The sequence below is a fragment of the Heteronotia binoei genome, chromosome 12, assembly GCF_032191835.1.
Source record: "Heteronotia binoei isolate CCM8104 ecotype False Entrance Well chromosome 12, APGP_CSIRO_Hbin_v1, whole genome shotgun sequence".
NCBI lineage: Eukaryota > Metazoa > Chordata > Lepidosauria > Squamata > Gekkonidae > Heteronotia > Heteronotia binoei.
Window position 1 is genome coordinate 13380613 of NC_083234.1, and position 258273 is coordinate 13638885.

Sequence of the window (258273 nt, forward strand, 5' to 3'; positions counted from 1 at the left end):
TGAGCCTTCAGAGGAACTGGTTGGCCACTGTGTGAGACAGGATGATGGACTAGATGCATTTTCACTGGTCTGATCCAGCAGGACTCTTATGTTCTTGTGAAAATTTTGGCCTCTCAGTCCTGTTGTGAGCCTTCAGAGGAACTGGTTGGCCACTGTGTGAGACAGGATGATGGACTAGATGCATTTTCACTGGTCTGATCCAGCAGGACTCTTATGTTCTTGTGAAAATTTTGGCCTCTCAGTCCTGTTGTGAGCCTTCAGAGGAACTGGTTGGCCACTGTGTGAGACAGGATGATGGACTAGATGCATTTTCACTGGTCTGATCCAGCAGGACTCTTATGTTCTTGTGAAAATTTTGGCCTCTCAGTCCTGTTGTGAGCCTTCAGAGGAACCGGTTGGCCACTGCGTGAGCCAGGATGCTGGACCAGATGGACCTTCACTGGTCTGATCCAGCAGGACTCTTCTGATGCTCTTATATCATTTATGTGTAACAGTAATTGCGCTAAAAGGTCTCCCCATGTTTGGGCCTTCGCCTTCTTAAAGAAGGACGCCCGCCTTGGTTTACAGGCCTCTCTCCCTCCTCCCTGACGCGCCTCTCCGTCTCCCTCCAGCCGTCTCCCCGGCCTGAGGAGGCATCACAAAGCGCCGCCACCGCCTCATCGACCGTCCCTCAGAGCCGCAGGGCCGCGCGCGAGAGAGAGAGTCGAGAAGGCGGGAAAGAGACCGTCAGCCGCAAGGGCTGCCGGGAAAACAACACACGCCCAAAAGAAAAGCAGCGCCGAAAAGCCGCGCCGGGCCTCGCAGCGGCGGCTAAGCCTCCCCGGTCTCCATGGTAACCACGCGCCTCTTTCCCCCCCTCCCCGCCCCTCGTCTCCACGTGACCGGGCTTGCTGGGGAAGTCACGTGATGTTTGGCTTTTTCTCTCCCCCCCGCTTCCTTTCCTCGCTTCTTTTTTTCCCCCTCCTCCACCAACCTTCTTTACAGACTACTTCCGGGTCAGCGTAGGACGCGGCGGCCGGACGGGGAGCCCCAACGGAGGGTCCGGTGAGAAGTTCGGAGGGGCCGCGGGAGGCTGAGGCAGGAGGGCAGGCGCTGCCGGGGAGTGGAGGAGGAGGAGCTGGGGGGCTTTAGGCCCCAGGCAGAAGCGTCCAGGGGTGAGGCGGAGGATGCTCCACTCTTGTATACAAACACCAGGGCTTGAATGAAGGGAGTGCAGCGCCTGGTTTCTCCGTTTGTCTCATTCATTTGCAGCTTGGCTTTCTCCCTGATGGGGACCCAAGGCGGCGTAGGGATGCCAGCTTCCAGGTGGAACCTGGGGATCCCCTGGAATTGCAGCTCATCTCCAGGCTACAGAGATCAGTTTCCCTGGATGCTTTGGAAGAGTGGGCTTTCTGGCATTGTGCCCCACTGAGGTCCCTGTCTTCCCCTGGCTCTACCACCAAATTTCCAGGAGTTTCCTAATCTGGATCTGGCAACTCTAGGTGTAAAACGTGCTTCTCTCCTTCGTTTGAGCCTCACAACAACAGTCCTGTGAGGTAGGTTAGGCTGAGAGAGAGTGTCTGGCCCAAGATGGGCCTGCGAGCTTCCAAAAGCATCATAAGGATGCCAGCCTCCAGGTGGGACTTGGGAATCCCCCTGAATAGCAGCTCATCTCCTGGCTACAGAGATCATAAGAACATAAGAGAAGCCATGTTGGATCAGGCCAGTGGCCCATCCAGTCCAACACTCTGTGTCACACAGTGGCTAATATACACACACACACTGCGGCTAATAGCCACTGATGGACCTCTGCTTCATATTTATAAGAACATAAATTTGATAAGAACATAAATATTTATAAGAGCATAAATTTGAGCCTCACAATGACAACAGCCCTGTGAGGTAGGTTAGGCTGAGAGATTGTGGCTGGCCCAAGATGAGCTCGCGAGCTTCCATGGCACAAGTGGGGATTTTAACCTGGCTCTTCCGGGTACTAGTCTGACACTCTTGACCACTGCACTATACTAGTGATTTCCACAGAAGAAGAGGAGGAGAACAGGTTAGGCTGCTTCAGGTCCATACATTGGGGATGCTTAATGTGAAGAGGAAGGGAAAGAAGCCGTGAAGGGTCAAGCACAGGGAAGGCAGGGGAATGGAAGACCAGGCCCCCAGGAATCAGGCAGGGTCACGGGGGGGCCCTGGCAGGAAGTTGATGGTCCAGTATGGAGTGGCAGGGGTTAACTTGAAGAGGCATAGCAACGGAAGGGGGAGGGGTTTGTTTTGTCTACTTATTTATTGAGTTTATTTGTATCCTTCCTTTTGGGAACCCAGAGCAGCTTACATCATTCTTCTCTCCTCAAACTGGCGAGAGCCAGTTTAGTGTAGCGGTTAAGTGCGCGGACTTTTATCTGGGAGAACCGGGTTTGATTCCCCACTCCTCCACTTGCACCTGCTAGCATGGCCTTGGGTCAGCCATAGCTCTGGCAGAGGTTGTCCTTGAAAGGGCAGCTGCTGTGAGAGCCCTCTCAGCCCCACCTACCTCACAGGGTGTCTGTTGGGGAGGTAGATAAAGGAGATTGTGAGCCACTCTGAGATTTGTAGTGGAGGTCAGGGTATAAATCCAATATCATCATCATCTTCTTGTTGTTGTTTTATCCTCACAACAGGCCCTTGAAATAGGTTAGGCTGTGAGTGTATGACTGGCCCAAGGTCACCCTGCAGGCTTCCATGGCAACGCACAGGGATTTGAACCTGAGTCTCCCAGATCCTAGTCAAGCACTACGCCATGCTGGTTGAAAGGCGAGGGGCATTCTTTGAGACAGGACAGCTGCAGCCTACATCTTTAGAAGGATTGGTGACAGACTTTTAAGGAGCTAAGCTGTCTTCCAGCTAGGGATGCCAGCCTCCAGGTGGGACCTTACAATTACCCCTCATCTCCAGACTACAGAGATTGGTTCCTCTGAAGAAAATGGCTCCTTTGGAGGATGGACTCTATGATATTGTGCCCCCCTGAGCTTCTCCCTAGGCTCCATCCCGAAATCTCTAGGAGTTTCCCAGCCTGAATCTGGCAGCCCGACTTCCCCCATCGCCTGCCGGTGGCCAGAAGGGACTTGACAACTCTGCTTCCAGCCCAGTCCTGAGCAACTCTTACTCAGCAAGTCAGAATTCACTGGGACTCATTGCCTAGTATGCAGAGCACTGTGGCTCACTGGAAGAGCCTTTGAAGATCCCCAGCATCTCTAGAAAAGAACCAGGCAATAGATGCCACAGCATATTGTTGGAACTCTCTGTCTGGGGCAGTGATGCTCTGTATTCTTGGTGCTTGGAGGGGGGGCACAGTGGGAGGGCTTCTAGCCCCACTGGTGGACCTCCTGATGGCACTTGGTTTTTATGACTACTGTGTGACACAGTAGATGGACCATTGGCCTGATTCAGCATGGCTTCTCTTATGCTCTTATAGATGGAACACTCTGTCTGGGGCAGTGATGCTCTGTATTCTTGGTGCTTGGAGGGGGGCACAGTGGGAGGGCTTCTAGCCCCACTGGTGGACCTCCTGGTGGCACTTGGTTTTTATGGCTACTGTGTGACACAGTAGATGGACCATTGGCCTGATCCAACATGGCTTCTCTTACGTTCTTATGCTGTGGAAGGCATCTGCCTCAGATGCTGGAGAGCCATTGGCAGTCTGAGTAGATAAAGCTGACCTTGAAACACCAAAGGATTGATTCAGTACAAGGCAGGTTCATGTGTGTATTAAAGTGTGCTGCCTTAGCTACAGCCACCAAGTAGAGCCTCCCCATACAAAGGCAATTGACCTCTGGGTTCCAGATGCGGCAGACAAGCAGCAAAGGAAGTTTCTTTGCCTTCACGCTCCTACTTTGAGGGCTTTTCTGGAGGTATCTGGCTGGCTGCTCTTGGAAATGGGCTGATGAGCTGTCTGGAACTCAGAGGGCTGATGAGCTGTCTGGAACTTGGAGGTCATATCCAGTCTTGCAGTCCTTAGCATGAGGAGGTCACATCCAGTCTTGCAGTCCTTAGCATGAGGACAGCTCACTGGCATTCAGTGCTAGAGACCAAATGTCCCTGAGGACACAAGATGCGTACCATTCAGACAGTATTTGTTTAAATAACGTTTTTAAAGCAGTGCGGGTGGAAGCCAGTGTTCTGGCGCTTGCTAGAAATGCATGTTTTACACAAGTCTGTGTAGTCCAAGAATACATGAGTTGACTGTGTCATAGTTGCACCCCCCCCGTCAGCACCTTTCCCATAGTAGGTGGGTTTGACTAAAGAGGAAGAATTGAGCTCTTCTGAGTATTTCATTGGCACAAGCCACTGGACTCTCCTTCCTTGGAGGTTTTTCAGCAGAGGCTAAATGGCCATCTGACAGCAATGAGGATCCTGTGAATTTAGGGGGAGATAATTGTGAGTTTCCTGCATTGTGCAGGGGGTTGGACTGGATGTCCCTTCCAACTCTATGGTTCCTCTATAATTCTAACCAGGTTATTTTTAGGCCCAAGGCTTCTCAATTGACAGTTGCGCGTAGCACTTTTAACCTCCGTGCCTAGCAAAACATACCCATTATGCCTGTCCTTTGTTGCTTGCCTGTTAGTTCACAGTAGCCCTGCCAGGGTGGGCTCTAGTCCCCCTTTTAGCTAAGGGGGAACTGAGGCTGAAAGATCATGATTTGCCCAAGGCTGTATACTGTGTTTCTCTGGCTGAGCTGGACTTGCGTTTCCTAGGTGCAGTGTAACAACATTTCAGAAACAAGGCACTAGCTTTAAAACCATGGTGCATTACTGGCAAGATAAAAAGGCCACAAAGCCCCAGTCTGTAGGTATTGATCATCGCTTGTGTCTGTGTTCCTCTCCCCTTGGCTTTGGTAGCAATCAATTACACTGTTGTCGTTATGATTCCATCACAGAGTCAAGAAAGTATTGTTTGCTATAAGGGGCTTGTTTAGTCGAAACAAAGTCACTGGAAAATCATTCTGGGAAAAGTTGAAGGCAGCCGGAAAGAAGACAACCCGGCATGAAGGACCCAAGCAAGACTGTAGAGCGGGGGTGGCCAACCAGTAGCTCTCCTGATGCTTTTTGCCTACAACTCCCATCAGCCCCAGCCATTGGCCATGCTGCCTGGGGCTGATGGGAGTTGTAGGCAAAAAAAAAACACCTGGAGCGCTACCGTTGGCCACCCCTGCTGTAGAGGATAGGATGTTTTGAAGGTCATTAATTCACAGGATGTTTTGAAGGTCATTAATTCACAGTCAGAAGCGACTTGATGGTTCCTAACATACACAAATATGAAGCTGCCTGCTTTGAGCATAACTGTAGTTAATAGTACAGTGCTTAGATCAAGAGTCAGCGGCCCCGTGGCGCAGAGTGGTAAAGCTGCAGTATTGTGATCTGAACTCTCTGCTCACGACCTGAGTTCTATCCCAGCGAAAGCCCGAGGTTGACTCAGCCTTCCATCCTTCCGAGGTCAGTAAAATGAGTACCCAGCTTGCTGGGGGGGAAGTGTAAAAGACTGGGGAAGGCAATGGCAAACCACCCCATAAAAAGTCTACCGTGAAAACGTTGTGAAAGCAACGTCACCCCAGAGTCGGAAACGCCTGGTGCTTGCACAGGGGACCTTTCCTTTTTCCTAGATCAAGAGAATTTGAAAGCGGGAGTCTGGTGTTGTGGTTACAATGTTGGGCTAGGATCTGGAAGACTCAGATTCCAATTCCCACTCTTTTGTAAAACCCTTTGGGTGACCTTGGGCTGGTCTTTCTCTCTTTCCTCCCCCTCCTCCTATAATCACAACATTACCGTGGGGATGAAATATTGAGACATATATGCCTCCCTATGCCTTTTGGAAGAAGGGTAGGGTAGTTAGGGTTCTCAATCCCCAGGTGGGGGCAGGGGATCCCCCAGTTTGGAGGCCCTCCCCTCACTTCAGGGTTATTAGAAACGGGGAGGGAAATGTCCATTGTACCCCATGGAGACTGATTCCCAACAGGTATAATGGAGAATTGATCTGTGGGTATCTGGGGCTCTAGGGGGGGCTGTTTGTTGAGTTAGAGGCACCAAAATTTCAGCATAGCATACAATGCCTCTCCTCAATACACCCTCCAAGTTTTAAAAAGATTGGGCCAGAGGGTCCAGTGCTGTGAGCCCCAAAATAAGGTGCCCCCCCTATCCTTCATTATTTGCAAATAGAGCGAAGGCATTTAAAAGGTGTGCGGTCCCTTTAAATGCGATGGCCAGAACTCCGTTCAGGGTTCAGTTGTGCTTGTCACACCCTTGCTTCCGGCTCCACCCTCGAAGTCCCCAGATATTTCTTGAGTTAAACCTAGCAGAGATGTATAGTTGGGTCAGCAGTTCTTTCCGGTCACATTGGGAAGACTAGTCCTTTCTTCATAAGGAAAAGGCTGTGCAAGAATGGGCCTGCTGATTATTTCCCAAGATGACACAAGCCTATCTTTTTGTGGGCGAAGGAACCCTGGTTTAAAGCAAACTCTGGTCTCCAGTGATGTATGAACATAGATGCACACGGGCTAGCCGGAATGACTTCTCTCCTGCTTTCGCTTGAAATTGGCATTCTAAACCATGGTTTGACTCTGCTTAACCCACAAACCTGGTTAACTCCATGCCTGTATTCTTACATCACTGGAGTTTGTTTCTTCGTTTTGCACCGCACGAGAGTGAGCAAAGTTCTGGAATGTTGTCCAGCCACAGTTTGTGTGCATCCCAGTTTCACATGATGTCTGAAAGCAATCCTGTTTTCTTTCGGTCACTCAAGATGGACGCTTTGCCAAAAAATACTCCGTGAAGGCTGCTTGCTCTTTGAAGCAGCCGCTGGATAAAGAAATTGTGTTTTCCGTATGCTTCCATCATCCTTGTGCTGCCTTAGTTAATTGCGAAATTAAATGCTGCCTAATGTATTGTTTACCTGACGCTCAGGTGTTGTCACAAAATTAAGCGCTTAACGCAGAGCAGGATAAGTTGCTGAGGAAGGGAGCAATCAGTGAGCAATTGGTGTTGGACTCTGTCCTGAGTTTCAACTTCCTGTTGGGTGTTTCCAAACTGTATTGCTTCATCTCGTGGAATCTTGGAGCCTTCTGGATCTGTATTATGTATGGGTATCCTTGGCCAAACCTGTGACTTGCTGAGTTCGGGACAGGTGCCAAGTCTTTATCTCATTCATCCTCAAAAGTGCTGAAGTTAGCAGCAGCCGTTCCTGTAACTGGGGCTGTGTTTATTGGCTGGAATTTAAGAATCAGTTTCCTTGGTGCAAATTAGTCATTGCCCTTGAACCCATCATCCCTGGGGCCAAACATATGAACATATGAAGCTGCCTTATACTGAATCAGACCTTTGGTCCATCAAAGTCAGTATTGTCTTCTCAGACTGGCAGCGGCTCTCCAGGGTCTCAAGCTGAGGTTTTTCACACCTATTTGCCTGGACCCTTTTTTGGAGATGCCAGGGATTGAACCTGGGACCTTCTGCTTACCAAGCAGATGCTCTACCACTGAGCCACTGTCCCTCAGCGTCCTAGAAACAGTTTCTAGGACTCCGGAACACATGTGTAATAATTAAGTGTCACCAAATTGCAAGTAAGAGCACCCCCCCCCTTAGACTCCACCCCTCAAAAAAAAGTGGTAAAGCTGCAACACTGCAGTCTGAACTCTTTGCTCGAGACCTGAGTTTGATCCCAGCGGAAGCTGGGTTCAGGTAGCCAGCTCAAGGTTGACTCAGCCTTCCGAGGTCGGTAAAATGAGTACCCAGCTTGCTGGGGGGTGGAAAGTGTAGATGACTGGGGAAGGCAGTGGCAAACCACCCTGTAAAAAGTCTGCTGCGAAAACATTTGTTTGTTTGTTTATTCATTCATTGGATTTATATCCCACCAAAGCAGGCTCAGGGTGGCTCACAAGAGTCAAGACTAAAACAGTAAAACAATGACTAAACATTGGAGTTTTGACAATGGAGTTAATAATAACAATTAAATAGTTTAAAACAATTCAAAACCGTTTTGGTGCTAGTATTAATTTCAATATGTTCAGCGAGGTTGGGCGTCCTCTCTACTATCATGTGACGCGATGTCACCCCAGAGTCGGAAACGGCTGGTGTTTGCACAAGGGGGGGGGGGAGTTGCAAGTGACTCAACAGCAAGCCCACGTAGGGTTGCCGAGGCAAGAGACAAGCAGAGGTGATTTGCTGTTGCCTTCGTCTGCACAGCAACCTTGATGCTCCTTGGTTGTCTCCCGTCCAAGCGCTAACCGTGGCCAGCCCTGCTGAGCTTTCAAATTCTGATAAGCTCAGGGTTAGCTGGACTGTTCAAGCGGCTGGCATAACATATACACGCTCTGTTGTTAAAGTTACGAGTCCAGCAGCAGCTTTAAGGCTAACAAAGTTTAATTCAAGGGATCAGCTTTCATGTGCAAGCACGCTTCTAAATGAAATGGAAGAAAACGTTTCTTCCATTTAACTTTATCTGTAGAAGTGTGCTTGCGCATGAAAGTTCATACCTTGAATAAAACTTTGTTGGTCTTAAAGCTGTGACTGGACTCTGACTTTATTCTGTTGGTTCAGACCAACACAGCTACCCACCTGGAGCACTCTATTGTTCTCGTCAGTTTCCAATATCTAGGATTGTAGATGACCAGTTTGGTGTAGTGGTTAAGTGTGCGGACTCTTATCTGGGAGAACCGGGTTTGATTCCCCACTCCTCCACTTGCACCTGCTGGAATGGCCTTGGGTCAGCCATAGCTCTGGCAGAGGTTGTCCTTGAAAGGGCAGCTGCTCTGAGAGCTCTCTCAGCCCCACCCACCTCACAGGGTGTCTGTTGTAGGGGGAGACGATATGGGAGATTGTAAGCTGCTCTGAGTCTCTGATTCAGGGAGAAGAGTGGGGTATAAATCTGCAATTCCTCTTCTTCATCCATCTCCTGCCTTTCTCCGCCAGTGGGGCTAGGGTTGCTAACCTCCAGGTAGTCAGAGAAATCCAAAGCAAAAGGCTTTCCGCGAAAACCAGCCTCCGTACAACCCACAAACTCACCAAACAATTCAACAGATACAAAAGCATGTAGAAGAAGAAGAAGATGATGATGAAGAAGAAGAAGATATTGGATTTATATCCCGCCCTCCACTCCGAAGAGTCTCAGAGCGACTCACGATCTCCTTTACCTTCCTCCCCCACAACAGACACCCTGTGAGGTGGGTGGGGCTGGAGAGGGCTCTCACAGCAGCTGCCCTTTCAAGGACAACCTCTGCCAGAGCGATGGCTGACCCAAGGCCATGCTAGCAGGTGCAAGTGGAGGAGTGGGGAATCAAACCCGGTTCTCCCAGATAAGAGTCCGCACACTTAACCACTACACCAAATAGGGAACGTATTCACCAAGAATCAATCCAATTGAATCAATCCAATTGGATTGATTCTTGGTGAACACATTCCCTATTTTGCTAAGGACTAATTGTATGGTCTACCATCAACTATTACATGCTTTTGTATCTGTTGAATTGTTTGGTGAGTTTGTGGGTTGTGCGGAGGCTGGTTTTCGCGGAGAGCCTTGTGCTTCGGATTTCTCTGCCTTTAATTGGCGTGATTCTCTTTGCGGATTGCACAACCTCCAGGTAGTGGCTGGAGATCTCCCGCTATTACAACAGAGATCAGTTCACCTGGAGAAAATAGCCACTTTGGAAGGTAAATTCTATGGCATTGTACCACGCTGAAGTCCCTCCCTTTCCCATATCCCACCCCCCCTTAGGCTCCACCCCTCAAAATCTCCTGGTATTTCCCAACCCAGAGTGGACAACCCTAAGCAGGGCTCAAAGTGGCTCACATCATTCTCATAAGAACATAAGAGAAGCCATGTTGGATCAGGCCAACGGCCCATCCAGTCCAACACTCTGTGTCACACAGTGGCAAAAAATTTTATATACACACATACACTGTGGCTAATAGCCACTGATGGACCTGTGCTCCATATTTTTATCTAAACCCCTCTTGAAGGTGGCTATACTTGTGGCCCCCACCACCTCCTGTGGCAGTGAATTCCACATGTTAATCACCCTTTGGGTGAAGAAGGACTTCCTTTTATCCGTTTTAACCTGTCTGCTCAGCAATTTCATCGAATGCCCACAAGTTCTTGTATTGTGAGAAAGGGAGAAAAGTGCTTCTTTCTCTACTTTCTCCATCCCATGCATTATCTTGTAAACCTCTATCATGTCACCCCGCAGTCGACGTTTCTCCAAGCTAAAGAGTCCCAAGCGTTTCAACCTTTCTTCATAGGGAAAGTGTTCCAGCCCTTTAATCATTCTAGTTGCCCTTTTCTGGAATTTCTCCAATGCTATAATATCCTTTTTGAGGTGCGGCGACCAGAACTGCACACAGTACTCCAAATGAGACCGCACCATCGATTTATACAGGGGCATTATGATACTGGCTGATTTGTTTTCAATTCCCTTCCTAATAATTCCCAGCGTGGCGTTGGCCTTTTTTATTGCAAATGCACACTGTCTTGACATTTTCAGTGAGTTCTCCTTTCTTCCATTTCATCCTCACAACAACCCTGTGAAGTAGGTTAGGCTGAGAGCGTATGGCTGGTTCGAGGTCACCCAGCTGGCTTCCATGGCAAGAGTGGGGATTCGAACCTAGGTTTCCCAGCTCCGGGCCTGACGCTTTAACCGCTACATCATGCTGGCTTTCCAAAGTAAAATGTTTGTTGATTACAGTGATGTGGGTTTCTGGGAAAATACAAACCTTTCCGTTCCAATTTAAATAAACAATAGCACCCACACAAAAAAGGCAAATACACTGTATACCAGCCCCAGAGCATATGCTAGCCTTGGGGTTCATTAATGCTTCACATCTAGGGTCGTCGGTTTGTGTCGGAAAATACCTGGAGACTTTAGGGGTGGAGCTAGGAGAGGGTGGGGTTTGTGGAGGGGAGGGGCTTCAGCATGGTCCAATGCCATAGTCCACTCTTCAAAACAGCCGTTTTCTCTTTTTTGGTTAAAACAATTTATTAATAACATATGGTAACAGCATCTGTTTATATCATTACTATCTCTAACCCATATGATGTTTTCTAATCCCCCCTCCCAACGTTACTAGACTCCCGCCGAAGTTATATATTTAAATTCACTTATAAAGGTACTCTTAGTCAATCAAAGTTCAATTTCTCAAATTTTCTCTCCCCTTTTTCATACTCATTGTTAAAAAATTGCCCAATGTCTTTTTACATTCCACTCTTTCTCTATATATCCTCTAAATTTCTTCCACTCCTTTTTAAACACTTCCAAATCATAGTCTCTTAATGTTCTTGCTAGTTTGTGCATCTCACTCCACGATAAAACTTTCACAATCCAATCCCATTTCTCTGGTATTTTTTCTTGTTTCCACAACTGCGCATACAATGTCCTAGCAGCTGAGAGCAAGTACCAAATTAGAGTTCTATCTTCTTTTGGAAATTTTTCCATTTGTAATCCCAACAGAAAAGTCTCTGCAACTTTCTTAAAATCATATCCCAAAATTTTGGATATTTCTTGTTGTATCATCAGCCAAAACTTTTTCGCTTTTCCACAAGTCCACCACATATGATAAAAAGAACCTTCATGTTTCTTACATTTCCAACATCTATCCAATTCCGTTTGCTCACGTCTAATTCCAACAGATTTCTCCAGGGGCTGCAGTATACAGGCTTCGGGGTATATATCAGCGGTGGCCAATGGTAGCTCTCCAGATGTTTTTTTGCCCCATGGCTGATGGCTGGGGCTGATGGGAGTTGTAGGCAAAAAAAAAATCCGGAGAGCTACCGTTGGCCACCCCTGGTATATATGACTGAAGGAGCCAGCACCGAAGGAACAATGTTATACGCAATACCAAATTCATATTCTGAGTTTCCATATACGTATACAACCAGATAGACTCTTGCTGTTTATACATAGCAGCTCACATGGTGATTTAAAGAGACAGTATTTACTTTGGGATCCGGGCTTGTGGTGACTGTAAATTGTAACACTGGCTATTATATAGTTGTGTATGTATAAGCAGTAAGAGTATATTTGCTTGTATACGTGTATGGAAATTCAGAATATAAATTTGGTATAGTCAGTGTATAACATTGTTCTTTGGTGCTTGCTCCTTCCGTCATTTTCTCCAGGGGAGCTGATCTCTGCCAATTGGAGGTCAGTTGTAAAAGTGGGAGATCTCCAGGTCCCGCCTGGAGGCTGGCAGCCCTATATCCTACTTCTGTTCTGTCTAACACAATCGATTTGTCCTGTAAACTATATTTATGTAAGTAGGATGGAAAGTTTTCCATGGAAAAATATAGTACTAGCAAATTTTCCACCATGCCGAACACTCACATCGTTTCATCTTGCAGCATTACAGTTTGGTTATTTTTACTACACCCTTCTTCACTTCTACGATCTCCTCTTTTCCTTCTTTTTTTTTTCAACACCCCTGTGAGAGGTAGGTGAGAGACAGTGTCTGGGCCAAGGTCACGCAGTGAGCTACAAAGCACGTTTGGAAACCGACAGTGCAGTCAGTCCTCTGCAGAGTTACTCTCATGTAAACCCACTGGTTTCAGTGAGACCGGACCAGCTCTGCTTAGGCATACACTGTAATTGTCAGCGGTCCTAGTCCGGTACCCTAACCACGGTTCCAAGCAGCTTTTGACACATCAATATCAATACTCCCTCTGAACTGTGAAGTCTTGTGAGCAAACATTCTACTTTGTGAGCTACTGGCATTAAAGTTGTGAGCTGCTGCGTAAATCCGTTTGGTCTGGGGCCATTTTTCCTGAGCCAAGACAAAAAAGGTGTGAGCCAGAGGCTAAAGAAACTGTGAGCTAGCGCACACTGACTCAGCTTAGAGGGAACATTGATCAGCATCCCTGTTTATGCTGGAGTTGGAATTGCAGATCAGTCTGCATTAGGGTTGCACGTCTCCTCCTTGCTGCGGGTGGAGAATAGTGGGATGGGGTTGCCAACTGCAGGTCAGGAAACTCCTGGAGATTTGGGGCTGGAGCCTGGGGAAGACAGGGTCCTCAGTGTCCACCCTCTAAAATAGGGGTGTCAAGCTCATTTGTTATGAGGCCCAGATCTGACATAAATAAGACCTTGTTGGGCCGAGTCGTGTTGGGTTGGGCTGGGCCATGTGGGGCCAGGCCATGTGTGTACCTATTTAAGATTAAGTAGCAGAGATATAAACTTTATAAAGGACACAGACAAGCACAATTAAATGTTTTTTTAAAAAAAATAGCTTAAAACGTTAGCACTTGTTGGTTTTAAAGGTGCTCTCTTTGTATTTCTTCCATGGGATCCAGGGAACTGGGCAAAAGAGGCTCTGGCTCTTTCCTTCCTTCCTCAGGGGATTGATGGGGGAGGAGCCTCAGCCAATAGAAGGAAGAGAGGCTTGGCTCAGTAGCTCTGCTGTGTGATTGAGAGAGCCTGGAAAAACAAGCTCTGCCTCCCCCCACTTCCTCCCCAAGGGAGGAGCCTCAGCCAATGGAGAAAAGGGAGGTTTTGCTCTGTCGCTCCTGTGCAATTGAGCAAGCCTTGCAAAGCAAGCTGTTATGCAGAAGGAAGCAAGAGATAGGGAGAAGGAAGCAGATGACAGGCAGTTGCTCAGGGGCCTGATTTGACCTCTGGGCCGCATGTTTGACACTCCTGCTCTAAAACATCCCTTTTCTCCAAGGGAACGGATCTCTGTAACCTGGAGATGAACTGTAATTCCAAGAGTTCCCCAGCTCCCACCTGGATGCTGGCATCCCGAGCTGTGTCCAACTAGCTATTACCTGACTCTGTCTGGGGAGAGGTGCCCCAACAAGGTAGACATTAGAATTACAGAGTTGGAAGGGACCTCCAGGTTCATCTCATCTACCCCCTGCACAATGCAGGAAATTCACAACTACCTCCCCCCACCCCACACCCACTGACCCTTTCTCCACATCCAGAAGATGGCAGGGGAAGAAAGCCCTCCAGGATCCCTGGAAATCTGCCTAGAGAAAAATTGCTGCCTGAATCCAAAGTGGCAAACAGCATTTCCCTGAGCATATTCTTGTGTTATGAAGGGAGGAATCTGTGGTTCAGTGGTAGATCCTTTGCTTGGGATGCAGATGGTCCCAGGTTCAATCCCCACCATCTCCCATTATAGGATCACGTAGCAGGTGATGTGAAAGATCTCTACCTAACACCCATGAGAATGTAAGAAAAGCCTTGCTGGATCAGACCTGTGGTTCTTCTGGTCCAGCATCCTGTCTCAGAGTGGCCAACCACGTTCTCTGGATGGCCTACAACAGGGCATAGAGGCAGAGGCCTTCCCCATGATAAGAACATCAGCTTTTCTGGATCAGACCAGTGGTCCATCTTGTCCAACATCCTCTCTCACAGTGTGGCCAGCCAGTTCCTCTGGATGGCCAACAACAGGGCATAGAGACCAAGGCCTTCCCCTGAAAAGAACATAAGAAGAGCCCTGCTGCATCAGACCAATGAGGGTCCATCTGATCCAACATTCTGTCTCACAGAGTGACCAACCACATCTTCAGGATGGCCTGCAACAGGGCACAGAGGCAGAGACCTTCCCCTGATGTTATCTCCTGGCACTGGGATTCAGAAGTTGACTGCCTCTGGATGTGGAGATTCCCTTTAGTCATCACGGCTAGTAGCCACTGATAGACCTGTTCTCCAGGAAGTGATAGAAGAAGAAGATGATATTGGATTTATATCCTGCCCTCCACTCCGAAGAGTCTCAGAGCTGCTCACAATCTCCTTTCCCTTCCTCCCCCACAACAGACACCCTGTGAGGGAGATGAAGATATTGGGTTTATATCCCGCCCTCCACTCCGAAGAGTCTCAGAGCAGCTCACAATCTCCTTTATCTTCCACCCCCCCCCCATCCACAACAGACACCCTGTGAGGTAGATGAAGATATTGGATTTATATCCCGCCCTCCACTCCGAAGAGTCTCAGAGCGGCTCACAATCTCCTTTACCTTCCTCCCCCACAACAGACACCCTGTGAGGTGGGTGGGGCTGAGGGGGTCTCACAGCAGCTGCCCTTTCAAGGACAACCTCTGCCAGAGCTATGGCTGACCCAAGGCCATGCCAGCAGGTGCAAGTGGAAGAGTGGGGAATCAAACCCGGTTCTCCCAGATAAGAGACCGTGCACTTAACCACTACACCAAACTGGCATCTGCTTGGCATGCAGAAGTTCCCAGGTTCAACACCTGAATCAGATAGTAGGAAGTTATTAAAGTTGTCCGTGCCCAGAGAGTTGCTGCCTGTTTAAGTAGACCAAGTAGATAATACTGACTTTGATGGACCAAAGGTCTGTTTTGGTATAAGCGGGGGGGGGGGGGGTGGGTTTAAACAGGAACGCACAGGAACACAGTTCTGGCTGGCTTGGTGCCAGAGAGTGTGGCCTATTATGCAAATGAGTTCCGGTTGGGCTTTTTCTACACAAAAGTCCTGCGCAGAACAATGGTGATGTCAGTGGGTGTGGCCTATCATGCAAATGAGTTCCTGCTGGGCTCTCTCTATGTAAAAAGCCCTTGGTAAAAGGCAGCTTCACGCGTGTTCAAGTCTAAAGAATCCACTTTCTCAGTGTCCTACTGGTCAGCGTCCATTTGATTCAGCAAAAGGCACATGTCTGACCAGTAACTCGGGTTTCCATCTGCTTAAGAACATTCCGTTTCTCTTAGCTGAACCTTGACTTTTTTGGAGAAGGAACATGGATTTCAAATGCCGAGAAAATCTAGATAGCGTTAAGCTGCATATCGGAAAAACCAAACAATTCTTTGCTGCCGATTACCTGGGGCAGGGGCTTGTTTTTTCTCCTCGCTGAAGACGCGAACGGTCTATTTCGTGCATGTCGGAGCAGAGGTGGCTTTGAGTTGACTTTGCCTCTCAGCTGAGAGAAAATGACACTCAAAAAGGTTACCCGTCCCCAGCGTGTAGGCGTCTCATCTTCTGCGTATTTCAGATAAAATTGCTTCAGTAAGCCGGGTGATCAATACAGTGTGACTTTGTGAATCGCAGCAGCCGTGGTTGGTGTTTGACCTCGATAATCCTTTCATGTTTAATAACTCTTCCGCACAACTTTTTTTTTTTTCTTTCATTTTTACAGCACTACTTCTGCCTTGTTTGCGCAAACGTGCGCTGAAGTGAACTCGGCAGATTCAGGTGTAATGACCACCTTCGGTTTGTCGCAGTGTGGATGATCCCTGGGGGGATCCTGGGTCTAACGTGCTTCCTCTCCTCGTGTGTTGCAGTGGAATTAAAAGGCTTCCGTTTTCATGGATGGCCATAGCTTATTATCATCTAAACCACATCTCGTGCCTGCAAACCAGGATGAAAACAAGAATTTAGGCTGTAGGGAAGTGAGCAAAGCATCGTTAAAGCATAAAACTAGCCATGGCCTGCCATTAAAAGCGGGTTGAAGCAACCTAATTACGCACCAGACAGACTGTGGCATTATTTCCTGGACTTAGAAATCAGTTCCTTAGTAGGGCAAAGACTTGGCTGGCCAAGCAACAGATGCTGCGTGCCTCAGCGTCCGCCCCTCCTTGATTCCATGTAATTAGCAGTTGTGTATCACCACGTGTGGAATGTGGTTAATCTGCACCCAGCAGCCAAGGGAAAAGGTGTCCGATAGGTGTAGTGGCCCTTGATCTGCAGAACAGGAGGTCTTGAAGCTGGCAGTCTTGACTGGACAGAGGAGCAGCCGTTGTTGCCCGAAACAGGATTCTGGAGGTTTGGCAGTGGGCTCATGGGGTTTAAGTGGTGAGAAGTTGCAAGCTGTAGGTAGAGACTCAGGTGTTGCTAGTGAAAGGATGTGGAAAAGGTGGCACAGGGGGTGGGTTTGGATGTTAGGAAGAACTTCCTGACAGTTAGAGCGGTTCCCCAGTGGGACAGGCTTCCTCGGGAGGTGGCAGGCTCTCCTTGTGGAGGTTTTAAGCAGAGGCTAGATGGCTATGCGACAGCAATGCTGATTTTGAGAATTTAGGCAGATCGTGATGGGAGCAGGTAGTGATTAGCCAGTGCTTAGTTCTTGCGGCCCTTTCTTACACACCCTTTCTTACACACCGATCGCCACTCTGGAGTCAGGAAGGAATTTTCCTCTAGGCGAGATTGGCCCAGGGATCCTAAAGGGTTTTTTTTGGGGGGGGGGTGCCTTCCACTGGGCATACAGCAGGGTGACTGGAGGAGGGAGGGAAGGTAGCTCTGAATTTACTGCATTATTCAAGGGGATGGACTAGATGATCCTTGGGATACTTTCATCTCTGTCCCTATGGTAAGGGGTGCTAACAGAAACTCACCACCAGTTGCATTGTCTCTTTCCTCCTTACTCCCGTCAATGCTTGGGCAAGGTCTATATAGGGTATGAGTGGGCGGTAGATTGGAAAAAAGGAGTCGAAAAGGCCGAACATTCCATGGTATGGCCAGGGAGACTCCAGAGTAGCGACGTTATATGAATGTATGCCTTATACTGAGTCTCTGATTCAGAGAGAAAGGCGGGGTATAAATCTGCAGTCGTCTTCTTCTTCAAACTACTCATTTTGTCTTAAAGTACGATCTTCCTCCTGAAGTCATTCCCTCTCCTTCCTTTTGTAGCAAGTCACCCAGAAATAAGATGTTTCTCCTCTGAAATGATGGAAGAGCTGAGCTGATTCTCCGGAGATTCAAACCTGTTGACTTAGGAGGTGCTGATGCAGAGACCAGTAAGTGACATTTTCCAACTGGGATGCAGGAGGCAGCCTGCTATTGCTTGTTTGGGGATCACACAGATGTACACGGTACATCCTAGATTTGAGTCAGGGAGCCTAGAGATTAGCAAGGGTTTTTTGGGGGTATAAGCTTTCATGAGTCAAAGCTGCCTTTGTCAGAGAATGTCGAAATGACTGGATATTAGGTATCTTAAATGCTTATGTTTTATATTTACTTTGATGCTGTTTGTCCTTGTGATGAACAAAAAACTTGATAAATATGATAGTTAAAATCCCCCCTTTTTTCTTTTCTGTACCCCTATTTCAGTTTATACTAACGATAAAAAAAAAAATTATCGAAAAGAAAGCTTATACACCGAAAGTCACGTTGGTCTCTGTGGTGTTAACTGGTCTCGTCACTAGCTTTCCTACTGCATATCAACCCTCCTGGAACAATACATCCTGTTATTGAAAGGGGCACGCTGATTTTTGTGGATTTGTCTGCTTCATTTTTCAGAACACAAACACACAAAAACAACAACAATAATAATAATAATAATAATAATAAATTTTATTTGTATCCCGCCCTCCCCGCCAAGGCGGCTCAGGGCGGCTAACAACATCTATACATGTACAACAATAGGTAATAGATAAGACTTAGTTAACAGTAAAAACATCTAAACATTATAAAAACCCGTTAATAATTAAAAAAATTTAAAATTCACAGTTTGAGTTAAATTAATCTGGCAGCATAATAATATTCTGACGCTGGTGCCTGCCAGTTTAAGTATCTATACTGACGAGAATCTTGAGACACGGTTACTCTAGGTCCTAATTCAGCAGCCGGCATACGCTTGTTTAAAGAGGACCGTTTTGCAGGCCCTGCGGAATTGGTCGAGATTCCGCAGGGCCCGCACCTCCTCTGGGAGCTGATTCCATAGGACCGGGGCCGCAGCTGAAAAGGCCCGCACTCTGGTGTTTTGCAGCTTGACTTCTCTCGGTCCAGGGATAATCATTTTGTTTTTTCCAACTGATCTCAGTGCCCTCTGGGGTTCATATGGGGAGAGACGGTCCCTCAGGTAGGCTGGTCCTCGGCCATATAAGGCTTTAAAGGTAATAACCAACACTTTGTACTGGACTCGGTATACAATTGGTAACCAGTGCAGTTCGCGCAGCCCTGGCCGTATGTGCTCCCATTTTGGGAGCCCTAACAGTAGCCTGGCTGCCGCGTTCTGCACCAGCTGCAATTTCCGGGTCCGGCACAAAGGTAGCCCCAAGTAGAGGGCATTACAGTAGTCCAATCTTGAGGTGACCGTTTCGTGGATCACTGTTGCGAGGTCGCGACGCTCCAGGTAGGGGGCCAACTGCCTTGCCCGCCTCAGATGGAAGAAGGCTGACTTGCTCAAAAACAAGCTCAACGAAGTGGCATGGATGAGACACATAAAGTAAAAATCCGCTTCGTCCAGCTATTAAGACATGCACAAATCTCAGATATTCAGTGCTAAGGGGAAAAAAACTCATTTTTTTTAAGCTTTCAGGCCATTTAAAAAGTTGGACTCTCAATATTTGATATCTGGTTCCTTGTTTAATCTAAAACTTCACCCAAGAGTTAATCTAAGACTTGACCCAAGGGCTTCCAGTCTTGCCTCTTTATTTCCACGCAGCTGGTTTAATTCACAACTGTGGTCTCCTGTGATTTTGTTAGCTGCATTGTTTTCCCAGGTTTCTGATAAAATGAAACACTTCTTATCCCTTTTAGGATTAACGTTGGATCCGGACTTAACTCTTCCACTCCAGTTTGAGTGCATGAGAGAAAGGATTGTTGAGCATGCTAATTGTGTGTGTGTGTGTGTGTGTTGTTTTTGTTTGGTTTTACAATGTGATTTTATTTATGCTTTAATTTGGTGGCCCTTTTGAGGGCAGAAAGGCAGGATATAAATTATGTAAAAGAAAACGAACTCTGTCACTGTTCTTTGTGTGCCACTGTTAAGGGCAAGTCATTTTGTTGTGCCGTTGCGTGGAGTGAGCAAACTATCCAGTTTTGCGCCCTGCAAAAATGCAATCTTTCCCTAGGAGCGGCTAACTGGAAAGCAACAGGGCTTGAGCGGCAACGCCTGCAGAGACAGAACAGACACCCTCTTCTGAGGATTGTCACGCCAGCAGCCAGCAACAGGCTTCTGTTGAGCTTCATAGCCAAGTTTCCCAAGCAGTGCTTGTCCCTAACGGAGAAGAACAGGGTTTTGTGTCTTAAAATCACAGTGAATTTGGAAGTGCTTTGAGAACCAGCATTGGGTGAGGGGCAATTCCCCATCTGTTCAATGCAGGATCGTCCTCAAGAACACCCTAATAAGTGTTCATCCAGCTGCTGCTTAAAGATGGCTAGGAAAGGGGAGCTCACCACCCCCCAAGCAGCCAATTCCACTGCTCAGCTACTCTTGACTGTAAAAAAAATTATTTTCCTAATAGCCGACTGGTACCTTTCCGCTTGTAGTTTAAACCCATTATTGCAGGTCCTCTGCTGCCCTCCAGAAGGACATGGTTTTGCACTGGTGGAGGCTCTCTGTGTTCAGCATGGTGTAGTTTGGAGCCAGTTTGGTGGAGTGGTTAAGTGTGCGGACTCTTATCTGGGAGAACCAGGTTTGATTCTCCCACTCCTCCACTCGCAGCTGCTGGAATGGCCTTGGGTCAGCCATCGCTCTTGTAGGAGTTGTCCTTGAAAGGTGTCTGTTGTGGGGGGAGAAGATATAGGAGATTGTAAGCCACTCTGAGTCTCTGATTCAGAGAGAAGGGCGGGGTATACATCTGCAGTCGTCTTCTTCTTAAAAACATAAGAGAAGCCATGTTGGATCAGGCCAATGGCCCATCCAGTCCAACACTCTTATGTCACACAGTGGCCAAGAACCCAAGTGCCATCAGGAGGTCCACCAGTATGGCCAGGACACTCAAAGTCCTTTAATTTCCCCTCCCAAGCACCAAGAATACAGAGCATCACTGCCCCAGACAGAGAGTTCTTCAGGACCTCTTGAAGCTTGCTAGAGATGCGGGGACATTTGCTTTGAGGAAGCATTAGCAGTACATTCGTGAGCCATTGCATCCAAGAGCCGGAAAGCCTGGGAAAGAAGAAGAAGATATTGGATTTATATCCCACCCTCCACTCCGAAGAGTCTCAGAGTGGCTCACAATCTCCTTTACCTTCCTCCCCCACAACAGACATCCTGTAAGGTAGGTGGGGCTGAGAGGGCTCTCACAGCAGCTGTCCTTGCAAGAACAATCTCTGCCAGAGCTATGGCTGACCCAAGGCCATGCCAGCGGGTGCAAGTGGAGGAGTGGGGAATCGAACCCGGTTCTCCCAGATAAGAGTCCGCACACTTAACCACGACACCAAACTGGCTCTCCAAGACTGACAGCAGAACTTTAATTGTGGGTTGGGCACCTATTCATGTTTCCTAGTGTGGATGTCAGGCGCGAGCTTCTTTGTTGTTGTTTTGTTTCTGCAACTGTAGAATTCCAGGAAGGGACCATGGATCAGCCCAGCGGGAGGAGTTTCATGCAAGTTCTCTGTGAGAAATACAGCCCTGAAAACTTCCCGTATCGCCGAGGTCCCGGGATGGGAGTGCACGTCCCAGCTACGCCTCAGGGTTCACCTATGAAAGGTATCATTGAACTTTTAGAAGTTTGACTGTGTCTTCTATCGTTCTGAGGCATTCTGCTGGAAAAAAAAACCCCTGTTTACCCAGTTGCGGGAAAGCTAGATGTGAAAGACTCTTCTCCGCGCCCTTCCCCTCCGCCCTGCACTCACATATACTGTCATTTTAAATTCTTGTCAGGTTGATTTGTATCACAACCTTCCCCAAAGGGGGAAAACAAGAAAGTTATTTGGGTGGAAATGACAATAACAGAGTTTGGCAGAAAGGTGCAGAAGTAAGTTGAGTGAGTCAAGGACAAAAAGCACCATATGTCACTCAAAATTATCCACAACAGAGTCACCTTAACAAAAAAACTTCCAGGCTACTTTCTCACATCTTCATTTGCGCAACTAGAATCAGTTGTAAAAAGGATGTTCCACCGTCTACCTGGCTGCATCTTTAGAAATGCTATATCTGAAATAACCTGATGTGTGCAGCGGTAGAGGGCCTGCTCCTCTTTAAAGCCCTTTCTACAGTTCCCCGGAACACAGAATCGAATTTAACGGTTGCCCTTTTTGCACTCAGTATTCCTGTTGCTGTGCATGTCAACGTGCCTAACAGAAGAAGATAAGTGTTTACTACAGGGGTGGCCAAACTTGCTTAATGTAAGAGCCACATAAAATAAACATCAGAAGTTTGAGAGCCGTAAGACATAAATGTCAGACGTTTGAGGGCAGGCAGGCAAATATATGAACATACGAAGCTGCCTTCTACTGAATCAGACCCTCGGTCCATCAAAGTCAATATTGTCTATTCAGACTGGCAACGGCTCTCCAGGGTCTCAAGCTGAGGTTTTTCATGCCCACTTGCCTGGATCCTTTTTAGTTGGAGATGCCAGGGATTGAACCTGGGACCTTCTGCTTACTAAGCAGATGCTCTACCACTGAGCCACTGTCCCTCCCTTAATATGAACATATGAAGCTGCCTTCTACTGAATCAGACCCTGGGTCCATCAAAGTCAGTATTGTCTACTCAGAATGGCAGCGGCTCTCCAGGATCTCAAACTGAGGTTTTTCATGCCTAATTGCCTGGACCCTTGTTAGTTGGAGATGCTGGGGATTGAACCTGGGACCTTCTGCTTACCGAGCAGATGCTCTACCACTGAGCCACAGCCCCACTTCATGGCTCTCCAGGGTCTCAGGCTGAGGTTTTTCACGCCTATTTGCCTGGACCCTTTTTAGTTGGAGATGCCGGGGATTGAACCTGGGACCTTCTGCTTAGCAAGCAGATGCTCTACCACTGAGCCGCCATCCCTCCCTAAAGTGAGAATTGTCTACTCAGACTGGCAGCGGCTCTCCAGGGTCTCAAGCTGAGGTTTTTCATGCCTACTTGCCTGGACTCCTTTTAGTTGGAGATGCCAGGGATTGAACCTGGGATCTTCTGCTTAGCAAGTACAGATGCTCTACCACTGAGCCACCATCCCTCCCTAAAGTGAGAATTGTCTACTCAGACTGGCAGCGGCTCTCCAGAGTCTCAAGCTGAGGTTTTTCATGCCTACTTGCCTGGACCCTTTTTAGTTGGAGATGCCGGGGATTGAACCTGGGACCTTTCGCTTACCAAGCAGACGCTCTACCACTGAGCCACCGTCCCTCCCCAAATAGAGGGTAAGGGAGGGAGAGGTGGAAAAAAAAGCAACTTTAACTTTAAATGCATCCTCCAAGTCACCAGCTGGCTTCACTTCAAGAAGTGATTTAAAGAGAGAAATGCCTTCTCCAAACCAGCAGGCAGGGTGGTGGGGGCTTTGAGAGCCACACAATGTGTGTGAAAGAGCCACAGTTTGGCCACCCCTGGTATCATAGGCATTATCTTCATGGTGCGATAACTTTCTTGATCATTCTCTGTGAAATAGTCATGATCACAGGTCGTGGTGGCATCTTAAAGGGAGTTGGAAACCAGTTTGAGTGGCCTCCGTGGTGCATGCAGACAAAAGTGGTCCATGAACGCTGCATCACCATCCACCGGCGGGCTCCCATCGTATGCCAGAAACTGAACCCTGAATGCGGAAACAGGCGTTTCTGATTAGCTTGTCTCAGTTTGAGGCCGTCTTGCACAGATTTCTGAAAACACTTCTTCCTTCCTGTTCCTCTCCCCAGTTCACGCACTTGACAATCCCATCAAATAAGTTCTTGGGAACTTCACAGGTTCTGGGGGAACTGGATTGAGGTTACAATTGCTGAGTGAATCTAGCTGAACTTGACGCTGACTGTGAAATGGGGCCTGGGTTTACACACAGTATGCGAGCAAAGGGAAAAGCCTTAAGTATTTTCATATCTGGGCTGTGGTCCTGCCAGTTTGGAGTTACGTAGGATCAGCTTAATGTTTCTACTGGATATTTCCGCCAACTTTCTCCTTCTGTTTCTTTGTACTGTTCCTTTCCCCCCTGTTCTCATTCTCTTGCCATCATTTAAGAAGAAAAATAATGCTATCACGTGAGCTATGCATTGAGTACCAGCTGACTTTGGGAGGGTTCTTTTGATTCCCCACCAATGTTCCCTCTAAGCTGTGGAGGCTTGTGAGCAAAAATTCTACTTTGTGAGCAACTGGCATGAAAGTGGTGAGCTACTGCAGAAATTGGGTTGCTCTGGGGGCATTTTTACCGAGTTAAGGCAGAAATGTGCGAGCCAAAGGCTAAAAAACTGTGAGCTAGCTCGTGCTGACTCAGCTCGGAGGAAACACTGTTCCCCCACCCCCGACACACACACGCTTTAAAACATGTGCAATGAGAAAATGTCCAAAGGCACACACATCAATATAGAAGAAGATGAAGATGATATTGGATTTATATCCCACCCTATACTCTCAATCTCAGAGTGGTTACAGTCTCCTTTGCCTCTCCCCCCCACAACAGACACCCTGTGAAGTAGGTAGGGCTGAGAGGGCTCTCACAGCAGCTGCCCTTTCAAGGACAACTACGAAAGCTGTGGCTGACCCAAGGCCATTCCAGCAGCTGCAAGTGGAGGAGTGGGGAATCAAACCCGGTTCTCCCAGATAAGAGTCCACGCACTTAACCCCTACACCAAACTGGCTCTCAGTTTGAGGCTCTCAGTTTGAGGCGGAGTGGCCCCTTAGAGACCAGCAAGAGTTTCGGGGTGTAAGCTTTCGAGAGTCGAAGTTCCCTTCGTCTGATACTAGTTGGATTGGAGATCTGTGAGTCCTTATATCCCAGAGGTGCTGCAGAGAAGGCAATCAGGATGCAGATTCACATTGTAATCAGCTAGATTAGGGCAGAGGAAAGCTGCTTGTGTGTGTGAAGTGGCTTCCAGTCACAGGCACTTATGGTGACCCCAGCAAAGGGCTTTCAAGGCCAGGGAGAGGCAGAGGTGGTTTGCCATTGCCTTCCTGCAGAGCCTTCCTTGGTGGTCTCCCAAGTACCCACCCTGCTTAGCTTGCATCTTATGGTGACCCCAGCAAGGGGCTTTCAAGGCCAGGGAGAAGCAGAGGTGGTCTGCCATTGCCTTCCTGCAGAGCCTTCCTTGGTGGTCTCCCAAGTACCCACCCTGCTTAGCTTCCATCTTATGGTGACCCCAGCAAGGGGCTTTCAAGGCCAGGGAGAAGCAGAGGTGGTTTGCCATTGCCTTCCTGCAGAGCCTTCCTTGGTGGTCTCCCAAGTACCCACCCTGCTTAGCTTGCATCTTATGGTGACCCCAGCAAGGGGCTTTCAAGGCCAGGGAGAAGCAGAGGTGGTCTGCCATTGCCTTCCTGCAGAGCCTTCCTTGGTGGTCTCCCAAGTACCCACCCTGCTTAGCTTGCATCTTATGGTGACCCCAGCAAGGGGCTTTCAAGGCCAGGGAGAAGCAGAGGTGGTCTGCCATTGCCTTCCTGCAGAGCCTTCCTTGGTGGTCTCCCAAGTACCCACCCTGCTTAGCTTCCAGCTTATGGTGACCCCAGCAAGGGGCTTTCAAGGCCAGGGAGAAGCAGAGGTGGTCTGCCATTGCCTTCCTGCAGAGCCTTCCTTGGTGGTCTCCCAAGTACCCACCCTGCTTAGCTTCCATCTTATGGTGACCCCAGCAAGGGGCTTTCAAGGCCAGGGAGAAGCAGAGGTGGTCTGCCATTGCCTTCCTGCAGAGCCTTCCTTGGTGGTCTCCCAAGTACCCACCCTGCTTAGCTTCCATCTTATGGTGACCCCAGCAAGGGGCTTTCAAGGCCAGGGAGAAGCAGAGGTGGTTTGCCATTGCCTTCCTGCAGAGCCTTCCTTGGTGGTCTCCCAAGTACCCACCCTGCTTAGCTTCCAGCTTATGCTGACCCCAGCAAGGGGCTTTCAAGGCCAGGGAGAAGCAGAGGTGGTTTGCCATTGCCTTCCTGCAGAGCCTTCCTTGGTGGTCTCCCAAGTACCCACCCTGCTTAGCTTCCAGCTTATGGTGACCCCAGCAAGGGGCTTTCAAGGCCAGGGAGAAGCAGAGGTGGTCTGCCATTGCCTTCCTGCAGAGCCTTCCTTGGTGGTCTCCCAAGTACCCACCCTGCTTAGCTTCCAGCTTATGGTGACCCCAGCAAGGGGCTTTCAAGGCCAGGGAGAAGCAGAGGTGGTCTGCCATTGCCTTCCTGCAGAGCCTTCCTTGGTGGTCTCCCAAGTACCCACCCTGCTTAGCTTCCAGCTTATGGTGACCCCAGCAAGGGGCTTTCAAGGCCAGGGAGAAGCAGAGGTGGTCTGCCATTGCCTTCCTCCAAAGAGCCTTCCTTGGCGGTCCTTCCAAGTTCTGACCCTGTTTTAGAGTCTGAGATCTGACAAGATCAGGCTATGCCATGCTACCTTCCCTCCACGGAGAAATGCTTAGGAACAGAAAATTAGCATCTTTTGTGAGATAAAAATCCTATGCCCCTCTTCAGCCCTGGAGGGGTTCCATTGTTCTGAATGAGTGAATAAACCCAAATTCAGTAATAGACAGATGTTCGGCACTACAGATGCTAATTTTCTGCACTTAAGTATTTCTACTCTAACCTAGTTTAATACAATGCATATTGTATCTCTGCATCCTGAATTCCTTCTTTGCAACACACCTCCTACCTGAAGATCGAGATACATGGACTCAGATCGCCGTTTGAACTCATACCTGTTGACAGGTGCTTTGACTCTCAAAAGCTTATACCCCCCAAAAAAATCTTGTTGGTCTCTAAGGTGCTACAAGATTTGACTCTAGCTGTTCTACTGCAGATCAACGTGGCTACTCTCTGAAACTGTCAGTTAGTATTGTTATCATATGGCTGTGTGTATGATTGCCAGGAGATCCTAAGATTGTCCGGCAGCCAGAAGCTCTAGCATGATGCACCACTAGGTGGTGAGCTAGAGACATTTTTAAGGCAAGAGGCATTTCAGAGGTGTCGGCATGAGGTGTGGATCGACTGTGAATCAGCAGTCTGGTGAGGTAGAGCGGCTCAGGAATACATGACATTGCTTGTCCCTTGATTGAATCTATCTCTGTCCTGGTTTTTGCCTGGTCCAGCTTCCTCTTTTGCTGGCATAAGGAGGGTGACATTTGTGCCCACCTCAATGCGGTCAGCCTGCAGATAACGCGGCGGCATTTCTGCTTTCCAGATCGTCTCAACCTCCCAAGTGTGCTGGTGTTGAACAGCTGTGGAATTACCTGCGCTGGGGACGAGAATGAGATCGCTGCCTTCTGCGCTCACGTCTCTGAACTGGATCTCTCTGACAATAAACTGGAAGACTGGCACGAGGTAAAAGGGAACCGTGCACCCATTGCCATGGACGGCAGCAAGAACAGCTGCCTTTTGTTGTAGGTAGCGTCAGTGGAGAGAGGGACCGCGGAGGCAAAGGGAACTGTGAAAGAACAAAGCTCACACTCCGCATAGAAAAATGTTCAATATTATCCACAATTTGTTTCTTCCAAAAATTCTCAACCGTGTTACAGACAAAAAACCATCTATTGCAGGGGTGGCCAACGCTAGCTCTCCAGATGTTTTTTTTTGCCTTCAACTCCCATCAGCCCCTGCCAGCATGGCCAGTGGCTGGGGCTTATGGGAGTTGTAGGCAAAAATCATCTGGAGAGCTACCGTTGGCCACCCCTGATCTATTGCACAGCACGCCTACTGTCCCGAAAAATCATATATTATTAAAGTCCAATGAATCATTAAAGAACCGGTCCAATTTTGTTTCAGGAAGACCCTTCTTCAGGGGACCGACTTTTATGGGTTCAGTGGTGTAGATGTGCCATTTTTCATATCTCGGCTTTCCAAATAATAATCTCATCTAAAGCCTCTTGTTGGAACGCCACTGCCAATCCTTATCCTGCAGCATTTGGTAGCGTATCGTTTGGAAAGCCGAGATGAAAAATGGCACATCAACACCCCGGAACCCATAAAAGGCAAAGACGGCCCCCTCAAGAAGGGTCTTCCCGAGATCCTGGACTCCAGGATATGCGCAGATGTGGAAGCAGGATAAAATACCAGGAAAGTGGGACTGGACTTTGAAAGTTATGCATTGGAGTGAATTGGACAAGCTTACAAGAATCTTAAAAGAAAATGATTTAGAGAAGTTTAAAAATGAATGGGGAAAATTTCAAATATATGTTGAAAAACAATGGAAAGTCAAAGGATACGGTGATTTTTGACAAGAGTTGAACTTTGGAAGAAGTGTATATGGACTGTAGTCAAAAGTGGGAATATACTTTCTTTTTAATTTTCTTTTGATAAGGACTAAAGAATTATAATGAAGATGAATTATAATTATTATATATGGTTTTTTCTTTTTTATCTTCTTGTTGTAAGTTTTTTTTTATGAAGATGCTTTATTTGAAAGAATTACCTTTTAGTAAATTTACTTAAATACACCGTTGGAGATCATGAAAAGGGGGGGGGGGGGAGGAGAAAAATGTAATGTTTTTGTATGAATTTTTAATAATGGATGATGAGTATATTGCAAAATATTACAGGATAATAAAATTGTTATAAACACAAGAAGGGTCTTCCCGAAACTAAATTGGACCGGTTCTTTTATGATTCGTTGGACTTCAATAATATATGATTTTTCTGGACAGTAGCCGTATTGTGCAATAGATGGTTTTTTGTCTGTAACACTGGTGAGAATTTTTGGAACATTTTTGTTGTAGGTAGATCTGTTCCAAGTGGATTATAGTGCCAGAGCAGGTCAAATTTAGGGTGATGTTTCCAGGCACATGCTGTTTATTCCTTAAGGAGTTCTTGGGTTTCTCCCAACTTCCCCAGAGCTCCAGCTTCTCCCATCATCCCTTTGGATGAGTCACTTCCCTTCCCTTCGTCTTTCGACACACAACTCCCTCCCGGAGACTCCTGCAACAGGCTGCTGCCTTCAGCTGTTCTAAATGGGTAACAAACAAAGTGGCAACACAGTATATTACTGACCAAAATCAACACCACTGTGTATATAAACAATAAAGAATTTATAAACCTGAAGAGCCTTTTCTTATTTTCCGAAAGATACCTTATACACAGTACAGAAAATTTTTCCAAAGACGGTGGATTCCGCAGCACAAATTTCTAACCAGTTTTATCAGCACTTCTCCATACAATTTTTATAGAAAAGTTCCTTGTTGAAACTTTCTTTTGGAACATAAGTTCATAGTTCTTATTGTTGAAGCAAATCCAAGTCCCCTAGAATAATGACTCCAAAGGCTCCAGTCTTCTCCTCAGGACTTTGGAGCCATTAGAAATTGGCTTTGGAGCCCTTAGAAATTGGCTTTGGAGCCATTAGAAATTTGTGTTGTGAAATCCACCCCCTTTGGAAAACTTTTCTGTACTGTGTATAAGGTATCTTTGGAAAATAAGAAAAGGCTCTTCAGGTTTATAAATTTTTTATTGTTTATATACACAGTGGTGTTGATTTTGGCCTTCAGCTGTTCTAGCAATGCTTCCATATTTTCTGTGCTGAAGAGAGATGAGAGCAGCTTTCTAAGTTTCTGGCCCTGCGTATGGTTGGTGGGCTACAGCCTGCCCATGTCTGACTTGGAAAGTTGGTACTGATTGCCAAGAGGCTACCAAGCCACCTAAAACCCAGCCACCCCCCTGCGCACACCCTTCTTTTCTGATTGGGTGTGCAGATTTTTCCAAACATTGCTTGGGCCACAGCTGCCCCTGCAGCGTGAGGATCTTCACTGTGTGACTGAAGGTAAGTTGCGGCAGCCATTTTGTTGTTGGCTTTGCCTCCCGCAACTGGCTGCCATACAGTTGCACATTCCCTCCATGCTACACATGCTGTGTGACCAGCCATATGGATGAGAGGAGTAGAAGCTGAGATCTCTATACTTTAGTGTCCCAGTCAGGACAAGGGATCATCATCTCTTCCTCCTGCTGGTTCTCAAGAAGTTCAGTTAATACTTGCAGGGCTTTTTTTGTAGCAAGAACTCATTTGCACATTAGGCCCCACACCCCTGATGTAGCCAATCCTCTAAGAGCCAGTGTAGTGGTTTGGTGTAGTGGTTAAGTGTGTGGACTCTTATCTGGGAGAACAGGGTTTGATTCCCCACTCCTCCACTTGCACCTGCTAGCATGGCCTTGGGTCAGCCATAGCTCTGGCAGAGGTTGTCCTTGAAAGGGCAGCTGCTGTGAGTGCCCTCTCCAGCCCTACCCACCTCACAGGGTGTCTGTTGTGGGGGAGGAAAGTAAAGGAGATTGTGAGCCGCTCTGAGACTCTTCGGAGTGGAGGGCAGGATATAAATCCAATATCTTCTTCTTCTTCTTACAGGGCTCTTCTTATAGGACCTATTGTAAACTCTTGGAGGATTAGCTACATCAAGGGTGTGTGGCCTAACATGCAAAGGAGTTCCTGCTGCAAAAAAACCCCAAATACTTGCATGCCAGCCTTGAACCTGATAGCTTCCAGTTCCATATATACCCTCTGTTAGTCTGTGGTAGCAAAATACCACCAAGAGTCCCATGGCATTTATTTGTGGCTGAAGCTTCATTCAATGCATGAAGTGATCGTGTGTGTGTGTGTACACACATACACCTACTTCGTGTATAAAAAGAGGAGATGGAAAATGGTTTTTGCATTTTCGGTTTTGTTATTGTGATTTTTGTGGTTTGTTTGCTTTGTTTGTTTTTACAAAGTTAAGCCAAAAGGTCAAGGGATGTATCTCCGTAGCACAGGTGAGGTTCTGTTGTTGCCCATACACAATCCAGCGAGAAAGGTGAATTTCATAAATAACATAAAAGAAATGGTGTGCTAGGTAGTGCTAAGTCTCTGCTACACCATATCTTCCTCCCCTCTGGAAATAAAACATGGCTTCTTCATGCCTGTTGTAAAACCGTATTTGATAGAATGTCGGGAGTGATTGATGGTATCGCTTTACTCTGCTCTGGTAAGACCTCACCTGGAGTATTGTGTTCAATTCTGGGCACGACATTTTTCGAAGGATATAGACAAGCTGGAACGGGTTCAGAGGAGGGCAACGAAGATGGTGCCGGGTCTGGAGACCAAGTCCTATGAGGAAAGGTTGAAGGAGCTGGGGATGTTTAGCCTGGAGAGGAGGTGGCTGAGAGGTGATAGGATCACCATCTTCAAGTACTAGAAGGGCTGTCATATAGAGGATGGTGTGGAATTGTTTTCTGTGACCCCAGAAGGTAGGGCCAGAACCATCGAGTTGAAATTAAATCAGAAGAGTTTCCAGCTCAACATTAGGAAGAACTTCCTGACAGTTAGAGGGGTTCCTCAGTGGAACAGGCTTCCTCGGGAGGTGGTGGGTTCTCCTTCCTTGGAGGTTTTTAAACAGAGGTTAAATGGCCATCTGACAGCAATGAAGATCCTGTGAATTTAGGGGGAGGTGTTTGTGAGTTCCCTGCGTTGTGCAGGGGGTTGGACTAGATGACCCTAGATGGCGGTCCCATCTGACTCTATGATTCTATGAGTGCCTCTGCAGCTAGGACATTTGGTTCATTTGTGCTGACCACCCACAGTCCGTCAGATGCTTGATTAAGAACGATTGGTATAAATTATTTAACAGGTACCTAAAATAAGCTAGACGGCATTTGAGAGGGAAAAGTCAACGCCTGCCAGTGGTTTTACAGTCTGATTACAGTCAGCATAGGGAGGCAGATGATAAACGGAGGGGGGAAAGGGTTGACAAACACACGAAGGATTGGCCCCGTCAGTCGTGAAGGCTACATGAAACCACCACGTTCAGAGGGAGGCTGTTACTGAGGGCAAACAGGGAAATGTTAGTATTGTCGTGCCCTGATGGTAAACTTCCCCAGAAGCTGCCCCTGCTGGAGATGGAATACTGATAGACCTTTTTCTTTTTTTAAAAAAAGAGCTATTTTAAAAGCTGTAGATGTTTTTGTTGTTCTGCCTCTTCATGCATTTCCTTTGATGTAACTTACAAAATCTATATAAACAGTACAACGTTAGCAGTACAAAAATAAATAAAATCAGTAAGTATCTACTGCAGGGTTCCTCATGTGTTCCACGGCATATGCAATATCTTTCTTTGTGGCTTCCAGGTGTTTTTAGGAAGTATTTGGGATCACATGGGGGGGTTTGCCCAGCATGGCTTCTGATTAGCTATTGGAAATTTGATTGGCTGTGCGGGACTGTCTCCTTCCATATTTGGGCAGGACCGGGTGGGGCTGTCAGCCTGTGAAGCTTCTGATTGGCCATTGGAAATTTGATTGGCTGTGCAGATTTGGCTGTGCGGGACTGTCTGCTTCCATAAGTGGGCAGGACCGGGTGGGGCTATCAGCCTGTGAGGCTTCTGATTGGCCATTGGAAATTTGATTGGCTGTGCAGATTTGGCTGTGCGGGGCTGTCTCCTTCCATATTTGATTGGCTATGCAGATTTAAAAAAAAACATTTGCTTGGGCCCCAGCTGCCACCTCAGCATAAGGATCTTCACTGTGTGACTGAAGGTAAAGTGCGCCACCAGCCATTTTGCGGCTTGCTCCGCCTCCTGCAGCAGCCATTTTGTGGCTCCACCCACCATGGTGTGTCAGAATTCCAAACGTACTGCAGGCTTGAAAAGATTAGGGACCTGTGATCTACTGTACTTGATTTACCCTGAAGAGATGATCCCAGAGAGACATCACCCTTTTGTATCACCTCTTTGGGTGGGCAGGCCGTGCTTACAGGATCCGTGAATTGACCATTGCTCAGAAGTAGATATTGTCAGTTTCTGTGGAGGGAGTGGAGATGCTTCTGTCCGATGCTTCTGACATCTCTGGAACATCCAGCTGCCCTTGACTGAGAGCAGCATCCACCAGTCAGTTATTTTTTTTTACAGTAAGAGTTGTTCAACAGTTGAATCAGCTACTGAGACAAGTACTGAGCTCTCCCACACTGGCAATCTTTAAGCAGCAGCTGGATGAACTCTTGTCAGGGATGCTTGAAACCAGGCCTTTTTTTTTTGGTAGCTGGAACTCCTTTGCATATTAGGCCACACACCCCTGATGTAGGCAGTCCTCCTGGCGTTTACGGTAGGCCCTGCGCTAAGAGCCCTGCAAGCTCTTAGGGGATTGGCTACATCAGGGGCATGTGGCCTAATATGCGAAGGAGTTCTTGCTACACAAAATAGCCCTGCTTGAAACTGAAACTTGAGCAGTGGGGTTGGTAGCTGGATTGCTGTACGCTGTCAGGGCTACAGCTGGCGGAAATCTCAGGGCCAGGGGGCTTTTCTCAGGATGTGAGTTTGGAGGCTCCCCCCCCCCCCAAGCCAGCATTCCTCATAGAACACGTGAAGCTGACTTACCTTGAATCAGACCATCTGTCCCTCATGGTCAATATCATCTATTCAGACTAGCAGTAGCTGTCCAGGGTCCTTCTCATCACCTGCTCCCAGATCCTCCAAGTGGAGATGCTGTAGTCTGAACCTGGGACATTTCGCATGCCAAGCTGATGCTCTGTCACCGAGCCCACTGTCCCTCCTCCCAGCTTTCTCAGCTTTTCATACCCTAACTATATATGACCACACTCTGTTGTAACAGGGGTTCTTACAAATCTGAGGTGTGAATCCAGCGGCGCTTTTAAGACCAACGTTTCACGCGTGCGCACAAAAGCTTGTGCCCAGAATTAAAGTTTGTTGGTCGTAGACAAGGGTGTCAAACTCATTTGTTACGAGGGCCAGATCTGATATAAATAATATCCTTGTCAGGCCGGACGATGCGTGTCATAAAATGTAATGCCAGGTAGCAGAGAGATAAAAGTCATAAAGGACACAGACAAACACAATTAAATATTTTTTTTAAAAAAGCTGAAAATGCAACATGCTTAAAACATTAGCACTCATTGGTCTTAAAGCAGCTTTGTATCACTCCCATGGCATCAAAGGAACTGAGTAAAGGAAGCTCCGGCTCTTTCCTTCCTTCCCCAGGGGACCAGGAGGAAGAGGAACTTCAGCCAATAGAAGGAAGAGAGGCTTGGCTCAGTAGCACTGCTGCATGATTGAGTGAGCCTGGCAAAGCAAACTATCCCTCCTTCCTCCCCTCAGCCAATGGAGAAAATAGAGACTTTGCTCTGGAGCTCCTGTGTGATTGAGTAAACTTGGCAAAGCAAGCTGTGATGGTGAAGGAAGCAAGCGAGAGAGAGAAGGAAGCAGATGACAGGCAGTGGCTCAGGGGCCTGATAGGAGCCCTCCGGGGGCCTGATTCGGCCCCTGGCATATTTGACACCCCTGGTCTTAAAGGTGCCTCTGGACTCAAACTTTGTTCTGTTGCTTCAGACCAACACAGCTGCCAAGCTAAATTTGAGGTGGTTTGGGTATTGAAGTGGTTGGGGTAGTAATTAGATTATCTCCGTTAAACGTTCCCTGTTCCCAGATATGCCAGCAGTGCCATCCTAAGCTGAGTTACCCCCTTCTATGCCCGCTGTCCTCAATAAATTTAGGAGGATCTAGCTCTGTTTAGGATTTGCGGTGTCGTTAAACTTGCCGCGTTGCCCGATTGGTGAAGTCACGATACGAGTGGGTTTGCCGATCCGTTATTGGTAACAGATCGCGCTTTTAGCTCTTCGTTTATTCCGAGAAGTTGAGTTTCAGTTGTGTCGTTCTCTGGACCTGCATGTTTTTCAAACTAAGACTCTACGGTGGCTTAGGAGCTTGTTTTCAATATGCGTAAATCAAACCGGGAAAAAAAATCCATACAAAGAATGCCAGAAGTCAAAACTCTCTGCTAGCCACGGGGCTTGACACTTTCAAAATCACAGGAAGATTAATCACCTGGAGTCAAGGCAGCCCTTTTTTAAATGTTGGCTTCCGATACGGGTTTTTTTCCCCCTTAAGCCGCCGTTCAGGGGGGTCCGGTGAAGGCTGCCAACAAATCAGCATTTTTCCTTATCAAGCCTTCCCCCCCCCCCTCCTCTTGTAATTAAATGAAGCATTGAGGTGAACAAGCAATTAGCCAATCAATCTAGATCGGCAAATAGCTGCGGTATGAATTACAGATAGCTATCTTGAATGCTGTTAGAATCCATATCGTTCTTCGACTCAATGAGCCGTGCTGGAAACCCTGGCTGCGTTTGGGGTGGTTGGGGGGGGGGGGGGTGGGTAGGGGTTTTTTTTTCCAAGATGACGGAATATTACTTGAGATCTGATTGCCGCCTGATCATGCTTTTCTTTCTTATCTTCTTCTTCCTTTTCCCTCCCAGGTCAGTAGAATTGTGTCAAATGTTCCCCACCTGGAATTTCTAAACCTCAGTTCCAACCCTCTGAATTTGTCGGTTTTAGAAAGGACGTGTGCTGGGTCTTTCGCCGGGGTTCGCAAACTCGTGCTCAACAACAGCAAAGCCTCGTGGGAAACAGTGCACACAATACTGCAAGAATTACCAGAGTAAGCTCGGAGGGGTGGGGTGTGTGTGTGTGCAGGTGCCTGTTGCATCCCGATTACGTCAGGGGTTCCCCAGTGTGGGGCCTGTGGACACCATGGTTCCCCCCGACAGCTTTTCCGGCACCCACAAAGTGTTTTGAGAAAGTGGGCAGGACCGGGTGGGGCTATCAGCCTGTGAGGCTTCTGATTGGTCATTGGAAATTTAATTGGCTGTGCGGGACCGTCTCCTTCCATATATGCCCAGGAGGTCATTACGTTCGGCCTCCCAACATCCCCAAGAGACGCCCGCCTCGCCTCAACTAGGGGCAGGGCTTTTTCAGTCCTGGCCCCGACCTGGTGGAATCAGCTCCCTACAGAGATCTTGGCCCTACCTGGCTTATTAGCCTTCCGTGGGGCCTGTAAAACGGAGCAGTTCCGCCAGGCTTTTAGCTGAGGCTGCGGGCATCTATTCTTGATCTGGTTGGCCTCCCCTGTCGGCACTGTCACTTGTGCTATAAAATGGATTCTCATTTGCCATCTCTATGAGATATCATGATGTGAGACAGCCGGGCTGGGCAATATGTGATGATACAGTAAACTTCTCTGAATGCTGCTGAGTTGTCTGTTTTTAACATGTTTTAATTGTATTTTACTGTTTTATCATATGTTGTAGTCCACCCTGAGACCTACGGGGAATGGGCGGAATAGAAATATACTAAAATAAAATAAAATAAATATATATATTGTTTGGGCAGCAACTGCCCGCACGGCCCTTATGTGGGGTATGAATGAGAGAGTTGCTCTTGAGAGAGATGTTGGCTTGTCTAAAGCAACCCGGTGAGTTTCTGGCCGTGCTGGGATTTGAACTGTGGACTCCCTTACTTGTAATTCATTCTTTTAGCCACCGATGACCTCGTATCCCCTGCATTTGCCTTAGTTTGAAGTAAGAGGATTCAGGCTACCTCCGGGCAACGCTATTTCCGAATTTGCGATAACACCGAACCGATCGGGGCGCTTGTGCAGAGCTCCCATATATGCAATCTTCTACATTTACACGAGTTTGTCAGGTTGACAGATGACGACGATAGCACAGTATCGGTGTCGGGGCCGTCTTCTGGGGCCGGTCTCGGCTATCGATGTGAAACGCTCCGCTAATGGAGATGTTGGCTTTTGAACGAGACTAAAGCGGGAGGAGGGCTGCGGGAGGGCTTGGCCGCCCACCGCCAGCGAAAGGTTTCCTTGCATTTTTATAAGATATTGGCCGTAAAGTTTCTGGACGGGCTCCAACTTGGCACCGGCTTCCTGCCTCCTTTCAGCGCTCCCTGACATTTTTCTGCATGCATTGAGTTGCAGTGGGGGAGACCTGCTATGGGGCAGCGTTCCAATAGGTAATCCTCTACCCGGAGGAAGAAAACCCTTACTTATAACATGATGAGAAGAGGACTTGGCTGAACCCTTAGAAGTGTTTCCATAGAAGTGTTTTCTTGGTGAGCATTCACGCGTGCATTTTAACAGCCTGCCTGTGCAATGAAGTCCCATCTATCAGCTTTCTTAGCTCTGTACTGTCCACTGCAGGACTTCTCATTGGCACCTTTCCTGGCACCAACCAAGCGTTTTCAGAAAGTGGGTGGGGTCAGGTGAGGCTTTTGCCCAGCAAGGCTTCTGATTGGTCGTTGTGGCTTTGGATTGGCTGTCCAGATTTATTTTATTTTTTTTATGGAGTGCGCATGTGCACCTGGAAGTCACGGCAACTTCTGGTGACTGACTCCAAGATGATGATATTGGATTTGTATCCCGCCCTCCACTCCAAATCTCAGAGCAGCTCACAATCTCCTTTACCTTCCTCCCCCACAACAGACACCCTGTGAGGTGGGTGGGGCTGGAGAGGGCTTTCACAGCAGCTGCCCTTTCAAGGACAGAGTCTCAGAGCGGCTCACAATCTCCTTCACCTTCCTCCCCCACAACAGACACCCTGTGAGGTAGATGAAAATATTGGATTTATATCCCGCCCTCCACTCCGAAGAGTCTCAGAGCGGCTCACAATCTCCCTTCCCTTCCTCCCCCACAACAGACACCCTGTGAGGTAGATGAAGATATTGGATTTATATCCCTCCCTCCACCCCCAAGAGTCTCAGAGCGGCTCACAATCTCCTTTACCTTCCTCCCCCACAACAGACACCCTGTGAGGTAGATGAAGATATTGGATTTATATCCCGCCCTCCACCCCCAAGAGTCTCAGAGCGGCTCACAATCTCCTTTACCTTCCTCCTCCACAACAGACACCCTGTTAGGTGGGTGGAGCTGAGAGACCTCTCACAGCAGCTGCCCATTCAAGGACAACCTCTGCCAGAGCTATGGCTGACCCAGGGCCATTCCAGCAGGTGCAAATGGAGGAGTGGGGAATCGAACCCGGTTCTCCCAATTAAGGGTCTGCATGCTTAACCACTAGACCAAACTGGCTCTGGCCTACTGGAGGATGTTCAGAGAGGTGGCTGAATAAAGCCTGCTCCTGCCTCCTGACTGCTGGTATTCCAAGGAGGTCTCCTATCCAAGTACTTGCCAGAGTCTGCCCTAGTTAGCTTCCGAGATTGGGCTTTCCTGGGCTATCCAGGTCATGGCAGCCATGCAGATTTTTTAAAAACGTTGCTTTGGCAGCATCCGGCCCCCCACAGCACAGGGATCTTCACTGTGTGACCGAAGGTTAGCTGCGGCGGCCATATTCTGGTGGTTGTTTTGTGGCTGTGCCCACCCATGCTGTGTCAGAATTCCAAAGGTGCCCACAGGCTAAATAAAGTCGAGGACCCCTAGTCTACTGAGAGCAGTAGTAGTTCTTCAGGGTTTCAAGCAGGAAAAGGGCTTTTCTGTCACCTGCAGTCTGAGGTCCTTTATCTGTAGCTACCAGAGCTCTCTCTCTCGGCTTGGCTTCGCGAACGAAGATTTAAGAAGGGTGCAATAGTCCACGTCTGCTGCAGGCTCGCTGGTGGCTGACAAGACCAATGCGGGACAGGCAGGTCCGGCCACAGTGGCTGCAGGGAAAAGTCTGATTTAGGGTTGGTCCTGTAGCAGTGCGATTCTTCCTCAATCTCCTTTTGTCCTCAAGACCAGCTATGCGTGTGTTCTCAAAGGAAGAGACAGCCTGGTGGATGGTGTGCCTCCATGCTTTGCGATCTGAGGCTAGGTCAGACCACTGGTGATGGTTGATGTGACAGGTGCTAAGGGATTTCTTCAAGGAGTCCTTGTACCTCTTCTTTGGTGCCCCTCTATTTCGATGGCCGGTGGAGAGTTCGCCATACAGGGCAATCTTGGGAAGGCGGTGGTTTTCCATCCTAGAAATATGCCCTGCCCAGCGCAGCTGCGTCTTCAACAGCAGTGCCTCGATGCTGGTAACCTCTGCCCGCTTGAGGACTTCAGTGTTGGTCACAAAGTCACTCCAGTGGATGTTGAGGATGGTGCGAAGGCAGCGCTGATGAAAGCGCTCAAGGAGTCGCAGGTGATGACGGTATAAAACCCACGATTCGGAGCCATAGATGAGGGTTGTCATCACAACTGCTTTGTAAACATTGATCTTTGTGCCTTTTTTCAGATGCTTGTTGCTCCACACTCTTTTGTGCAGTCGGCCAAATGCACGGTTTGCCTTTGCCAGCCTGTTGTCAATCTCCTTGTCGATCTTGGCATCTGAGGAGATGATGCACCCCAGGTAGCTGAACTGCTGGACTGTCTTCAGAACTGATTCACCCACAGTGATGCAGGGAGGGTGATAATCTTCCTGGGGTGCAGGCTGGTGGAGAACTTCTGTCTTCTTCAGACTAACTTCTAGGCCGAATAGCTTGGCAGCCTCTGCAAAGCAGGACGTCATATGCTGCAGAGCTGATACCGAGTGGGAGACGAGTGCAGCATCATCAGCAAACAGTAGCTCTCGGATGAGTTTTTCCATTGTCTTGGAGTGTGCCTTTAGTCGCCTCAGGTTGAACAGGCTGCCATCGGTGCGATAGCGGATGTAGACACCATCGCCTCATCTAGATCTACTGCGGCTCTTTGAAGCATCATGCTAAAGAAGATCGTAAAGAGAGTTGGCGCGAGAACGCAGCCTTGCTTTACACCTGTGCCTATTGGGAAGGGCTCCGAGAGGTCGTTGCAGTGTCTGACTTGGCCTCGCTGGTCTTCGTGTAGCTGGATGATCATGCTGAGGAACCTTGGGGGACATCCTAAACGTTCCAAGATTTGCCACAGGCCTTTCCTGCTAACGGTATCGAAAGCTTTGGTAAGGTCGACAAAAGTCACATACAGACCCTTGTTCTGTTCCCTGCATTTCTCTTGGAGCTGCCTGAGAACAAATACCATGTCGGTGGTGCTCCTGTTAGCTCTGAAGCCACACTGGCTCTCTGGGAGGAGTTCTTCTGCAATGGTGGGCACCAGTCTGTTCAGGAGTATTCTGGCAAGGATTTTGCCTGCGATGGAGAGCAGGGTTATCCCCCGGTAGTTGGAGCAGTCTGACTTTTCCCCTTTGTTCTTGTATAGGGTGATGATGATTGCATCGCGAAAGTCCTGTGGTAATTTGCCTTGTTCCCAGCAGGTGACAAGTACTTTGTGAAGTGAGCTATGTAGCACTGTGCCCCCATGCTTCCAGATCTCTGGTGGAATTCCATCAACTCCTGCTGCCTTGCCACTTTTCAGTTGCTTGATGGCTTTAACAGTCTCTTCTAGGGTGGGGATCTCATCCAGCTCTGTTTTCACCGGTTGAAGTGGGGTGAGGTGGATTGCTGAATCTTGAACTACGCGGTTGGCACTGAAGAGAACCTGAAAATACTCCGACCACCGGTTCAGTATGGATGCCTTGTCTGTGAGGAGCACTTGGCCGTCTGCACTATGCAAGGGACTCTGAGCCTGATATGATGGACCATATACTGCCTTCAGGGCTTCGTAGAACCCTCTTAAATCACCAATGTCTGCACACAGCTGGGTTCTCTCTGCAAGCTTGGTCCACCACTCGTTCTGAATGTCTCGAAGCTTGCGCTGGAGGTTGCTACATGCAGCGCGAAAGGTTGCTTTTTTCCCAGGACAGGAGGGCTGAGCAAGATGTGCTTGGTAGGCAGATCTCTTTTTTGCCAGTAATTCTTGGATCTCTTGATTGTTCTCATCAAACCAGTCCTTGTTCTTCCTTGTGGAGAACCCGAGGACTTCTTCAGAGATCTGCAGGACGGTAGTTTTTAGGTGTTCCCAGAGTGCTTCTGGAGAAGGGTCTGTGGGACAACTGAGGTCCTCAATTCTTGACTGGAGTTTTGCCTGGAAGGCAACTTTAACTTGGGGGTGGTGGGGGGTGGGCTCCCTCTGGGAATCCTACCCCCCCAGGGAAAGTGCATGCGCAATACATAGCCTCTCCTCTCCCGGTGTAGTGAACGCCGCGTGGTCACTGTCTGGCTATGCCTGGCAGATGGTCACTGCAATGGCCTCTCCTGCATTACTGCATCCGTAGCAACACCTTCTCGCTGGTCCCCCCCGTTTTCACAGAGTTTGCTACGTCATGGTGCGACCGAATTGTCCGGCGGTATAACCGGATGGGCAGGCTGGGCCCACCAACTTCGTCAGCCTAAGAGAAGGAAAACTCTAACATCAAACCCGGGCAGATAGAGCTCGTTAATGTAACACCTACCACCTGGAGGACTCACTGCCGGCGTCCCGGCTTACTGGGCCATGGCAGATGACCCCCAGGTGAAAGGGTGGAGCCAGTACCGTGCACACTGCGCTTCACCTAAAAAATTCCTCTGCGCAGGCCTGAAGGGCATATCCACACACACAACCCACAACGCATCAAGTCCTGCAGCGATAGGCAAGGGGCGAAACGGCAGGTGGAAGGTGCCACTGGAAGCCGCAGTCCCGATCCTGCATGTAGGCGGTTCAGGATATTGGTCGCCTGATGCTAACCCGGAGACGAAAGCATCTTTCGGCAGCACCCTGAACGACCAAGCAGCCTTATCTAGGGACAGCACTGCTTGCTCCACACGGAGAGGGGCCTAGAAAAGGTGGCCTAAACAAAGCTCGTCTCCCCCACCCCAGTTGGCTAGCCGCGGTCAACGGGCATCCTTACTTGCGGTCGAAAAATAACAACAAAGAAAAGGCATGCACCTGCCTCACAAAGTGTGCAAAGACTAAAGCTTGCGTGTTGGAACATCAGAACCATGCTTGACACAGTAGGCAGTGGTCGCCCTGAACGACGCTCTGCTCTAGTTGCCCACGAACTTCTCAGGTTGAATATCGACATAGCAGGTCTCAGTGAGGTCCGTTTCCCTGAGGAAGGTAGTCTTCAAGAACACGGTGCTGGCTATACCCTCTACTGGTCGGGTAAGTCAAAGGCTGAGAGCCGCCTTTCTGGCGTTGGCTTCATGGTCAGGAACTCCATTGCCTCCAAACTCGAAAACCTTCCAACAGGTCACTCAGATCGCATCATGTCCATGCGCCTCCCACTTCAAAACAAGCAGCATGCAACACTCTTCAGTGTGTATGCCCCAACCCTTCAAGCAGATCCTGCAGAAAAGAACAAGTTCTATGCTGATCTACGCAACCTCGTACGGAAGACCCCTACAGAGGACAAGGTGATCATCCTTGGCGACTTCAATGCCAGAGTAGGTAAAGACTCGGAAGCCTGGAAAGGAGTACTTGGCAAACACGGCATTGGCAACTGCAATGACAATGGGCGCCTCCTGCTAGAATTCTGCATGGAGCACCAGCTCACCATCACCAACACTATCTTCCAGCAGAAGAACAGTCTGAAGACAACCTGGATGCACCCACGGTCCAAGCATTGGCACCTTATCGACTACATTCTGGTGCGCCAGAGAGACCTTCGAGATGTCTTACACACCCGAGTAATGCCCAGCGCAGAATGTCATACGGATCATCGTCTTGTACGCTGCAATCTCCGTCTTCACTTTAAACCCACACCCAGGAGAGGAGGTATCCCTCGGAGGAAGTTTCAGGTTGGCAGCCTCCAGTCAGCCGAAGTTAAAGCTGCTACCAGAGCTAAATCTGAGATAATTCTACACGCAAAGCTGGTGTTCTACCCTGAGCAGCAGTGGCCCATCTTTTAACTCCCCAGACTTCACCCCTGTTAGTTAAAGGGGTACAGTCTGAAAGTGGGAGTCCCTACTTACCTGACAGATGAGTATCTGAAGGACTCCCTTTTCCCATACGTTGCTGCCCGGGGATTAAGGTCACAGAGAGAGGCCTTCTTGACTGTACACAGCATCTCCTGATCATCCCTGGCCCGAAGGATGTCCCATCCTGCCTCAACCAGGGGCAGGGCTTTTTCGGCCTTGGCCCCTGCCTGGTGGAATCGGCTCCCTATGAAGATCCGGGCCCTACCTGAGCTACTGCCATTTCATAGGGTCCTGTAAGACGGAGCTGTTCCGCCAGGCTTTTGGTTGAGGCAGCGGGTGTCCTATTCCACCACCTATTCCATCAGTCGGCCTCCCTTGTTGTGGCATCAGGCTTTACAGCCTCGTTGTGGTGCTGAATCTGATCATTAGCACCATCACTTTCCTTGGGCCAAAAACCTGTTGTATTTTGTGGAATGTGCCCTTTCTGCCGGTGATGCACTTTGTTTCGTTTTATTGTTCTACTGTTTGGTTTTATTATATTGTTTTAAATTTGAATGGGTTTTTTTATTGTTCAGTTTTATGTTGCGATCCGCCCTGAGCCCATTATGGGAAAGGGCAGAATATAAGCCCACTAAATAAATGAATAAAAATAAATCAAAGACGCTCATTTGGAGGATATATGAGAGAGGGCCTTTTCGGTGGCAGCCCCACCGTTACGGAAAGATCTCCCTGGGTACGTGCACCTCACTTTTGACCTTTAGGAGGCAGTTGAAGACAGTTTTATTTAGTTTTATCAGCTGTTTGATTAAGGTTACTACAGTTTTATTTCGTTTTATCAACTGTTTGGTTAAGGTTACTGGCAGTCCTGAGTTATGATTTTGATTTTAATTTTGTTTTATGTGTTTTATCTACGTTGTAAACTGCCCGTAACTCCATAAAGGAGGCAGCTCCTGGATGTTTTAAATAAGTATATACTTGCCCATGTAAAACAGCTCCTTTCATCCTGAAAATCTAGATATATAAGAGGCTTTTAAACCATTTTCTCCCTGCAGCTTGGAGGAACTCTTTCTGTGCCTTAACGACTACAAAACAGTGTCTTGTTCTCCGGTGTGTTGTCACTCACTCAAGTTGCTCCACATAACTGACAATGATCTCAAAGACTGGCCTGAGATTAGGAAACTGGGGGTCATGTTTCCATCGCTGGACACGCTTGTCTTGGCCAACAACTACCTGACGACCATCGAGGACTCAGAAGATTCGCTCAGTCTCCTGTTCCCAAACCTGCGGTCCATCAGCCTGCACAAGTCAGGTGAGGTACCATGGAATGGAGCACGTTTCGGAACCTAACAAAGGATGGGGATTGCAGGTCTGTTCTGGTAATGGGGGAGTTTTTCTCCACCAGAAGAGAGCCAGGTTGGTGTAGTGGCTGAGTGTGCAGACTCTTATCGGGGACAACCGGGTTTGATTCCCCCACTCCTCCACTTGCAGCTGCTGGAATGGCCTTGGTCAGCCATAGCTTTCATAGGAGTTACCCTTGAAAGGGCAACTTCTGGGAGAGCCCTCTCAGCCCCACCTGCCTCAAAGGGTGTCTGTTGTGGGGGAAGAAAATAAAGGAGATGGTAAGCTGCTCTGAGTCTCTGATTCAGAGAGAAGGGCTGGGTATAAATCTGCAGTTCTCTCCTCCTCCTCCTTCTCCCTGATGCAAAGGGAAGGCAGCTCCCACCACAGGAAAGCCTTCTGCTGTCGGAACAAATCCATGGGAACTTCCCCATGACATCAAAGTTGGATACTGTCTTTACACCATAATGGAGGCCGTGCCTCTCTTTTAAACTTAGGTTTTATTGCTTCCTCCTCAAACCAAACCTCACCCTTATATTGCTTCGCAGGCCGGTGTTTTTCTTCTGGGTCTGCCATTAGCCTTTCCTAAGAATGAAGTTAACTGATTTGTTGAAAGATCCAGGTGGGCGGCCGTGTTGGTGTGAAGCAGTAGAACAAACTGGGAGTCAAGGAGCACCTTTAAGAAGAAGATATTGGATTTATATCCCACCCTCCACTCTGAATCTCAGAGTGGCTCATAATCTCCTTTATCTTCTTCCCCCACAACAGACACCCTGTGAGGTGGGTGGCACTAATGGCCTCCAGAACTTCCTGTCCTTAACAGCCTCGCCCTGTGAGGTGGGTGGGGCTGAGAGGGCTCTCACAGCAGCTGCCCTTTCAAGGACAACCTCTGCCAGAGCTATGGCTGACCCAAGGCCATGCTAGCAGGTGCAAGTGAAGGAGTGGGGAATGGTGGTGACCCTATGCACTAATGGCCTCCAGAACTTCCTGTCCTTAACAGCCTCGCCCTGTGAGGTGGGTGGGGCTGAGAGGGCTCTCACAGCAGCTGCCCTTTCAAGGACAACCTCTGCCAGAGCTATGGCTGACCCAAGGCCATGCTAGCAGGTGCAAGTGAAGGAGTGGGGAATGGTGGTGACCCTATGCACTAATGGCCTCCAGAACTTCCTGTCCTTAACAGCCTCGCCCTGTGAGGTGGGTGGGGCTGAGAGGGCTCTCACAGCAGCTGCCCTTTCAAGGACAACCTCTGCCAGAGCTATGGCTGACCCAAGGCCATGCTAGCAGGTGCAAGTGAAGGAGTGGGGAATGAAATCCGGTTCTCCCAGATAAGAGTCTGCGCACTTAACCACTGCACCAAACTGGCTCCAACAAAGTTTTATTCAGAATGTAAGCTTTCGCATGCATGCATACTTCTTCAGACGAGGGGATGGGGTACATTCCCTCGTCCGAAGAAGTACGCATGCATACAAAAGCTTACATTCTGAATAAAACTATGTTGGTCTTAAAGGTGCTCCTTGGCTCCTGGTTTGTGGAAGGTAATTCCATTTTGCATTGGTGTAATAGGCCTGTCATCGTGGTTCACAATTGTTTTTGGCTGGGTGAGATCAGAGGGGGGAATGGAAAGTTTGTTACCTTTTGGAGAGGAGGGAGAGGACTGTATAATTAGAACCTGGGATTCTAGTCTTTCTGTTGTTCAGAAACCCAGCAGCAGAAGAAAGTTTTGAGTCCATTGGCACCTTCATGACCAACAAGGTTTTATTCAAGGTATAAGCGTTCGTGTGCACGCACAGCTCTTCAGATACAGACTGAAGACCCAGTAGGCCCCAGAGAAAAAACAACATTGCCTTTGAACGTAATTCGTTTCCCCTGGTGTGTGTGCGAAGGGCCCTCAAGCTGCTTCTGACCTGTGGTGACCCTATGCACTAATGGCCTCCAGAACTTCCTGTCCTTAACAGCCTCGCTCAGGTCTTGCAAAGGGAGGACCCTCGTGGAGTCTGTCCAGCTCATGCTGGGTCTTGTGAGCTGTGTTTGGTGCAGTGGCTAATTATGCACGGACTCTTATCTGGGAGAACTGGGTTTGATTCTCCACTCCTCCACATGCAGCTGCTGGAGTGACCTTGAGTCAGCCATAACTCTGAAGAAGACTGAAGATTGCAGATTTATACCCCACCCCTTCTCTCTGAATCAGAGACTCAAGAGTGGCTTACAATCTGTATCTTCTCCCCCCACAACAGACACCCTGTGAGGTGGGTAGAGCTGGAGAGGGCTCTCACAGCAGCTGCCCTTTCAAGGACAACTCCTGCAAGTGCTATGGCTGACCCAAGGCCAACCCGGTTCTCCCAGATAAGAGGCTGCCCACTTCACCGCTACACCAAACTGGCTCTCAGAAGCTGTTCCTCTCAAGAGCAGTTTCTGTCAGAGCTCTCTCAGCCCCACCTACCTCCCAGGATGTCTGTTGTGAGGAGGGGAAGGGAAAGGAGATCGTAAGCTGCTCTGAGACTTCTTCGGGTAGTGAAGAGCGGGGTATAAATCCAGTCTCCTCCTCCTCTTCCGCCTTCAACTTCCCCTAGCATTATTGTCTTTTTCCCGTGACTGTCTTCTCATGATACGATCAAAGTATGATAGCCCCAATTGAGTCATTTTAGCTTCTGGAGAGTGTTCAGGCTTCAGTTTAATATTTTCTATTTGAAATTTTCAAGTATATACTTTTAAAAAAAACATGAAAAATTGAGAAAAAATTATAAAAAGAAGAAAAACAAAAATAGAAGAAAAAAAGAAAGAGAGGCCAATGCAGCGGAGAAACGTATCTTTGCAGTTTAACCGAATCCAAGAAATATCTTGGCAGCAAACCAAAATACAGTCACTTATTACCAAGGAGAGTTCAGGCTTGACTTGATCTAGATCCCGTTTCCTTGTCTCTTTGGTGGTCGACGGTATCTGTAAAACTCGCCTCCAGCACTGAGGTTCAAGTGAATGGGCTTTCTTCAGTGGCCAACTTTCACACTCATACATAGTAAGGAGGAATACTGCGGCATGAACTTTCTTGATCTTGGTTGCCAGTGATACATCCTTACACTCTAGCTCCTTCATGGCTGCCCAGCCCAGTCTCAGTCTCTTTCTGATTTCTTGGTTGAGGTCTTCCTTTTGGTTGACGACGGAGCCAAGGAATAGATTATTCCTACTGTTAAGTAGAGTGAACTGCCTTAAAGCATGTAAACGCAGGAAGCTGCCCTATATCGATACAGACCATTGGTCTGCCATCTTCCGTTAATGGAGATAAAATGGAATTAATTTATATAAAATCTAGCTCAGTTTGGTGTGCTTGGCATCGACTCTCCAAGAATTGTTTTTTTTCTAACAAATGCCGCTTGAGATCCTTCTAACTGGGAATGTCAGGAATCAAACCAACTGAACCTGCGGACTTCTTCACGCAAAGGCAGGTGCTTTCTTACTGAGCCACAGATCATCCTCCTCTTGAAGCCACCTTTTTTAGACCCTAAGAGGGGCCGGGCTCCGTGGAAGAGCATTTGCTTTGGCATGCAGAAGGTCCCAGGTTCAATCCGACATATCCCATTTAAAAAAAAAAAAATTAGATCTCTGCTTGAGATCCTGGAGAGCCACTGTCGGTCTGAGTAGCCAATCTTGATCTAAGTGCACCAAGTATAAGAACATAAGAGGGGCCATGTTGGATCAGGCCAGTGGCCCATCCAATCCAACACTCTGTGTCACACAGTGGCCAAAAACCCGGGTGCCATCAGGAGGTCCATCAGTGGGGCCAGGACGCTAGAAGCCCTCCCACTGTGGCCCCCTCAAGCACCAAGAAGACAGAGCATCACTTGCCCCAGACAGAGAGTTTCAACAATACACTGTGGCTAATAGCCACAGATGGACCTCTGCTCTGAATAAGGCAGTTTCATGTGTTCATATGCGTGGTCTTCATCTGGTGGTGACTTTTCAAGGTTTTCTCAACATCTGCAATCTGAGCTCCTTTTTTTTTTGATCACACGCAAGAGAGATCTGACCTGGAGCCGTCTGCATGCAAAGTATATACCACAGAGCTGTGACTCCCCCCTAGTAAAGAATCGAATCCAAGCCTCAGCAGCAAAAGTAATGATAACTGACCGTGACATTGACAGGCACAAGAGAAGCCTTGTGGAAGGGATTGAGCTGGGCCTGACACAAACCTGAGGCCTTCTAATCCAAACGCACATGCAGCATCTTTTGCAGCCTCTGGCCAGCATAGGCAGACAGTTTGGAAGAGAAGATACAGGGAGGAGTCAACTATCAGACTGGCGGTTTTACTGCCCTGCGGGGTGCTGTTTTGGATTTCTCTCCTCCGTCACCCAGGTATATCAGTCACCAAGAGTTCTTTATAGCCTCTGCGTGTGTGTGCTGGGGTTGGGTACATTCTCATCTCCACTTTCCACTTTCCACTGGGTTTGATAGGAATAATAAACCGTTGATTTCCCCTGTGCCATACAGCCCTGTGACTTGTTTGGGTTTTTTTTTTCTCCTAGCGTGTGCTTGATTCCCGCCGCTTCCAGTTCATGCAAGCCCACTGCATTGAGAGCCAGTTTGGTGTAGTGGTTAAGTGTGCGGACTCTTATCTGGGAGAACCGGGTTTGATTCCACACTCCTCCACTGTTAGCTGCTGGAACGGCCTTGGGTCAGCCATAGCTCTTGCAAGAGTTGTCCTTGAAAGGGCAGCTTCTGTGAAAGCTCTCTCAGCCCCACCCGCCTCAGAGGGTGTCTGTTGTGGGGGGAGAAGATAAAGGAGATTGTAAGCCGCTCTGAGTCTCTGATTCAGAGAGAAGGGCGGGGTATAAATCTGCAATTCTTCTTCTTCAAGTGGCAGCTGACTCAGGGCAGCCCTCGGACCGTGGGGTTTTCAAGGCAAAAGAGGAGCGGAGGTGATTTGCCATTGCCTGCCTCCACATAGCAACCCCAGTCTTCCTTGGTGGTTTCCTGTCCAAGTGCTATAATTGACCTTGCTCAGCTCCCAAACTCCCCTCGTCTGAAGAAGTATGCATACGAAAGCTTACATTCTGAATAAAACTTTGTTGGAGCCCGTTTGGTGTAGTGGTTAAGTGCGCAGACTTTTATCTGGAAGAAACAGGTTTGATTCCCCACTCCTCCACTTGCAGCTGCTGGCATGGCCTTGGGTCAGCCGTAGCTCTGGCAGAGGTTGTCCTTGAAAGGGCAGCTGCTGTGAGAGCCCTCTCGGCTCCACCCATGTCACAGAGCCAGTTTGGTGTAGTGGTTAAGTGTGCGGACTCTTATCTGGGAGAATCGGGTTTGATTCCCCACTCCTCCACCTGCAGCTGCTGGAATGGCCTTGGGTCAGCCATAGCTCTTGCAGGAGTTGTCCTTGAAAGAGCAGCTGCTATCCGAGCCCTCTCCAGCCCCACCCACCTCACAGGGTGTCTGTTATGGGGGAGGAAGGTAAAGGAGATTGTGAGCCGCTCTGAGACTCTTCGGAGTGGAGGACGGGATATAAATCCAATATCTTTTTCTTCTTTCTTTCTTTAAAGCAGGTCTGCAAAGCTGGGAGGACATTGACAAACTCAATTCTTTCCCCAAGCTTGAAGAAGTGCGATTGTTGGGTATCCCTCTCCTCCAGCCATACACCAACGAGGAGCGCCGGAAGCTCGTCATAGCCAGGTCTGCAGATGTCTCTCTGTTGCTTCGTGGGTGGGGGGCGAGGGGCAAGGAGCCCTTAAATTGAAGACGCTCAATTTGGGTGATGTGGGGAAGTCTGTATCCTGAAGACACTTCTACAGGGCAGGCTCCATGTTGTGGGAGGGTCTTTAAAATTTATTTTATTGATTTATTCTCTTTTTAGCCCGCCCTTCCCATAGGAAATCATAAAAACAATGGGTTACATCATAAAAACAACCAACAGTAAAAGACCGGTTTAATACATAACATCTAAAACTACGGAATGACAATAAGACTAAAATGGCAGGTGCTGCCTCACAGACATGGCCTATTGTCCAGGTTCAGTAGATCTTATAGCCCTGGGATGGAATGAGACCGGTAACAAGCGACGGCCACTGCCTGAGCTGAGAGCCTGGCAAAAGAGCTGTGTTTTACAGGCCCTGCGGAACTGGAGCAGATCCCGCAGGGCCCGGATCTCCAGGGGGAGCTCGTTCCACCAGACGGGGGCCAGGGCTGAAAAGGCCCTGGCTCTCGTCGAGGTTAGATGGACGTCTCTGGGGCTGGGTACTACCAAAAGCTGTTGGGTCGTTGATCGTAAAGACCTCTGGGGCTCACATAGGGAGAGGTAAGAAAGGTGAAGGTAGTCCCCTGTGCAAGCAGCGGTTGTTTCCGACTCTGGGGTGACGTTGCTTTCACGTTTTCACGGCGGACTTTTTACAGGGTGGTTTGCCATTGCCTTCCCCAGTCTTTTACACTTTCCCTCCAGCAAGCTGGGTACTCATTTTACCGACCTCGGAAGGCTGGAAGGCTGAGTCAACCTCGAGCCAGCTACCTGACCCCAGCTTCCGCCGGGATCGAACTCAGGTCGAGAGCAGTGCTTAGGACTCCAGGACTGCGGCTTACCATTCAGCGCCACGGGGCTTGGGGAGGGTCTTTAGCGGGGCTTTTTTTTTGTAGAAAAAGTACAGCAGGAGCTTCCCTGCGCCTCCCCCAGCACGCCCGCCACAGCAGGCACAGTGGGAAAGACTGAAGCCATCGAGATGGCATTTAAAGATGCCTCCCTGCACTTTCCCCAACATGTCAGCCGAAGCACTGGCCAACCCAGGTGGAGCTCTGCTCCTGTGCGCTCCTGCCCAAAGCAGGGGTGGCCAAACTGTGGCTTTGGAGCCACATGTGGCTCTTTCATACATGTTGCGTGGCTTTTGAAGCCCCCACCACTTAAAGTTGCTTTCTTTCCATCTCTACTTCTCCCTCCCTCCTTCTTCCCCCATCTTCCTTCCTTCCTGCCTTGCAGCTCTTAAACGTCTGAAATTTATTCTGTATGGCTCTTACATTAAGCAAGTTTGGCCACCCCTGATCTGTAGCTTGGAAAATGCTCAATAAGGTGGTCCTTTCTGGCTTCCCTCCTCCTTTTTTGGCCCTCACTATAGTGGGCTTGCACACACCATTTGCCAGCCTGCACAAGGGGATTCTCAGGCGCCACATCCCCCTTTCCCTCCAGTCCAAACTCTACACTCAGAGTTCCTTATTCAAATTGGGTGGCCTCGTTTGAATTTGTCTATATGCCTGGTTTGTATTGCAAGGTTTGAAGGGTGAGGATTGGAAAATTCAGAGGGATAGGGGGTAGCTGTTAAATATGGCAATAGTTGGAGAGCAAAGTCTGTTGAGTAGTTCGATACATGACAGCTTTTAATGGGTCTACTACGATGGTGCATGAATATGCAAGCATTTGATTAATGCTGGGTGGTTTGGTGGGGTTAAAGGAGAGCTGGTTTATTTTCAGGTACGTAGGGAAAACCGGGTTGCTCCAACTTCAGTCGCTCTGCTCAGATGGTGGTCTAATTGCATAACTTAAATCATGCGTGATCCGTTGGCCGTTTGGGAATCTGACTGTCATAATGACTCAAATCCAAGAGTATCTATTAAAAACGAGACTTTTAAAAAATTGCAGCCCAGATATAATTATGTTGTAAAGAGGCGCAATTAAGTTAATAAATTACAGCATTAAAATGCGCTTATGCGATGCAGCGTCTACTTGGTGTCTTTATGAAATCGTCAGTAACAGGAACACACTCTCAGAAGAACCCACAAAGCCATTTGAAATTGCATGTGGACAGATTCTGTAAGCGTTGCCATTTTGGCACCTTTCCAGATCTCACCCATCCATTTTTGAAAGATGGACATTATTGCTGCTTGCTCGGCTGGCCGATATTTTCCCAATATTGTAGATTCCAGGGCGAGTCATTTACCCATAGCTAACCTGCTTAGTTGACTAAGTGATGGTATTAACAGGACTTGGAGGAATATTATACGTTTTTCTATATGCAATGAGCCAGGGGCTTTTTTATTTTTGTAGCAGGAACTCCTTTGCATATTAGACCACACACCCCTGATGTAGCCAGTCCTCCTGGAGCTTATAGTAAACCCTGTTCTAAGAGCCCTATAAGCTCTTGGAGGATTGGCTACGTCAGGAGGGTGTGGCCTAATATGCAAAGCAGTCCCTGCTACAAAAAAAGCCTTGCAATGAGCCTTAGGACTTAAGTTAATTGTATTAATATAATATGTAAAACTAGCCTTCAGTGGGATTGCAGGCGAACGCTAGCGGTTTAAATGATTGCCAGGCCAGTCTGATGCCGAGGAGCAGTTGTTGTGTAGTGGTTAGAATTTAGAATGATCCAGGTTCAGAACTCCACTCAGCCGTGAAGCTAGCTATTGCTAGTCAACAAGTCTAAGCCAGGGTGTCCCAATATGACTATGGACGCCATAGCAGTTGCCAACACCTTTCATGGCTCCTGCCAAGTGTTTTTAGAATCTGTGGGGAGCCAGCTGGGGCTCTCGCCCAGCAAGGCTTCTGGTTGGCCACTGGAGAATTGATTGGCTACACCCACATTTTTAAAAAAATCACTTCAGTGACAGCTGCCACCGCAGCACCAGGATCTTAACCGTATGGGCCCAAATGTCAGTTGTGACCGCCAGTTCGTAGCTAGCCTCACCTCTTGCAGCTGCTGGGTTTTCTTTTTTGGCAGCCATTTTGTGGCTGCGCCTAGTGCTCCGTGCCGGAATCCCAAAGGTCTTTGCGGACTCAAAAAGGTCGGAGACCCCAGCCTAAGCCTTACAAGGTGGTTGTTGAGGATACAGTAGAGCAGAGGTGGCCAGTCTTGCTGTAGGTAAGAGCCACACGTAATAAACATCTGATGTTTTCAGAGATGCAAGACAGGAAGGAAGGAAGGAAAATAGATGGGGGAGGGAGGAGAGACAGAGGTGGGACAAAAAGCAGCTTTAACTTTAAATGCATTCGCCAAACCACCAGCTGGCTTGGCTTGGAGAAGTAATTTAAAGAGAGAAATGCCGTCTCCAAGCCAGCCAATGGGGCGGTGGGAGCTTCAAGAGCCTCACAATATGTGTGAAGGAGCCAGTTTGGCCACCTCTGTAATAGAGGAAGAGAAAGCCATGAACATTGCCCTGAGCTTCTTTGGACGGAGGGCAGAATATAAGTGGGATAAGTTAGTGTTCTGCAGCTTCTTCTGCAGAAGTCTTAATGCATTCAGCTGCCATCCAGAGTGATTTAAATATTGGCCCTTGCCAACAGTCTTTCTCTGGCTGGTGAAGGCTCGCAGCTCTGCGTGTTCCCAGAAGGGACGGGCCACATGGCAGCACGTAGCGCTTGCGGGATTTCAAGTCGCACTCATCCAGAGCTCTCCCTTAACACAGCAATATTTATGAAGCTCTGCCAAAAGCCAATGAAACGAGAGGTGTTTAAAGAACCGAGAGAGGTATTTATATTCAAATCGCCACGCGTGGTTTTTAATCAAATTCCCTCTACAAGGAAGCGGTATGAAATTTGCTTTCCTCTCCGAGAGCTACGATTTTGGGTTATCTGATCCCGCGGGAGCGTCTCACGGGAATAAAATTCTCATCGTTTTTGCCAATTGCTGTTAAGTTTGGGGGGGGGGGGGACTTCTAAAAAGCCTTATTAGATGTTACAGTTCTTCCCCCCCCCCCCCCCCCATTTCTCGCTCCTCTGCATATGCGCAGATTACCATCGATCACGAAACTGAACGGGAGCGTCATCACAGAAGGAGAACGGGAGGATTCGGAGAGGTTTTTCATTCGTTACTACGTGGACTTTCCAAAGGAGGAGGTCCCTTTCAGGTAAGATCCCCTGACCCGGAAATCCAAAAATGGGGGACTTTTGTTTTGACAGGTGAGGCACACTGATCCCGGACCAGACCATAATAACTCAGTATGCCTGATGTCAGTTGGGTCAAGGGTGTCTGACCCAACTATCAGCCACGCAAGCAAACAGGGTCTAAACTTTCAAAACCTCTCGGTCACTCTGAGCATCGCCAACCGTTGCAAGATGGAAGAGGGGTTTCAGGCTTCTCTCCCATGCTGTTTTTGCCAGAGGAGATAGCAGGGGGTGGGTTTGTCGCGGCTCCCCTCTTAATGTATGTGATGCTAACCCCCCAGGAATCTAATTCCAGACGCTTTATTGAACGTTCCCCACTGAATTGTGCCCCAACTGGAAGGCTGCTTCATTGAAATATGTGACCCTGAGGATAGGGCTCTTATATTTTAAAATCCTAGGACTCCAGGTGAATATAAAACAAAATAAATACAACTTTATTTGTACGATGAACGTACTGGATTCAGATCTTCAGTGAATAGTAATACCTTCTGGCAGAGGTGTCACTTTTTCACTTTGAAGAAGAAGAAGAAGATATTGGATTTATATCCCGCCCTCCACTCCGAAGAGTCTCAGAGCGGCTCACAATCTCCTTTCCCTTCCTCCCCCACAACAGACACCCTGTGAGGTGGGTGGGGCTGGAGAGGGCTCTCACAGCAGCTGCCCTTTCAAGGACAACCTCTGCCAGAGCTATGGCTGACCCAAGGCCATTCCAGCAGGTGCAAGTGGAGGAGTGGGGAATCAAACCCGGTTCTCCCAGATAAGAGTCCGCACACTTAACCACTATACCAAACTGGCTCTTTGCACACTCCTCACTTTCAAATCCACTTTTCTCTTCCTAACGCGACTTTCTGACAGCTTCTGTGTCTCCCACTCCTATAGTACTCTTGACAATATTAGGTTTTGGCTCTCTGTCTAGCCCGTAGTATGTCCTCTAAAATTTTCTACTTTTTTCTACTTTTCTTCCCTAGAATCTTAATGTCCTTCATAGCACTATATAGCAGGGGTGGCAACGGTAGCTTTCCAGATTTTTTTTTGCCTACAACTCCCATCAGCCCCAGCCATTGGCAATGCTGGCTGGGGCTGATGGGAGTTGTAGGTAACAAAAAACATCTGGAGAGCTACCGTTGGCCACCCCTGCTATATAGGATTCTAATTAGAAGACTTAGAATTAGAGGATTCTAATTAGAAGACTGCTTCTCAGACCCTGCAGACTGCTGCCAGGACTGAGAGTTCACTGCTGACCTCTCTGCTTCTCTGTCTCCCTCCCCCACACATACTTCGTAGTTCTGCCCAAACGCTCTGTCTCCTATCAATCCTCTCTTTCACACGCCCCCTTCTCTAGTGCTATTTTCTTTGGAGCCTCAGGTCCTGATTCCCCCCCTCTCCCCGCCCCAGAGTTTTGTCCAGATACCTGACTGCCAGTGATGTGATGATGTTACTTCTGGTGAGAATATAATAACATAAGAGAAGTCATGTTGGATCAGGCCAGTGGCCCATCAAGTCCAACACTCTGTGTCACATAAGAATATAAGAGAAGCCATGTTGGATCAGGCCAATGGTCCATCCAGTCCAACACCCTGTGTCACATAAGAGAAGTCATGTTGGATCAGGCCAGTGGCCCATCCAGTCCAACACTCTGTGTCACATAAGAACATAAAAGAAGCCATCTTGGATCAGGCCAATGGCCCATCCAGTCCAACACTGTGTGTCACATAAGAACATAAGAGAAGCCATGTTGGATCAGGCCAGTGGCCCATCCAGTCCAACACTCTGCATCACATAAGAACATAAGAGAAGTCATGTTGGATCAGGCCAATGGCTCATCCAGTCCAACACTCTGCATCACATAAGAACATAAGAGAAGTCATGTTGGATCAGGCCAGTGGCCCATCCAGTCCAACACTCTGTGTCACATAAGAGAAGCCATGTTGGATCAGGCCAATGGCCCATCCAGTCCAACACTCTGCGTCACATAAGAACATAAGAGAAGTCATGTTGGATCAGGCCAATGGTCCATCCAGTCCAACACTCTGCGTCACATAAGAACATAAGAAAAGCCATGTTGGATCAGGCCAATGGCCCATCCAGTCCAACACTCTGTGTCACATAAGAGAAGCCATGTTGGATCAGGCCAGTGGCCCATCCAGTCCAACACTCTGTGTCGCATAAGAGAAGCCATGTTGGATCAGGCAATGGCCCATCCAGTCCAACACTCTGCGTCACATAAGAACATAAGAGAAGTCATGTTGGATCAGGCCAGTGGCCCATCCAGTCCAACACTCTGTGTCACATAAGAACATAAGAGAAGCCATGTTGGATCAGGCCAATGGTCCATCCAGTCCAACACTCTGTGTCACATAATAACATAAGAAAAGCCATGTTGGATCAGGCCAATGGCCCATCCAGTCCAACACTCTGTGTCACATAAGAACATAAGAGAAGCCATGTTGGATCAGGCCAGTGGCCCCTCCAGTCCAACACTCTGCGTCACATAAAAACATAAGAGAAGCCATGTTTGATCAGGCCAATGGTCCATCCAGTCCAACACTCTGCGTCACATAAAAACATAAGAGAAGCCATGTTGGATCAGGCCAGCGGCCCCTCCAGTCCAACACTCTATGTCACATAAGAACATAAGAGAAGCCTTGTTGGAACAGGCCAGTGGCCCATCCAGTCCAACACTCTGTGTCACATAGTGGTCAAAATAACCCAGGTGCCATCAGGAGGTAAGTGGGGCTAGGACACTAGAAGCCCTCCCACTGTTGCCTCTCCCAAGCACCAAGAATACAGAGCATCACTTGCCCCAGACAGAGGGTTCCATCTATATGAGCATAAGAGAAACCATGTTGGATCAGGCCAATGGCCCATCCAGTCCAACACTCTGTGTCACACCGTGGTCAAACCCAGGTGCCATCAGGAGGTCCATCTGTAGGGCCAGGATGCTGGAAGCCCTTCCACTGTTGCCTCTCCCAAGCACCCAAGAATACAGAGCATCACTTGCCCCAGACAGAGAGTTTTAACAATACGCTGTGGCTAATAGCCATATAAGGCAGCTTCATGTGTTCATATGCGTGGTCTTCATCTGGTGGTGACTTTTCAGGGTCTTCTCGACATCTGCAATCTGAGCTCTTTTTTTTTGGATCACACACAAGAGAGATCTGACCTGGAGCCGTCTGCGTGCAAAGTATATACCACAGAGCTGTGACTCAGTGGGGCCAGGACGCTAGAACCCTGTTGCCTCCCGCCCCCAAGCACCAAGAATACGGAGCATCACTGCCTTAGACAGGGAGTTCCAACGATAAGTTGTGGCTAATAGCCACGGATGGACCTCTGCTCCATACGTTTATCCAGTCCCCTCTTGAAGCTGCCTATGCTTGTAGCTAGATGCAGCACCACTGTATTGCTGCTGATACCAACCTCGGTCTCCCTTTGCTGCCGTTAAGTCCTCCCGCCAGCCAGCTGATTGGTGGTGGAGGAGAAGAAGCCTCGCGTGTGAGGGGGTATTCCCTCACACCCAGTAGGAGCCTGGCAACCTTGGCCACAGCCCCTCCCCTGCATGGAATGTTCGAAGGAACCAATGGGCAAGCACTGGGATTTTTAAAAAAAGAAGTAATATCTTCCGGATGCTGTCGTTTCCTCTGTCCTTTTCCTGCAAGTTAGCCTCCTGATAACTTTGTGAATTGCCACCTGGCACCTAACCCCCTCCCAACTTTGATCACCTCCACCCCCCACAAAGTTTGGACAAGTTGAACTACAGACCTGTTCACTCAAAGTTCAGTAATACACCACCTAAGAAACCAGTTGCATACAAGCCTGTAGCCGCATGGGGGGAGGGGCCTGTGGGGGCACTGCCCCCTGACATCCACGCAGGAGCCCCTGACTTCCAGGGGGCCTCTGGCACACAGTCCGCTTTTTAAATTTTCTTTTTGCCACGGCTGAGCCGGCAAAGCGTCATCAGTGGCAGCCAGAGCCAGGAGAGCGGAGCAGGACACAGTGCAGTGTGGCAGGAAAAGCAAGAGGTGGAGAGGAGGGAGTCAGAGGAAGCCTCGTAGAGAGGGCTGAGGAGAGGGGGGGACAGATGGAGCTGCTAGCTGCAAAGTGCCAGGGTGGGAGAGAGGAGCTGAAAGGACCCCCCCCCCCCGCTAGCACACAAGGTGCACCCCTTCTTCACTCCAAAGTTTTAGGATAGGCCACCTCGATTTGGCCACATTCAGAGCCTCCAGCTTTTTCCCCCCTACTCCAGAAAGCTTCTGAGAAGCGGCAAGCCCCGCAGTGGATGGGAAAGGGTGCCCCCTGGCTTTTTAAAAAGCCCCCCAACTTGTCAAAACCTGGCCACGGCCCTGGTTGCATATATACAGGAGGGAAGTCTCGGGTTCGGGAGGAGGGGAAGGGCGCTCCTTTCAAACATGACAAGAAACCCCGGTTTGCCCAAATCCCAATTAACTGGAACAGCTAAATGCAGTCAGTCCCAACAACCCAGGATTTGTTCATCTGTGCCAAGCCCAGATTTCAAGCTAGGACTTGTCACGGGTCCATTTGTACTAACTGTGTTGGCTTCTGTCCTAAGCTTGTACGTTATTTACGTCTGGCAGACTAACTTGACCTCGGAGCACAAGCCGTGGCTTAAGCAACCGTGGTTTAGCGTGCTGCCGCAATGCAGCCAAAGGCTTTGCTCGGGAACTCTCGGCTGCCGGCGAGTTCTTTGGGGGCCGCCGGGTGCTTCCGGATTCAGCTCTGAGGATTAGGTGGGATGCATGAGAGCGGCTGAAAATCCGGGACCCTGAAATGTTCCCACGACTGAGCTTGCAGATGTAATGAACCGATCAGCCGTTGTGTATCGGGAGAGAGAGGTGAGAATCACACTGGTGCTTACGTCTGGTCCTGTATGCAGACAGTTGCCTTTCCCACTTCAGCATTGGGGGTGGCGTGCTAGCAAAGGAGTCTGCATCCTTCAGCAACAGGTGTGAATCTTTTGCTTTGGCACCCATGCTAAGTGGCTCATCCTTTTGCCATCTGCTGCTAGATAGAGATAAAAGCTTCCCCCATCTCTTTTTTGTCTGTGTGAAACCTCAAGTTGCAAGGATTTGCGGGCCAAAACCCAGCAGTCTTCAGCTGTCATTGCCTGTGATCTGTTTTCTCATCCACAGTGAAGTTTTTTGGGGGTTTTTTTTAAAAAAAGATCAGTCGGGTTGCAAGCCAGTGGTTAGAATCTATAGCTGGTTGCACTCCCTATCCCCCCACACCCTTCCTTTTGCTTGGAGATGCCAGGGATTGAATTCAGGACTTCATTTTGCCAAGCAGAGGCTCTAGTACTGTGCTGTGGCCCCTCCCCAGGTCAAAGGCAAGAGTGGTTTCCTAAGAGGATGCCTTCAGTCACCTTTCTGAATAGCCAGCTAAGGGAGCGCTGCTCTGTATTCTTGGTGCTTGGGGAGCAATAGTGGGGGGCTTCTGGAGCTCTGGCTCCACTGGTGGCCCCCAATGACACCTCGGTTTTGACCACAGTGTGACACAGAGTGTTGGACTGGAGGGGCCATTGGCTTGATCCAACATGTCTTCTTTTAGGTTCTTACGTCTGGGGCAGTACTGCTCTGTATTCTTGGTGCTTGAGGGGCAACAGTAGGAGGGCTTCTGGAGTTCTGGCCCTGCTGGTGGACCTCCTGATGGCACCTGGGTTTCGGCCACTGTATAACATAGAGTGTTGGGCTGGATGGGCCATTGGCTTGTTCCAACAATGTCTTCTTTTAGGTTCGTATGTTTGGGGCAGTACTGCTCTGCATTCTTGGTGCTTGAGTTCTGGCCCTGCTGGTGGACCTCCTGATGGCACCTAGGTTTCAGCCAGTGTATGACACAGAGTGTTGGGCTGGAGGGGCCATTGGCTTGATCCAACATGTCTTCTTTTAGGTTCTTATGTCTGGGGCAGTACTGCTCTGTATTCTTGGTGCTTGAGGGGCAACAGTAGGAGGGCTTCTGGAGTTCTGGCCCTGCTGGTGGACCTCCTGATGGCACCTGGGTTTCGGCCACTGTATAACATAGAGTGTTGGGCTGGATGGGCCATTGGCTTGTTCCAACAATGTCTTCTTTTAGGTTCTTATGTTTGGGGCAGTACTGCTCTGCATTCTTGGTGCTTGAGTTCTGGCCCTGCTGGTGGACCTCCTGATGGCACCTAGGTTTCAGCCAGTGTATGACACAGAGTGTTGGGCTGGATGGGCCATTGGCTTGATCCAACATGTCTTCTTTTAGGTTCTTATGTCTGGGGCAGTACTGCTCTGTATTCTTGGTGCTTGAGGGGCAACAGTAGGAGGGCTTCTGGAGTTCTGGCCCTGCTGGTGGACCTCCTGATGGCACCTGGGTTTCGGCCACTGTATAACATAGAGTGTTGGGCTGGATGGGCCATTGGCTTGTTCCAACAATGTCTTCTTTTAGGTTCTTATGTTTGGGGCAGTACTGCTCTGTATTCTTGGTGCTTGAGTTCTGGCCCTGCTAGTGGACCTCCTGATGGCACCTAGGTTTCAGCCAGTGTATGACACAGAGTGTTGGGCTGGATGGGCCATTGGCTTGATCCAACATGGCTTCTTTTAGGTTCTTATGTAAGAAGAGCCTTTCCAAAGAGGCAGAGATTAACCTGAAATCAGGAGGCAAAGATGGGGTTCAAGGAGAGTGTTGAACAGGAGGCCGCCTTGGCAGCCATTTTCTCCAATGCTGCCTGAACGACCTACAGAGGTCAACAAAGAGCGGGATGTGAGGCGAGCAATCTTGTGCTGAGAATGGCATTGATAGATCAGCCTACCCTGCAAAAGAGGAAGCTCAAGTTTTTGCGAGGTGCGCAAAGAGGACTTTGTTGCGGCAGGGCCTGGTTCACAGCTCCTGCCGCTGAGAAGAATCCCTGCTGACCCGTGACAAAGACCCCACGTGTTCTGCAGCCTGTTTGGGGGAAAGGTCTCACGAGTTGACAAGGGGCCCTGTGTGTCCTGCAAGCCCTGTTGAGGGGAAAGGTCGTACGAGCTGACAGCCATCGGTTGGTTTTGTAGGATTTTTGCACACGATTTGTATCGGGAACATAATACTTTCCATTAACCTCAGTGCACGCACTGCATACGTATATTGCCTTTGTGTGTGTGTGTGTGTGTGTATGCAATACCTGACACGAGGAGGGGGCACGATATTAGAAACCAGAGCGGGTATCGTGGCAGATTCCCTGTTGCCATAGCGACAGCGCATGTGCCAGTCTGAAATGTTAATATCGAATCTTTGCAACTCTCCTTGCAACCCCCCCCCCCCCCCGAAAAAAAACCCCAGTCTTGTTTACTTTCTTGCAAGTTGTTTCCTGCCCCTTCCGCTCTGGTGGTGTTTAGAAGGGGGGAGGGGCGCTTGTGTCTGGCCTCGCTCTAGGTCACAGCCTTCAAAGAGAGCCGCCTCTCCCTCCTGCCCTTCGCTTCTCAATAGGCTCTTTGTCCAAACGCCCTCATCTGTACGGGGTCTCTCGGAAACTCGCGCAGCCATTGGAGGCTGCTTTTCCACTCCACAGAGCCCGTGTGTCGTCGGACCGTATAGCGGAGGGCTGGGTGATACATCCCGAATGGCCGAGTTCGGGTTGCATGTCCCGGACTCTTCGTTTGCGTTTGGCATTGGATCTGCAAAGCGTTTCCCCCCTCCCCCTCTACCCGCTTTTTTATCCTGAATTTCTCTCCGCGGCCCGCATTGCAAGCAGAAGCATCTCTCTAATCTTGATTCAACAGACCCATGTCAGTCCCCCCCCAATCCTCCCTCCCTGTTAAAATTCCCATCCAGCTTAAAGCCTATATTATTTTGCTGCTCTGAGAGTTTCCCAGAACGGTCTTGGCAAGAATTACTGTGGCGAGAGGGGAGCACGCGATGCGCCGGATTCTTCTGTCTGACCAGTGGGGAACCAAACTACCTTTGAGGATAGATCAAGACGGGTAGCCGTGTTAGTCTGTCTGGGGCTATAGAAAAGAGTCGAGTAGCACATTCGCAACTAACAAAATTTGCCCTGACCTGGATAGCCCAGGCAAGCCCAATCTCGTCAGATCTTGGAAGCTAAGCAGGGCTGACTCTGGCAAGTACTTGGATGGGAGACCTCCTTGTAGTACCAGCAGTTGGGAGACAGAGGCAGGCTTGGTGTAGTGGTTAAGTGTGTGGACTCTTATCTGGGAGAACCAGGTTTGATTCTCCCACTCCTCCAATTGCACCTGCTGGAATGGCCTTGGGTCAGCCATCGCTCTGGCAGAGGTTGTCCTTGACAGGGCAGCTGCTGTGAGAGCTCTCTTAGCCCCACCCACCTCACAGGGTGTCTGTTGTGGGGGAGGAAGGGAAAGGAGATTGTGAGCCGCTCTGAGACTCTTCGGAGTGGAGGGCGGGATATAAATCCAATATCTTCATCTACCTCACAGGGTGTCTGTTGTGGGGGAGGACGGGAAAGGAGATTGTGAGCTGCTCTGAGACGCTTAGGAGTGGAGGGCGGGATATAAATCCAATATCTTCTTCTTCTTCATTCAGCCACTTCCCCCAATGTCCTCCAGGCCCCCTGTAGGGATCAGTCACCAGAGGTTGCCATGACTTCCAGGTTCTCACACATACCCCTTCCAGGTTCTCACACATGTTATGGCCCCTACATGGTGGAATCAGCTACCGGAAGAGGTGAGGGCCCTGCGGGACCTTGTTCAGTTCCGCAGGGCCTGTAAAACAACCCTCTTCCGGTTAGCCTACACCTAGCTTGAGAATTTTAGTGCAACCTGCCAGATCTCTGTATATATTGGAATATTTATTAATTTTTATGGTTTTATCTGTTTTATCTGTTTTAAAGTTATTCCCTTACATGTTTAAATATTGTTTAATTTATGTTGGATCTAATGCTGGAAGCCACCCTGAGCCACTTGTGGGAAGGGCGGGATATAAATTCTAAATAAATAAATAAAATAAAAATAAATACATGTGAATGCACACATGCACGTACGATTGTAAAAATAAGACAAACAGAATCTGCCGCAGGGTATGAGCTTTTGTGAGTGAGCAGTGACTCACGAAAGCTCATACCCTGCAACAAATTTCGTTAGTCTTTGAGGGTAGTTTGAGTGGTACTGCAGTCCTAAGCTCCGCTCACGACCAGAGTTCGATCCGTGGCAGAAGCTGGGTTTTCAGATAGCCGACTCGAGGTTGACTCAGCCTGCCATCCTTCGGAGGTCGGTAAAATGAGTCCCCAGCTTGCTGTGGGGGGGAAGTGTAAAAGACTGGGGAAGGCAATGGCAAACCACCGCGTAAAAAGTCTGCCATGAAAACATGAAAGCAAGGTCACCCCAGAGTCGGAAACGACTGGTGCTTGCACAGGGGGACCTTTCCTTTCCATTTTTTCCCTGAGAGGTCTGCAGTAGCGCAGATGGATTCAAATCCGGTAGTGTCTTCGAGACCCAGAAGAATTTTGGGGTTATAAACTTTTGAGAGTCAAAGCCCCTTTTGTCAGATCTGACAAGGGGAGCATTGATTCACTCGAAAACTGATACCCCGAAATTCTTCTTGATCTCTTAAGGTGCTACTGGATTCATATCTGCACCCTCTTTGGTTTCAAAGTAGATGGTTATTTACAACATTATTTTTCCTGAAAAGAGGAGTGGGGCTGAGGCTGTTGGAAATGCAACTGGTACAGGCCTGAATTCAAAAGGAAAGAATTCTAGGTCAAAGGGTGGCTAAACTGTGGTTCGGGAGCCACATGTGGCTCTTTCACATATATTGTGTGGCTCTCGAAGCCCCCACCGTCCCATTGGCCGGCTTAACGATTTCTCCAAGCTAAGCCGGCTGGCGGCTTTGGAAATGCATTTAAAATTAAAGTTGCTTTCTTTCCAGCTCTCCTCATCTGTTTGCCTGTCTGCCTGCAGCTCTCAAACTTCTGACGTTTATTCTGCGTGGCTCTTACATTAAGCAAGTTCAGCCACCCCCACCCTAGGTTCTCCATAAATAGCTGTCTGTCTCGTTTTGGAAGTCTCAGAAGAAAAAAATTCTCTTCCAGTGGCTTGGACGGAATCCTTCGGCTCGCTTGAGCTCAGTTCTTTACATTTTGCACTGCTTCCTCCTTAGTTTGGCCTGTTTACCCCCCATTTCTCCCGTGCACAAGTATTGGGGGTTGGGAGGGTCAGGCGCATGTAGAGCTAGAACTATGTCCTGCTTCTTACGAGGATGGGCTGCTGTCTCTGTCCAGAGATCTTTTACCCCCCTAGCGTCTCCACCATACCAGGATTTGCAGCAACAGCTGAGAAGAAATTAAAGACTTTTAGAGACGCGTGGCATCACTCATGGATGCTGCTATGAAGCGTGTGATGCCAGCAGAGGTGCTGAAATGCACCCTGGGAAAATCCGTGCTTGTTCCACCACCTGCCACCCGTTGAACCACCATTGACAGTCGCGGCATTTTGGAAAATTATGTCGCCGTCTCCTCGAGTCGGAGTCCCCCCCCCCCAAACCAGCCGATCGTATCTCAGTGTTAATTGTGGGAGCAGGGCCGGGCCGCCTGGGCTTCGGCCCGGATGAAGGCCGGTTTTGTCCGCGCGGCCGGGGAAATCGCAGTGCGCTGCATCAGTTACCTCATGCTCCGGGCAGACAGAGGCTTCGCTGTTGAAGGAACATTCCTACATTTAACATGAGTCCCCGGGAGGGGGAGGCTCCCTCCCCAGTTGCCAGACTCCATCATCCTCTGACAGGGGCAGTGACACAGCAGTGATCACGTTTAAGCCCCCGAGTCGGATGGCAAACAAAAGGAGCTTTCAGCCCCGGGCAGCGCCGAGAGACTCTGAAATGTTACCTTCTCTCTGCCGCTCTCCGTCTTTGTCATTTCAATTACCTTGTACTTTGCGTTGACTTTTTGCCACTTTCCCAGCCCAGCAGAAGAGATGCTGTCTTCTCGTTCCGAATGGGAGAGATACCTGGAGGAAAGGGAAGGAAGCAGCGGGTTGCGGGTGGAGAAAAGGCATCGATAGCTGCCCTGCGGCACTGTGAAAAGGAGCGTTTGCAGAAGGGTGGAGGGACATGTTCGGTGCATCCGTGATCATGCGTTTGTTTGTTGCTCTGAGTTTTCTGTTGGCAAAGACCGCCCCGAACCCGGGGTCCACATTGAAAGGGCTTTTGCGGTCCTGCGCTGCATAGATGAGAAGTGGACGAAAGGCCTGTATGGTGTTGACTTAAAAGTTGTGTTCTCAAGTCTGGTTTAGTCAGCCATGTTCTCAGGGTGCTAGAAGAGTGGCAGCAGATGATCACTCTTCCCCCTAGGGGCTTAGTAAGGGCAGAATGCCAGGCGGAGGGGGCATTGTAGCAGGTTCACATTGGCACTGCCTGCTGCCTGGCACAGCGCAGCAGTTTCAGGATCTCGGAAACCCCAAGTTCAAATCCCTACTCATGCCATGGAAGCTTTCTGGATGACCTTGAGCCAGTCACACACTCCCAGCCTCTAACCTTCTTCACAAGGTGTTTGTGAGTACAAAATGGAGGAGAGGAGATCGATGTAAGCCGCTTTGGGTTTCCCACTGGGGAGAAAAGTGGGATATAGGTAAATTGAATAAAAATTCAATCACTGAATTCCATCAGCAGAGATGAGAAGACCAGGAGATGATGTAGAAGTTGGATTTATACTCCACCCTCCACTAGGCGTCTCAGAGCAGCTTACAGTCTCCTTTCTCTTCTCTTCTCTTCTCCTCTCTTCTCCTCTCTTCTCCTCTCTTCTCCTCTCTTCTCCTCTCCTCTCCTCTCCTCTCTTCTCCTCTCTTCTCCTCTCTTCTCCTCTCTTCTCCTCTCTTCTCTTCTCTTCTCTTCTCTTCTCTTCTCTTCTCTTCTCTCCTCTTCTCTCCTCTCCTCTCCTCTCCTCTCCTCTCCTCTCCTCTCCTCTCCTCTCCTCTCCTCTCCTCTCCTCTCCTCTCCTCTCCTCTCCTCTCCTCTCCTCTCCTCTCCTCTCCTCTCCTCTCCCCTCCTCTCCCCTCCTCTCCTCTCCCCTCCTCTCCCCTCCTCTCCCCTCCTCTCCCCTCCCCTCCCCTCCCCTCCCCTCCCCTCCCCTCCCCTCCCCTCCCCCTCCCCTCCCCCCTCTCCCCTCTCCCCTCTCCCCTCTCCCCTCTCCCCTCTCCCCTCTCCCCTCTCTCCTCCCCACAACACATACTGTGTGAGGTAGGTGGGGCTGAGAGAGCTCTGACAGAAACTGCTCTCGAGAGGAACAGCTTTGTGAGAACCTGTGACTGACTCCAGGTCACTTCAGCAGGTGCATGTGGTAGAGCAAGGAATCAAACCCGGTTCTCCCACATAAGAGTCCACGCACTTAACCACTACACTAAACTGCATGTGGCTGCAGCAGGTGGCTGCTGGTTGTACAGTAGTAACCAGGGTTTTTTTTTTTTACATGACAGCTTTTTTGAGCAACAGTCGCAGCCTCTCTGAACCGTGAAAACATGGGGCTTCAATGGCACAGTAGTCTTGCGATGATACATCAAGATGGGTAGCTGCGTTAGTTTGCCTGTAGCAGTAGAAAAGAGGATTGGTTTTCACAAGTCTCTGCTCACTTCTTCAGATACTTCAGAAAATTCGTCCCCTGCCACGAATTTTGTTATGTCTTTAAAGCGCTGCTGGACTCTTGCTCTTTTCTAATGCTTCTGATGAGACATAAGCCTTGAATCTGTCCCCGGAAGATTTTTATATATACTCTCCCCAAATAATTTTTAATTCTTTCAAGTTTATGTAACAAACGTAACAGGTTTCAAAGATTTCAGGTTTTCACGCTGTAACATCTTAGGGTCTGTAGAATCTTTCGGGCTCAAGTGCCGTGTTCTACTGGAGAAAGTTTTCCTTCCAGACGTTTCGTTCTCAGCTGCGGAGAACATCCTCAGTGGCGTTGCAGCCGGAGCAGGCGCTCAGACCTTCTTGGCTGCTGTGCACAGATTCTACAAACCCTAAAGTAACAGGTCTTGGCGGGGGGCGGGGGGGAGATGTAGGGTCAAGGGCCTTCCCTAAATTCTTGCAACCCAAATCCCTGTTTCAGGTTCCTTTGTTTCCCCCTTTCTTTCTCACGTTTCCTAGGTATCATGAGCTAGTCACAAAATACGGGAAGCTGGAGAAACTGGCGGTAGTGGACCTCCGGCCTCAGAGCAGTGCCAAGGTGGAAGTCCATTTCAAGGACCAGGTGGAGGAGATGACGGTTCGTCTGGATCAGACGGTAGCAGAACTCAAGAAACAGTTGAAAACGCTAGTCCAGCTACCGACCAGCAGCATGCTCGTTACCCACTGTGACCACGAGGCCCCATTCGGGCCCGAAGAGATGAAGTATAACTCACGGGCGCTGCATTCGTACGGCATTCGGGATGGAGACATCATTTACGTGGACTCCAAAACCAAATAACCTCTGCTCTCACGTTCGGGGGGGGGGGGGGGGGGAGGAGGGGGGGCGTGCATGACCACGTTTACCGAGCCTCCCTCACGCATCAAGGACTTCCGCGGGGGGGGGGGGGGAGTTTAATTTTGGCTTGTCTCAGTAGAGGTTTGGTTTGATCTTCTCTAAGTACCAGGTAACTCCTTGAACCCCCCCGGAAGCAAGTCCGGATCTATGAGACGCACACCGGGATCCGGTGCAGATGGCAATGATTTTAAGAGGAGGTAACTGACTTCTAGTGTGTGTGCGTGCAAATTTTATTTCCCCCACCCCACCCCACCCCCTTGGTTTCACCGGTACCTTGACATTTCTCTTTGTCTTGTCCGGCATGCTTGTGAATCGAGCATGAAAGGCCTTCAAAGCCAAGGAGGTTATGAACAGTCGCTCATTCAGGGAGCTCGAATCCATACATGGAGTACGTGTTAAAAAGATCCTGTGTGGCTCTCGTTCGCTTGGCTGTCGGACTCCTATTTCAAACGGCCTCGTTGCCGGTCCTTTACCTGGGTGGCCCGTCGTGTCTTTGTTCTCTGAGGTTACGGTTGGGGGGGAGCACTGTTCCACCAAACAGAGGTCTGCAGGCTATCCTGTACCCTTCTGCATTTCAGCGAGGGATAGGAGATCAAACACCTGACATGGAATCTCACACAACTGCAGCTTCCAAAGCACAGGGACCAGTGCACTCTAGTCCAGCTTTGATATAACCTTTTCAGCTTAAGAGCTTTCTAGTTTTCCGAGGCCAGGCTTAACACGGAAAACTCTTAGGGTAGTTTGGGTAAGATGTTCGTGCCCTGGGCTGGTTCGTATTGGCAGCTGAGTAGCATATCCCGTAGTCCACTGAAGAGGGTCTGCCCTAGTTTTGATAGCTGAAAAGCAATGTTTTAAGGGAGGTCCTGTTAAAACACCACCCCAGCTATTTGTAGGAACACTGTGCTGCCCATGTCGCCTAGTCGTCTCACACTGGAAGTCAAAACCCTTCCAGTCGTTTGCTTGTACCTTGCACTAGCCAGAAATCGAAGGGGCGGGACTCCCTAACCTAATTTGGTGTCGTGGTTAAGTGTGTGGACTCTTATCTGGGAGGACCGGGTTTGATTCCCCGCTCCTCCACTTGCACCTGCTGGAATGGCCTTGGGTCAGCCATAGCTCTGGCAGAGCTGTCCTTGTGAGAGCCAGTTTGGTGTAGTGGTTAAGTGTGTGGACTCTTATCCGGGAGAACCGGGTTTGATTCCCCACTCCTCCACTTGCACCTGCTGGAATGGCCTTGGGTCAGCCATAGCTCTGGCAGAGGTTGTCCTTGAAAGGGCAGCTGCTGGGAGAGCCCACCCACCTCACAGGGTGTCTGTTGTGGGGGAGGGAGATAAAGGAGATTGTGAGCTGCTCTGAGACTCTGGGATTCAGAGTGGAGGGCGGGATGTGAATCCAGTATCATCATCATCTAATAAAATTAGGTAGGTTCAGGTCGGTAGTTGTGCTGGTCTGAAGCAGCAGAACAAACCTTGAGTCCAGTGGCATTTAAAGACCCACAAAGTTTGATTCAGTAAAGGTCTTAAAGGTTTCGCTAGACTCAAACGTTGTTCTAATAGAATGAGGACATCCAGGGAGCAGCTTCTCTGGAAAACAGCCGCACGATGAAGCTCCTACCATTCCAGGAACGTATCACTGGTGTTGCAAGAAATTAAAAGGTTTCCCCATTGCTGTCTCTAGCGCGATTGGAACACTGAGTCACTCCCCGTGCAAAGACAAAAAGAGGATTCCGTTGAACCTGTGGAAAGCATTGCACTGGAAACGGGTGGGCTTCTTTAAAAATATACCTTTTGGGGGGCTCAAGAGCAGCATATCCTTTGATTGCTAATCCAGGAGGTGTGAAATGCCTGTGGTTTTGGCAGACCCCCCCCTTCCCCTCCCCCTCCCATTATGTAGCTGAATCGCTTTTTTAATGGCTTTTCTGTGAAGTCCAGTTGGAAGAAATTGTTTTATGTCTGCTTTGTAAGTCTGGTCAGGATTTTCCTCCCCATTGCCTAGCCTCGCTTCATCCCGTCAGATCGACATGTTGAAAATGGGAGAATTACTCAGTTTTTTACACCCTTGCATTTACAAAAACAGAGAGAAAGACAGAGCACAAATGTTTTCCAAACCGGGCTCCTGTTACCTACGAACTTCTGACCTTGGTAATATCCCCTCCCCCTCCCCATGATGCTTCTGTTTGCTCTGGGGCTCCCCTTTTTTGTACCTCCAAGAGTTTGTGTCCCCCCCCCCCCTCCTCCTCAAGGTCTGCAGCGTGGAAAACCAAAACAGTAACCTTGTGCTCTCCTCTTTTTGACGCTACCAGAGTTCTGCTGGGAATTGTCCCACCACTTATATGCTAAAAGTAGAGATAGCGCAGTTGAAGGTCAGATAAAGTTATGAATCCCTTAGCGTGGAGCTTATTCTCTTCCTACCCCCTCCCCTTCTTTTTTCGGTCTTTAAAAAAAAAAAAAATTAAAATGAGCAATATAGAGCAGATGGAAGCTTGCATGTGAAACACAATCACCCATTTTTAAAAAAAAAAAGTCCACTGGCTCCAAGTAAGAATTGCTTATATATGTATGTGCGGAGTCATTCCAGGCTGTGTGCGGAGATGACTCCGGGTTCTATAAGCTGTAGCGTAGCCGAGGCTCTTTTGGGTTCCCGCCCAGCGGGGAAGTAAAGCGCTTCTTTAATTATCTTGCGGCGGAGCTCCGGAACCAATGCTTTATGTACGATGTGTGTGTATATGTATATTTACACAAAAAAAAAATAATAATGGGGGAAATGGTCGTGTTAATAAGATATTTTATTACAAAGCAAAGATTTATTGAAGAGAAGGCTGTGTAGTAATATAAGAGGAGTTATTAATCTGTCGATGCACTTGCTGTATAAATGACACTGGTGCCCTGCAGCTGTACGGCTGCCGGGGGCCAGAGGATCGAAGCGAGCGAAAAGGAACAGCCGACTGAGTTGTACGCAACAGTATTTCTTCCCTCCTCCCTCTGCCCCTTCCCCGGATATTTATGCAGTGGTGACAGGCATTAATTAATGAAATATTGCAATTGCTGTGGCTGGCTGCAGCCCGATCGCAGGTGTCGGATTCATCGAAGGAACCACGCCACGTATTAAAAGTCTGTGAAGGATTCCTGGGAGATCTGTGTACGCGTTTCTCCATCTTATAAGAGGATGCCGTGTTGTCGTCTCAGCATCCCTGCGGGTCTGGGCATCCTCCGCACCCTGGAATTGGAATTCTGCAAACTGTGTGACTTCTGCATAGTTTATTTTGCCGTACACGTGTATGGCGCTCAGTGTTCCCTCTAAGCTGAGTTAGTGTGAGCCAGCTCACAGTCTTTGAGCCTCCAAGTGCGCACGTTTTTGTCTTAGCTGGGGAAGGATGGCCCCAGAGCAAACTTAATTTATCCAGTAGCCCAATTGCTCACCACTTTAATGCCAGTAGCTCACAAAGCGGAATTTTTGCTCGCAAGACTCCACAGCTTAGAGGGAGTACCGGCGGTCAAATCTTGCTAACCACTGGAAAGTTTGCCACCTCTCTAGTGCGGGTGGAGAGCGCCATAAAGTTACAGTTGACTTAGGGTGACTCTGAAGGGTTTTCAAGGCACCAGATGAATTGGAAGTGATTTGCCGCTGCTGTCCTTTGCATACCAACCCTTGTCTGTCTTTGCGGCCTCCTATCTGAGTCTTAACCAGGGACTGACCTTGCTTAGTTTCCTAGAGTTTATGATATCGGGCTAACCTTGGCCATCTAGGTCAGGGTTGTCACCCCTCTGGCTCTTGACAATTTTCCTGGTACGGCCCACCTGTTCTAAGCCATAAATTTGTGGTGCAGAGGTTAAGCAAACACTGAAATGTTTAGGAAGCCCGTAGGAGAGCATTCTGCCAGTTTTCTGTACTTGAGCAGAGCTCCAGATATCCCGGACAAACTTTTCAGGGATGAAGAGAGGCTTTCTTGTGTAAATCTGGCTGGCGCATAAACATCTGCCAGAGGTTTATAATTTCTTGGCCAACAGTTTCGTCTCGGAGGCGCTGGGACCCTTCCTAGCGTGCGCAGACAGCAAGGTTTGCAAGGAAGTCTCACAGCCGGCATTCTGTCACAATGCACATGTATTTTGTTTTTAATCTTGTACCCCAAGAAACAGATATTTGTATTTCCTCAATATGTTCCCCTTGTAAGTGTTTGTGAAGCGGCACAAAAACGTTTGCAGCGGTCGCAAAGGGTGTTGGGATCGTTTTCCAGGCTGGGCGCTTCCTACATGAAACCTGGTCTTGGCGTTGGGGTTCTGTTGAAGCCTGTATGTCTGGTGTTTGTATTTGGCCATTTTTCTGACCTCTCAGTCGGCGAAGCTGCCATCCCTGAGAGCCATAGCAGGTGGTGGTTGCCGCTTATCGCATCAGACGGTCGCCGAACCATGGAAACCAAACCAGGAAACGATCCGCATATCCTGAGTTGGCCGTCACTTGAATCAAACTCGGGAATATGTCCTAACGTCAAACTGGGTTTTTTTTTGGGGGGGGGGGGGAATTCAGTTTATTTATTTATTTAAAACGTTTATTTGCCGCCCTTCTCCCTTGCGGAACTCAAGGAAGCTTATAATTTGATGAAACGTTATAAAAACACAATAAAAACAAGTTATAAAACCCGTAACAGTCGCTTTTTTGAAGTTGCAGCACAAATGTACATGATTCTTGCTGGACAGCTGTACTTAATTCTTATTGATCCATTGGTCGTCGGGGTGGTGTAAATGGTTAGACTATTGGACTAGGACGGGGTGGCCAAACCGTGGCTCTTTCACACATATTGTATGGCTCTTGAAGCCCCCACTGTCCCATCTGCCAGCTTGGAGAAGGCATTGGTCTCTTCAAATCACTTCTCCAAGCCAGCCAGCAGCATGGAAAATGCATTTAAAGTTAAAGTTGCTTTCATTCCACCTATCCCTCCCCCCATCCTCCCATCTATTTGCCTCCCTCCCGCCCTTCCGGCTCTCAAAATGCCTGATGTTCATGTAGCACAGCTCTCAAACATCTGTGGTTTATCCTGTGTGGCGCTTACGTTAAACGAGTTTGACCAACCCTGTGCTAAGAGATGGTTCCCAACATGGGTGCCACGGTGCCCCCCAACACTGATCCTGCTACCAGCTGAATGGTTTTAGATGGGGCTTTTGCTCACCTAGCATGTTCGTTGCCTGCAAAGCCAAGACAGATGCTGGCCAGATGAAGGTTTCTTACCTGGCTCGGTATCTACATATTTTTTGTGCATGCAAGAATTTTTTTTTTTACAAGATGTGCATTTTAAAAGGAACCCTGTTAAACAGAATTTCTGCTCAAACTGCCCGAACCCTGACTATCAGGGTTCTGCACCAGCTGAGTCGATGACATTTTGGGGTTGCGCTCTTCACCCTTGTGTCAGAACTCCCAAGAGTGCCAGGAAGCTCCAGAACTGTGGGGATCCCAGGATTAGGATCTGAACAATCCAGGTTTGAATCTTGATATTCACTGGGCAACTCTCCCTCTCTCTTTTTCTGTGCCGAACCCACCTCACTGGGTCGTTGAGAGGATAAAATGGGGCAAAGGAGAGACATGCACGCTGCCATAAGCTTGTTTGAAGAAGGATAGGATAAAAATGTATTCGAGAGAAATGTTCATTACATATAACAGGAATATTGACTAATGCTTTAGTTGTGCCCTTGATTGTAATACCTAGCTTTGAATGTAGTTGGTAGTACATTCATCATCAATGCACTCAAATTCTGGTCACCAGGGGTGTACATACATGCCCCCTCCCGCATGACATAAGTGGGGTTCTAGGGAGAGACAGCTTGGTGTAGTGGTTAAGTGTGCAGACTCTTATCTGGGAGAACCTGGTTTGATTCCCCACTCCTCCACTTGCAGCTGCCGGAATGGCCTTGGGTCAGCCATAGCTCTGGCAGAGGTTATCCTTGAAAGATCAGCTTCTTGGAGAGCTCTCTCAGCCCCACCCACCTCACAGGGTGTCTGTTGTGGGGGAGGAAGATAAAGGAGATTGTGAGCTGCTCTGAGACTCCGAAATTCGGAGTGGGGGGCGGGATATAAATCCAATATCTTATCTTATTTTCTCACACTTCCCTTTTTCTTCCTCCACGAATCCTCAGCACTTCATGCTTGCTCTAATGTTGCAAAATTTCCAATGACAACAGAATTCCTGCCTTAGCTTATGAGGCATTCTCTGGACAGAATGTTAAAACTGTGTTTCCGCAGTCCTTTGTCAATCCGCACATTTTGATTACTTTGGATAAGGGTGTATTTATTTATTTGCAAAATTCATACTCCCAACTTTCTGCCTTTAAAAGGTGGCTAATGATTTAAAGCATACGTTATATAGTTACTTTACAAAAGCGTTAAAATTAATCCCCTTTCAAATAGACACCGGTATAACAATTCTCAATAGTTAAAAAAGAGTTATAACTACAAAACAGTTAAAATACATGCGAAACATAAAGACAGCATTGGCTAGAAAGGAGGAGAATGCCTTAAAAAAAAATAAAGGTAGTCCCCTGTGCAAACACCAAGTCATTACCGACCCATGGGATGATGTCACATCATGACGTATTCTTGGCAGACTTTTTACGGGGTCATTGCCTTCCCCAGTCTTCTCCACTTCCCCTCCAGCAAGCTGGGTACTCATTTGACCGACCTCGAAAGGATGGAAGGCTGAGTCAACCTTGAGCCAGCTACCTGAACCCAGCTTCCGCTGGGATCGAACTCGGGTCGTGAGCAGAGCTTGGACTGCCGTACTGCAGCTTACCGCTCTGCACATACTGGAACACAAAAGTCTTCACCCACTGGTGGAAGTCAGCAATGGAAAGGGAAAGACAAATCTTCCTAGGGGGAGAGTTCTATAACTTCGGTGCCATAAGCAAGAAGTCCATCTCCCAGGTTGCCACCCACCTAATCTCAGAAGGCAGGGGCACCCAAAACAGGGCCTCTGACAATGATTGTAATGGTTGGGCAGGTTCATAAAGGATTGGGTGCTTTATAGATATGTTGGTGCCCCCAACCATATTAGGCTTTGAAGATCAAGATCAGCACCTTGAATTGTGCCCGGAAACAAACTGGAAGCCAGTGTAGATGGGTCAAGGCTAGTGATATGGTCCCTGGGACTTACTCCAGTCAACATCTTGGCTGTAGGATTTTCACTTAACAGGTTCTCACAAGTAAAAAGATCTATATTGCAATGAGAAGAAGAAATTGGATTTATATCCCGTCCTATACTCTGAATCTCAGAGTCTCAGAGAGGTCACAATCTCCTCCCCCCACCACAACAGAAACCCTGTGAGGTAGGTAGGGCTGAGAGAGCTATTACAGCAGCTGCCCTTTCAAGGACAACTATGAAACCTATGGCTGACCCAAGGCCATTCCAGTAGGTGCAAGTGGAGGAGGGGGGAATCAAACCCAGTTCTCCAGTCCGTGCACTTAACCACTACATCAAACTGGCTCTCAGGGGCCATGGCTCAGTGGAAGAATCTCTGCTTGCATGCAAAAGGTCTCAGGTTCAATCCCAGGTAACTCCAGCTAAACCTGGTAGTAGCTGATATGAAAGACCGATGCCTGAAATCCTGGACAGCAACTGCCAGTCCGAGTAGACAATGCTGACCTTAATAATAATATATTTTATTCATATCCCGCCCTCCCCACTGAAGCAGGCTCAGGGTGGCTCACAATGTATGTAAAATTACAATTTACAATATAAAAACATCAATACAATACAATACACAATTCACTAAATGAAACCATCATAATTAAAACCATCAATTTACAATTAAAACTAACATTTGCGGTGCTACATTCTAGATATTCTCCTCAGCGATTTTTGGTGGCCGGATATAGTAGATTAAGTCTACATTAAGTCCACATTAGGTGAAGGCCATTTGAAAAAGAGTAGTCTTGCAGGCCCTACGGAATTGATCAAGACTCCGCAGGGCCACACTTCATCCGGTAGTTGGTTCCACCAGTGTGCAGCTATGATCGAAAAGGACGTATCATGTGTGCTCTTCAGTTTGGCCTCCTTCGGCTCAGGGATTGTCAACCAATTCTTTCACCTGGGGTTTAGCACAAGGGCAGCCCCATGTAGATGGCATTACAGTAATCCAATCTCGAGGTGACCGTTGCATGGATCACCCTTGCCAAGTCGTGACGCTCCAGGAAGGGGGCCAACTGCCTTGCCCGTCTAAGATGGAAAAAAGCAGATTTGGCAGTGGCCGCTATCTGGACCTCCATTGACAAGGAGGCTCCAGTAGAATCCCCAAGCTTTTGACCCTGTGCGCCGTTTTCAGTGATGCACCATCCAAAACTGGAAGGGGGATTTCCCCTCCTAGACTGCCACAACCCAGGCAAAGGACCTCTGTCTTTGTTGGATTCAGCTTCAACCTACTCAGCCTGAGCCAACCTGCCACGGCTTGCAATGCTAGGTCCAGATTTTTTGGGATGCAGGCAGGCTGACTGTCCATTAGTAGATAGAGCTGGGTGTCATCCGCATATTGATGACATCCAAGCCCATAACTCCGGGCAATCTGGGCAAGGGGGCGCACGTAGATGTTAAATAACATCAGAGAGAGCACTGCCCCTTGCAGCACCCCACAATCTAGTGACTGCCTCTGGGACAACTCTCCCCCAATTGCCACCCTTTGTCCCCATCCATCAAGGAAGGAGGAAAGCCATTGTAAGGCCAGCCCCTGAATCCCTGCATCAGTGGGTCAGTAACTGATGGTTGACCGTATCGAACGCAGCCAGTAGGTCTAACAACATCAGCACCACCACGCCACCTCAATCCAGATGCCTCTAGAGATCATCCACCAAGGCGACCAGCACTGTCTCCGTCCATGACCTGGACGGAAGCCGGACTGGTGAGGATCTAAGACTGCTGGTCTCATTCAGTATAAGGCAGCATCTTAGGTGTACCTCTTCTCCACAGCTGCCTGTGATACGTATAGTGTGTGCTGGTCTGAAGTTGTTCACTGCTGGGGGGATACCAAATTCTTCTCCTGCTAGACTTCAGCCTCCAGAATAAATTATGCAAACAGCATCGCCTACATATTGTTTATTTAAACTATTTACACCGCATCATTCTTGCATTTTGCGGCAGCTAACAAAGATTAATAAATACAAAATCCCATTAGACGACAATGTACCTACAGCGATCATTCAAAATTCAAATGGCAATTTAAAAACAGCCTGATCCAAATGTCTTAATCGGATCTTCCCAATAGCCTGTTATTACAAAAAAAAATCCATCACCTGGATGATTATATTAAAAGCTAATTTGAAAGTGGAAGCTCTGTGAAAACTCAGCGTGGACTTTGTTTTTCTATTGTCGGAGAAGTGATTTCATGGGGGGCGGGGGGAACCTTTAATGGCATAAAAGAATGAAACAAAAGCATAGGATTCAAAATGGGTGAAACCGAGTAAAAATTAAACAGGCCAGAAAGGCAATCAAGAGAGCACCACAGAAAAACTGACATCCCACGAAACACAGGGCAACAGAGCGAAATATGAGCAACTGAATCAGGCTCTGACAAGCAACACCCACATAGTCTGTTTGGTGCCAGTTTTGCGTAGTGGTTAAGTGTGCGGACTCTTATCTGGGAGAACCAGGTTTGATCCTCCACTTCTCCACTTGCAGCTGCTGGAATGGCCTTGGGTCAGCCATAGCTTTCACAGGAGTTGTCCTTGAAAGGGCAGCTTCTGGGAGAGCTCTCTCATCCCCACCTACCTCACAGGGTGTCTGTTGTGGGGGGGAGAAGATATAGAAGATCGTAAGCCGCTCTGATTCAGGGAGAAGTCGTCTTCTTTTCTCTAAAGGAAAAATATTTAGTCCAGCAAGCAACTCCTTGCCAAACATTTCATGAAGCAGACACAGTCTCTGTGAAAGCACTATTCTTTGCCCTCCATTGCCCTCAGTTGCTAGAGAGAGGACACTGATGGCAGTTCTCTCTTGACTCCATCTCTGTTGAAGTTCGGATTCACTGGGAGAGAAGGAGCTCTTCAGGCTGGTGTGCCCTGGGCCCTGAAGGGCTATAAAGGCCGACACTTTGAATTCTGCTTTTGTGACTCATTTGGACAAGGGGGATAGAATTAATTTTCATGGAAGAGTGTTGTGCCAACAGAGAATAGGGGGAGGGAGGGGAAATGTGTGGGGATTAGAGGTCCACTAGCGGTGGCGGAGAGGGCAGAACGAAAGGAACGTAATGATGAAAAGAGAAGAAAGACGTTTTCTCGCTTGTTGATTTTGGCCTTAATGTGCATAACCATGCACTCTTAAATTCCATTGGTTTCAATGGGAATTGAGTGAGTCTTAACTTTCTTTTAAGTTGTGCCATAAATTTACAAGGTCAAAAGTATTTTTTTTTTAAAAAAAATCTATAGTCACAGTAGCTTGAAAATTGTTTCTTAAAGTTGGAGTCCCCAAAATACTTTAGTCTACGGCTCGTGCCGTAGGAGCGTGCACAGACTTTGCCAATGGACCACAAAATAGCCATGTGTTTCTTGCGATGCCCAGATACCTGTGGAATTCTGAAGAGATGAAGAAAGGTACTGTGGCTCTGTGATGGAACATCTGTTTGGCATGCAGAAGCTCCCAGGTCCAGTCCTCGGAATCCTCAGTTAAAAGGACCGGGCAGCAGGTGACATGAAAGACCATCTGCCTGAGACCCTGGAGTGCCGCTACCAGTCTGAGTAGACGATACTTTGATGGCCAAGGGTCTGACTCGGCATAAGACAGCTTCATGTATTCCCATGAAGAAGACTTCAGATATGTGGGATGGGTCCTTCCAGTTGAAGAGGGAGGAGAAATCTTGCTTGAGTCTTTTCCTTTCTACAACCAGTTCAAGGTGTTGGTACTTACCTTCAAAGGCCTAAATGGCCAGGGGCCAGCATGCTTTCGGGACCACCTCTCCCTGTATGAGCCCTGTAGGTCTTTACAATCAGCGACCCAACAACTTTTGGTAATAACTGGCCCTAAAGCGACATCTCACCCAGAGTCGAAAACGACTGGTGCTTGTACAGGGGACTACCTTTACCTTTTAGAGATGTCTCTCTGACCTCGAGGAGTGGAGGTGAAATGAGCTCTCCCTGAAAATCCAGGCCCTGCGGGATCTCCTCCAATTCCGCAGGGCCTGTAAAACAGAGCTCTTTCACCAGGCTTTCAGCTGAGGCAATGGACGTCACTTGTTACTGGCCTCCCCCCTTCATTCCATCCCACTTCTGGACCCGGACAACAGGCCATGTCTGTGAGGCAGAACCGCCATTTTAGTCTCTACTGTCACTTCGTCGTTTTAGATTTCATATATTTTAAATTGGTCTTTTATTGTTTTTATTGTTGATTGTTTTTATGATGTAACCCGCCCGGAGCATGTCCCCTACAGGAAGGGCGGGCAAAAAATAGAATCAATAAATAAACCCTACCCTCAGGGCTTTTTTTGTAGCAGGGACTCCTTTGCATATTAGGCCGCAACCCCCTGATGTAGCCAATCCTCCAAGAGCTTACAGTAGGCCCTGTACGAAGAACCCTATAAGCTCTTGGAGGATTGGCTACATCAGGGGTGTGTGGCCTAATATGCAAAGGAGTCCCTGCTACAAAAAAAGCCCAACCTACCCTAATGTCCCATGATTCCCAGCAAGGCCTTTGGGGGCTCCTCTTCCATCCGTGGAAAGCTGAGAGGATCCAGCCTTGTACTTTGTGTTAAAAAAAACAACCCTAAATCTTTTGGATTTTGGAAAAGATGGCACTTCAGCACCTGCTGGCCCATCTGGCCGTGTATTAATTTTACCTGCAATTGTTTGCTAATGATGCCCCATATGTCTGCCGTAGATACTTAATGGAGCCGTTCAAGCTGCTGGGGTTGTGCAGAAAGAGACGGGGACCGAACCAAAGCATTGCATTAAAGGCAGAAACGATGCCAACGCGGTATGCCTTGCGTTGAACGAGTCCTCCACCTGACCCTGAGGGGCTGCAACGAGGTAACCGGAAAGCCCCACGTGATGAGCATGTGAAGAGTTGTCATAAAAGCTAAAAGTCCTTCCATCACAACTATATTGATCTCCCTCAGAACAATCGTATCGCTTCGTGCGTGTGGTGCTGTCGGAAGAATTGAGGCAACGGCAGTTAAGCTGGTGTGGTGTCGGCTTCCTGTTTGGAATGCAGAGATTTCAAATTCCCAGGGCTTTTTTGTAGCAGGAACTCCTTTGTACAGGGCTAGATTAACTATTCGGCAAAGTGGGCCTATGGGCCCCCACTAGGGTGGCCAGACCGTCCCGGTCTCCCGGGACTTTCCCGGTTCTGGCCACCAATTCCCGCCTCCTGGGCTGCCTATACCGGGACCATTAAAGGTCCCGGTTTAGCCAGCCCCGGAGGCGGTGGGCTGCGGGCGCCGGCGGGGAAGGCGGCGAGTGAGGGAGGGCGGCGAGTGTCGGTCACTTCTGGGTTCCTGTCCTGCATCTCGACCTGTGTTATTAGTGACAGGCTGCTTCGGCGTGCCGCTGCGCCGCCCCCCTGGGTCCCACAACGATGGGACTGATGCCACAGGGACGGGCTCGAAACACCCTATAACCCCTCAAAAGAACAGCAATCTAGCTCGCTTCCCCCGAGCCCTGCCGCCATAAGCCTCAAGGGGGCTCATTTTGCGGCATCTCCCGGCGGGAGGGTGGCACCCACACGGGACACATATCAAATGAAAGAGGGGGCGCAGGGCTATCAGAAATAGCCGGCGGAGGGAGTCGGGAGACCACCCCACTGGGGGATCCACACCCCGAAAGTGATGAAGGTGGCGCAGATAGAGCCAACAGAGCAAACAGGACAAAATAAATAGGCTGCATTATGCAGCACAGTTGAGAAAGTGCCTTATCCCATATACTGATGAAGTATATACAGGATTTGAGAACAAAATTGTTTCCGGCGGTGATATTTGGGGGATTTTTGGGGACGTCACAGGAAGTGCTGTGAAGTCACTTCCTGTTTCCGGCAGTGGCATTTGGGGGAAATGATGTCATTTGGGGGAAGTGATGTCACTTCCCATTTTCCGGCAGGTGATGTGGGGGAAATGATGTCACAGGAAGTGGCGTCACTTCCTGTTTCCGGCGGTGGCATGACATCACCGGGAGTGACGTCACCGGAAGTGACGTCACTTCCTGTTTCCGGCGGCGTGCACGATTTGCGCACGCGCACCCCTACCTTCCCCCCCCCAAGGTGTCCCTGGCTGGCCTTCAGACATTATGGTCACCCTAGCCCCCACACCTTTAGGGGCTCCGGGCCGGCTTTCCTCCCATTGCCCCCCTGCTTGTAGACTTTCCAGCTTGCACTTACAGCCGGCAACTGAGCCGCTCTTTGCCCGACTTGCCTGCTGTGGCTGCTGGAGTCGTCTCCAAGTTCGTCTCTCTCTACTTCTCCCCTACAGCTTTGTTAAAGGGGCTTTTGAGAAGGCGCCTGCAGGGGGCGGTGGGGCGGGTGCTCCAACTCTGAGATAACTTGAGAGGGGACCCCCAAGATTTTGACTGCCTCGGGGCCTGCACAGGGTTTAATCCGGCACTGCCTTTGTAAATTAGGCCACTACCCCCAGATGTAGCCAATCCTTTAAGAGCTTACAGGGCTCTTCTTACAGGTCCTACTGTAAGCTCTTGGAGGATTGGCTACATCGGGGAATGTAGCCTATTATGCAAATGAGTTCCTGCTACAAAACACGCCCTGCAAATTCCTATATTTAAAAGAGCTGACTCAAAGACTCCGGAACCCATTAGCACAGCTGTCCTTGGTGCTGTTTGCTAGTCGGGTTCTGGACTGGTTTTGATGGTGAAAAGTTCTGTTAAGTTGAAGGACGTTCAGAGGTAGTTTGCCATTGCCTGCCTCTGCATAGCAACCCTGGACTTCCATGGTGGTCTCCCATCCAAGTGCTAACCTGGACTAATGCTGCTCACTTCCAAGGTCTGATAAGATCAGGCTAGCTTGGTCCACCCAGGTCAAGGCAACAGCTGAGCAGAGGTGGTGTGCCATTTCCTGTTTCAAGTGCAATCATGTTGTGGCGACCCATAGGCCACTATCTGCTTTGCCTAATTGTTAATCTGGCCCTGAATGACGGTCCCACATCAAGGTGGCTTCCTGGCCAAAGATTTGCCAGTGATGTGAACCATCTCCCGCTATTTCCTGATCCTATCCAGGGCTTTTTTTTGTAGCAGGAGCTCCTTTGCATATTAGGCCACACACCCCTGATGTAGCCAGTCCTCCTGGAGCTTAGAGTAGGCCCTTTACGAAGAGCCCTGTCAGCTCTTGGAGGATTGGCTACATCAGGGGGCTTGTGGCCAAAAATGCAAAGGCGTTCCTGCTACAAAAAAAAGCCCTGATCCTAAGTTGAAAGAAGGGCAACTTTTGGTGCAGCATCACAAACTGTTTCCGGATCCCACATTAACACTGATGTTCGTTTCATCCTTTGACAAACCCCAAGCCACTATTTGCATTTCTTTTTACCTGAAAAAAGGGCCCTTTATCCTTTGGCAGATTTGGGTTTCTGCCAGAACAAGAAGCAGACTTAGATTTAAGCAGATTAGGCCACCGTTTTAATGATTCAACTGAGCTCATTACGGCAAAACTTGAGAACTCAGAATATTTGGCAAGTGGTCTCGTTCCAGCCAATCAGCTTGATTTAACTTCAGCCGTATCCTAGAGAATTCAGAGGGGCATCCGTTCCTGACCTTTCTGCAACTAGGGGGAAAAAACACAATTTTCCTGCTTTAATACATGAACACACACGAAGCTGCCTCATACTGATCAGACCACTGGTCTGCGATACTCAGTACTGTCTACTCAGACTGGCAACAGCTCTCTGGGGTCTTTCACATCACCTGATCCTTTTAACTGGAGATGCTGGGGATTGAACCTGGGATTTCTGCCTGCCAGGCAGCTGTTCTGCCATCGAGCCACAGCCCCTTCCCATATCATTGAAACATCATTTAGACATGGAGGTCTTTACACTCTTGCTTTAACACACGCCCCCCTCCCCCCGTATATATATGTATGTTGCAAATCTGCAACAGTTGTGTTTGATTCCGGCGGAAGCTGGGTTCAGGTAGCTGGCTCAAGGTTGACTCAGCCTTCAAGGTCAGTAAAATGAGTACCCAGCTTGCCGGGGGTCAAGTGTAGATGACTGGGGAAGGCAATGGCAATCCCGGTGGAAGCTGGGTTCAGGTAGCTGGCTCCAGGTTGACTCAGCCTTCCATCCTTCCGAGGTCAGTCAAATGAGTATCCAGCTTGCCGGGGGTCAAGTGTAGATGACTGGGGAAGGCAATGGCAAACCAACCTGTAAAAAGTCTGCCAAGAAAATGTCGTGATGTAGCATCACCCCATGGGTCGATAACAACCCAGTGCTTGCACAGGGGACTACCTTTACCTTTTATCAAGGAGGTCTATGAGGAACACTATTTGCATCTTGGAGTCCAGTAGTACCTTTAAGACCAACAAAGTTTTATTTATTTATTATTAAAGGTGCTACTGGATTCCAACTTTGTTCCAATGCTTCAGGCCAATACGGTTGCCCACCTGGAACTATTTGCACGTATCACAGCATTCTAGAATGTGCTTTCATGCCCAGCCAAGCCCAATCTCATCGGATCTCAGAAGCAAAGCAGGGCAAGTACTTTGACAGGGGAGGCCTTCAAGGAATACCGGAGCTGGGACACAGAGGCAGGCGATGGAGCCACCTCTCTGAATGTCCAAACCTCTTTAGGGGTCGCCAGAAGTCAACCATGACTTCCAGGCACATACGCATACATACATACAAATCACAAAAATAATAAGGAATAACAATGGACAAACTTTCATTAGCCAATCCAATAAACTTGGAATTTTGTACAGACATAAATTTGTAGAGACGTCTTGTTTAGATGCTTGTTTCCTTTGTTTTCCACCCCGCCAGCGAAGGTGGGAACAGATCCAAGCAGACCATAGCCAGCTGCCTCTCCTCAACCACCATCCTCTTTGACCTCAATCATGTCGCTGAAATCGAGCTGTTCAGTCGACCCAGGGCTTGTCCTTGACCCCAGCTACTTCTAAGTCGGTTAAGAGGCTTCGTCTTTGAAACCTAGGACATAATTCGCCAAGGAGAAGGTTCAAGTAAGAACATAAGAGAAGCTACGTTGGATCAAGCCAATGGCCCATCCAGTCCAACACTCTGTGTCACACAGTGGTCAAAAAAGAAAAAAACCAAACAAACCCAAGTGACATCAGGAGGTTCACAATTGGGGCTAAAAGCCCTTCTAGTTTGCTCCCCCCCTCAAAGCACCAAGAATACAGAGCATCACTGCCCCAGACAGTTCCAACAATACGCTGTGGCTAATAGCCACTGATGGACCTCTGCTCCATATTTTAATCCAATCCCCTCTTGAAGCTGGCTATGCTTGTAGCCGCCACCACCTCCTGTGGCAGTGAATTCCACATGTTAATCACCCTTTGGATGAAGAAGTATTTCCTTTTATCCGTTCTAACCCGACTGCTCAGCAGTTTCATCGAATGCCCGCGAGTTCTTGTATTGTGAGAAAGGGAGAAAAGTCCTGCTTTCTCTACTTTCTCCATCCCATGCATAATCTTGTAAAAGAGCATGGAAATAGAGAACGTCTCTCTGCATCCCCATTTAATATAATGTCAGAACATGATTAGAATGCGCTAAGGGCGAAAGTAATTTAGATTGGCGGTTCCAGGCAGAAGGTGGAAGAGAGGACCCTTTTCTTGCTGCTGCTATATGGTCACATTAGAAGACGAGACTCGCTGGAAAAGACCAAAATGCTAGGAAAAGTTGAAGGCAGCAAGAAGAGAGGAAGGACCACCATGGGGTGGATGGACTCGATCGATGGCAGCCTTGATGGCCCTCAGTTTGCGAGACCTGAGCAAGACGTCGACGACGGGACGTTTTGGAGGTCATCTCATTGTCTGATGAAGTGTGCATGCGCTCGAAAGCTTACATCCTGCTTTAAAACAAAGCAGTAGACAAGTTTGCGCCTTTAAGACCAACTCAGTTTTATTCAGAATGTAAGCTTCTGCATGCTCTAAGCAAACTTCATCAGACAAAACTGGAATGGAAAGCAGCAGTTCTTAATATAAGCGGGCAGTGAGTTGGTATGTAGAATCATGGGAATGTTTTTAGCGGATTAAAAGAATCACAAATTGGGGTCTGTGTTTGTTCGTTAACGTTGTTAACTGGGCTGAAAAAAACATCGGCGGGTGATAAAAAGCAGATTGACGTCGTGGGTGTGAAGTGCCATAAATCTGGGTAACATTCTGAGTAACTGTGCCCTCTATTGAAACCCAAAACTAACAAAGCCAGAATGTATATGCTCTCCTCAGCCACCATTCAAATTTGCATCAGTGGCTTTCTTCATCTTTACTTGGCTACTGTAACTGTATCAATTAAGAGCTTCTCGGTGCCAGGAAATGCTTCACTTGTTGATTTTCCTACTGATGACACTAAGCAGAAACACCATTAAAAAAAAAAAAAGACTTCTCTGCACAATGAGTGGGATTCTGGATGGTGTTGTCTTTGCATGAACAAGGTCCTAGGTTGGATGCATAGGATTGCTAAATTCTGGTCAGTACATAGAGATTTCAGTGAGCCTAGATGCTAATCCATGGGACCGGGGCCTTTCTATAGCGGGCAAATTCCTGCAAGAGGATATAATTCATTGTACTAGACCAGGGGTCCTCAACCTACGGCCCGCGGGCCAGATGCGGCCCGCTGAGGACGTATATGCGTCCCGCCGGGTTATGGCAAAATCAGACCGGAAGTGACGTTCGACCTAAACTCGCGTTAGCAATGCACACTTCCGGCACTGGGCTGAGGCGGCGGAGACAGAGTGTGAGGTGATACCGAGGTGAGGTGAGTTCCCAGGCCGGGGTGTGTGGTGTGGGGAAGGGAGAGAGATGCAGAAGACGGAGAACTGACGGCCCGCGGCCTTGTACAGTAACGGCAGTCCGGCCCTCCAACAGTCTGAGGGACAGTGAACTGGCCCCCTATTTAAAAAGGTTGAGGACCCCTGTACTAGACCATCGCCTTGAAATCTTAGCTGGAAATGATCTGAGTGAAGAGTTCCTTGCTCCCTCCCACGGTGAATGGTCAAACTTTTATGGGAAGTCTGACTCGTAGTATCTTCCCAGGGGCCAAACCTTAGGAAGAAAAGTTCAAAGAAGAGGTTGCCAACTTCTTAGTGGTTGACTACAGCCCTGCCTTGAACAACCACTTTTTGTACAAATGTTTGCCGGTGATTGCGTTTTATTTCTCGTGCTGTGAAAAGCTTCCCCGGTTGATGTGTATATGGCAAGCTGCTGTTTAAACGCACAAGGTCATGCCAGAATCAACTGAGACCTCCGAAGTGAAGCAGAGACTGGAGGTCTCTGCTGCTCCTCGCAATAAGCTTTGCTGGTCCAAAAGGTATAACTTTGATCAATAAAAATGCAAATTTGCACCCATTTCTTGACATCTGTCCGAATGCAAAAACAGCAGAGGGAAGATAGCTCAACTGAGCTGCCGAAAGGGCCACTGCTTTGTACTGTGTGTGTGTCTGGGTTTTTTCCCCCCCCTCTCTCTTTAATTCTTATGCTGTTTAATGCTAATTCTGTAACCTTATCTAGACCCTCCCTCACTAACACAAAGGAGGAAGGGGGTGCCTTCTCTTTTGTAGGGTTCCCCCCCCCCCACAGTGTAAAGTGATTCTGATCAAAACAGCCACATACCTGGTTCCTGATATCCTTTCCATTTCCCTCCCGAATCTCCTGGAAGGTCTAACTTTTCAGAAAAAGAGAGAGAGTGAGAGAAACTGCTCCCGGTTCACGGTCTACATTCTGATGTGCACTTTTTGATTAACCGACTTTGCCATTAATCAATAGGAGGACGAAGACGGATTTTGTTCCTAATTGAAAACTTGACGCTGCTCCAGAAGGAGAAACTCTTTTTATTTATTTTTTTTCACTTGAAAGACCAAAGAGGAGACGTCGGCTGTCATCGAGAATTGGCAAAAGGATCTTGACATGTGTCCTTGGTTGACATAATTCTCCCCAGGTTTATTGAAGTTCGGGTGTTAAATTTCAGATTTCGCGTTCTCCGTGTTGCCACAAACCAGGTTGGTAATTTTTTTTAAAAAAAAATCCATAATCATAAATATTTCATGTGTGTGTTTTCCTTCCTCTCGTTTAAAAACTATAAACCTCTTCCTTTGACATGCAATGGTTCACTTTGGCAAGCGCATTTCCGTGTTGTATAGCAGGCAGCTAGGGGAAGCAAACTTTTAAGTTCTTTGTCTTAATGGTTAGGAAGCTAGGGGGGAAAGTTGGAGAGGAATTTACCCCTGCAACATAGCAGTGTTAAGTGGAAGCCATGGGGAGGAGGGAGACAAGTGTCTGTCTTATGGGGAAAGATCTATTGCTTTGAGAATTAAATGGCATTTGCCCTATAAGCGTCAAATCCTGGTTTCATCTATAGAAAGAAACGTGCATTTGTATATAATTAGATCTCTCTCTCGGTTTCATAAAAGGAAAATGGATATGTCTGTCAAAACGGCGTTGCTGATAACAGAGTTGAAAAGAACATTAGAGGGCGATCAATTTTTAAGTACCTTCCATTATAGAGGGAGATTTTAGGAAATATGATTGACGGGCCAGGCTGGCAGGAGGAAGTCGCGGAAGCTGTATTTCAATCCCGTTATTTCCATATGGCACAAATCAACTGTTTGTGCCCCAAGGTTCAATTAGGGATTTCAGCTGATGGCTAATTATACACAACACTTAATAAGCACACCTGCATTTTCAAGATGCAAAACAATATAGATCTCTGCATAGAAAACTGAGCATGGTCCAAAAGAAGCTGTCTATAGCAAAGACTCGGGTAGCAGTCTGATCCTGCACATGCTTACCCATGAGTAAAAACCCACTGTACTCGGGTGGGCTTCGTAGAGCATGATCTTACGGTGACAGCCTCAACCAGCTACTAAGTATTCCTAGATTTTGCCCAAGAGAGATTCTCTTCTTTGCCCATATCTTCTTGCATAGCGCTGCTATCCTCAAACCACTTGTGCCAATGGCTTTGTGATGATGTCCTTTTAATTCTCCATTGCAAATACTGCGGAAAAGGCCGCATTATGGCCCAGGGTTCCATCCTGTCCCCCTCCTCCACCCTGAAAATCCTTTGAAGGCAATGGGCCAACAGTGCAGCCCTGAGCTTCCCACCATTGAAGTGAATGGGAAAGACTTCATTGGCACATGATCTTGGGTATCAATCTATGCCGCCATTCCCTGCAACAGACTATTAGAATCAGAGATTTAAATAAGTAAAAATTATCCAAGTTGAATAAAAATAAGAAGGCAAGGAATTCCAGGGCTGCTATGCAGATGAAGGTAATGGCGACCCACCTCTGTTAGTCTCTTGCCTTGCAACCCTGTCGGGTTGCCATAGGTTGGCTTCAGTTTGGTGTAGTGGTTTAGTCCTGTGCAAGCACCAGTCATTTCCGACTCTGGGGTGACGTTGCTTTCACAACATTTTCATGGCAAACTTTTTACAGGTTGGTTTGCCATTGCCTTCCCCAGTCTTTTACACTTTCCCCCCAGCAAGCTGGGTACTCATTTTACCGATCTCAGAAGGATGGAAGGCTGAGTCAACCTTGGGCTGGCTACCTGAATCCAGCTTCCTCTGGAATCGAACTCAGGTCGTGAGCAGAGAGTTCAGACCACAGTACTCCTCTTTACCACTCTGTACCACAGGGCCTCTTATCTGGGAGAACCAGGTTTGATTCCCCACTCCTCCACTTGCACCTGCTGGAGTGGCCTTGGGTCAGCCATAACTCTCGCAGGAGTTGTCCTTGAAAGGGCAGCTGCTGTGAGAGCTCGCTCAGCCCCACCTACCTCACAGGGTGTCTGTTGTGGGCGGGGGGAAGGTAAAGAAGATTGTAAGCCACTTTGAGAATCTGAGATTCAGCATATAGGGCGGGGTATAAATCCAATATCATCATCATCTTCTTTACTTAACACAGAGCCACAATGACATGGGGAAGGCTTAACTTTAGAACTGTTTCATACTGTTTTGATAATGTAGATAAAATTACACTGGGCATGAAAGAGATTCAAAGGCCTTGCTAGGATTTCTCAGTCCTTTGCTTCATCTTTCTCTCCCCCTCCTGCTCCTGCCAAACTCTCTCTTATCAAATTGATATCTATCTACTTGCAAAAGATGGGCGACTGTGTCAATATTTATACTTCCCCTCCCCCCTCATTCTCTCGCCAGCTGGTACCCTGGGGGGAAAAAAATTCTTTTAAGGATTAGTTAAAGCAACATTGAAAGCCTTCCAAAGATGAGAGCTCTCACAGTTGATAATTGGCTCTCGGTTTCGCCTTACAATGAAAAGCCGCGTTTGGCGTTATGCTTTGTAGCGTGGAGATCATCAAGGAATTGTTTGGGGTGATTAGGGGATTGAATGTTTCCTGTGATCTGTTTTCCTATATACAATTCTATTAAGAGCAAAGTTGGGAAGCATTTTCTATTCTCCCACCCCCAAGACTGAGCCCGAAAACATCAGCTTAGCAATTCACTTCTTTATAACAAGAGCGTGCCATTAGCTGATTCCTAATTAAGAGATTTCATGTTTGTGTACACAGACAATGAACTTAATTCCCCACATTTCAGACGGTCCCTACTAATCAAACAATTCCCAGGCAATCTAACCTTTTTAATGTGGAATTTACATATTTGATCTTGTGCCGCAAGGATAGCTGTTTGTTACTCTTCTTTTTTTTCTTTTCCCCCTGTAGAATGAATTATCCATCGTTCGTTCGAACTTGGGTGTCTTTTATTGTCATGATTCTACAGCAGCAAGGTTAGTTTATCAGCATCGATACTCAGCACATAACACAGGAATCCCATTCCCTTGAGTAAATGGCTATATAAGAATACGGTGTCTATAAATAATAGCTTTTCCATCTGGGACTGTAACCCTGTGTGCATTTACCTGACAGTGAGTCCTCTGGATTAAAGCAGGGCTTACGTCTAAGTAAACATGAGCAGGGCCGCACTGATCAAGTCCCTTTTCTTGAGAGTTAAGTTAAATCTTGGAAGCTAAAGTAGGGCTGGCCCTGGTTTGTGTTTGGATGGGAGACCACCAAGGAAGTCCTCTCTCCCTTTCTCACAATAGGAGAACTTGTGGACACTCAATGAAATTGCTGAGCAGTCGGATTAGAACTGATAAAAGGAAGTCCTTCTTCACCCAAAGGGTGATTAACACATGGGATTCACTGCCACAGGAGGTGGCGGCGGCTACAAGCATAGACAGCTTCAAGAGGGAATTGGATAAGCATATGGAGCAGAGGTCCATCAGTGGCTATTAGCCACAGTGTATTGTTGGAACTCTCTGTCTGGGGCAGTGATGCTCTGTATTCTTGGTACTTGGGGCGGGGCACAGTGGGAGGGCTTCTAGCCCCACTGGTGGACCTCCCAATGGCACTTGGGTTTTTTTGGCCACTGTGTGACACAGAGTGTTGGACTGGATGGGCTATTGGCGTGATCCAACATGGCTTCTCTTATGTTCTTATGTGACACAGAGTGTTGGACTGGATGGGCCATTGGCGTGATCCAACATGGCTTCTCTTAAGTTCCTATGTGACAGAGAGTGTTGGACTGGATGGGCCATTGGCCTGATCCAACGGGGCTTCTTTGATGTTCTTATGTGACACAGAGTGTTGGACTGGAGGGGCAATTGGCCTGATCCAACATGGCTTCTCTTATGTTCTTATGTGACACAGAGTGTTGGACTGGATGGGCCATTGGCCTGATCCATCATGGCTTCTCTTATGTTCTTATGTGACACAGAGTGTTGGACTGGATGGGCCATTGGCGTGATCCAGCATGGCTTCTCTTCTGTGACACAGAGTATTGGTCTGGATGGGCCACTGGCCTGATCCAACATGACTTCTCTTATGTTCTTATGTGACACAGAGTATTGGACTGGATGGGCCACTGGCCTGATCCAAGATGGCTTCTCTCATGTTCTTATGTGACACAGAGTGTTGGACTGGATGGGCCATTGACCTGATCCAACATGGCTTCTCTTATGTTCTTATGTGACACAGAGTGTTGGACTGGATGGGCCACTGGCCTGATCCAACATGACTTCTCTTATGTTCTTATGTGACACAGAGTGTTGGACTGGATGGCCCATTGGCCTGATCCAACATGGCTTCTCTTATGTGACACAGAGTGTTGGACTGGATGGGCCATTGGCGTGATCCAACATGGCTTCTCTTATGTTCTTATGTTCTAAGTCCAGGGTAGCTATGCAGTGGCAGGCAATGTCAAACCACCTCTGAAGGTCTCTTGCCTTGAAAACCCTAGGAGGGCACTATAAGTTGGCTGCAACTTAACAGTACTTTCCATCACCACCAAGTTCACCCCACTGGCTGCAGTCATAATTGTTTTCACAGGAGGAGGTTCTGCCTGCTGACCCCCATAACCTGGTAGCCAAAATGACTCAGGTTCATATGTACCTGAGGCAGCATGAGAACTGTTTTGCTGGGAACTGGTCTCTAGTGAGTATTAATGGCACCACAATTCAACAGATTCCCCCCACCCCTGCTTTCTGATAACCCTGAAGTGGGGGGAGGATCTCCAAACAAGGAGATACCCTGCCCCCAGCTGGGAGTTGGCAACCCTACTTCTGATCATGGGATAAGCTTACGTGATTTATCAGCCACCTCAGTTTCTTTGGATTTTCAAGCAGATTTGTGGGGGGGTGAGATGGGAGACCATCTTCAAGTACTTGAAGGGCTGTCATATAGAGAATGGTGTGGAATTGTTTTCTGTGGCCCCAGATGGTAGGACCAGAACCAATGGGTTGAAATTAAATCAAAAGAGTTTCCGGCTCAACATTAGGAAGAGCTTCCTGACCGTTAGAGCGGTTCCTCAGTGGGACAGGCTTCCTCGGGAAGTGATGGGCTCTCCTTCCTTGGAGGTTTTTAAACAGAGACTAGATGGCCATCTGACAGCAATGAAGATCCTGTGAATTTAGGGTGCGTTGTTTGTGAGTTTCTTGCATTGTGCAGGGGGTTGGATAGATGACCCTAGAGGTCCCTTCCTATTCTATGATTCTAATACCAAATGTGTTGTCTGAGTAGGGTGACAGTTTCTCCCCTTGGCTACTGTTTCTGGTGGAAGCGTTCACGTACTTACCATGTGACATACACCTCTTCATGGGTTCCCACTCTAAGAAGCCTGGTATAATGATATCCCAATTGGCAGAAAGATGACTATAATATCTTGCCCCCTAAGAAGATATAAACTTCATAGGCAATCTTTTGGGAAGATTCAGAGGTCATATCTGCAACAATATAGATGGTTGCAAGCTCTTAAAACATACAGTTGAAAAAAGTCAGATGGAATTTGGGGTGGGGGGAAGACAAAAAAACCCACGTCTCACAAGCTTACATTTCATAGTGATGTCCTGTGCAGTCACCGTTCAGCTATTACATAACAGCTGGGAAATCAGCACCTTCCGTATCTGGAAAGATTGCTTTTCCATAGCCATTAAATGTCTCCACATCCATATGCAAAAGGTATTTTGTTTTACGACTGCCATGTGCCACGTTCTCCGTTGCACAGTGCGCAGAAAGCTTTATGTATATGCATATAGAATGCAGCTTTTTAAAAAATCAAAATTGCATTCTCAGGTTGTTTGCCCTTATAATAAGATACTTCATTTTGGATATATCCTTTTAGTGTTTCTGCGAAAGAAAACAGAGGCAATCATTTTGCATTAATTGGAAGACGATAAAGCCGCAGCAGTGGGTAGGAGGGAAAAGGGGAAAGGTGCAAGGTAGAGAGTTTTATTAAATTTTATATATTTTATCTTATTTATATATATATTACATATTTATTAGATCATATAGAGTATATATATATAATAAAACTCCCAACTTTGCACCCTGCTTTAAGTGAGCACCTAAGAGCCCCGTGGCACAGAGTGATAAAGCTGCAGTACTGCAGTTGGAGCCCTCTGCTCAAGACCTGATCGATCCCAGCGGAAGCTGGGTTCTGGTAGCCAGCTCCAGGTTGACTCAGCCTTCCGAGGTTGGTAAAATGAGTACCAGGCTTGCTGGGGGAAAGTGTAGATGACTGGGGAAGGCAATACAAGAACTCGTGGGCATTCGATGAAATTGCTGAGCAGCCAGGTTAAAATGGATAAAAGGAAGTACTTCTTCACCCAAAGGGTGATTAACATGTGGAATTCACTGCCACAGGAGGTGGTGGCGGCCACAAGCATAGCCACCTTCAAGAGGGGTTTAGATAAAAATATGGAGCAGAGGTCCATCAGTGGCTATTAGCCACAGTGTGTGTGGATGTATAATTTTTTTTTTTGCCACTGTGTGACACAGAGTGTTGGACTGGATGGGCCATTGGCCTGATCCAACATGGCTTCTCTTATGTTCTTAATGGCAAACCACCCCGTAAAAAGTCTGCTGTGAAAACGTTGTGAAAGCAACATCACCCCAGAGTCAAAAACAACTGGTGCTTGCAAGGGGGACTACCTTTGCCTTTTTTTAATTGAGCAAGGACTGTGCGTGATGCTAGCACAGAACGACACAGCAGTGAGCAAGGGAGTGAATGAGTGAGGATGGTGTGGAATTGTTTTCTGTGGCCCCAGAAGGTAGAACCAGAACCAATGGGTTGAAATTAAATCAAATTTCCCCCCCCAGCAAGCCAGGTACTCATTCGGATATGAGGAGGCAAAAGTCTCAGGAGGTGGATTTTGGTAGCCCTGAATGCTGGAATGAAAAAAAAGGACGTCACTCATTGTAGGATTGCCAGCCTCCAGGTGGGTCCTGGAGCTTTCCCCAGAATTACAATTGCTCTCCAGACTATGGAGATCAGCTCTCCTGCAGGAAATGGCCGCTTCAGAGGCATTATGCCCTGCTGAAATCCCTCCCCTCCCCAAATCCTGCCATCTCCAAGGTTCATTCCCAAAACTCCAGGAATTTCACAAGCCAGAGTTGGCAACCCTACCCTCACTTCATCCTGAAAATCTGTGCCGTTCCCCTGTTATGTGTCTACAGAAGACCTATGGGTGGTGTGAAGGGCAGAAGAATGGGGGATCCAACCCACTGGCAATGCTGCCTGCCGGGAGGCTTTTCTGGATCTATTAGACTCATTTGCATATTAGGCCGCACCCCCTGATGTAGCCAATCCTCCAAGAGCTTCAGTAGGCTCTGTCCGAAGAGCCCTGTAAGCTCTTGGAGGATTGGCTACATGAGGGGTGTGGCTTAATATGCAAAGGAGTTCCTGCCACAAAAAAGGGCCTGTATTAGACTATTCCTATTCAGTCCTCCGCTCACCTCCAGATAAGCACGAAAGGCCAAATAATCCCACTGTGGGCCCAGAACAGCTTATATCATTCTCCCCCTTCCTTTTTGCCCTTACAACAATCCAGTAAGGTAGGGTTGTCAGATCTGTGTAAGAAAATACCTGGAGATTTTAGGAGTGGGTCTGGGAGAGGGTGGGGTTTGGGGAAGGGCGGGGCCTCAGCATGGCACAGTGCCACAGAGTCCACCCTTCAAAGCAGCCGTCTTCTCCAGGGGAGCTGAACTCTGTCAGCTGGAGATCAGTGGTAAAACCGGGAGATCTCCAGGTCCCATCTGGAGTCTGGCAACCCTACTAGGCTCTGAAAGACTGCCTAGGCCGAGGTCCCTAAGTAAGCTTCCACAGCAGGGGCTGGTGGGCTGCACCGCAGACGGAAGGGTGAGGGAAGATACCCATTTGCAGATTTTCTCGGTCTCCTCCCAGACTGATGTCAGAGAAGGAGGGTGGAAAGTTTCCCTTTTCTTTGTTATCACTGCATGCCTGACTGGAAGGAAAGGTTCTTATTAGCGTATGAAGAGACTACCGTTCTCACAGGGCTGCTTAACGCCTAGGGAGGCTGGAGTTGAGTGAGGAGTGGAAACTCAAGGGGCATCTAATGTCACTCCAGGGCTTCCTTTGCTCCTAGACACTCTGGTATTCAGTGGCTATTAGCCACAGTATATTATTGGAACTATCTGGGGCAGTGATGCTCTGTATTCTTGGTGCTTGGGCGGGGGGGGGGGGCAAAGTGGAAGGGCTTCTAGACCCACTTGTGAACCTTCTGATGGCACCTGGGTTTTTTTGGCCACTGTGTGACACAGAATGTTGGACTGGATGGGCCATTGGCCTGATCCAACATGGCTTCTTTTATGTTCTTATGGCTCTGCTGATGGACCTCCTGAGGGCACCTGGTTTTTTTGGCCACTGTGTGACACAGAGTGTTGGACTGGATGGGCCATTGGCTTGATCCAACATGGCTTCTCTTATGTTCTTATTCGGGGGTGAAATTCTAGCAGAGCTCATTTGCATATGAGGCCACACCCCCTAATGTAGCCAATCCTCTTAGAGCTTACAAGGCTCTTTTCTGTAAGTTCTTGGAGGATTGGCTACATCAGGGGTGTGTGGCCTAATATGCAAAGGAGCTCCTGCTGGAATTCCACCCCTGATGGCATTACCGTAGAGTGTCCCCTCCAAGGCTGCCATTTCCTCTGGGAGAACTGGTATCTGTCACCTGGTGATGAAATTCTGGGAGATCTCCAGCCAACACCTGAAGGTTGGCATGCCTAATAGGATGCCGTTTCCTCCAGGAGAATTGATCTCTGTTTTCTGGAGATCAGTTGTAATTCTGGGAGAGAGTTAAAAACCATGAAGGGCCACCAGACGTCCACAAGAAAAGGGTGTGTGTGTAAATGAGAGCCAGTTGGGTGTAGTGGTTAAGTGCGCAGACTCTTATCTGGGAGAACCGGGTTTGATTCTCCACTCCTCCACTTGCACCTGCTGGAACGGCCTTGGGTCAGCCATAGCTATTGCAGGAGTTGTCGTTGGAAGGGCAGCTTCTGGGAGAGCTCTCTCAGCCCCACCTACCTCACAGGGTGTCTGTTGTGGGGGAGGAAGGTAAAGGAGATTGTGACGGCTCTGAGATTCAGAGTATATGGCAGGGTATAAATCCAGTACCTTCCACTATCTTAACGTGGAGCATTACAACTGGTAGTGTTGTTAAAGTAAAACATTGTGTGTTCCAATTGAGGAGGCAGAGTTGCCCATCTTCAGGAGGGGGCAGGGGATTCCCCAGTTTGGAAGCCCTCCCACGGCTTCAGGATTATCAGAAAGCAGGGGAGGGGGAGGGAAATGTCTGGTATAATGGAGAATTGATCCACGGTATATTGTTGGAACTCTCTGTCTGGGGCAAGTGATGCTCTGTATTCTTGTTGCTTGAGGAGGGGAACAGTGGGAGGGCTTCTAGTGTCCTGGCCACACTGATGGACCTCCTGATGGCACCTGGTTTTTGTTGTTTTTTGGCCACTGTGTGATACAGAGTGTTGGACTGGATGGGCCATTGGCCTAATCCAACATGGCTTCTCTTCGGTTCTTATGTGTGACACAGAGTGTTGGACTGGATGGGCCACTGGCCTGATCGAATATGACTTCTCTTATGTTCTTAGGTATCTGGGGCTGGGTGGGGTTGTTTTTTGGGGTAGAAGCACCAAATTTTCAGCATTGCATTCAGTGCCTCTCCTCAAGACACTCCCCAAGATCGAAAAAGATTGGACCAGGGGTCCAATTCCATGAGCCCCAAAAGAAGGCGCCCCGATCACTCATTATTTCCAAAGGAAGGAAGGCATTTAAAAGGAATGTGATGGGCAGAACTCCCTTCAGAGTTCGATTGTGCTTGTCACAACCTTGCTCCTGACTCCACCCCCAAAGTCCCCAGATATGCCTTGAATTGGACCTGGCAATCCTGTGAGGAGGGGTACATTTCACTTGATAGTATCTCCCTTTTATTAACCCCTTGGTCCTTTTGGCTCAATGAATGAGTAAGCGGGTTTCCTTTTCAAGGGGCGGAAGGTTAAAAAATCAGAAGCTAACCAAGTGGCGACTTGAGACTCCAGGTTAGTGCTTTTTAACTTGGAAGCCGACGGCAGCTGCTCATTTGGCGACTGTTCTGGGGGGGCAGATTTTGCTCCAGAGATGAAGCCGCTACAACTGGAGATCCTTCCCAACCTAATTTGATTTCCCAAGTTCCCCTCTTTGTTGTATTGGAGCTGGGAGAGGAGTGACCGAGGGCAGGAGGGGTGGGGAGAGATCCTTTGCCTTTCTCAGATCCAGGAAGAGCTGGGGGAGAAGTTGCAGGCCGAAAGCTTGAAAATAAGCTCCTTGGGGCCCTGAAAGCAGCAAACAGAGGAAGGATTGTTTTGCCAGCGGTTGCTCAGGTCAGCATTCATTGAATATAATGAGGACAGTGAATTTATTTTCTTCCTGAGACGGCCGGTTCCCTCAAGTAAAAATTCAACATGTGGGAAGGTAACCAGGCTGCCCTGGATATACGGAATTTATATTACAGCAAAGGTTAGTTTTCATAAAGATGTGAGGCATTTAAGTGTAAAGGTATTATCGTGGTCCCACTGATGGACCTAAGAGCCCCGTGGTGCAGAGTGGTAAAGCTGCAGTACTGCAGTCGGAGCCCTCTGCTCACGACCTGAGTTCGATCCCAGCGGAAGCTGGTTCTGGTAGACAGCTCCAGGTTGACTCAGCCTTCCATCCTTCCGAGGTTGGTCAAATGAGTACCCAGCTTGCTTGGGGGGAAAGTGTAGATGACTGGGGAAGGCAATGGCAAACTGTGAAAGTCTGCTGTGAAAACGTTGTGAAAGCAACGTCACCCCAGAGTCGAAAACGTCTGGTGTATGCACAGGGGACTACCTTTACCCTTTTTTTACTGATGGACTTCTTGATGGCACCTGGCTTTTTGGCCACTGTGTGACACAGAGTGTTGGTCTGGATGGGCCATTGGCCTGATCCAACATGGCTTCTCTTATGTTCTTATGTGACACAGAGTGTTGGACTGGATGGGCCACTGGCCTGATCCAACATGGCTTCTCTTATGTTCTTATGTGACACAGAGTGTTGGACTGGAGGGGCCACTGGCCTGATCCAACATGGCTTCTCTTATGTTCTTATGTGACACAGAGTGTTGGTCTGGATGGGCCACTGGCCTGATCCAACATGGCTTCTCTTATGTTCTTAAGTGACACAGAGTGTTAGACTGGATGGGCCACTGGCCTGATCCAACATGGCTTCTCTTATGTTCTTATGTGACACAGAGTGTTGGTCTGGATGGGCCACTGGCCTGATCCAACGTGGCTTCTCTTATGTTCTTATGTGACACAGAGTGTTGGTCTGGATGGGCCACTGGCCTGATCCAACATGGCTTCTCTTATGTGACACAGAGTGTTGGTCTGGATGGGCCACTAGCCTGATCCAACATGGCTTCTCTTATGTTCTTATGTGACACAGAGTGTTGGTTTGGATGGGCCATTGGCCTGATCCAACATGGCTTCTCTTATGTTCTTATTTCCACCCACTCTTGGGAGGGAGCAGAAGAACCCGTGTTCCTGGAATCTCCAGTTCAAGGCTGCTTTGGAAGGTAGACTCTATGGCATTGAGTCCCTTCCCTCCCCAAACTCCACCCTCCCTAGACTGCATCCCCTAACCTCCAGGAATTTTCCAATCTAGAAATGGTAACCACAAGCTTAGCAGGGATGTGATGCCATGGAGTCCACCCTCCTAAGCTGCGGTTTCCTTAGGTTGGTAACCTCCAGGTGGCACCGAGAGAACTCCAGGAATTATAATCAGGGCCTTTTTTTGTAGCAGGAACTCCTTTGCATAGTAGGCCACACACTCCTGATGTAGACAATCCTCCTGGAGCTTACAGTAGTCCCTATAAGAAGAGCCCTGTCAGCTCTTGGAGGATTGGCTACATCAAGGGTGTGTGGCCTAATATGCAAAGAAGTTCCTGTTACAGAAAAAGCCCTGATTACAATTGATCTCGAGATGACAGAGATCAGTTTTGGGTTGCCAGGTCTGACTCAGGAAATATCTGGAGACTTTGTGGGTGGAGCCAGGGGACTCTGGAACCAGAAGCAACGTTTTGCCACCAGGACTGAACTCCAAAGGGAGTTCTGGCAATCACGTTAAAGGGACCGTGCTCCTTTTCAATGCCTTCCCTTCATTGGAAATAATGGAGGAGCAGCACCTTCTTTGGGGGCTCATAGAATTGGAACCCCTGGTCCAATCTTATTGAAACTTGGAGGGGGGGTGGGGTTGAGAAGAGGCACCAGATGCTATGCTGAAAATGTGGTGCCTCTGCCTCAAAAAACAGCTCCCCAGAGCCCTAAATACCCACAGAGTGTGAGTTTCCTGCATTGTGCAGGTCCCTTCCAACTCTATGATTCTGTGATTCTATGAGATCAATTATCCACCGTACTTTATGGAAACCAGTCTCCATAGGGTATAATGAAGTGCCTGGGGGGGCAGGGCATCTCCTGGTTTAAAGGCCCTCCCCCCGCTTCAGGGTCATCAGAAAGCAGGGGGAGGGGAATGTCTGCTAGGCACTCCATTATACCTTAAGGAGACCAATTCCTATGGGGTATAATGGAGAGTTGATCCACGGATATCTGGAGCTCTGTTTTTTGAGGTCAAGGCACCAAATTTTCAGCACACACCCAGTGCCTCATGCTTGTCATACCCTTGCTCCTTGCTCCACCCCCATATAGGGCTGCCAATTTCCCACCAGGGGTGGAGGATCCCCTGCTTTGGTGAGCCCCAACCTGCTGGCAGGTTGGAGGCCACTGGGGGGAATCTTGTCACCCTGTGGTGTGTGCGGCACCCATAAGTGACATATTGCTCCGGAAACGTTGCACGGCGACCCTCTAGGAATTTTCAGGAAACTCTATGGTTTCGTGTAGGGATGCTCTAGCAATTGGGGGGGACTCTATGGTACCATAAAGTTTCCCCCCAAAATTGCTAGAGCATCCCCACATGAAATCATAGAGTTTCCTGCAAATTCCTAGAGGGTCCCCGCACAATGTGTCCAGAGCAATATGTCACTTCTGGGTGCTGCACACACCACAGTGTGACAGGATTCCTCCCAGTGGCCTCCAACCTGCCAGCAAGTTGGGGCCCACCAAAGCAGGGTATTCTCCACCCCACATGACGTGCCCAGCGTAATACGTCACTTCTGGCTGATGTCATCACACTGTTTGCGGTCCCCTGCCAGCAGCCGCAGCGGACTTGGCAACCCTACCCCCAAAGTCCCCAGATATTTCTTGAGTCAGACCTGGCAACCCTAATTCAACTTCCTCTGGCTTCCACCACTAGCACAGAAATCATAGTTATATGCATGAAGAGGGCGGGAGGACAAAAAGACTGAGGCAAAAGGGAGCCTGGAAGAGACACTCAAACAGGGCCTTGGGACAAGAGAGGTGGTTCGCTGTTGGCAAAAGGCTGGGTGAGGGAAGCAGGCCAGAAGTACTGTGGAGGCAGAGAGGGTGGAAGTTGGCAAAGTGAAGGGGCTGTGGGGGTGCCCATGAGAGCGCACAGTTGCCATGAAACAGAACTGTGAGGAACAATGGAGGGGGAGGAAGCTGGAAAGAGAGATGAGGGTTTAGAAAAAGGGTAGAAGATGAGGGAGAAACAAGAGGCTGGTGAAAACTATCTCAAAGGTCTTGTGGTGGTGGAAGTGGTGGGAAGGATCAGCAGTGAAACTTAATGGTTGAAGGTCTGTTCGCCCAGAATATCAGCAACAGAGATCAGTTTCCTTGTAGGAAATGGCTGCTTCACGGGGGTGAAATCTATGGCATCATACCCCACCGGGGTCCCTTCCCAAATCTCCCCTTCCCCAGATTCCATCCACCCCTCATCTCCAGGGCTTTTCTAATCAAAAATTGGCAACCCTACAAAAAGTTGAATAAGAGATGTTAATTTGTTAAAGCCTGAGCATCTAGATTCTAGCTGCCAACCATTACTTTGCTTCTGGATGATAGCCCTGGGTGCATCTCTTGCCTTTTATGTAGTTACAGATGATTAGCTACACCTACTCAAGAAGTAACTGAACCTAGATAGCCCAGGCCACCCTGATCTTGTGAGATCTTGGAAACTAAGCAGGGTCGGCCTGGTTAGTACTTGGATGGGAGACCATTGAGGAAGTCCAGGGTTGCTATGCAGAGGCAGGCAATGGCAAACCACCTCTGAACATCTCTTGCCTTGACTTGGATGGCCCAGGCCGTTAGATCTTGGAAACTAAGCATAAGAGAACATAAGAACATAAGAGAAACCATGTTGGATCTGGCCAATGGCCCATCCAGTCCAACATTCTGTGTCACACAGTGGCCAAAAAAACCCAGATACCATCAGTGGGGCCAAGACACTAGAAGCCCTCCCACTGTGCCCTCCCCAAGCACCAAGAATACAGAGCATCACTGCCCCAAACATAAGAACATAAGAGAAGCCATGTTGGATTAGGCCAATGGCCCATCCAGTCCAACACTCTGTGTCACACAGTGGCCAAAGAAACCAGGTGCCATCAGGAGGTCCATCAGTGGGGCCACGACACTAGAAGCCCTCCCATTGTGCCCCCTCCAAACACCAGGAATACAGAGCATCACTGCCCCAGACAGAGAGGTCCAATGATAAGCTGTGGCTAATAGCCACTGATGGACCTCTGCTCCATATGCTTATCCAGTCCTTTCTTGAAGCTGTCATCATGGGGCAACTGCATCCTTTGTGGGATGTTTATTGGTTTCTCAAAAGTATCTGGTTTCGCACTATGGAAAACGGAATGCTGGAATAGATGGGTGCCAAGGTCATAGATCAATGCCAATGCCAAAAATGCATAAGGACATAAGAGAAGCCATGTTGGATCAGGCCAGGAAGGGTTGGCCCTAGTTAGTACTTAAGAAAATAAGAACATAAGAGAAGCCATGTTGGATCAGGCCAATGGCCCATCCAGTCCAACACTCTGTGTCACATAAGAACATTAGAGAAGCCATGTTGGATCAGGCCAATGGCCCATCCAGTCCAACACTCTGTGTCACATAAGAACATTAGAGAAGCCATGTTGGATCAGGCCAATGGCCCATCCAGACCAACACTCTGTGTCACAGAAGAACATAAGAGAAGCCATGTTGGATCAGGCCAATGGCCCATCCAGTCCAACACTCTGTGTCACATAAGAACATTAGAGAAGCCATGTTGGATCAGGCCAATGGCCCATCCAGACCAACACTCTGTGTCACAGAAGAACATTAGAGAAGCCATGTTGGATCAGGCCAATGGCCCATCCAGTCCAACACTCTGTGTCACATAAGAACATTAGAGAAGCCATGTTGGATCAGGCCAGTGGGCCATCCAGTCCAACACTCTGTGTCACACAGTGGCCAATATATATATGTGTGTGTGTATATACATACATACAAACACACACACACACATATATATAGTGGCTAATAGCCACTGATGGACCTCTGCTCCATATTTTTATCTAACCCCCTCTTGAAGCTGGCTATGCTTGTAGCCGCCACCACCTCCTGTGGCAGTGAATTCCACATGTTAATCACCCTTTGGGTGAAGAAGGACTTCCTTTTATCCGTTTTAACCTGACTGCTCAGCAATTTCATCGAATGCCCACAAGTTCTTGTATTGTGAGAAAGGGAGAAAAGGACTTGGGTGGGAGACCCCCGCCCAAGGAAGTCCAAAGTTGCTACGCAGAGGAAGGCAACGGTAAGCCACTTCTGAACATCTTTGGCCTATGGGGTTGCCATATGTTGGTTCTGACTTAATGGTGCTTCCCTCCACCACCTCCCAAGAAGCAGACACATTTTAGGGGCGAGGATTTCCCCGAGATACGTTATCTACCTGATTCTGTGGCAGCGAGTGCACCCTTTAGGGCACCTTGTTAATACATTTTGTCCCCATTACAGCTCACGCCAGGGCCATTTTGTATCCCTACTGGCAGAACGACACCAAAACCCCCAAAGTGGACGACGGAAGTTCCCCAGAGATCAAACTCTCATTTCCCATCATCTTCTTTGGCCTCACCTATAGAACCGTGTTTGTAAGTATTGGATCCCACCGATCTGTTTCGCTAACGCAGGCGTCTTTTTCCGGAGCAAGAAGAAAACGCTGGCTAGCAGGATGGATCTTCAGGATTGGAGCCCCAAGTCTCCGTCCGCCGCTGGGTCGTATTATTCATTTCCCCACCATTAGCAGCTGCATTTTAAACACAGCTCTCCTCCGGCGCGTTCGGAAGATTTATCGGATCCTCGCTGACAAGTTCTTAGATTTCATGAACTGATAGGTTTCATGATTAAGAAAGTCAAAAGGTATATTTAATGGGCTAATGTTCATAGGGCTGGAATATAAAAGGCAATAAATTGCTTTTTTTGCAGGTGATTAAACACCGAAGCAACACTTGGGCCTTGACTGGCTGAACATTATTCCTGTTGCATGTCAGGAAACAAGAATAGGTAGGGAGCTGCAGGGAAATAAAGGATTACTTTGTTCCTACTTCAAGGGGTTTTTGGAGGGTAAAGATGCTGTCTGTTTTCTTGATCTTCTTCTGTTGAAACTTAAAAGGGAAGGATGACTCTCTTTCCAAGACTGGGTCAAGAGGACGCCAAGTACCTGGACAGAATACAGCCTGGCTGTTTAAAAGCTGCAGGCTTCAAAGTTGCACAGGTATCTTCCTTAGGCCAAAATGTAGTATGGGACCGATTTCCCCACTAGGCTTGTTCCAGCATCAGTGCTCTTTTCTACCTGATGCTTCCGTCCGATATCACACAAGCCACCGCGGAGCTGCAACTCACCCTGCCTCTTTCCTGCGGCAAGCAGAATCCAGCTTTCAGAGGATCTTGCTTGCCGCAGGAAACAGGCAGGGCAAGACACAGCCCCGCGGCAGCTTGGGCAAAATCAGACTGAAGCGTCGGGGCTCCACAGGAATGACAGCTCATTTCCAGCAGTGGTCATTTAATAAAAAAAGAAGTTCCGGAGCTCATTAGCACAACTCATTGGCATCACTCATTTGCATATGCCACATACCCCTGACATCACCGGAAGACATACTAAATTATATCAGCTCATCATCCACCTTAAAATGCTTCTTGGATTATAATTGTCATCGTAAAACCTGACTCCCATCATACCTTTAAAATTACTTTCTCTTATGCGGCCACAGTGGCCTGAGGAAGGTTTCCATCTGTCTGGTTTATATGATTTAGTTATTTTCCCATTTCCGCTCCTGTGACCTCCTGCCCAGAATGAAACCTGATCTCAAGACTGTGATTCCAGACGGATTGCCTGGGATTACAACTGATCTCCAGGTGACAGAGCTCAGTTTCCCTGGAGAACATGGACGCTTCGGAGGGTGGATGGGACGGCATTGTCCTCCACCGGAGTCCCTCTCCTCCCCGGGCTCCATCTCCAAATCTTCAGGAGTTTCCCAGCCTGGGACTGGCAATCCTAATGAATCAGACCCTTGATCCATCAAGATCATTATATGTCTACTCTGATGGGCAGCGGCTCTCTAGGATTTCAGGCAGAGGTCTTTCCCATCACCTAGTATCTGGTCATGCCTGACCCTGGATAGCCCAGGCAAGCCTGATTTTGTCAGATCTCAGAAACTAAGCAGGGTCAGCCCTAGTCAGGATTTGGATGCAAGACAACCAAAGTATACGAGGGTCATTACAAAGAGGCAAGCAGTGCCAAACCACCTCTGAGCATCTCTTGCCTTGAAAACTTCCAGGGTCACCATAAGTCAGCTGTGACTTGACAGCAAAAAAAAAAAAGTACCTCAGGGATGTCAAGCGTGCGGCCCAAGGGCTGGATCAGGCCCCCAGAGGGCTCCTATCAGGCCCGCAAGCAACGCAATGTAATCTGCTTCCATTTCTCTCTTCCGTCCTTCTGCATCACCGCTTGCTTTGTCAGGCTTGCTCAATCGCACAGGAGCTACAGAACAAGGCCTCTTTTTTCTCCCTTGGCTGACCAGCACATGAAGCAACTTATGTACAAAAGCTCGCAACGCCCAGCCGTTTCACGTTTTTCCCGGGTCTTAGGCTGAAAGCATAGATCATGAGATTTCTGTAATGAATGTCAATAAATCAAAAGTAGGTTTGGAACTTACACACACACACAAACAACATCATACTCAAGATTGCTACAGCACAGACATCATCTCGAGGTTTTGATGCAATAATTCAAAGAGGTGTGAGTTATCAGAAAGTGTTAAATAAACAAAATATTGTAAGAGCGCTGATCTTTTAAGCATGTTTTAAGTTTTAAAAATCTTTAATTGTGTTTGTCTGTGTCCTTTATAAAATTTATCTCTCTGCTACCTGGCATTACATGTTATGACACACACGGCCCAGCCCAACAAGGTCTCATTTATGTCAGATCCAGCCCTCATAACAACCCTACCTGGTCCTGTTAACTGGAGATGCCAGGGAATGAACATGGGATCGTCTCCATATCCAGCCAATGTTCTGCCACTGAGCCACAGCTCCTGCTAGTTCAATTAATTGATTAACATTGTTTTTTCCTCTATGGCTTATGGGTCATGCTCAAGACCGACTGACTAGTTACATGAGGAAGAAAGAAATTGCGCAGAATCTCTTGCGCATGACTCAGCGCTCGTGCGGAGTTTTCTTCCAGTCATTTCCACTTCTGATTGCATTAGCCTGCATGACCCAGAAGGATGTTTTACCATAGGAATGCAGTGGCTTGTAATTTTCAGGGGTTTAGGCCTCTGGGTTTCATTCCGTGGTGTTTTGAATCTTAATTCCATCCCAGCTGCAGGGTGAGACGAGGGGCACAGAGAAGCCTAGATATATAGACCTATTTACAACCCATAATTGCATAGCCTGGCTTCTCTCTCTGACTGCTCCAGCACAAGTATAATTTCAAGCTGACGTTTCCCCCCTTCTTTCTGCCAAAGATTCCGTTCACTTAAATCAAGCCTTTCTCTTCTCCTTTGTAGGTCAACAACAATGGAGTCATTTCCTTTAACGCACTGGTCAGCCAGTTCACGCCGGAGTCCTTTCCCCTGAACGACGGGCGGGCCTTCATTGCCCCCTTTTGGGCGGACATCCACAACGGGATCCGAGGGGAAGTCTACTACCGAGAGAGCTCAGATCCGGCTCTCCTCAAGAAAGTCTCCCGAGATGTCCGCAAGTATTTCAAGAACCTGGCGTCCTTCACAGCTGTGTCAGTTTTCATGGCCACGTGGGAAGAAGTCACCTTCTATGGAGGCAGCAGCACGACCCCGGTAAGAACAGATCGTGGTACCACCGTGGGGTACAAACACTACTGTTAGGGTTCCCAACTCTGGGGTTGGGAAATTCCTGGAGATTTGGGGGTGATGCTGGGAGAGGGGAGAGGAAGAAGCTAAGTAGGGTGTAATGCCCAGGGCTCTTTTTGTAACAGGAACTCCTTTGCATATTAGGCCACACACCCCTGATGTAGCCAATCCTCCAAGAGTTTACAGGGCTCTCAGTACAGGGCCTACTGTAAGCTCCAGGAGGATTGGCTACATCAGGGGTGTGTGGCCTAATATGCAACAGAGTTCCTGCTAAAAAAAAAAAAGAGAGAAGAAGACTGCGGATTTATACCCCGCCCTTCTCTCTGAATCAGATTCAGAGCGGCTTACAATCTCCTATATCTTCTCCCCCCACAATAGACATCCTGTGAGGTGGTTGGAGCTGAGAGGGCTCTCACAACAACTGCCCTTTCAAGGACAACTCCTGCAAGAGCTATGGATAACCCAAGGCCATTCCAGCAGGTGCAAGTGGAGGAGTGGGGAATCAAACCCGGTTCTCCCAGATAAGAGTCCACACACTTAACCACTGCACCAAACTGGCCTATCAAAAAGCCCTGATACTGCCTTAGAGTCCACGGGACATCGATCCCTCGTCCTTAGCCCCAATCCCTCATCTTGAAGAAACCAAGAGGTGAACATAGCCAGAAAATGCCTTCCCCAGTGAGGCTCTAGGAATTTCCTTCATGTCGTTATAGGGTAGCCACGTCTCCCCTGAGGTCCCCAGCAGGGGATTGGAGGTGGGTGGAGAATTGTCAGATCCAGGCTGAGAAACTCCTGGAGATTTGGGACAGAGCCCGAAGAGAGCAGGGGCCTCAGTGTGGTACAAGGCCATAGAACCCACCCTCCAAAGCATCTGTTTCCTCCAGGGGAACTGATCTCTGTAGTCTGGAGATGAGCTGGAATTCCTGGAGATCCCCAGGTCTCACCTGGAGGCTGGCATCCTTAGTAGGGGAAACTCCTAGAGTGTCACCCCATTCTCCCAAAACTCCACCCTCCCCGTGCACCTTCCTCAGAATGTCCTGCCATTTGTCAGGGCACTGCTGGCAATCCTATATGGGAATGGCAAGGTTTGTTCCTATTCCTATTCAATAGGAAGCCCGAAGTGACTGCTCCCTTTCAGCACGTTCGAAAACCTGTGTCTGGAGGCCTCAGATCTACACACTGGTCTCATGCTGATGACGTCATAATGTTGAGCAGCATGGGGTAGGGAGGTAGCAAGGAGGAACACTTGTGAGATAAATGGGTCAGCAGAGACCCAGGGATCTGAAGACCACCTGCCATGAGTGACATCATCACTGTGTGCCCAGTTCTGGTGGTCTCCAAGGGCTTGGTCCAGATAGGTTTCCTGAAGTAGTCTGGATCTGGAGTAGGCCGTGGTGTTTTCTCTCGAAATCTGAACGAAACCTCAACATTTTCCAGCAACTCCACCAATAATCTACCCTGTTTGATTTATTTTCTTCATTTATACCCCCTCTTCCCCCCCCCTCCATGGGATCCAAAGAGGCTCATCTCTTTCTCCTCTCCTGTATTTTATCTTCACAACAACTCTGTCAAATAGATTAGAGTGAGAATATGTTAATGGTCTGTAGCAGGGGTGGCCAAACTGTGGCTCGGGAGCCACATGTGGCTGTTTCATACGTATTGTGTGGTTCTCGGAGCCCCCACCACCTCGTTTGCTGGCTTGGAAAAAGCATTTCTCTCTTGAAATCACTTGTCCAAGTCAAGCCAGCCAGCAGCTTGGAGAATGCATTTAAAGTTGCTTTCTTTCAACCTCTCCCTCCCCCATCTATTTTCCTCCCTCCCTGTCTTGTGGCTCTCAAACATCTGGCATTTATTTTATGTGGCGCTTACATTAAGGAAGTTTGGCCACCCCTGATCTGTAGCGATGCTTCCTCTAAGCTGTCAAGTCTTGTGAGCAAAAATTCTGTCTTGTGTGCTACTGGCATTAAAGTTGCGAGCACGCCTTGAATTGAGCAGGAGCTCACAGGAGCACAGCTCCTAAACCTTTCTGAGGGTTCCCCCTTCTTCCTCCCCACCTACCTACCTTGTCCATTGAATAGTCGGTGCAGCTGCATAGCAATCCGTGGATGAGCTCCACCGCCTATTTTTCTACAAAATGACCCCTGGCTGTGAGCAAGTGATTTGGCTACTGCATAAATCAGTTTGTTCTGGGGTCATCCTTCCTGAGCTGAGACAAAAATGTGTGAGCCAGCGGCTAAAAAAACCGTGAGCTAGCTCACACTAACTCAGCTTACAGGGAACACTGGTCTGTAATCACTCAGCAAGTTTACATGGCAGAGAAGAGATTTGAACCTGGGTCTTCTAGATCCTAGGGTGATCGTCTAACCTAGGGGTGGCCAAACTGTGGCTCGGGAGCCATATGTGGCTCTTTCATACATATTGTGTGGCTCTTGAAGCCCTCACCGCCCCGTTGGCTGGTGGCTTGAAGAATGTGTTTAAAGTTAAAGTTGCTTTCTTTCCACTTCTCCCTCCCCCATCTTCCTTCCTTCCTTCCTTCCTTCCTTCCTTCCTTCCTTCCTTCCTTCCTTCCTTCCTTCCTTCCTTCCTTCCTTCCTTCCTTCCTTCCTTCCTTCCTTCCTTCCTTCCTTCCTTGCAGCTCTCAAACATCTAATGTTTATTCTATGTGGTTCTTACGTTAAGCAAGTTTAGCCACCCCTGGTCTAACCGCTATGCCACTGTGACTATCTAGCTGACTAGATGTACCTCACTATCTAGATGTTGCCATCTTTGCATCCATCTGTACCTCTTGGGGTTTGTCTGAGATCATCAAACTGAGTATAATATTCAGGTTTGCACTTCAGGTGAATCTATGACACTTACAGACCAATTGGTCTGCATTGGCTGCTCTGATTGGCAATGGCTTTCCAGCATTCTAGGCAGAAAAAGTCTTTCCCAAGGGTTGCAATCTGAGATTCTTCTACTGGAGATGCCAGGGATTGAACCTGAGACCTTCGGCATGCAAAGCAAAGGCTTTACCACCAAGCTGTGGACCCTCCACCCCCTCAACCCTGTGCCTTAAGGAAGCTTGAAATGCTGCTTTCTGTGCTCTCAAAGATCACCACCCTCCACGATGCTTCTAGAGTTCTGTTCTGCCCTATCAGATGCCTTGTGTGAACAAGGTCACTTATGCCTTGCTTCTCTGCTCCACGACTTATTTGCCACGGGCTTTTCCTTTCCTGCCGGCGGTCTTCAAACGCTTTCGCTTTCTCCTTTGCTGTATGTAAATTAGTACCGAGGCCTGGGAAACCAGATTCCTTTAGCTTGCCTCCATCTCATTTGCATTTTCGCTATTCACACCTCTGTTCTTAATAGCCGGAGAGGACGGGTCTTCTATTGAAGAGAGGTGTCATAAGAAGTGCATGCTTTATATGCGCTTTAAAAGGTGGGAGAGGAGATGTTATTGAGGGGGGGGGGAGTTACTGTATGAGATGTTATTTGACCCAGTAAGAAAATTCAGCCACTCAATTCCCCAAGTGATCCCTGGTGCATATTAAATGATGCCGAGAGAGATCTTCCCGATACCGTCTATAAATGAAGTCCCGCCCCCCCCTGAAAAAAAACATTCAGTGCCCCCTCTGCCACAATAAATTAATCTTTGGCCGTGGTCCATTCCTCCTCAAAAAACCTGCCTTGTAGGATGAGAAAAGAGAGGGGCCTGTTTTTGTTTTTTTTTGTTTTAAATTTGGCCCTAGTGGCTGATCTAATTTCCATTACTTTTTTTGGCTCTTAATTAGTAGCACAGATGGAGTTACTCCAGTGTGATGTTAATCAGAGTGGGCACAGAAGGTGGGCCGTTTCAGAAACGGGGAAGGGGGGAGGGGAGGTCAGACGGGTGCTTTCCAAAAATATGCATATCCCAACAGAATTCATAGAAGCATAGAAGGGAGGGGGGGAATCAAAGAGATCGCTTGCAGTGTTATCGCAGTGCCGATCGAGCACCAGTCAAAGAGGGGATTGATCAGAATTGGCCTTAAGGCTGACCTGTGTCAGAGGTGGCCAGTTTTCCGTATCACGAAGGGCCACTCTGTTCCACAGATGCTGGTCCAGGGACCGCAGCTATTTGACCCCCTCCTCTGAGATCAGATATTTGGCTCATTATAAAATTGGCATCTCAGACAGCAGCAAGCGCTATGCCGTCTGAGCGGGGCCAAGCCTTTTTCGCTGCCCTCCTCTGAATGAAAGGTTGCTTTCTCTTTTCCTCGCTTCAACTTGTGTCTTAGGAGCAACGGAGATCAGGGCCTAGTTAGTAGGGTTGACAATCCCCAGGTGGAATCTCCCAGTTTGGAGGCCCTCCCCCTGCTTCAGGTTCATCAGAAAGCAGGGGGAGGGGAGGGAAAGGTCTGCTGGGAACTCCATTTGCCCTATGGAGACCAATTCCCATAGGGTATAATGGAGAATTGATCCATAGGTATTTGGGGCTTGGAGGGTTGCCTTTTGAGATAGAGGCATCAAATTTGCAATATAGCATCCAGTGCCTCTCCTGAAAACATCTTCCAAGTTTTAAAAAGATTGGACCTGGAGGTCCAATTCTATGAGCCTCAAAAGAAGGTGCCCCTATCCTTCATTATTTCCAATGGAGGGAAGGCCTTTAAACGTGTGCAGCCCCTTTAAATGTGATGGCCAGAACTCCCTTTGGAGTTCAATTATGCTTGTCACAACCTTGCTCCTGGCTCCAAAATCCCCTTATATTTTTTGAATTGGTCCTGGCAACCCCAAACTCCAGGCCTGTAGATCTCCCAGAATTTCAAATGATGTCCAGGTTACAGAGATCAGTTCCCCTGGAGAAAACAGCTGCTTTGAAGGGTAGAGAAGGAAGCAGATGACAGAGAGTTGCTCAGGGGCCTGATAGGCACCCGTGTTTTAGAGCCTGGGAAGGGTGGGGTTTGGGGGAGGAAGAACTTCAGTGGGGTATAATGCCATAGAGGCCACCCTCCAAAGCAGCCATTTTCTCCTGTGGAACCGACCTCTGTCGTCTGAGGATCAATTTTAATAGTGGGCGGTCAGCCCCCCAAAAGGTTGGGGACCCCTGCACTGTGGCATCACATTAGAGTTGCCAAGTCCAATTAAAGAAATATCTGGGGACTTTGGGGGTGGAGCCAGGAGACTTTGGGGGTGGAGCCAGGAGCAAGGGTGCCACAAGCACAACTGAACTCCAAAGGGACTTCTGGCCATCCCATTTCAAGGGACCAGACACCTTTTCAATGCCTTCCCTCCATTGGAAATAGCTCACAAACACCTCCCCCTAAATTCACAGGATCTTCATTGCTGTCAGATGGCCATCTAACCTCTGTTTAAAAACCTCCAAGAAAGGAGAGCCCACCAACTCCCGAGGAAGCCTGTTCCATTGAGGAATCGCTCTAACGGTCAGGAAGTTCTTCCTAATGTTGAGCCGGAAACTCTTTTGATTTAATTTCAACCCATTGGTTCTGGTCCTACCTTCCGGGGCCACAGAAAACAATTCCACTCCATCCTCTATATGACAGCCCTTCAAGTACTTGAAGATGGTGATCCTATCCCCAGCTCCTTCAACCTATCCTCATAGGACTTGGTCTCCAGACCCCTCACCATCTTCGTCGCCCTCCTCTGGGCCCGTTCCAGCTTGTCTATATCATTTTTAAAATGTGGTGCCCAAAACTGAACACAATACTCCAGGTGAGGTCTTACCAGAGCAGACATGGGGGACTGAATATTCGTTCACACACACTTGAAATGGAGCCAACAGCTTTTACTAAATCGTCTGTGCTGTGACCCTACTCCCACTCCTTACCATCAACTCCCTCCTGTGTCTTCCAGTGCAATCCTTAAAAAAGTTTCCTCCAAACTGTAACTCTGTTTCGGACTGCATGGTCTTTAGAGATGTAAGACCATTTCCCCAATCTCATTGGCAGTCAATTTGAGATGTCTGGAGGAAGGAGACCAGGGCGCTGAAGAGCCATGGATCGCTTTGGGGGGGAAATTGCTTTTTAAGCAGAATGTCATTTGTTTTTGGCTGGCCATATCCTTCATGCAAAACAGCAAAGAGCACTGGAGATTTCCTTGCAGAACTGAAGGGCAGCTGGAGAAGGGACTTGGAGAAGGAAATCACCGGCTATCGCACGGAACTTGGAGCACTGCTGTTTCCTTTCGATAGAACTTGGGTTCCAATTCAGAACCAACGGGTTGAAATTAAATTAAAAGAGTTTCTGGCTCAACATTAGGAAGAACTTCCTGACAGTTAGAGCGATTCCTCAGTGGAACAGGCTTCCTCAGGAGGTGGTGGGCTCTCCTTCCTCAGAGGTTTTTAAACAGAGGCTAGATGGCCATCTGACAGCAATGAAGATCCTGTGAATTTAGGGGGAGGTGTTTGTGAGTTTCCTGCATTGTGCAGGGGGCTGGACTAGATGACCCCAGTGGTCCCTTTCAACTCTATGATTCTTGCCAATTCGGGTCAGGTGGGTAAGAATTTCAGGCAAGGCCCTTTGGAAGCAAATGGGGACAAAAAGCCCTGAGGCAGAAGAAAAGCAAATTATCCCAAGTTCTCAGCAGGAGTTTTCTAAGACCGTGATTCTTCAAACTGTGTGTCAGAAGCACCCAACGGAGGGTTGCATCTCTCTTGTAGTTGGGTACGGGGCAGCATGAGCTGTGGAAGGAGGCTGGGCGAGGATCTGGTGCTGATTTTGGGGATGGGCAAAAGTCTTGACCTTGTTAATCCAAGCAGACCTAATCTCATTAGATTTCGGAAGCTAAACAGGGTCAATCCTGGTCAGTATTTAATAGAATCATAGAGTTGGAAGGGACCCCTAGGGTCATCTAGTCCAACCCCTGCACAGTGCAGGAAATTCACCAACACCTTCCCCTAAGTTCACGGGACCAGAATTTCTGTCAGATGGCCATCTAGCCTCTGTTTAAAAACCTCCAAGGAAGAAGAGCCCACCACCTCCCGAGAAAGCCTGTTCCACTGAAGAACTGCTCTGTCAGGAAGTTCTTCCTAATGTTGAACCGGAAATGCTTCTGATTTAATTTCAACCCGTTAGTTCTGGTCCTACCTTCTGGGGCCACAGAAAACAATTCCACACCATCCTCTAGATGACAGCCCTTCAAGTACTTGAAGATGGTGACCATATCACCTCTCAGCCGCCTCCTCTCCAGGCTAAACACGCCCAGCTCCTTCAACCTTTCCTCAGAGGACTTGGTCTCCAGGTCCTCACCATCTTCATCACCCTCTTCTGGATCTGTTCCAGCTTGTCTATAGCCTTCTTAAAATGTGGTGCCCAAAACGGAACACAATACTCCAGGGGAGGTCTTACCAGAACAGAGTAAAGCAATACCATCCCTTCACATGATCTGTACTTCTGTTGATACAGCCCAAAATTGCATTTGCCTTTTTAGCCACCGCATCACACTGCTGACTCATGTTCAGCGTATGGTCTACTAAGACCCCTAGTTACGTATTTTATATTATTATCTGCTTCCTATATGTAACTCTGCCACACAATAAATAAATAGTATTTGAATGAGAGTCCACCAAGGAAATCCAGGGTTGCTTTGCAGAGGCAGGCAATGAGAGTCCACCTCTGTTCATTTCTGCCTTGACCTAGGTGGCCCAGGCTGGCCTGATCAGGTCAGATATCAGAAGCTAAGCAGGGTCAGCCCTGGGAGACCACCAAGGAAGAGTGGCTATGCCGGGACAAACACTGGCAGATCACCTATTAACATCTTAACATTGAGAGCCAGTTTGGTGTAGTGGCTAAGTGTGCAGACTCTTATCTGGGAGAACCGGGTTTGATTCCCCACTTCTCCACTTGCACCTGCTGGAATGGCCTTGGGTTAGCCATAGCTCTGGCAGAGGTTGTCCTTGAAAGGGCAGCTGCTGGGAGAGCCCTCTCCAGCCCCACCCACCCCCTCACCAGCCCCACCCACCTCACAGGGTGTCTGTTGTGGGGGAGGAAAGGAAAGGAGATTGTGAGCCGCTCTGAGACTCTACGAAGTGGAGGGCGGGATATAAATCCAATATCTTCATCTACCTCACAGGGTGTCTGTTGTGGGGGAGGAAGGGAAAGGAGATTGTAGGCTGCTCTGAGACTCTTTGGAGTGGAGGGCGGGATATAAATCCAATATCTTCATCTACCTCACAGGGTGTCTGTTGTGGGGGAGGAAGGTAAAGGAGATTGTCAGCCGCTCTAAGACTCTTCGGAGTGGAGGGCGGGATATAAATCCAATATCTTCATCTACCTCACAGGGTGTCTGTTGTGGGGGAGGAAGGGAAAGGAGATTGTGAGCCGCTCTGAGACTCTTCAGAGTGGAGGGCGGGATATAAATTCAATATCTTCTTCTTCATCATCATCTCCGTGTTGCATTAAGTCAGCTGTGACGCGATGCCATAAAGAAAGAAAGAAGGTGCAAAAGCCATGAAATACAGCCCACTGCTCAATAATACATTATAGTTATAAACACTGGACTTGAAAAGTGAAATATAAACCTGCTCAGTGTTAACTGAGATTTGAGATTCCCGTATTTTATGTTGGTGGGGGAGCAGAAGAAGAAGAGAGAGGAGAGCAGAGATTGGACTGACACCCTGCCCTTCACTCAGAGTCTCAGAGTGGTTTACAATCTCCTTTCTTTCCCCACAAAAGACAACTTGTGAGGTAGGTGGGGTTGAGAGAGCTCTGAGAGAACAGCGCTTGAGAGAACAGCTCTGAGAGAACAGGGACTGGCCTAAGCTCACCCAGCAGCTGCATGTGGAAACATGGGGAATCAAACTCAGTTCTCCCAGATTAGAGTCCTCCAAGAGAGTGCACCCTCAACTACACCAAACTGATGCAGTTACTTTGCAAGTGGATCCCAACCAGTTGGGTAACGTTGTGGGCAGGGTTGCCAACTCCAGGTGAGGAGATTCCTGGACATTTGGGGGTGGAGCCTGCGGTAGGTGGGGTTTGGGGAGGGGAGGGACCTCAGCAGGGTACGACTTCCATTTTCTTTAATTATATCTTGCTTTTCTCCCCAGTTGGGATTGAAAGCGGTTTAGAATGTTGTTCTCCCCTCCACTATTTTCCTACAATGATAACCTTGTGAGGTAGGCCAGGCTGAAAGTTTGCGGGGCAGGGACTGGGGGGGCAGGTCTGCCAGATCCAAGTTGGGAAACTTCTGGAGATTTAGAGATGGAGCCTGGGGAGGACAGGACCTCAGTGGGGTACAATGTCATAGAGCCCACTCTCCAGAGCATCCGTTTTCTCCAGGGGAACTGACCTTGGAAGTCTATAGATGAACTGTAATTCTGGGGATTCTCTAGATCCCACCTGGAGGCTGGCATCCCTTCTGCGACAGGCCCAAGGTCACTCAGCGAGCTTCTGCAGTAGAAGGATCATTCCATAGAGCCCACCCTCCAAATCAGCCCTTTTCCTCCAAAGCAACAGACCTCTGTAGTCTGAAGAACAGCGGGCAACTCTGTTTGTAAGCTGTACGGCACTCAGTAGCTGGTGAGAACCGTGGTGATGGATGTGCACTAGAAGCAGGTTGACTGACCCCATCTGAGCTCGGGTTGCCAGGTCCAACACGAGAAATATCTAGGAACTTTGGGGGTGGAGCCAGGAGACATTGGGGGTGGAGCCAGACGCAAGGTTGTGACCGGTGTTCCCTCTAAGCTGCAGAGTCTTGTGAGCAAAAATTCTACTTTGTGAGCTGCTGGCATTGAAGCTGTGAGCTGCTGCGTCAATTAGTGTGCTCCGGGGTCATCCTTCCTGAGCCAAGCCAAAAATGTGTGAGCTGGAGATTAAAAATCTGTGAGCTAGCTCATGCTAACTCAGCTTAGAGCAAACACTGGTTGTGACAAGCATAACTGAACTCCAACGGGAGTCCTGCCCATCACATTTAAAGGGACTGCAAGCCTTTTAAATGCCTTCCCTCCATTGGGAATAATGAAGAATAGGGGCACCTTCTTTTGGGCTCATAGAATTGGGCCCCTTGGTCTAATCATTTTGAAACTTGGAGGGTGTTTTGAGGGGAGGCACTGAATCCTGTGCTGAAAATTTGGTGCATTTACCTCAAAAAACAGTCCCCCCCCCCGCGCCCCAGATACCTGCAGATCAATACTCCATTATACCCTATAGAAATGGGTCTCCATAGGAAATAATGGAGCACCCAGCAAACCTTTCCCTCCTCTAAACCCTATCCCCAACTGGGGATTGGCAACCCTAGTTTGGGCCACACAGGCTGGTGGTGTTTATGTCTGCGTGTTGGGTTGCCAACCTCCAGATGGTAGCTGAAGATCTCCCACCATTACAACCAAACTCCAGGTGGCAGAGATCACTTCACTTAGAGAAAATGGCTCTTTTGGAAGTTGAACTCCGTGACATTATGCCCCAAACCCCACCCTCCTCATGCTACACCCCCAAAATCTCTAGGCATTTCCCAATCGGGAGATGGCAGCCCTCGTTTCACTGCCTTCTGAGAGCCAGTTTGGTGTAGTGGTTAAGTGCGTGGACTCTTTATCTGGGAGAACCAGGTTTGATTCCCCACTCCTCCACTTGCACCTGCTGGAATGGCCTTGGGTCAGCCATAGCTCTGGCAGAGGTTGTCCTTGAAAGGGCAGCTGCTGGGAGAGCCCTCTCCAGCCCCACCCACCTCACAGGGTGTCTGTTGTGGGGGAGGAAGGTAAAGGAGATTGTGAGCCTCTCTGAGACTCTTCGGAGTGGAGGGCGGGATATGAATCCAGCATCTTCATCTACCTCACAGGGTGTCTGTTGTGGGGGAGGAAGGTAAAGGAGATTGTAAGCCACTCTGATTCAGAGAGAAGGGCGGGGTATAAATTTGCAGTCTTCTTCTTTTCATTGCATTCACCTTGTTGAAAATTGGATGGGGAAGCCGTATTGACTGGCTTGGAAATAAGAGGCTAATCAAGAGCTGTAAAAACTAGTCCCCTAATTCTCTCTTCCCCCAGCAGTATGAACTAGCTTTAAAATGGCCTCATGAGTTAGGTCTTCCTGGTGTTCCTTTCAGATTTATTGGGCCAAATTGAACCTTGGTTGAATCATTCCATTAAAGTCAGGGGAATTGAAGAAGCCGGCCGGTGGGAAGGGAGGGAAGGAGCTGGTTTCTTGGACCTATTTTTACGGTGGTTGAAATAGTGGGTTCCATAAAACACATGCCATGGGGAGGCCGTAAAAAGAAAGTTAACGTGCCACCAAAATTGCTTTGAAATTGGGCCTTTTCCAGACAGTGGGCAGTATCCTGACCCCTGATGCAAATTGGAATCTCTCCACATTTTGTTCTCTGGAGCCGAGCTGTTTTAACGCTGCCGGAGCATGCCGGTGTGAGCAGCTGCCTTTTGATCTATCCTCCGCTAGACTATTTTAATATTTGGTGATTCATATTTTGAACTTCCCAGTTTCATGAGAAGACTGTAAAACTGCTTTAACGGGCATTGATTGGTTTGCCGGGCTGGGCCGGGCCGGTTGCATCCCAATAGGCTATTGCAAGTCCCCCGGGGGGGGGGGGGAGAAGAAATCTAGATGAATATGCTTGAAGTGGCCACATTTTAACCTTGCCGATTATGGATAGTCCAATCTTTTAGTCTATGATGGGGATAAATCAAATAGATTGTCAGAGAGCTCATTGGAACCACATTCCACCCATGAATATTAAACCACATTTGTTCAATATAATTGTGTTATTTAGCTGCAGTCAGTTAGCTTCCTTTAAAGGCGATGAATGGCAAATGGGCCCATGGGGATGCCGGTCTAGGTGCTTTGTGCTGGTTCCAGATAATGTCACTTTAACTCTCCCCCCCCCCGCATACCATTGATGCTTAGATTTTTTTTGTGTGGAGGGAAGTTTCAGCATCTTGGAGAAACGTTGACTGAGGGGTGACATGATAGAGGTTGACAAGATTATGCATGGGGTAGAGAAAGAGGTCCTTTTCTCCCTTTCTCACAATACGAGAACTCGTGGACACTCCATGAAATTGCTGGGCAGTTGAGTTAGAAGTACTTCTATAATAATATAATAATAATACTTTTTATTTGTATCCCGCCCTCCCCGCAAAGCAGGCTCAGGGCGGCTCACAACACGTAAATACAATGTACAATAAAACCTTATACAATAATTACAATTACAATTTATAAAATCATCCTTAAAATCATTAAAAATTACATTAAGATTAACATTATGGTGCTATAGTTAAGATCGTCCATAAAATCCAGCGACTAAAACATAAAACATATCCAGCAGGACTTTCTTGGCTCGGTATTAAGTGAAGGCTATTTTAAAGAGGTGGGTCTTGCAGGCCCTGCGGAACTGGTCTAAACATCGCAGGGCCCGTACCTCCTCCGGGAGTTGGTTCCACAGTAGGGGAGCCGCTATGGAGAAGGCCCGATCCCGGGTGGTCTTCAATCTGGCCTCCCTTGGCCCAGGGATATTCAGCTGGTTCTTTCCACCCAAAGGGTGATTAACACATGGAATTCACTGCCACAGGAGGTGGCGGCAGCTGCAAGCATAGCCAGCTTCAAGAGGGGATTGGATCAACATATGGAGCAGAGGTCCATCAGTGGCTCTTAGCCACAGCGTATTGTTGGAACTCTCTGTCTGGGGCAGTGATGCTCTGTATTCTTGGTGCTTGGGAGAGGCAACAGGGGAGGGCTTCTAGTGTCCTGGCCCCACTGATGGACCTCCTGATGGCACCTGTGTGACACAGCGTGTTGGACTGGATGGGCCATTGGCCTGATCCAACATGACTTCTCTTATGTTCTTATGTTCTCTTATCTAGTATCAATGCTGAAAGGGCATTAAGTGATTACAACTCAGGGTTGCCAAATGCAGCCTGGGAAATTCCTGGAGATTTGAGGGGGGAGTTTGGGAAGGGATTTCACCTAAACTCTATGGTATACCATAGAATCTGCCCTCCAAAGCAAGCCATTTTCTCCAGAACTGGTCTCTGTAGTCTGGAGACTAGCTGAAATACTAGGACTCCAGTCCCCACTTGGAGGTTGGCAACCCTGTGCTATATCAATAAAAGTCACATGCATTAAATGGGTCTACCAAAACAGCAAATCAGTTCATCATTTTTTAAAAACTTCCTCTCTATTTGGGACTTACTTTCTTATGGGAATTATTTGACCGTTTCAAAACATAAGGACCTGGACACATTTTGACACTGTGGATTGTACTTCCAAAGCAAATATTTCTCTCCCTCCCTTTTTATGTATCTTGTTTAATTTTCAAATAACATTTATATTTTAAAAAAATATAACAAGGATCAGAGGCATCACTAGGGTGGGTTGCACCCTGGGGTGTAACTGATTCAAGTCACCCCCCCCCCATTGGGCATCACCCCTTTTGGAGGGCTGCGTCACCCCCTCCGCACACAACCCCGCCCACTTCACATGGCCCCTCCCTCATCCACCCTCTGGTCACATGACCAGGCCCCGTAATCCAAGATACCAGTTTCCCCCACTCACCCACACGCTTTTAGCTGAGCCGGCGGCAGCGCGGCCCCGGTTTCAGAATCCCGGCCAGCCCACACACAGCAGCAGCGTTCTAGTCCCAGGGCCAGCCCCTTCCTGTTGGGGGGGGGGTCATGGGTCAGTGCCTGGGGCCAATGAGAATGCTCTGGGGGAGGGCCGATGGCCCCGCCCTAGTGACGCCGCTGACAAGGATTAGCTCCTGTTCCTCTTGCCACAGAGAAGCTCTCGATGAGGGCTGATTCATACAACCCTGAAAGTGCACTGAAATGTGGGTTCGTGGCACGTGGGCTATGTGGGTACCAGATGGAGAAGCAAGTATACCATTTTGTTTCCACCAGTAAATTTTGTTCTTTTAATAGATAAGCATATGGAGCAGAGGTCCATCAGTGGCTATTAGCCACAGTGTATTTTTGGAGCACTCTATCTGGGGCAGTGATGCTCTGTATTCTTGGTGTGGGGGGGGGGCGGTCAACAATGGGAGGGCTTCTGGTGTCCTGGCCCCACTGGTGGACCTCCTGATGGCACCTGGGGTTTTTTTGGCCACTGGGTGACACAAAGTGTTGGACTGGATGGGCCATTGGCCTGATCCAACATGGCTTCTCTTATGTTCTTCAAAAAGAAACACCTAGTTGTATTCACAGGAAGTTTCTTTTGATCATAGAATCATAGAGCTGGAAGGGACCTCCAGGGTCATTGAGTCCAACCCCCCCTCCTCCCCCCTTCCCTGTACAATGCAGGAAATTCACAAATACTTCCCCACACACACACCAGTGATACCTGCTCCATGCTCAGAAGGTGCATGGAGCATTCTATGGTATCTCTATCTTGATGGTTGCCTCATCAAATAATTTCTTGCTTGTGGGAATGAATGTCAGCTGAGTTCTGCTGCTGGGACTTTCTTATCACTTAAAGCCAACTTGTACAAAAAAAACCTTTTAGGTAATACCTTGTTTTTACTGCATTTCCCCCCCCCCCTTTTGTAATCCAGTTCTTGTATTGCTATATGATGCAGATTTTATTACCTCTGATACAGATTTTGTTACATTAAAATTTTGCAATCCATCTTCAGTCATATTAAGAAAGGTAGCTTACAAATCCACCCACCCACCCACCCACCCACCCATCCATCCATCCATCCATCCATCCATCCACCCACCCACCCATCCATCCATCCATCCATCCATCCATCCATCCATCCATCCATCCATCCATCCATCCATCCATCCATCCATCCATCCATCCATCCATCAATGAGTGTGACATCATGCATGTGCAAAATCAGTCCTTTTGTTCCACTGGTTGGCACAGAACTAGATTTCTCATCTTCAGTGAAACAGGCAGAACCTGTTCTGTCTGGCTTGGTGTCAGGGGGTGTACCCTAATATGCAAATAAGTTCCTGCAGGGCTTTTGCGACAAAAAGTCCTTCATGAAACAATGGTGACATCAGGGGTGTAGCCTAATATGCAAATGAGTTCCTGCTAGGCCTTTACTACAAAAAAAAATCCCTGGCAACAGGAATATTCATACTAGATCAGCAGCTTCCTACTTGGACTCAGCTGTTGTAAGGTGATCAGGCAGATTTATGGAGGACAGGTTGATCAGTGGCTACTAGCCATGGTGGCTGAGGGGAAGCCCCATGCTCAGAGGCAGTCAGCCCTCTGTGCCCCAAAGCCAGAAGACAACATCAGAGGAAGGCCTCAGTCTCTGTGCCCTGTTGTTGGCTGTCCAGAGGAAGTGGTTGGCCATTGTGTGGGACAGGAGGGTGGACCCGATGGGCACTGGTCTGATCCAGCAGGGCTCTCCTTGTTTTCTTGTTATGTTCTTATGAATGTATGGACATTTTTTCTCTCCAAAAACTGACTCAAGGAGTGGAATTTTCACAAGACGTGATATTGTACACAAGCCATCACTTACAGGAACATGCCAGTTCGGTGTAGTGGTTAAGTGCGCGGACTCTTATCTGGGAGAACCGGGTTTGATTCCCACTCCTCCACTTGCAGCTGCTGGAATGGCCTTGGGTCAGCCATAGCTCTCTTATCTGGGAGAACCAGGTTTGATTCCCCCTCTTCCACTTGCACCTTCTGGAATGGCCTTGGGTCAGCCATAGCTCTCTTATCTGGGAGAACCAGGTTTGATTCCCCCTCTTCCACTTGCACCTTCTGGAATGGCCTTGGGTCAGCCATAGCTCTCTTATCTGGGAGAACCGGGTTTGATTCCCCACTCCTCCACTTGCAGCTGCTGGAATGGCCTTGGGTCAGCCATAGCTCTCTTATCTGGGAGAACAGGGTTTGATTCCCACTCCTCCACTTGCACCTGCTGGGATGGCCTTGGGTCAGCCATGGCTCTCTTATCTGGGAGAACCAGGTTTGATTCCCCACCCCTCCACTTGCAGCTGCTGGAATGGCCTTGGGTCAGCCATAGCTCTCTTATCTGGGAGAACCGGGTTTGATTCCCCACCCCTCCACTTGCAGCTGCTGGAATGGCCTTGGGTCAGCCATGGCTCTCTTATCTGGGAGAACCGGGTTTGATCCCCACTCCTCCACTTGCACCTGCTGGAATGGCCTTGGGTCAGCCATGGCTCTCTTATCTGGGAAAACCAGGTTTGATTCCCCCCTCCTCCACTTGCACCTGCTGGCATGGCCTTCGGTCAGCCATAGCTCTCTTATCTGGGAGAACCAGGTTTGATTCCCGCCTCTTCCACTTGCACCTGCTGGGATGGCCTTGGGGCAGCCATAGCTCTCTTATCTGGGAGAACCGGGTTTGATTCCCCACCCCTCCACTTGCAGCTGCTGGAATGGCCTTGGGTCAGCCATAGCTCTCTTATCTGGGAGAACCGGGTTTGATTCCCCATTCCTCCACTTGCAGCTGCTGGAATGGCCTTGAGTCAGCCATAGCTCTCTTATCTGGGAGAACCGGGTTTGATTCCCCCCTCCTCCACTTGCAGCTGCTGGAATGGCCTTGGGTCAGCCATAGCTCTCTTATCTGGGAGAACCAGGTTTGATTCCCGCCTCTTCCACTTGCACCTGCTGGGATGGCCTTGGGGCAGCCATAGCTCTCTTATCTGGGAGAACCGGGTTTGATTCCCCACCCCTCCACTTGCAGCTGCTGGAATGGCCTTGGGTCAGCCATAGCTCTCTTATCTGGGAGAACCGGGTTTGATTCCCCATTCCTCCACTTGCAGCTGCTGGAATGGCCTTGAGTCAGCCATAGCTCTCTTATCTGGGAGAACCGGGTTTGATTCCCCCTCCTCCACTTGCAGCTGCTGGAATGGCCTTGGGTCAGCCATAGCTCTCTTATCTGGGAGAACCGGGCTTGATTCCCCCCTCCTCCACTTGCAGCTGCTGGAATGGCCTTGGGTCAGCCATAGATCTCTTAACTGGGAGAACCGGGTTTGATTCCTCACTCCTCCACTTGCAGCTGCTGGAATGGCCTTGGGTCAGCCATAGATCTCTTATCTGGGAGAACCGGGTTTGATTCCCCACTCCTCCACTTGCAGCTGCTGGAATGGCCTTGGGTCAGCCATAACTCTCTTATCTGGGAGAACCGGGTTTGATTCCCAACTCCTCCACTTGCAGCTGCTGGGATGGCCTTGGGTCAGCCATAGCTCTCTTATCTGGGAGAACCGGGTTTGATTCCCAACTCCTCCACTTGCAGCTGCTGGGATGGCCTTGGGTCAGCCATAGCTCTCTTATCTGGGAGAACCGGGTTTGATTCCCGACTCCTCCACTTGCAGCTGCTGGAATGGCCTTAGGTCAGCCATAGCTCTCTTATCTGGGAGAACCGGGTTTGATTCCCCACTTCTCCACTTGCAGCTGCTGGAATGGCCTTGGGTCAGCCATAGCTCTGGCAGAGGTGTCCTTGAACGGGCAGCTTCTGTCAGAGCTCTCTCAGCCCCACCCACCTCACAGGGTGTCTGTTGTGGGGGAGGAAGATAAAGGATAAATTAAAACGGATAAAAGGAAGTACTTCTTCACCCAAAGGGTGATTAACGTGTGAAATTCACTTCCACAGGAGGTGGTGGCGGTTACAAGCATAGCCAGCTTCAAGAGGGGATTGGATAAAAATATGGAGCAGAGGTCCATCAGTGGCTATTAGCAACAGTATATATATATGTGTGCGTATACACACACAGACATATATTGGCCACTGTGTGACACAGAGTGTTGGACTGGATGGGCCATTGGCCTGATCCAACATGACTTCTCTTATGTTCTTATGAGATTGTGAGCCACTCTGAGATTTTGAGTGGATGGTGGGATGTAAATCTAATATCATAATCATTTGAACCAGGAAGGTGACCCAATAAGATAACATGGGAATGGATAACGATGCAGTAGTAGGGGAAAGGATGAAAGCGGGTATCTTGTGGATTTTCCATGCTTATTCAAGCACTGCCATCTATAGGAGATGGGAGGCATAAAAGCACAGATGAGATACCTGCATGGGAACGCGTAGCTATTGGCGTGTGGATGGATTCTCCAGCACGTAGTTTTGTGAAAATTCAGGAACAAACAGGAAATGGGAAGTTGACTGGGCATAATTGTAGTGGGGAGTGTCCTTACAACGGGATAGGAGAGAAAGGAAGGCTAATAAAACTGTAACTTTATGATGAGCGTTTTTGGAACTGTAGGAACACTTCACTCCATCTTACTTCCAACCGTTTACACGTCCGTTGGACTCTTGGGTTGCTGTTTTTAACCTTACCAGTAAAGGTGATGTTGGATTAATTAAAAATCCAAAACCTGCCATGGAATCTGATGAATCTGTATTGAATCAGCATTGCCTTGACATTCATAAATTACTCAGGTTTCTTTGCTAGGAGCAGCCTGAATTCTGTGATCAGTACTGGTTAGTTTTCTTAAGGTCTGAAAGGGTTGGGGAACCCCTAGCCTGGAACACGCTTCTTTGCTTTGCTTCCTTTGCCTTGCCTTTCACTCTCCCTTCCTGAGTTCCAGCCTGCATCTTCACCTGCCTTCTGCTTGTGTTGCCCTTGGCTTTCTTGGTCCAGCCACAAACTTGTCTGTTGGATGCTGCTATGCCACCATCTTGTCCTTTGGATGGCCGCGAGAAATGCTTATCGCTAACCAAGCCAGCCTTTCTCTTTTTGACAGGTGAACACCTTTCAGGCTGTCCTGACCACTGATGGGACCTCCTCCTTTGCCATGTTTAACTATGAGGAAATCCACTGGACCACAGGGACTGCGAGTGGAGGAGACCCTCTGACTGGTCTCGGTGGAGTGATGGCGCAGGTAAGATCTTAAACTCATCCCCTTGGCCCACCTCCTCACAGGACCATGTCAGTGTCTGGTGGCCACAGCAAAATCATTGCCTGGCCTGTCTCCCATCCGTGTTGTTCCTTAGTGGGGGTGGCCAAACTGATGCTCAGGAGCCACGTGTGTCTCTTTCACACCTATTGTATGGCTCTCAAAGCCCTCACAGCCACAATGGCTGGCTTGGAGAAGGCATTTGTTTCTTTAAATCACTTCTCCAAGCCCAGCCAATCACTTCTCTAAGGCAGCTTGGTGAGTGCATTTAAAGTTGCTTTCTTTCTACCTCTCCCTCCCCATCTTTGTTTTCCTTCCTTCCTTCCTTCCTTCCTTCCTTCCTTCCTTCCTTCCTTCCTTCCTTCCTTCCTTCCTTCCTTCCTTCCTTCCTTCCTTCCTCCCTCCCTCCCTCCCTCCCTCCCTCTCTTCCTTCTTTCCTTCCTTGTGTCTCTCAGACATCAGACATTCATGTCTTGCAGCTCTCAAACATCTGACATTTATTCTGTGTGGCTCTTATTTAAGCAACTTTGGCCACCCCTGGTCCATAGCGAGGTGGTCACACTGCCTTATACTGAGTCAGACCATTGGTCCATCAAGGTCAGTATTGCCTACCCTGATTGGCAGTGGTTTTCCAGTGTCCATTCACTGAGCATCGAGCCTGAGACCTTCTGCATACCAAGCAGATGCTCTGCCTTGACCCCTCCGCTGTGGTCACGCATGCATCCACCGGTAAGCACCGGGCTTGGCTTTTGGAACAATCCGGGGAGGGGGGGAAATATTCAAGAGGAAGCCCTAGGGGAAATGAAGCTAGCTTCATGTTGATGGGGGAAGGATTTCTGACCTTCCCCCTTCCACTCAAACAGACCATACTTGAGAGGAGGAGACATTGCTTCTTGTCCTCCATTCCTATACCAAACGCAGCTGTTGGATTGAAGAAAAAGGAAATGTAGACCAGTTCCCCCTAGGCTTGTTCCGGTGTTGGAGCCCTTTCCCCCCCCAGCGATTCCATCCCATTTCACACAAGCTGCTGCAGGGCTACATGTTGCTTGGCCTCTTTCCTGCGGCAAGCAGAAACTAGTTTTCAGAGGATCTTGCTTGTGCGGAAGCACTGGGGGGGGAGGGGGGAAGAGCTCCAGCATTAGAACAAGCCTCGTGGGGAAATCAGTCATAATGTACCTTCCCTTCTTCTCTGGACATGGAACTTGTGTTAAGTTGGGCACATGAGGCAGTACAAGGTTTTGCAAAGAAATCATGCTCCACTTTCAGCAGAGACTTGCGTGATGAATGGAGAAGCAGCAAGTTAGGAAGAAATAGGGGACTGGACATGTGGAAAGGAATTAAACTGTTTCTCCTTCCACTGCGCAACGAAGGGCTTTTAGTTAGGAATAAAAGAGAAACTGAAAGAGCGTCTACCATAATTCAGTGTTTTTGCTCCAACGCGGAGGACCGTTGCTGCATCTTCGGAGCCATTTGTGCCATTTCTGTCTTCTAGGCAGGCTTCAACGGTGGGAACAACACCAACTATTTTAGCATTCCTGGTTCCAGAACCACAGAAATCGTCAACATTGAAGAAACGACCAACGTCAACTTGCCCGGCCGTTGGGTCTTCCGAATTGATGGCAGAGAAATTGACCCAGCGAATGGATGCAGCGCCCGGGGTAAGCCACGCACAGTGTAGCTTCTCCTTTACCGCCTAGAATAGATCGATACATGCGGTACATGTGTCAAATTAACCCAGTTTTTAAACCTGTTTAACTAGTCGCCACTGAACATTCTGTAAACTGGAATGTAGAAGTTCCTACTCAGACGAAGCATCCTTAGAATTTCAAAGGTGCTTTCACACATGTTGAATAAGGCACTCACCATCCACTTTTGATGCTCTTTGCAACTGGATTTTACTGCGTGAAACAGCAAAATCTGCTTGCAAAAAATTGCTAAAGTGCATTGAAAGTAGGTAAGAGATAAGACAGGGTAAGGGACGATACACTTTTCTCTTTCTGATTTCATTTACATATGCAAGTATTTTTTTTGTATCATTGTGATTCTTTCATACCAACTTGCATATCGAGCAGGGGGTGGGATTGGACTAGATGGCCTGTATGCCCCCTTCCAACTCTGTGGTTCTGTGATTCATGTCAAGAATAGTTAGACTGATGTTAAATAAAAATTAGTGACCTTTGCTGGGATATGAGATTTCCCTTTGCCGCTTGGAATAAATACACTTCTCTTCAGTCAGAGGACTGTTAACCCTCTATTAACTGTTAGCCTAGAATTTATTTATTTATTTCGTACGTTTATAGCCCACCCTTTCCCGTGAAGGGCTCAGGGCAGATTCCAACAAGCTAAAACGTTAAAACCAACAATAAAACATCAAAATAGTTCAAACAATTAAACCAATACATTAAGTCAATCATTTAAGACAGCATGGATGCTATAAGCCAGGGGTGGCCAACGGTAGCTCTCCAGATGTTTTTTCCTTACAACTCCCATCAGCCCCAGCCATTGGCCATGCTGACTGGGGCTGATGGGAGTTGTAGGCAAAAAAAATCTGGAGAGCTACCGTTGGCCACCCCTGTTATAAGCACTTGGGGCGTAATTATCGTGGGCAGCCTAAGTTGCCCTAAGATGTCGACAGTATTGGCCCTAAACGAAGTGTCAGTCATTGCTGGGAGGCCCATTGGATGGTGTAGTAGAGTGAGGACGTCCGCTTGCCTCAACCATAGACCTGGCAGAACAGCTTCATTTTACAGGCCCTTTGGAATGGTAACAAATCCAGAAGGGCCCAAATCTCAGTAGGGATCTGATTCCACCAGGTTGGGGCCAGGGCCGAAAAGGCCCTGCTCCTGGTCGAGGCAAGCTGGATGTCCTTTGGGCCAAGGATGGTCAAAAGACGTCAGCTGGCCGATCGTAATGGCCTTCGGGGCTCATATAGGGAGAGACGGCCCTACAGATATGCATTTCTCTTTTAGAACAATGTATCAGAATATTGGGGGGGGGGGTGTTGTATTGACATACTCGAGTGGTCCCTTTTTGAGCCGGGTGGATTGTCCTTCAGGACGGGGTAAGTGTGGGGCAGGGGCGGGCGGCAGATGTTGCAGTCTGGCTGGTTTATTTGGGTCGACTTCAGAGGCGTCTGTGAGTCGGCCCAAAGTGCCCATCTGTAATCAGCCGTAGAGTCACAAGAGTTGGTTTCTATGATTCTAGTGTAGAATGTCAGTTTGGGGACAGAATTAAACTAGGATTAAAGGTCTAGTGCGAAACTGGTCATACAGTAATAGCTTGCCATCGCCTGCCTCTACATAGTTACTCTGGGCTTCCTTGGAAGTCCCACATCCAAGAACTAACCAGGGGTGGTCTTGCTTCGCTTCCAAGCTCTGACGAGATTGGTCTAGCCTGGACCATCCAGGTCAGGGTGACAACAACATACACAGGGCTTTTTTTGTAGCAGGAACTCCTTTGTATATTAGGCCACACACCCCTGAGGTACAGGGCTCTTAGTACAGGGTCTACTGTAAGCTCCAGGAGGATTGGCTGCATCAGGGGTGTGTGGCCTAATATGCAAAGGAGGTCCTGCTAGAATTCCTTACAGGGCTCTTCATACAGGGCCTACTGTAAGCTCCAGGAAGATTGGCTGCATCAGGGGTGTGTGGCCTAATATGCAAAGGAGTTCCTGCTACAAAAGAAGTCCTGAATGTACAAAACCGGAAAGAACTGGAAAAGGGTATATCCGTACACCCCTCCTTGGTGTCTTTCCGGGCTGGCTTTCTTGAGTGAATTCTGGGAACTGGATTCAAGAGAGGATTCTGGAAGCTGGAGGTGTAAGCCACAACAGTTTGTGGCTTCTCATCAACACTCATTAATGTTGTTTTGTTGTTGTTGTTAGCAATATTAATTAGCACAAAGTGCTTCGCAGCCATTAACACACAAAATAGTGCAGGGCAAAAGACACCTAAGAGCTTTTCCGCATTAAAAATCAATCACATTTAATATCTGTAATCTGCCTTCTCCTGTCACTTCTGTTCTTATCTCTGGGAGAAACAATTAACAAATTGCAGGGAGGCTGCTGGGCCAGGAAACAAAGAACCTTGCGCTAGTTCAAGGCAAACAAATAAACTGTGGCATCTTTTGTGAGCCAGATTTTTGTGATCTGTAAAAGGGTTTTCTTAGCGGGCAGGTACTTACATGCACAAGCCATAGAGGGGAAAGTGCAGTTCACACATTGGAGACAGAAGGCCCAGAAAACAGAACCGATGGCAGTAGGGTGGACACAGGTCTATGGGGAGCACAGAACCGGTCTGAGAGCAGAGAACTTGCTCTCAGATAGAGATAACATGAGCCATTAAACTAACAAGAAAGACCATGTTAACTTTCATGGGGCACTTCTATTCTGTAGTGAGAAAGCCATGCCCAGTTGCATGGGGTGCAGAAAGTGCGTAGTGGTGACAAACGAGACAAACAGGAGGGGTTTTACCATTGTCTGCCTCTTTGTAGCAACCCTGGACTTCCTTGGTGGACTACCAGTTTTCTTGGTAGAGAGCCAGTTTGGTGTAGTGGTTAAGTGCGCAGACTCTTATCTGGGAGAACTGGGTTTGATTCCCCACTGCTCCACTTGCAGCTGCTGGAATGGCCTTGGGTCAGCCATAGTTCTCACAGAGCTGCCCTTGAAAGGGAAGCTTCTGGGAAAGCTCTCTCAGCCCCACCTACCTCACAGGGTGTCTGGTGCGGGGGAGGAAGTTAAAGGAGATTGTGAGCCACTCAGATGCCGAGATTCAGAGTGAAAGGCAGGGTCTAAAGCCAATATCATCATCATCTTCTTCTTTAGGGGGAGGTGTTTGTGAGTTTCCTGCATTGTGCAGGGGGTTGGACTAGATGACCCTAGAGGTCCCTTCCAACTCTATGATTCTATCCTTCTTCTCCTTCTTCTTCCATCCAACTATTAACCAAGGTCGACCCTGCTTAGCTTCTGAGATCTGACAAGATCAAGCTATCCTGTGCCATCTAAACCAGGGCCAGAGAAGGTGGATCCAGCAAACTTTTCCTCCCTGTCCCATAATGCTAGAACTTTGGAGAACCAATGAGGTTGACGAGCGAAAGTTTCAGGACAGACCAAAGGAAGTACTTCTTCACTCAATGAGTCATTCAGTTAAGGAGTTCATTGCCAGCGAAGGTAGGGATAGCCACAACAGGCAAATACATGACTTTAACAGGGGATTATTCAAGGAGGAGAGGTGCATCAACATCTATGAGCCATGGTGAGTAGAGGGAAGCTCTCCATTCACAGGGAGTAAACCTTTGAAAAGTGGTGCCTTGGCCTGTGTGCCTTATTTGTTGGCCATCCAGCATAACTGGTTGTCCTCTATTGGTCCATGTGGACCACTGGTCCTATCCACCAGAGGTCTTCTGATGTCCTTATTTTCCTGTTGAGTTTTAGTCTGGCAGTTTGCTAATTCATTCAATTGGAGAAATGTCAACTGCGGGGTGACAGGATAGAGGTTTACACGATTATGCATGGGATGGAGAAAATAGAGAAAGAAGTACTTTCCTCCCTTTCTCACAATACAAGAACTCGTGGGCATTCAATGAAATTGCTGAGCAGTAAGGTTAGAATGGATAAAAGGAAGTACTTCTTCACCCAAAGGGTAATTAACATGTGGAATTCACTGCCACAGGAGGTGGCGGCGGCTACAAGCATAGCCAGCTTTAAGAGGAGATTGGATAAAAATATGGAGCAGAGGTCCATCAATGGCTATTATATATATATATCTCACAGCCACTGTGTGACACACAGTGTTGGACTGGATGGGCCATTGGCCTGATCCAACATGGCTTCTCTTATGTGACACAGAGTGTTGGACTGGATGGACTATTGGCCTGATCCAACATGGCTTCTCTTATGTTCTTATGTGACACAGAGTGTTGAACTGGAGGGGCCATTGGCCTGATCCAACACGGCTTCTCTTTTGTTCTTATGTGACACAGAGTGTTGAACTGGAGGGGCCATTGGCCTGATCCAACACGGCTTCTCTTATGTTCTTATGTGACACAGAGTGTTGAACTGGAGGGGGCCATTGCCCTGATCCAACACGGCTTCTCTTATGTTCTTATGTGACACAGAGTGTTGAAATGGAGGGGCCTTTGGCCTGATCCAACACGGCTTCTCTTATGTTCTTATGTGACACAGAGTGTTGGACTGGATGGGCCATTGGCCTGATCCAACACGCCTTCTCTTATGTTCTTATGTGACACAGAGTGTTGGACTGGATGGGCCATTGGCCTGATCCAACACGGCTTCTCTTATGTTCTTATGTGACACAGAGTGTTGGACTAGAGGGGCCATTGGCCTGATCCAACATGCCTTCTCTTATGTTCTTATGTGACACAGAGTGTTGGACTGGAGGGGCCATTGGCCTGATCCAACACGCCTTCTTTTATGTTCTTATGTGACACAGAGTGTTGGACTAGAGGGGCCATTGGCCTGATCCAACATGCCTTCTCTTATGTTCTTATGTGACACAGAGTGTTGGACTGGAGGGGCCACTGGCCTGATCCAACAGGGCTTCTCTTATGTTCTTATGTGACACAGAGTGTTGGACTGGATGGGCCACTGGCCTGATCCAACATGACTTCTCTTATGTTCTTATGTGACACAGAGTGTTGGACTGGAGGGGCCATTGGCCTGATCCAACAGGGCTTCTCTTATGTTCTTATGTGACACAGAGTGTTGGACTGGAGGGGCCACTGGCCTGATCCAACAGGGCTTCTCTTATGTTCTTATGTGACACAGAGTGTTGGACTGGAGGGGCCATTGGCCTGATCCAACATGGCTTCTCTTATGTTCTTATGTGACACAGAGTGTTGGACTGGATGGGCCATTGGCCTGATCCAACATGGCTTCTCTTATGTTCTTATGTGACACAGAGTGTTGGACTGGATGGGCCACTGGCCTGATCCAACAGGGCTTCTCTTATGTTCTTATGTGACACAGAGTGTTGGACTAGAGGGGCCATTGGCCTGATCCAACATGCCTTCTCTTATGTTCTTATGTGACACAGAGTGTTGGACTGGAGGGGCCACTGGCCTGATCCAACAGGGCTTCTCTTATGTTCTTATGTGACACAGAGTGTTGGACTGGATGGGCCACTGGCCTGATCCAACATGACTTCTCTTATGTTCTTATGTGACACAGAGTGTTGGACTGGAGGGGCCATTGGCCTGATCCAACAGGGCTTCTCTTATGTTCTTATGTGACACAGAGTGTTGGACTGGAGGGGCCACTGGCCTGATCCAACAGGGCTTCTCTTCTGTTCTTATGTGACACAGAGTGTTGGACTGGAGGGGCCACTGGCCTGATCCAACATGGCTTCTCTTCTGTTCTTATGTGACACAGAGTGTTGGACTGGAGGGGCCATTGGCCTGATCCAACATGGCTTCTCTTATGTTCTTATGTGACACAGAGTGTTGGACTGGATGGGCCATTGGCCTGATCCAACATGGCTTCTCTTCTGTTCTTATGTGACACAGAGTGTTGGACTGGATGGGCCATTGGCCTGACCCAGCACGGCTTCTCTTATGTTCTTATATGTTCTTATTCCAATCCAGTTGTTTCATTGAAATATAGTTGGGCGTTAATGAATGAACACCACCCCCCTTTCCCCCCCCAAAAAAGGAGCAGCATGTGTCATGTTCAGGGAGAGAATAAGGCAGTGAGCCAGTGAGGAGGGATCTGAGGTCTTTTTGACATCTGTAGTGTTCCTTAGAAACAGCCAGCAGGGCAACCATAAAGGAGCCGGGAAAGATTCTTAAGTGTAAAGCTGTTGCTGACAACCAAGATAGAGAGGTACGAAACAATGGTGATGTCCCGCCCAGCCCGGGCGGGGACTCCGCGGAGGAGACCCCCCGGCGCCTGCCAGCCGTTCCAAGCCCTCGTCGTCGCCCCAAGAGCCTTCCCCACCTCTCCAAGCCCCCGTGGCGGCCCTCACCTCGACTGACGGGGCGCCAGCAGCCACCCGAGCGGCGCCTCCCAGACGACGAGCCCGACTCCGAGTCCTCGAAGTCTGGCCAGGGCAAGACGCCGGGGAGCAAGAGGGAGAAGCTGAGCCCAGCACCGGGCCAGGAGGAGGAGAGCCGTTCGTCTCGTCGCAGCGCGAGACGCCCCATTGCAGCACGCAGCCGAGGGCTAGGACGCCCGAGGCACGCCCAGTCAGCCCAGCCCTGGCTCGCCTCTCCCGGGCGTCTGGGGCTTTGAAGGGGGGAGGAGCCAGAGAGGGGCAGGACCCGGGAAGGGGGAAGGTTGGGTCGGGAAGCATAAAAGGAGGGAGGGAGGAGGTCGCTGAGGAAGCTGGCTGATGCTCAAAGAGGCTGCCTCGCGAGAGAGAGGGACAGGAGCCGCAGCCCAGCCAGGAGGGGAACGGGGGCCTGAGGTGAAGTAACCCAGCGCCCACCCCCCTGTTTCTGAGACCTCCGGGGAACGCCCCAGAGTGCCCGGGAGGGGCAACGGCGACACCGGGAGACCGGGAGGGGTACCGAAGACCCGACAGGTGATGTCAGGGGTGTGTGGCCTAATATGCAAATGAGTTCCTGCTGGGCTTTTCTACAAAAAAAAGCCCTGGATAATTCATACTATAGTGTTCCCCTTTACCATGTATAGATGTGAAAGTTGGACAGTGAAGAAAGCCGACAGGAAGAAAGCAGATTCATTTGAAATGTGGTGCTGGAAGAGAGTTTTATGGATACCATGGAGCACCAAAAAGACAAATAAGTGGGGTTCTAGATCTAACCAAGCCTGAACTCTCCCTAGAAGCTAAAAATACTTAACTATTGCATTTTGGTCGCATTTTGAGAAGACAAGAGACCCAGGAAAGGAGAAGCACGCTAGGGAAAGTTGAAGGCGGCAGGAGAAGAGGAGGACCCCACGAGATGGATTAGACTTGCTCAAGGAAACCACGACCCTCAGTTTGCAAGACCTGAGCAAAGCTCTTAATGATCAGATGTTTTGGAAGTAATTAATTCATGGGTCACCGTAAGTCAGAAGCAACTTAATGGAACTTCGCAGAGAGAGAGAGAGAGAGCGCAGCCACAGGGTGGGAAAGAACTGGGGTGGGGTAGGGTGCAGAGCTAATGACAGGTGTGCTGACCTCCATTTTAGACATGAATCCTCCCTGCTTTATAACATTTGGTTTTTAGGGGGTTGCCAAACACCTCCCTATGTCTACATTGCAAGTGGACATTTCCATTGTCTAGATAATTTTCTCCCGTGGGCCTGAAATTTGGGAAGGAGGAGGGCTTTTGTGAGCAGGAACACAGTTCTGGCTGGCTTGGCATCAGGGGGTGTGGCCTAATATGCCAATGAGTTCCTGCTGGCTTTTCCTATAAAAAAGCCCTGTGTGAAACAATGGCGATGTGAGGGGATGCAGCCCAAAGCTTTTTTTGAGCAGGAACACGCAGGAACGCAGTTCTGGCTGGCATGGTGTCAGGGGGTGTGGCTTGATATGCAAATGAGGTCCTTCCGGGCTTTCTCTACCAAAAGCCCTGCGCTAACCAATGGTGATGTCAGGGGGTGTGGTCTAAAATGCAAATGAGTTCCTGCTGGGCTTTGTCCACACACTCAAAAAGCCGTGGGAAAGGAGGATCCCGTGAGAGGCACGATCCCTGCAGATTCACTCCCAGTGGGTCCTGGAGCAGGAAGCTGTAGTGAGAATTATGTGTTTCCTACTGAAACCATTGGAAACAAATCCCTGAAAAACCGTAGAGTAGTACCACAGAGTCCGCTTGCGGAGTGGGCGGCATATCTAAAGTAATAAATAAATAATAATAAATAATAAATAGAGTAGTACAGAGAAAAAGAATAAATGTGTTAAAAGACCCAAATGAAAGGAAACCACCATTTTCTGTGCTCATCTCTATAGTTTCGTGCTGGGTCGTCCCTTTTGAAAGCTTTTCCGTCACAGACTTTTGAAGGTCTGTAGCAGAATGCCCCGAGAGATCAAATTATGCCCATTATTTGCATTTAGCTGAGCAAACGTATGGGCGACGAGCTTGTAATCTGCAATTAACAGAGCCATGGAAAGAGAGCCTTTGTTCTCTTCGGGGCCACCCCTCTTCTGATTTAAAGAACCTCTCCTATTAAGTTTCAAAAATTCCGGTCCTGATATGGGATTCTATTAACCTTCTGCTTAACGAACGAAACACTCCGCTGATAACAAGCCAGAAGTCTTGCCGGTTTATTCTGGCAGAAATGCCATCTGAGTCAAAAGACACTTCAGCTGGATCTCAATTTTTTCGACTTGCGAATTATGGAGCAGAGATGTCTCCAGGCACATACACACACACACCAGTGCCAGTTCCAGTGTGACATTTGTATGAGCATCAATGAAACCATGACACTGTCTGGGGCAGTGATGCTGTGTATTCTTGTTCCTTGGGGGGGCACAGTGGGAGGGCTTCTAGTGTCCTGGCCCCACTGATGGACCTCCTGCTGGCCCCTGTTTTCTTTGCCCACTGTGTGACACAGAGTGTTGGACTGGATGGGCCATGGGCCTGATCCAACATGGCATCTCTTATGTTCTTATAGATGGAACACTCTGTCTGGGGCAGTGATGCTCTGTATTCTTGGTGCTTGGGGGGGGCACAGTGGGAGGGCTTCTAGTGTTCTGGCCCCACTGGTGGACCTCCTGATGGCACCTGGGGGTTTTTTGGCCACTGTGTGACACAGAGTGTTGGACTGGATGGGCCATTAGCCTGATCAAAGATGGCTTCTCTTATGTTCTTATGCATGGGATAGAGAAAGAAATCCTTTTCTCTCTTTCTCACAACACAAGAACTCCTGGGCAACAGGCCCATAGCCACAGGGTGGGGGGGGACACGGCCCCTCTATTAAAAACCCCTCCCCCCTGTATGGCCCCTCTGTTGGGCCTCCAGGTCTGCTGCCGATCAGCAAGGATGACATTTGCACTGAGGGCTCCTCACGAGCAGCCCTCAGTGCAAATGGGGCCATCTGGCCCCGCAGGCCCCCAACCAAATTTCTAACCTTGGGGGCCCCTCCACCCAGAATTTTCTGGCTACGGGCCCGGTGGGCACTCAATGAAATTGCTGAGCAGTCAGGTTGGAAGGGATAAAAGGAAGTCCTTCTTCGCCCAAAGGGTGATTAAAACACAGAATTCACTGCCACAGGAGGTGGTGGAGGCTGCCAGCATAGACAGCTTCAAGAGGGGATTGGATGAACATATGGAGCAGAGGTCCATCAGTGGCTATTAGCTACAGCTTATTGTTGGAACTCTGTCTGGGGCAAGTGATGCTCTGTATTCTTGGTACTTGGGTGGGGGGCAGCAGTGGGAGGACTTCTAGTGTCCTGGCCTCACTGGTGGACCTCCTGATGGCACCTGGTTATTTTTGGCCACTGTGTGACACAGAGTGTTGGACTGGATGGGCCATTGGCCTGATCCAACATGGCTTCTCTTATGTTCTTATGTGGCACAGAGTGTTGGACTGGATGGGCCATTGGCCTGATCCAAGATGGCTTCTCTTATGTTCTTATGTGACACAGAGTGTTGGACTGGATGGGCCATTGGCCTGATCCAACATGGCTTCTCTTATGTTCTTATGTGGCACAGAGTGTTGGACTGGATGGGCCATTGGCCTGATCCAAGATGGCTTCTCTTATGTTCTTATGTGACACAGAGTGTTGGACTGGATGGGCCATTGGCCTGATCCAACAGGGCTTCTCTTATGTTCTTATGTGACACAGAGTGTTGGACTGGATGGGCCACTGGCCTGATCCAGCATGGCTTCTCTTATGTTCTTATGTGACACAGAGTGTTGGACTGGATGGGCCATTGGCCTGATCCAACAGGGCTTCTCTTATGTTCTTATGTGATACAGAGTGTTGGACTGGATGGGCCACTGGCCTGATCCAGCATGGCTTCACTTATGTTCTTATGTGACACAGAGTGTTGGACTGGATGGGCCATTGGCCTGATCCAAGATGGCTTCTCTTATGTTCACAGCCATCTTTGTGATCCCCAGGGACTTGGCTCCCTAGAGATTATAGCATTAACAGTTTACATAAGGAAAGAAGTCCATGTCGACTTCCTTTAATTTTGGAGACCTTTTTCACGTCAGGAGGGAGTATTCAGGTCTCTGTCAGATGCCTGAAAACCTCAGGAACTGAAACGTATGTTAGGGCTGGTCAGTGCTGGACCATAAGCAATGGAGAGTTTAGGAAGACCTGAGAGTGGGTCAGGACAGGTGTTACGAGAAGCCTGCCCAAAGGGGAGAAGGGACCAGGATACAGGTAAGCAAGCAGATGAGAGATGCTGGCAGTTTGGGCAGAGAGCCCCCAGGCCAGGAGGGGAATAAACATGAATGCTGTCAGCTTTGAGGAAAGCTTTTGGCGACAGCCAAACAAGGTCAAAACTCGGCCTTTGCCCTGATAAAAAGTCTCCTCCTTGGAAGTGTTTATGGCCTAAGCTAGTAGAATCAACAGGGAGCTACAGTCTAGGGTGCAAGCGAAGAGGGAGTGGGGCTGTGGTTCAGTAGCAGAGCATCTGTTTGGCATGCAGAAGGTCCCCAGATAAGATGCCAAAGCCTTTTCCCTCCTGGGAGTCTGAACAGTCAGGGAAGTCAAATCCAGTGCCAAGCACGTGTCTGCTATTTCCCTTTAAGCAGTGCTAGCACAAAGTTGGAAGGAAAAAAACTGTGCCTATGGTTCGAAGTTGGTTTAATAAGGTATGGGATTTGTGAATATCTGATAAATTGGCAGCACAGTTATTGATAGCCGACAATCCTTTATATAGAGCAGATTTTGAGGAGAAATGGTCCTTTTAATTACGTTGCTTCTCAGAATACTATGGACTGCAGATTGCCGAAGAAATATGTAGATTTCATCTTTTATTGATTTGCTGTGTCTGTACTGCTTATATTTGACTATAATGTTTGAGGAAAGGTTGAAGGAGCTGGGGAAGTTTAGCCTGAAGAGGAGGCGGCTGAGAGGTGATACGATCGCCATCTTCGAGTACTTGAAGGGCTGTCATCTAGAGGATGGTGTGGAATTGTTTTCTGTGACTCCGGAAGGTAGGACCAGAACCCTTGGGTTGAAATTAAATCAAAAGAGTTTCCAGCTCAACATTAGGAAGACCGTTAGAACGATTCCTCAGTGGAACAGGCTTCCTCGGGAGGTGGTGGGCTCTCCTTCCTTGGAGGTTTTTAAACAGAGGGTAGATGGCCATCTGACAGCAATGCGGATCCTGTGAATTTAGGGGGAAGTGTTTGTGAGTTTCCTGCATTGTGCAGGAGGTTGGACTAGATGACCCTAGAGATCCCTTCCAACTCTATGATTCTATGTCTATGTCAGTTCTGTATGTATTTATTGATGTTTCTTTCTTTGTTTTATTTGGCTTGTTCTTATTATTTTATTATTTTATTATTTAATTTATTTACCTTTAATGTATTGCTTTGCAATTTTAAAATAAAAAATTGAGATTAAAAAAAGAAATGTCAGGAAGCTCCACCCCCAGATCTCCTGGTATCATATCCTGTTCAGCTCTCAGTTTCTTAAAGATCCATTCCACAGCCCCCCTTCCCCCCAAGATAGGGTTGTCAGCCTCCAGATGGGGCCTGGAGATCTCCCGCTTTTACAACTGATCTCCAGCTGGCAGAAATCAGCTCCCCTGGAGAACATGGCTGCTTTGATGGGTGGACTCTATGGTCTTGGACCATGCCGAGGCCCCTCCCTTCACTAAACCTTACCCTCTCCTGCCTCCACCCCCAAAGTCTCCAGATATTTTCCAACACAGATCTGGCAACCCTACCCCACCACCAGTGTTCCCGCTAAGCTGAGTTAGTGTGAGTTAGCTCACAGATTTTTAGCCTCCAGCTCACACATTTTTGCCTTTGCTCGGGAAGGATGATCCCAGAGCACAATAATTTATGCAGCGGCTCACAACTCTAATACCAGCAACTCACAGACCGATTTCCCACTAGCCTAATGCCACTCTCACGCTCCTCTTCTCCGCGGGGCTTCCATCGGATTTCACACTGTCTGCCCTGAGGCTGCAACTAGCTTCTCCTTTTTTGCGCGGCAAACAGAAACTGTGTCACGGCTGGGGCCGGGTCAGGCAAAGTCCAGAGGCAGTCCGAGGTCTGTAGCCAGCAAGCAGGAGTGTCCAAGGTGCCAGATCCAAATCGCTGTGCAAGTATCGCAGGTCCAAGGTCCAGAAGCCGAGGTCAGGGAGTCCAGAAGTCAAAAGCCAAAGTCAGGGAGTCAGGAACCAAAGTCAAGCCGGAGTGGATGCTAGCACGTCAGGGAGATGACTAGTTGCTTCCACAAAGCCTCCTCCCAAAGCCAACAGCTATGTAGCCCTCTGCTGGCTGTTGCCCGTTTGGGCTAATTGCTGGCTCTGGGAGGCAGCCAGGATCCTGTTACAACTCAAGCATCCTTGCTCTTAGGAAGGCCAGAATCCTCTCAAAACTCAGGACTCAGGGAGCGTCTTGCTTGTGAGCGTGCCGCCCTCCTCCGATCCCTGAGGTCCTGACGGAGGCGGTCACGCACACGCGCCACCCGAGAGGGCGAGGCAGGGGGGCTGGGATCTTCTTCAGCAGGAGGCAGGGGTACTGGTGCAGGTGGCAGGGGTACAGTTTCCTCGGCAGAGTCGTCTTCCTCTGCAGGGTCCCCAGCACCCATGACAAACTGGGTTTTAGAGGATCTTGTTTGCTGTGCAAAAGAGGCAGAGCGAGCTGCAGCCCCCGGGGCAGGTGGCGTGAAATCCCACGGAAGCCCCGCCAAAAAGAGGAGAGAGCAGCATAAAGTGGGTCCTGAAGTAGAATTTTTGCTCACAAGACTCTGCAGCTTAGAGGGAACATTGCTCGCCATCATGTTCTGGCCCAATCTGCTCTTCTTGTTTCTGGGTTTCCTTCTAAGTGCCCAGTCCAAATCTTCTCTCTCTTTGGCAGATCCTATAATCGGTTCGAAGGATCATCCTGTACTCTGGAGCCTTGCTTTTGAACGCCGCCAGTTGGGCAGCGGTGCTCGGATGGCGACAACAGACGGCCGCCAAACATTCTAAACACATCCTCGTGGCTGCTCGTATTTATAAAGCAAATGACGTTCCCCCGCTGAATATCAATGTCTAGCTTCACGGCTTCTTGCCTTCCTTCCCCACACTCTGCAGCTGTCCTCCTCTCACCTTCTTTAAGGAAAGAAACCCCCAACGTCTCACTGCAGGGAGCGATCCGGTTGCTCTCGTGAGCAAAAAGGATCTTTGCAGGGAGAAGTGGGGGAGAAGGCAGGATTACTTCAGAGCACTTCACGGCAAGACAGGGTCTCTCACACCCGCCTGTTTTAGTCGCATCCTTTACATTTAAGTTCCCACCACACTTGCCTCCATTATTTGTTGACTTACTTTATAGATAGGGTTGCTGCCAGCTCCGGGTTATGAGCTGAAAAGGGAAGGTTGAGGGGGGACATGATTCCTCTCTTTTTAAAAGTCTTTGAAGGGCTGTCCCTTAGAGGAGGAGGGCAGGGAGGTGATCCTGTTGGCAGCAGAGGAGAGGACTCTCGATAATGGGTTTAAATCAGGGATGGCCAAACTGTGGCTCGGGGGCCACATGTGGCTCTTTCACACACATGGCTCTCAAAGCACCCCACCCCACCGGCCAGATTAGAGAAGGCACTTGTTTCTTTAAATCACTTCTCCAAGCCAGACAACAGCTCAGGGAATGCATTTATAGTTAAAGTTGCTTTCTTTCCACCTCTCTCTTCCTCTCCCATCTATTTTCCTTCCTTCCTTCCTTCCTTCCTTCCTTCCTTCCTTCCTTCCTTCCTTCCTTCCTTCCTTCCTTCCTTCCTTCCTTCCTTCCTTCCTTCCTTCCTTCCTCCCTCCCTCCCTCCCTCCCTCCCTCCCTCCCTCCCTCCCTCCCTTCCTTCCTCCCTCCCTCCCTCCCTCCCTCCCTCCCTCCCTCCCTTCCTTCCTTCCTTCCTTCCTTCCTTCCTTCCTTCCTTCCTTCCTTCCTTCCCTCCTTCCTTCTTTCCTTCCTTCCTTCCTTCCTTCCTTCCCTCCTTCCTTCCTTCTTTCCTTCCTTCCTTCCTTCCTTCCTTCCTTCCTTCCTTCCTTCCTTCCTTCCTTCCTTCCTTCCTTCCTTCCTTCCTTCCTTCCTTCCTTCCTTCCTTCCTTCCTTCCTTCCTCATGGCTCTCAAACATCTGACGTTTATTCTTTGTGGCTCTTACATTAAGCAAGTTTGGCCATCCCTGCTTTAAATGAAGGGTGGCAAGGTAGTGGCTGGATATTAGGAAAAACTTTTTTGCAGTAAGGTTGTTCAACGGTGGAATCAGCTACTTAGGGAAATCGTGGTGAGCTCCCCCTCACTGGCAGTCTTTAAACAGAGGCTGGAAAACACTCGTCAGGGATGCTCTAGGTTGATCCTGTATCGATCAAGGGGTTGGACTAGATGGCCTGTATGGCCGCCTCCCACTCTGTGATTCCAGAATTCCATAGCTGGAGGTTTTGGGGGTGAAGCTTGAGAAGGGCAGGGTTTGTGGAAGGCCTTCAGTAGGGTAAAATGCCATAGAGTCCCCCATCCAAAGCAGCCATTTTCTCCAGGTGAACTGATCTCTGATACCTAGAGATCAGATATAATCTCAGGAAATCTCCAGATACCACCTGGAGGCTGGTAATCCTATAAGCCCTCCTTTCTCACTGGGACTGGAGGCAGATGACATGGTGTAAAACAATGCAGTCCGATAGCACGAGATGTTTAGTAGCAGTCTGATAGAGACTGCTGACATGATAGAGGTTTACAAGATTATGCCTGGGATAGAGAAGGCAGAGAAAGAAGGACTTTTCTCCTTCTTCACAATACAAGAACGCGTGGGCACTCAATGAATTTGCTGAGCGGTCAGGTTAGAATGGATAAAAGCAAGTGATTAACGCGTGGAATTCACTGCCACAGGAGGTGGTGGCAGCTACAAGCATAGCCAGCTTCAAGAGGGGATTGGATCAACATATGGAGCAGAGGTCCATCAGCGGTTATTAGCCACAGCGTATTGTTGGAACTCTCTGGGGCAAGTGATGCTCTGTATTCTTGGTGCTTGCGGGGGGGCACAGTGGGAGGGCTTCCAGTGTCCTGGCCCCGCTGATGGACCTCCTGATGGCACCTGGGTTTTTTAGCCGCTGTGTGACATGGAGTGTTGGGCTGGATGGGCCATTGGCCTGATCCAACATGGCTTCTCTTATGTTCATCTGAAAACAATGCCGTCTAACAGCACGGAGACCTAGAGCGTTTTCGCACTGACCTTACTCGGGAGCGACGTCCCTCTTCACCGCGCAGCGTCTGCGCGGATTTCGCACTAATTGCTCCGCAGAACCCGGAAGAGCCTCAAAGTCCCGCGGCTTTTGCGTCGCAAATGTAAACTGGTTTTTGGCCAGTTTACATTTGCGACGCAAAAGCCGCGGGACTTTGCGGCTCTTCCGGGTTCTGCGGAGCAATTAGTGCGAAATCCGTGCAGACGCTGCGCGGTGAAGAGGGATGTCGCTCCCGAGTAAGGTCAGTGCGAAAACGCCCCTAGTAAGCAACTCAATAGGACTAAGGTTATAGATTAGAAACAGTGCAAAAAAAACCCCAACCAGATCTGAGATGTGAAACAATGCAGAGAATGGGAATGAAAGTAGAAAGCAGTGTTATCAGAGAAGGATCACACGTGCCTTAAACAGTGGCATGGTCTACAATCCTGTTCCCTTTATAAAAGCGCACTCCTGAACCATTCTGTTATACTATAGCCGGGTTGCTTCCTTTAAAAATAGTCTCCTGCCTAATTCTGTTTTGCTCATTTTGGAGGCCTCCTCCAACAGGCCATTCCATGAAGTGGGAGCCACAACAGAAAGACTGCACACGTAGGGGCCGCTGTCACTCATTTGTGGCACGGCATTTTCAGAGGGCCTTGCTCAGATGAGTGAAGCTGTCCTGGTGGAGCAGAACAAAAGGGGTGATCCTGCAGAACCAAGGATCTCAGGCTGTGAAGGCGTGTGAAAACCGGTTCCTTTAATCGAAGCAGGTGACAGATGGGCAGCCAAAGGAGCGACTGCAGAATTTACATGGTCTACCTAAAAAGGTAAAGGCGGTCCCCTGTGCAAGCACCAGTCGTTTCCGACTCTGGGGTGACGTTGCTTTCACAACGTTTTCACCGCAATGGTTTGCCATTGCCTTCCCCAGTCATCTACGCTTTACCTCCAGCAAGCTGGGGACTCATTTGACTGACCTCGGAAGGATGGAAGGCTGAGTCAACCTCGAGCCGGCTACCAGAACCCAGCTTCCGCCGGGATCGAACTCAGGTCGTGAGCAGAGCTTAGGACTGCAGTACTGGAGCTTTACCACTCTGCGCCACGGGGCTCTTACGGTCTACCTGGCTCCTGATAATAACCAAACTGTGGCATTCTGTGCCAACTGGCGTCTCCAAGTTGACTTTGAGGGTAGCCCCATGTAGAGCGCATTGGCTCGGCCAAGTCAAGTCAATTTGACTTCTTTACTAAATGACCTCGGAAGTGTGGGGTTTTTTGCAGCTGCATTAACTTGCTTCTCCGAGCAGTAACGCTGGGGCCAGTGGAAGCTCTAGGCTCTCTGCCTAGTTGGGATTACATTTCAATTTGTCAATTGCCACAATTATGGAGAAGAACAAGCGTGGCTGGTTATGTAATTCGGGCACGCGTCTTTGTTGGATGCGATTGGCTCATTTGTTTGCGGCAAGGGCAAAGGTCCAGCGGAATGATGAGGGACATCCGGATCTGCCTCTTTTATGTCTTCTCGTTTTGCCCGCTGTCGTTACTGGTGCCCCTCATTCATCTCTTCCTTTTGGGCCAGGGCCAGAACAGGGGCAGCTCTTGGCTTGGGGTAGGGTTGCCAGCCTCCTGGTGGGGCCTGCAGATCCTGTGGAATTACAGCTCCTCTCCAGCCTGCAGAGATCGGACCAGTTTGGTGTAGCGGTTAAGAACAGTGGACTCTTATCAGGAGAAGTGCATTTGATTCCCTACTCTTCCACAGGCAGCTGCTGGACGATCTTGGGCCAGCCCCAGTTCTCTCAGAGCTGTTCTCTCAAGAGCAGTTCTGGAAAGAGCTGTCTCGGCCCCACCAGCCTCACAGGGTATCTGTTGCAGGGAGAGGAAGGGACGAAGTTTGTAAGCCGCTCTGCGACTCTGAGTGAAGGGCGGGGTATAAATCCAGTCTCCTCCTCCTCTGGAGAACATGGTTGCTGAGGAGAAGGAGGAGAAGACAAAGAACATATATGAACATATGAAGCTGCCTTATACTGAATCAGACCCTTGGTCCGTCAAAGTCAGTATTGTCTTCTCAGACTGGCAGCGGCTCTCCAGGGTCTCAAGCTGAGGTTTTTCACACCTATTTGCCTGGACCCTTTTTTGGAGATGCCGGGGATTGAACCTGGGACCTTCTGCTTCCCAAGCAGATGCTCTACCACAGACGAAGAAGAAGCAGATGCTCTACCACAGAAGAAGAAGACCACAGATTTATACCCTGCCCTTCTCTCTGAATCAGAGTCTCATAGCGGCTCACAGTCTTCCTTACCTTCCTCCCCCACAACAGACACCCTGTGAGGTGGGTGGGGCTGAGAGAGCTCTGACAGAAGCTGCCCTTTCAAGGACAACCTCAGCCAGAGCTATGGCTGACCCAAGGCCATTCCAGCAGGTGCAAGTGGAGGAGTGGGGAATCAAGCCCGGTTCTCCCAGGGAAGAGTCCATGCACTTAACCACTACACCAAACTGGAGGGTGGACTCTGTGCCAGTGTGCTCCACTGAAATCCCTGGCCCTCTCCAGGCTCCATCCCCAAATCTCCGGCAGTTGCCCAACCATTTCCTATTGGTGGTCTATAGGGGAGACCTGGCAACCCTAAGAAAATAAGACATGAAAGAAGCCGATCCACACATCCCTCATCAATCTGCTGTAATATCTGCAGTCAAAACAATGGACTGCAGTGTGGAGAATCCAAATTAAAAAATGCACTGCTTTCAGGCACAGCAACACAATAATAAGAGTAATTTAGTGATAGCCAGCCATACACGACAAAACACTACTTTCTAATATGTTCAGTTGCACAGTCGAGTCCGACTCTTTGTGACCCCATGGACCAAGTCAGGCCAGGCCCTCCTGTCTTCCACCATCTTCTGAAGTCTGCTGAAATTCATGTTAGTTACATCAGTAACACTGTCCAGCCATCTCCTCCTTCGCTGTCCCCTTCTTCTTTTGCCTTCTGTCTTTCCCAGCATCAGGGTCTTCTCCAGGGAGGGCTCCCTTCTCATTTGGTGGCCAAAGTATCTGAGCTTCAGCTTCAGCATCTGACCTTCCAGGGAACAGTCAGGGTTGGTTTCCCTTAGGACTGACCGATTGGATCTTCTTGCAGTCCAAGGGACTCTCAAGATTCTTCTCTAGCACCACAGCTCAAAAGCATCTGTTCTTCTGCGCTCGGCCTTCCTTATGGTCCAACTCTCACAGCCATACATTACTACTGGGAATAACATCACTTTGACTATACAGACTTTAATTCCAAATACACATTCCCAACATATGGATATAGAAATTCCAGAAATGATTTCTCAATATATTGACACGCATGTGGACAACGGTGGACTTCGGCTACGTGTGAATGTTTGTGGTGATTCCCATACAAACACAAGTTCTTGTTTATAAGATTACAAGCTCTTTGGAGCCTGCTTTGGCCCCACTCCAAAAGTGATAACTGTCAGGAGCCCTGACGAGGGGGAGCTGGAAGGGTTAACAGACCTGGAAGAGCTGCCTACCAGCTCCTCAGCCGAACAACCAGCAACTGGTTGCTCTCACAGCAGCTGCCCTTTCAAGGACAACCTCTGCCAGAGCTATGGCTGACCCAAGGCCATTCCAGCAGCTCCCAGATAAGAGTCCACACACTTAACCACTACACCAAACTGGTATAGGGGCTATTGTAAGCTCCAGGAGGATTGGCTACATTGGAGGGGTGAGGCCTAATATGCAAAGGAGTTCCTGCTTCAAAAGAAGCCCTGGAAAGCGCCATTGGCTGGGTACAGACAGGCAGCTTGGGGCAGCAGCCTCCTGGCTCAGAAAAAAAAAGCACAGTCTGAGGCACCCTGGGGTGGTCAGACAGCATATTTCCCGCTGCCAGAAAAGGGATAGGCTGTACACAATCCAGAGGAGTGGTCAGACGGCTTAAGTACATGGCCTGGAAAGGCGACAGGGAAGCACTTGGGAGATTTTTATGGCAGCAGAGAGGTGCCGGAGGACGACATAAGGGCGGGAGCAAGGCAGGACCCAGATGTGTGAGTTTGAACACGCAAGTTAAATCCATCTGTGGGGAATTCCTGTGTTGGCCCAAATATTCGGCCGTTGATTTACTCACTCTTCACGGGGCTTAAACGGGAGTATGCCCAGAAGAACAATTCACACAGAGGCACAACGTCAGCCTTCTTCCAACTCTAGATAGATCCAAGTGGGCAGCTGTTTTGGTCTGAAGTAGCAGAACAAAGTAGGAATCAAGCAGCACCTTTAAGACCAAGGAAGTTTTATTCAGAATAAACACTAGGGGATACATATCCTTTTGTTTTACCTAGACTTGCAACGACAGCAATTAACAGGCAATGTTTATTACCTTTTATTGCTATCCAGACCAAATGGATTTATGACGCTATTTCGCCATTTGATCCTAACTTGGTATCAGTTTACACTCTTGACCCACCAACGACATGTATTTCAACCCACTGTACCGCTCCTCTGAAGAAGTAGGCATGCATACGAAAGCTGACATTCTGACCAACTTTGTTGGTCTTAAAGGTGCAATTTGACTGCTAGACCGATTCCCCACTAGCAGCTCTCACGCTCCTCTTCTCCGCAGGGCTTCCGCCGGATTTCACACTATCTGCCCTGGGGCTGCAACTCGCTTTGCCTTTTTCACGCAGCAAACAGAAACTGATTTTTAGAGGATCTTGTTTGCCGCACGAAAGAGGCGGAGCGAGTTGCAGCCCCGGGGCAGATAGTGTGAAATCCGATGGAAGCCCCGCGAAGAAGAGGAGAGTGAGAGCGGCTTAAGGCTAGTGGGAAATCGGTCCCATTTCATTCTTCCGTGAACTTTTTGCGTAGGATTTTTGCATTATTTGTTTGTTTGTTTTTTGCCATCAAGGCTGGGAATCCTGGTGTAAAACACTTTTTATTTTAGCAACATATGATGTTCAGTTTCAATAAAACATTAATAAACTCATTAGCTATCTCATACATTGCTATTTCCCCCCCTTCCTTCCCCCCTGTATCTTGACTCCCGCCGGTGTCATTTGATTAAAATACTTATAAAAAGAAGGTAACCTTAGCTCCTAAGAATCTTATAACATAAAAATCGAAAAGAAAAATATAAAATTGTTATACTTCAAGAAAATACATATTTCTAATAATACTAATACATAACCCTAACTTCATTGTTATAGTACACCTTCGTTCTTCATTTTAATATTTTTAACACTTAATTGTTAAATTTGATAAAATTGCCCAATGTCATAAGAACATAAGAACATAAGAGAAGCCATGTTAGATCAGGCCAATGGCCCATCCAGTCCAACATTCTGTGTCACACAGCGGCCAAAAATTTTATATACACACACTGTGGCTAATAGCCACTGATGGACCTCTGCTCCATATTTTTATCTAACCCCTTCTTGAAGGTGGCTATGCTTGTGGACGCCACCACCTCCTGTGGCAGTGAATTCCACATGTTAATCACCCTTTGGGTGAAGAAGTACTTCCTTTTATCCGTTTTAACCTGTCTGCTCAGCAATTTCATCGAATGCCCACGAGTTCTTGTATTGTGAGAAAGGGAGAAAAGTACTTCTTTCTCTACTTTCTCCATCCCATGCATTATCTTGTAAACTTCTATCATGTCACCCCTCAGTCGACGTTTCTCCAAGCTAAAGAGCCCTAAGCTCTTTAGCTTGGAGAAACGTCGACTGTCCTTTTATTTTCCATTCTTTTTCTATATATCTTCTGTATTTTCCCCAGTCCATTTTAAATCCATCCAACTCATAGGGCGATTTCCCACACAGCTTACGAGGAGCGAAGTCCCTCCTCACTGCGCAGCGTCTGCTCGGATTTCCCACCAACTGCTCCGCGGATTCAGGAAGTGCCGGACCTTTTGCATCTCAAATGGAAATCGCTAAAACCCTAGTTTACGTTAGCAATGCAAAAGGTCTGGCACTTCCTGAATCTGCGGAGCAGTTGGTGGGAAATCCGAGCAGACGCTGCGCGGTGAGGAGGGACTTCGCTTCTCGGTAAGCTGTGTGGGAAATCGCCCATTGTCTTTTAAGATTTTTGTGAGTCTATCCATTTCACTGCATGACATAACTTTTACAACCCAGTCCCATTTTTCTGGTATTTTATCTTGCTTCCACAACTGCAAGGATTTTTGCATTATTTGTTGAATTATTTCTCTTGGCACGCAGGCGGGGACCGACTGCTCTGTGCTTTCCCTTGGGTAGGAATTTCAGAGGCCTTTTCCTTAACCCATCCAATTTCTACAGGCTGATATTTTATTCAGAAGCAAACAAGCGCATACGTGACATTCGGCCGCCTGCGAGTGTAATAAAGCACTGTTGCTCAGATTGTGCTACTTGATGTCTAATTACCGCTAATTCATATTGCGGGAAAACGAGCCATACTAAGCAATTGCAAATTAATGCCCCTTGAGTTGCACACATAACTCATCCATTGTTATTAGGATTCGGTTACGGCGGTGTTGCCGTAGTTGAGATGTAATTCACGCTGCACGGATGTAGTAATTTGCAGGTACCACAAACCTTCACTGCAGCTTAATTGTGGGCAATGCGCAGTGATTTGGAATGGGTTTGCTCTCACCCCCCGCCCCCCACTCACACGTGCACGCACTCCAGAATTGGTGAATGCAGATGTGACTCAAAAAATAAATTCCAGGAGCTTAATCACTTGCCTGCAATTCAGTTATTTGGGGAGAATGAATTAGAATTCTTGAGCCACCGTTCTGAAAGGAGGAAGGTACGTATGTACAAAGAAGAAAACACGAAGATTAGGACTGGGCTGAAGAGGGGTGGGGTGTGAACAGAAATGAAACAAAAGACAGACAGCAAGCAAACAGAAGTGGCTTCATTCTGATGCTAAAACTGTATGTGATGAATACCAGGTGATCCCATCCGATTCTTGAAACTAGCTTTTAATGTAGACGTGCCCTAGCTGAAAGAATTGTGACATCATCTACCTATGTTGCAGTTGTGTGTATATAAATACTGCACTTTTGCAATGTTTAATCAATGCATACATTAGTAACATGAGGAAAGGGAAGATGCATATGAGTTGAAGGAATTGAAAGGTGCTGTACTGATTGCAGAGCCAGTTTGGTGTAGTGGTGAAGTGCACACGGACTCTTATCTGGGAGAGCACCGTTTGATTCCCCACTCTTCCACTTGCATCTGTCAGAATGGCCTTGGGTCAGCCATAGCTCTCACAGAGCTGTCCTTGAAAGGACGGCTTCTGCGAAAGCTCTCTCAGCCCCACCTACCTCACAGGGTGTCTGTTGTAGGGGAGGACAGTAGAGGAGATCGTAAGCCACTCTGAGATTCAGAGTGAAGGGCCGGGTATAAATCCAATATCTTTTTCTTCTTCTTGTTCCTCCTCTTGAATGATCTTCAGAAATTCTCCTAGCCGAAGGAGAATTAAGGAAGAATGAAACAGAGAGTACATTGAACTTGCGGCTGGGCAACAATTACTAATACTATATAGCAATACAATAATGTGATAATGGAGAGAATACGCAAATACATAGAGACATACACAAAACTCTCAAAGAGTGCCTTCATGGAAGAGAGTAGAGCACCAAAGCGCAGGGAGTCAACTTGCAGCTTCAGCTTCGACAAATCTTCAAGCAATGGAAAGCTCTACTCCCATTTCTCTTCAAATCAAATAATCCACGAACCACAATTCACAAAGCTTCACCAGTAATCAGTATCAACAGCCTCTTCCTCATAACACTAAAGTAATCTCACAGTGTTTCACCCAAGGACGTGTTGTCTCAAACAACTTCAAACCGGCACCAGCTCAGAAATGGCTCAAGGCACAGAAGCCCCCACAAGGCATACTTCTTAAAGGGAGAGGTTGTTGATACTGATTAACGGTGAAGCTGTACGAATTGTGGTTCCTATATAGCAGGGGCGGCCAACGGTCGCTCTCCAGATGTTTTTTTTGCCTACAACTCCCATCAGCCCCAGCCATTGGCCATGCTGGCGGGGCTGATGGGAGTTGTAGGAAAAAAAACCATCTGGAGAGCGACCGTTGGCCGCCCCTGCTATATAGTCTTAGAAATTTTTGGTCACTATAACCATTTGTGGTTGTGTGTGTGTATTCATTTACCAGGGACCTCTCTCTGTTGTAAATAACAACCTGGTGGGGCCTGGAGATCTCCCAGAATTACAACTGGTATTGTGACTACAGCGATCAGTAGCCTTGGGGAAAATGGCTACTTTGCAGGGTGGATCCTCTGGCCTCAGGTCCCCCCCTGAATTCCACCCTCCCTGGACTCCGCCCTCCAAATCTTCAGGAGTTTCCCAATCCAGAGTTAGCAAGCTTAGGACTGCTAAAGCAACACAGCGAGGAAATCCACTCGTTCCTAAACAGGTTTCAGCATTTACCCAGACCTCCCTAAGAAGCTGCAGTAAACTCAGTAATAATCAGGGCTGCCAATCCCCAGGTGGGGGCAGGGGATCCCCCGGTTTAGAAACCCACCCTTGCTTCAGGGTCATCAGAAAGCGGGGGGGAGGGGAAGGAAATGTCTGCTGGGAACTCTGTTATTCCCTGTGGAGACTTATTCCCACAGGAAATCATGGAGAATTGATCCGCAGGTATCTGGGGCTCTGGGGGGAGGTCTGTTTTTTTGAGGTAGAGGCACCGTATTTTTCATACAGCATCCAGTGTCTCTCTCCAAAATACCCCCCAAGTTTCAAAAAGACTGGACCAGTGAGCCCCAAAAGAAGGTGCCCCTATCCTTCATTATTTCCTATGGAAGGAAGGCATTTAAAAGGTGTGCCGTCCCTTTAAATGTGATGGCCAGAACTCCCTTTGGCGTTCAATGCTTGTCACACCGTTAGGGTTGCCAAGTCCAATTCAAGAAATATCTGGGGACTTTGGGGAGGAGCCAGGAGACTTTGGGGGTGGAGCCAGGAGACATTGGGGCGGAGCAAGAACAAGGGTGTGACAAGCATAATTGAACTCCAAGAGAGTTCTGGCCATCACATTTAAAGGGACAGCACACTTTTTAAAATGTCTTCCTTCTATAGGAAATAACAAAGAATAGGGGCACCTTCTTTTGGGGCTCATAGAATTGGACCCCCTGGTCCAATCGTTTTGAAACTTGGAGGGTACTTTGGGGAGAGGCACTAGATACTATATTGAAAATTTGGTGCCTCTACCTCAAAAAACAGCTCCCCCAGAGCCCCCAAAACCTCCAGATTAATTCCCCATTATACCCTATGAGAATTGATCTCCACATAGGGAATAATGAAGACGTTTCCCTCTCCTCCTCCCTCCCCCCCCCCCCTTTCTGGCAACTGAAGCGAGGGACTGGCCTTTCTACTCACGAGTTGCTGCCAGCTTCTTTACAGCAGCAGTCACACCATCCCAAAGTGGAGCCTTGCAATCAAGCCTCCGGAGGTGCAAAGGCACATGGTCCTTTGCAGGCGGGGCTTCTCTCCTCCCCCCCCCCCCCCAGCCAGCTGACTGGGCGCGGGAAGCAGCTTGCGAAAAGGAAGAACGGCTGCTGCAACGGGGCTGGGTGGGAAGGGAAGGGAGGAGGAGAAGCATCGGGCATTGGAGTCCGTCAAGACCCGCCTGCGTTCGGCAGCCACCTCCACCCGCTCGCTGGCGAGCCAGCCTCCCCTTCTCAAGATTTCCCTTGCCAGGCTCAGCACCTCCTCCCCGGACGACGCAAATGCTCCTTGGCGCCATTCCCCCTCCTCCCCCCGCTTCCAGAGTTATGGAAAGCGGGAAAAGAGGCTGAAAATCCAGTATTCTCCCGCCAGGACGGGAGGCTTGGGAAGGCTACACACCGTTGCTACTGGCTCCACCCCCCAAAGTCTCCTGGCTCCACCCCCAAAGTCCCCAGATATTTCTTGAACCTGGCAACCCTAGTAATGAATAAATTGATAATGCCATCTTCCCCATTACGTTTTAGTCACTGGATCTTATGGAAGATCTTAACTATAGCACCATAATGTTAATCTTAATGCAAGTTTTAATGATTTTAAGGATGATTTTATAATTGAAATTGTAATTATTGTATATGGTTTTACTGCACATTGTATTTACGTGTTGTGAGCCGCCCTGAGCCTGCTTTGCGGGGAGGGCGGGATATAAATAAAAAGTATTATTATTATTATTAAAAGCCTGTTGGAATGAAAAGTTCTGACGTAGTCTCCTGAAGGGTTAACAAGAACAGACATAGCAAGTTTCCATTGGGATGGTATTATTGTTGTTGCTGTTGTAGAAAGAATTCTGACTGCTGGCTACATTCACAGGGGTGGGGGGGAAGAGGGCAAGAAAGGTGGAAATAATAAAGAAGGATGCCAAGAAGATGGAGACTGTCGCAAGCTCTTGCATGCTGACTGAGCATGTGGAAGAGGAACCAGTTTGGTGTGGTGGTTAAGTGTGTGGTCTTTTATCTGGCAGAACCGGGTTTGATTCCCCACTCCTCCACTTGCAGCTGCTGGAACGGCCTTGAGTTATCCGTAGCTTTCATAGGAATTGTCCTTCAAAGGGCAGCTGCTGTAAGAGCTCTCTCAGCCCCACCTACCTCACAGGGTTTCTGTTGTTTGAGGGGGGGGAGTTAAAGGAGATTGTGACCACTCTGAGATTCAGAGTATAGGGCAAGATATAAATCCAATATCATCATCTTCTTCTTATCCAGGAGATGCATGGGGTGGCCAGCTGTGGATCGGGAAATGCCTACGGATTTTGTAGGCGGAGCCTGAAGAGGGCAGAGTTTGGAGAGGGGAGGGACTGCAATGGGGTGTAATGCCACAAACGCTACCTTCCCAAGCAGCCATTTTCTCCAGGCGTGCTGATGACTGTCGTCTGGAAACCAGTTGTAGTTCCAGGGGATCCGCAGGCCCCACCCTAGAAAACATTTCCGAAGGAGACGACATCGGTGAGATGCTTTGGAGGTCTGAAAACTGCAACGCGAATGTTGGCGGTTGTGTTGCTCTCGTCTTTCCCCCGGACCCAAATGAATTTTCCAGGCTAAGAACAAACCGTGACTAGGGGCTGTGCGTTCTGATTTGTGCGCAGAGTTCTGAGCTTTGGAGGGAAAAAAAATTAACACCATGTGGCTCTTTCCCCCCCCCCTCCTTTCTTTTTTAGGCCAGTTTCTCCGTCAAGGGGAGATATTTTGGGAAAACACCAACTGCTCCACCAAATGCCGTTGCCTGGATTTCAACAACGAGCTCTTCTGCCAGGAGATGCCTTGCGGGCCGTATGAGCTCTGTGAGATGAAGGACAAATTCCACCAGTGCGTGCCGGTGGAGAGCAGCACGTGCGTGGTCTTCGGAGACCCCCACTACCATACGTTCGACGGGTTCCTCTTCCATTTCCAGGGCTCTTGCTCCTACCTTCTTGCCAGGCAGTGCTGGCCAGGATCCAACCTGCCCTTCTTTAGCGTGGAAGCCAAGAATGAGAATCGAGGCCGCTCAGCCGTCTCGTGGCTGAAGGACGTGGCTGTGGAAGTTTATTCGCACAAGATCATCATCCCCAAAGGCAGCTTTGGGAAAATAATGGTGAGATTCAATGACTTCCTTATGGGGAGAAACCTGAATTATTTTGTTGGCTTAGAGCTGGGCTTCCCCGCCCTTTTTCTGAACCTTTTTTGAACCTTTGACGATAGGGTGGCAGGCACAACCACAAAATGGCTGCCTCAAGAGGTGGAGCTGGCCACGAAATATTAGGAAGCGAGGTCATGTGTAACTCTAATAAGGGCTTTTTTTGCAGCAGCGGGAACTCCTTATTTTACAGCAGGAGAGCCAGTTTAGTGTAGTGGCTAAGTGTGCGGACTCTTATCTGGGAGAACCGGGTTTGATTCCCCACCCCTCCACTTGCACCTGCTGGAATGGCCTTGGGTCAGCCATAGCTCTTGCAGAGCTGTCCTTGTGAGAGCCAGTTTGGTGTAGTGGTTAAGTGCGCAGACTCTTATCTGGGAGAACTGGGTTTGATTCCCCACTCTTCCATTTGCAGCTGCTGGAGTGGCCTTGGGTCAGCCGTAGCTCTTGCAGAGCTGTCCTTGTGAGTGCCAGTTTGGTGTAGTAGTTAAGTGCGCAGACTCTTATCTGGGAGAACCGGGTTTGATTCCCCACCCCTCCACTTGCACCTGCTGGAATGGCCTTGGGTCAGCCATAGCTCTTGCAGAGCTGTCCTTGTGAGAGCAAGTTTGCTGTAGTGGTTAAGTGCGCGGACTCTTATCTGGGAGAAGCGGGTTTGATTCCCCACTCCTCCACTTGCAGCTGCTGGAATGGCCTTGGGTCAGCCATAGCTCTCACAGAGATGTCCTTGAAAGGGCAGCTGCTGTGAGAGTCCTCTCAGCCCCACCCACCTCACAGGGTGTCTGTTGTGGGGGAGGAAGGTAAAGGAGATTGTGAGCCGCTCTGAGACTCTTCGGAGTGGAGGGCGGGATATAAATCCAATATCTTCTTCTTCTTCCTTTGCATATTAGGCCACACACCCCTGATGTAGCCAATCCTCCAAGAGCTTACAGGGCTATATGTTGTTGAAGGCTTTCATGGCTAGAGTCCATTGGTTGCTGTAGATTTTCTGGGCGGTGTGGCTGTGGTCTTGGCAGGTCTTTCCATTTATATATTTTATTGAATTTTGAAAATATACAAGTCAATATCAATAGTAATACTCATATACAATTAATTAATCTTATGGAATCAGGTTATAAACAAGCAATAAATACTTACATACATACAATAAAATACCTAGTAAGAATTTTAAGTTATATAGATGTGTCAAGATATGTAGACCGCTTTCTATCCAAGGAGAAAGATCAAGATGCAAACAAGATTAAAGTTCAGGCAATAATTCCTGCATCAAAATACAATCAGTCTAATTGAACCCATATTATCATTAAACTATTAGGTAAGCATCGCTAAGAATTCTTAACTGCCTAAATAATTTTTATGCAAACTATTCCGGATTATTCCAAAAATTTACTATCGAGTAATTACTATTAGGTGTGATCCACGACTAACGCGGTAAAAGAAAAGGAAGGTAGGAAAAGAGAGAAATTTAAAAAGTACTAGTAAAAGGAAACAAAAAAAACAAAACTGAAGAAAAATATTAAAAGTAGAGAAGATCAAGATATTCTGGTTTGTGTGGTTGAATATCATTTGCTGTAATGAACTCAATAAAAGGAAACCATTTCCCTGTGAATTTCGAGATATAAGAACATAAGAGAAGCCATGTTGGATCAGGCCAACGGCCCATCCAGTCCAACACTCTGTGTCACACAGTGGCAAAAATTTTTATATATACACTCACACTGTGGCTAATAGCCACTGATGGACCTGTGCTCCATATTTTTATCTAAACCCCTCTTGAAGGTGGCTATGCTTGTGGCCGCCACCACCTCCTGTGGCAGTGAATTCCACATGTTAATCACCCTTTGAGTGAAGAAGTACTTCCTTTTATCCGTTTTAACCTGTCTGCTCAGCAATTTCATCGAATGCCCACGAGATATCATTGGCTGAGTTTGAATGTTGGATATGATCTCACGATGCCAAGAGCATGGCCACGCAGCCTGGAAAACCTACAACAACCGAAGCTTACAGGGCTCTTCGTACATGGCCTACTGTAAGCTCCAGGAGGATTGGCTGCATCAGGGGTGTGTGGCCTCATATGCAAAGGAGTTCCTGCCAGGAAAAAAAAAAGTCCTGACTCTAATGTCTGGCAGAAGTTGTTTAACGGGATGTCTTGTAAAATGAACATATTATTTTTAAAATTTTTCTGGTATACACGGAGCTTACCTTCAGCCATGCAATGAAGGGCAGGGGCTGTGGTTCAACAGTAAAGTATCTGCTCGGCATGCAGAAGGTCCCAGGTTCAATCCCTGGCATCTCCAGCTAAAGAGATCTAGTAATAGATGATATGAAAGACCGTCTGCCTGAGACCCTTCGAGAGCCACTGCCAGTCCGAGTAGACTGTGTGGACCTTGGACCGATGGTACCACGACACCATTCAGTCACTCAGATGTAACTGTGGGTGTTTTTACATTCAGTTTGATCCAGAGTTTTAGAGTCTTCAAATCACCTGCCACTGTTCCGCAGTAATTATTTTCCTTTTACATTCAAGCGTTTCAATTTTTTTTGGGGGGGGGGGGGTGTCTCTGATCAGAGGGCAGCCGGAATACCAGTGCTTAGTTCAATGTATACGATGGCTTGGAAATCATGTCAGCACTGCAAAAACAATACAAATTAAATCACCAGATGAGGCAAGCAATGATATGTAAAAATTTCAAATGCTGTCAGTTCTCATGCAAATGACTGCACCTTGCGGTGGCTTTTGGAGGAGTCTTTTTAATGCAGGAAAACTTTCACAATACAAGTTTGCAATGCCCGTAGAGAAAAGGCCAGACCAAAACTAGTCTTGAGAAAAACGCTTTTGTGGCGTTGTCGAAACCCATCTCACTGAAACAAATGTAAATGCCTCGGGAAGCAATGATGCGAAACAGTTATGGGAACGTTATGTAATGTAAAAGGTGAGTTTACAATGTGGAGATAGAGAGTCACAAACTGCCAGTGTAAAAACACCCTATGTCAGGGGTGGCCAACAGTAGATCTCCAGATGTTTTTTGCCTACAACTCCCATCAGCCCCCAGCCAGCATGGCCAATGGCTGGGACTGATGGGAGTTGTGGGCAAAAAACATCTGGAGAGCTACCATTGGCCACCCCTGCCCTATGTGACTGAGAGACCATGAGGCTGGCCAGGAACCATTCCTGATGGGTCTACATTTGCTACTGGGGTGGCCAAACTGTGGCGCAGGAGCCACATGTAGCTCTTTCCCACATTGTGTGGCTCTTGAAGCCCCCTTTGCCCTGTCAGCCAGCTTGGAGAAGGCATTTCTCTCTTTAGATTGCTTCTCCAGGTCAAGCCGGCCACAGCTTGGTGAATGAATTTAAATTTGCTTTCTTTCCACCTCTCCCTCCCTCCTCACCTTCCTTCCTTCCTCTCAAACATATGACATTCACGTCTTGTGGCTCTTAAACATCTGGCATTTATTGTATGTGGCTCTTACATTAAGCAAATTTGGCCACCCCGATCTAAAGAGACAAATGCCTTCTCCAAGCCAGCCGACGGGGCAGTGGGAGCTTTGAGAGCCACACAATATGTGTGAAAGAGCCTAACGTGGCTCTCAAGCCACAATTTGGCAACCCCGGTAGCAAATGTAGACCCGTCAGGAATGCTTCCTGACCAGCTTCGTGGTCTCTCAGTCACGTAGTTACATCTGAGTGACTGAATGGTGTCGTGGTACCGTCTTATTTACAACATGGTCCTTGATTGGCTGGGATCATACCGGAGGGGGAGGAGGAAGAAACGTAAAGCTTTTAAAACTGCAGAAGCAGCTGCTGTTTAGGGAAAACCGTGTCAGTGAATAGCCTTGGAAAAACGGAAAATGTTCTCATAATTAAGCCCCTTAATATTGAGCCCTGCCAAAAAGCTTCTGTTTGGGGCCTGAAAATAGAAACAGGGAAACATTTAGCCAAGTGTTATTGAAGACTTCAGACCTTGAAAAGCAAAGCTCTAATCTGATGTCGCATTTCTAACACAACAAAAGCTGTTGCTTCCCCCCCCCCCCCCGTTTAAAATACAGTAAAATACATACAATGTTATTATTAATGATTAATTAATAATATCAATATTATAGTTCTTAATTAAAATACAGAAAGTTGGGAAATGTGTCATTGGGCTCTGCCGACAATTCTTCTGAGGCTTCTCTCAATAACCCTGGTGATATCCTGGCTAGCTTATTATTTGATATTAAAATATCCATCCGCATAATCTTCACGCTGCCAGAGAGCCGGAGCTAAAGCCTCTCTAATCAGAACAGGTACAGAGCTGCCGCTTCACTGTGCCCTTCAGAAAATGTCTGGCTAGTGCATCTCCATTCCAGATTCACATTTCCCGGATCCTAATAGGCATACCCCAAAAATGTGTTCAAGCTGGAGGACACACTTCAGTGTTGTGTCTCCATGGGGGTCTGCATGCCATATGTAAATGTGTATACATTTGCATGTTGTGTGTGTGTTGCTATCATCTAACTAGAGTGCTTCATGATGAGGCTGTATTTACTATCCGAAGCATGCTGGCTCCATCCCACCCCAGCTACAAAAATGACTATCTCTTGCTTCAAATGTTGAGATTCAGCTGAAGCTTTTCAAGAAGATATTTATATCCTGCCCTCCACTCCGAAGAGTCTCAGAGCCGCTCACAATCTCCTTTCCCTTCCTCCCCCACAACAGACACCCTGTGAGGTAGATGAAGATATTGGATTTATATCCCACCCTCCACTCCGAAGAGTCTCAGAGCGGCTCACAATCTCCTTTCCCTTCCTCCCCCACAACAGACACCCTGTGAGGTAGATGAAGATATTGTTTTTATATCCCGCCCTCCACTCCGAAGAGTCTCAGAGCGGCTCACAATCTCCTTTCCCTTCCTCCCCCACAACAGACACCCTGTGAGGTAGATTAAGATATTGGATTTATATCCCGCCCTCCACTCCGAAGAGTCTCAGAGCGGCTCACAATCTCCTTTACCTTCCTCCCCCACAACAGATACCCTGTGAGGTGGGTGGGGCTGGAGAGGGCTCTCACAGCAGCTGCCCTTTCAAGGACAACCTCTGCCAGAGCTACGGCTGACCCAAGGCCATGCTAGCAGCTGCGAGTGGAGGAGCGGGGAATCAAACCCGGTTCTCCCAGATAAGAGTCCGCACACTTAACCACTACACCAAACTGGCTCTCCAGTCTCTCTTTTCAGTCATATTTCAGATCGTTAGAGGATTATATCCAGGGCTTTTTTTGTAGAAAAAGCCTAGCTGGAACTCATTTGCACACACCCTGATGCCAAGCCAGTCGGAACTGCGTTCCTGCTAAAAAACAGAAGAAGAAGCCCTGATTACAACCATAGTTGCTCATCTCCTAGTTTGCATACAAGCCAAGGCAGCGGAAGGTTTTGTTGCCCTGAGTTCAAATCTTCAGTCTCCTCTGCAGCTCACTGGGTGACCTTGGGCCAGTCCCTGTCTAACATCCATCCCCTAAACAGGGATGTTGTGTGGGGGACACTCTGGTTTTGGGGCAAACGCTATGGTTTAAGCCCAATTGAACCATCAAGTTTACTCCAAAGTGAGAGCATCACCCACATGACATCCCCAATGTGATGATGCCACTTTGGAGAGCCAGTTTGGTGTGGAGAGCCAGTTTGGTGTAGTGGTTAAGTGTGTGGACTCTTATCTGGGAGAACCGGGTTTGATTCCCCACTCCTCCACTTGCACCTGCTGGCATGGCCTTGGGTCAGCCATAGGTCTGGCAGAGGTTGTCCTTGAAAGGGCAGCTGCTGGGAGAGCCCTCTCCAGCCCCACCCACCTCACAGGGTGTCTGTTGTGGGGGAGGAAGGTAAAGGAGATTGTGAGCCGCTCTGAGACTCTTCGGAGTGGAGGGCGGGATATAAATCCAATATCTTCATCTACCTCACAGGGTGTCTGTTGTGGGGGAGGAAGGTAAAGGAGATTGTGAGCCGCTCTGAGACTCTTCGGAGTGGAGGGCGGGATATAAATCCAATATCTTCATCTACCTCACAGGGTGTCTGTTGTGGGGGAGGAAGGTAAAGGACATTGTGAGCTGCTCTGAGACTCTTTGGAGTGGAGGGCGGGATATAAATCCAATATCTTCATCTACCTCACAGGGTGCCTGTTGTGGGGGAGGGAGATAAAGGAGATTGTGAGTCACTCTGAGATTCAGAGTGGAGGGCGGGATATAAATCCAATATCTTCATCTACCTCACAGGGTGTCTGTTGTGGGGGAGGAAGGTAAAGGAGATTGTGAGCCGCTCTGAGACTCTTCGGAGTGGAGGGCGGGATATAAATCCAATATCTTCATCTACCTCACAGGGTGTCTGTTGTGGGGGAGGAAGGTAAAGGACATTGTGAGCCGCTCTGAGACTCTTTGGAGTGGAGGGCGGGATATAAATCCAATATCTTCATCTACCTCACAGGGAGCCTGTTGTGGGGGAGGGAGATAAAGGAGATTGTGAGCCACTCTGAGATTCAGAGTGGAGGGCGGGATATAAATCCAATATCTTCATCTACCTCACAGGGTGTCTGTTGTGGGGGAGGAAGGTAAAGGAGATTGTGAGCCGCTCTGAGACTCTTCGGAGTGGAGGGCGGGATATAAATCCAATATCTTCTTCTTCTTCTTCGCTTACAGCTGACATCATTGCATCAGGGACATCACATGACATCCCTGCCCAACCCCAGAATGCCCCCCAAATCCCCACCCCAATCTGTGAGAGAAACAGATAAACTGTAGGAAGGGGCTTAGCCACTTAAGATGTACCGCACTCTTGGGAGAAAGGACAGGAATAAAAATAGCATGCAGATGTTTTGCTTGTTTCCTTGTTGCTCAATTCTCCCCCTCATCCTCTTAACGAGCAACAAAAGTCCATCAGCTGTTAGCTATAAGTTATAGATGGAACTCTCTGTCTGGGGCAAGTGATGCTCTGTATTCTTGGTGCCTGGTGGGGGCGGAGGGGGGCAACAGTAGGAAGGCTTCTAGTGTCCTGGTCCCACTGGTAAACCTCCTAATGGCACCAGGTTTTCTTGGCTACTGTGTGACAGAGTGTTGGACTGGATGGGCCATTGGCTTGATCCAACATGGCTTCTCTTGTGTTCTTATGGCAATTTGTTCCTCTCCTGCAGGTTGACGACTTGGTCATGTTCTTTACCTGTTTTCTTGGAACTGGGGGCAATAAAAATCTACCAGAGTGGTTTGTCAACAGCAGTAGAAACTGACTTTGGCCTCTTGGTGACCTATGATGGAGAGCATTATGCCGCTATTTCTGTTCCGGGTTCCTACATCAACGGGACCTGCGGGCTCTGCGGGAACTATAACAAGAATCCGGAGGACGACGTCTTGCGCTCAGATGGGAAACTGGCCACATCGGTGGTGGACCTGGGCGAAAGGCTGGCGCGTCTACCATCCGAATGGAAGTGTTCGTCCGGCTGCCTGATAACTGCAGCCTCTGCGATGCCGCGATGGAATTGCTCTATTTGGCTCGGACCACTGTGGTTTCATCAATAAGACCGGAGGCCCCCTGTGGGAATGCAGCGCCATCGTCGATCCCACAGCTTTTGTCCACAGCTGTGTTTACGACTTGTGCAGCATCCGAGACAACGGCACGGGAGGGCTCTGCCAAGCCATTCAAGCTTATGCCCTGGTGTGCCAAGCCCTGGGGATCCCCATCGGAGACTGGCGAGCGCAAACAGGGTGCGGTGAGTGTTGCCCTTTGCGGTGGAAATGCGAAGGATACAAACCTTGCCCAAAATCGCTGAGTGCTGGACTGCTGAGCCCCTCAAAGCAGGGGTGGCCAAACTGTGGCTCGGGAGCCACATATGGCTCTTTCACACATATTATGTGACCCTCAAAGCCTCCACTGCCCTGCTGGCCGGCTTGGAGAAGAGACTTGTCTCTTTAAATCACTTCTCCAAGTCAAGCCAGCCAGTGGCATGGAGAATGCATTTAAAGTTGCTTTCTTTCTACTTCTACTTCCCTCTTCCCATCTATCTCCCTTCCTTCCTTCCGGCCTGCTGCCTGCCTGCCTTCCAGTTTGGTGTAGTGACTAAGTACGCGGACTCTTATCTGGGAGAACTGGTTGATTCTCCACTCCTCCACTTGCAGCTGCTGGAATGGCCTTGGGTTAGCCATAGCTTTCATAGAAGTTGTCCTTGAAAGGGCTTGTAAGAGCCCTGTTGACCTCACCTACCTCACGCGGTGGGAGGAGGTAAAGGAGATTGTGACCAGAGACTCTGAGATTCAGAGTATAGGACAGGATATAAGTCCAATATCATCTTCCTTCCCTTCCTTCCTTCCTTCCTTCCTTCCTTCCTTCCTTCCTTCCTTCCTTCCTTCCTTCCTTCCTTCCTCTTCCTTCCTCCCCTCCCTCCCTTCCTCCCTCCCTTCCTTCTTCCCTCCCTCCCTCCCTTCCTTCTCCCTCCCTCCTCCCCTCCCCTTCCTCCCTCCCTTCCTCCCTTCCTTCCTCCTTCCTTCCCTCCTTCCTTCCTTCTCCCTCCCTCCCTCCCTTCCTTCCTTCCTTCTTCCCTCCCTCCCTCCCTCCCTTCCTTCTTCCCTCCCTCCCTCCCTCCCTCCCTCCCTCCCTCCCTCCCTTCCTTCCTTCCTTCCTTCCTTCCTTCCTCCTCTTCCTTCCTTCTTCCCTCCCTCCTCCCTCCCTTCCTTTCTTCCTCCCTCCCTTCCTTCCTTCCTTCCTTCTTCCCTCCCTCCCTCCCTTCCTTCTTCCCTCCCTCCCCTCCCTTCCTCCCTCCCTCCTTCCCTCCCTCCCTCCCTTCCTTTCTTCCTTCCTCCCTCCCTCCCTCCCTTCCTTCCTTCCTTCCTCCTTCCTTCCTTCCTTCCTTCCTTCCTTCCTTCTTCCCTCCCTCCCTTCCTTCTTCCCTCCCCTCCCTCCCTCCCTCCCTTCCTTCCTCCCTCCCTCCCTCCCTCCCTCCCTTCCTTCCTTCCTTCCTTCCTTCCTTCCTTCCTTCCTTCCTTCCTTCCTTCCTTCCTTCCTTCCTTCCTTCCTTCTTCCTTCTTCTCCTCCCTCCCTCCCTTCCTTCCTGTCTTCAGCTCTCAAGCAACTGACACATATTCTGTGTGACTCTTATGTTAAGCAAGTTTGACCACCTCTGCCTCAAAGCATCTCAGGGATTCTATTTCATGGCTCTGTAACTGCATCAGTCCCTGACTTGGTAACTGGCATTTGCCTGAGGATCTTTCAAGCTCTGCATCCAGCTCTCTTGGCGTAGGGGATGGGAGGATTTGCTAGTCTGACTGGGAGGCAGGCGGGTAGGGAAGATACTTGGGCTTTGCCAAAGGAGAGTAAAGGGTGGCTTGAAGGGTTGGGGTTGAAACGGCAGCTTTGGGAACTTGTAGCAAAAGTTAGAGAAATACTATGCCAAGTTGCCAGGTGGGCTTACCCAGACTTCAGAAACACCCCCCAGATCCTGGAAACTTTCTTAAAGTTTGCAGTAATGCTTTAGGTTTACCTTGGGTGGGTAGGTGTATGAGAAGAGCTTTTTTTGTTGCAGGAACTCCTTTGCATAATAGGCCACACCTCCCTGATGTAGCCAATCCTCCAAGAGCTTACAGTAGGCCTGTACTAAGAGCTCTGTAAGCTCTTGAAGATTGGCTACATCATGTGGGTGTGGTCTAATATGCGAATGAGTCCCTGCTACAAAAAAAGCAGGGCTTCGGGGGCTATTTCAAGGCGGCCCCCCGCCGATTGTGTGACCGGCGAGAAAAACCGCTCCAAGGCTGGCGATTCGTACGCCGGCTTTCCGCGCATTCAGCAAGTTCAGCGCTGGCTGCCCCAGCACTGAATCGCTGAGCAAACCGGAAAGCTAGCTCACGAACCGCTGGCCTCGAGCGTTTTTTTTTCGCCGGTCATGTGATCGGCGGAGGCAGCTGCCTTGAAATAGTCCCTGAAGCTCACTTTTCAGTGTTTCCCTGTGTTGATGAGTTGGGAGGGGGGGAGGCCCGCGGAGAGGGGTGGGGGCTGCCAAATCGGAGCGGAGAGAATGGGGGCCAGGGAATGGAGGGGACCATAAAGGCCCAAGGGGAGTTGGGAGGTGTTCCTTGGCTGCGGGCCTGATGGGGCTGAGAGAACTCTTTCAAGAATTACTCTTGAGAGAACAGCTCTGCGAGGAGAGTGACTGGCCCAAGGTCACCCTGCTGGCTGCAAGTGGAGGAGGAGGAAGGAATCAAATCCGCTTCTCCAGATTAGAATCCATCGCTCTTAACCACTACACCAAACTGGCTCCCAGTTAAAAAGTTAGGGTGGCGGGAAAAGACCATCACGAAATTAACTAAATCATAATCCAATCCAATCATTCAGATTATTATTCCACAAAACTTTTAAATATAATGATTTCAACATATCACACTTATATATTATTTCAACTGGTGAAGCAGTCATTAACATTTCATGACCGTGTGCGACTAAGCACTTCTACAATATTTTCATAGAAATTAATCCCAACAATAAAGTGCTTAGTGCCAACGAAGGGCTCGTATAGTAAAGTGCTATGATCAATCCATTAGTCCATTTCATGAAGACTCCAGAGTGTCCACCTCTATCAGAAAGTGCGTGGGTGGGGGAAGGGAAATGTCTGCTGGGCACTCCATTATTCCCCTATGGAGACCAATTCCTGAAGGGTATAATGGAGAATTGATCCTTGGGTATCTGGGTCTCTAGAGAGGCTGGGGTTTTTTTAGGTAGAGGCACCAAAGTTTCAGCATAGCATCCAGTGCCACTCCTCAAAATACCCTCCAGGTTTCAAAAGGATTGGGCCAGGGGGTCCAATTCTGTGCGCCCCGAAAAAGGTTCCCCTATTCTTTATTATTTTCAAATGGAGGGAAGGGATTTAAAAGCATTGGTCCTTTAAATGTGATGCCCAGAACTCCCTTTGGAGTTCAGTCATGCTTATCACACCCTTGCTCCCCGGCTCCACCCTGAAAGTCTCCTGTTCCGCCCCCAAAGTCCCCAGATATTTCTTGAGTGGATTTCCTTTCTGAGCGATATACATTAGGGGTGGCCAACGGTAGCTCTCCAGAGGTTTTTTGCATGGCTGATGGGAGTTGTAGGCAAAAATCATCTGAAGAGCTACCATTGGCCACCCCTGATATACATGGTTTCCAGGGCATTTAAAAACACACACACATTGTTGAACCATTACGGGGAAAATTTAAAAAATATGAAAAGCTTTATGAGCCTGGACAGAAAAGCCAGAAGGGCCCCAGATTCAAACAGGCATTGTTCCTGTGAAAGGTGATTCATTCCTTGCCGGTCTCCAATCCGAGAAGGACAAAAGGACACTTGAAAGCAAGGAAGGGGAGAGCAAGCAAAGGACAAGCAGAAGCGAAACCCTTTTTAACTCGTTGCTCCCTCCCCGGGTGGAATTCAATGCGAAGTGGAATTTAAGTGCCCCATTCAAGGGAGAGTCGGCGTGATTTACGGCTGACATTTCGGGCTGCGATAAATCAAGCGCATCCGAGCTGCTTTCCTCCCTCTGCAGCCTGCTCTTTGCCTGCGTCACCCTCCAGTGTCATGCTTGCCTGACTCCCCAGGCTAAATCGAGGGCTCCTTCGCTTGCATCTGCCTTCGACGCTGGAGCTAAAGGCTATGATGTTTTGGTACCCAGACAGCTGTCTTCAGCGACTCTCTATCGGGCGTAACTTTTATGAATGTTACAGCCTGCCAAAATATGCTCTGTCTGTGATCACATCGCCATGTGTGCTCTTGGATTCCCCTTTTTTAAAAATAAAAATGTCTCTGCCCTGAGGGAGACTACAGTCTAAGGCAGCAGTGACCAATATGGTGCCCGGGGGTGCCCCGCTGACACCTTTCCTGGTTCCCATTAAGTGTTTTTTATAAAGTAGGCAGAGTGAGGTAAGGCTTTTCTTCAACAAGGCTTCTTATTGGCCACAGGAGGTTTGATTGGCTGTGCAGATTTTTAAAAAAAACGTTCTTTTGGCAGCAACTGCCACCACAGCACTGAAGGGAACTGACTGAAGTGGCGGCAGCCATTTTGTGGCAGGTCTGCCTCCTCTGGCTGCCGTGTGTGAACCAGGTCTTAGCCCAGGAGTCCCCAACCTTTTTGAGCCTGCTGACAACTTTGGCACCTACCACAGAGTGCAGCCACAAAATGGCTGCCATGAAATGGCTACCAGAACTGACCTAAAGTCAGAAGTGACACACACATAGGGTTGCCAATTCCCAGTTGGGGGGCTGGGGATCCCCCCCCCCCGGTTTGGAGGTCCTCCCCTCACTTCAGGGTTATCAGAAAGCAGTGGGGTGGGGGGAGGGAAATGTCTGCTGGGCACTCCATTATACCCTAAGGAGACTGGTTCCCATAGGGTATAATGGAGAATCAATCCATGGGTATCTGGGGCTCTGGATGAGCTGTTTTTGAGATAGAGGCACTAAATTTTCAGCATAGCTGCTGGTACCCCTCCTTAAAAAAAGTTTCATAAAGACTGGATCAGGGGGTCCAATTCTATGAGACCCCAAAAGAAGGTACCCCCATCCTCCATTTCCAGTAGAGGCAAGGCATTTAAAAGGAACATGGTCCCTTTAAATGTGAGAGCCAGCTCACCTGAAACTTGCTTGGGAGTTCAATTGCATTTCTTTCCCTCCCCACCCCCTCCCTCTACCAGAGCCTCCTGATAAGTCCCCCACCGGCTTGTCGACCACACCTGGCAAGCCTAGGCAGAAGGCTGAGGTGGTGGGGTGGCCTTGAGGTTGGAGGTGGAGCATTGGACTTGAGGTTGCAGGGTCAGCCCTGCAAGCTAAACAGATTTAGCCCTGGTTAGTACTTGAGTGGGAGACCACTAGGGGTGGAATTCTAGCGGGAGCTCCTTTGCATATTAGGGCACACCCCCTGATGTAGCCCATCCTCCAAGGCTCTTTTTTGTAAGCTCTTGGAGGATGGGCTACATCAGGGGTGTGTGGCCTAATATGCAAAGGAGCTCCTGCTAGAACTCTACCCTTGGAGACCACTAAGGATGTCCAAGGTCACTGTGCAGGCAATGCAAACCACCTCTGTCACTGCAGGCCAATGGATACTCCCAACAAAAAATTAGAAGAGCCCCTCCATCCCAGGAGACCATCCACACCAAATCCCGAGCCACACAACAAATGTAGGTACAGCCTTCCTGCCCTACATAAAATCTGTCACAGACTGCATTGGCAAAATTCTCAAACGCCACAATGTTGACACAGTCTTCAAGCCCACACAACAGATCCGCCACATGCTGCGCTCGGCCAAAGATATGAGAGATCCACTTTCAACCCCTGGAGTCTACAAAATACCCTGCTCCTGTGGTGCAGTCTACATTGGCACTACACAACGCAGTATCAACACCCGTCTCACCGAACACAAGAGACACTGTCGCTTGTTTCAGCCAGAAAAATCAGCTGTAGCTGAACATGCACTTCAAGAAGGAGACCATGTCATCCACTTTGAAAGAACTGAAGTCCATTCTACGGTCTCACATTATCATACCCGCCTGAACAGTGAAGCTATTGGGATTTGCAAACACCAGCACAATTTTAACAGAAAGGAAGAAGGCATTTTCATCCACCAATCTTGGTACTAGGGTTGCCAAGTCCAATTCAAGAAATATCTGGGGACTTTGGGGGTGGAGCCAGGAGACTTTGGGGGTGGAGCCAGGAGACATCGGGGCGGAGCCAGGAACAAAGGTGTGACAAGCATAATTGAACTCCAAGGGAGTTCTGGCCATCACATTTAAAGGGACCGCACACCTTTTTAAATGTCTTCCTCCCATAGGAAATAATGAAGGATAGGGGCACCTTCTTTTGGGGCTCATAGAATTGGACCCCATGGTCCAATCGCTTTGAAACTTGGCAGATACTTTGGAGAGAGTCACTAGATACTATACTGAAAATTTGGTGCCTCTACCTCAAAAAACAGTGCCCCCAAAGCCCCCAAAACCTCCAGATCATTTCCCCATTATACCCTATAAGAATCGATCTCCACATAGGTCGTTTTCCGCACTCACCTTCCACCGGCGCGACCCCCCTCTTCACCGCGCAGGATCTGCGCGGATTTCGCACTAAACGCTGCGGAGCAGCCAGAAAAGCCGGAAGCTCCCGGCGCAAAAGCCGCTCAAACTGAAACCGCCAAAAAGCAGTTTGGCGTTTGCGCGGCTTTTGCGACGGGAGCTTCCGGCTTTTCTGGCTGCTCCGCAGCGTTTAGTGTGAAATCCGCGCAGATCCTGCGCGGTGAAGAGGGGGGTCGCGCCGGCGGAAGGTGAGTGTGAAAACGACCATAGAGAATAATGAAGTACTCAGCAGACTCCCCCCCCCCATTTCTGGCAACACTGAAGGGGGATCGGCCTCTCTACTCACGAGTTGCTGCCAACTTCTTCAAAGTAACACAGACACCCCATCCCAAGAGGAAGCCTTTCAATCAGCGACTGAAGCCTCCGGAGGTAGAAACGCACATGGTCCTCTGGGGGCGGAGCTCCCCCCCCCTCCGCCGGCCAGACTCCCCGAGGAGACGCCTGTAGCAGCCGGAGAGGATGCAAGGACTACGAGTCCCAGCATGCACCTCGCGAAGGGAGGCTGCGCTGTTTCCCCCCCCCTCCCGCTTCCATGCTTTGGAGATCGGGGGGAAAAGGCTGCTAACCCAGGGGTCCCCCGGCAGGGCGGGGGGGTTGGGAAGCCTACTTGGTACCCAGCTCTGCAAAACACCCTACAGACTATAAATTGCAGAAAGTCACAGAACAACCAGCACATTCCACAGAACAATCAGCACAGTCAACAATCATCTTCCTTATCTTCACACCCCTTCCAACCCTCCCAGCAATTAACACAGAACAATGGTCACATTCAACAGCCAGTTTCCTTATCACTACCCTTCCAGGAAGCCCCACCAAACAATGGGCACATCCACAAACCAATTGCCCTTTCACCACACCCCCTCCAGCCTAGAAATAGCAGCTCTCCAGCAGCCCTGGCCCCACTCAATGCACAGCAGCCAAGAAGGTCAGAGCGCCTGCTCTGGCTGCAATGCCACTGAGGATGTTCTCCGCAGCTGAGAACGAAACATCTGGACGGAAAACTTTCTCCAGTAGAACACGGACTTGAGCCCGAAAGATTCTACAAACCCTAACAAACCACCTCTGAATGGCTCTTGCCTGGCAAACCCTCAGTGCCACTTTCCACCCCCACCAACAGTGACAACTCCCTGCCGATAGAGAGCCAGCACATTTAGCAAAGAGAGGGAGATAGAATTATTCCCCTTTGGTGTCCTAGCTTCCTATTTAAAAAGGTAATCTCCTGTACAAGCACCAGTCGTTTCCGACTCCGGGGTGATGTCGCATCACGATGTTGTCAGGGCAGACTTTTTACGGGGTGGTTTGCCATTGCCTTCCCCAGTCTTTTTACACTTTTCTCCTTTTACCAACCTCCGAAGGATGGAAGGCTGAGTCTACCTTGAGCCGGCTACCTGAACCCAGCTTCTGCCGTGATTGAACTCAGGTCGTGAGCAGAGAGCTCAGACTGCAGTACTGCAGCTTTACCACTCTGCGCCACGGGGCTCTTCGCTTTCTATTTCCATGGGGCTTTTCGTGCAAATGAACATTCGGAGCTGGATTCTACGACCTGCAGTCTGAAATGCTACAGTCTGCTTCAGGGCCCGGCTCTGCCACCTTTTTTACCACCTTATTCTCGTGCATGTGCGAATCAGGCCTCAGCAGTAACCATCTGGATATTTTTTTCTACAATCGCTCTCTATCCTAGCTTAGATAGCTAGAAGCACCTTCCTCTGCCTTTTCTATCTGGCACGGAGTTTTCCCCCCACAATAAATAACTTCTATTTCTTTTCTAAGTAATGAGACTCAGTGTGAACTTATTCCTCGAGCAGCCGGACAACAGAATTCTACTGGGCAGACTCGGCTCTGTTTTCAGTTTTCAAGGCACCAAGCAACTATCAAAAGTACTGTTCAGATGACCCAAACCAGCATGGTGTAGTGGCTCATAGGTGTTTTTAGAAAATGGCTGGGATGAAGTGGGGCTCTTTCCCAGCAGGGCTTCCGATTGGCCAATGAAGATCTGATCAGCTATGCAGATTAAAATAACACTGCTTCAGAAGCCATTTCCACCACAGAGTTCGATTTATTATCTCTTCCCCCGTGCTGGTATTTGGGCTTCCGCTGAGAATGTGGCTCCACCTTCTACAACAGCCATCTTGTGGCTGACTCTACCTAATGTGACAGCCATTTTGTGGTTGCACCCACTACTCTGAAATTTAAGGAAATAAATAAATGAGTCAGAATGCCAAAGGTGCTGTCACACAGCAGGGGCCTAGCAGGGCCTTCTACTGGCTGCCACCACTCTGGTAAGAGTCTGTATGGAGGGTCCAGAGCACCCAACCACCCTGGTCTTCCTTATGAATATAAATACCTCTTAACTGTGACCAAGGAGACAAGAGGATCCAAGGAGTATAACAACCACAGTTTATTTACAGTGCTCAAATAATACGTGGGTAGAACAATGAAATATATATACAGTAAAAAAAAGGTAAAGATAGTCCCCTGTGCAAGCACCAGTCGTTTCCGACTCTGGGGTGACGTTGTTTTCACGGCAGTCTTTTTACGGGGTGGTTTGCCATTGCCTTCCCCAGTCATCTACACTTCCCCCCCAGCAAGCTGGGTACTCATTTTACCGACCTCGGAAGGATGGAAGGCTGAGTCAACCTCGAGCTGGCTACCTGAAACCCAGCTTCTGCTGGGATTGAACTCAGGTCGTGAGCAGAGTTTAGGACTGCAGTATTGCAGCTTTACCACTCTGCGCCATGGGGCACTCTATATACAGTAAAGGTTGGTGCAAAAAAATAAAAGCCCTGACGCGTTTAACTATACAGTCCCTACTCTAATAACCAACTCTCACTCTCTTGGGTAAGGGATCTTTCCCCTGCTGCAAGCTTCCTACGCTATAGCCTGCCTCCAGCTCAGCCTTCCAGGAAAAGAACACCCCCTGTCTGGGCTTGGCCCTTTTATGTTCTCCTCCCAGGCCTCACTCCTCTCTGGGCCAGTTTCCCTCCAAAACCTTGCCACCCAATCAGAGGGACAGAAGGGATCCTGGGAAATGTAGGCTTACCCTAGTAACTCCTAGGCAGGCTTCCCTGGGGCCTGCAGGCCTCACTAGGCCCAGGATCATGACAGGTGCCCACAGGCTCAAAAAGCTGGGAACCCCTGTGTTGAAGCATCAGATCTCAGAAAGCCAGGTTCAATTCCCCAGTGTCCCAAATCCTAGTCCGATATGGTTACCGAGTCTGGGTTGGAAAATACCTGGAGACTTTGGGGGTGGAACTGTTGGAGGGCGTGGCTTGGAGAGGGGAGGGGCCTCAGCATGGTACACACCATAAAGTCCACCCTTCAGAGCAGCCGTTTTCTCCAGGGGTTGTTAAACAAAGAGAGACGTCACCACAGAATTGCAAACAAAACACAACCTCAAGGTTATGATGACAAAATTACTAATATTTGCAACAATATTACAATACATAAAGAGAATAAGTCCCTGGATAACAGTATCATGAAGTATCAATAGCTTGAATCCAAACGGACTTGGTAGCAGTTCCAGAAGATGCAAAGGCATTCAGTTCTCACATATAGTTGAAGTTGGAATCGAGCCATTTAGGAGCGCGTGCCCTAACTGAGAGAGCAATTTGTGGAGACTGTTTGGCCCTTGTGTATAACGTTTGATTTTTGCAAAGTGTACTTTGTATAAGTATTGTGGAATATCCTGTGTTGACAAAGGATTGAAACAGGTGTGGCAGAAGCGGACAACCTGTTCCGGGGAATTCCATCTTCAACTATATGTGAGAACTGAATGCCTTTGCATCTTCTGGAACTGTTACCAGTGAGCTCTACGAGCTTTATGTGTTTTATGTATTTTATATGTATTTTAAGTATCTTATTGTATAATTATAATTACTAATGTATTTTTAATATATTTAAATTGATTTTGTTGGTTTTCTGTTGTAAGCCGCCCTGAGCCCGCCTCGGTGGGGTAGGGCGGGATATAAATCGAATAAAATAAAATAAAATAAAATAAATACCAAGTCGGTTGGGATTCAAGCTATTGATACTTCATGATACTGTTATCAAGGGACTTGTTCTCTTTATGTCTTGTAATTTTCTCCAGGGGAGCTGATCTCTGCCAGCTGGAGTTCAGTTGGAAAAGCGGGAGATCTCCAGGCCCCACCTGGAGGATTGTGTAAACCAACAAAGAGCTACGCGGATAATGGAGCAGGAAAAAAGGTCAAACAAACCTCCGCGAAAACTAGCCTCCAAAAGCAATAATACACGCATAGTATTTAAGTAGATATCAAAACAGTTTCTTCATACAGCAAGGCAAAGTGAAAAGAATGCGACGTGGCAGTACTTGATCCCACGTTTCACAAAAGCTTCTACGAGCTTACAGAAAGTCTCATGTAGTTTACATGCTGATGCTAACAATCACTTGTATCCAATATGCTTACAGTCGTTGCTCTCTGGTATGGTCAATACAGTCGTTACTATCTGGTATGGTCAATAATTGCGAAATTATTATGAAATTATGATAAAAGCTTTTGCGAAACGTGGGATCAAGTACTGCCGCGTCGCGTTCTTTTCACTGTGCCTTGCTGTATGGAAGAAAAATTCTTGAAGCTTTCTTCTCCGTGGACCACTCTATCAATAGAACTACTGCCTGCAGCTCTTCCTTAAAAAGTTTGGACATGAATTTGTTTCAGAGTGACTTCGGGAGTGGGCTTGCGGGCTCCTTATGTATCATTCTCTGTGTTTATATGGCAACAAACTGTTTTGGTATCTACTTAAATACTTTGTGGGTATTATTGCTTTTGGAGGCTTGGTTTTCACGGAGGTTTGTTTGACCTTTTTTCCTGCCTCACTTGGAGGACGGCAACCCTGTTTAGTCTGACAACTTAGCCACTACATCTTGCTGGAAATCTAGATATCAAAGGGTGAGACCTGGAACACGATAACTGAACATTCATGCACCTTCTTTCTTCTTCTAGCTACTGCTGTGCAGTGTCCGGAGTTCAGCCGCTATGCCGTATGCACCAGTAGCTGTCCGGCCACCTGCTCTGACTTCACAGCTCCCTTGACCTGCCCTACCCCTTGCACCGAGGGCTGCGAGTGCAACGAGGGCTACGTTCTCAGCACGGACATTTGCATCCCCGTCCACCAGTGCGGCTGCGATGTGGATGGCAGATATTACTCCATCGGGGAGTCGTTTTGGGCCACCCTGGACTGCACCATTCAATGCTGGTGCGAGGAAGGCAGCGAGATCAGCTGCTTCAACTCCACCTGTCAAGAAGGGGAAGCCTGTGCCGTGGAGAACGGCTACCAAGGCTGCTACCCCAAGCGGGAAACCCTGTGCTTGGTCTCTCAGGATCAAGTGCTGCAGACTTTTGACGGAGCCACCTTTGTTTATCCCCCGGACAACTCCTACACGCTGGTCAAAACCTGTCCGGACAGACCCAACTTTTTGGAAATTGACGTCAGCAAAAAGAAACCCGAGTCGAATGCTGATGGGCTACGGGCCTTGAGGATCCAGGTAGCCAGCCAGGAAGTCAAGATAGGAGGCACAGACAACTCTGAAATCAAGGTAGGTGTTAGGGTTAGGGTCAGAAAAGCTTTAAAGGGCTCCTTCATGTCAGTTTTGTTGTTGTTGTTCAGTTGCACACTCGAGTCTGACTCTTGAGCAAACCTGGTCTGGACACCAAGTCCTATGAGGAAAGGTTGAAGGACCTGGGGATGTTTAGCCTGGAGAGGAGGCGGCTGAGAGGTGATAGGATCACCATCTTCAAGCACTTGAAGGGCTGCTCTATAGAGGATGGGGTGGAATTGTTTTCTGTGGCCCCGGAAGGTAGGACCAGAACCAATGGGTTGAAATTAAATCAAAAGAGCTTCCGGCTCAACATTAGGAAGAACTTCCTGACCGTTAGAGCAATTCCTCAGTGGAACAGGCTTCCTCAGGAGGTGGTGGGCTCTCCTTCCTTGGAGGTTTTTAAACAGAGGGTAGATGGCTGTCTGACAGCAATGAGGATCTTGTGAATTTAGGGGGAGGTCTTTGTGAGTTTCCTGCATTGTGCAGGGGGTTGGACTAGATGACCCTGGAGGAGGTCCCTTCCAACTCTATGATTCTATGATTCTTTGTGACCCCATGGACCAAGTCATGCCAGGCTCTCCTGTCTTCCACCACTCTCTGAAGTCCACTCAAATTCATGTTAGTTCCATCAGTAACACTGTCCAGCCATCTCATCTTTTGCCATCCCCTTCTTCTTTTGCCTTCTGTCTTTCCCAGCATCAGGGTCTTCTCCAGGGAGTGCTCCCTTCTCCTTTGGTGGCCAAAGTATTTGAGCTTCAGCTTCAGCATCTGACCTTCCAGGGAACAGTCAGGGTTGGTTTTCTTAGGACTGACTGATTTGATTTTCTTGCAGCCCAAGTACTGGTGATTAAAAAGAAGGCGACTAGTGCACTTGATTGGCTCAGGTCTGTTGGAGTTGAAATTATCCAGAACGCTTTCTTTGACCCTGGAGAAGCACTGCCCGTCAGGATCCAGCTGGTGGTAGAAAGCGCTATCAAGTCACAGCTGACTTAGGGTGACCCATGGGGGTGTTGAACTCATTTGTTACGAGGCCCAGATCCAACAATAAATGTGACCTTGTCGGACCAGGCCATGAGTGCCGTAAAATGTAACGCCAAGTAGTGGAAACATAAACTCTATAAAAGACACAGACAAACACAATAAAAGATTTTACAAATTTAAAATAAAACATGCTTAAAACATTAGCACTCGTTGGTCTTAAAGGTGCTTTCTTTGTATTTCTCCTGTGCAATTCAGGGGACTGGGAAAGGAATCTCTGGCTCTTTCTTTCCTTCCTTCCCCAGAGGACCAGGAGGGGGAGGAGCCTCAGCCAATAGAAGGAAGAGAGGCTTGGCTCTGTAGCTCTGCTGTGAGATTGTAAGAGCCTGACAAAGCAAGCTATCTCTCCCCCTTCTCAGTCCCACCCACCTCACAGGGTGTCTGTTGTTGGGGAAGAAGATATAGGAGGTTGTAAGCTGGTCTGAGTGTCTGATTCAGAGAGAAGAGCAGGGTATAAACCTGCAGTCTTCTTCTTCTGCAGTCGTCGTCTTCTTCTTCCTCTTCAAGTGAGGGGCCTCAGCCAATGGAGAAAATAGAACTCTGCTCTGAAGCTCCTGTGCTAATGAGCAAACCTGGCAAGGCAAGCTGTGATGCAGAAGGAAGTAAGAGAGAGGGAGAAGGAGCAGACAACCAGTTGCTTAGGGGCCTAGTAGGAGCCCTCTGGGAGCCTGATTCAGCCTCCGAATGATTGGCACCTCTGCCATAGGGCAGGGGTGTCAAACACATGGCTCAGGGATCGAATCAGGCCCTTGGAGGGCTCTTATCAGGCCCGTGAGCAACTCACTGTTGTCTGCTTCTTTCTCCCTCTCTTGCTTCCTTCTGCATCACAACTTACTGTGCCAGGCTTGCTCAATCAACAGGCGCTACAGAGCAAAGCTCCTCCCTTGAGGAAGAAGTGGGGGAAGGAGAGCTAGCTTTGCCAACCTCTTTCACTTGCACAGCAGAGCTACTGAGCCAAGCCTCTCTTCCTTCAGTTGGCTGAGGCTCAGCAAGACCGTGAGGCAGATTAGGCTGAGTGTGTGTGTGTGTTTGCCTGTATCCCTTATAAAGTTTATATCTCCCTTACCTGGCATTACATTTTATGACACACAAGGCCCCGAGCTCTGCTCATGACCTGAGTTCGATCCCGGAGGAAGCCGGACACCCCTGTTGTAGGGAATTCTGAATTGCTGCATCTCAAACAGTTCGATGGATCGCTGGATCAAATAATCTTTGAGAGGCATTTAACAAGAAAGCAAAAAACATATGTATTACTACAGGGAAAGGGTACCGGGAGGTAAAAACCACAAACACTAAGAACTACATGTTAACACATGGAAGAACACATACTTGATGAAGGATACTTCCCCTTTCTCCTTGACTTCTCTGCCTGAACAAAGGCAGTCACCTGACTAACTGACCAAACAAACAAGTTTTCCCGCTTCTAGATCTTGATTGACAGAGTCAGTATCTTCTTCCTAGGTCATGCAGACAATAGGGAATCGGGCACAGTGTTAACCCTATAATGACTGGAACTTTAGAGCGTTGCAAAGGGCATACAGAACAGATACATAATTCCAACAGAAACAAAGGCAGTGCGCAGAGGAGGCAGAAAAATCTGTGATGGTTAGTTACGTTACAGTCGCCCATCGAGCCGGTGGTTAAAACCCAGGTCTAAAAGTAGTAAAATAAAGATGTGTTATTGTGGAACATCTCTGGTCTAGTCGCTGATAATAAGAGAGGGCTGGTTTTCTTCCATAAATTAATCCTGCTGAGACCAAACACCGAGGAAGAGAAGGCAGAGTCTATCATTAGCTGCTTCCACTCTGAAATTCTCACCCCAGATGCACGGGGCGCTCTTAATGCATGCGGGTGAAAGGCTGGAGGGGGCGGGAGAGTTTAGGCGCATGATCAAAGGCGTGCTGCTTGATCCCTCATTTGCCAGCAGTTAAAATTATCAGATGCCTTTTAGATGCAGGGATTTTGTGTTGTTGTTTCTTGTTTTAATCTTCACGCTCTGAGAGGAAGAGAGAAAAACATCTCCCCGTGTGATCTTTGCGTGAAGGGCGCTTTGATCCTTCCGTCACCCCCAAAATCCTACCGTTTGTTGTCTCAGAACTGCTGACGGAGGATGATGTGTTCTGGCTCAGGGGTGAATGTGCTGGTGTTGTCTTGGCAGCCTTGGAGTCGAAACAGCTTTTACTGGCATCCAAGGCCGGGTTAGCCAGTGACCTGTGTAGTGGTTAAGTGTGTGGACTCTTATCTGGGAGAACCGGGTTTGATTCCCCACTCCTCCACTTGCACCTGTTGGAATGGCCTTGGGTTAGCCATAGCCCTGGCAGAGGTTGTCCTTGAAAGGGCAGCTGCTGTGAGAGTCCTCTCAGCCCCACCCACCTCACAGGGTGTCTGTTGTGGGGGAGGAAGGGAAAGGAGATTGTGAGCCGCTCTGAGACTCTTCGGAGTGGAGGGCGGGATATAAATCCAATATCTTCATCTACCTCACAGGGTGTCTGTTGTGGGGGAGGAAGGGAAAGGAGATTGTGAGTCGCTCTGAGACTCTTTGGAGTGGAGGGCGGGATATAAATCCAATATCTTCATCTACCTCACAGGGTGTCTGTTGTGGGGGAGGAAGGTAACGGAGATTGTGAGCCGCTCTGAGACTCTTTGGAGTGGAGGGCGGGATATAAATCCAATATCTTCATCTACCTCACAGGGTGTCTCTTGTGGGGGAGGAAGGGAAAGGAGATTGTGAGCCGCTCTGAGACTCTTCGGAGTGGGGGGCGGGATATAAATCCAATCTCTTCATCTACCTCACAGGGTGTCTGTTGTGGGGGAGGAAGGGAAAGGAGATTGTGAGCCGCTCTGAGACTCTTTGGAGTGGAGGGCGGGATATAAATCCAATATCATCATCATCTTCTTCTTCTACATAATCCTGTCGTGTTTGACTCTTGGGGTGTGTTTTGCCATTTCCCTTTATCATGTGGCTGCTGGACTCACGTGCATGAGGAAGTAAAGTCAGACCGCTTCCACACTAGCCTTATGCCAACCTCGCTCTCCTCTCCTCAGTGGGGCTTTGGGTCGGATTTCGCACGCAGATTGACACTTTGGGGTCAGTCAGAAATTTGTCTCCCGGCCAGATTGGCAAAGGGATCCTGGAAGTTTTTCCCATCTTCTGGGCCTGGAGCAGGGCTCACTGGGGATGTGTGTGGAGGGAGGAGGTATTTGTGAAGTCCCTGCACTTGATGACCCTGGGGGTCCTTTCCAGCTCTGCGATTCCATGAACCCATCAGCTCCTCAGATGATATCTTCTTGCCATCCGACCCATCAGAGCTATTAGAGCTTCCTTTTGGCAGTAGCCCCCTCCTTGGAATGGCCTTCCAAAAAGCCATGCCAGCTTCACGTAGGAGGGCTGATGTATGAATTATGGCCTGAGAGTCAGCTTTTAGAACTGCATTTGCTTATGACTGTTCATTGCTTTAGTGCAATTGCTTTTAAGTATTTGTGACTGGGGAGGGGAGTTATGTGAGCCCCCTGTTTGTATCGTGTGGGGGGGACAAAGTGGGGAATAAATAAATGGTGAAAGATGCAAAGAGGGCATAGGGGATGCATCATGCCCTGGGGAGGGAGCTAGGGTTGCCACTAATCTCCAGACAAGACAGGTCAGTTCCCCTAGAGCAGGAGTGGCCAAACTGTGGCTCAGGAGCCACATGTGGCTCTTTCACACATATTGTGTGGCTCTTGAAGCCCCCACCGCCCCATTGGTTGGCTTGGAGAAGGCATTTGTCTCTTTATATCATTTCTCCAAGCCAAGCCAACCAGCAGCTTGGAGAATGCATTTCAAAGTTAAAGTTGCTTTCTTTCCACCTCTCTCCCTCCCCATCTATTTGATTTCCTTCCTTCCTTCCTTCCTTCCTTCCTTCCTTCCTTCCTTCCTTCCTTCCTTCCTTCCTTCCTTCCTTCCTTCCTTCCTTCCTTCCTTCCCTCCCTCCCTCCCTCCCTCCCTCCTGCTCTCAAGCATCTGACGTTCATGTCTTGTGGCTCTCAAACATCTGACATTTATTCTATGTGGCTCTTACTTTAAGCAAGTTTGGCCATCCCTGCCCTAGAGAAATGGCTGCTTTGGAAGGTGGACTTTGAAGCGTTCTTGCCATGCTTTGAGTGTTCAAATGCAAAGCTAGATAAAGCTCATGTGAAAGAGGAAAAATTTAGTACTGCCTCGTCGCACTGCAGAATTATGTGTGCATAGCTGCGCATCAAGATCTTGTGCTTGCTGCATGTCTGAAGGACTGGACTGGACTTTGTGAAGACGCACTTTAAAGACACTTGGAATTTCTATTGTTATCCTCTACGTAAAACAGGTTTTTAACCTATCGTTTGTCATCCTTATGCACTTTAAATGTTATTTTTGAAATTTATTTACATAATATTAATCTGAACATTTTGATCAAGAAGTGTGTAATATACTCCAGTATTTTTGAGTGCTATTGAGGCTGGTTGTCCCGGAACCTTCGGGTTACCTCCTTGCCATCTTCCAATTCAAGAAATATCTGGGGACTTGGGGGGCGGAGCCAGGAGACTTTGAGATGGAGCCAGGAGACTTTAGGGGTGGAGCCAGAAGCAAGGTTGAGACAAGCATCATTGAACTCCAAAGGGAGTTCTGGCCATCACATTTAAAGGGACAGCACCCCTTTTAAATGCATTCTTTTGGGGGGGGGGGTGCACAGCCTCCAGGTGGGGTCTGGAGAGCTGCCACTAATCTCCAGACAAGAGAGGTCAGTTCCCCTAGAGAAAATGGCTGCTTTAGAAGGTGGGCTCCGTGGAACCGTATCCTCCTGAGGTCCCACCCGTCCCTGAACCTTGCCCTCCACAGGCATACACCCCCCCCCCCAAAAAAAAAATCTCTGTAACCCAGAGCTGGCAACCCTAGGATGCATCTCTCTCTTTCTCTCTCTCTCTCTCTTCCTGCTGTCATTTCCATTCAAACAAGATCCACAGGCTTCTGAAGTACCACAAAAGCCTGTAGAAACTCTGTGGAGGATGGGAGGGGGGAAGATGCTGCAGTGCCTCTACAAAGCCACCTGCCAGTCCTTTAGAACAGTGGTCCTCAACCTTTTTGGCACCAGGGACTGGTTTTGTGGAGGACAATTTTTTCCACGGACTGGGGGTGGGGGATGGTTTCAGGATGATACAATTGTGCACTTCAATTTCTGTTAGTTTGGTGTGGTGGTGAAGTGTGCGGAATCATCTGGGAGAACCGGGTTTGATTCCGCACTCCTCCACTTGCAGCTGCTGGAATGGCCTTGGGTCAGCCATAGCTCTGGCAGAGGTTGTCCTTGGAAGGGCAGCTGCTGGGAGAGCTCTCTCAGCTCCACCTGCCTCACAGGGTGTTTTGTTGTGGGAGAGGAAGGGAAAGGAGATTGTGAGCTGCTCTGAGACTCTGGAATTCGGAGTGGAGGGCAGGATGTAAATCCAATGTCGTCTTCTTATTATTATTACATTGTACTATATAATGAAATAATTATACAACTCACGGCCCGGTTGCTAACAGGCCATGGACTGGTACCAGTCCACAGACCGGGAGTTGGGGATCCCTGCTTTTGGAGGAAATCCTCTTCTGGGTCTCTGGACCTGAAACTTTGCCTGGAGAGTTGCGTTATGTGCAAAAGGCATCACTGCCACCTGGTGGCTGGAATCAGAGGTGCTTCACATCAGGTCTGCACTAACCCATTAACTTATTTTACAAGAGGCTTTTTTGGAACTAACTACACCTTTTTGCGCCTGTCTCATGCTCTTTATTTTAGCGTGTGAACATTAATAACCTACGACAGGAAGCAGAAGGGAGACAAGAGATTTTAAGACCGTCGGGTGTACTTTCCAGCCGACCTAATGCTTGTAAGAATGTTTTACTGTGAAAACTGCCTGCAAAAGCTCTTAATAATTAGATTCTCTCTGTGCTGCATCTCATACATCTCCACAGTCTAGTTGTTCTTTCCAGTAAATGTATGTGTGCACTGGATGCCTGCAGGCTAATGCAACTGACAGTCGTCTCTTTAGCATGCCCTTTCAGTTCTTGAATCTACTTGAGAGACCATCTTTAGGTTTAAAAACAAAACTCTGTAGACAGCAGACACATGAAGCTACCCTGTACTGAATCTGACCATTAGCCCATCAAAGTCAGTACTGTCTGCTCAGGCTGGATGTACTAAAAGTTGCTGTAGAGCAGCTGCAACTTTCGTAAGTTTACAGGATGTGTCGGAAGTTTAGTGCTGAGGAGACTTGTGGTTTCTTTGAGATGAGACTTACTTGACCGCTGCTTGCTTTTTGGAAGGTGTGTGTGCCTTTAAATCTGTAGGAGCCAGGCTGAATGGGGGTGGGGCAAGCCAGCAGAACAACACGGCTGCTCCCAATGAACTGCAAGCAAGGAAGGGGAAACCAGCCCAACAAATGGAAGGTTTGCTTTACATTCCTTTCAGAAGTCATTCGCGCAGTAAATTAGAGAGTAAAGAGTAAACTTGAACCTGTGGTTTCCCTGTTAGTCTGAAGAACTTGGTTGAATGTACAGCAAACCCTGTGAGTAAATTGCTCCAGTAAGATCACAAACTGTTTATCTTGAACAAGACACAGATTGCAAAGTGTTTATTTTGGCTTCTCTATATGTGTGTGGGGGGGGGGGGAGCATGCAGCTGCTGGGGATGAGGAAATGAAGACTGTATTTAGGGGAACTGCACTCCTGTATTTTTACTTATTTTAGGGAAAGGGAAAGTCTCCTGCCTCTGCCCCCAAAATCCCCAGATATGTTCTGAGTTAGACTTGGCAACTCTAGAATCCAGTCATGCAGTCTGTCCATGTTGGCATATTTTCTGTTTTGGCCCTAAGCAAAAAAAAAAAAACAGTTGGTGAACTTAGATGAATCTTTGGTCTAATCCAATAGGGATGCTCTCACGCTTTTGCAAAACACTTAATATGATTAATCGTATACTTTACATACACAGTATGCTTATTAGGAATCTGGGAATAGCGGTAGCCTTGTGCTCCTTGGAGATGCATAATGTATGAAAAGTCACCGCACAACGAGCGAAAAAGTCCTTCGATTACAAAGAAGTTTGATTCTTCTCCACTTGACAAAGCTATTATGGCAAACAATCCCAAGTGCTTTTGGCTGTTTTTTGCATCATCAGATTTTTACATATCTGCAAAATACATCTCATGCGCCGCATCTTCATTGTTTCCTTGCCTGCCCTCTGTCTGCCCAGCTCTGTTTATCCTTTGTAAGCCAAAGCGAGAGGAAAGAAATATAACGGGCTTGCAGGGCTCTTCTTCTCAAGTCCTCTTTCCACTCACTCTTTTTTCGTTGGTAGGTCAACGGATACAAAACAGAACTGCCATATTTTCACCCTTCTGGCCAACTGGAAATTTACCGGAGCAAAAATGGAACAGTGGTTGAATCGGAAGGACTGGTGAATATCCAGTACTTAGACTCTGGGATCGTGGAGATCCGTCTCTCGACTGTCTACTTCAACTGCACCGGGGGTCTTTGCGGCTTTTTCAACGGGAACGTCAGTGATGAGTTTTGCCTGCCCAATGGGAAATGCACGGACAACCTGGTGGTTTTCCTGGACAGCTGGACAACCTTCGACGAGATCTGCAACGGGGAATGCGGTGACCTCCTCAAGGCCTGCAACAACGATTCCGAGTTGCTGAAAGACTACCGGAGCCGCTCGAAGTGCGGCATCATCAACGACCCCACCAACAGCTCCTTCCTGGATTGCCACTCGGTGGTGAACGCGTCTGCCTATTACCGAACCTGCCTCTTCCGCTTGTGTCAGAGTGGTGGGAACCAGTCGGAACTCTGCGACTCGGTGGCTCGCTATGCCAGTGCCTGTAAGAATGCTGAAGTGGAGATCGGCCAGTGGAGGAGCTTCAACTTTTGCCGTAAGTCTGACCTACCTGGTCTTTTGTTTAAAGCAGAGCCATTAGAGCTGAGCCCGGCCTCCTGGGTCTCTTGGTCCACATCTTCTTCCTAGCTGTACCTTTCTACCTTGGGATACTTGGGGAAACCAACTGACGTGGGAAGGAGAGTGCCTAAAAATTCCCATCGCGTGCATTAGTTTTTATGCCTTGTATAGTGCTCGTTCTGGGAGGGGAGGTAGAATGGTATAGCCTGATTTTGTCAAATCTTAAAAGCTAAACGGGTTTGGCACTTGGATGGAAGACCACCAAGGAAGACTCTGCAGAGGAAGGCAATGGCAAACCACCTCTGCTCCTCACCTGCCCTGAAAGCCCCTTACTGGGGCTGTCATAAGTCAGCTGTGACTTGACCACACTTTACACATACATACTGCCAGTTCGAGATTTTGAGGTCCCCGGGCAGACAGTGTCTGGGTCCCTTTCTGCCTACCACCAGCTCACCCTCATGCTCCCTTTCCACCCAACCACCTGTGTGCCCCCCCTACCTGACTGTACCTCCTTCCCCCCCTCAGAAGCTTGCTCATTGCTTACGCTCAGAGGTATGTCCCAGAGGTATGCCAATTCCCCAACAGCACTAGAACACAAGAGCGTAAGAGAAGGCATGTTGGATCAGGCCAATGGCCCATCCAGTCCAAAACTCTGTGTCACATAAGAACATAAGAGAAGCCATGTTGGATCAGGTCAATGGCCCATCCAGGCCAACACTCTGTGTCACACAGTGGCCAAAAAACCCAGGCACTATCAGGAGGTCCATCAGTGGGGCCAGGATACTAGAATCCCTCCCACTGTTGCCCCCCAAGCACCAAGAATACAGAGCATCACTGCCCCAGACAGAGATTTCTGTCAATACGTTGTGGCTAATAGCCACTGATGGACCTCTGCTCCATATGCTTATCCAACCCTCCCTTGAAGCTGTCTATGCTTGTAGCTGCCAGCACCTCCTGTGGCAGTGAATCCCATGTGTGAATCACCTTTTGGGTGAAGAAGGACTTCCTTTTATCCATTCTAACCCGACTGCTCAGCAATTTCATCGAGTGCCCACGAGTTCTTGTTTTATGAGAAAGGGAGAAAAGTACTTCCTTCTCTACCTTCTCCATCCCATGCATAACCTTGTGAACCTCTATCATGTCACCCCTCAGACATCACTCCTCCAAGCTAAAAGGCCCAAAGTGCTTTTAACCAGAGGTCGTTTTGTAGAAAAATAGGTGGTGGAGCTCATTAGCATAACTCATTAGCATATGCTGCCCCTCCCAGCCAAAAGCAACCCGATGAAAGAAAGGAGAGCCCCGGGCGAGCGAGGCCTGCTTGGGCTGGCTAGAGATCCAGCCAGCCCAAGCAGGCATCGCTTGCCTGGGACTCTCCTTGTCTGCCCACTCCCCCAGTCAAAAGGCCAGCAAGCTACCCACCACCCAAAATCACATAAGAAGTGGAGAAAGGGTGGTGTGGGCTTCTCCAGGGGTTAATGAGGGCTGCTGGGGGCGTGGCTAAGCCTCTGATGGATGGCTGCCTGCCCGCTCTCCTAATCCAGGGATTGATATGCAGCTGCACCTACTATTCAGTGGACAAGGTAGGTGGGGAGGAAGAGGAGGAACCCTCAGAAAGGTTCAGGAGCTGCTCTCTTGTGAGCTCCTGCTGAATTTGAGGCCCGGCTTTAACCTTTCTTCGTAGGGAAAGTATTCTGACTCTTGCAAGAGAATGGGCAGGGAGAGCCCCATGGACAGGTGGTAGGGGAAGTGTTGGGAGGGTGGGCAGTGGCAGCAGGCCCACCCCCCCCCCCCCCAGAATCCCTGGGCCCTGGAAGCTGCTCCTCTTCTAGGTATGCTGACGCTGGCCCTGGAAAGCTCATTTATTACCACCGCACCCAGACACACAGATCTCTGCAAAACACAGACCCTCCCTCCACTCAAATCCCGTCTGCAATAATGATGGCTAATAGAAATAAATATAAACATAATGGTATAGGATTGTTGTCCTCCTCCCCACCCATTTGCTTCTCCCCGCCAATTTTCCCGGTTAAGTAATTTTATAGAATGTATTTCAAGAGACCTCAGGAGTCTGCTTCGGATGCATTAGGAGTGTTCCTAAATTGCAGTGTGGATTCTGAAGTGGCGTAACACCAGAGACTAATCTGCACGAGAGAGAGACATTGGTGGGGGAGGGAGGCGGGAGTGGAGTGTTTGGCTTTCTTTGCCGCTGAGTGTATTCCTTCTGCTGCTGCTGGAAAAGCAACTGTCGAAACTCCCGGGTTGCAGAAGTGCTTTGAGCCGGGTGGTTTTTCTCTCCAGCCAAAGGTGATAAATCAGGAGGGGGGGGGGAATACGCCAAGCGCCTGGAGATTGTCTCCCAATCCGATTTAGGTAGAATCGGGAGGTGGAGAGCTCGTAAACTAATTGGAGCAATTAGAGTTAAATTAAATGGCCGTTTTATTGGACTTCTTTGAACTTGGAATGTGGAGTTCTTTTTCCTAGTAAAAAGAGAGAATCCCCCCTCCCATTCCACCAAGGGGGATTTGCACATGGCTTGGAAAGGGGCTCTGCACAGCTGGACCTTCCTGGGTTTTCTTTTTTTTTTGCCGGGGGGAGGCAAACTCCATATCATTTTAAGATTGTTTGTGGCAACTCCATATCATTTTCAAGGCAAGAGCCAGTTTGGTGTAGTGGTTTAAGCGCACGGACTCTTATCTGGGAAAACCGGGTTTGATTCCCCACTCCTCCACCTGCACTTGCTGGAATGACCTTGGGTCAGCCAGAGCTCTCTTATCTGGGAGAACCGGGTTTGATTCCCCACTCCTCCACCTGCACCTGCTGGAATGACCTTGGGACAGCCATAGCTCTCTTATCTGGGAGAACTGGGTTTGATTCCCCACTCCTCCACCTGCAGCTGCTGGAATGGCCTCGGGACAGCCATAGCTCTCTTATCTGGGAGAACCAGGTTTGATTCCCCACTCCTCCACTTGCAGCTGCTGGAATGGCCTTGGGTCAGCCATAGCTCTCTTATCTGGGAGAACCGGGTTTGATTCCCCACTCCTCCACCTACAGCTGCTGGAATGGCCTTGGGTCAGCCATAGCTCTCTTATCTGGGAGAACTGGGTTTGATTCCCCACTCCTCCGCCTACAGCTGCTGGAATGGCCTTGGGTCAGCCATAGCTCTCTTATCTGGGAGAACCGAGTTTGATTCCCCACTCCTCCACTTGCAGCTGCTGGGATGGCCTCGGGTTAGCCATAGCTCTCGTAGGAGTTGTCTTTGAAAGGGCAGGTTCTGGGAGAGCTCTCTCAGCCCCACCCACCTCACAGGGTGTCTGTTGTGGGGGAGGAAGATAAAGGAGATTGTGAGCCGCTCTTAGACAGCACTGCCGTTAGGCAAACTAGGCCATTGCCTAGGGCGCTGGCCTTCTGGGGGTGCCAAATTGGGCTCCCCCGAGTGATTGGTGACATTATCAGTGTGGGGTGGTGGTGCCAGAAATTAGCCTTGCTTAGGGTGCCAGACAGTCTAGGATGACCCTGCGTCCTAGCGATTTTGTTTTTCATCCAGATTACTGGAGCATGGGGGGGAGGGAGCAATAAACTCTGTGCGGGGGAGGGGGAAGGAAAGGTGCCTCAGTCTAAAAGCCTGGTGGAGAATCTCTGCCTTACAGGCCCTGCAGAATGGCATAAGATCCTACAGGACCCAGATGTCCTCTGACATAGAGTTCCACCAGGTCGGAGCCGGAACTGAGAAAGCTCTGGCCCTTGTTGAGGACAGCTGGACCTCTTTAGGGCCGGAGAACACCAGCAAATTGCTACCGACAGAGCGAAGTGCTCTGCCAGGGACATAACGGAGGAGACGGTCCCGATAAATTGGTCCCAGACCGCTTGAGGCCTTAAAGGTCAAAACCCAGGGGTGGAATTCTAGCAGGAGTTCCTTTGCATTTTAGGCCACACACCCCTGACGTAGCCAATCCTCCAAGAGCTTACAAGGCTTTTTTTTGTTGTAAGCTCTTAGAATATTGGCTACGTCAGGAGGGCGTGGGCTAATATGCAAAGGAGCTCCTGCTAGAATTCCACCCCTGTCAAAACCAATGAATCCGACTGAGTACTCAACCAGAAGCTTTTCTTCCCCTCTCCCTTTTGCTTCAGCTCTCACGTGCCCCGAGAACAGCCACTTTGAGGAGTGCATGACCTGCACGGAGACCTGCGAGAGCCTGGGGGCAGGGCCCGTGTGCCTGGAGAGCTGCATGGAGGGCTGCCAGTGCGACGAGGGCTTTGCCCTCCGAGGCGCCCACTGCATCCCGAGGAGCGAATGCGGCTGCGTCTTCGAGGGGCACCAGCTGTCCACCAACCAGTCCTTCTGGATGGACATCGACTGCCAGTACTTCTGCTACTGCAATGGCTCTGACAACAGCGTGCACTGCGAGAACATCCCCTGCAAGGACGACGAGTACTGCCTGGAAGAGAGCGGCCTCTACTACTGCCAGGTCCGCACCGACGCCTCCTGCATCGTCTCCGGCTACGGCCATTACTTGACCTTCGATGGTTTCGCCTTCGATTTTCAGAGCAGCTGCCCCCTGGTCCTTTGCACGACTGTCTCCCGGCATCGGTCGGAGAGGCCAGAGACGATCCCTGATTTTACCGTCACCGCCAAGAATGAGGACCGGGATCCTTCATTGGCCTTGTGGGTGAAACAGGTGGAGGTGGATGTCTTCAGTTACAACATCGTCATCCACAGGGCCTACAAACATACCGTCCTGGTAAGTCGGCTGCTGCTGGGGCTGCTCGGTGCCTGCGGTGGTGGTGGAGAGGGCTGTCCAGTTGCAGAACCCCGTAGGGCAGGGGTGTCGAACACAAGAGGGCCTGATCTGACATAAATGAGATCTTGTTCAGTGTAATTTGGTGTAGTGGTGAAGTGCACGGACTCTTACCTGGGAGAACCGGGTTTGATTCCCCACTCCTCCACTTGCACCTGCTGGCATGGCCTTGGGTCAGCCATAGCTCTTGCAGAGCTGTCCTTGAAAGGGCAGCTTCTGTCAGAGCTCTCTCAGCCCCACCCACCTCATGGGGTGTCTGTTGTGGGGGGAGAAGATATAGGAGATTGTAAGCCGCTCTGAGTCTCTGATTCAGAGAGATGGGTGGGGTATAAATCTGCAGTCATCTTCTTCTTCTTATGGGGCCAGATCATGTCAGGCTGGGCCATGTGTGTATCTATTTAAGATTAGGTAGCAGAGATATAAACTTTGTAAAGGACACAGACAAACACAGTTAAAGATTTAAAAAAATAAAATAAAACAAAACATGCTTAAAACATTAGCACTCATTGGTCTTAAAGGCGCTTTCTTTGTATTTCTCCCATGGGATCCGGGGAACTGGGCAAAGGAAACTCTGGGCGATTTCCCACACAGCTTACTGAGGAGCCAAGTCCCTCCTCACCCCGCAGCGTCTGCTCGGATTTCCCACCAACTGCTCCGCGGATTCAGGAAGTGCCGGACCTTTTGCGTTGCTAACGTAAACTAGGGTTTTAGCGATTTCCATTTGAGACGCAAAAGGTCCAGCACTTCCTGAATCTGCGGAGCAGTTGGTGGGAAATCCGAGCAGATGCTGCGCGGTGAGGAGGGACTTGGCTCCTCGGTAAGCTGTGTGGGAAATCACCCTCTGGCTCTTTCCTTCCTTCCCAGAGAACCAGGAAGGGGTAAAAGCCTCAGCCAATAGATGGAAGAGAGGCTTGGCTCAGTAGCTCTGCTGTGCGATTGGAGGACCTTGGCAAAGCAAGCTATCCCTCCCTCCCTTCTTCCCCAAGGGAGGAGCCTCAGCCAATGGAGAAAATAGAGACTTTGCTCTGTAGCTTCAGTGCAGCTGAGCAAGCCTGGCAAAGCAAGCTGTGATGCAGAAGGAAGCAAGAGAGAGGGAGAAGGAAGCAGATGACAGCCAGTTGCTCGGGGGCCTGATAGGAGCCCTCCGGGGGCCTGATTATGCCTCCAGACCGCATGTTTGACACACCTGCCGCAGACGTTCTCAAGGCAAGAGGTGTTCAGAGGTGGTTTGCCGTTGCTTGCCTCTGCGTAGCCACCCTGAGCTTCCTCGCTGGTCTCCCATCCAAGGCTTACCCTGCTTGGCTTCTCTGAGACCTGATGAGGTGGGACTAGCCATCCAAGTCAGAGCCCTTGCAGAGTTCACCAAATGGAAGATATAGTTCTGAGTTTTTTTAAGTTATATATTTGAAAAAGGTGCTAAAAATTTGAGTTACAGAAATGGAAGATGCTCAGTGGTAGGAAGAGACTGACAGGGGGGAAAGAATAACTTGTTCCCTGTGTGTGGGATGTGCCGTCAGATTGCTTCTGACCTATGGGAACCCTGGGCATTAACACCCTCCCAAATGTCCTATCCTTAACGGCCTTGCTCAGGTCTAGCAAATGGAGGGTCCTTGTGGCTTCCCTGAGGCAGACCATCCATCTCACGTTAGGTCTTCCTCTTTTCCTGCCGCCTTCAGCTTTTTCTAGGGCTCAAGTCATTTCTCGTCTTCTCATAATGTAAATAAAAGCAAGCCTTTTTGTAGCAGGAACTCCTTTGCATATTAGACCGAACCCCTCTGATGCAGCCAATCCTCCAAGAGCTTACAGCAGGCCCTGTAAGAAGAGCCCTGTAAGCTCCAGGAGGATTGGCTACATCAGGGGTATGTGGCCTAATATGCAAAGGAGTTCCTGCTACAAAAGAAGCCCTGGGCCAAAGTAGGAGAGCCAGTTTGGTGTAGTGGTTAAGTGTGCGGACTCTTCTCTGGGAGAACCAGGTTTGATTCCCCACTCCTCCACTTGCACCTGCTGGAATGGCCTTGGGGCAGCCATAGCTCTGGCAGAGGTTGTCCTTGAAAGGGCAGCTGCTGTGAGAGCCCTCTCCAGCCCCACCCACCTCACAGGGTGTCTGTTGTGGGGGAGGAAGGGAAAGGAGATTGTGAGCCGCTCTGAGACTCTTCGGAGTGGAGGGCGGGATATAAACCCAATATCTTCATCTACCTCACAGGGTGTCTGTTGTGGGGGAGGAAGGTAAAGGAGATTGTGAGCCGCTCTGAGACTCTTCGGAGTGGAGGGCGGGATATAAATCCAATATCTTCATCTACCTCACAGGGTGTCTGTTGTGGGGGAGGAAGGTAAAGGAGATTGTGAGCCGCTCTGAGACTCTTCGGAGTGGAGGGCAGGATACAAATCCAATATCATCTTCTTAGGATAGCCTCAGTTGAGTCATTTTAGCTTCTAGGCAGAGTTCAGGCTTGACTGGTACAAAAGCAATGTTTAACAGGTGAAGTTCCTGCTACAAGAAGGAAGTGAAAAACACCAACAGGTGAACCTCACACAAGTAATCATTTGGACAGTCACACCTCAACTCCCAGATCATTGCATATACGCACAGGGCTTTAGAGCCTAACAGCAAAGCAGCTATAATTTGAAAGTGAATTTTCACTTTAGTCAAAGTCAGAGCGAAACTGGCCAATTCGTTGCGGTTCCAGAAAAACAGATTTTGAGTCCAGTGACACCTTTAAGACCAACAAAAATTTATCCAAGGTGTGAGCTGTCATGCGCACACTCCCTTCTTCGGACACCTGGATCTATCTTGCAGCTCCGGAGGCAGCCCCGAATATTTTGGCACGCATCCATTCACCTCCGCAAGGTTTAACTTGCATTGCACTCCCCTGAGTTACACTTCACCCTGCCTTAATGATAGGCTGGTCATGGTACTTAACTGTGCCTCTAGAAGTCACATGAAGCTGTCTGATACTGATTCAAGCCACTGCTCCCTCAAGGTCAGTCGACTCAGACCGGCAGGGTCTCTCCAGGGTCTCAGGGAGAGGTCTTTCCCATCACCTCCTGCCCGATCCTTTTAACAGGAGATGCCAGGGATTGAACCTGGGCCCTTCTGCATGCCAAGCAGATGTTCTGCCACTGAGCTACAGCTCCAGGGTCTCAGATGGAGGTCTTTCCCATCCTCCCTCCTGCCTTGTCCTTTTAACTGGAGATGCCGGGGTTTGAATCCGGACTCTTCTGCATGCCAAGCAGATGCTCTGCCACTGAGCTGCAGATGCACTTCATGGCTCTCCAGGGTCTTCAGATGGAGATCTTTCCCATCTTCCCTCCTGCCCGATCCTTCTAACAGGAGATGCCGAGGATTGAACCTGGGCCCTTCTGCAGGCTAGGCAGTAGCTCTGCCACAGAGTCACAGCCCTCCAATCACGGATTCAAGCCATACCCAGTCCTTTATCGGTTGGCTGCTCTTTGACTACCCCTCTGTACGTGGAGATATGGTCTACTGGAGCTGGGAAGTCAAGAGTCATTAGAGGTTGTCAGCCTGAAAACCGGTGCACTGTAACTTCCCCATTGGGTCAGATGGGCGGGAGAACTTAAGACAGACACTGAAAATGGATGCGCTCTATATTTAGTTCCATGGGCTTAAGCCAACTTCACCTGGAGTCAGAATTATGGACTGCGTGGTTTACTATCGTAAATTGGGGTTGTCTCATCCTCGGTAAGTGTCATATTTCATTTTTATTCCACTGCATATGTACCTTATCCTTTCCCCGAGGAGCTCAGAGCAGAGCATAAGCCATGCCTGGTGAATAATTTTTAGACTGAACATTGATGACTTGCTGAAAGCCATTGCATAACCTTGGCTACTCTCGCTGGGCGTGTCTTTCAGGACTTGTGACTAGACTTGCCAGCCTCTGGGTTAGGAAATACGTGGAGGGTTTTTTTTGGGGGGGGTAGGGTTTGGAGCCTGGGGAGGACAGGGCTTGAGGAGGGGAAGGACTTCAGCAGGGTATAATGCCATACCGTCAACCCTCCCAATCAGCCATTTTCTTCAGGAGAATAATAAAATCACTGGTCAACAATAAATATTCACACTCTCATTGTGTGTACATGCTATTGATTTAGTGCAAATGTAAGAAAAAATGAAGAACAAAGGAACAATAAGGTATTTCTACTCCCCCAAATTATACACTAAAACGTTCCTACATAGGAACCAGCCTTAACCAAGTCCATAAGTAAGTGTTTTAGGGTGGAGTCCTTAAACGTTCCGCTGCGACATTGCAATAGAGAGGAAAAAGGAGGGACCGTATAGAAAGGAGTCCTCACGGTTTCGCCCGTTTCGCACTTCGTCAGCCTCTTTTCTCAGTGTTTTTCAGAGCCACAGTAATTATGTTACAGACACAACCTCTGCTGCCAGCTCTCTTCAGGAGAGCTGATCTTATATGGAGCAGAGGTCCATCAGTGGCTATTAACCACAGCATATTGATGGAACTCTCTGTCTGGTGATGTTTTGTATTCTTGATGCTTGGGGGAGGGCGGGGGACAGCGGTAGGGCTTCCACTGGCCCCACTGATGGACCTCCTGATGGCGCCTGGTTTTTTTTACCACTGTGTGACACAGCTTTGGACTGGTTGGGCCATTGGTTTAATCCAACATGGCTTCTCTTACGTTCTTCTGCTTTTGTATTGGTTGTCTGGAAGTCAGCAACCCTACTGGCAGCCCTCTTTAATGACTTTCCTTTAATCCCTTCGCAGATTAACAATGAGCGCCTTTACCTGCCGCTGAAGTTGGGTCAAGGGAAAGTGAACATCTTCACCTTCGGTTTCCACATCGTTGTGGAGACCGACTTCGGCCTGAAGGTGGTATATGACTGGAAGACTTTCCTTTCCGTCACCATCCCACGGAGCCTCCAGAACGGCACGTACGGCCTATGTGGGAAGTACAACAGCAACCCCAACGATGACCTCCAGACGGCCACCGGACTCCTTGTCTCCAGCATTCATGAATTTGGCCACAGCTGGGCCAAACGAGATCCCTTCTGCCAGGCGGGCTGCGGCGACCGGTGTCCAGCCTGTGGCAAGGTGGAGGGCTTCTGGAAGCCCCAGCAGCTGTGCAGCTTGATCCCCAGCAAGAGCGGCGTCTTCTCCCGGTGCCACAGTAAGGTCAACCCCAGCTTCTTCTACAAGAACTGCTTGTTCGACACCTGCATCGATGGCGGGGCAGTGCAGACAGCCTGCAGCTGGCTGCAGAATTACGCCAGCACCTGCCAAACCCAGGGGATCGCCGTCACGGGCTGGAGGAACTTCACCTCATGCTGTGAGCAGAGCTTTTTGTTTTTTAATCGCTAAGGCAAGGGGGTCCCCAAGGGTGGTGCCCATGGGCACCATGGGGCCTGCCAACATCTTTCCTGGCGCCTGCCAAGTGTTTTTAGAAAGTGAGTGAGGGTTCTACCCAGCAAGGCTTCTGACCGGCTTTTGGAGATTTTTTTTTGGCAGGGGGAGGGATTTGTGTGTGTGTGTGTGTGTGCGCGCGCACCTGGAAGTCATGGTGACTTATAGTGAGTGACCCCTATCGGGGACTTGGAGGATATTCAGAGAGGTGGCTCAACAAAACCTGCCCCTGTCCCCCTGACTTCTGGTATTCCAAAGTGGTCTCCCATTCATGTACTTGCTAGGGTCAGCCCTGCTTAGTTCTGAGATCAGACAAGATCAGGCTTGCCTGGGCTATCCAGGTCAGGGCAGCCTCTGGAGATTTGACTGGCTGTGCAGATTTTTAAAAACACTGCCTTAACAGCAGCTGCCACTACAGCACAAGAATCTTCACAGCATGATTGAGGTAAGCTGTGGCGGCCATTTTGTGGCTAGCTCTGCCTCCTCAGGTTGGCAGCTAGTGTATGGCAGCCATTTTGTGGCTGAGCCCACCATACTGTGCCAGAATTCCAAAGGTGCCCGCAGGTTCAAAAAGGTTGGGGACCCCTGTTTGAAGACCACCCATGAAAATTCGTGCCACCTACTGCAGCATAGCTAATTTTAGTAGGACAATTCTTGTTCTATGACAGTAAGATGAAATGTCTCAAAGTCAATGCAAACCAGCCCAACTTTACAGGCCAAGTTCAGTTCCCTGTAGAAGGCTCCCTGAGTTTAAGCAAAACTATAATAGAAGAAACGTCAGGGTGAAACTATACTATTGAAACATTTATTACAGGAAAAAAATGTGACAGGAAAAACCTTGTGGCCTCTACTTCTGAGTAGACTCTACTCCTAAATAATCTAAAATGAAAAATATAAATGTGCACATGGGCACTATAATATTCCAAAGCTTCTACCTTTAAGCAGACTGCAATATGAAACACCAGAGTGCACGCAGGCACTTTGACATAACCTCTTTTCCCACTAAAATGAATTCAAACAGTGTGCAGAAAAATAAATCAGAGTGCACACAGGCACTTTTAAAGTGCACGCAGGCACTTTTTAAAGGTTAAGAGTCTGCTTTTGACTCGTAACCCAAATCATCAGAAAACAGTCTGTCATGAATTCTTTCATTCAGATTGCACACAGGCACTTTAACAAACAAATTATCCCGCTTCACAGTCTTGCACGTTCAGTCCACTATTGTTTCAGTGAGGTGTTAGGATAAAGAATAAGTCCATCCACATAAAGTCCACGTTAGCCGGTGTCAAACGTTTTGTGGCCTTTTTCAAGACTGATGGCTTTTAAGTGGAACCCAAAAAAATCCTGTCTCTTCCTCACAAGGCTAGAGCTCATTTTTTGTAAAGACAGAGTGGGTTCTCGGTTCCCAGCAGTCAAATGTCTGGACTGCAGCTCTTAGGGTCACATATAGATGATCTCTGAGAGTGAACAGCCAAAGTCAAGAGCCCTGTCTCGCCCAGATCACTTAGCAAGTCGGACCTGGAAGCTTTTATGGAGTCAGGCAGTACCACGTGATCTAATCTGAGGTTACTGCTGCTTAAAAAAGCTTCCCTGCTTGCCAGGCCTATTCTTCTATAATTCCCACCATGATCCAGAGCTCGGTGGTGGCGCCTCATGAGCTGAGCTGGCATCTGATACCTCTCAGGTGCCAGGTTCAAAACCACTCCGGGCCTGAGACCCAATACGGATTTTAACACTGAGGCTCCTTTTAAGCACATGCTGCTGGCTCTGTCGAAAAGCTAATGAGGCCAGTAACCAGAATGCTGATGTAACTGAAGGTGTCAAACAGCACTTGGCAGCGCTCCAGAGCCAGGGGACACGACTGGTCAGAATAGAAGAACCTAAGAAGAGTCCTGCCGATTCATCTAGTTCAACATCTGGCCTCACACGGTGGCCAACCAATTCCTCTGGAGGGCCAACAACAGGGCAGGGAGGTCAAGGCCTTCATAAGATTATATGCAAAGCTCTGCTGGATCAGACCAGGGGTCCATCTCGTCCAGCATCTTGTCTCACACAGTGGCCAACCAGTTTCTCTGGACAGTCAACAACAGGGCATAGAGGCTGAGGGCTTCCCCTAATGTCGCCTCCTGGCTCTGGGATTCAGAGGATTAGTGCCTCTGGATGTGGAGGCTCCCCCTCAGTCACCATGGCTAGTAGCCATTGACCAACTTATCCTCCATATCGTCCCCTTGGAAAGCTGTTTATTCCTGTGGCCGTCACTCCATCCTCTGGGAGCGAAGTCCACATTTTAATCTCTCCATGTTTAAAGTAGAATGTCCCTTTTCTGGTCTTGACAATTGCATTTCAGCGCAGCGTCTTGATGGCCAACTTTGCAACATCAGGGTTCAGTTCATTCGCCGCTCAGGGGTCTGTTGTGGATGCCCAAAGTCTTTCCTGAGTTCTCTCTGACACTCTGCCTTGGACCTCCTCTTTGTCTGCCTGGTTGGCTTCATGTCACCATCGTCCTTTGAATGGCGATAAGGCTAGTTTGGTGTAGTGGTTAAGTGCGCGGACTCTTATCTGGGAGAACCAGGTTTGATTCCCCACTCCTCCACTTGCAGCTGCTGGAATGGCCTTGGGTCAGCCATAGCTCTGGCAGAGGTTGTCCTTGAAAGGGCAGCTGCTGTGAGAGCCCTCTCCAGCCCCACCCACCTCACAGGGTGTCTGTTGTGGGGGGAGAAGATATAGGAGATTGTAAGCCGCTCTGAGTCTCTGATTCAGAGAGAAGGGCGGGGTATAAATCTGCAATTCTTCTTCTTCTTCTTTCCTTCCCTTTTTACAAAAAACCTCCGTGGGACCAAGGAAGAGCTCCACTTGTTATGGAGAATGGGGAATTGTCACAAGCTGCCGAGCTTTCGGGGAAAGAGGTTCTGACAAGCAAAGGGATGGGAAGACAGATAGAGATTGGAGGCTCTGAGGATTCCTGGGGAGAGGAAAAGGAGGCGGAGAGAGGCAGATTAGGGCACCTAATGACAAAACGGAAAAGTAGTGGATAAAAATGACACAGATAAGAGGAGACAGGGGGGGAAGAATAGCTCGACAAATACCTCGACATGACAGAGATGTGTACCGGAGTCACGGAAGATTATCTCTCATGTCACCAATTTCATAAAGGAAACGGAGCAGCAAGGGAATGAATTATTGGTTGCTCACGAAATCTGACAGATATTTAAGCACTCGGCACAAAAGCTCCTTCTGTCTTTGGCATTTCCTTCGATTCGTCGCTATGAGCTCGCCGCGGCGTTGCCTAGTGGGATGCCCTTGGCCTGGTTGGTAGAAAGGTCGAGGCTGTAAACTTGGGTTTCCTAGAGTGGCACGAGGGTCGGGTGTGTCCTTGGGGTTAGTCACGGCTGGCCTGTTGTAGTGGTGTGAACGTTGTCTACATTTGAAAGCCACTGCCAGCTCAGAGTCAATGGGGACTTGTGTTTTCCATGCATATCCATGTCCTTCTAGTGGCTCAAAGGTGTGAAATACTAAGTTATTAGATCACTGTTTAAACTAGAGGTCCCCAATGTGATGTCCACAGACGCCTTACCTTGTGTTCACCAAGTGTTTTCAGAAAGCAGGTGGGACAAGGTGGAGCTCTTGCCAGCAGGTAGACTTGCCAGGCCCCAGGTTCTGGTGGGGGATCCCCCAGTTTTGCAGGCTCCTCCCCACCACCAGCCGGCTGGCCTGTGGGGAGAAGCCCCACCCCAACAGTCACAATGTGTCTTTAGATCTCAGGCAGGGTTAGAAGCTTGCAAACTGTTTCTATTTTGGAATGTGTGTGTGTGTGTGCACGCGCCTTTAAATCTCAGTGAGACTGAAGCTGCAGGGTATGGGGGCAGGGTGAGGAGGCAGAGCCCTGTGCGTGAGAGAGGAAGTGTGAGAGCCCCGTCCCTCTGGAGAGCCAGTCTGGTGTAGGAGAGCCAGTCTGGTGTAGTGGTTAACTGTGCGGACTCTTATCTGGGAGAACCGGGTTTGATTCCCCACGCCTCCACTTGCACCTGCTAGCATGGCCTTGGGTCAGCCATAGCTCTGGCAGAGGTTGTCCTTGAAAGGGCAGCTGCTGTGAGAGCCCTCTCCAGCCCCACCCACCTCACAGGGTGTCTGTTGTGGGGGAGGAAGGTAAAGGAGATTGTGATCCGCTCTGAGACTCTTTGGAGTGGAGGGCGGGATATAAATCCAATATCTTCATCTTCTTCTTCTTCTTCCTTTTGCATTCTTTCAGAAGCTGTTTGGGATAGTAAAGAGATAGTAAAAAAAAAAAAAGGGGGGGGGAGAGATAGTAAAGATTTAACAAGAACCTGATTATGAGATAGAGGAAAACACTACCCCCTAGACCTCTCTCGACCTCTCTCTCTCCTTAAGTTGGTTGAAATACAGCAGATTGTTACATTCAGCAACTCTGGTGAGTATAGCTATCTACACCATTGCCCCAGGGAGATCACAAAAGTGTGGGCATGCAAACTGTTTATTGTAGCTGCTTTGTGAGTCTGTGTGTGCTCACTTTCATTGTGTGTGTGTGTGTGTTCACTTTTATTTAGCAGTTCTGGGGAACAAAAAAGGCAAAAAAGAGGAGGAGGAAATGAAGACTATTCAGGAGAATTACACTGCTATATTTTCATGTATTTATTTGGAATGGGAAAGTCTCCCAGCTCCACCCCTAAAGTCTCCAGATATATTCTGAGTTGGACCTGGCAACCCTACCAACAGGGCCTTCTGCTTGGTCACTGGCTGCTTGGTCACTGGCTGTGATCTGACTGGCTATGCAGATTAGAACAGTGTGGCTTTGGCGACTGCTGCCATGACCACAATGTTGGTTTTATTCTCATTCATCCCCCCGCAGTGTATGGTTTAAATTATCCTTCTACTTCCCTGCACTTAGACCTTCTCTGGGCATGTGTGTGGCTCCGCCTCCTGTGGCAGCCATTTTGTAATTGCACCCACCCAACCTTGGGTCTGAATTCCAAAGGTGCCCACAAACTAAAAAAAATGCTGGAGGCCTTTGGTTTAAACAATGCATATGGTCTTAGCAAAATCCAAGCGGGCAGCCGTGTTGGTCTGAAGCAGTTGAACAAAGCAGGAGTCGAGTTGCACCTTTAAGACCAGCCAAGTTTTATTGAGAACGTCAGCTTTCGTGTGCTCTCTAAGCACACTTCATCAGATAATACCTGATCCCCTCGTCCGATGAAGCGCGCTTAGGGAGCACACGAGGTCATAGCAAGAGCTGCTGAGTTTGTTCATACGCTGCAGAAGGAAAGTCTGTTTGCTGCGGCGTTCTGCCTGGTCGCCCCCACTCTTCGTAGCTTTAAACCAAAAGCGCTTAGGGAGCGCTGTCAGGTAGAAGACCCCCTCGGAAGAGGGATGACTCATGAAAAGAAGCTCCTCTCCTTCCCTTTTTCTAGAAAGTTGCAGGTTGCGCCTCCCGTCCAAAAAGCAGCCACTCTTCATTTGTCAAATGCAAATTTTATTAGCCTATACAGGCGAGGGAAAGATTACACATTTGTTCTGGGGGAAGATTTGCCCCTCTTGTCAATAGGATTACAATGTATGGTTCAATTACACTCCTCGTCAAATGAAGACGCAAAGCGTCTCTGGCAGGCGGGCCCGTCTGGCAAATCAATTGAAAAGTCATTTTCATCACTAATAAGATTTAAAAATTAAATCTGGATCATTTTCTACCCACAAATTGATGACCTAAATCAGCCTGGCTGCCTAATCTCAAGGACTCGATCGCCGTTGTTGGAAGAAGGGCCGAAGGGGGGGGGGGACAGCGTGGAAGTGGAGGATTTGCTCGTTTTCCTTTTGAATGGCTTGGCAGAGCGATTGCCTGAGAGAGGAGATGGGGTTTGAGAGAGACAAAGGTGTCTGAATGAGGTGTCGTTGCCCATGGGCATACACAACGGGTTCGATTCCATCCAAAAGATCCCTGTGTCCATGGGGGCGTTTTTCTTCAATTCCTAGTAAATGCAGGGCTTTTTTAATAGCAGGGATTCCTTTGCATATTAGGCCACACGCCCCTGATGTAGCCAGTCGCCGTGGTGCAGAGTGGTAAAGCTGCAGTACTGCAGTCTGAACTCTCTGCTCACGACCTGAGTTCGATGCCGGCAGAAGCTGGTTTCAGGTAGCCGGCTCAGGTTGACTCTGCCTTCCATCCTTCTGAGGTCGGTAAAATGAGGACCCAGCTTGCTGGGGGGGAAGTGTAGATGACTGGGGAAGGCAATGGCAAACCGCCCCGTAAAAAGTCTGCTGTGAAAATGTTGTAAAAGCAGCGTCACCCCAGAGTCAGAAATGACTGGCGCTTGCACAGGGGACTACCTTTACTTTTTACTTTAAGCTCTTAGAGGATTGGCTACATCAGGGCTGTCATTTGGAGGAAGGTGTGGAATTGTTTTCTGTGGCCTCAGAAGATAGGACCAGAACCAACGGGTTGAAATTAAATCAAGAGTTTCTGTCTCAACATTAGGAAGAACTTCCTGACTGTTAGAGCAGTTCCTCAGTGGAAAAGACTCCCTCAGGAGGTGGTGGGCTCTCCTTCCTTGGAGATTTTTAAACAGAGGCTAGGTGGCCCATCTGTCAGCAATGAAGATCCTGTGGATTTAGGGGGAGGGATTTGTGAATTTCCTGTATTGTTCAGGGGGTTGGACTAGATGACCCTGGAGGTCCCTTCCAACTCTATGATTCTATGATCAGGGGTGTGTGGCCTAATATGCAAAGGAGTCCCTGCTGCAAAAAAAAAAAAGCCCTGAGTAAGTGGCATGCTGTCACTTCTAGGGAAAACCTGGAAGTGATGTCACGCTTCTATAGGATTCACCATAAAACCATAGAGTTTCTGGCAAGTGGATTAAGTCACTTCCAAGTTTCCCCAATTTTCTAACCTTATTTTTCTCCTCCTGGCCACAGCAGCAGTGATGGACAATGGACAATGGGAGCTGGGGGCGGGGGAGATACCCCAGTGGGAAAGTGGGAAAGCTATCAATTCCCTGTCTCCTATGGCAGCCCTCCAACTTCACCTTGATATTGTTCCAGGGGGTCCCCTATTATCAGAAGCAGTAATTGGGGGCTGCACCAGGTGGACAGAGGCAGGTAAATCAGCATCCTATATACAGGACTTCCATATGCACAACTTCGACAGTTTTTCTCCTGCTGCTGCCATCTGACGAAACCACATTTCAGTGTTCAGCATTAACCTTTTTGGCCAGAGGTTCTACAGTCCTGATCAACAAACGTTTCTCCCGGAGGTAGCAAGAGAACGGCAGTTGGGATCCACAAACATTGCCTCGTGTCAAATCCCTCCACTATGGGTGCTGTTCATTCTTCACGGTCCTCTTTTTCCTCTGCATTCGGCAACAGGAAGGGTGAGACAGTGCCCCTTAGAGCTGGGGTGGGAAATCTCCATCCAGAGGGCTGTATACAGCCCTTGAGGTCACTCGGTGTGGCCCTCGGGGATTGCTGGACCGAACCGAGCCATGTGGCAGCCTCCCTGGGGCCTGGCTGGCCAGTGAGGATCGTGGAGCCCAGCTGCGCTGTGCAGCAGCCTCCCCAGGGCCAGGCAGGGATCACAGGGCCCAGATGTACTGTGCGGCAGCCTCCCTGGGGCCTGGCTGGCCAGCCAGAATTGCTACAGGGCCTGGAAAAGTTACAGAATTGCTACAGGGCCTGGAAAAGTTCAGTTTGCACTTCATTATCCCAGAGGGTGTGGCCTAATCTGCTAATGAGTGTGTGTGTGACCTAATATGCTAAGGGGATGTGGTCTAATATGCTGCTGAGTTCCTGCTGGGCTTTTTCTACAAAACAGACCTAGACCTATGCATTTGCCTAGGGCGGTGGGCCCTGTGTGCGTGTGCCAAATTAGGCTCTCCCCACATGTCTTCAAATAGAAAAACAATTATTTGCATTAATTTTGCTGGCCTGAATCATTCTCCCTCAGCGGAGCACTGTTTTTTAAGTTGATAATTTTTCATGGTCCACGAATGATGTTATAAATATCCATATGGCCCTTGGCAGAAAAAAGGTTCCCTACCCTGCTTTAGAGAGTGGGATGTGGCCTAAGAGCTGCTTCTTGTTGACCTCTGTGATAGCAAGGGAAGAAGGAACTGATGCACCCACCATGAGCCACTGTGGTTTCATCATACCAGTTTCTCCAAAATATATATATATAGTCTGTTTCCGGACTTAGCACGACTCCTTGTGTCCAGAGTTGGGGCTTCGTTACCTAGTCACCCCATAGTGGGAAACCTCCTCTGCATTTCTTGATGCACTGGGTATCCTTCTTCTCACTCTTCAGCGCCTCATGTACAGAGCCACCCAGACTCCTTGCCTGTCACCTTGAAGTACCAGCAGATCCTCTTTATGCTATCTGGCTATCACTGCCCTTCTATAGATCCTGGTTAGCTTCGGCCCTCCTATGTGCATGTGCCAAAGTGGGCACCTAGCTGGAAGGAAAGTGTGGCAGAGGCAGGACGGCATATCTGATCCGATAAGAAAACTCCGTCTCAAGGCTAAGCCCGCTCTCTCTCTCTCGTTCCAGCGGTCAGCTGCCCTCCCAACAGCCACTACGAGAGCTGCGTGAGCGTGTGCCAGCCGCGCTGTGCCGCCATCCGGCTGAAAAGCGACTGCAACCATTACTGTGTGGAAGGGTGCCAATGTGACCCGGGCTACGTCCTCAACGGCAAGAGCTGCATTCTTCCTCACAACTGCGGCTGCTACTCCGACGGCAAATATTATGAGGTGAGGCGTGGTTTCCAATACGGTGGCTGCCTGTTGGTGAGCTAGATATCTGTGCTGCCAATGGTGGGCATGGGAGATGATAACCAACATGGGGGGCGAGTTCTGGGTCAGCTGTGCCACAGGCTGAATGCTGCTGAAGTTTACGTTCGTTAGCAGCGGCATGCCGGACAAACAGAACAGGAGTGAATTCAACTACGGTAATCTTCATGCCGTAATTGGAACCAGTCAGAAAACCCCAGATATCTCCTTGTATAATAATAATAATATTATTATTATTATTATTATTATTATTATTATTATTATTATTATTATTATTATTATTATTATTATTATTATTATTATTAACAACAACAACAACTTTTTATTTGTACCCCGCCCTGCCCGCACAAGCAGGCTCAGGGCGGCTCACAACATGTAAGTGCAACACAATATAATAAAATCATATAAAACAGTAAAATTATCTTAATCAGTGTACAATTACATTTAAAATTAACATTAAGGTGCTAAATAGATCTTAAATTCAGTAGAAGAGAAGAAACATACACAGCGACGTTATCTTAGCTCAGCATGGGCGAAGGCTATTCTGAAGAGGTATGTCTTACAGGCCCTGCGAAATTGATTTACACATCGCAGGGCCCGTACCTCCTCCGGGAGTTGGTTCCAGAGTAGTGGGGCCGCAACGGAGAAGGCCCGATCCCGGGTGGTCTTTAATCTGGCCTCCCTTGGCCCAGGTATATTCAGCTAATGAAAACAATGTACTTAATATCTCTAACACAAAAATAAGGCACAAAACACTAGTATTACTTAGGAGAAAAACTCAAAATGTTGTCACACACACAACACTGTTGCCAATAAATACAATATCCAGAATAACATAAACCAAACCACCAAGTTCCATTACAGTTCCAGGCTTCCAAGGAATATGTAAAGACTTGTACAACACTCAAAGGTGATATAAGTATATTCTCCAACTGTGCATAAAGTATGTTCTCGACGGAATGTCAATCGTTATATTTCCCATTTCAATTAGTATCTTTGTCAAGAGATGCACATATGAATAACTTCAGCCTTTACTCTGAGACTCCCTAAACCAGGTTCTCTCTGAAGCGAGAAAACATCAATTAGCGCCGGGCTGTTTTAATTGTTCTTAACCATTTTAATTGTTTAACTCGTATTGTTTAACTGTTAGATTGTTCTTATTTTGCTGGTTGTGAGCCGCCCTGAGCCTGCTTCAGCGGGGAGGGCGGGATATAAATCCAATAAACCTTAAATGTAAGCTTCAAAAATATTTATTTTAATATTTCTTATATCTGGAGCCTTACAGCCTCTGTAATATTCACGACTCAGTGGTGCATACTTCCTGCTGGGCCAGCAGCCCCTCCCCCCCACCAGCCAAAAGCAACCCGAGCAAGAAAGGAGAGCCCCGGGTGAGCGAGGCCCCGGGTGAGCCCCGGGTGAGCGAGATCCAGCCAGCCCAAGCAGGTCTCGCTTGTCTGGGGGTCTCCAGGGCTGCTCCCCCCAGTCTGCTTGTTTAGTCTTTCTCCCCATCCCTGTTTTTTTCATTGTAGGTGGAACCAGGGCTTGCCAACTCCGGGATGGGAGATTTTGTGGTGGAGCTTGGGAAGGTTGGGCTTTGGGGAGTGGAGGGACCGCAGTAAGGACCAGGCCCCATTTTGTGACCTCTAAATTTATTGTGCTCTTTCTTTCTCTGCTCCCCCCCGCCCCCAGTATTTGTTTCTGGCCTCCATTGTTGAAACTCCCTGGGAGAATTTTGCTGAACTCTTAAGATTTCACAAACTTTCTAATATTCTTCCCCACAAAAAAAAAAAATGGAAAAAAATAACCCAAACATATCAAGCAGGAAGATGGAAATCTTCCTCATGCCACTGTGGCCACATAGGAGAAAGTAATTTAAACAGTATGATGGGAGTAAGGTTTTATTAGGAAAAGGAAAGGTCCCCTGTTCAAGCACCAGTCGTTTCCGAGTCTGGGGTGACGTTGCTTTCACGTTTTCCCAGCAGACTTTATATGAGGTGGTTTGCCATTACCTTCCCCAGTCATCTAAGCTTTCCCCCCAGCAAGCTGGGTACTCATTTTACCGACCTCAGAAGGATGGAAGGCTGAGTCAACCTCAAGCCGGCTACCTGAAAATCCAGCTTCTGCTGGAGATTGAACTCAGGTCGTGAGCAGAGCTTTGGACTGCCGTACTGCAGCTTTAACACTCTGCGCCATGGGGCTCTTTCCAAGGTTTTATTAAGACAATTATAAATCCAAGAAGCATTTAAAGGTAGATGCTGAGCGGATAGAATTTAGCACACCTTCTGGTGACATCAGGAGTCTGTGGCATATGCAAATGAGTTATGTTAATGAGCTCTGGCACATCTTTTTCTGCAAAATGACCCCTGGCAGGGTCTATTGTCATTGAGTGCACCCTCCGAAGCTGCCATTTTGTCCAGGGGAACTGATCTCTGTAGTTTGGAGAGCAGCTGTAATTCCAGGTCCCACCTGGATGCTTGTGACCTCAGCTGGAACTCATGCTAGGCATAACATTTTTCCATGGCCATTATATACTGGACAGCCTAGAGCAGGGGTGTCAAACATGCAGTTTTGGGGCCAAATCAGGCCCCTGGAGGGCTCCTATCAGGCCCCTGAGGAACTGGCTGTCATCTGCTTCCTTCTCCCTATATCTTGCTTCCTTCTGCATGACCGCTTGCTTTGCCCGGCTTGCTCAATCACACAGGAGCTACAGAGCAAAACCACTATTTTCTCCATTGGCTGAGACTCCTCCCTTGGAGAGTAATAGCTTGCTTTGCCGGGCTCTGTCAATTGCACAGCAGAGCTACTAAGCCAAGCCCCTCTTCCCTCTATTGGCTGAGGCTTCTCCTCCTCCTAGTGCCCTGGGGAGGGAAGGAAAGAGCCAGAGCTTCCTTTGTCCAGTTCCCTGGATCCCATGGGAGAAATGCAAATAAAGCATCTTTAAGACCAATGAGTGCTAACGTTTCAAGCATGCTTTTAAGTTTTTTAAAATATATATTTCTGTTTGTCTGTGTTCTTTATAAAAATGTATATCTCTGCTACCTAATCTTAAATAGGTACACATGTGACCCAACCCAACATGGCCCAGCCCAACAAGGTTCCATTTATGTCTGATCTGGCCTTCATGAGTTCGACACCCCTGGCCTAGAGGCCAGACTCTAAGGCAAAATCCAAATCAGCATGGGGTTAGAACCACAACATCTAAGGCAAAATCCAAATCAGCATGGGGTTAGAACCACAACATCTAAGGCAAAATCCAAATCAGCATGGGGTTAGAACCACAACATCTAAGGCAAAATCCAAATCAGCATGGGGTTAGAACCACAGACACCTCCGCTCAAATTCATGATTTTTGAGACTTAACACCTTTGTGAAAGTGACACACTGAATGGAAAAGCTCTGAGCTCCTTTGGAAATGAAAGGCCATCTCTCTCTTTGAAGCCACACAGAACCCCCTTTCTGTTAACTAGATGGGTACTCTGCAGTACTGCAGTCCAAGCCCTGCTCACGACCTGAGTTCGATCCCGGCAGAAGCTGGGTTCAGGTAACCAGCTCAAGGTTGACTCGGCCTTTCCATCCTTCCGAGGCTGGTAAAATGAGTACCCAGCTTGCTGGAGGTAAAGCAGGACTGGATCTACATGTTTTTTAGGGGGAAGCAAAATTAAAAAATGACGCCCCCTTATAGACCCATTCTATCTTATAGGCCCATAGAATAAAAGGGACTCCAGTTTGGTGTAGTGGTTAAGTGCGCGGACTCTTATCTGGGAGAATCGGGTTTGATTCCCCACTCCTCCACTTGCACCTGCTAGCATGGCCTTGGGTCAGTCATAGCTCTCTTATCTGGGAGAACTGGGTTTGATTCCCCACTCCTCCACTTGCACCTGCTGGAATGGCCTTGGGTCAGCCATAGCGCTTGCAGAGCTATCCTTGTGAGAGCCAGTTTGGTGTAGTGGTTAAGTGGGCAGACTCCTATCTGGGAGAACCGGGTTTGATTCCGCACTCCTCCACTTGCACCTGCTAGCATGGCCTTGGGTCAGCCATAGCTCTGGCAGAGGTTGTCCTTGAAAGGGCAGCTGCTGTGAGAGCCCTCTCCAGCCCCACCCACCTCACAGGGTGTCTGTTGTGGGGGAGGAAGGGAAAGGAGATTGTGAGCCGCTCTGAGACTCTTTGGAGTGGAGGGCGGGATATAAATCCAATATCATCATCATTATCATCATCATACCCAATTTGGCACCTCCCCCTCTGGCGGCGCCCGGGGCAAGCGTCCCCTCTGCTCCCCCCTAGACCCAACCTGGGGTAGAGTGTAGATGACTGGGGAAGGCAACGGCAAACTACCCTGTAAAAGGTCTGCCATGAAAACATCTTGATGTGACGTCACCCCATGGGTCGGTAACGGCCCGGTGCTTGCAAAGGAGGCCACCTTTTATACAAAGACCAGGTCTAAACAGTACAAGGGGCCATAAAATCAAATGAAGCGATGTGAATTTGTCCCCTTAAAAGCTGTGCAAAGGTGCGTTTCGTTTTAAAATGGGCAGAAACGAATCCACAAGGCGGCCAGATCGACAGCATGACTGGTCCTTTGAGCAGCTTTGGGAAGAAATGAGGGCCTTTCTGAGTTAACCCTGTTTCTGATGCTCGTGGTGAACAGTTCTGAGCCACGGGGAGAGTCACGTCCAAATGAGGCTTCCTTCAAGGAGTTCGTCTATATTATGCCAAGCAGCGGCAAGGCCTGTAGGATTTGAGAATGTACCATACCAATTATAGTGTGTTTTTCTTCTATAAACCACCTGTGGGATTGGATAGTAAATGGTTTCCAAATAAGAAGCCAGAAGATGGAGATGGAAGGCTGTCTGTAAACCCTTGTTGCTTCCAACGCAGTCTCTTCACAGGTTGATTTTGGAGGATGTGAAGACGACACTCTGGGGGACAAAACTGGTGTTTCTTCCAAAGGGTGAGGGTTTGGGGTTTTTCCCCCAGACAATATGTAGATCGCATGGGCCGCCCTCCCTTCCTGCTCCTTTGTAGTTTGCCTCACTGTCATTTTTCAGCTTTCCTCACCATTATCTCCATGCGCCATCCTGAAATAATGAACAGCGGCGACGTATTTAGTGCTATGGTTCTGTGCATTATGTATCGTTAATCAGTTTAATTCTCGCAACGTAATGACAAATTCTCAGTAATAAGGGCTGCGCTTTCGGCCTTGCTTTTGGGGGGAAATACGACAAAATTAAACTTTTATTTTCTAGCATTCATTTGCATAAACCCAGAGGGAGATCCTTCCCTGTTACTTACACCAGAGTCACTGCGGAATTCAGGCCATTTACTCTCGGCGCATATCAATGAAAGATATAAATTCAGGAGAACAGCAAGAGCTTCGTGCTTGAATTCAGAGTTAAGACAATAAATGGGAGAAATAGGACAAGGATCGAGAAAGAGGACAAGGACGAGACTTTAGGAAGTGTCCCTTGGTTTGATGCGGAGGAGGGGGGTGCTACACGAACGTCTCAATTGCCAGGGAAACTTGGGGGACGATTTGCTGCAAAACCGCTTTAACGTCTGAAAGTGGCTTTCGCCGTGTTCACGGTTTCTGAAATGCAAACCTTTTTTTGGAAGGGTCTGCCGTGCCTGTCCGGGCTCCAAGATGGCTGCCATGAAGAACGGTTTGTTTACCAGCTTTGTCTCTCCACTTCCCTTGTCGTCGCTCGTCCCCGTCCTTTAAAAATGAGGCGCCAGAGCCCCTTATCAGCAGAGGAGCCAGTTCATGCGCTCAATTATTCTATAAATCTGATCGCGAAAGGGTGGAATGTAATTTGTGCTCTTCTGCAAAGGTACACATCGGTGGTCAACAGGATATTTGTAATGCTCTCCTTTGAAGAGAGGAAGGGGGGAGGTTGCTGTGGAAACTGTAACTTTGCGTTTCTTCACTTTTACAAGCCGTGAAGGTGTTGGACGAATAGAAATAGGGCTTGGAATTTGTCACACCCCTTTTGATTGGCCAGCAACAAGGCCAAATAAGAAGGGGCACTACTGACTAGAAAATCTGATCCTTGCTGGGCTAGCCTAGACTAGAGGCAGGAGATCTGAAGTCGTCTTAGACCTTTATCCGCATTGACTGGAAAGGTATTTTGTCTCTGGAATATGACTTTTGGAGCTCTTTCTTTTCCTTTCATCTCCCTCTATTGTTTCGGAAATTGTGTTAAGACGAGAGAAGAAGAGACTAGATTTATATCCTGCCCTTAGCAACCTGAAGGAGTCTCAGAGTGGCTTACAATCTCCCTTCCCTTCCCCTCCCCACAACAGACACCCTGTGAGGTAGGTGGGGCTGAGAGAGCTCTCCCAGTATTACCGTTGAGCAGAATAGCTCTGCAAGAACTTGTGACTGACTCAAGGTCATTCCAGCAGGTGCACGTGGAGGAGTGGTGAATCAAACCTGGTTCTCTCAGATAAGAGGCCGTGTACTTAACCACTACACCAAATAGACTCTTGAGAGTCACTACACCGAACCACTACACCATACTCGAGAGAGGTCCACAGATGCATGTTACGAAGCTTGACGATGAGTAATAGTCACTTTTATTACATTTCCTCCTTCCGTAGAACTCAGGAGTATACGTGGGGTGTCTGTCCCCCATTCAAGCTTTTGCAAGATAGTTTCAAAGGCTAGCTCTGTTGGTTTGCAGTAGAATTGCTGGACTCGAATTAGCAGCACCTTAGAGACCCAGAAGAGTTTCGGGGTATTAAGCTTCCAAGAGTCAAAGCTCCCTTGGTCAGACATGAGTAGAATAAAAATAGAGGACTTTGAGTTAAGCAAGGCTACATTATCATTTTGCACTGCAACCACATCCGGGGATCTCGCAGAATTAGTCAACGCGGTGACCTTCTCGTGAACGTCAGAACCAAGCTCAACCCTGTGCTTGAGCGACAGGACAACTGGATCTGCTGTAGCTCAGTCATACGCGCAAGTCACTAGTGCAGCAGGAGACGAATGGGTACGTTTGAACCATCCTGAACGGTGGCTTCACATTGGAAATTAACCTGCTGAAAGTTGATGATGACGATGAGAACGAGTGGTGCTCCCCGCCGAGTATAGAGCTGCATTTTTGAAGAGGCGATTTCTAACATTTCCAACAATGCACCAGTTATCGCATTCCCAAAAGGCAGCCATAACCCTGTATAGCTTCTGGATGGCTGCCCGTGCAAGGGGATAGAAGCACCCACCCGTAACCTACAGATTTCACTGAGGAATGCATGAAGGCACCCTAAAATGAGTTGCCTCTTATCTGCCGTGAGATCAATCGCTAGCTATGAATGAATGCATCGCCTTACATACGTACTCCACCACTGCCCTCTCCTGGCTGAAAGAACTCTGGTGTCAATCTAGTTATTCATTCTACATCGCTTTGCGTTTCAGCAGATGTGTTTGGATGGAACAAGACTGTAATCAAGCTGTCGTCGCCCCCTATGCCCTGTTTGACCACCCTGGGAGCTGGTTGGCCGCTGTGTGAGATGGGATGCTGGACTAGATGGATCACTGGCCTGAAATAGCAGGGCTCTTCTTATGTTCTTATCACCTAAAAAAAAGGTAGTCCCCTGTACAAGAACCAATCGTTTCCGACTCTGGGGTGATGTTGCTTTCACAACGTTTTCACGGCAGACTTTTTTTATGGGGCGGTTTGCCATTGCCTTCCCCAGTCATCTACATTTTCCTCCCAGCAAGCTGGGGACTCGTTTTACCGACCTCGGAAGGATGGAAGGCTGAGTCAACCTCGAGCCGGCTACCTCAACCCAGCTTCCGCCAGGATGGAACTCAGGTCATGAGCAGATCTTAGGACTGCAGTACTGCAGCTTTACCACTATGCGCCACGGGCCTCTTCCTTCTTATCACCTAAGAGGAAAAAAAAATCAACATTGCTTCTCCTAAACTGTAGACCATTTCCCAAGTTACATTTTGTGGCACAGGTACTGATACCTGGTCAGGAGAAGCATGTACTTTGAAAACTTGCACATTACTGTTTTTCTCCCTCTAGGTCAGGGGTGGCCAATGGTAGCTCTCCAGATGCTTTTTTGCCTACAACTCCCATCAGCCCCAGCCAGCATGGGTGATGGCTGGGGCTGATGGGAGTTGTAGGCAAAAAAAAAATCTGGAGAGCTACCGTTGGCCACCCCTGCTCTAGGTGCTATGGGTCAGGCAGCCAAAATATGACAGTGATCGCAACATATTGTTTTCATGTGGACAACTTCAGGTAGATCAGGGGTGTCAAACATGTGGCCTGGGGGCTGAATCAGGCCCCCCGGAGAGCTCCTATCAGGCCCCCAAGCAACTGGCTCTTGTTTTCTTCCTTCTGCATCTTAGCTTGTTTTGCAAGGCTTGCTCAATTGCACAGGAGCAAGAGAGCAAAACCTCGATTGTCTCCATTGGTTGAGGCTCCTCATCCTCCTAGTCCCCTGGGGAGGGAGAGAAAGAGCCACAGCTTCCTTTGCCCAGTTCCCTGGATCCCATGGGAGAAATACAAAGAAAGCACCTTTAAGACCAACAAGTGCTAATGTTTTTAAGCATGTCTTATTTTAAGGTTTGGGTTTTTTTTGAACCTTTAGTTGTGTTTGTCTGTGTCCTTTAAAAAGTTTATGTCTCTGCTACCTAATCTTAAATAGGCACACACATAGCCTGGCCCATCACAGCCCAGCCCGGCCCAACAAGGTCTCATTTATGTCCGATCAGGCCCTCATAACAAATGCGTTCGACACCCCTGAGACCTTCTCCCCTCAAGATAAGTTGATTACGCCATTCACAAGCTTAACCTGGGTAAGCTACAGGATTGGTGTCTTGTCCACCAAAAGCAAGGTCTCGTCACCACCCACCCTTCCTCTGGACTCTCGTTTCTACTTTTGCTTCATTGAGAAAGCAGGTGAAGACTTTGTATCCCACCCAGTTTTTGGTAGCAGAGGTCAAGCTATAACATGCTTCAATGCCCAGGTGATTGCAATCAGTGGTTTTTAGATGTTACGAATTTATTGTATTAACTGGATTTTGTTGTTGCTGTTGAATGTTTTGAGTACTCCTTAGGATCTAATCACTTTGGAGGTTTGGTAAATAATGGCTTTGGATTGCTTTGGGATGGGTAGGTAGTGCATCCATTTTTGAAGCATTTTTAAGCGAATGCGCTGTGGGCTTCGCCTCCTGGGGAAGTCACTCAACTTGCATTTTTCTTCCTTGCTCCTCCTCTGCAGCCCAAGCAGCTCTTCTGGAACAGCGATTGCACACGCCGCTGCCGTTGCTTTCGCCGCAATCTCATCCAATGTGACCCCCGGCAGTGCAAGTCAGATGAGGAGTGCGCTCTCCGGAATGGAGTCCGGGGCTGCTTCAGCATGAAGACGTCCTACTGCATTGCGGCGGGTGGAGGAGTCTTCCGCACATTCGACGGGGCCTTCCTCCACTTCCCCGCCAACTGCGCCTTTGTCCTCTCCACCATCTGCCAGAAACTCCCCGACGTCTCCTTCCAGCTCATCATCAATTTTGATAAGTGGTCTTCCCCCAACTTGACCATCATCTCGCCTATTTACTTCTACATTAACGAGGAGCAGATTCTGATTAGCGATCGCAACACTGTCAAGGTACAGTATCAACTTGTTGTGCCATTTGAAGGAGATTTTAAGAGGTAGCTGGCAGTTCTCACCATGAGCTTCCTACACTCCAAGGGCCTAGTTGGACTCTAGTAGTGTAACGTCAGCAACTTACCTTGACAGTTTACTAGGACTGAATTTGAGCACATGAGGCTGCCTTACACTGAATTACAAATAAATTGCAAAAACAAATCATCTCATACACTAACCTCCTAATCAAGTTTTACATGCTCGTACACTAGACTTCTAATTCGAGATCCTGATTAATAACATCTTGCAGCCATACAGCTTCACATAATTCAAATTAACGTAAGAATGTAAGAGAAGCCATGTTGGATCAGGCCAATGGCCCATCCAGTCCAACACTCTGTGTCACACAGTAGCCAAAAACTCCAAGTGCCATCAGGAGGTCCACCAGTGGGCCAGGATACTAGAAGCCCTCCCACCGTGCCCCCCCCCAAGCACCAAGAATACAGAGCATCAGTGCCCCAGACAGAGAGTTCCAACAAATCGCTGTGGCTAATAGTCACTGATGGACCTCTGCTCCATATGCTTATCCAATCTCCTTGGGTTATCCAATATGCTTATGCAAATTCTCAGGTAGTATCTGTCTTAATTAACAGGAAGCCATGGCATAGTCATATAGGTACCTCCCTAAATTGATGCAATGTCACCCCAGAATCGGAAACGACTGGAGCTTGCACAGGGGACTACCTTTTACCTGGAAAAAATAATCTGGATTCACAATTTTGGTAGAAAACCAAATCAGCAGGTTTGAGGTTTTGGTTATGGAGAGCCAGCTTGGTGTAGTGGTTAAGTGTGCGGACTCTTATATGGGAGAACCGGGTTTGATTCCTCACTCCTCCACTTGCACCTGCTGGCATGGCCTTGGGTCAGCCATAGCTCTGGCAGAGGTTGTCCTTGAAAGGGCAGCTGCTGTAAGAGCCCTCTCCAGCCCCACCCACCTCACAGGGTGTCTGTTGTGAGGGAGGAAGGTTAAAGAGATTGTGAGCCGCTCTGAGACTCTTCGGAGTGGAGGGCGGGATATAAATCCAATATCTTCTTCTTTTTCTTCTTATGGGATGAGTGGTCTTCAGTGGTTGAGACCTGACTTGGGACTTCATTTTTCAGAATGGAGACTTCCAAATCCCCCTTCCTTCTAAGTCCTGCTTATCTCCATAACTAGGTGAATGGGACACAGGTGAATGTCCCCTTTGTGACTGGCTTGTCAACCAAAATATACAGCATGGAGGGTTTCCTGGTCATCGACACGAGCCCCGACATCCAGATCCACTACAACGGCTTCAACGTCATCAAAATCAGCATCGGCGAGAGGCTGCAAAATAAAGTCTGTGGTCTTTGTGGGAATTTCAACGGGGACCGCACAGATGACTACGTCACCCTGCGAGGGAAACCGGTGGTCAGCAGCGTGTTCTTGGCACAGAGCTGGAAGACCAATGGCATGCAGAAGAGGTGAGCTGAGTGCAAGTGGTCAGGCATGGGAAAGGGATCTTTCTGATGGATGAGTTTGTTATGGTTTATACCAGGTGTGTCGAACTCATTTGTTATGAGGGCCGGATCTGACATAAATGAGACCTTGCTGGGCTGGGCCATGTCAGGTTGGGCTGAACCATGTCAGGCCGGACTATGTGTATACCACTTTAAGATTAGGTAGTGTCAAGCATGGTGAAATTCCATTGGTAACTGATTGTTATAGGGTCCTTCCTAACACTGGCCTGTGAAGTATCATGGAGGACCAAGCTGTGCTAGCTCTGTTATTCTTTCCCTCCCCTCTTCTTGCTTTATTGCCTGAAAAGTAGAAGTAGTGAGAAACGAAACTAACTTGAGAAGAAGTAATCAGCACCTTCCCATACATTCCTGGTAGGGAGTGCGACGCATCTGGGGAGAGCAAGGACAGAGTCCTGATAACACTATGAGAATGTAGACATTTATGATAGTTTATGTGTGAGAGCTACCCCGCACCCCCACCCTTTGGAATCCTTTTGAAGTAAGCCTTAAAAGTATTGTATCGATGCATTTGCAGCATTACTCTCAAGAATCTGTTACACAGAAAGTATCGGTCTATCAATAAACGTAGTCTTTGTATCAACTTCAACTCGTCATTGAACCCGCATGCTTGACAGGTAGCAAAGATATACATTTTATAAAGAACACAGACAAACACAAATATATATTTTTAAATAAACACAAACACAAATATATATATTTTTAAAAAACTTAAAACATGCATAAAACATTAGTACTCCTTGGTCTTAAAGGTTTTTTCTTTGTATTTATCCCATGGGATCCATGGAACTGAACAAAGGAAGCTCTGGCTCTTTCCTTCCTTCCCCAGGGGACTGGGGGGAGGAGCTTCAGCCAATAGAAGGAAGAGAGGCTTGGCCCAGTATATCTGCTGTACAATTCAGAAAGCCTGGCAAAGCAAGCTATTCCTCTCCCCTTTCTTCCCAAGGGAGGAGCCTCAGCCAATTGAGAAAATCAGTGGTCATTTTGTAGAAAAATAGGTGGTGGAGCTCATCCAGGGATTATTATGCAGCTGCACCTGCACAGAAGGAGGTGGAACTCTCAGAAAGGTTCAGGAGCTGTGTAGCTCCCACTGAATCCAAGGCCTGGAGAAAATAGAGGTTTTGCTCTGTAGCTCCTGTGCAATTGAGCAAACCTTTCAGAACAAGCTGTTATGCAGAAAAAAGCACGATATAGGGAGAAGGAAGCAGATGACAGCCAGTTGCTTGGGGGCCTGATAGGAGCCCTCCAGGAGCCTGGTTCAGCCCCTGGACCGCATGTTTGACACCCCTGGTTTATACATTATCCTCTGGGTGAAGGGGAAGGACAAGGTATCATCTCTGTGGTCTTTTACAAAATCCTCTATAATGATCTGCAGACTCCAGGTTTCCAACCCTTGCTTTCACGTGGGGGAAAAAAGATAAAAAGGGAAGGGAGAAGGCCTGGAGGTTATGACGCCGAGAAAAATTTGAACAGGATATGCCAATGCTTACAAACTGCGCTGTCAAGTCACAGCCCAGAGATGGTTTCTCGTTGCCTGCCTCCGCCTGGCAACCCTGGACTGCTTTGGTGGTCTCCCATTCAAGCACTCACCTAGAGCCCACCTTGCTTAACTTCTGAGATCTAACCAAATTGGGCTATCCTGAGCCAGCCGGGTCAGGGCAGAGGCTGCTTAGACCCTTGAATATAAGAAGTTGCCTCACACTGTTGGACTTCTAGTCCACGTTGTGTTGTTCTACCTGCCCACACAGCAGCTCTCCCAGCAACTGAGGTTTGTACCTGGGCCCTTCTAGAGGCCACTGAACCACTGTCCATTGGGTAGTAAGGACTGGATGCTTTCATGAGCCGGGGGATGCAGCTTCTACATAAGGTCCATTCTCATGCTTCCTCCCTACTTCCTCTATCCTGTCTTTCCGCATCTTGAGTGAAAGCATTAAACTCTCCTTTCCAGCTGCAATGAGCTCCAGTACGCTCACTACGCCGCAAACTGTGACAATGTTCAGATCCAGGTCCTGCAGGGGGACAACTACTGCCTGAAGCTGACAGATATGAAGGGCTTCTTCCAGCCGTGCTACGGGCTGCTGGACCCGTTGCCCTTTTACGAATCGTGTTTCCTCGACGGCTGCTACAACCAGAAGAAGTACCAGCTTTGCGGCTCCCTTGCAGCTTACGGGGAGGCCTGCCGTTCCTTTGGAATCCTCAGCACCGAGTGGATCGAGAAGGAGAATTGCTGTAAGTGGGCTGGGCTTAGTTCCGTCATCCTGCCTGAGGGGTCTTCAGACTCACCGTAACGGAGCTCCTCCGGGCTTTTTTTGTAGCAGGAACTCTTTTGCATATTAGGCCACACCCCCCCGTGTAGCCAATCCTCCTGGAGCTTACAGGGATCTTAGTACAGGGCCTATTGTAAGCTCCAGGAGGATTGGCTACATCAGTGGGGTGTGGCCTCATATGCAAAGGAGTTCCTGCTACAAAAAAATCCCTGGGGCTCCTTAAGTCAGTTTGGTGTAGTGGTTAAATGTGTGGATTCTTATCTGGGAGAACCGGGTTGGATTCCCCACTCCTCCGCTTGCAGCTGCTGGAATGGCCTTGGGTCAGCCATAGCTTTCACAGGAGTTGTCCTTGAAAGGGCAGCTGCTGTGAGAGCCCTCTCAGCCCCACCCACCTCACAGAGTGTCTGTTGTGGTGGGGAGAAGATATGGGAGATTGTAAGCCGCTCTGAGTCTCTGATCAGTATAAATCTGCAGTCGTCTTCTTCTAAGTCAAGAAAATGATTTTGCAAGCTCTCTCACCAAGAGCAGCAGAGGGGGGGAAACACGAGACACCTTTTTGTGTAGCGTCTACTTTCAGTCAGCTCATTCAACACAGAATGTGCTTGTTTTCAGCAAAATACAGGGTATGCAACACATCTGGCACGTAATGGAACTATAATGTCTACCTGCCTCTAAAGAGGCATTTCTACCTCTCTGGGGTGCTATGCTGGTAATGGAGGGCAGTCGCTGAGTCTTCTTTTAGGTTGAGCACTGAATGTGTACGTGACAAGCAACAGCAGAGGTAACCGCTCTTAAAATAAACTGGTTGCCTTTTGTCTGTTTCCTTTTTAGCAGGAGTGGTTGAAGATCCCTGTGTCGGGGCAGATTGTCCCAACAGAACTTGCGAAGTTGACAATGGTGGAGAACTGTGCGGCTGCATCGAACCTCCACCCTACGGAAACAGTAAGTGGGTATAGCACATGGATATAATTAACTGGGAAACGGAAAGGGTAGGCCAAATAGAAATGCTTAAAGGCAGCTGGCACTAAGACACTGAGGTATTATTTTCCATAGATCTTATTCAGCTCCCTGAGAAGGGGATGTAGAGTTCAGTGGTGGAGCATCTGCTTGGAGTGTAGAAGATCCCACATTCAACGTCCAGTAGAAAGGATCAGGTAGTACATGATGTGAAAGACTTCTAGCTGGTACCCTGGAGAGCTGCATCTCGTCTGAACAGACAATGCTCACCTTGATGGACCAAGAGTCTGATTCAGTATAAGGCAGCTTCATGTGTTCACAAGTGTCCCTGTTTTGCCAAGGAACTTAGGGCTGCAAAGCAAGTTAACAGAGAGGAGGATTTTGTCCAAACACTGGCCAAAGTGCAACTTCATACCTACATAGTGGCAGTGAAGCAAGCTCTTTTCTTCGTCACCCTTGTGTTTGTACAAAGCCATTCTGTTGTAGTCTTCTGAAAGTGCGGGAGATTTTACATCTTGCCCCCCAATGTAAGCTCAAACCACTCAGATGTGTGCTAGACATTTTGCAGATAAAACCCCTCATACCCGGTGCACTTTGAATTTTGTTGCTTTAATAGCTCACTCTCGTAACGGTCTAGCCATGTGGCTGTGGACGAATTTGCAGTCACTCAGGGTGTGCAGAACCTGCAACGTTGGTGTTGACCTTTGACACAGACGACTTTGAGTCGGAGACGATCTTCCAGGTGGGCTCGGGCTGTTTGTAAATGCCTGAGTGAAAAAGAGCGTGGCAGCCGTTTCCTTGAAGGAAGCGGGTGTGAAAGCCTTCCTAATAAAGACTTCTTCAGATCCAGAGGATGTTGGGACCCAGCGTGGCATAGTGGTTAGAGTGCTGTTTTTTTAATTGCTATGGTTGTTCATGCTAGCTGTCATCAGATCTCAGAGGCTAAGCAGGGCCAGTGCTGGTCAGTATTTGGACAGGAGACCATCAAGGAGTACCAGGGTCTCTGTGCAAAGGCAGGCGATGACAAACCATCTCTGAACTCCTCTTGTCATGAAAACCTCACAGGGTCGCCGTAAGTCAGCTGTGACTTGATGGCATCCCCTTGTCTCCAGTCCTCCCTAACCTAGATGGCCCTGGCTAATCGGAACGGATTTCCCGCCAGCCTTATGCTGCGCTCACTCTCCTCTTTTCCACGAGGCTTCCGTCGGATTTCACACTATCTGCCCTGGGACCACAACTCGCTCTGCCTCTTTTGCGCAGCAAACATGTTACGTACCAGTCTGAGAGACGCGAGTAGGGCAACATAGTTTATTGCATGGTACAAACACGAGGTAAGAGAGAGAACACACGGGCCGGGTCCCGCATATATACAGCTCCGGAACTATTCACCCTGCTGGCCAGTCCAATGCTGGCCAGCCGTATTTCCCGCCACTCTCTGTGATTGGCGGATGACCAGCGCTCTTCGCGGAGGCATCTGGTTGTCACCTTTGCCTCCGCGGCTTTAGCGGGCTAACGCTTTATCGATGGTACGTTATAACGAAATGGTTGCGCTGTCTTGAATGATGGACTACAAAACAAGATCCTCTAAAAATCGGTTTCTGTTTGCCGCGCGGAAAAGGCAAAGCTGGTTGCAGCCCCGGGACAGATCGTGTGGAATTCGACGGCAGCCCCACGGAGAAGAGAAGCATGAGAGCGGCGTAAGGCTAGCGGGAAATCGGTCTGGATCTTGTCAGATCCTGGAAGCGGAGGAAAGTTGGTCCTGGTTCGTATTTGGATGGGAAGCTCCCAAGGAATTTTAGGGTTGCCATGCAGGGGCAGGCAATGGCAGAGCACCTCTGAATGCCTCTTGCTATAAGTTGCTGTGATTTGAGAGTTTTTTTTTTTAAAAAGCCGTTCCGATGCATCTGAGAAAGGCACTGTCGTTTTGGTATTTTAGAGCAGGTGATGTCTGTTTTACCGCGGGAGCTGTTTTAATATATGAATATTTTATGCTGCCGCTGTTTATATTGTCCGTAACCTGCCTTTAAACGCCTTTGGTAGAGGGAACAGAATGGGACGGATAAAAATGAAAAAAAGAGCCCCTTGAGGGAGCGAGCCTCCAAACGGCACCAGGTGTGATCACCCCTAGTGGGCAGAGCGAGCGCCTCAGCCGGGCCAGATGGAACGTAGTTATGAGACCCTGCAGAACCGACAGCCTTGCAAAAAGAGAATCCTGGAGGAACAGTTTCCCCCGGTCTTGATGCTCTCTAGTCTTCCCGATGCTTTCCTTAAGGGCCTGCAGAGAGACTGAAGAAACGGGTCTTCCAGGATATGTAAATTCTGCACGGTCTTGTGCAATCTCGTTTTCCTGCCACTTTACCTTTTTCTACCCCGTCTGCAATTTGATTAGGCGTAGCTCCGGAGGCGTGTTGTGACACTAAAGTTATTTTTGTTTGCAAGGTACTGTTGATGTATAATGTGACATGAAAGTGATGGAAACAGTATTACAAAGCGGGGCCTGATCGGAATGGAGATTTTATAGGCTCGAAGCCGCATTTTCAGGCAGCTATGGAAACTGCGGATTGCGTCGTGCCAAAACGTGTCAGTGTGTTCCAGCGACTGCCAGTTTACATCAGCGGGGGATCAGACCCTTGGAACTCGAAAAAAGGACCATTAATTCTTCTAGTTTGTCCCTCGCGGCCTTGGTGCTGGATTGTTTCCTGTAGCAGAATTTTCTATTGCTTCACCCAGCCTTGTTTTCAACGTGCCTTCAGCCTCAGGGCCTAGCCTCATTTCCATACAAATGTGCATACATTTTTTTAAAAAAGAAAGATCCAAAATCAATTTTGCACAGCTCTTGTTCCCTTTCCGTCTGTGAATGTCAATAGCTCACCGTCTCAGTACATGGGCACTGGTAATATAACTTCAAACTGTCCATCAGCCTTTGAGTCACAAGGGGAGGGCGCTTGTTTCATCAGGAGGAAGTCAGAATCCAGCCTGAGACACCTGAACCTGGTATAGCCTCCCCTCCCCAAGGGTATTTGAGGTTACCGTGTAGGAACTCATGAATATTTACTTATTTGCGACTCTTCCAAAGCGCTGCTCTCCCAAAGTAAACTCAGAGAGGCTAACATCATACATTAAAAAAAAACCCATATATTACTTTTGAATATAAAAATAACAAAAAACACCAAGGTTCCCTCCATAATATTTTATAAAATATTAGGGGAGGGACGGTGGCTCAGTGGTATAGCATCTGCTTGGTCAGTAGAAGGTCCCAGGTTCAATCCCTGGCACCTCCAAAAAAGGGTCCAGGCAAATAGGTGTGAAAAACCTCAGCTTAAGACCCTTGAGAGCCGCTGCCAGTCTGAGTAGATAATACTGACTTTGATGGACCGAGGGTCTGATTCAGTATAAGGCAGCTTCATATGTTCAAATATCAACACTGCAGAGAAGCTCAACAATTTACAGATTTGAACACCCAACAAACCCTTCAGTTATCTTAGTCACCATCTGATAACGTTTGTCAGAAGATTGCCGAAACAGCCAAGTTTTACGGGCTTTGTTGAATCCAAGAAGGTTAGGATTTAACACACGAGGGGTGCTGTTCCGTAACTGAGGAAGCAACTACAGAAAAGCCCTGTCTCCCATCCCAAAGAGGAGAAGTTCAGGAAGATTGTCAGGCCAGCCCAGACAGACTAAGATTCATGCACAGTTTGGGCCTCCGATTAAGAGGGGCCTCTAAGTACAGTTTTAATAAACATGTTTTTGACAATGCCACGGGACCTCTTAAACTTAACACAGCTTTGTGTGTGTGTGAAGTACTGTCAGGTTGCAGCTGACTTGTGGCAACCCCTCAGCAAGGGGCTTTCAAAGCAAAGTAAGAAGCAGAGGTGGTTTGCCATTGCCTTCTCCTTTAGACTTCCTTGGAGGCTGCCCTTCCAGGTACTAACCAGGGCTGACCCCGCCTAGCTTTCATGAGATTAGGCTATACCATGCTACCTTCTAAGGTTGCCAAGGCCAATTCAAGAAATATCTGGGGACTTTGGGGGTGGAGCCAGGAGACATTGGGGGTGGAGCCAAAAGCAAGGGTGTGGCATGCATAATTGAACTCCAAAGGGAGTTCTGGCCATCACATTTAAAGGGACCGCACACCTTTTAAATGCCTTCCCTCCACTGGAAATCATGAAGGATACGGGCACCTTCTTTGGGGGCTCATAGAACTGGACCTCCTGGTCCAATATTTTTGCAACATAGAGGGTATTTTGGGGAGAGGCACTGGATGCTATGCTGAAACACTGGTGCCTCTATCTCCAAAAACAGCCCCCCCCCCACCGAGCTCTAGATATCTGCAGATCAATTCTCCATTATACCCTATGGGAATCGGTCTGCATAGGGAATAATGGGTGCCCAGAAGACATTTCCCTCCCCCAGCCCCTGCTTTCTGATGATCCTGAAGCAGGGGGAGGGCCTCCAAACCAGAGGAATCCTGTCCCTACCTGGGGATTGGTAGCCCTGCTACCTTCCCTCTGGCATAGTTTTAGCATGTCTTAATCCAGCCATAGACCCCAAACATTCTTAGCGAGCAATAAAATATCATCCCCAAATTTGAAAGGGCATCCTTATAGCTACCGTTCATAGATTGGGTGATGTTACTGAATATCTTGGGTGCTACTGCTTGGCTTCAAATCGTTGTGGCTTCAAGGCTGTGTTACAGACATAACTGCTCTTCCAGTTTTCTCTAGAATATATACGAGTCAGCATAGTTCAGGGCTGTCTATCTGTGTCTCTCTTGGATGCCAAGAGTGTTAATTATTTTTCTCACCCATGCAGTCCCCTGGGCAAGCTAGAAGGGCGAAACAGAACAGTTGCAGGCTCAGTGTCATTTTGACAGGAAGCTCCAGTCGGGCATGACTGTCCACACTCCACCGCAATTGTGTATATTGGCCTCTTTCCCCAAACAAAACGCTCAGAAGCAACGCAGACTTCTCTGCTATCCAAGATCTAAACCCAGAATATACTCTGAATTAAAACGTGTAGCCGTATTAAAAAATTTGAAATTGGAAAAAAAACATTTAGAACTCTAAAAAATAAATGAAGAGTTTGCAAGCTATCTTCGACCAGAAAAATTCCTCTGTAAGGGGCATAATATATAGCTGATAATATATAGCTGATAACAGAAAGGTAGGCATGTACGGTGTGCAGGGTCCTCTCTGAATTCTCTTGGAAGGAATTTCCAGAAGAGAATGCTGCCGCCACCTAAAACACTCGCACACCATGTGAGGGCAGAGCTTCGCTTAAAGAATTTGAGATGTGGAAAGACAGAGGTGAGAAAAGCAGACAAGGCTCATGCTATTTAGAGCAGCGGTTTCCAACCGTTTTGGAATGGCGACCCCCCACGTCCAAATTTACTCGGTATGGTGACTCCACCAGAGCTGGACAAAGGTGTCCTAGGCAGATTATGACCCTGGCCCCCGTCTCGTTCAGCATTCCAATTTCTGCAGTGGCTAACTTGACGTTTTTGAGAAACCAGCAAACATCACACAAAGGGTGCAGCTGCCCCCACTGTGAATCCCAAGCAAGTGGCGGGAGGGACGGTGGCTCAGTGGTAGAGCATCTGCTTGGGAAGCAGAAGGTCCCAGGTTCAATCCCTGGCATCTCCAAAAAAGGGTCCAGGCAAATAGGCGTGAAAAACCTCAGCTTGAGACCCTGGAGAGCCGCTGCCAGTCTGAGAAGACGATACTGACTTTGATGGATCAAGGGTCTGATTCAGTAGAAGGCAGCTTCATATGTTCATATGCGGCAGTCTGACATACAAAGCATTTGTGTATGGAGGTTGCATTCCAGCAGCCTCTGCCTACCCCCTCCTTCTCTATTACTCCCTCAAATCCCCCCTAAGTTTCTAAGAAACTCATTCTAGTTTCTACCATCAGGACATTTTTTAAACTTTATCTACCTCCAAATCCAAATCCCTTTGTTGCCATAAAGACTTAATCTACATGTATGGAGGGAAACCTCCAGCAACTAATGTATGACATGGAAGATCCTGTTTCCAAGGTCAGATCTTGCTTTCCGAAATACAGACATAGAAAGGTACAATATAGTGGGTTCGATGCAGCAAAGAGGCGAGGTGGTAGTGATCATAGCTCTTTTATTAGATACAGCTGCACTCAAAAGACGGAAGAACTGGGCCAACGGGGCAACTCAGAGTTCCCGCGCAAGCACATTATTGGATCATTCAAACCAGCAGGGCACCGGTGATTGGTGCAAGGCAGTAGGGGTTTGGATCCTGCTGCCCATTGTTCCTGAGTCCCCAAGCTCAGTCCTTATGGCTCCAATGAACCTGGCAGGAACACCCATAGCAGTCTTCACTTAGGTCCTCATACACAACAAAAGGACAGAAGTGGCCTTTAGGGAGGGATGGCCTGAGATCCATTCTCAGAGGCTTTGTGACCCACTTTTGAGTCCCAATTCACAGGTTGGGAAACACTGATTTAGAGTTGTCTGGGTCCAAAGATGCATCCTCGGGCAGCAAATTCCACATTTTAATCACTCTCGGTGTAAAGGAGTCTCTTTTGTCTCTTCCTGAATACCTACTCATACTGTCTCCATAATAACTCCCAATGCTCTTTGCAGACACACATGACATCCTGGATGCCGAGGTGACCTGCAAAGCTGCGCAGATGGAGGTGTCCATCTCGAAGTGCAAGCTGTTCCAGCTGGGCTTTGAACGGGAAGGAGTGCGCATCAATGACCGCCAGTGCCTTGGCATCGAAGGCGAAGATTTCATCTCCTTCCAGATCAATAACACCAAGGGCAACTGCGGAAACATAGTGCAGGTCAGATTAGCTGGGGACTCTGGTTTGCAGTTATTTCTTGCTTCCTTGAACCTTCCGGGCTTCCTGAACTTATACCCCAAGCCAAGTATCATTGCAGTCAAAGCACCACTGTAGCCTATCTTCATTATCCTTTACACAGTGCCACTGATATTTAACCCACTTTCTAAATTGTTTATGGTTTATGGAAGAGAAGGCAAAAGAAAATGGAACAATAAGAAGAGAAATTTTATATCACTTAACAAGTCCGGAGCCCCATGTATTTCGCCCTCAGCTTAGTCAGGGCATCTGTGAAGCAACCGTCTTTTAACAGGATTCGCCTTATTGCTGTTGGAACACACTGAGATACATTTGCCTTACAGATTCCCTGACAAAGCTGCATGCGAAATGTAGGGACCCTTCAATGAAAAGAAATGTCTTTCCCACTGCACCATTCCCTCCCTTCTTCTCTTTGATCTGCCTTGGTGTGGCCCTCTTTGCTGCAGAGCCAGTTTGGTGTAGTGGTGAAGTGTGCGGACTCTTATCTGGGAGAACCGGGTTTGATTCCCCACTCCTCCACTTGCACCTGCTGGGATGGCCTTGGGTCAGCCATCGCTTTGGTAGGAGCTGTCCTTGAAAGGGTAGCTTCTGGGAGAGCTCTCTCAGCCCCACCTACCTCACAGGGTGTCTGTTGTGATTGGGGGTGGGGGAGGAAGGTAAACAAGATTGTGAGCTGCTCGGAGACTCTGAGATTCAGAGTATAGGGTGGGATATACATCCAATATCATCGTCTTCTTCTACAGTATGCCATGCCTTAGGAGCCCCCAACATGGTGCTCATTGGCACCTATCTTGGCACTCATTACGTTTTTAAAAAGTGGATGGGGCTCTTGTCCAGTAGGGTTGCTGATTGGCCACTGGCAATCTGATTAGGAACATAAGAGAACAGCAGAGAAGCCATGTTGATCAGGCCATCCAGTCCAACACTCTGTGTCTCATAAGAACAGAAGAGAAGCCATGTTGGATCAGGCCAATGGCCCATGCAGTCCAACACTCTGTGTCACACAGTGGCCAAAATCCAGGTTCCATAAGGAGACCCACCAGTGAGGCCAGAATGCCAGAAACCCTCCTACTGTTGCCTCCCCTAAGCACTGAGAATATAGAGCATCACTGCCCCAGACAGAGTGTTCCATCTATACCGTGTGGCTAAGAGCCACTGATGCTGTGGCTGTAGTAATTTAGAGCAGCGTACTCTAATCTGGAGAACCAGATTTGATTTCCCACTCCTCCTCCACATACAGCCAGCTGGGTAACCTTGCATCAGTTGCAGTTCTCTCAGAGCTCTCTCAGCCCCACCTATCTCACAGGGTGTCTGTTGCAGGGAGAGAAAGGGAAGGAGACTGTAAGCCGGGTAGTTCTTTGGGCAGTGAAGAGGGGGGGAGTAAAACCAATTCTTCTTCTGTATCTTTATCCAGTCTCCTCTTGAAACTATGTTTATAGTCGCCACCACTTCCTATGGCAGTGAATTCCACACGTTGGGCAGATTAAAGGAATGTTATTTCAGCAACAGCCACTGCCACAGTATAAATCTTCTTCTCTCTTGATTGTTTAAATTACCACATTTCTCCCCTAAGAACATAAGAGAAGCCATGTTGCATCAGGCCAATGGCCCATCCAGTCCAACACTCTGTGTCACACAGTGGCCAAAAAACCCAAGTGCCATCAGGAGGTCCATCAGTGGGGCCACGACACTAAAAGCCCTCCCACTGTGCCCCCCCGCCCCAAGCACCAAGAATACAGAGCATCACTGCCTCAGACAGAGAGTTCCATCAATACATTGTGGCTAATAGCCACTGATGGACCTCTGCTCCATATGCTTAGCCAATCCCCTCTTGAAGCTGGCTACGCTTGCAGCTGCCACCACCTCTTGTGGCAGTGAATTCCATGTGTTAATCACCCTTTGGGTGAAGAAGAACTTCCTTTTATCCGTTCTAACCTGACTAAAATTGAACGTCCGCGAGTTCTCGTATTGTGAGAAAGGAAGAAAAGTACTTCTTTCTCTGCCTTCTCTATCCCAGGTTTACAGGATTATGGATGGGACAGAGAAGGTAGAGAAAGAAGTACTTTTCTCCCTTTCTCACAATATGAAAATTTGTGGACATTCGATGAAATCGCTGAGCAGTCGGGTTAGAACTTGGCTTCGGTATATGTGACTCTGCCTCCAGTGGCAGCCTTTTTGAAGTTGGCTCCGCCTCCAGTGGTACTCTTTTCTTTTTGCCATCAAGTCAATCTGAATGGCGACCCCCAGTGGGGCTTGAAGGCAAGGGACACTGAGAGGTATTCCTGCCTCTGCGTCATGACCCTCGTGTTCCTTGGAAGTCTCCCACCCAAATACTAGCCAGGGCCTGCCTGGCTTAGCTTCCAAGGTCTGATGAGATCGGGCTCTTAAAAAAATAAAACCCTGCTCATTAGAAGGAAAGGCCATCTTTCATATTTTCTTTGTAATTTGCTGTGGGGCTAGTTAGTGATGCCGGCTCTCCGTTTGAGATGCGAACCGATCAATCTCTCCTTATTGTGGTCACACACCAGAACCACAATAAACTAAAAAAAAAAAAAAGTAACATTTTTGGCCCGCATCCCTTAATCAGCTCGAGCGTATTACTCTGCTAATTGAAGCTTTTAAAAAAGAAAGCGATTTCATTCTGCGCAAAGAAATTGCCGCAAAGAAAAAACTCCGTAGGAGACTTTGTTCTGCTGTGAATGACTGCATAAGCACTACGCCAGGGCCACACTGGTGGGACAAGAACCAGTGTAATTTAGAAGAAGAAGAAGAAGACGACGAAGACGAAGAAGAAGACGACGACGACGACTGCAGATTTATACCCCGCCCTTCTCTCTGAATCAGAGACTCAGAGCAGCTTACAATCTCCTATCTCTTCTTCCCCCACAGCAGACACCCTGTGAGGTAAGTGGGGCTGAGAGGGCTCTCCCAGAAGCTGCCCTTTCAAGGGCAACTTCTGAGATAGCTATGGCTAACCCAAGGCCATTCCAGCAGGTGCAAGTGGAGGAGTGAGGAATCAAACCCGGTTCTCCCAGGTAAGAGTCCGCACACTTTAACCACTACACCAAACTGGCTGTAAAGCACTGGATTGATTTGACAGAGAGGATTGCTGGGGGAAGAGGATGCAGGAGAGATCTGCAGGCCTTGCATTCGTGGATCACAGGATCCAACCCATGAGTAAATAACAGAACACTGATGTTTTCTGTGGGTGGATGGATATGCACAGAGCCTCCCCCCCCAGTTGAGTAAGCTCCTCTGTTTCTCGAGTGCTAAGAAATATCTATAATCATAGATTTTCTCTGGGGTCTGGTACAAGGTAGAACCACACAAGCTCAATATAAGATGGACTGACTCACTCAAGGAAGCTGTGGCCTTCGGTCTGCAAAACCTGAACCAGGCTGTTAATGATAGGAATAGGATGCTTTGGAAGTCATTAATTCATAAGGTCAGAGCCCCGTGGAGCAGAGTGGTAAACCTGCAGTACTGCAGTCCAAGCTCTGCTCAAGAGATGAGTTCGATCCCAGCGGAAGCTGGGTTCGGGTAGCTGGCTCAAGGTTGACTCAGCCTCCCATCCTTCCGAGGTCGGTCAAATGAGTCCCCAGCTAGCTGGGGGGAAAGTGTAGATGACTGGGGAAGGCAATGGCAAACCACTCTGTAAAAAGTCAGAAACGACTGGCTTGCACAGGGGACTACCTTTACCTTATAAAAAAAATTCATAAGGTCACCATAAGCTGGAAGCGACTTCACAACATCTAGCACACGGGACTATGTTAGAGAATTTTGCACGCAGCAGAAGACACTGAAGGAGAGGGACAGGCAAACACAGGAATTAATAGACGAGAGAGATAACTGTATTCAATGGTAGAATATATTTACCAAAACAGCATCCAATATTCAGAGTCATTGCCAGGCCAAGGTCATACACAGTAAACAGTACACACTCCAGTAGATAACAGTATACACCAGTAAGTATACACAACACGATCCAAGCACAGTAGCATAGGATCCAAAACCAGCAGTGTTTGCTGCCACCCGGACAGTGAGTCTCTCAGTACCCACAATCCTTACAGGCAGACAGAGCAAGCTCACAGAGCTTCCCTAAATACACATACCAATCATGCAAGCTCACCAGAGGTTGCATCAGCTCTGTGAGTCAGCACAAAGCCTAATTACAGGTGAGGTCATTCCACCTTACCTCAGTAACAGGTAACAGCTGGGCCATGATGCAGCATGACTCAGCATGACATTGCAGAAACAACATTTACTATTACTAAGATGGAGTCAGTCAGCCATTTTAGGACTGAGTTCCAACAGACTATACAAGACCTGAGAGGGTACAAGCATCACCCGAGGTTATCGTCTGCTTTTCTTTTTGTAGAAACATAACCTCCTTTCTCTTCTTTTTTTCCCCCTGCGCAGTCCAACAGCACCCACATCATGTACAAAAATACAGTCTGGATTGAGAGCGCCAACAACACTGGAAACATAATCACCCGCGACCGGACTATTAATGTTGAGTTCTCCTGTGCCTATGAACTTGACATAAAGATATCTTTGGATTCCGTCATTAGGCCTATGCTCAGGTAAGCGATGCGCCTGGCTCGTTGGTGGACTTGGAGAGGTAAGTTGGTGGTGGGTTCCATGCATGCACCAAAGCTCCCTGACCAACCTTCTCTAAGCCCCTAACCACAAGAAGACTGACGTTGGAGCCATCCCTGTGTACGAAGCTATGTAATATGGAAACTATGTAATATGGAAACTATTACATAGCTATGTAATATGCTATGTAATATGGAAACTGGTGGCTGACAGATCTCAGCACTGGCAGTGTGCTGCTAGAAGGGCAATCCAGGAGATCTCTGTTCATTCATGGTCTTCTTGTTTCTGTGAATAAAGACTCCAGGCTGACTCCCATGTTTGCAAAGCCTTTTCTTAGCACAGCATGTGAACAAGGCTTTTGACTCAGGGGCTGAGATGAAAAGAAATCTGCCCCAAAGCAGCTTTGTAAAAACAAAAAACAACAACTGAACAAGTTGCAGGAAAATGAAACAACAGAATGGTGTTGCCTCGTTCTCATAAGAGCCTCAAACACCTCATATTTTGGTCAGAAGTCTCAAAAGAGGGGAGAGGAAAGGAAAACTCCAGTCACCATTTTCTTCCAAGCCTTCTCGTTGTAAGGCCCTATAAACCACTTCAGCTCAGCTCCAGAAAGTGCTGTGGAAGGGCAGAGCTGCCGTATTCCAACTTTACATATGTTAAAGGGGCGTAGGGATCCCTCCGTCTTTACTTTCTTCTCCTCCATTCCCACACTGGAAACCTTCATTTGTAAAGCATGCAATCCATTACTGGGGCAACAACAGCAGTAGAGAGCCAGTTTGGAGAGCCAGTTTGGTGTAGTGGTTAAGTGTGCGGACTCTTATCTGAGAGAACCGGGTTTGATTCCCCACTCCTCCACTTGCACCTGCTAGCATGGCCTTGGGTCAGCCATAGCTCTGGCAGAGGTTGTCCTTGAAAGGACAGCTGCTGTGACAGCCCTCTCACCCCCACCCACCTCACAGGGTGTCTGTTGTGGGGGAGGAAGGTAAAGGAGATTGTGAGCCGCTCTGAGACTCTTTGGAGTGGGAGCGGGATATAAATCCAATATCTTCATTTTCTTCTTCTTCTTAAGATGACAAAAATTGTTCATCCCTGACCCCAAGCATCTAATGCAGGGGTTCCCAACTTTTGAGTGCCTGGGGGCATCTTTGGAATTCGGACAAAGAGTGATGATGGGCACAATCACAAAAATGGCTGCCACAGGAAGCTGAGCCAGTTACAAAATGGCTGCTGCAGCAGGCCAACTAATTACAAAATGTTAGGGATCAGGATTATATACTGTTCTAATAGTAACTCTTCAACATTCCAGACAGAAGCTGTTCAATCTGCACAGCCAATCAGAAGCCCTGCTGGGAAAAAGCCTGACCTAGCCCTGCCCACTTCCTAAAAGCACTTGGCAGGTGCCAGGTAAGGTGTTGGTGGATGCCATGGCACCCACAAGCACCTTGTTGGGAACCCCTGATCTAGCACAGCCTTCCGTTTCTTGCTTGATATTTGCTGACCATGTTAAAAACCACTTATGTAGTGCCCCAGTTAGGGCTGCAATGAACACCTTTGAATTATCACATATTTAATACCAAAGAAGCAAGGAGACCCTTGCTGCTTATATTTATATGGGAATTATAGCATATCTGATGGTCAGGAAAAAGAGAATCCTAAACCAAGCTACTTGCTTGAAGAAACAGGGGGGAAATTGCCTTGAACATTTAATTTCTCTCTCTGAAAATGTAAAGAGAATCTGTCCTCCTTTTTCACCTACACTGATTAATTAGATCGGCCAGATCCAAAAAAACTGCACAAGTAGTTCCACACACCAGCAGGGATTTAGACTTGTTTTTTCAAATGAGTGCATGAACTGTGGATTTCCATTCTTTCTGTTCATTGTGTGGAAGTTTTCTGTTTCTCCTTTAAGCGTGATTAATCTGACAGTGCCCACGCAAGAAGGGAGCTTCACCACCAAGATGGCGCTGTACAAAAATTCCTCCTACAAGCATCCTTACAGGCAAGGGGAGGTCGTGTTGACCACACGGGATGTCCTTTACGTTGGCGTCTTCGTCCTCGGGGCAGATGCCACCCATCTTATCCTCATGCTGAACAAATGCTATGCCACGCCCACTCGGGATAGCAACGATAAGCTCAGATACTTCATCATTGAAGAAGGGTAAGTGACTTCTTTCCCCCCTTGACCGCTTGCGACTCCAAATTCCTCACAGCTGTGCCATGTGTTCTAGGTGCCAGAACCTCAAAGACAACACCATCGGGATAGAAGAGAATGCCGTTTCGCTGACCTGCCGCTTCCACGTAACCGTCTTCAAGTTCATCGGAGATTATGACGAAGTTCATCTCCACTGTTCCGTCTCACTGTGTGACTCCGAAAAATACTCATGCAAAATAGTAGGTAGTCTAATGGGCAGGTTTTGTTGAGGTGTGCATGCTTACCTTAGGGTGCACACTTCGTCTTAAATGATCCACCATGCTTTTATGGCTCGCGGGAGAAGACCTATGAACATATGAAGCTGCCTTATACTGAATCAGACCCTTGGCCCATCAAAGTCAGTATTGTCTTCTCAGACTGGCTGCGGCTCTCCAGGGTCTCGAGCTGATGTTTTTCATACCTATTTGCCTGGACCCTTTTTTTTTTGGAGATGCCAGGGATTGAACCGGGGACCTTCTGCTTACCAAGCAGATGCTCTACTACTGAGCCACCATCCCTCCCCTCCCTACTTGAACCACCCTCTGATATGAAAGTATATTGAGCTTGAGGAGGGAAGGCCTTCTCTGTGGTGACCTCAAAAGTTATTATTATTAGGAAGGGGACTGAAAACAAACCAGCCAGTATAATAATGCCCTTGTATAAATCTATGGTATGGCCTCATTTGTAATATTGTGTACAGTTCAGGTCACCCCACACCTGAAAAAAGATATCATAGCATTGGGAAAGGTACAGAAAAGGACAACTAAAATTATTAAGGGGATGGAACAACTTCCCTGTGAAAAAAGGTTAGGGCTCTTTACCTTGAAGAAATGATGATTGAGAGGTGATGTGGCAGAGGTTAAGAAATTACGCACAGGATAGAGGAGATAGAGAATGAAGTACTTTTCTACTTTTCTCACAATACAAGAACTTGTGGGCACTCAATGAAATTCATGAGTAGGCTTAGAACAGATAAAAGGAAAGACTTCTTCACCCAAAGAATCATTAACATGTGGAATTCAATGCTGCAGAAAGTGGTGATGGCTATAGGCATAGAATCATAGAGTGGGAAGGGACCTCCAGGGTCATCTAGTCCAACCTCCTGCACAATGCAGGAAACTCACAAATACCTCTCCAAAACGGCATACACAGGTTCAAGAGGGGATTAGATAAACATTAGTGGCTATTAGCCACAAGGTATAGACAGAACACTGTCTGGAGCAGTGACGCTCTATCTTCTTGGTGCCAGTGTGGATGGTGGGGTTAACAGTGGGAGAACTTCTGGAGTTCTGGCCCCACTAGTGGACCTCCTGATGGCACCCGGGCTTTGGCCACTGTGTAACAGAATGTTGGACTGGATAGGCCATTGGCCTGATCCAACATGGCTTCTCTTGTTCTTAACTTTGGAATGCTTTGTCGTTCAGTCAGTTACTTCAATTTGATTTCTGAAGTTCTCCTGAACTTCACCTTCTTATGGTGACCCTTTGTTTTTGGCCAGACCTGCCCGCAGAACAGCAGGAGAGCCAGTGACTACAAAGATCCCAATGAGCAGATCATCTCGGTTGGGCCGATCAGGAGAAAACGTAAGTGAGACAGTTTCACCCAGGGTGTTTGCTTTATTGCAGGGATGGGTTCACATAATCTGGCTGAACCTATTAGCGATCCTGTGTTTGCTTGCTTTTCGGTTTTAAAGAATAGCTTGGTGTACAGAAGAACAATCTGAGTTGAGTCCAGTAGCACCATGAAGACCAATAAGATATTTTGGGGTATAAGCTTTAGAGAGTCAAAGCTCTGGTAATGGGAGCTTTGACTCTCAAAAACTTAAACCCCAAGAATCTTGTCAACCTCTGAGGTTTTAAAGGGAAAGCGTTTATTCTTCGGTGGTGTGGGATTTTGGACTTGGCTTGTTCCAAATAATATCCATGTGCCGGGGCAGGCTTTAACAGTGAAGCATTTGTACCCAGCTTTGTCCAGACCTCTCCCATTGGGTCACTCCCACCTTTACCCTAATCCAAGCCACTGGACACGGTCCTTTTTTTGCCATTCCCTTCATCTCTTGTGTTTCAGGTCTAGACTGGTGTGAAGACAATGGAGGCTGCGAACAGATATGCACGAGCCAAGTGGACGGGCCGCTGTGCAGCTGCGTAACGGGAATGTTGCAGGAAGACGGCAAGAGCTGCCGAGGTAACCGATCAAAGCGCTCCCTTGGGATGGGAAGCGCCTTCAGTGCCACGAATGGTCCATAAATTATGTCATGCTTTACAAAAAAAACACATTTCTTTCTTTCACTGTAGTTTTACCAGTATATTATCAGTCCTTTCCCCTGCTCTCGATGCTGTTATGAACGTAAGAGGCTGGTTTATATGGAGTCTGAGCGCTGATCCATTTCACCCACCATTGTCTATTCTAGGGGGGAGCCAAACCCGCTTAATGTAAGAGCCGCAAAGAATAAACATCCGATGGTTGAGAGCCGCAATACATGAACAAATACTACACATGGGTTTTTATTAAACTGCTTAATACTGGACTCGGTGGCACAGCTGGCAGCTTCCCTCCCCACATGTTCACTTTTGTTCTTCAGCTCTTGCACGCTCTTTCCCTGCTCTAGAAGTCTGTGTGGCCTCTGTGGTGGAGGAGGAGAGCTGGCAAGCCTGCCTATTTCCCCCTTCTTCCCTGCTTCACACATGGCAGAAATAGTTACCCATTACCCATGGGTCAGCACTCAGAAGCTGACGGATCCCGATACCATCCACAATTCCCATGCTGGGAATTATTAGGAAGGGAATCGAAAACAAATCAGCCAGTATTGTAATGCCCCTGTATAAATCGATGGTGTGGTCTCATTTGGAGTACTGTGTGCAGTTCTGGGCACCGCACCTCAAAAAAGGATATTATATCATTGGAGAAAGTCCAGAAAAGGGCAACTAGAATGATTAAAGGGCTGGAGCACTTTCCCTATGAAGGAAGGTTGAAACGCTTAGGGCTCTTTAGCTTGGAGAAACGTCGACTGCGGGGTGAGATGATAGAGGTTTACAAGATTATGCATGGGAAGGAGAAAGCAGAGAAAGAAATACTTTTCTCCCTTTCTCACAATACAACAACTCATGAAATTGCTGAGCAGTCAAGTTAAAACAGATAAAAGGAAGTCCTTCTTCACCCAAAGGGTGATTAACATGTGGAATTCACTGCCACAGGAGGTGGTGGTGGCTACAAGCATAGCCAGCTTCAAGAGGGGATTGGATAAAAATATGGAGCAGAGGTCCATCAGTGGCTATTAGCCACAGTATGTGTGTGTGTGTGTGTATACACACACACACATATATTGGCCACTGTGTGATACAAAGTGTTGGACTGGATGGGCCTACTATCCAGTCCATCTGGAGATGCCAGAGCCCGAACCTGGGGCCTTCTGCATGCCAAGCAGATGCTCTGCCACTGAGCCATGGTACCACTTCCTGGTTGTTAACTCAACAGAGGATGTGAGGTCAGCCAATGGCAGAGTCCAGTCTAGGGCATTTTCTTGTAATTGCCTCTACATTACACAGTGCTAAGATTCAGACTCAACCTTCTCTTACACATATTTTTTTAAAAGCTGCATGCCAAAAAGCCTTTCCTTAACGGTTGATTGGATCTTCTGGTTTGAGGTGGTTAGGGATTTTTCAGTGAATTTGATTTTTTTTTCTGATTATTCTGATACTGGTTTAAAATTGATCTTGATTTTTATGTATATCGCTTTGAAGCATTTTTTTTGTGAAAGGTGGTTCGTAATCGTTTTAATCAATAAACCACTCTCTTCTGCATACCTTTGTTGTAAGGTACTGGATGGCAGGGCCAGAAAGGGGGCATTCGGTCATTCTTAAAAGTTATTCTCATCCATTCTGCGCTAGTGTGGGGCTTCACCACCACACTCCTGTTTTCATACATTCTCATCTTGTATGTGAGATGGCTATATTACATAGGGAGGGGATATTGATTCTACTCTTCGGCACCTAATTGGACAACCAAGTGCAAGTCGGGGAAAGAAATATCAGTTGGGATCTTCTGCACAGGCAAAATCGATAACACTATGGGATGATAGTAAATCAGTATAATTGACTATCCTGTTGAGCCAAGAAAGGCCACGTCCAGCTATTACAAATGGTGCAAATCCATTCTGGATCTCCCTATAGGTGCTAACATCTCACATTTCCCACCCCATACAGATGTGACCTCTTTCAGCTATACCTCTGCAAAGTTTCATATTGTATCTGCTTAATCCTACTGCTCTTATTTTACATTTTGACTAGCCAGCGCTTGGAAGTGTTCCACGCCCATGCCGAACGGACCTTATCAAATCTTTTTGGATAGAATCTTTTTTTTGAGCTGGCCTTTTTCATTGTGTATATATAAATCAGGCTCGATATCTTCCTGTAATCTGAGGACGTGAGCGCTGACTCACAAAAGCTTACTTGGAATAAATTTCGTTAGTCTTGAAGGTGCCGCTGGACTCCCGTGTTAAAGTTTGTACTAGCTTTGGTCCGTCTTACAAGAAATGCAGACTTTGCTTGTTTCAAGTATGGTTAATGGGTTTTCTCTCCCTTTCTCTCTCTCTCTCTTTCTCCCTGTAGCAACCAGCTCTTCAACTGGACCTCAGGCTGGGCTGCTTCCACTCCTTGTTATCCAGCTATTGTTATGGTGTTTCATCTACAAATCAAACCCAACCTCATAATTCATTCCTGACTTCCTGTCTCAAGTACTGTAATTTACTTTCACCCCTTCTAAGTCCCTGTAGGAAAAAAAACGCATGCAACCCTAAACCTGAACTGCTGTCAATCAGCACCATCTACAACCACCACCATCTACAACCACTGCCATTTTTGTTAACCTATAGCTGCGCTGGAGCCGTTGGGCTGTTTTTAAACGGTCTTAATGCTAAAGGAGATGTTAGCAGCCAAATCTGGAAGGGAAAAGAGAGCCGGTTTGGTGTAGTGGTTAAGTGTGCGGACTCTTATCTGGGAGAACCGGGTTTGATTCCCCACTCTTCCACTTGCACCTGCTGGAATGGCCTTGAAAGGGCAGCTGCTGTGAGAACTCTCTCAGCCCCACCCACCTCACAGGGTGTCTGTTGTGGGGGAGGAAGTTAAGGAGATTGTGAGCCGCTCTGAGATTTGGAGTGGAGGGCAGGATATAAATCCAATATCATCATCATCAAAAAAAAAAACTTAACAGGGCAATAAACTCACCTAAGCCATCAGGGATGCGACTGACATATAACCAGTAGCTGATCCTGTTATCTTCCCCTTTGAGTCTCCTGTCTGAACATCATTTTTAGAGCAAGCGCCATCGACTCTTGGTTTCTCTATGTGGGAGGAATACGTTTTATCTGCTTGCATGCTTTTGTTGCCTGATCTTGGAAGAAAAGAAAAAAAAAATGGGATGTGAAAGAGTTCAGAGTCTGGTGCCCTGGAATTTAAAAAAATCACTCGTTTGTTCCTGCTTTGAAGGCTTTTCATGTTCGGAATTTAGATCCCGCTCTAGCTGTTTTCACCCTTCTGTGTGGTTGCTACGAATCTTGCACATGCGAGAAGAAAAAAAAACACATTAAAAATCCTTTTTGTAGAATGACATTAACAGTTTATATCCGTGCTGGGGAAGGGGGGAGAGGGGGGCTAAACGGATTGATGGATGTGGGAAAACCTTGTGAGTCTTGCGGGGGGGGGCGGGAAATCACCTTAACTGGGTTTTTTTTTAAGGAATTCTCCCAGTTTCTCTAACATAGAGAGACCACAGCAACAACTCAAGTTACAACTTATGCCGTTGAACGTTTTTTTATAATAAACCTAGCTCGGTAATCAAGAAGCAATTCAGCTCTTGAGCTTGGAGCAGTCTGGTCCCTCCTGATATGTAGCTTTTACACTGCAAGAAGGGTTTTGGTTCCATGATTCCGGAAGCCCGGCTTGAACTTGGGACAGAATGCATCCTCGTACGATCAGACATCACGTTGCGGTGTAAGAACATCTTCACGGAAAGAGGAGTCTCTGGTGCCACTTGTGGCAGAGATACCGAAGGCTGTGATGTGCCATGAGCTTAGCCACGCTGCAGGATTCTAGTCATTCCGTGCTCCTGGGGCACCCAGTCCTGCCATTCTGTAACAAGGATAGGAATAGGATCTCTAGCAAAGAAACTCTCATTTCTTCACCAACTACAACTTCCAGGATTCTTTGGAGGAAGGAAGCCATTTTAGTGAAAGTGGCCGATAGAGGTTTCTACTGTAGGATGGATCAGTGTTTCAGCCTGAGTTACTCTGCCTTTTCACTACACTCACATATTGCCTTTTAACTCAATAAATAGCTCCATTTGAAGGGGGGGGGGGGGTCGGACTGTCGAGACGTGTCTTTTTGCCCCGTTGATCCGCTCTTGGTGAGCCTTCTATTTCCTGTTATTATACACTCAGCCAAATAATTTAAACATGGTTTATTCTTAAATAAAACTTGGGTGTTCAAAGAATCTCATTTCTTGCTTGTTCTTGCTTCTCACGGGGAGCTGAGGATAACCAGTTATTCTTCTTACATGGAGATGACGGAGGTCATTCTGGGGACTCCTGCCCCTTCCTACTCCCCTGACCCAAACACAGGCCCCAAACCCAGAAAAACTTCAGAAGAACTAAGTTGTTCATCGAGGACACCAATCTTAACCAATAGGCAACCAGAAAAGCTAGCCACAATGTGAAAGATTCCAAAAGCATAATATTACACTTAACAATTAATAGTGATTATAAAGGAAATAACAGTCCCATGGCGCAGAGTGGTAAAGCTGCAGTACTGCAGTCCGAGCTCTCCGCTCACAACCTGAGTTCAATCCCGGCAGAAGCTGGGTTCTGGTAGCCGGCTCAAGATTGACTCAGCTTTCCATCCTTCCGAGGTTGGTAAAATGAGTACCCAGCTTGCTGGGGAGAAAGTGTAGATGACTGGGGAAGGCAATGGCAAACCACCCCGTAAAAAAGTCTGCCATGAAAACATCGTGATGCGATGTCACCCCAGAGTCGGAAACGACTGGTACTTGCACAGGGGACTATCTTTAACTTTGGTGTAGTGGTTAAGTGTGCGGACTCTATCTGGGGGAACCGGGTTTGATTCCCCACTCCTCCACTTGCACCTGCTGGCATGGCCTTGGGTCAGCCATAGCCCTGGCAGAGGTTGTCCTTGAAAGGGCAGCTGCTGTGACAGCCCTCTCCAGCCCCACCCACCTCACAGGGTGTCTGTTGTGGGGGAGGAAGGTAAAGGAGATTGTGAGCCGCTCTGAGGCTCTTCGGAGTGGAGGGCGGGATAGAAATCCAATATCTTCTTCTTTATAAAGGAAATGTTCTGACCTGGATAGCCCAGGCTAGCCAGATCTCATAAGATCTTGGAAGCTAAGCAGGGTTGGCCCTGGTCAGTATTTGAATGAGAGACCCCCGAGGAATACCAGGGCCGTGATATGGAGGCAGGCACCTCTTTCGTGCCTTGAAATCTACATGAGGCCACTATAAGTCAGCTGTGACTTAATGGCAAAAAGATAAAGAAAATAATAATTTATGTGGCGTCAAAAGTCAAAAAGCAGAAAAGGGAAAAGAACAGGCAGGAACACATGGGACGAAACGGTTCCGTAGACATCCTTGCCACGAAGAGCTTCAGCGATAATAATCAGCACTTTGAATGGAACGTGGGGGCAGAGAATGTCTTTAAAAACAGCAACAAGTATGAAAAAGAGAAGGTCAGCAGCGTTTTCCTTTACTGCCTGGCTAGGGTGTTAAGTCAGACGAGGACCCCAAGAGGTAGGTGGGGTTCAGATAGTCTTTGTTCAGACTGACTCAAAATGGAGATGACCCCATGGCCTGATCTGAAGGAGGACAGCAAGAAACAATCTGTACTTGGTTAATCAAAACTCAGGTCTTTGTCTGAAGAAGAATGCATGCATACGAAAGCTTACATTCTGAATAAAACTTTGTTGGTCTTAAATTAAAATTAAAGTTGCTACTTGACGCCTGCTTTATTCTTAACTCAAGGAAAAAAGCTTCAAACAATGGAATTGACACCTATAAGTCTTTTGGAAGAATTTAAAAAAACAAACAAGTGAGCCAATAACCAAGGATTTAACACTATCCAGCTAGCCAGTTATAGAGAGTATTCTGATGGTGTTTTTAAACATAATTTTTCATAATCCACATCGTATTTGCTGTTGAACCGTGTGTCAGGAAAGAACTGGGGGCTTCCGCTTGGAGTAACAATTTTTAATCTAATTCAGTTTTTCGATTTATATCCCGCCCCATCTTGCAGGCAGGCTCAGGGCGGATTACAACGGTAAAAACAGCATATTAAAATTAAAGCCACGTATTAAGATAAAACAAAGAAATTTCTTCACCCACATGTTACGAAATGGATGATCTGAGAACGCAGGGGAATTTGGGCCATTCATTATTGCCAGCTCTGGGGTTAGAAATACCTGGAGATATTGGGGGTAGAGCCTGGGGCCTGGGGAGGGGAGGGACTGCAGCAGGGTACAATCCCATATAGTCCACCATCCAAAGCAGCCATTTTTTTCCAGGGGAACTGATCTCTATTATCTGGAGATCTCTAAGCCCCACCTGGAGGTTGGTAACCCTAAAATCTAGTTAGTTGACCATACTTTTAATATCCAGCCAATTAAGGCCAGTTCTGCAATTAGTATCTCATGTGTTCTTTACATTAATACACCTGTCTCCTAGCTTTGGTCACTCTCAGATCACCACGTGCTTGCAGTGTTATAAGTTCTCACCTCTGCATAGGTAAAACGGTTCATTATTTGTTTGTATCATTTACTGAGATGAAACAGAGACATATAAAAAAACTCCTAAATATTAAGGGGTCCTCTTTCTTTCATTCAGCTTTCTGAAGCTCCCAGTAATGCTTCTGTTCTTGTTCCTGCGAATGGAGTAGATCAGAAATCAAATATGTTGAAAGTTTCCCATATAAACAAAGCCCTTCCATGAGATCACAGCACCAATTTAATTTACGGAGCTGTCAAAATATTTTGTTGAGATAGTTGTGAAACTGTATTACATAAGATTTTGTGATCAAATCAAGGTCATATTCCTTGGACTGTTTAGACCAGAGGTGTCAAACATGTGGCCCGGGGGCCAAATCAGGCCCCCAGAGGACTCCTATCAGGCCCCCAAGCAACTGGCTCTTGTCTGCTTACTTTGCAAGGCTTGCTCCATTGCACAGGAGCTACAAAGCAAAACTTCTATATTCTCCATTGGTTGAGGCTCCTCCCCCTCCTGGTCCCCTGGGGAGGGAGGAAAAGAGCCAGAGCTTCCTTTGCCCAGTTCCCTGGACCCCATGGGAGAAATACAAAGAAAGCACTTTTAAGACTAACAAGTGCTAATGTTTTAAGCATGTTTTAAGTTTTTTTTAAAAAAAAATATTTGTGTTTATGTCCTTTATAAAGTTTATACCTCTGCTACCTAATCTTAAATAGGTACACACATGGCCCAGCCTGACACGGCCCAGCCCAACAAGGTCTATGTCAGATCCAGCTCTTATAACAAATGAATAACACCTCAGGTTTAGACTGAATCCCCCCTCCCCATGTCCAAGGTGATCATGTGCATGAGGGAATGGAATGTTTGTGCCATGGCTATGTACTCCTGCGACTGTGCAATTTAGGGATCACTGCGGGTCGGGGAACCACCCCATGAGGTTTCTTGATGTTCACCAAGCACAGACACTGAGGAAAGCCACTCCCTCACCCCAAGCACGTATAATTTCTACCTGAACTCCTCTTTCATATTCCAGTAGATCTTCCATGTCTTCCACCGCCAGCTTATTTAGCTCGGTCAAGATAACATCTAAAGCCTGAAACACACAAGAGGGCCCTCCCGAAATTTAGATGGAAAGAAAAAGGTAAGGGCAGGAGTTGATCCGGGGAAAGCAAAAAGCTTAACATTTCTCTTTCAATCTAGGCCTTTCTGAAGAGAGGTTAAACTGCTCTGTAAAAGAAAAAAAAAAGGAAATCGAGGAAGCGGGGGGGGGGGGATTTGATTTGATGTGAACCACTCTGTTGTTTCTGCAACAAAAGGAATGGCAGCTACTTGAATAATCCGAGACAAGGCAATATCCCATTAGATTAAAGTCAAACAAATATGTCAGAGCCCTGAGAAATCACCCTGCCAATAGTTCACATTTTAAGATCCCTCTTTAAGATGACAAGGAAAATGTAAACTTGCTTATTCTACTGCCATCTACTGCCCGGCAAGGCTTACAAACCAGCATTTTCATAGTAACTTCCCATCGCTTTCTCTCTCCTCCCTGATAACGCAAATTGTGTTCAACCCTTGAGTGTCAGAAAGCTGCCCCATCTCCGGAGTCACTCTTCTGAAACAGCACCAAGAAGCTCTTAGAAAACAGCACATCTTTTCTTCCGGCTAGCTGGAAAGTTGATAGTAAAAGGGCTCCATTTGAAATGAGTAACAAAAAAAACCCCTAAGTCTTTTAAAAGGTCATTCTAGGTCATAAAAGGGCAACTACCTTCATTTCGATAATCAGTTCTGGTACCCGGGAAATGAGAATGGGATTGTTTTTACTTCCTTAAGGTTTGTGAACAAATAATGTTCTGCTCTTCTGTAGAACTTCCCAGGATAACTGATGCTCACCTCCAATTAACTGCAGATGCTGTACTTCTGGATGGCCCAGGCTGGTCAGATCTTTATCAGATCTCAGAAGCTAAGCAGGGTTGGCCCTGGTTAATACTTGGATGGGAGACTACCAAGGCAGCCCAGGGTTCCTATGCAGAGGCACGCAATGACAATCACTCCTGCTCATTTCTGCCCTGACCCAGGCTGATTAGATCTCAGAAGCTAAGCAGGGTCGGCCCTGATCAGAACTTGGATGGGCCACCACTAAGAAGTCCACGGTCGCTAAGCAGAAGCAGGCCTTGGCAAACCACCCAATTGTCTCTTGCCTTGAGAACACGATGATGTTGGCATATATTGGGGCTGTGACCTAATAGCACTTTCCATCACCACTGTACTGTTAGTGGGAAACAAGAATCTACTGGCGATAACTAAAGTTTGAGTACAAAGGGGTCAAAGCGCCACACACATTGCAAACCTCTCCGAAACTACTAGCTTAGCAGCTGACAGCTTCTTAGTTCTTCAAAGAATGAAATGCTAGATGTTTGCCATTGCAACCTTGTATGACCCCAAAGCAGGTGATCAAACGGTAGCAAACAGTGTGGATTATAGTTAGGAGGTTATCAGAACGAGGAGGGAGAAGAGGTGCCCATCACAACCGGTGAAGATTGGGCCTCCTTTGAAAAAGGGTCAAGGAGGTCTCCTGTAAACCAAACACCAGCAGACCAGCTCAGCTGCAATGGATGCTGCCCACAGAGACTCTACAAGATTCTTCCTTGTACCAGCTGGGTGCTGAGTGTCTTGGAAGCACTCAGGTGCTCAGACGCCTACTCCCTCAGTCATGACCACAGTGACTCAGAAGTAAATCCCACTTATTAAAATGAAACTTAACCTCTCATCAGCCTGAATTGCCATGGGCCATTTTTAAAGCACATTTCAACCCCTCTCCTGGTACACACGTGTGAAGGGAAGAGAGTTTCCAATGCACTTCCATCAGGTTTCCAGATCAATGGATGGCCCTTTGGGAAGGTCAGTCACTGAGGGCAGCCCACCCTTATTGCACTTTACAAAAGCATGCCTGATTTGGGCTTTTGTATATTTGTGGCTTGATGAATATTGGTATAGTCTAGTCCAGGGGTGGCCAAACTTGTTTAATATAAGAGCCACATCAAGTAAATGTCAGATATTTGAGAGCTGTAAGACATGAACAAATATTACACACATATTTTTATTAAAACTGTTAACACTTTCTTTGCACAGAAAGATAAATTACATATGTGTACATTTTACAACATGACCATGCTAGAAGGAGACTTCTTAAAAAACAAAAGCTGGAAATAACAGTCCCCATAAAACCAGCATAGGGAAAGATTAAGGAATTATTTTTTGGCACCAGTGGAAGAAGGAAACATACATGTACCATATAAATCACTGGCCACCGTTTGCATCATTCTGCATCACTCTTTGCCTTGACACCAAAATTAGTAAATAAGCTCCTACTAGAGCTATAAAACTAAGGGGGTAACCCTGCTCTTGTGCTTTCTTTCTCTGCTCTAGGTCTCCAGGTGACCTCTGTGGTGGTGGTGAAGAGCTTGCAAGCCTGCCTATTTCCCCCTCCTTCCCTACTTCACACATGACAGGGATAGTCACCTACCTATGGGTCAGCGCTCAGAGGCTGACTGAGCTCCCAATGTTAAGCATATTCGCTTGAGAGCAAGCCTGCATTAAGTTCCTCCTCGACCTCCAGGAGCTGCACAATATGAGTGAAAGAGGCGCATGTGGCTCCCGAGCCAGTTTGGCCAGCCCTGGCATAGTCCAATTTTGTCAGATCTTGGAAGCTAAGCAGGGTTATTACTTGGTTGGGAGACTCCCAAGGAAGACTCTGTAGAGTAAGGCAACAGCAGACCACCTCTGTTTCTCCCTTGATTTGAAAGCCCCTTGCTGGGGTCGCCATGAGCTGGCTGCGACTTAAAAGCATTTCACACACTCATATATTTGGCATTGTAGCCTCCTTCACCGGTAATAAGAGCAAGATACTTGCAGGGGTGGGGTATAGTTGTTTTCTGTCAACACATCATTCAATATTGGCTTACACGCGTGGAGATCAAATATCTTAACACTTCCCTCTCTCTCATACCTGCATCATATTGGACAGATTCAACTATGAGTCTAAGGACCTTACTATGAGCCTATGGCAATGGTCGAAGCATTCAACTCCAGCACTTTAGAACAGGGGTCCCCAGCCTTTTTGAACCCGTGCGCACGTTTGGAATTCTGAGACCGTGTGGTGGGAACAACCACAAAATGGCTGCCACAGGAGGCGGAGCCAGCCGCAGAATGGCTGTTGCATCTTACTTTCAGTCGCACAGCGATGATCCTTGTGCTCCAGCGGCAACTGCTGCCAAAGCAACGCTTTTAAAAAACTGCACAGCCAATCAAATCTCCAATGGCCAATCAGAAGCCTTGCTGGGCAAAAGCCCCACTTGGCCCTACCTACCTACTTTCTAAAAACACTTGGCAGGCGCTAGAAAAGGCAACAGTGGGCACCACATTGGGACCCCCAGACTTTGAAGGTTAAAAAGAATTTCAGACTGTTTAATTGGGGATCTATTTCCCCCACCTTCCCTTCCCATGGCGCAGAGTGTTAAAATTGCAGGACTGCAGTACTAAGCTCGGCTCACGACCGGAGTTTGATCCCAGCAGAAGTTGGGTTCAGGTAGCCGGCTCGAGGTTGACTCAGCCTTCCATCCTTCTGAGGTTGGTAAAATGAATACCCAGCTTGCTGGGGGGGGGAAGTGTGGATGACTGGGGAAGGCAATGAAAAACCACCCCATAAAAAGTCTGCCGTGAAAACGTTGTGAAAGCAACGTCACCCCAGAGTTGGAAATGACTGGTGCTTGCGCAGGGGACTACCTTTACTTTAACAAGAAGGGAACAATAATCTGTGAATACTAAAAGGGGGGGGGGATCCTCAACAGATCACAACGAGGTGCTCTTGATTAATCTCTTGCTGTTGCATCTGACCCTTTCCTCTTAGTTAGTCCTGTTCCTGTCTGGGCAAAGAAGAGAAGGGGTCACTGCAGTTCCTCTGCCTGCTACAAACAGGGTTGCCAGCAGTGTTCCCTCTAAGCTGAGTAAGCATGAGCTAGCTCACAGATTTTTAGCCTCCAGCTCTGGCATTTTTGTCTTAGCTCAAGAAGGAGGACCCCCCAGAGCACAATAATGTATGCAGCAGCTCACAACTTTAATGCTAGTAGCTCACAAAGTAGAATTTTTGCTCACAAGACTCTTCAGCTTAGAGGGAACATCGGTTGCTAGATCTGGGTTCGAAAATACCTGGAAATTTTGAGGGGTAGAACCTGGGGACAGCAGGGTTTGGGGAGGGGAGGGGCTTCAATGGGTTATAATGCCGCAGAATCCACCCTCCGAAGCAGCCGTTTTCTCCAGGGCAACTGATCTCTGTTGCCTGGAAATCAGTTGTAATCCTAGGAGAGCTCCAGCAACCACCTGGAAGCAGGCAACCCTAGCTACAGAACAGTGTCAATAGAAGTGGAGGGACAGTGGCTCAGTGGTAGAGCATCTGCTTGGGAAGCAGAAGGTCCCAGGTTCAATCCCTGGCATCTCCAAAAAAGGGTCCAGGCAAATAGGTGTGAAAAACCTCAGCTTGAGACCCCGGAGAGCCGCTGCCAGTCTGAGAAGACAATACTGACTTTGATGGACCAAGGGTCTGATTCAGTATAAGGCAGCTTCATATGTTCAAGTCAGCCAAAACAATACACATAAAAAAAAATGAGTCTACTTACCACCTCAGTAAAAGCTTTCAGATGGAAATCTCTCAGGGGAGTGTTTTCAAAAGTAGCTTGCTGCCATTGCCGAATGCTAAAGAACTGCTGAAGAAGAATATCCAGCATCAAACCTGGAAGGCAAAAAGATGGGTGAGGGAGATTTAGGTAAGACGTTAGGAAGAGTGAGGCAATCAAAATACCAAAGAGTTACATGTTCTTATTGCCTGCTCTCTGCCGGAAAATCAATCAGTGCAGCTTTATGAAAAACCCCAGCGTTCAAAAATTTCCTTACTGGGTGACTGAACACCTTCTGCGGGAATCTGCTAATCGTATCAAAAATTCTTTCACTTCCCTTGAACTCCTATCCAGTGTTGTTGTTTTATCTTCAGGGGGGAACCTCCAAATTTGCTTTGAAGTTCACTTTAGAGTAAATCCGCCAACAAGCGAGGCAGCAAATCCATTTTAGAGCAAATCTGCCAACAAGAAACCTCCCTGCAAACTTTTGACCTCCCTCAAAATTCAGAACCTCCAACATTTAGTGTTGCCAGCAGCCAGGATAGGCCCGGAAATATCCCAGAATTACAACTCCTCCAGGTCTGTAGCTACAGAGGGGTGGACTGAGGGGCCAGGCCCCACAAATCATCCCCGTTTTACCTTTCTGGCCCCTCCACCATTGCTCGCTGCCATCACTGTCCTGCTGCAGCACCGCCTTCCCCTTTCTTGTGCCGCCTTCCCCGCTTTCCTGCTGCTTTCTCGCTCTCGTAAGGCCTTCCCCGTTCTGCTGCCATTTTCTCACTCCCGTGCCACATTTCCCATTCTCCTGTCACCTTCCCTGCTCTCCTGCTGCGGCGGTGGCATCCCTGCTCTCATACCAGCTTTCTTGCTCTCCTGCGGCTTTTTCGCTCATAGACACACCGGCGCACACACTTTTGGAGTGCCACCATGATGGCTCAACAGGGGAGCAGACTGCCCAGGCTTTTTAAAGTTTGTGATATTTTGTGCCCCGCGGCCCACCCCACCTAGAATTTTATCCCCTGCCCTACCCCGTCTAAACGTTTCTGGCTATGGGCCTGAACTCATCACTAGACATCAGAAATCAGTTCCCCTGGAGAAAATGAGTGCTTTGGAGGGTTGACTTGATAGCATTATGCCCTGCTGAGGTCCCTCCCCTTCTCAAGCCCTCCCTCCCTTGACTCCACCCCCCAAACCACTGAAGAATTTCTCAAGCGAAAGCTGGCGACTTCACCCAAATTTCATTTAAGGAATATGTGGGGAAGGATTGTTTGTTTGTTGGCAAATTGTTTTCTTCTTGTTTGAGTTTAGAGTCGGAGGGTTTGGAGTCTTGGGGGTTTAATTGGGCAAGAAGTCAGAGACCCATGTGCTCGTGTCCCTGAAACCTCCCAGTTTTCTTATGTTTATGTTTAATTCGGTTTATACCCCGCCCTCCCCGCCGAGGTGGGCTCAGGGTGGCTCACATCAAATCATAGTAAACTGCGATTGCAGTCATAAAATCAATAAAACCATTAAACAGTACAAGTTAAAACAATCTACAGCTGGTGCTGACAAATCAGATGTTACTCATATTCTCAGGACGACAGTTGTTCCAGAATTCTCCTACAGTCAACTGAAGGCTTGCCGGAAGAGAGAGGTCTTACAGGCCTTGTGGAACTAGCGAGGTCCCGCAAGGCCCTAACTTCTTCCGGGAATTGATTCCACCAGGAAGGGGCTGCCACTGAAAAGGCCCGATCCCTGGTGGTAGACAGTCTCGCCTCTTTCAGCCCGGGGATCACTAGGAGATGTTAAAAGAATGTGTGTGCGTTTATTTACTTTTTTTTTTAAGTATACTTTGCTTTTCAATCAAATGATCCTCGAGGAAGCTTAAAAGCAACATACTAAATATAATACGCACACACATAACCCAAACTTCCCAGCATCCTTCAGATCCGTGGCTAGTTCCAGAGGGCAGCATTTTCTTTACTTTCAAGTTGCCTGTCTTTTTTCTCTACCAAGGGTTAAGCAATTCAGACACAGCTTCTTCTCTTAAAGGGGAAGGGCGCGGGGGAAGGGTTAACCCTCGCCCCACCTCAGCACTGCAGGCCCTGATTCATATCGCTGCCCTCCCCAGCTGCTTTTTGAGAAACTGAAGACACGAGAAGTCCCAGCTGTAGATCTCTTTTGCTACATCCCTGAGAGTGGAGAACCCAATCCCGCACATTTTTGGTTGTAATTTACTAAATGGTGTTTAAGGTGGGTTGCCACCCTCCAGGTGGCACCTGGAGATCTCCTGCTATTATAATCTCCAGACCAAGATCAGTTCCCCTGAAGGAAATGGCTCCTTTGGATGGTGGGCATTATGGCATTATTTCCTGCGGTAGTCCCCCCCCCCTTCCCAAACCCCGCTCTCTTCGGACTCTGTCCCTCAACCCTTCAGCTATTTCCCAACCCAGAGATGGCAACTTGATTTTCTGCTGCCATGTTGAAGGCTGAATCGTGACCACAGCAGCATCTGCACAGGACCACTTCGAATCTGTGGAGCAGGTGTGCCCATGATCCTTCTGACTCTGGCCCAGCAATTGTCATTATTTTTACAACCTTCCTGGGAAACATCCACGATCGCATCTTTGCCAGCCTTTTTTAACGGTTTGCATGAGTCTTCTTAGATGCCAGGCTTTAAATAAACCGAGGCTGCTGTGGTTCCCCCCGACCCCCCCCCCCCGACCCCGGAATTACAGGCCTCCTGCTGCCTCCCTGCCGCTCGGTACTCACTATCTAAAACCACGCTTGAATACTCCTCCTCAAAAAACCTCAGGCCTTGCGAGCTCATCTTCCCTATCAAGCGCTCCAGAAGAAATATGTCAATGAGTTGTTTAGCAGCAAAAGCCGCAACCTGTGGGAGACAGAAACAGACACCCGCGTCATGTTAGGAAAGGAAAAGAAACTGCTCCCTGGCAGCTGGTTTAGGAGATAACCACAGCCAATAGAATGGCCTTTCTAAGGAGGCGGCAATCAAAACACAAGCTCAGGCATCCCTGCGTCCTGCACAAGGACTTGGATTACAATTCCCCCCCTACACATACACACGTAGGGGTCCCCACCATGGTGCAGGGTGCCTGCCAACACCTTTCCTGGCCCCTGACATGTATTTTGAGCAGTGCCAGATTAAACCCTGCAGAGGTTTCTAGGCAGTCAAAATCTTGGGGGCCCCTTTGCAAATTATCTCAGCGTTGGAGTGCCTGCCCCACTGCCTCTGGCCCCACCGCCTGCAGGCACTTCCCCAAAAGCCCCTTTGACAAAACTGCAGAGAGAGGCAAACTTGGCGATGACACCAGCAGCAGCCACACCAGGCAAGTTAGACAAAGGGTGGATCAGTGGCTGGCTGCACATGCAGGCTGGGAGGGCTGCAAACTGGGGGGGAGCTGGGCCGAGGCCCCTAAGCCGTGGGGGCCCAGTGCCTACTTGGCCTAATTGTTAATGTGGCCCTGATTTTGAGAAAGTGGGCACTGCCAGGTGGGGGCTTCTACCCAGCAGGGCTTCTGACTGCCTGCCAGAGATCAGATTGGCTGTGCAGATTTTTTAAAATTATTTATTTATTTTGGTTAATTTCTATTCCGCCCTTTCCCAGGCGGGCTCAGGGCGGATTACATTCAAATAAAACCAAGCAAATACAATATAATGAAACCAATAAAATACAATTAAAACAGCAACACGACACAGTACGGTATAACAAAGGAGGGTGGGCTCAGAGTGCAGGTTGGAGTATAATCAGTGGCCCAGATACAATCATTCAATCACCGATCACTGTGGGGGAGGACAGCTGATGGTATCGGCAATAAAGCAAACAGCGTCTGCCCGCTTCAACCAAACGCCTGGCGGAACAGCTCTGTCTTACAGGCCCTATGGAAAGGTAACCAATCCAGTAGGGCCCGTATCTCCACTGGGAGCTGATTCCAGTTAAAATCTAGTTAAACAGGGCTTCTGCCTGAAACACTATTCGATTTATGCACTCCTGGACATTTTGTGGTTGGCCCCGCCTCCCATGCTAGCCTTTCTGTGGCTGGTGGCACGTGGGGTTGCCAGATCCAGGCTGGGAAATACCTGGAAATTTTATGAGAGGAGCCCGAGGACGGCAGAGTTTGGGTAGGGGAGGGAGCTCAGCAGGGTATAATGCCGCAACATGACCATTTTCTTCAGACGAGCTGATCTCTGTTGCCTGGAGATCAGTTGTAACGGCAGGAGATCTCCAGCTGCCAGCTGGAGGCTGGCAACTCAATACAGCAGCAATTCTGTTGTTGCAGGCTTCGCCCTGTGTCATGATTCCTAAGATGTCCACGGGCGCCAAAAGGCTGGGAACCCCTGCCCCTAAGTCACAGAAACGTGTCTGTTTCTTGCACATTTTTGGAAACTGTTATGTATGTGGACTGAAATGAAGACAGAATATGGGTGCCCTGCCTGGCTCATTGGAGCCATATGAACAGACTCGGGGAACTGGAACAATGGGCAGCAGGATCCAAACACCTGCTGCCCTGCACCAATCACAGGGCCCCTGCCGGTTTGAAGGATCCAATAACGTGCTTGCATGGGAACCCAGAGTTGTATATAGTAGGTCCTGTTGGCCCTGTTCTCCAGTCTTTACCGTGCAGCCATCTACCATGCTGTAGCAAATAAAGAGCTGTTCTTCACTACCACCTCGCCTCTTCAATGATTAGAACCCACTATATTATAGAAACAAAACTCCCAAAGTCTAAACCCCTTTGCGGTGTGCAGTGACCCTTCCAGGGGCCAGGAACGGAGACGGCTGTTTATGCCTGGGACTCCTACAACCATTATCGAGATAAAGCCGAATTCAGACAGTGAGCTCGAGATGTACTTACATCTGACTGAATCTGTAACAAGCACTATTATTTCAGATTAACAGGGAAATCTAACTGTGACATGGCATTTAGCCGTCATTTTACACAGACCTGATTTTTTTTTTTGCTGAGTTACGCTCCATCCCTTTACATGACAGCAAAGTTATGGCACGGCCTTAGTGGGAATCAGCCGGGAATCTGAACAAATGTTCTCAGTTTACAAGAGACAATGATCCATGGCAGACCAAATGGCACAGGGTAGAATTATTAATGGACTCTTCTTCCTCAGCCTTATGTTCTACCTGCCCCCTACCTGTCCTTGAGCCTGGCGGCAGAGACAGAAGTACAGATCCTACCAGCATTTCTGTTGGCCTCTTCTGACCAGGGCTGGCCCTAGGCTGTCTGGCAACCTAGGCAAGACTTAACTTCTGGCACCCTCCCTGCACTGATAATGGCACCGAGTCACATGCGGGGCACCCGATTCAGCGCCACCAGAAGGCCGGCGCCCTAGGCAATTGCCTAGTTTGCCTAGTGGCAAAGCTGGCCCTGGCTTCTGACCTCTCCTCCCCCAAAGCCATGCTGGGGCTGAGATAACCACACGGACAAAAAAAGCCACATGGGAAGCAGCTGCGGGGAAGCCAGCAAATTGGGCGAGGCTGTGCCTACTCCCTCTTGCGCCAGTAGAAAAGCCAGGGGTTGTGCTGTAGAAAAATAAGTGGTGGAGCTCATTAGCATAACTCATTAGCGAATGGCACCCCCACCCCCAGTCAAAAGGCCAGCAAGCCATCCGCCGCCCAAAATTGCATCAGAAGTGGAGAAAGGGTGGCGTGGGCTTCTCCAGGGGTTAATGAGGGCTGCTGGGGGTGTGGCAAAGCCCCTGGTGGCTGGCTGCCTGCCTGCTCTCCAAATCCAAGGATTGTTATGCAGCTGCACCTACTATTTAATGGACAAGGTAGGTGGGAAGGAAGAAGGGGAACCCTCAGAAAGGCTGAACATATATATGAAGCTGCCTTATACTGAATCAGACCCTCGGTCCATCAAAGTCAGCATTGTCTACTCAGACTGGCAGCGGCTCTCCAAGGTTTCAAGCTGAGGTTTTTCATGCCTATTTGCCTGGACCCTTCTTAGTTGGAGATGCTGGGGATTGAACCTGGAACCTTCTGCTCACCAAGCAGATACTCTACCACTGAGCCAACATCCCTCCCAGGAGCTGTGCTCCTGTGATCTCCTGCTGAGGCCTGAGAAAAGCAACTATGATCCAGCCAAGAAATCCCTGCAACCCCGACTACTGATTTCTTTCTCCAGAGTTGTGACAATTCCATGCTCCTTGGCACAAACCAAGTTACGCTGGGTCTGAAAAGTGACATGAGGTATGACTCATCTTTTGCTTTGTTGCCTTTTAAAGCTTTTTCTTCCTAGCCTGGAAAAGCGTGATTTCTTCCAAGCATTTTTGAGAAAGCCTTGGAAATTAAGAGGAGACTTCAAGGAAGCTCCAAAAGCTTCTTTATTTCTGCCATGCCTAAGCATTTTATTGTTCCCACTTCTCTGTGTGTGTGTGTGTGTGTGTTATATGCCATCAAATTTATTTTCTTTATTCTGTCCAGCAGCACCTTCAAGATTAACAAAAATTTGCGGGAGGGTAGGAGCTTTTGTGTAGTCGCTGCTCACTTCTTCGGATACAGCTAGAATGTCAGTCCATCTGTCCTTATAATATCTTGGAGAGTGGAATGATTTCAGATGCCAAATGACTAGTGAGTGAATGATCGTAACAGGCGTGGTTGGGTTAGGAATGATATGCGGCTGGGTAGCAGGCATGGAGAAGTCAGCATTGGTAATGAGACAGGTAACCTAGGTCTCGATTCAGTTCAGGAGGAAGCATTGTCTTGAACTTCACGGTCAGCTGCAATTTAGCAGTCTCTCTTCCTAGCCTCCCTTTGAAATTCTTTTTGTAAGAGAACAGCTACTCTTAGGTCATCAACTGAACGCCCTGGAAGGTTAAAACGTTCCCCCACTGGTTTTTGAATATCTAATGTCAGACTTATGTCCATTTATTCTTTGTCATAGGGAATGGCTTGTTTGTCCAATGTAGAGGGTGGAAGGGCACTGCTGGCATGCGATGGCATTAGAGAAGGAGCAGGAGCGTGGCCTTTCCAATCATCTTTCTTACCATATCAGTAGAATACTGTAGTTGCAAAAATGCCTGCTGTAGATCCTTCAAGTGAGTATCTCTGTTTGAGGGGTTACAGCCAATATGACTATAGCACAGGGCTTGGTTACAAACAATGGATTGTTTGACGTGACTGGGGTGGTAGCTGGAGGCATGTAGATATGTTTGCCAAGCTGTCGGTTTCCATCATGTGATATAATTTTAGCTTCTAGGGAGAATTCAGGCTTGATTTGATATAGAACCCATCTATTTGTCTTTTTTTATGGTCCACAATATCCATAAAACTCTCCTCCAATACCACACTTTTCACATGCAGGCCTCAAATTCAGCAGGAGCTAACAGGATCACACTTCCTGAACCTTTCTGACAGTTCCCCCTCTTTCTCCCCACCTACCTTGTCCATTGAATAGTAGGTGCAGCTGCATAACAATCCCTGGATTAGGAGAGCAGGCAGCCGGCCAGCCACCAGGGGCTTTGCCATGCCCCCAGCAGTCCTTTATTTACCCCTGGAGAAGCCCACAACACCCTTTCTCCACTTCTTATGCAATTTTGGCCAACGGGTGGCTTGCTGGCATTTTGACTAGGGGAGGGGGCAGCCCAGGAGAGCCCCAGGCAAGCGAGGCCTACTTGGGCTGGCTGATCTCTAGCCAACCCAAGCAGGCCTTGCTCATCTGGGGCTCTCCTTTCTTGCATTGGGTTGCTTTTGGTACGTGTGGGGGGGCAGCATATGCTAATGAATAATGCTAATGAGCACCACCTATTTTGCTACAAAACAACCCCTGTTCACCGTCCAACTTTCACACCCATATGTAGCAATGGGGGATATTATGGCATGAAATAAGTTGATCTTGGTTGCCAGCAAAACACCATTCTACTTAAGGGTCTTTCCTAGCTCCTTCATGGCTGCCCTTTCCAGTCGTGGTGTTTTCTGTTTGAGCAACTTCCTTGCCCAGAGATTCCAAAGAAACAACACCACTAAGGACACTTAAATTGTGTTAACCATATGCAGCATTGTACAGAAGTTGAGGCAATTAACTTACAGTTCATTTGAGTACAGAATCTAGATTTCTCCTGTTTTGAACAGAGGGCATTTTGAAATACCCTTTGAGGAGTTCTTTCTCCTGTGCCAAGGCAACAACAGGGTTTGATTTGCTTCCCATTTGAAAACAGACACTTAAAATGCCGTTTTGGTGCGGAGAGATATATTTTTAAAGAAGGGAAAATGGTTCGGTCGGGCATCAGGAAGAGGAACTGACGGGCAGCGTAAACACTTGTGGCACATGATTTATAGATTACACCCTGTCATGCAGCAGAAAACTCAGCACGCATAGTAATAGATTTGGTTTCTAATAAGGAAAAAAGGGCATTACGATTTAGTGTAGCTCCTCGCTGACGTACATGCAGAGAAGAGGCTTGTTTGTCAAGATTGCCTTGGCAGAGGAAGGGAGGCTGACGTGCTCTTGCCTGATATGCAAATAAATGAAGACAGGTCTCTTGCATCGGACCCGGCCCTAATGGCAGTTTTCTTCTTTCTGTCTGTCTTTCCGCAAGTAATTAGAATGTGAAGGACAGAGCAGCAGGGCTGAGCGATGTGCCTTCACAGTGAAATGAATCACAAAGGGAATCGGTGCCAAGCAGAGGGCGGCGGGAGAGGTGAACTCATTCAGCGTGGCAAGAGGGGGATGCGCCATCCCCTGGTGCTCTCAGGGAGCAATTAGAAGCAATGATATTCACATTATTAATGGCAATTAATATTAAACCTGGAATTGCAGCCAGAAGCCAAAAGAGCTCTAGAGAGGGTAATGGGGAGAAACGCTCCAGGATACATCAGTGGAATTTGCTCTCAGAAGGGCAAAAATGTAACATCTCGGTCCTCTGTCACTGAGACAGTCCACTTTCTCCCCTCTGCTTCCCCATCAAGGGCTCATGTTTCTCCTTGCAAAAGAGGCTTTTTCTTTTCAATTTAATCTACAAGGTGACCGATCCCTTGTTCAGTGGGATTAGTTCACTCTGTCTTAAAGTTCTGATCAACGGCGGGAGATCACGGGGCTCCAGTCGGCCAACCACTCAGAGCGTTTTCACAGCTGGAGGTCCTTGGGACTGACCACGCTAGACTGCACAGCCCTTTCATTTCCTCCTGACTGAAAGTTGTTTTAAAATCTCTGGCACAGGTTCTCCTGGCGGACGTCACCTCTCCTTTAATTTACATTTAAACTGCATTTGAGGGAAAGATAAAGGAGCCAAAGGTGTGCTTTGCCTTCTTCTAGGGGCAACCACGTCTTGGATTCAGCTAGGGTTGCCAAGTCCAATTCAAGAAATATCTGGGGACTTTGGGGGTGGAGCCAGGAGACTTTGGGGGTGGAGCCAGGAGACAATGGGGCGGAGCCAGGAACAAGAGTGTGACAAGCATAATTGAACTCCAAGAGAGTTCTGGCCATCACATTTAAAGGGACAGCACACCTTTTTAAATGTCTTCCTTCCATAGGAAATAATGAAGGATAAGGGCACCTTCTTTTGGGGCTCATAGAATTGGACCCCCTGGTCCAATCGTTTTGAAATTTGGGGGATACTTTGGGGAGAGGCACTAGATACTATATTGAAAATTTGGTGCCTCTACCTCAAAAAACAGCTCCCCCAGAGCCCCCGAAACCTCCAGATCAATTCCCCATTATACCCTATGAGAAGACGTTTCCCTCTCCACCCCCCTCCCCCCCCCCTTTCTGGGAAATCTGATGCAGGAGACAGAACTCACTCACCTCCGGAGGTGCAAAGGCACATGGTCCTTTGGGGCGTGGCTGGGCTCCCCTCCCTTCACCGGCCAGCTGACTGGGGGCGGGAAGCAGCCTGAGAAAACGGAAGAGCTCTGGCTGCTGCGATCGGGGCTGGGTGGGAAGGGCTGCTGTTCTCCCCCTCCCCCCCCCCGCTTTCCCTTTTATGGCCAGCGGGAGGAGGAGGCTCCAAATCGGGGGTCTCCAGGCCTAGCGGGGGATTTGGGACCCCTAGATTCAGCAGGAGCTCACAGGAGCACAGCTCCTGAACCTTTCTGCGGGTTCTCCCTCCTCTTCCCCACCTACCAATGTCCACTGAATAGTACATGCAGCTGCATAACAATCCCTGGATTAGGAGAGCGGGGAGCCAGGCACCAGGGACTTTGCCACACCCTCAGCAGCCCCCATAAACCCCTGGAGAAGCCTGCACCACCCTTTCTCCACTTCTTATGTGATTTTGGGTGGCAGGTGGCTTTGCTGGTCTTTTCACTGGGGAGAGCCCCAGGTGAGCGAGGCCTGCTTGGGCTGGCTGGATCTCTAGCCAGCCCAAGCAGGCCTCATCTGCCTGGCGCTCTCTTTTCTCGCGTTGGGTTGCTTTTGGCTGGTGGGGGGCAGCGGCATATGCTAACAAGTTACACTAATGAGCTCCACCACCTATTTTTCTACAAAACGACCCCTGGGGGCAATCGTGTGATCTGGGGCCAAACTGGGAAGGAGGGTAGCCAGAGTTGAAGAAGCATAAGCTGAGCAAACTTTTCATCAAGGACAGAGTGAACAAAGGCCATAGCAGGGCTTTTTTTTTTTTTGGGGGGGGGGGGTAGCAGGAATTCCTTTGCATATTAGGCCACACACCCTTGATGTTGCCAGTCCTCCAAGAGCTTACAAGGTTCTCAGTACAGGGCCTACTGTAAGCTCCAGCTGGACTGGCTACATCTGGGGTGAGTGGCCTAATATGCAAAGGAGTTCCTGCTACATAAAAGCCCTGGGCCTTAGAATCCTCCTCAGCAGTGCCAGATGATCTCATTGGGCATGACTTGCTCATCCGGTTCTTGATGCACCTTTTGGATTTGATGGGGCCCATCTTGTCTCCCATACATTTGCAAGTGGACTGTTTGTTACTCACTTGTGCTGGCAAATCTGGGTGGAGCAGTTCAGTCGCTATTTCATCTGTACTGCTGAAATCAACAGGCCTGTTTAGGTAGTTGCTTGCAGAAACCTGGACAGTACCTCCGGATGCTTTGGCAGACAAACCTCTTTCTGCTTCTGCTAATGAGTGATGGAAATTCTCTACGTCTTCCCTGGGAAACAAGACAGCAATCAAATCCTGACCATGATTACTGGTATTTTAAAATTTGTATTTACTTTGTATATACCTGCTTTTCTCCCCAGTGGGGACTCGCAGCAGCTTTTATCATTCTCCTCCCCTCCGTTTGTCCTCAAAACGACCCTCCCAGTGCATATCCACCAATGATTCTTTGCAAAAATTGATTCTCTTTTTTCTTAAACCCATTTCTGGGGTCACTCAGGTAGTCCCACGTTTGCATACAAAAATCTTTGGCTATGAATTGAAGAAGACACACTTAAAGCTTCCTAATCTGCAGGAATATAACTTTGCCTTTCTACTCTCTAACACAGGGGTGTCAAACTCATTTGTTATGAGGGCCGGATTTGACATAAATGAGACCTTGCTGGGCCAGGCCATGTGTGTCAAAAAATGTAATACCAGGTAGCAGAGATATAAACTTTATAAAGGACACAAACAAATGCAATTGAATGAAAAAAAATATATATATATATATTTAAAACTTAAAATAAAACATGCTTAAATCACTAGCACTCAGTGGTCTTAAAGGTGCTTTCTTTGTCTCTCTCCCATGGGATCCAGGGAACTGGAAGCTCTGGCTCTTTCCTTCTTTCCCCAGGGGACCAGGAGGGAGAGGAGCCTCAGCCAACAGAAGAAAAAGAGGCTTGGCTCAATAGCTCTGCTGGGCAATTGAGAAAGCCTGGCAAAGCAGCTCTACCTCCCCTCCTTCCTTCTCAAGGGAGGAGTTTCAGCCAATGGAAAAAATAGAGGCTTTGCTCTGTAGCTCCTGTGTGATTGAGCAAGCCTAGCAAAACAAGCTGTTACGCAGAAGGAAGAAAGACAGAGGGAGGAGGAAGCAAATGACAGCTAGTTGCTCGAGGGCCTGATTGGAGCAGGACCCTGATGCAGCCCCCGGGGCACATGTTTAACACCCCTGCTCTAACGTGTAACACTAGACTCTAGCTCCTGAACAGGAAACATCTGAGTAAGCTCACCTAGGAATGGCCCAGCTGTATCCCCTATGGAAGCGGGAAGTTTTGGGCTCTACCTGCTAAATTCGTCTCCAGGCATATTCTGCTGTCCTTGAAGCAGCAAGGTTGGCCTGGCAATACGGGTGGCCCTTCACTGGCCTTTAACCCATTCACATATAGTATCCATCTAGAAACAGTTTCAGAAGGGAGACGCATTGGTCTGCAGCTGAACAGTTAGGTTTTAGTCCAGTAGCACCTTAGAGACAAACAAGATTTTTGGTGTAACTTTCAAGAGTTAAAGCTCCCTACATCAGACTCAAGTAGGAAGGGAGGTCTGAGTCTTTCTGGCCCAGTCAGAAAGGTGGGTTATAGAGAATGCTTGTAAAAGATGCAACAGCACAATGCATGTTGTCAACAGTAGAGCAGAAGGCAAATGCTTGCTGATTTCAATATATATTGTACCTTCGCATCCTTTATAAGCATTCTTTTCTTTTTTTTACAGTTCAGTAGTTTATTGAAACGTAAGTAAATAGTTACAGAATTAACATAAACATAAATAAACAGTGTAAAAAGAAAACAATATGCAACCAGTAAAAAAAACTTTTCCTTCTATCAAACTAATCTTGATACATAATCGAATTTCTTATTATATTCATCCTACTCGTTTGTCATAATCTTTAAACTAAATTATCTTGTATATACATAACAGAGAGTGAAAATGGATTTTAACACCAAAAATTAACCACCTGATTTTATAAACTAAACATAATTTTTATATCATTGTTTCACCTCCACCTGATCTTTTATTATCGTTTTCTCTTGTCTTTCTATCGAGCCATATATACATTTTCTTCCATTTATTGCTTGCTACAGATTTAGCCTCCCCTTTCAGGAGGGCTGAAAGTATATCCGCTTCAGCAGCATGGAGTACTTTTTCAACCAATTCATCTAAATTTGGAGATCTCTCTTGCCTCCAGTATTTAGCTAGTAAAGTTCTAGCTGCAGTAAGAATATAGATTGTCAAATACTCATCTTCTTTTTGTCCCGCAAGGTCCCGCAAGGCTCTGACCTCCTCAGGCAGTTGGATCCACCAATGAGAGGTGGCAACTGAGAAGGCTCTTTCTCACGTTGTTTTCAGTCTTGCCTCGCTCGACCCAGGGATCCATAACATGTTCCTGATCTAAGTACCGTCTTGAGGGACACGTGGGGAGAGATGGTTCCTAAGGTAAGCAGGACCTCGGCCATATAGGGCTTTAAAGGTAATAACCCTCATCTTGTAGCGAATCCTTCTCTTGCTAATGGGGCATGTTGGGGAAGAGGGTGTAGGGCGAGGGTTACACGGTGTAGGGCGAGGGTATTTCCTTTCTTACCATAGATAACAACATAACCTCCGGTTTAAATTGAAAACATTATTAATAACACCCCTCCCACCTGTTTGGTGTAATGGTTAAGTGTGCGGACTCTTATCTGGGAGAACCGGGTTTGATTCCCCACTCCTCCACTTGCAGCTGCTGGGTCAGCCATAGCTCTTGTAGGAGTTGTCCTTGAAAGGGCAGCTTCTGTGAGAGCTCTTAGCCCCCATCTACCTCACAGGGTGTCGGCAAAGAAGATTGTGAGCCGCTCTGAGACTCTGAGATTTAGAGTGGAGGGCGGGATACAAATCCAACGTCAACATTGTCGTCTTCTTCTTCTGGCCGGGCTAAAAACACACAGAGCTCCATTTCTACTGTCGAATGAAGGGAGCTTTGAATCTCAAAAGCTGATACCCTAGAAGTCTTGTTATTCTCTAAGGTGCTACTGGATTCAATTCTAAATATTTGGAAGAATTGGATTCAGACAGGGAACAAGGGTGTCTTTTGGAAACACTGGGTCTCTCTCTAGTAATGTATCATTCCTCTCTCATTTGATGGGTCTGGATGACTATTGCAAACCCTACAGCATTTTGTGCACAGAATTTAATTTCCCAGCCACAGCTCATTGGCAGTATACTCAATTAAACAAGGTCCGACCTGTTTTTTGGCCCTGAGGCTTCCACTGCTTTGGAACACCTTGCACACAGCCCTGACCTGGATAGCCCAGGCAAGCCCAATTTCATCAGATCTCGGAAGCTAAGCAGGGGCTGACTGTGGTTAGTAGTTGGATGGGAGAACTCCTTGGAATACCCAGTTAGGAGATGGGGGCAGGTTCTATTCAGCCACCTCTCTGAATATCCTCCAGGCCCCCAGTAAGGGTCAGTCACCAGAAGTTGACATGTCTTCCAGGTGCAAACACACACAGACACACACACACGCGCACACACACACACACACACAAAATGCAACCCCCCAAAAGCTCCAAAACTGCTTCCAATCTTTCTCCCCACTTCCCTCACTGAAAAAAGGGTCTCATCCTGCAAAAAAAGGTTGCCAACTTTATAACCAGCCACTGTAGCTACGCTTTTGGGGGCAACAGTGGGAAGGCTTCTAGTGCCCTGGCCCCACTGGTGGACCTCCTGATGGCACCTGGTTTTTTTGGCCACTGTGTGACAGACTGTTGGACTGGGTGGGCCATTGGCCTGATCCAACATGGCTTCTCTTATGTTCACTGCTTTCTCTATTCCAGTCCTCAAATTCTCCCTAGACATATTATTATTATTATTATTATTATTATTATTATTATTATTATTATTATTATTATTATTATTATTATTATTATTATTATTATTATTATTATTATTATTATTATTATTATTATTATCATCATCTTGTTCCCAGGGTAAAATGCACTTCTATCCATTAAATCTGCTACCCAGGATTTGCTTCTAAGGCTCATTCACCAGAAAATTCTGTTATGCGTTCACTGGTATCCCACTAGATTTAGCCACCAAGGTCTTGCTGACAGCGATGTCTGTTGGCACTGCCAGACACCTAAAGCCAACCTGGCCCACATGCTCAGAGGATGCCCCAAAATAACACATTTCTGGCAGGAGGCATATCTAGAATTATATCTAGACCCATTTTGCTGCCTGTCATCTTCACCCTTCTTGTCCTCTTTTTTTACCCTTTTTTCTTTAACCTCTGCTCTTGGCTGCCTAATATGTGTGCAGCTCCTTCTTTCTCTTTCTCTTTCTCTTTTCCTTTTGTTTTATTGGATCCCGCCCTCCCCGCCGAAGCAGGCTCAGGGTGGCTCACAACACATAACTTACAAGAAAAACATTAAAAGCATTAGACAGTTTTAAGTAATTCGGTGCTCATTTCAATGCAGATTTAATACCGATTTAAGATGGCATTCAGTGATCTTAGAATCCATTGGATCTAGCATCGTAGTAGTGGTCAGCATTTCAGTTAAACACTAACTGAAACAGTGTCGTCTTACAAGCCTTGCGGAATTGGGCAAGGTCCCGCAAGGCTCTGACCTCCTCAGGCAGTTGGATCCACCAATGAGAGGTGGCAACTGAGAAGGCTCTTTCTCACGTTGTTTTCAGTCTTGCCTCGCTCGACCCAGGGATCCATAACATGTTCCTGATCTAAGTACCGTCTTGAGGGACACGTGGGGAGAGATGGTTCCTAAGGTAAGCAGGACCTCGGCCATATAGGGCTTTAAAGGTAATAACCCTCATCTTGTAGCGAATCCTTCTCTTGCTAATGGGG

At 48.3% G+C, this 258273-nt stretch overlaps 1 protein-coding gene and 2 non-coding genes across 3 annotated transcripts; 1 reads left to right on the forward strand and 2 right to left on the reverse strand.

Annotated features, from left to right (window-relative positions):
- The first annotated feature begins 763 nt into the window (after positions 1–763).
- On the forward strand, positions 764–233005 carry TECTA (tectorin alpha). Its single transcript, XM_060251812.1, is given in 33 exon segments — positions 764–832; positions 17575–17681; positions 21170–21319; positions 26883–27022; positions 34911–35092; positions 43215–43471; positions 49032–49158; positions 53191–53307; positions 88576–88640; positions 101623–101756; positions 104673–104960; positions 123581–123718; positions 125226–125391; positions 152142–152559; positions 159746–160044; positions 160047–160088; positions 160091–160312; positions 171635–172227; positions 180606–181179; positions 185331–185941; positions 190735–191296; positions 199922–200121; positions 209386–209769; positions 210965–211251; positions 213254–213534; positions 214404–214514; positions 221145–221347; positions 225803–225966; positions 227892–228140; positions 228211–228373; positions 229672–229756; positions 230241–230357; positions 232781–233005. Coding segments are annotated over 31 exon segments (7413 nt in total). The 5' UTR covers positions 764–832; positions 17575–17681; positions 21170–21186; the 3' UTR covers positions 232882–233005.
- TRNAT-AGU (transfer RNA threonine (anticodon AGU)) lies at positions 22179–22249 on the reverse strand. The gene has a single exon. It is a non-coding gene; the product is annotated as a tRNA-Thr (tRNA).
- On the reverse strand, positions 22535–22600 carry TRNAS-GCU (transfer RNA serine (anticodon GCU)). Its single transcript has one exon. It is a non-coding gene; the product is annotated as a tRNA-Ser (tRNA).
- Positions 233006–258273: the final 25268 nt, after the last annotated feature.